The 281,018-nt window shown below is 49.2% G+C and overlaps 12 protein-coding genes and 4 non-coding genes across 44 annotated transcripts; 8 read left to right on the top strand and 8 right to left on the bottom strand.

The window, feature by feature from the left end:
* Positions 1-11,497: 11,497 nt before the first annotated feature.
* Positions 11,498-18,258, bottom strand: KLK5 (kallikrein related peptidase 5). The gene is given in 6 exon segments (XM_057710896.1): positions 11,498-11,653; positions 14,704-14,837; positions 14,960-15,118; positions 15,121-15,215; positions 16,169-16,433; positions 18,180-18,258. Coding segments are annotated over 6 exon segments (888 nt in total).
* A 3,086-nt stretch (positions 18,259-21,344) lies between these two features.
* On the bottom strand, positions 21,345-29,053 carry KLK6 (kallikrein related peptidase 6). Its single transcript, XM_057713032.1, has 6 exons — positions 28,911-29,053; positions 28,454-28,501; positions 27,818-27,974; positions 24,034-24,281; positions 22,722-22,858; positions 21,345-21,929 (listed from the first exon to the last, which is right to left on the bottom strand). Exons 2-6 carry the CDS (start codon positions 28,491-28,493, stop codon positions 21,777-21,779), a joined length of 735 nt encoding a protein of 244 aa, XP_057569015.1. The 5' UTR covers positions 28,494-28,501; positions 28,911-29,053; the 3' UTR covers positions 21,345-21,776.
* A 7,927-nt stretch (positions 29,054-36,980) lies between these two features.
* On the bottom strand, positions 36,981-40,388 carry LOC130839135 (kallikrein-7-like). 3 transcript variants are annotated; one of them, XM_057713030.1, is made up of 5 exons: positions 40,248-40,388; positions 39,631-39,767; positions 39,156-39,397; positions 38,796-38,932; positions 36,981-37,136 (listed from the first exon to the last, which is right to left on the bottom strand). In XM_057713030.1, exons 1-5 carry the CDS (start codon positions 40,338-40,340, stop codon positions 36,981-36,983), a joined length of 765 nt encoding a protein of 254 aa, XP_057569013.1. In that variant the 5' UTR covers positions 40,341-40,388. The 3 variants fall into 3 exon arrangements, with proteins under 3 accessions (XP_057569013.1, XP_057569014.1, XP_057569012.1); XM_057713031.1 differs by having other exon boundaries at positions 39,631-39,774; positions 40,258-40,388; XM_057713029.1 differs by having other exon boundaries at positions 39,631-39,790; positions 40,268-40,388.
* Positions 40,389-59,693: 19,305 nt separating this feature from the next.
* Positions 59,694-65,207, bottom strand: LOC130839134 (kallikrein-7-like). Of its 4 annotated transcripts, none has more exons than XM_057713024.1 (6): positions 65,186-65,207; positions 63,508-63,633; positions 62,873-63,032; positions 62,506-62,747; positions 62,146-62,282; positions 59,694-60,493 (listed from the first exon to the last, which is right to left on the bottom strand). In XM_057713024.1, exons 1-6 carry the CDS (start codon positions 65,190-65,192, stop codon positions 60,338-60,340), a joined length of 828 nt encoding a protein of 275 aa, XP_057569007.1. In that variant the 5' UTR covers positions 65,193-65,207; the 3' UTR covers positions 59,694-60,337. The 4 variants fall into 4 exon arrangements, with proteins under 4 accessions (XP_057569007.1, XP_057569008.1, XP_057569009.1 ...); XM_057713025.1 differs by lacking the exon at positions 65,186-65,207 and adding an exon at positions 63,939-64,096 and having other exon boundaries at positions 63,508-63,630; XM_057713026.1 differs by lacking the exon at positions 65,186-65,207 and adding an exon at positions 63,939-64,056.
* A 13,792-nt stretch (positions 65,208-78,999) lies between these two features.
* LOC130838579 (kallikrein-7-like) lies at positions 79,000-181,622 on the bottom strand. Of its 16 annotated transcripts, XM_057711889.1 has the most exons (7): positions 181,550-181,622; positions 181,150-181,273; positions 180,533-180,692; positions 180,090-180,331; positions 179,735-179,871; positions 178,068-178,098; positions 177,145-177,900 (listed from the first exon to the last, which is right to left on the bottom strand). In XM_057711889.1, the coding sequence occupies exons 2-7, from the start codon at positions 181,220-181,222 to the stop codon at positions 177,884-177,886; spliced, it is 660 nt and encodes a 219-aa protein (XP_057567872.1). In that variant the 5' UTR covers positions 181,223-181,273; positions 181,550-181,622; the 3' UTR covers positions 177,145-177,883. The 16 variants fall into 16 exon arrangements, with proteins under 16 accessions (XP_057567860.1, XP_057567861.1, XP_057567862.1 ...); XM_057711877.1 differs by lacking the exons at positions 177,145-177,900; positions 178,068-178,098; positions 179,735-179,871; ... (2 more) ...; positions 181,150-181,273; positions 181,550-181,622 and adding exons at positions 79,000-79,804; positions 81,471-81,607; positions 81,831-82,072; ... (1 more) ...; positions 131,063-131,185; positions 131,463-131,509; XM_057711878.1 differs by lacking the exons at positions 177,145-177,900; positions 178,068-178,098; positions 179,735-179,871; ... (2 more) ...; positions 181,150-181,273; positions 181,550-181,622 and adding exons at positions 79,000-79,804; positions 81,471-81,607; positions 81,831-82,072; ... (1 more) ...; positions 131,063-131,188; positions 131,463-131,505.
* A 24,809-nt stretch (positions 181,623-206,431) lies between these two features.
* KLK4 (kallikrein related peptidase 4) lies at positions 206,432-209,883 on the top strand. Of its 2 annotated transcripts, XM_057711929.1 has the most exons (5): positions 206,432-206,492; positions 207,798-207,960; positions 208,392-208,642; positions 208,730-208,866; positions 209,486-209,883. In XM_057711929.1, exons 1-5 carry the CDS (start codon positions 206,432-206,434, stop codon positions 209,636-209,638), a joined length of 765 nt encoding a protein of 254 aa, XP_057567912.1. In that variant the 3' UTR covers positions 209,639-209,883. The 2 variants fall into 2 exon arrangements, with proteins under 2 accessions (XP_057567912.1, XP_057567911.1); XM_057711928.1 differs by lacking the exons at positions 206,432-206,492; positions 207,798-207,960 and adding an exon at positions 208,102-208,227.
* A 7,899-nt stretch (positions 209,884-217,782) lies between these two features.
* KLK15 (kallikrein related peptidase 15) lies at positions 217,783-222,473 on the top strand. Its single transcript, XM_057711927.1, has 5 exons — positions 217,783-217,830; positions 220,688-220,836; positions 221,133-221,416; positions 221,538-221,674; positions 222,321-222,473. Exons 1-5 carry the CDS (start codon positions 217,783-217,785, stop codon positions 222,471-222,473), a joined length of 771 nt encoding a protein of 256 aa, XP_057567910.1.
* A 1,711-nt stretch (positions 222,474-224,184) lies between these two features.
* On the top strand, positions 224,185-228,838 carry KLK1 (kallikrein 1). The gene is made up of 5 exons (XM_057712143.1): positions 224,185-224,269; positions 226,074-226,233; positions 227,490-227,776; positions 227,923-228,059; positions 228,635-228,838. Exons 1-5 carry the CDS (start codon positions 224,224-224,226, stop codon positions 228,788-228,790), a joined length of 786 nt encoding a protein of 261 aa, XP_057568126.1. The 5' UTR covers positions 224,185-224,223; the 3' UTR covers positions 228,791-228,838.
* Positions 228,839-229,075: 237 nt separating this feature from the next.
* On the bottom strand, positions 229,076-246,359 carry LOC130837986 (transmembrane protein 202-like). 2 transcript variants are annotated; one of them, XM_057710723.1, is made up of 5 exons: positions 246,187-246,359; positions 236,263-236,463; positions 230,578-230,724; positions 230,052-230,180; positions 229,076-229,866 (listed from the first exon to the last, which is right to left on the bottom strand). In XM_057710723.1, coding segments are annotated over exons 1-5 (684 nt in total). In that variant the 5' UTR covers positions 246,188-246,359; the 3' UTR covers positions 229,076-229,660. The 2 variants fall into 2 exon arrangements, with proteins under 2 accessions (XP_057566706.1, XP_057566707.1); XM_057710724.1 differs by having other exon boundaries at positions 230,578-230,670.
* Positions 246,360-246,832: 473 nt separating this feature from the next.
* Positions 246,833-252,935, top strand: LOC130839217 (Friend virus susceptibility protein 1-like). 7 transcript variants are annotated; one of them, XM_057713210.1, is made up of 5 exons: positions 246,833-246,876; positions 248,712-248,755; positions 250,236-250,274; positions 251,217-251,257; positions 251,684-252,935. In XM_057713210.1, the coding sequence occupies exons 2-5, from the start codon at positions 248,712-248,714 to the stop codon at positions 252,580-252,582; spliced, it is 1,023 nt and encodes a 340-aa protein (XP_057569193.1). In that variant the 5' UTR covers positions 246,833-246,876; the 3' UTR covers positions 252,583-252,935. The 7 variants fall into 7 exon arrangements, with proteins under 7 accessions (XP_057569193.1, XP_057569191.1, XP_057569195.1 ...); XM_057713208.1 differs by having other exon boundaries at positions 246,843-246,876; positions 247,531-248,755; XM_057713207.1 differs by lacking the exon at positions 246,833-246,876 and adding an exon at positions 247,300-247,425 and having other exon boundaries at positions 247,531-248,755.
* LOC130839420 (small nucleolar RNA SNORD88) lies at positions 248,550-248,640 on the top strand. Its single transcript, XR_009049823.1, has one exon. It is a non-coding gene; the product is annotated as a small nucleolar RNA SNORD88 (small nucleolar RNA).
* LOC130839421 (small nucleolar RNA SNORD88) lies at positions 250,057-250,147 on the top strand. Its single transcript, XR_009049824.1, has one exon. It is a non-coding gene; the product is annotated as a small nucleolar RNA SNORD88 (small nucleolar RNA).
* On the top strand, positions 251,039-251,127 carry LOC130839423 (small nucleolar RNA SNORD88). The gene has a single exon (XR_009049825.1). It is a non-coding gene; the product is annotated as a small nucleolar RNA SNORD88 (small nucleolar RNA).
* LOC130839419 (small nucleolar RNA SNORD88) lies at positions 251,522-251,612 on the top strand. The gene has a single exon (XR_009049822.1). It is a non-coding gene; the product is annotated as a small nucleolar RNA SNORD88 (small nucleolar RNA).
* Positions 252,936-254,631: 1,696 nt separating the features above from the next.
* Positions 254,632-259,037, bottom strand: ACP4 (acid phosphatase 4). The gene is made up of 11 exons (XM_057713104.1): positions 258,936-259,037; positions 258,760-258,864; positions 258,600-258,686; positions 257,632-257,778; positions 257,233-257,331; positions 256,941-257,036; positions 256,055-256,187; positions 255,890-255,972; positions 255,311-255,435; positions 254,888-255,066; positions 254,632-254,812 (listed from the first exon to the last, which is right to left on the bottom strand). Exons 1-11 carry the CDS (start codon positions 259,035-259,037, stop codon positions 254,697-254,699), a joined length of 1,272 nt encoding a protein of 423 aa, XP_057569087.1. The 3' UTR covers positions 254,632-254,696.
* Positions 259,038-277,375: 18,338 nt separating this feature from the next.
* Positions 277,376-278,374, bottom strand: GPR32 (G protein-coupled receptor 32). The gene is given in 1 exon segment (XM_057710895.1): positions 277,376-278,374. A coding segment is annotated over 1 exon segment (999 nt).
* Positions 278,375-281,018: the final 2,644 nt, after the last annotated feature.

The following is a 281,018-nucleotide window of genomic DNA, read 5'->3' as shown; positions in this document are numbered from 1 at the left end:
GATCAACTTTCAGTTCAGGAGAAGAATCAACCCACTTCTTCCTTCTGTCCTATTTCCAGAGGCCTCCAGGATCACACCTGGACTGAACATCCTATTTCCTTTTGCCCCCAAGGAAATAGAACAGTGTAAGCTTCAAATGTTTTAACTCAAGCCTAAATTGCAGTGAAAGAAAACCTCAGGCCACAGAATGAGGACATTTGGGAGGAAAAAGATGACACGTGTGCCTCTGAGAATACAGAGCGCCGACGTGGGCATCCTCCTTCGTGGAAACAGCAAGGTAAACAGGTTAAAAAAGAAAAAAAAAGAAATATATTCCAATCAATTATAAAGCTTCGAAGAAAAATGGCAGCCGCAACACAGGAACAATTTTGCCCAGTGGGACAAAGTCCCCAGTTAAGCAGAGTGCATCCGTCTCCAACGACTTAACTCCTGGATAGCTTCTCTGCTTGAACCTCTGCAGGTTTGCTGTCATCGTCTATGAAATGCGAACCTTTCCTGAAGATGATGATTAGGCAAACCCTGTTGCCATGTTTGTTCTGGGTAACGACGGCTGTGAGAGTGGCCATTTTAGAATATTTCATGTTTTCTGAACGTTAAAAGCTACTTTGTTATCCAACGAGCAGGTGACGAGGGGCTCAAAATCATTAACGACTTGACAAATGCGAGTTTAATACGGCAGGGTATTATTTTACACCGATCAGATTGCCACGGAAGGTTGAGTACTATTAAGTAGCAGCAGCAATGTGAACTGCAGGAATCCTCAGGTTTTGTTGGTGGGCTGAGGGGATGCAGCCATTGCAAAGAGTGACCTGGCTCTACTTGGTCAAATTAGCCATCACTGACACTATCATCCAGCAGGTACATCCCCACCACCCAACTCCACTGCAAGCCCTACCCAGCTGAACAATCCAAGCTGCTGATTTGCAGAACAAAAAGCACGTCCTGGACTTCCCTGGTGGCTCAGCGGTGAAGAATCCGCCTGCCAACTCAGGGGACCCGGGTTCCAGCCCTGGTCCGCGAAGATCCCACGTGCCACGGAGCAGAGAAGACCAATGTACCACAACTACTGAGCCTGCGCTCTAGAGCCTGTGAGCCACAACTACAGAAGCTTGTGTGCCTAGAGCCTGTGCTGCGCAACAAGAGAAGCCACCGCAATAAGTCCGTGCACCGCAACAAAGACCCAATGCAGCCAAAAAAAAAAAACAAAAAAAAAACAAAAAACCCCAAAACAAAAAAGCACCTCCTTGCCTGTAAGCAGTGCTCACCCTCCTCTGTTTGCTGTGATGAAGGGCAGAGCAGGGCAAAAGCAAACGCAGAGACCAATGCGGGGAAGCGGAGAGGCATTTACAGCAGCCCAGCAGGTCTGTGTCTGCATCAGCCGCACATTCTGGAGCCCTCTCTCTAGGCTCTCCGTGACTCCCTCCCTCACTGTTTCTGGTCTGTGATCTGAGTTATGACTCCAGAGAGGCCTCTTGTCCAGTTGATGGAAAATAAACCGCCTCTTGATGACGCTCTGTCCTTTTACGCTGCTTTATTCATGTTCAAAACATTTAATGTCCTCATTGAAATAGTACATGTTTATATGTGTTTGTTATCTTTCTCCTCCTCTAGGAGAAAAAAAAAAGCTACACCAAACAGACTTTCTCTGACTTGTTCAATGTTATGGTTTGGGAACCCAGAACAGTGTCTGGCACATAGTAGGGGCTCAGTAAGGATCTGTTGAGTGAATGAAAGAATGAATGAATGTTTAGGGGAGAGTGGTTAGCAGCCTTGACTAAGGTGGTACCAGTAAGATGGGGAAGAACTCAACCATTGCAACTCTACCAGACACATGTCTGACTTTCCCCCTGACATTTGAACATTCTCAAACATACAGCAAAGTTAAAAGAAGTTCAGAGCAAACACCCATATACCCGCTCCCTAGATTCCACCATTCACAATTCACTCTACTTGCTTTATCACTTGTCCGTTGACCTTCTACCCATTCATCCATGTGTCCATCCATCCATTCATCCATCCGTTTTGTTGTTGATGCATTTCATAGTAAGTCACAGATATCTGTACACTTCATCCCAAACTTTCAAATCTATATGTATGTCATTTACTATAATTTAAACTCTGTTTATGTTTCTTTTCTAAGGGAAAATTCACGTACAATGAAATGCACAAAACTTAAGCTGTACTTTTGAGGGAGCTTTGACAAATGCACACAAACTCAAACCCTTATCAGTATGTAGAACATTTAGCATCACCTCATGTCAGTTCCCAATCAATCCCCACCCCCACCCAAGAGGCAAGCAGCATTCTGATTTCTTTCCACCATAGCTTAGTTTTGCTTGTTTTTCATACAAATGGAGGTATAAGTGTATACTCTTTGTGTAAGGCTTTTTTCATCTTGAGGTTCACTTATGTAGCAGTAATTTGTTCCTTTTAATTACCAAGGCATTTCCCATTGTTTGACTACACCACAGTTGGTTTATCCTTTCTCCTGTTGCTGGACACCTGGGCTGCTTCCAGTCTGGAACTACTACAAATAAAGGTGCTATGAACACCTGTCTGATGGTGGTTGTAAGTTGCATTCTTCTCATGATTAAAGATGTTGAGATCTTTTCATGTGCTTATTGGCTATTTGTCTATCTTCTGTTGTAAAATAGACCTTTCTTTGATTTCTTCCTCTCAAGGAAGGGGATCTTGATATATTTTCTAATGCCGTTATCTAATTTACATAGACGATCAACCTTCCCATGTGTATTCATTTCCTAGGGCTGCTGTAATAAAGTACCGCAAACTGGGTGGCTTAAAACAACAGAAATTTCTTCTCTTACAGTTCTGAAGGACAGAAGTCTGAAGTTGGGGTGTCTGCAGGGCTGTGCTCCCTCTGAGACTCTGGGTAGACTCTTTCCTCGTTGCTTTCAGCTTCTGCTGGTGGCCTGCAATCTCTGGCATTCCCTGGCTTGCAGCTGCATCACTGCAATCTCTGCCTCCGTCTTCACATCATCTTCCCTCTTCTTATAAAGACACCAGTTATATTGGATTAGGGTCCACCCTACATCGGTATGACCTCATCTTAACTAATTACATCTGCAATGACCCTATTTCCAAATACGGTCACATTCTGAAGTACTGGGGATTACGCCCTTGACATATCTTTTGCGGGGACACGATTTAGTAGTATTAATCCATAACACTATGGATTCAGTGGCCTGCGCCCTCAATTGTGTCTAGGCTCTGACTCGGAAAAAGGGATGCATCCTCAAAGTGGTAGAACATTTTTTTTCTGCACCAACTCTGGGGCAGGCACCGTGCAAGAGGTGGAATGGTCATCTCGGTGTTACACTTAAGGAGTCTGATCCACCCACGGCTCAGACAGGTCGAGTAAATTGCTCAAATTAGCCCAGGAACTGGCACCCGAGGTCCTGGAAGTCCCAATGTCCTGCTACGTTCACGGCTTTCCCAAGTCAATTCTTCAATGGGCCTCCAGGGGGCGCCGTAGAGCAAATGGTAGATTCTGTTGGTATTCGCGTTTAAAATCCCTTCTTCCCGGGTGCTTGGCTGTGCACCTGTCTTGAACACGCACACGACTCACCAGGGGATTGTGCTAATTTGCAGCTCCTGATTCAGTTGGTCTGAGGAGGGGCCGGCAATTTTCTCTTCTGACAGGCACCCCAGGGGATGCTGATAGCCGAGGGCTTAAGTGTCAGCGACGGGCTTCGCAGTTGTGCCGGCAGCTCAGGGAACTCCAGCAATAACGTTCATAATTGTCACAGCAGCAACTACCTTCGCACGCTCATCCTGTGCCAGGCTCTTTGCGTTTGGCTGCATGCGCATTCTCTCCTTCAATACTCATGGGAGCCCTAAGAGACAGTCCCACGGGGATGTAACACAGGCAGGTCGGCCGCATCGCCACCTCTTTGTGACGGGACAGACACTACCCACGGGGGACTCAGCCCAGGGCCCGGGGGAAAAGACGTGGGGGCTCTGGAGGTCTGGTAGCAAGGCCACAGGACTGGGGGCGGGGGCGCATCTGGAAGTGCAGGGAGAGCTAGATCAGGGCCAGCAAAGGAAATCCAGGGTCCAGGATTGCCCCCCCGCCCCTTAAAACTCTCAGTGCAGGAATCCTTCCTACCTTTCTCTCTGTCTCTTTGTATCTGTCTCTGTCTCTTTCCTCTATCTAACCATAATCTATCTATCTATCTATCTATCTATCTATCTATCTATCTATCTATCATCTATCTATCTATCTATCTAATCTATTATCATCTATCTATCCTTGCTCTGTCTCTCTCTCTCCCTCTCTCTCTCACTGAGTTCCTCTCTCTATCTCCCTAAGTCCTTCTTCAGAATTTTTCTCTGTAGTTCTGTTTTAGTCTCTCTTTAAGGTTCCCCAAAGCGTTGGCTTCTCTCTCTCTCCTCTTTAAATGTGTCTGTCTTTCAATCTCTCCTAGCTTCTCTTTCTTTAAAGCTCTCAGTCTCTCCCCTCCCCTTTCTTTCTTCCCTCCCATTTCTCCCCCACCCCACCTCGCCATCATCACAGTTCTGCCTTGCTTTGGCTCTGTGCCCCTCTGCTTTTGTTGGCTCAAGCGTGTTGTGGTTTCAGGCATAAGCTCAGGATTCCTACTCCCTTGATTCACATCCTGGCTCTGCCACATACCAGCTGCGGAAATCGAGCCGAATTCACCCAACCTCACTTGCGCCTCAGCCTCCTGACTTGCTGAGAGCCTCCCTCCTGAGAGGCTGCTGTCAGAACTGGTGAGACAAGGCATGCAACGCATGCAGCGAGGTGCCTGGCACTCAATAAATGGCAGCTGTCTGCACCATCATCATTATTACTAATGAAAGGTAACTCACTGCCAGCCTCCCTGTAGCCAACAATTAGATGCTTATCTGGTGCGTGGGATGGGGAAGATCCTCCCACCACCAAAACTGGGGCCACTCCCTGACCTGGTTTCTAGCCAGGATCGAACGCTCCAAGAGCTGGGGCACCCTGTGGAGGACACACCAGCTTTTTGAGACACACCCGATGACACTTTTCACCTTTAGTCTCAGGCTCTCCGATATCCTGAGCCAATTCTGCTCATTTGGTGTGTGTATTGGGGGTGATCAAGCAAGAATCAGCCACGTCGGGTTAGATTAAGCATCTGACTGAACACGTTAGGGATATACAATCATATCAGAAGGTGGCCACAGAGAGTAGAAACACGCAACACACACAGGCAGCTACCCTAGACTTGCAGAAGCGGCTCAGCCCCTGGACCCTGTTCATGTAAGATGTGGCTTGACAATTTGACAAGGTTATGTTTTACTCCCTTTAGACCTTAGGTCAGAGGTTGAATAACATATACACACCACTGCCAGCATTCTCATCACTGGTTTGTACAGAATCCCTCTCACCTTCCTCCCTCCCTCTTTCCTCCCTCCCTCCCTCCTCCCTGCCTCCCTCCCTCCTTCCTCCTTCCTTCCTTCCTTCCTTCCCTCTCATCCCTCCTTCCTTTTTCCCACCCTCCCTATCAAAATATGTAGTGTGGTTCTTATGTGTGTGTAATTTTTTTGAAAAAATAGTCAGTGTCTGTAAGTGTAAATCATTCTATAAATAAGCTCCAATAATTCTTTCTTTCTTTCTTTCTTTCTTTCTTTCTTTCTTTCTTTCTTTCTTTCTTTCTTTCTTTCTTTCTTTCTTTCTTTGTTTTTGGCTACATTGGGTCTTCGTTTCTGTGCTTGAGTCTTTGTTGCGGTGCTCAGGCTTCTCGTTGAGGTGGCTTCTCTTGTTGTGGAGCACGGGCTCTAGGTGCTCAGGCTTCAGTAGTTGCAGCGCTGGGACTCAGTAGTTGTGGCTCGTGGGCCTTTGTTGCTCCACGGACTGTGGGATCTTCCCAGACCAGGGCTCAAACCCGTGTCCCCTGCATTGGCAGGCGGACTCTTAACCACTGCGCCACCAGGGAAATCCTATGTGCATAATTTTAATTTATGTAATTGGCATTGGATTACACATCTCATTGTCTTCCACATTGCTTTTCAAACAAGCACTGTGTTTTTAAGACCCATCCATGCTCTTTTTGTTCATACATTCTGCCCTGTTGCGGGAACGCCATGGAGGGTGTCCACACCTTCACCCAACAACCTCCCTTGGGATAGACACCCTGCGGCTGCCAACTCCCAGACACCACAAAGAACACTGCAAGGCATATCCTTGTACTTGTCCCCTAGTGGGTGCATAATAATTCCTTTAGGATGTATAGCCAGGAGAGAAATGCTGACTCATAGGGTGTGTGTATGCTTAACTTGATGAAACAGTGCCAGGTTCTTCCTGAGACTCGGAAGCACCTCACTTAGCCAAGTAGCACCTGAACATTCTAATGTGTGTACACCCCTACCCACACTTGACACTACCCATCCTTCTAATTTTCTCCACCCTAATGGGTGTAAAGTAGTATCTCGTTGTTTTGACTTACATTTCTCTGATAACCAGTGAGTCTGAACATCCACTCCTATGCGTAGCTTTTCTGCAAATTGTCTACTTCATATCCTTTACCCATTTTCCCCCAAGGGTGCTCATCTATTTTCTTATCAATTCACAGGTGCTTCTTGCCTGTTATAGGTATTGGTCCCTTGTCCACTTTTTAAAATTTATGTCTTTATTGGATTATAATGGCTTTACAATGTTGTGTTAGTTTCTGCCATACAACAAAGTGAATCAGATATATGTATACATATATCCCCTCCCTCTTGAGCCTCCCTCCACCCCTTGTCCACTTTTGTTATTACAGATAACTTCTCCCACTCTGACATATGACAGTTAATGGTCTGTTCTACCCTGTTTTAAACCAAAATTCTCAATTTTGACATAATCAACCTAATCGATGTTTTGTCCTGTGATCTCTGCTTTGGAAGTCTTAGGAAGTTGTTCCCTGCCAAAGAGATTCAAAGATATTCTCCTTGATTTTTTTCTATTGCCTTATTTATTTAAAAATTTTATTTATTTATTTATTTTAATTAATTAATTAGTTAACTAATTGGCTGCGTTGGGTCTCCCTTGCTGTGCGAGGGCTTTCTCTACTTGCGGCAGACGGGAGCTACTCTTCGTTGCGGTGTGGCAGGCTTCTCATTGTGGTGGCTTTTCTTTTTGTGGAGCACGGGCTCTAGGCATGCAGGCTTCAGTAGCTGCAGCGCTGGGGCTCAGTAGCTGTGGCGGACAGGCTTAGTTGCTCCGAGGCTTGTGGGATCTTCCCAGATCAGGGATCTAACCTGTGTCCTCTGCATTGGCAGGCAGATTCTTAACCACTGTGCCACCAGGGAAGTTCATTAACTTTATAAGTGTATCTTTCCCATATTGGTCTTTACTATTTCTAGAGTCTACTTTCTTGTGTGGTGTCAGATAGGAATCTGAGTTTATTTTTCTTCTCACAGTGAGCCAGTTTTCTTAACACCATTTATTAAGTGTACTATCTTTCCTCCATTAATCTGAGTTGTTACTGTAACATATTTTTTATAGTGTATATAATATTATATTGAGTTCCCATGGGTCTCTTTCTGAGCTCTTGCTCTGTGTCACTGATCCATTTATCTGTTCTTGCACTAATACCTCACTTTAAAAACTACATTAGGGACTTCCCTGGTGATGCAGTGGTTAAGAATCCGCCTACCAATGCAGGCGACATGGGTTCGACCCCTGTTCCGGGATGATCCCACATGCCGCGGAGCAACTAAACCCAGTGTGCCACAACTACTGAGCCTGTGCACTAGAGCCCATGAGCCACAACTACAGAAGCTTGCATGCCTAGAGCCTGTGCTCCGCAGCAAGAGAAGTGACGCAATGAGAAGCCCACGCACTGTAACAAAGAGTAGCCCCAGCTCTCTGCAACTACAGAAAGCCCACATGCCGCAACGAAGACCCAATGCAGCCAATAAATAAATAAATAAATTTATTTAAAAAAAAAAGAGTAAATGACCAAGTAATTCATATAAAATTAAAAATTACTCTTAATAGGTATACTACTTCTCGGACACAACTATGAAGTCTGAAACTTGAAGTAGTCTGAAAGATATATACAGCTAGCTCATCATATGTAAGAGTTTTATATTTATGTGTAATTTTAGACTCATGGTCAACTAATATTACTATAGCATGAATGTTTTAAATTTTGTTTTACTTTAAATAAAAATATTTCCCCCTAGTAAAAAAAATACATTAATGTTGTTCTGTAGTATGTCTTAATGTCTAGTAGGGCAACATGCTTATTTCTTGCACCACCACAGCCCTATCTGCACCACTTACATCACCACACAGAAAACACACTGATCCTCTCCACCCCTAATGGAAACTATCTACCGACATCTGTCCCACCCTGGTTCTGGAACTAGCCTCCATATCGGAAAAGACACATCCTTATCCAGGAAGAGAAAATCACACCCTCCAAGGAAAATTCGCACAATGTCTTAGCTCAGCTTTTAGTTCCTAGAAACTTTATTTCCCCCCCACCATCTTCTCTGTATCAGCATCCTGAAAACCAACTCGAGTAGCCCAGACACTTGAGGTTTTATTCTCTCTGTTTCAAGCCCAGATGTTGGAAGTCCATGCCTGGAGCAGGTACTTAAGGAAGTCACCAAGAATGCAGGCTTCCTCTTGCTTCTTGCGATAGAATCTTTACCCTGTGGCTTTTATCCTCCAAGTGGCTTGTCTACCTCTGGGTACCTACATGCCAGGTGAGAAGAGGGGGAAGATCCAAACATAATGCTTTCCCTTTTGTCGGCAAAACAAAAACTTCCCAGGGAAACCCAGCTGCAAGGTTTCAGCTTATGTCTTTTTTTTTTTTTTTTTAACACTGATCCACCCTCTTTTACTTGACTTAGTTATTCATGCATTCATTTCAACAAAGAACAAATATCTGTGAGCCCAACATCCAAGCCAAGAACTAGAACACTGACAATTGTTTACATGTTTCTTTACATTTCTCCCCATTCTGCCCTCCTGTCTATAGCTGCAACCCAAGTTACCTGTCACACTTCAGCTTACGTCTTATTGCTTAGAACTGGATCACGCAGCCAACCCAGATGTAGGGTGAACATCTTTATTTAGGTCACGTGCCACCCCGAGCAATAGATGGTATCAGGTGGTAACGCAGTGTGGAGAATGATGACTACATCTCAGTTTTGCCCAGCTTGCCCTGTGCTGAGTCAGACAAGTTTACAACCCACAACTTCTCCCTCCCGGCCAGCACATTTCTCTTCTGATCTCCTGCTCACCCTGGAGCCGAAACCCGATCCAGGATGCTTCTGGGTTCTGGGGATGGGGTGGTTGGAGAATCAAAGTACACTGCTTAGTGTTTCGGAGACATAGTTTTAGCAAATGCTACATCAGGAAAAACTTAAACTGTTTAAAACTGTTGAAGAAACTAGAAACTATTCAAATGCTTATTCACAGTAACAATGGGTAAATAAATTGAAGTATATTTACACGCTAATATACTTGGCAACAGTGAGAAGGAAACGTTTACATCTATGGATAAAAATCTGGGTGAACCGAACAAATATAATATTGAAATCTGGATGCTGCAGACTAAAACTCGTGTCTCCGGGTGTGTCCTTTTCCTTGACAGCCCGCTGCCGCTGCTACTGAAGGGGTGACTGGCAGCTCCACCCGTTGGCCCCACCTCCTTGGCCATAGCTGATTGGACGCACAGTCGGCGCCTGATGCATGAGTAGCCAATCAGGCTTTCTCTCTCGCTCGCTCTCTCTCTCTCTCTCTCTCTCTCTCTCTCTCTCTCTCTCTCTCTGGACTGTGAACTAAGCCAAGCCAATCACTGGAGCCGGTTATCAGGGGGATGATGAGAAAGTAGAGGATGCCCTTTGCAGGAAACGAGAAGAGAGAGACCATGAAAGCAAGTTCAAGTGCGGAAAGAGTAAGGGATCCCGGAGGCAGCTGCTTCTGTTCTGACGTTTTCCAACTACAAGTCATGGATAGTCTGTTGATAACGCATCTCCCTTTTCAACTCTGGCCAATAACCAGCTCTGTTTTGTTCTCCACCAACAGCCGGAATGATCTTCTTAGCATATGTCAACATCTGGCTTTAAAACCTCTGGTGGCTTCCCAACCTTTTAGAAAAACAAATGAACCAGCTTCCGGGTATATTGGTCTTCTTTGCATTTTGACGAATGCCCAGCCCGTCCCCATCTCAGAGCCTTCGCACTTGTCCTTCTATCTGGAACACCAGGCCCCCAGACTTTCCTAGGGCTAGTCCCTTTTCATCCCGAAAGTCTCAGCTCAAATGACACCTCCCCTGAGAGGCCTTTTATGTTATTTTCCTGTTGCTGCTGTAACAAATTATCACAAATTTTGTGGCTTACCATGCAAATTTACACTCCTTTAGTTCTGGAGGTCAGACATCCAAAACATTGTCTCCTTGGGCTAAAACCAAGGCATTGACAGGCAGGGCTGAGTTCCTTCTAGGGGCTCTAGGGGTGAATCCATTCCTGTGCCCTTTTCAGCACCTAGAGGGCACTTACATTCCTAGGCTTGGGGCGCCTTCCTTCATTTTCAAAACCATAAACATGGCATCATCCAACCTCTCTCTCATTTTGACCCCCCCCCCCACCCTGCCTCCTTCTTATAAGGACCTTTGGATTCTAATGGTCTCTTCCTCTCAAAATCCTTAGTATAATCACAGCCGCAAATGCCCTTTGCCATCTAAAGTCACATGTTCAGAGGTTTCAGGGGTTAGGATGTGTACATCTTGGGGTGAGGGTGGGAGTGGGAGTGGCTATTGCCCTCCCACAGCCCTCGGACCATCCAATATAAATACACCCCCACCCCCGAACACTCCTTCTTGTTCCTCACGCCCTGTTTTCATTTTATTCCTATCGCTTACATATGTACTATAGTATGTAATGTATTTGTCTATCTTTTTATTGTCTGTGTTTCCCTACTGCAGGGGGAGCTTCACGCGGCAGGAATTTTTCTCTGTTTTGCCCGTGGCAGTATCCCCAGCATCTGGACCCATTACTGGCAGGAAATCGCCAGTCGATCAACATTTGTGAATACATTGAAAAGCAGATCAAGTGAATCTCTGTTTCCTGCAACCGAAATAACCCAATAGAGCAGGCGCTGCAGCGCAGAGGGGTGAGTGACTTGTTTCTGGCTGCAGGGCCATTCAAGGAAGAGACCACACACAGAGCCCACTTCTGGGACCATATTTGGGTCACAGCTGCAGAGAAGGTGGACTCTGGACCTGAGGAAGGAAGCACTGCGGGAGACAGAGGTGCAGTCCTTGCCCTGGTCGTTATGGGAAGTGTCTTCAGGATCCGACCAGAAGGACTGGTCCATCTGCTGTCCGGGAAGGGGGACCTTGTTTCCAGGAGACTGCAGGGGGCAGGGTTGCTGGAGAGTTGAACAACCTCAACATTTTGGGGAAGGAACTGGGGTCTGGAAGGAGTGTCCAGGTCCCTGCAGGGGTGGGGACTTGCAGGGGACGAGGGAGGCCGGAATGCCAGGTCCTGGGGTGACTCACGAATTGGACTGGATCGTGTCCTGAATCCACCTGGTGAACCGGCAGAGGTTGATATAGACGCCGGGTTTGTTGGGCTGGGCGCAGGGAAAGTCTCCCCAGGACACGAGGCCCTGGAGGGAACCATTGCACACCACAGGGCCCCCGGAATCACCCTGTGGAGGGGAGAGTGAGGCACAGAAAGGCAGGAAGTGGGGAGGTGGAGAGAGGGAATCACATAGATGAGGAAGGACCAGGGCGGCAAGAATAGAGACACAGAGGTGGAAAAAGCAGAGACATGAGGAGACACAAAGACAGAGAGGGAGACACAGGTAAAAAGAGACACACAGAGAGAACATTAATATTTCACCCCAAGTCCACCCTTTAGAAGTCCCTTTTGTCCTTCTCTACCCAAACCCCAACCTCTTTTCTGTCTGTCTCCTTCATTGTGTGTCTCCATGTTTCCTTCTATTTCTCTCTCTCTGTCCCCTCCAACCTTTCAATATTGTGTTTCTCTTACTGGACACTCCTTCCTTTCCCTTCCTCACTCTTCACCCATCCTTGACACCAGGCCACCTTATACCTCTCTTTGCAGAGAGGCAATTCTCAACCCTTGGGTGAGGGATTCTCAACCTGGGCACCACTGACATTGGGGCCAGATACTTCTTTGCTGTGGGAGGATGTCCTGTGCATTTTAAGGCATTCAGCAGCATCCCTCTACCCACTGCACGCAAGGAAGCCCCTCCCTCCCCACCAGACACAGCTGTGATGATGCAAAACCTCTCCAGGCATTGCCATACATCCCCTGGGGGTCAGAATTACCCTGGGGTCGAGAATCACTCCCTTGGACGAATTTGGATTGCTTGTGCTTAAATCCCCATAGCTCCCTGCAATCACCCTTCCGTGATAATACTCAGCAGTCTTTACTGCCATTTCTTATTTATGTTTATGCAAAATACCTGCAACCTGGCTTCTTTCCCCATTAAAACGCAGACACTGTTTCCCAGGCAAAAAAAAAAAAAAAGCATAGCTGTCCTGATCTCAATTTCAGCATTCTTGTGGTTTAGTTTCTCTCATTATTTTCTGTTAGCAACTGCTCTGAGCCTTGGGTCCTCATCTGTAAAACAGAGTTAATAATAAAGCTTAAATGAATTAATTGAGCTGATGTAACGGAACCTCTTAAAAGAGTGGCAATTAGTTAACTGCTATTATTATTATACTATTAGTATTATTGTTATTATTTCTTGCTTTAAGTGGTCACACCCAGACCACACTCTGCTATGAAAGTCACTTGAGGTCGAGGAAAAAAAACAAGGTACTACCCTTGGCTACAGAAAGGCTAAGTGGTTTAAAATGTTGACATCTGAATTAGATGTGCTTTCTTCTGATAAAAACCTCTCCACCCATCCCTCTATCCAGATGTGTATGCTTCCAGTGTTAAGTGGGGACAGATATTAAATTGGGAGATCTGGGAAGTTGCTGCAACTGTCACATTTGTAAGATTTGCGCAGGGGGTGGGGGGGGGGAGGAGGGCAGCTTTTCCCAGACATCAGAATGGGACTGGAGTGCTATCTGAGCTCATAGCTACTAAACACCAATATTACTGAAACATATAAGGGTGAGTCAAAAAGTATCCACACTCTGGCTGCAGAACTTACAGAAGTTTTAATATAACTGGAGTGCGGATGCTTTTTAACTCACCCTCGTACATCCTGCCAGCAGAGAGCTTGTTAATTTACATTCCTCTAGACCCTTTGGGGACCTGAATACAGGGAAGCATCCTGAGCTGTAACAGTTTAATTTCTGTCATCCTCAACAAAAAGAGCTCCCACGAGAGTGTAAAGAAGCTCTGTACTGGGGATCAAGAAATATTTGCTGAACACTGGGTCCCACTCATCTGTCCAGGGTCAACCCCTGTCCCTCAAACATGCTGGCTCTTTTTTTAATTCTTTGAATCAGCTGAATTCCTCCCTGCCTCAGGGCCTTTGCACATGCTTTCCTTGCCCTTAACCTTTGCAAGGCTGGCTCCTTTGTGTCATTCAGACGCTGCTCAGATGCCACCTCTTTGAGACCTCCCCAGTCACCCTTCCAAATATTGCCCCCCATCACTTGCTATCATAAAACCACGTTTTATTTTCTGCACAACACTTACCTCTCTCTGAAATTACCCTGTTTATGTAGTTTCTTGACCATAGGATCTTTTTAACGTTTTTGCTACTCCAACAACTTTGTGACCCATTCTCTCTATTAAATATTTTCTTTTAAAAAATACCTACCATGGGTTTCTGTTTTCCTTCTTTAAGACATTTTACTAGCATTTGTCAGAACACTTTCATACTACAGATTTTGTGGGACTAAGACACTCTGACTCCATTTGCCTGAAATGTGCCAAAATAAATGACAAAGCTGTGATGTCTATTGTAGGAAGGGTGGCCCCTTAAATATGCTATGTTTATGCAGAGCACATCCTGCCCATCCATACAACGCAGCCTTGATCTCTCCCTTGAGACCTGTGCTGTCTAAATACAGTGGCCACTAGCTACATGGGGCTCTTGAGCACTTGAACATGGCTAGTCCAGACTGAGATATGCTGCCAGTGTAAACACACTCACTGGCACAAACAAACCAAAACTAAGCAAATAGGGAAAAAAAACAAAAAACAAAAAACAAGCAAAACAAAAACCAAACCAAAAAGAAAGAAAAATACACACTGGCTTTCAAAGACTTACTCTGAGAATGAAAGGATGTAAAACACCCCATTCGTAATTCTTTCCAAATTACAGTGTGAAATGATGATACTTGGGATACATGGGATTAAATAGGGTATATTATTATAATAGTCAATGTCACCTGTTTTTTACTTTATAACATGTAGCTACTGGAATATTTAAAATTGCATGTAAGGACTTCCCTGGTGGTCCAGTGGTTAAGATGCCACACTTCCACTGCAGGGGGCACAGTTTCGATCCATTGTCAGGGAACTAAGATCCTACATGCCGTGCGGTGGGGAAAAAAAAAAAAAACCCATACAGAAAAAATAAAATTACATGTAAGGCTCACATTATATTTTCACTGAACAGACCTGCTCCAGAATATGAATTCTGTGAGAACAGAGGTCCTAACTGATTGGATCATCTCGGGGTCCCCAGCACATAGCAAGGTTCCAGGATACATGGTTGGTATCCGTGTGTATCTGCTGAATGAATGGAGACGTCTCCAGCCTTACCTGGCAGGAGTCTCTGCCTGCCTGGTCACCAGCACAGAACATAGTGGCATCTATTTGATTTGGATAGGCCTTCTTGCACCTGTCGTCACTTAGCACCGTGATATTCAAGCACTGGAGGACATTGGGGAAGGTAGCTGTCAAACAGAGCAGGGCCACAGTGAGCGGTAGAGGAAGATGGGGAAGGGCGGAGTGCTCAGAGACAGAGAGGGGGAGAAGACAGGCATAGGTGGGCATCGAAAGAGGCCTGGACACCCACCCTGGGCACTCTTGGTTATTCCCCAGCCAGACACCAAGCAGCTGGTCCCAGCAGATGGACAATGGGAGGAGATGTTGATGGGCCTGACATCCTGAGTCTCACTGATTCTTTTGTTCAGTTTGATGAGCATGAGGTTGTTGGTGTGGCCAGGGTAGGATTGCCAGGGTGGGGGAAGGATTTGATCCCCTGGAACAGCTGCTGCCCGGATTCATACACGGGTGACAGGGAACGATGGCCAAAACGGATTCTGAAAACTCTGAGGAAGACGTCCCTGATCACAACCACCTCTGATCCCTTTCCCCTTATCCAGTGCCACCCCCAATGCCAAACCTACTCGCAACCCCAGCCTCACCCCTATCCTCAGACCCAGCCCCAACACCATCTTCATCTTCAACCCCATGCCTATCCCCACCCCAGTCACAACTCCAAACCCATCTCCATCCCATCCCCAGTGCTGACCCTAATCCTTCCCCCACACAGAAACCACCGACAGATGCATTCTCAACCCCAGCTCTATCTAACCACGCCCAGCCTCGAAGCCAACCACCTCCAGCCCCACCCATAACTCTAACCCAAACCCCATCTTCAATCCTATATCTATTCCCAAGCCCCACCCTATCCCAATTCCATTTCTATCTCCACTCCATCCCAATCTCCACCCACCTCTAATTCTAGAGCCAAACCTAATCCCATCTCCATCCCAAACCATCAGTCTATGCAAGCCCAGACCCAAATCCAACTCATTCTCAACCCCAAACACAACCCTAACCCCAACCCTAACTCTTTACCCACCTCCAAATCGTCAACATATGCATTCCCAACGTGAAATTCAGCCATCTCCAATCCCATTCCTGTCTCTAATCCAACCCCATCTTCATGCTGTCCCATCCCACCTCCAATTCTAAAGCCAAACCAAGTCACATCTCCATTCCTAACCGTCCGAAATTTGCATCCCTAGCCCCAAATCCAATTCATCCCTAACTCCCATCCCCTGCCACAACCGCCTCCCCAGTCTAACCCCCTCCCCACCCCACTCTTCTCCCTAACTCCATTCTAAATCCCATCCCCAACTCTACCTCCTCCTGCTCCCTCATCCCCATCCCATCCTCACCAACCCTCCACCTCCACCCTCCATCCTCCATCCCCCACCCAACCTTCCCCCCTTAGCCCCTCGTCCTGTCCAGCTCTCCTCCTGGAGCCCCCACTCACTGCTTTCGGCAGTGGGCGGCCGTGAGCAGCCACTGCGGGGCCACCCATACGGCCCCACAGTAGAGCTTGTTGGGTCTCAGCAACAGGACACCCTGCCACGGTTGGCTGTGCCTCTTGCAGTCGATCCCATTCATGATGCGGCCGCTGCTGCTGTCATCCGCCCGGGTGTCCTCCCAGGCCCCAGGGCCGAGGTCCTGGATGCTCCCAGAGGTCCCGACGGCAGAGGGGTTGCCTTAGGGAGGAACATCATTTGCAAGAATTTGCTCTGGGGGCAGAAAATGGGCGGCGTGGAGCTTGGGGGCGGGGCTTGGACTCAGGAGGCGGGTCTCATAATCAAGGGGCTGGACCAGCCAGAGGACGTCTGACCTCCGAAGGGCGCTTATGTTGAAGGGGCTGGGCCAGGGCTCTAAGGGTGGGACCTGGTTTCAACAAGTGAGGGGGTCAAGCCTTAGTGAATGAGGTCTGGGCTAGAATCTATAGAGCCTGAGATGTGGGAGGGGCTTGAAATCTTGGGCAGGGGCAAGGCCAGGGTCACGTGGAAAAGTTGATCCTATGAAGAGCCCTGACTTTGGGAGCAGAGGCAAGGGCTGGGTTCTAGGAGCCGTGGCCAGGGCAGGAGGTGGAGCCTGGCTCAAAGCGGGAGAGCCAAAGAGCCTGGGCATTTCCTGGGGGAGGGGCACAGCTCAAGGATCCCAGACTGTAGGTGAAGTCTGAACTTGGGGTAAGGTTGAGGAAAAGGGGCAGAGTCAGAGCTTGTGGGCTGGGCCAGAGTTGGAGGAGCAGAGCCAAGAAAAGTGCTCAGACTGGGGTAGGGGGTGGAGAGCAGAGCTGTTTTGCGAATTCCCAAACACAGATATGCCTCCGGAATCATCCTGCTAATACCCTTCTCCCTCACACAACCCTGCAGATAGGGGCACGGATGTCCTATTCCATCACTGGTTGCCCCATCATCCATTCACGCCCGGGTTCACTTGTTGATATTCTTACTGAGGACACAGACAAGCGAAACCCTGGCGCTGCCTTCGTTTACGCACTCATTCCAAGAAACACACACACGACGGCTGTCACAGACATGCACACACACAGTTACGCAGAGAGACGTGCATCGTCTCCACTGGGAAAGCTACACACACAGTTCTGCCTCGTGGTACACATGCTCGGGGCAGCTTTACTTGATCTCCCTCACCCACACACAGCCTCTTCGTGACCCGTGTACGTATGCCTCGTGTGCAGACATGTAGAAACTGCCACTCACTTCCACACACAGCACGATGGCAGGGTGACAAGGTTAGACTCAGCGGACCAAGCATGACACGGGGCAAGTCACCAAACATCACCCACCTTCACACTGTCTTGTGGTGACAGCCTCTTCTGCACACTCAGTCTGTCACAGGAGGGATGGGAACTCCACACACACAGGTGCACGGTCACACATACAGCCCCTGCAAACACGGAGTCATATACACTCACCCAAACACACAGCCTCAAGCAGTCACACGGTCACAAAGACAGCCACACATAATCTCACACCCAAACACAATCACACATCACAAATGGCTCCCCGAAGGCACCTAGCTGCACATTTGCATGGTGCCAAGCACTTTTGTCACACACAATCCTGTGACACAGGGACAGAAGCTCGCGGTCATACATACACAAAGCCACGCAGCCACACACTGACACACACGCGGCAGCACTCACAGTGCATCGAGACACGTGCACCATCCTAAATGCACACACACACCCAGTCACACAGTCACATGTACAGCCTCGAAGGGTATTCCCACCTGTCACAGACAGTCACTGGATGTGGGAAAAGGCACCACACACACACACACACACACACAGTAGTAGTCACACTGCCACACACAATCACAAATAAATACAGACTCACATTCACCCAGCCTTGGGGCCATAACTAGTCACACGGAGTCCCCCAGTGCCACACAGAGTCACCGACAGCCCCATGATGCACCGTTAGCCTGCGCACACATCCTGGGATTCTGGTTACCTGTCACCCCCAGAATCAGGGCTGGGATCAGTACACCGACCATCCACGTCCAGGGGGGTCCAGCTATAGCCACGGTCATTGCACCTGGCCGGGCGGGGGAGGGGGTTGGCGGGGAGGAAAAGAGGGTGGGGAGACCCATGTGATTTGGGGAACCCGTATCTCACTCCCACACTCTTCCCTCCCCTGTTGCCCAGAGCAGAGAGGGGCCACGAGGACATGCCCCACCCAGAGCGCTGAGCTGAGACTCAGGGCTTACAGACGTCAGAGGAATCAGCAGCCAGCATTCTCCAGTCTCCGAGCTGAGCGAGGATGGAGGGAGAATGGAGAGACGACAGGGGGATGCACCCCAGAACACAGCCAACGCGTAGACATCTCTCCCTTCCTATGCCCCTCCCCAGCCCTCACCAGCCGCGTCCCCCAGGTAGGGGGTGGGGAACCCGCTCCCAGCTCAGCCGCAGACCCTCAGGCCAGCGCCGCCGCCGCCGCCACCGTCCTGCAGCCGCCTCCTCCTCGGCTCCGGGCACCCGGCCTGGGTTATAACCACCCTCTAACCCCTGGGGCGCATTCCCGGTAGTGAGGCGCCCTGCAGGGCCTTAGCAACCACCCCTTCGGCCTCCCCCCACCTCCGCCCCCAGAGCACCCCCACCCAGTCCGGAAGGCCACTCCCTCCCTCCCTGGCCCTGGTATGGGGAGGGGTCTCTGGAGGTGTGGCCCATGGGCTTCCCGGAGCCTCAGATCCTGCGTCTTTCCAGCTCTAGAGCGCTCTTGGCGCAAGTGTTTTTCTGTCCTTCCCGTGCCGTCACTCATTCTGCCTCCCTCCAGCCTACTCCTTATCACCTTTCCTTCTACTATTCCTTCTCTCTGTGTTCCGCTTCCTTCGGAATCTTTCCGAGTCTCTCTCAGGATAAGGCGCCCGCCCAGTGTCTCTTTCTGCTTCATTTTTTTACAGCTTTATTGAGGTTTAACCCAAGTAAAACTGCTCATATCTAACGTGCACAGTGTGATGATTTGACCCACACACGTCCAACCATCACCGCCATCAAAATAATCAATGTGTCCATCACCTCAAAAGTTTCTTCAGGCCCCTTTTCTTTTCTGTTCTCTCTCTTATCTCTGTGACACTACCCTCTCTTTCTCTCTACTCTGTTTCTGTCCCTGCATCATCTTCTTCTGCTTCCTCTTCTCCTTCCTCTTCTCCTTCTTCTTTCCTCTCCTCCTCTTCCTCCTCCCCGTCCTCCTCCCTCTTCCTCCTCCTCCTCCTCCTCCTCCTCCTCTTCTTCTTCTACTTCTTCTTCTTCTTCTTCTTCTTCTTCTTCTTCTTCTTCTTCTTCTTCTTCTTCTTCTTCTTCTTCTTCTTCTTCTTCTTCTTCTTCTTCTTCTTCTTCTTCTTTCTTCTTCTTTTTCTCCTCCTCCTCCTCCTCCTCCTTCTTCTTCTCTCTCTCTCTCTCTCTCTGTGACTGGCTCTGAGTATGTGTATCTCTGTGTCTTTCTGTCCCTCTATCTTCCTCAGCCTCCATTTGGGCCAAGGAGACTCTGGCCACTTTGTTGAGGGACCTCCTCAACCCCTCTCCCGCCCCTCACCCTGTGACCAGGGCCATGGGGCAGAAAGGGGCAGGGATCCAGTCTGGGGGTCCACGTAGGTACTTTCCACAGCTTGCCTGGAATAACCAGGTGTGGGTGAGATTTGGGCAGGGCCACCTGTCAATAGGGAAAGAGGCCAAGAGGCAGGATAGGGGGTGGGTGGCTACCGGTCTCTTGGAAAATGGGGCACTGGGTGGGGAACCCAAAAGTTGCCTCCTCCCTCCCTGGTCCTGGGCCATCCAGGGCTAGCTCTTCTGTTCTTTTATCCATCCTGGCTGTTTTTCCATCTGCCCTCAACTCTCTGCATCTGTCTCTAACTGTGTCTCTAAGTCTCTGTCTCCGTTACAATATGAGCCAAAGACTCATTCAACACCTATTTACTGAGCACCTACTTGTGCCAGACTCAGATCTGTCTGTGAACAAAAATAGACAAAGCTACCTGGAAATGCTGCTTTTGAGGAGCTCACATTCCTTGAGGGCAAAAACTGAGCTGTCTTGTTCACGTCTGTAATGCAGCACCTGTTGAATGGGCGGTTTTAGAGCCTTGAGGATAGGGGTGTGTGCATCCGTGTGGGATCACGCACTGTGCACGCAGGTGGAAGAACCCCAGCAAGCATGTAGAAGCCTGGGTCCTCACCTAGTTCTGCCTGTCTGCTCCCTTCATTTTGGGGAGGGCCTCCAGTCTATCCACCTCCCTGCCATCTCTCTACCCTCAAATGGCCTGCAATGAGATCATTCAAATATCCACATTTGACCCTGTTTTTCCTTTTTTCAAAACTCTCAGGATCAAGGTCAAGTTCTTCCGCCTGGCTCTCAGGGCCCGACACCATCTTCCAGCGACCGACTTTCCCAGCCACGCCACCCACTTCTCTGACCTCAAACCCCAGCCCCCACCATCCTGGATGATTTGCCATCTCCGGAACACACCAGATGTTCTCACACCCCCAGCATCTCACTCACACCAGATGCTAATGTCTCCTACAGGTCACTAGCATCCTGGGAATGCCACGCAATCAAACTTCTTCATTTGGCGAACTCGTATACAGCTACCCTTCTCCAGCCCTCCCAGCCCCAGCCCTGGCTCAGCCCTCATCTTCTCTCCTTGCCCCATCACTTCTGCTCCTCCCCGGCCTCTGGTATCTCCCTTCTGGTCCATCCTGCCCATGGCCTCAGAGCTGCTCCTGCTCACATCCCTTCCACGGCTCTCCACTGCCCTCAGGAGAAGCCCTAGCCTTTCAACCTGGAGTCTGAGGTCCTTTGGGATCTGGTCTCTGCTCTCTTCTCTCATCTTATCTCCCATCACTCTTACTCGCAGACAGTGGCCTCCCAGCCCTCTCCTCACCCTGCTTTTGCTACTACAGGAGGAGTTTAGTGGAGAAAGCCACCCCTCAGTGCTAGAACAAGGTGGAGGAGTCAAGGACGTCCTCCCAGGGAGGAGGAAAATCAAGTTGGGCTGTAAAAGGGACCTAAGGCTATCTGGGCTTCAGAGAGGCAGAGGTGGCATAAAAGCAAAAAGTACCACTAATAATAAAATTCACTCTCTATTGTTCACACGGGTGTGCCAGGCATCACTGAACGTGTTTCACATGTTTACAACCTTGAGTCTCCCCAACTACAGAACCACCACCTTATGAGGAATATACAACTATTACCCTTATTTTAGAGATGAGAAAATCTGCACAATGAAGGAACGCAGTTCCCGAGGGTACACGGCTAGCAAGTGGGGGAGCTGGGACACCAACTCAGGTTTGGCCAGACTTGGGACCACTTCTCTGTAGGAAGAAATCGAGCCCATGGAATAATCAAGGAGGATGCTTGGAAAGGATTTTCCTGTATTCTCTTAGTGGCAGGGGTAAGACCTTAGCCTGTGTCCCCATCACCCCTAATGATGCAAGGATGGGGCTGGGGTAAAATCAGGGAGGATCTGTGCTGTGATGTCACCTCTTTTATTAAGCATTAAGTGGTGGGTCTGAGCCGGTGCAGGGAAGGTCAAGAGGTGGAGGTCACATGTCAAGATCAGTTAGCCTGAATGGTTTTTTGGATCCAGTGGCCATATCTGCAGACGTCGGTGTAGACACCCGGCTTCTCCTTGGATCCGCAGGGGATGTTACCCCATGACACAAGGCCTCGGAGATGGTCGCCACACACTAGTGGACCCCCGGAATCGCCCTGTGGGTAAAGAGGGAGAGAGTCAGATACAGAGTCAGATACAGAGAAAGAAAGACAGACAGAAGGAGACACAGAGACATGCAGAGAGGGGGAAAGACACTCAGAAATGGAGAGAAAGACACATACAGAGAAAGAAAGGGACAGACAGTCACAAAGTCACAGTCAGGGAAATAGAAAGAGACTGAGGGAGACTCAGAAACACAGAGATCTCCAAAGAGATGATGGATGGTCTGAGAAGCGGGACTCATCTGCCTGCCCTTTCTTTGCACCCAACTCACTGTGTATCACTTTTCTCTGTCTTTGACTCTCTACCTCTTGGCTGGTCTCTGCACATCCTTCAATGCACAGTGGTCAGTTTTGGCATCAGAAGGAGAGATCCAATGGATGATGGTGGCAGAAACCCAAGTTAAAGGTATTTGGGAGTGAGGATGGGGCCCCTTCTCTCCCCAGCTAGGGGCCCCCTTTTGCACAGCTTGGCTATTTCCAAGCAGAACTTGTGGGGATCCTTTTGGAGGAGGGACAGTCTCCTGGGACCTTCTGCCTCCTTACTGTGTCTCTCTGGTTCTTGATCTCTTCATCTCCAGCTTTGTCTCTGCAACTCCTGTCTCTGCTTTTTATCTCTGCTTGTCCCTGATTGTGTCTCTGTGTATCAAATTGAGTCTCTCTCCCTTTCTGTGCCTCTGATTCTCACCCAGCCTGTCTCTGTAAAGTTCTAGTTTGGTCTGTGTGCCTGTTTCTTCCTGCCCATCTTCGTCCTGTGGTTATGTAACTGGTGGGTCCTGGCATCCTCACCTGGCAGGAATCCTTGCCATGCTTCTCATCCCCGGCACACACCATGTTTCGGGTGATCTGGCCAGGGTAGGCACGATCACACTCCTCATGGGACACCAGGTGGATGTATGCACACTGGATGGTGTTAGGGAAATCACCTGCAAAGCGAGATGGGCCAGGATCACTTCACAACCCGCCCTTCCCATTGGTCCTCCAACACCTATAAATCCTCCCTCCCCTGTTGGTCCCTATTTCCCACTGATTCCCATATTCCTATTTGTTGCTTATTTTCTTTCTTTCTTTTTTTCTATTTATTTACTTTATTTTTTTAAGCTCTTTATTGGAATATATGTGGCTCCTTCTCAAAACCCACTTCCATTGCTTGACTCCTGATTGGTCCCTTTTTCCATCAATCTTCCCTCCCATTGGCCTGTCTTCCTCATTAATTACCCCTTCTCTACCAGTCCTTATTTCCTACTGCTTTTTCCTTTCTCTTAGGTCCTGCCTCCGCTTGTCTCCCTTGCATTTGTCCCACCTTCCTCTGTAGTTCCAGCTGACCTCTAGACTCTCTTCCTCTATTCGTCCCTCCTCTGTTATATCCCCTTCCTCCTTCATTGGACGCTTCTTGCCCATTGGCTCATCCTGATGGATCACCACTTGACTATTGGTCCTTTCCTAACTGGTCCCTTCTTTCCCCATTGGTTCTCCCTTCCTATTGGCCCTTCATCCAAATGTCTACTCCCTCATTGGTTCTTTCCTCAATGGCCTTGTCCTCCCCCATTGGTTCTCCTTCCTTTTTGGCCCTTCACTCACAGGCCCCCCCTCCATGGTTCCTGCTGATCTATTGGACTTGCTTCTTCCTCTAATCCTTTGTCTAGTGTCGCCTCTTGACCATTGACTCTTCTCAGTTGGTCCCTCCCCCATTAGCTTTCTCTACACTGTTCGCTTTCTCAATTCACATCCTTCAGCTGGCTCTCCTGCTTTATTGCTCTCTCTTCTTCCATTAGTCCTTCCTTCATTTGTCCTTTCTTGATCATCCGTGCATCATGATTGGTTGCTGTTGACAGTTGGCCCCCTTCCTGATTAGTATGTCCACACTGACTCTCCCTCCTTATTGACGCTTCGTCTTATGGTCCACATCTCCATAGCATTCACCTGTTGGTCTACTTTCTCCATTGGCTGTTCCCTCAGTGGTCCAGCTTCCATATTTGCCCTCTCTCCCCATTGAACTTTCACTCACTAATACACTACCCCATTCTCACCATTAACCCACCTCCCCATGACCCATCACCCATGGGTGATGCGTCACCTGCATCATTCTGCCCCTACTGACCATCTGCCATCTTGCCCCAGCCTAGGATGTGGCAGCTGGTGTGGTTGGCTGAGCAGTCTCTTTCCAGGGACAGGGGCTGGATGTGTGCAGAGAATTTGGCTGGATGTGATAGACGTAACAGCATGATGTCCTGGTCATGGGTGGCAGCATTGTAGCCAGGGTGGACCACAGCCCGGACAACAGATCTCTCCTCCTGGAAGCTCTCCCTTTGCCGAAGGTTGTGCTTCCCCAAGAAGACCTCGAGATTCCTGGGAAAGAGAAGGGCTGGGCCTCACCTGGAGCCCTTGGGCAGCAGCTGAGACTCCAGAGGGGGCTATGGTGGGAGGTGGGGTAGCCTGATATACCATGAACCATATTCTCCCCTCACAGTCTTCCCCGCTCAGTAAATGACAGCTCCATCCTTCCAGAATAACCCCAGAGATGATTCTTGACTCTTTATTTCTTGACTCACATCCCAGCTGTCCAGAAATCCTTTTGTCTCTCCAAATTATATCCAGAATCTGACCACTGCTCATCTCCCCCACTGCTGCCATCTTGGTCTGAGCCACCATAACCTCTTACCTGGACTACAGCCTCACTGGACTCCAGGCTTCTGTCTTTGCCCCTCTATACTCTGTCCTCCATAAAGCAGCCAAAGCTATTTTAACAATATAAGTCAGCTTTGTCCCTCCTGTGCTCAGAACCCTCCTGTGACTCCCATCTTGCTCAGAATAAAGGCCAAAGTTCTCACTGTGCCCCACAAGGTTCTGCGCAATTGTCCCCATCACCTGTCAGTTATCTCTCACTCTCCCCTTTCTCCTTCTGCTCCAGCCACACTGGCTTCTCTGCCTTTCCTTGAACACTATAGTCATCCTCTCACCCCAGGGCCTTTGCACTGACTGTTCTCTCTGCTAGCAGCTCTTTCTCCCAGATATCCGCATGCCTCTCTCCCTCACCTCCTTCAAATGTCACCTTCTCACTGAGGCCTTCCCTGGAGACGCAATTAAAATGCAAATATCCACCCCAACAGGCAAGTCCTAGCTCTCTCTCCTGATTTTCTTTCTACCAGAGAACTTAACATCACCATCTGATATACTATACATGTATCATTAAATATTTACTTGTTTCACTGCCTCTCCCTCTGCCATTGCTCTGCAATTCAATAGAGCTTTCTGCAATGATGGAAATGTTCTCTACCTGCACTGTTTGAAACAGTGGCCACTAGCCACAGGCAGCTACTGAGACCTTGAAATGTGGCTAGTGGATGTGGAATTCCGTTTCATTTTTTAAAAATAAATTTATTTATTTATTGGCTGTGTTGGGTCTTTGTTGCTGCATGCAGGCTTTCTCTAGTTGTGGTGAGCGGGGGCTAGTCTTTGTTGCAGTGGCTTCTCTTGTTGCAGAGCACGGGCTATGGGCACATGGGCTTCAGTAGTTGTGGCACGTGAGCTCAATAGTTGTGGTGCATGGGTTTGGTTGCTCCGTGGCATGTGGGATCTTCCCGGCCCAGGGACTGAACCCGTGTCCCCTGCATTGGCAGGCGGATTATTAACCACTGCACCAACTGGGAAGTCTCTGCTAATGTAAACTTAATTGGCCTATGTGGCTGTTGGCTACTGCATTAGATGGCACAGCTGTGGAATATCAAGATGGGAATTTTGTTTTAGTCAGATACATCCTCCTCAGTGCCTAGACCAGTGTCTGGCATATGATAGGTGTTCAATAAACACTTGTGAAATGGATCAAAGCATCACTCCCAGGACTTCCCTGGTGGTCCAGCTGTGAAGAATCTGCCTTGCAATGCAGGGGATGCAGGTTCGATCCCTGGTTGGGGAACTAAGATCCCACATGCCGTGATGCAACTAAGCCTGCGTGCCACAACTACTGAGCTCTTGTGCCTCAACTAGAGAGCCTGTGTGCCGCAAACTACAGAGCCCACGTGCCCCGGAGCCTGTGCACCACAACTAGGGAAGAGAAAACCTGCACACCACAACTAGAGAGAAGCCTGCGTGCCACGTTGAAAGATCCTGTGCGCTTCAACTAAGACCCAACACAGCCAAAAAACGAATAAACAAACAAAACCCAAAAGCATTACTCCCTTGCTCAAAAACTTCCCAGAGCTCCCCATTACCCTCAGAATAAAGCCCAAGTCCCTATCCCACTATCCTCTGACCCTCAGTGACCCAGTAACTTTCTTTTCTTAGAACTCTTCAGATTGTTCCCACCTCAGGGCTTTTGTCCTTGCGTTTCCTCTACCCTGCTCTGCCCTTTCTTCATTTGGCTACTCTTTCTCATTTTCCTTGCCTCAGCTTGAATTTCATCTCATCAGAAAGTCCTTCCTGATACCCTTTTCCGTCTAAATCAGGTACCTCTGTTCTTTTCTCTCATGCAGCCACCCCTGTTGTTGTTGTTTTTGTTGTTGTTGTTTTGCCTTCACTGGACTGAGAGTAATTTGTAACTGCATGGTTTTTTGAGGACTCAGTAACTGTCTTCCTGTGCCTTTCTGCTCCTGTGTTCCCAAGGGCAGAGACTCTGAATATCTCTCTCAGTCTTTGCTGAATCCCCACTGCCCAGCTCAAATCTGGCACTTAGTTGGTGCTCTTGATCGATGGTACCAAAAGAATGAATGAGGATGGTGAGAAGGATGCCAGGTTTCCCTGAGCTTGGGGGAGGCCACAGTGGGAGGTCCTTGAGTCCATGACCCTGCAAGGTGAGACTCCTGTTGGGGTTTCCCCCGGCCCGCCCTCCCTGGGACATGGCACCTGTTAGTTTGTCACTTGCTGCTTCTCTGAGCTTCAGTTTCCTCATTTGCGAAATGGGGCCAGGAGTCCCTAATTGTGGGGGACTCGAGCAAAGGTATAGAAACTGCCTAACTGGGCATGTAGCCCATATTTAGCTTGGAAAAAATGGTGCCTGTTGTTCATCAAACTAGTGGCTATTAGTGCCCTGGATTAGTCCTGGGCCCTCTATGGTCCTCTGTTTATGCCTACTTTTTGGGTGATCTCATCCCATCCTGTGGCTTTAAATACCACCTGTTTGTGGATGACACCTTGATGTTTACCTCCATCTCTGACCTCTCCCCTGAGCACCAGTGGCCAACCTGGCATCCTTCTTGAACATCAGCCAGGTCCCTAAGACTCGTCTTGGCCAGAACAAAATGTCTGATGCTCCCCCGCCCATATCCAAACTGCTCCTCTTTCCCTCTCCCCTGACTCAGAGAAAGACACAGCAAAACAGTCAGTTGGTCAAGTCCCATCCTGGAAGTCAGCCCTGCTTGTTGTCTTTCCCTCCCATTCCACACCACCAAGTCCTGCTGATTCAGCCTCAGAACCCCTCCTGAGGTTTTCAACTTCCCTCCACCCCCACGGCCACCATCCTGCTCCAGTTCAGGTCACGGGACGATGGGAACAGCTTCCACATGCACCCCTTCATTTCCTCTTGCCCAGTTCACTTTCTAGAGGGCTCTTAAATAAGTAAATCAGATCATGCTGCTTCTCTGATTAAACCTCTACAGGGCTTCCCCCTGCACTTAGACTTAAATCCCTCCCTCCCTACAGGGCCCTGTGTGATCTCATTCCCTAATTAGAAAGTCAGTTCATAAAAGCAGCAGTTTTGCGTGTTTTCTTCCCTGCAATATCCCCAGGGCCCCAAACACTGCCTGCACATATTTAGTACTCAGTTAAATACTGGCCAGTTGAACCTGGTTATCACATGGCCTCATGATGGGACGGGGGAGGTGTGACATCTGCAAGACCCCCTCAGGGTCTGATTGCAACCACGGCTCATTCACCGCGTGGAGACTCACGGTTTTTTGCAGTGGGCAGCGGTGAGGACCCACAGCGGATGAATGAGGACCCCCCCGCAGAGCAAGTGGCCTGAGGTGTAGAGGGCAGCTTGGTAGGGGTGAGACGTCTGCTCACAGGGTCCACCGTGCAGCACCTTATTCTGCTCCTCCGCCTGGGCTGAGGGAAGAAGGGTCTGAGTCAGAGCGGAGATCTGGAGACGTCCAGTACATCCCCCAAGGTGAACCCTGTTGCTGTCTTAGCCATCAAGATCATCTCCATCCCCCACCCTGCAAACCAGCCCCATCCTCAAACTCTTCCTCAAACCCACCTCTTCTTCATCTCAATCCCCATCCTCAAAGCCAAACCCGTCCCTAAGCTTTCTTATCTTTAAACCCACCTCCGACCAACTTCCCCATCTCTAATCCCATCTCCCAAACCAGCCTCCTGTTCAAACTCTTCCCCATCTTCAAAACCACCTCCTACCCTTTCCCCATGTGCATCCTTCATCCTTAGCCTCGATGTCTTCCTCATTTTAAACCCACCCCCTCCATACCTATCGTACCCACATGTATCCCCATCCCAGTTCCAATCTCTTCCCCATCAACAACCCCCGCCCCATGCCCAAACCGCCCCCTCCCCCTCCCCCTTTGGCCCACCTGCCGCGACCAGAACCAGTGCTACAGTCAGCATCTTCATGGCCTTTCCTGAGAGGGGAAGCCAAACGCTCCGTTAGTCCCAGCCTCAGACATCACCCGGTCCCCTCCCTCTTCTCCCTCCTCGTCCTCCCCTTCCTCCCTGGCCTGCCCTGTTCCCTTGACCCTTGATTTCTGTCCTTCCCATGTAGCCTCCTGATTTCTTGTCCCCCCTGACCCATGTCTTCCATCTGAGGGTGCCACGAAGGCAGGTGCCAGCGAGGACCCAGGACCTGCTGTTCACTGTGCATTTCACATTATGCTTCTACTCTCGGCTCTAGTTTATCTGCTTAGTAACAGGAGAAGGGAGGGCCCCTGACAGTCTTCCCTCTCCTTGGGATTTCTCCTTTTCACTTTGGCTCTGTGCTTGTCTGTCTCTCAACCCCACACCTGTAAGTTCTGGGGTGCCCTGTGATCTTACCTGCGGGGAGCCGGCTGCCTGGGGCCCGACTCTTGGGTTGGGGGCAGGAACAGGACGTGTCACAGGCAGACAGACACGAGGAGATGGAGAGAGTCTGAAATGCAGGGAGCCCCGGGGGAGAAGAGACACTGCAAACAGAGAGGACGCCTCGGAGTCAGAGACGGAGGGCAGAAAGCAGAGAAGGTAGACGCTGTGGGGCCCAAGGCCTGACAGACAGACACCCTGAGCTCCCTGAGCTCCCTGGAAGAGGCTGGTCCTGTCCCCAGATGCTCCTGGTGCCTCCTTTTAACCCCTGCCTCCCCAGGTCCCCGAGGCAGGAAGCTGCCCCACCCTTTCCCTCCTCAGCCGGGCCTCCCACACTCATTCCTCCCACCCCCACAGCTCTGCTCCTGCTGAACCCCGGCCCCCGGCTTCCAGGGAGGGGAGCACAGGTCCCTGAGTGCGCTGGGGGCCCGGACTCCCAGGTCTGAGGGAGGAGGTAACTGAGGACCTGGACTCCTGGGTCTGAGGGATGAGTGGGCTGGGGGCCGAGAATTCTGGACCTTCAAGGAGAAAGGAGCTGGGAGTCTGCACACCTGGATCTAAAGGAAGGAAGGGCAGGAGATTGTTCTCCTCAGAACCTAGACTTGTAGTTCCTTGAGCAAGAAATGATCTGAGGATCCGAACTGCCCGCATCCCAGGCAAGAACACAGCCCCCCTGCCCCCGGCCTCTGGGACTCCCACCTCCTCTGTGAGGGCTCTGGGGCCTGCAGGCTGTCACTCTTGGGTTCACTGCCCTGCGGCACTGGGAACCAGGCCACACGGGTTCAGTGGGTTTGGGGTGAGTCACGCACCTGCCGGTAAGTTCCTCTGTGGGTGCTGGAGAACCTCCGTGTCCCCGCAAGACAGAGCAAAACCAGTCAGCAAGAAAGCATGTGTCACCAAGCCGGTCCCGCCCCTGCCCCAGGCTGGGGTGCAGACCCAGGCACGGTGGGGAAAGGGCCTTCGAACAATTGGGCTTTGTCTGTCCCAGCCCCCAGTGCCATGCTCCTGTCAGCTCCATTTCTCAAGCTCTCTTCCGGGCAGGCGGGCAGATGGGCAGCTACATCAATAGCTTCCCTTTGTCCCTATCTGACAGTCCTGTTGCTGGCCTTTGATTGTCCACCCACCTCTGCCCGGATATCAGCACTCTTGACCCTCCTGGTCCCCCTCCTCCAAGTCTCTCTCTGTCCAGCTCTCTCCCTGGCCGTGCTGGGGGTGCTTCCGTGTCTGTCTCTTTCTTTCTCAGTCTGTGTGTGTCTCTCCACCCCTCTGCCTCTTTCTCCATATTTTTCTCTGTATCTCTGTCTTTCCCCTTGATTTTCCGAGTCTCTGCTGACACTCTCTAAATCTCCCTTCTTACCTCTCCTAGCTGCCCCCTGCATTTCCAGGAGATGCATGTATAGGCACAGAGGGGAGTGAGCTCCTGCGGAAGGGATGGCGTAGGGTGGGGGGAAGCGGGGGAGCCAGTGGACACAGGAGGATTTCAGGACTTGTTGATGAGATTTAACATGTACAGAGAGACATGGACATGAACAGGAATGCAGGAAAAGTGCGAGGAGAAATGGGGGTCCAGGAAGCTATGGGGGGATCCAGGAAGATTTGAAGAGATGCCTTTGAACTTGGGCTTTTGTTCAGGAGGAGGTGGGGAGTTAAAAGGCCTGGTGCGTGTGGGGAAATGGCAGACTGGCGTGAGCTGGAGGAATAAGGGTGCATGCTGCCCTGTGGAGGGAAATAGGTGTGGTGATCACAGGGATGGATGAGATGGAAAATGGAAGCTTTTGGGAAAGTCATCGAATAAGAAGTATAACTGATATGAATAACGTCCACCTCAGAGCCAGCTTCGGCCTGGCACTACGGGTAACATTTAATTCTTGCATAAATCTAATTGTCACTACCTTTGCTTGGCCCCCGTCACTCCTGGGATTTTGATATACTCTCTGGGGCTGCTCCCCTCTCTCCCCAGCTTCCCCCAGGCCCTTCTCACTCACCTACCCACTGAACTCAGCATCTTCTTCCCAGGACCCACCATCCTCCCAGATACCAGGTTGGACCGCTCACAGCCCATTGATCCCCAAGTCTTGTCCCACAGCCTCCTTTCTCTGTGTGGTCCCTTCTCTCCATCCCTATGTCCCTGGTCCCTGGTCAGCCCTGCTCTTCGCCCACCTGGACCATTATCCCAAACTCTTCACCTTCGCTGTATCCTTCACTTGACCTCAGAGGCATCTTCCTGTGTCCAGAGCTGATCCTGTTTCTGTCCTGCTCACAGCCCTGGCCTGGGTCCCCCAGCATCTCCAGGACAAAGTCCCAATCCTTCAGCATCCAGAGCAGCGCTGGACAATAGAAATACAAAGCCAGGTACACATGCACTTTTAAATTGTCTAGTAGCCACAATTTTTTTTAGAAAAAAGTAAAACGAGGGCTTCCTCAGTGGCACAGTGGTTAACAATCCACCTGCCAAAGCAGGGGACAAGGATTCGAGCCCTGGTCCGGGAAGATCCCACATGTCGCGGAACAGCTAAGCCTGTATGCCACAACTACTGAGCCTGCGCTCTAGAGCCTGCGAGACACAACTATTTAGCCTGTGTGCCACAACTACTGAAGCCCGTGTGCCTAGAGCCAGTGCTCCACAACAAGAGAAGCCACCACAATGAGCGGCCCACACACTGCAACGAAGAATAGTCCTCGCTCTCAGCAACTAGAGAAAGCCTTCCCGCAGCAACAAAGACCCAACGCGGCAAATAAGTAAATAAATAAATAATTTTATTTTTAAAAAAAGTAAAAAGAAACAAGAGGAGTTCATTTTAATATCTCCTTTAGCCCTATACATCCAAAACAATATTATTCCAATGTGAAATCAAAATACACTTTTAAAGAGGTGGTTTGCTTTCTTATTTGGGGCACAATACGTGTTTGGAATCCGACGTGTCTTTTACGCTCACAGCACACCTCAGTGGGAACGTGCCACCTTTCACGAGTCACGAGCCACCAAGGCAAGTGGCTGCCACATTGCTCGGTGCAGCTCTGCCCACTTGTCTCCTCGCGCTCCAGCCATGGAGATCACTTGACGCTTTCCTGAACCATTGCATGTCTTCTAACCTCTAGGCCTTCGCCTATGCTATTCTTGCCTCCCAAAATGCTCTTCCCGCCTTCTCCTGGCAACAGCTAGTCCTTCCAGTCTTTGCTTAGACATCACCTCCTTCAGGAAGACGTCCCTGAACACCACCCAACTTCCGTCCACCTGCAGGTGGGTTAGTCACTCTCCTCGAAGTCCCCACAGCAGGTGCCTCCTTCGTGTCACCCTGGATGGTGACCTTCTGGACCCACATCCATGTCTCCCACGGAACCACGAGCTCCTTGAGGGCAGGCCCTGGTTCTGACTCAGCCCTGTGTCCCAAGCACCAGCACGGGACTCGGCCCGGAGGAAGCCTTAGGAAATGTTGACCAAATGACTAAATGACTCCTTTACGCACGCTCCTGTTTGACAGAAAAGAAAACTGAGCCTCAGAGAAGGGAACTGAATTGCTCAACCTCAAACACCCAGGAAACGCTGGAGCCTGAATTGGAACTCAACTTCCAACACGGCGGTGGACATGGCCCATCTCTTGGGGCTCCCTCTGGATCCACCAGACTACAATCTGGGGTGGGTGGATTTGGGAGGAGTTGCTGAGAGCCCTGCGGGAAAGGAGGGAGGTGGTGGACAGGGGAGTGAAAGAACCTCTAAGAGAGCGAGTGAAGTCCCTGACTGTAGGCATTTGCCAGTGGCCTTCATGGGTTTGCCATCCCCATGTGGCATGCGTGCTTATTTATGGGATGTTTTTCTCCAACGTGACATGCTCTGCAAAAGTCTTCAATAAAGAAAATGTTTCACAAGAAAACTTTATGAAAGTGTAAGCAGGAAAAAGAGCCAGAAGTCACAAACCATGAAAACCAACACTCGGGGACTTCCTCAATGGTCCAGTGGTTAGGACACCATGCTTCCAATGCAGGGGGTGTGGGTTCGAGCCCTGGTCGGGGAACTAAGATCCCACACACCATGTGGTGTGGCCAAAAAAACCCCAAAACAAACCAAAAAAGAAAAAAAAAAAAGAAAGAAAGAAACCTAACACTCATTGCAGGCTTATTCTGTGCCAGACAGTGTTCTAGCACTCTCTGAATATTACACTTTTTTAATCTTCATAACAACCCTGAGAAACAGGTGCTATTTCTCTCATTTCAAGGATGAAGGAACAAGGGTGGGGAAGTGAGGTGCTCAAAGGCAAATAGCTTGCAGCTGCCAAAACTGGGATTGGCACCCAAAAAGCCCAGGTTCTAGAGTCAGTGTCTTTACTACACTTTACCATCTGCCTAAAAAAAAGGAAGCTTTTTTTTAAAAATTCAACGAGAGTATGCTCTCAAGTCGTTGCAAACCAATCTACCTGCAGACTTGTATACTGGAGCTGCCGAAAGGCAGAGCTAACTCTCTCTAGGCTGACCTAGTGCAACTGTGATGTTTTCTTATTTTTTTAATTTTTAGAGTGAATATGGATTTGGGGTGGATTGCTGGAGAGAGGGGAAGTTGATGGAGCTTCATCAGGGTGGTGGCCACATATGCCTTTGTTTTTTAAAAAGATTTTTTTTTTCTTGATGTGGACCATTTTTAAAGTCTTTATTGAATTTGTTAGAATATTGCTTCTGTTTTATATTTTTGTTTTTTGGCCACAAGCCATGTAGAATCTTAGCTCCCCGACAAGGGATCGAACTCACACCCCCTGCATTGGAAGGCGAAGTTAACCATTGGATTGCCAGGGAAGTCCACAAATACACTTGACATTCCTTAAATGTGACAAGATCCAAAGGCGGGAGGAGGTTGGGTGTCTGACCTCAGGTCTGAGGGAGGAGCGGGCTTAGTGTCCTGTACACAGTAACAAGAGAGGAAGTGAAGAAATTCTGTGGTGGCTGCAGGATTTCTGCAATATGAAGAAGAGTGGGAAGCTAGAAGAGAGGGGAAGTTGGTGGAGCTTCAACAAGAGGAGAATGTGGACTGGGAGGGAATTCTAGGGGAGAAACTGGAAAGACAGGCAGGAGGGGTGAGTCTGGGCTCCAGAAGATCCCTCTGCCAACAGCTTCTGAGGTGTGACTGCCCAGGGACACTTGGATGGCAGGAGCAGGGGTGTGGCCAGGCTGAGTCACCAGGACTCCCTCCTCCCTTTCTGAGGGCCCTTCCCTGTCTCCTTGAGCACAGGAGCCCACCTACCTGGGTTTCCAACCCCAGCTTCTCCTGGCACCCCGGAAGCTGGGTGCTCACTGTTGGCAAGCCCTTGTGGGACACAGGTGTCCTGTCTTCCTGCCAGCCCTATGCGTCCCCCAAACCCTCTCCCTCTCTCCTAGTCTATCACCTGTGAAATGCCCAGACACACATTCACAACCCTTTCCACCCTGATGAAGCAGGCATTTTCTCTCCTGCCTCCCTTTCCCTCTCTCTACCTTCCCTTTCCCTCTCTCTCTTCTCCATTTGACAGGTAAGGAAAACTGAGACCCAGAAAATGAAGAAAAATATACCACTGGGTAGAGAAGCAGGGCAAGGGACCAAAAATCAGATACATTTCTCTTTCCTGTCTCCCTCTCTTAGGGGCCTCCTCTCCTCCACCTTACATCTCCAGAGCTTTTCCACCTTTGTTTTTCAGGTTATAGAAGTGCACACCCACAGAAAAGTAAATGGAAAATCTTACGATTTGTATGGAAACGCAAAAGACCCCGAATAGCCAAAGCAATCTTGAGAAGGAAAAATGGAGTTGGTGGAATCAGGCTTCCTGACTTCAAACTATACTACAAGGCCATAGTGATCAAGACAGTATGGTACTGGCACAAAAATAGAAAGGAAGATCAATGGAATAGAATAGAGAACTCAGAAGTAAGCCCAAACACATATGGGCACCTTATCTTTGACAAAGGAGGCACGAGTATACAATGGAAAAAAGACAGCCTCTTCAATAAGTGGTGCTGGGAAAATTGGACAGCAACATGTAAAAGAATGAAATTAGAACACTTCCTAACACCATACACAAAAATAAACTCCAAATGGATTAAAGACCTACACGTAAGGCCAGACACTATAAAACTCCTAGAGGAAAACATAGGCAGAATACTCTATGACATCCATCAAAGCAACATCCTTTTTGACCCACCTCCTAGAATCATGGAAATAAAATCAAGAATAAACGAATGGGACCTCATGAAACTTAAAAGCTTTTGCACAGCAAAAGAAACCATAAACAAGACTAAAAGGCAACCCTCAGAATGGGAAAAAATAATTGCCTATGAAACAATGGACAAAGGATTAACCTCCAAAATATACAAGCAGCTCATGCAGCTTCATACCAAAAAAGCAAATAACCCAATCCACAAATGGGCAGAAGACCTAAATAGACATTTCTCCAAAGAAGACATACAGATGGCCAACAAACACATGAAAAGATGCTCAACATCACTCATCATCAGAGAAATGCAAGTCAAAGCCACAATGAGGTATCACCTCACACCAATCAGAATGGCCATCATCACAAAGTCTGGAAACCACAAATGTTGGAGAGGGTGTGGAGAAAAGGGAACTCTCCTGCACTGTTGGTGGGACTGTAAGTTGGTACAGCCACTATGGAAAACAATTTGGAGGTTCCTTAAAAAACTACAAATAGAACTACCATATGATCCAGTCATCCCACTCCTGGGCATATAACCAAAGAAAACCATAATCCCAAAAGAAACTTGTACCATAATGTTTATTGCAGCACTCTTTACAATAGCCAGGACATGGAAGCAACCTAAATGCCCAGCAACAAATGAATGGATACAGAAGATGTGGCATATATATACAATGGAATATTACTCAGCTATAAAAAGGGATGAGATGGAGCTATATGTAATGAGGTGGATAGAACTACAATCTGTCATACAGAGTGAAGTAAGTCAGAAAGAGAAGGACAAATATTGTATGCTAACTCACATATACGGAATCTAAAAATGGTACTGATGAACTCAGTGACAAGAACAAGGAAGCAGATACAGAGAATGGACTGGAGAACTCGAGGTAGGGGAGGGGGCGGGGGGTGAAGGGGAAACTGAGAAGAAGCGAGAGAGTAGCACAGACATATATATACTACCAACTGTAAAAGAGTCAGTGGGAAGTTGTTGTATAACAAAGGGAGTCCAACTTGAGGATGGAAGATGCCTTAGAGGACTGGGGCAGGGAGGGGGGGGGGGGCGTCAAGGAAGGGAGGGAATATGGGGATATGTGTATAAAAACAGTTGATTGAACCTGGTGTACCCCCCCAAAAATAAATAAATAAATAAATAAATAAATAAATAAATAAATAAATAAAGTAAATGGAAAGAAGCAGGCACCCCATGACTACCACCATATGCAGTTTGGTACATGTCCTTTCAGGTTTTATTTTGTGAATATTCTCATTTCACATAGTGAGGATGACATGCACATATATTTCTGCATCTTCTTCATTTGACATAACATAGCATAAACATCCTTGTGTAACACTAACAATTCTGCACAATTATTGTCCTTAACAGCTTCACAATATCCTTGTCTCAAGCCAGCCTGTTGTTTACTTAAACACTCCACTGGTTCTGGATACATTCAGAGTTTCCACTGCTCTGCTATGATAATGTGATAAATTCAAACCTCGCTCCACATTTTTGATTTTTTATTTTTTAGTAGTATCTTCCTAGAACTAGAATTACTGGGTCAAATGTGGAGAACAAGGGTCCTTTGAGTCACACTGCCAAATCAATCTCCATTAAAATTGTATGAATTTACAGTTTCAGTGGCCGAGAGTGCTGGTCTCACTACCTGTTTACCAGCAGGGAGGTTTTTGTGTTTCTTGTTTTGGATTTAGGTCCTTGCTGACTTGATTGGCTTACAAACATGGCATATTGTTGAGGTTTTGCTAGGTCTCTGAGGAAAGGTACAGTCAAGTATGACTGTACATCACTGATGTCCTTATTTCTTTGAATTTCCTGTTCAGGGCATAGGGATCGAGAGATGGGAGTATGGAGAGATTAGCGATGCTTTCTCATGGTGTCATTATTCCAATTGATGTACTTGCAGACTTGGGTATAGACACCTGGGTGGTTCCTTTGGCTGCAAGGGAAACTTCCCCAGGACACCAGGCCTTGCAAATTACCTCTGCACACCAGGGGCCTCCCTGTGTCACCCTGGAGGGGATAAAGCAAATTAGCCTCAGCTTCAGTGTGAGGCCCCCTCCGCACTCAGTTTCATACAACTCCACAGTTGCCAGTCTCTGACTTCCCAGACCCTGGACTTCCACCACATCCAATGGGGAGAGACTCATTGTCTCTGGGGACCAATAGAAGAGCAGGAATTGGGACCATCTTGGAGAAGACAAACCACGTTCCATGTCGACATTGGCTTGAGCCTCGGCCAATGGGACCAATCACAGGGAAGGGGCGGGGCTTCCAGGGATCAGAGCCACAATTTCTTCCCCATCTGTAAGGACTCAGACCCAAGCCCCTGGGAGAAGAAGTAGTATCTCCAGGGAATGGATACATGTTCATGAAAGGCGGACAGGAGGGTCCTGGAAACCAGCGGCCAAACCCATGGCATTATTCACAAGGCCCAGTGCAAAATGAAAATACCGGCTCCCTCGCTCAAAAAGCATTAAGAATTTCAAGTCAGCAAAAACAGTGCGTTAAACCAAGCGTTGGGACTCGCCCGAGTGTGGGACCCTGTGTCACTGTACAACTTCCACACTCATGAAGCTGGCCCTCACTAGGGGACAAGAAGGATGCCCCATTCTCCAGGACACACACTCCTGTCCCATCACCCCATCCCTAACATACACTGTCCCACCATCCCTGACAGCTCAGGGTGCAGGTGAGAGCACAGGGAGTGAGGCTATGAGATGAGGGACAAGGAAAGGGAAAGAGTCACAGAGAAGCAGAAGAGAGGTAGAGCAGAGGATGGTGAGAAGAAAGGTGGAGGAGGAGGAGAAGGACAGAGAAACAGCAATGTAGGGGCTGGAGAAAGGGGCAGAGATGTAGGCAAATAAAAAGAGTCGCAGAAGCAGACAGTCAGTGGGGCCGGGGGTGGGGGTGGCAACACAGACAGGAAGAATGGATTGAAGTTGGGTGTGAAGAGAGACGTGGGAAGACAATGTTCCGAGACAGGGAGGGGTCACCAGGAGGAGGGGAGAGAGTTCTTTGCCCAGGACCAGCACCCAAGGGAGGTGAGTGAGACACGAACTTTGGCCACACAGTCTCAGTAATTGCAATAAATAGTATTTTAATGCAATACCTTAAAAGTCAATTGAATATGAAAAAGTCCATGATGAACACGGTATCCCAATTTTACATAAAGGGTCAGGACAGGGCTTATTGAAGTCAGAGGTAAGTGGGAAATGCAGTGAGACTGATGGCTCTTTATTGAAAATTCTGACATTTTGCTCATCATGGACTTTTGCATGAGTTTTTAAAAATATTGCATTAGAATGTGATTTATCTTGATCACTGAGTTTTGGGGCACTCCCCTCCCCCTTTAAAGTTTGGGTTTGAAGACAGGGGTTCCCTTGCCTTCCCCTAGTCCTGGCCCCCTACGCCCCAGCCCCAGCCCCCCCCATTCATCTTTCTGCCACATCCTCAGGGCCACACCAGCCCCCACTGAGCTCCCACTCTTGACCTGAGCAGAGAATGGGGCAGAGGGAGCTAGGAAATCTGGGCTTGAGGTGGGGTGAGGGTGATGAGGGAAGGCTCAGTGCCAAGGTCAGGTGCAAAGATGCTGGGTGGAGGGGGAAGGTGGGAGTCTGTGCTGAGATGACACAGCCAAGGACCCAGGGCAGGGGAGGAAGGAGGTCTCACGCTGCAGGCATTCGTGGTGGGATCGGGGTTCCCAGCACACAGCATGGAATTTCCCAGCGCGTCCCCGTAAACCTTCCTGCAGTCTTCAGAGGAGATGAGGGTGACAGTTCTGCACATGAGCTCCTTTGGATAGGTCGCTGCAAGATGAGGGTGGGAGGGCTTGTCAGTCAGAGGTCTGGGACTGTGGACCGAGGGTCCTGTTGGGGAGAGGGTGGGGGTCCAGGATCCTAGACCCTGAAGGAGGAGGGGGCCGGGGGCTCAACATGAGGATCATGAAAAGGGGTCTGACTCCTGGTCCCCTGGGTCTGAGGGAGGAGGGGTTCAGGGTCTAGGGCTCCTGGGTCACTGAGGCAGCCTCACCTTCAGGGCTGGTAGTGGTGTCCCAGCCAGAAACAGTACTTTCGGTCCCAGGGGGTTCACAGGGGGAAGGCAGGTTGACTTTCTTCACACTGGGTGACAGCCTGGCCCGGCTATTTAGCTTCACCAGCATAAAGTCATTATCATAGGTCTGTTTGGAGTAGCCGGGGCGGCGGAATGACTTTGTGGCCCTGATCTTCCGGCCTCTTCCCAGCTGTTCACTGCCCATGTGCACGTTGTACGCACTGGGAGAAGGGAGCAACATTCAGAGAGACGCTGTGAGTGAGAGAGTGGGACAAGGACCCAGAGAGAGAAGAACAGAGACCCCGGGCAGGGAATGGGGGTGGACAGAGACCCAGAGATTGGGGGTGGTGGTGGGTGGGCAAAGACTCAGAGAGAGAAGGACAGAGACCCGGAGAGAGGGGACAGAAACCAGAGGGAGAGCTGGAAGTGCTCAGAGGGCCGTCTGCCCACATACCTCAGCCTGCAGTGGGCAGCCGTGAGCACCCACTGCTCGGTGACCAGCACGCCTCCACAGTGGAGCTGATTACCCTTGAGCAGGGCCACCTGCCACGGCCGGGAGCCTCTTGGACATGGGAATCCATTAATAATCCTCTTCCCCCTCTTATTAACCTGGTCTGGAGACAGACATGGAGAAAAACCTGGGTAGCAAGCCTCAGAGGAAGGCTGAGTCAGCAGCTGAGGGATGTGGAGACAGAGATGGAGACAGACAGACAGACAGACAGAGAGACAGGGAGAAATGCAGAGGCACAAATGGAGAACAGGGCAGAGAAAACAGGAGAAGGAGAGAGACAAAGGCAGCCCACTCAGAAACCCAGGAGGAGCATCTGGTCTCAGGGTGACCACGGAAGCTAATGGGAGAGACCCTGAGTACAGAAGACAGGGCCTGGGGGGCACAGAGACCCCAGGAAGCAGAAGGGATCAGGAAGAAAGGAGGCAGGAGGCAGAAGAGTCTTGTCTTCTGAGGGAGGAAGCTGCTGGAGCAGGGGGAGCTCCTGACTCAGGGACCCCTTCGAGACAGGGGCCCCTGAGAGGGTCCGTGGGGATGATGGGAGGTTCAGAGGACAGGGCAGCCCTCCCTGACTGGTCCTCACCTTCCTGTGCAGCAGATCCCAGGGCTGCGGACAGCAGTAGGATCAGCGGGGGTGGGAGAAGGAAGCCTGCCATGGGGGCCTCTCTGAGTCTCTCAGGGGCTGCCGGGCAGAGGAAGGGTCTCTTCTGCTGGGGCAAAGAAGGACAAAGAGTTCAGGAAGCAGGAGTCCAGGCCCCCAGACTCCCTTTCCCTTGGGACCCAGGAATCTGGGCTCCCATTCCTCCCCATCCGTAAGTCTGAATCCCTAGTTCCTTTTTCTCTAAGAGACCAAAAATTCCAGACCCCTAGCCCCTCATCTGTCAGAACCTGGCTTCCCACGGCCCCCTCCCCTCAGGAACAGGAGACCACTGACCAGCCAGCCTCATCCCCCCACCCTAAATGAGGCCCCTTCTCACCTCCAGAGGTTCTGATCTGACCTGGGCTCCAGACTCGGTTGGGAGCCAAGTGTCTCCTGACCTACACAGGGTGGCCGTCTTATACCAAGTCAGCTCCCCCCCCCCGCCCCCCATCCCTGCCCTCAGAGCCCTGGGGTGCAGGTGGAGACGGCTCTGGGACACCCCTTCCTGTGTTTCTGATATCTCGAACCCCAGAGGCAGCTAAAATACTTGTCCGCACGCTCCTCTCTCCACGCTCCCGCCCCCGCACATCCTGGCCCCACCCTCCCTGGTGCTGCTGCCGAGGGAGGGGCCGGGGGCTCTGGCTCGGAGGGGCAGGAGCAGGATTCAAGGAGCCGCGGAGCTCAGGACACGGGCTCTGGCTGGGGTCCTCCTCTGGGGCCATTGTCTCGCCCTCATGCCCTCTCAGGGATGACCTAGACCCTATAGCCTAATTCTGAGCAGCTTGTGAGAATGTGTTCAGGCTGGAGGCCAGCCATGTCTTTGAACCTGAACCCATTCCCAACCCTAATATCCGGTAGGAATTATAAAGAAAATGCTTTCCCTAACTCCATCCCGATAAATGCTTAATGTTATCAATATAGTTTATGTTCTCATGTTATACATAGATTTCTATACATGTTATGTATTTATAGAAAAAATGTCTGAACTAAACATTATCTAATATAACCTTTTCTGTTTACTCTAAAGTTAGCTTGAACAATTTTTACTGTTTGTATATTTAAATGGTCTCCTTCCTTTTTAAGGGTTGCATACTATTCCATACTCTAGTTGTACCATGATTTATGTAATCTGTTTCAAACTGGAGTATGTTTGCATGCTTTTAATTATAATAATGCTGGGTTGGACTTCCTTGTACATTCATCTTTGCTAGTTTTGTTCATTTGAGAAATACTTACTGAGCATCTATGCTGTGCCAGAAATTATTCTGGTTCCTGGGGATACTGTGGTCAACAAAGCAAACAAAAATTCCTTCATACAGGCTCTTGTTCTAGTGAGTGGACACTGTGAATACAAAAATCAGTATATATAATATATAGTTTGTTAGATGTTGGTAAGTATGACAGAGAAAAATAAAAGCAGGGAAGAGGGTACTTAAATCAATGCCACCATTCAGCCATTTAACAAGCATTTAACAAACATTGTATCACTCCTATGTGCCTGCAACTTACTATTATGCATCCGAGGGTCAAAAAACTTCTTTGCTCCATCACCAGGGCATATGAGAAAGTAACAACCTGTATTTATTTCAGAGTCACCTTGCGACTAATAATGAACAGCAAGTAGAACTCTATTCTCAGTATATTTTCAAGGAAAACCAAGCAATCACCCATGATTATTTCTCACATCCAATCTTTTCGGGCATATCTACTTGCTTTGTTCCAGTTTGTGCTGTTTAAAGCAAAAGCTCTGCATTGAAAATACAAGACTGACCATCAACAGATCAATGGATAAAGAAGATGTGATACATATATACAGTGGACTATTACTCAGCTGTAAAACAGAACGAAATTGGGGCGTTTGTAGAGACATGGGTGGACCTAGAGACTGTCCTACAGAGTGAAGTGAGTCAGAAAGAGAAAAACAAATATCGTATATTAACACATATATGCAGAATACAGAAAAATGGTACAAATCAACTGGTTTGCAAGGCAGAAATAGAGACACAGATGTAGAGAACAAACGTGGACACCATGGGGGAAAGTGGGGGGTGGGGGCGGGGTGTTGGGGGGGTGAATTGGGAGATTGGGATTGCCATATATACATTACTAATAAGAAAAATATATTGAATTGTACACTTTAAATATATGCAGTTTATTGTATGTCAATTGTATCTCAATAAAAGTTGTTAAAAAAAATACAAGACTGAGAGAAATGTGCACTGAAAAGGAAAAAAAAAAGAATTGTCAGGTGCTGAACCTGGGAACAAAAAAGAACATCATGGGGGTTATCTGAGTCATTCTGTACATTCAAATGCTGAGCCCTAGGTTAGAGTTGCTTCTGGCTTCTTAATTATCTGGGCACTGTTTCTAAACTAAGCATCATTAATTGTATTCTATAAATAAGATTTAAAAAAACAAAACAAAACACAGGGAAGAGGGATAGGGAGTTGTTGGTTTCCTCCACTCTCAGGGACCACTGGGGTTATAATATAAGGAAGATTCCACATGGAGATGACATTTGAACAAAATCTTAAAGGAGATGGTGGATGGATACATGTAACTGCTTAGTGAGTTCTCAGCAGAGCAAATGGCAGTAAGTTAGGCAAGGGGCATGCTCAGAATGTTCTAGCAGGGGGGCCCTTTTGACTGGAGCTGAATGAGCAGGGGGACAAGGGCAGGTAATCAGGTCAGAGAGAACAGGACTAGGATGACCTAGGGCCTTGAAGATCAGTGTAGGACTTTGGCATTTACCTTAGTAAGAGGGGAACCATTGAATTTGAAGGTAAGATCCTAAAAATGGAATTGACCCCAACTTCTAAATCAGACCCCAAATGTGATTTGTTCCTCTGCCCTGAGCCCAAATCGTACCTCAGTCCTGACCCCTAACCCAACTCTATTTTGGTCCCATCATTTGGCCCATAACAGACATTTTTGTTGCCAACTCACACATTCATTCCTTCTGCCTTTCCATGAGAACCCCGATTTTGTTTGGATAATCTTTCATCCTCATCATGATTGTAAGCTTTACTGCCCCAAGCAGCAGGGCCATATTCTTCCTGCCAGGGATTGCTTTAGCAATGAGCATGGGATGCAGTCCTGGCCAATGAGGAATGAGGGGATGACCACTCCGAAAGGCTCTCTTATTTCCAAAAGGGGACCCTGGAAGAATTCTCTTTTCTTTCTTCTAGATGGTTCCCCTTCTGGATGTCAATTCTGGAACTGTGGCAGCTTTCCTGCAACTAGGGAGAGAAATGGCTGGTGCACCAAGACAACACACCACAGGTGGTCAAGCAGGGAGATGGGGTGACATAACAAGATCTGTATTTCAAAATCTCTCTCTGGGTGCTATATGAAGGGTGGATTTGAAGGGGACGTGGAGACATGAGGACTCTTGTTATTGTTTAGATGAGAGTTGGTGATGACTTGCATAAGGCCATTTGGGAGGCAGAGATGGTGATAAGTGGATGGATTCAGGATGCACTTAGGAGAATCAACAGGCCTTGGTGATGGATTGGATGGAAGTTGTGTTGTTGTGTTGAGGGAGACACATGTTAAGGCGTCAAGGTCGCTTCCTGGTGGATGGTGGTACCATTCATTGAGAAGACACTGTCGGATGCGATCGGGTGCTTATGAGAGAGTGAAAAAGACCTCATTCTTTTCAACAGAATGCTGAGGAGGCAGGGGGCTGAAGAGAGAATCCAGGGACTCCAGGCATAATTCTAACTCCAGTCCTTACTTTGACACACTTCTCAACACCCGTCTTTCTTTTTTTTAATAATACAATTTCTGTATTATAAGCCTGAATATCACCTGACACATATTCCAAAACTAAACAATGTTGTCTAGGAAACAGAATAGATAAGCATATTAGAAGATGGCAGTCTACCTTCTCATCCCCCCCAGCACTGGTAAAGGATACAGTCCAATGATAAAAGGTAACACATACCTTTTTAAATTTCTATCATTGGACCGTATCTTTTATCAATGTTAGGGGTGCATGGCTAGTGAGAAGGTAATACCGAGCACAGGGAGACCAGCTTGATGCTTTGTGAAGACTTAAAGCCGTGGGATAGGGAGGGTGAGAGGGAGGCTCAAGAGGGAGGGGATATGGGGATATATGTATACGTGTGGCTCTTTCACTTTGATGTACAGCAGAAACTGACACAATAGTGTAAAGCAATTATAGTCCAATAAAGCTTAAAAAAATTAAAAAATAAAAAGGTAACACATAGGTTTCACGTTGAATTCTGACCCAGCTTGGTATCTGATCGTAGAAGACGCACTTACTAAAGGCTAAACAGCATCTTTTACTTTTTTAATGTATTTATTTATTGGGCTGGGTTGGGTCTTCATTGCTACACTCTGGCTTTCTCTAGATGCAGAGAGTGGGGGCTACTCTTCATTGTGGTGCACGTGCTTCTCATTTCAGTGGCTTCTCTTGTTGTGTAACATGGGGTCTAGACTTCGGGCTTAAGTAGTTGCAGCACTCAGGCTCAGTAGTTGTGGCTCGAGGGCTTAGTTGATCCGTGGCAGGTGGGATCGTCCAGGACCAGGGCTCAAACCCATGTCGCCTACTTTGGCAGGTGGATTCTTAACCACTGCAGCACCAGGGAAGTCCTCAACACCAATCCTGATGCAAACCCGAGACTTATTTTGAAACCTCAACTAGTACCCAAACCTAATCCTCAAATTCTGCTGTATCTTTGACCAATTTCAAACTTTTACCTCGACTTGGAATCTAGTTCCTAAGTCCCTGCCTCCAAATATCAGTCAGGCTGGGAACCACACATCCACCAACACGGACCCTGACTCTTGACTCAAACCCTGGATCCCTAACCACAGCCCAAACTCAACCTTGACCCAAACACTGAGTGTCACCATAGCCTCTGTCCCAAACCTGACCCCACCCACAACGCAGACTATAGTCTCCATCCCTGTCACATCCTGGGAAGCCCACACGGAAATCCTCCCCGTGAGCCCTTCCCCAGTCACACCAGTCCTAACCCTCTGACTCCAGTCCCGGCCCCACTCTCATCTCCAGCTCAATTTCTATGTGAAATCCCATGCCAGCTCCATGCCAAACTCTTTCCCTCACCCCATCTTCACTTTCCCAACTCCATCCACCACCTTGACCCTGCGTTTCACACACACATGAAAATAAAGTTCACCCATTATCACCATACTAGTGTTCGTCCCACATGGACTGAGTTCAAGCGAAGTCCCCAAAACTTCTGAGACACTTACTCTCAATAAATCCCAAATCAGACCCCAGAATTCAGACCCCTGACCCCACTACTTCCATATGGGACCATGGCCATGAGGGTTGTCAACCCTCTTGACTTGGGCTCCAAAATGAAGTAGGGGCAGATGCCAGGCCACTTGACCTCACAGCTCTGTGAGTCAGCAATCTGTATCTTTCCCTCCTGGCTTCCCCAAGAGAGGAATTTTGGCAAGACTTCCAATCTGTCATCTATTGTCCAAATCTTCATCCCTCGATTCCCTCTTTGGCCCCTTGTCTGCTCAGCATACTGGTTTTTTGTTTGTTTGTTTTGTTTGTTTTTGTTTTGTCCTCATTGGGTCTTCATGGCTGAGCACAGGCTTTCTCTGTAGTTGGAGCAAGCAGGGGCTACTCTTTGTTGTGGTGCATGGGCTTCTCAGTGCCGTGGCTCCTCTTCTTGTGGAGCACGAGCTCTAGGTGTGCAAGCTTCGGTGGTTGCGGTATGTGGGCTCAATAGTTGCAGCTCTCCGGCTCTATAGTGCCGGCTCAATAGCTGCGGCGCATTGGCCTTAGTTGGTCCAAGGCATGTGGGGTCTTCCCAGACCAAGGACTGAACTGACGTCTCCTGCATTGGCAGGTGGATTCTTAACCATTGTGCCATCAGGGAAGTCCCAGAATACTGTTAAAAAGAGGGAAGCAGCGATGCTGCTCTGCAGCCCTGCTGTTCACTCCTAAATCACCAGAATGTCTCTTCTGCTGTGCTTCACAAATCTGTCTTTCTGTGTTCTTGATTATTTAACTGACTTTATTGCTAAATACTGGTCTTTACAAGGAGAGGAAGTGTGTCTGGTGTTCATTTGGTGCTTTTTAAGCACCCAGCCCAAATGAGGGATCATACAAGGTACTTAAAGAAATACTAGTTTGCAAACCACTGTCATCCACAGATCAGCCAACTTTAGAGCCAGTCCTTCTTCGATCCCTGAGCCATTCAGCCACAGGGGGTGAAAGAAGAACTTGGCCTCACAGGTCAGACCAACTCAGGTTTGACCAACCCTAGTTGCCTCCTTGTGATCTCAGGTAAGTGACTTCATTTTTCTGAGCCCCACTTTGCCCCTCTCTAAAGTGAAGGACAGAAAATTCTACTTCTCAAGGCAAATGGGAGAATTAAATAAAATTATGAAAGGAGACAACATAGGCCCTGACAAAAATGAGTTTAGAGAAAGAAGTCAAATTATAAATGCAAGCTTTAAAGCAAAGTGATAACAGATCAGAATAACCACATTTTCTAGAGATTAGAAGTAGCCAGGAAACTCTTCATAAAATGAGTCATGAGGATATATTTCAAGAAGTTTGGCAGGTGACCAATTAATTGGCTACGGGAGTTTAAGAAAATAGAGGCCTTAAAATGATCTTTCTTTCCCATCCTACTTTTCTTTCTCTCTTTCTATTTTTTTTATTGAACTAACAACTTAGGTGGTATCCTTAACCAGTATTGGTAAATCATGACTGAATTTGAGGCTTGATGGCACTTTCATGCATAAAATACAAGAACTCTCTATTCAAGTTCTGAGTTATCGATCAAGATACAATATAATTGATATAATGGAATTAAAAAGGGTGGCCAGGAAGAATTTATTGAGTTAAGAATAGATAAGGGCTGGGAATGGAGTTCTGGGGCAACATTATTTAAGTGATGAGAGACATGTCCTCATGTTTGACTTTATAGTGGCCAATACAGTGCTGACACATGGTAGGTATCCAGTAAATATTTGTCAAGTGAATTGTGTCATAAGGTATCAGAGGCTGAATTAATAATATGGCCTTTCCAGAAATTGGCAGTATGACCAAGGACACATTGCTTCACGTTTATTTTCAGTTTTCATGTCTATCAGTTGGGAACGTGCTGTATTGTTTATCTTCAGCAAAGAGATGTTGAACGATTAACAGAGTCATTTAAAACAAAAATGAAGTGCTGGAGAAATGATAATGAATTAGATTATGGAACTTGGCTCATTGTGTTATTAGTATTTTGTCTGTCTATTGAAATCACATTGCCAAATGATGACCTAATTACATCCCATTTCCCAGATGGTTAATTGTGTCAAGCAAAGAAGATTTGGAGTTATTGTAAATATTGTCTTTTGATAGTAAAACATTTTTGCAGAATTGCTAATTTATCTTTTAAAATGATAATTTTCACCTTGCAACTTCAGAAACCTATTTCTGACTAATAAAATTATTCTAAATGTATGAAGGTAATGACTCAAAAAGGCCTAGACTCTAATAAAATAACCAGTGCAAATTTAAAAAAAAAAATTATGAAAGGAACGTGGATGGGCACGTTCCAGGCACTGGATTCATATTAGCTGCCTTCCCCATCACCCTGGGGATGAAGCAGCTTCTCTTTCTTGCGCATCTGCTGTGGGATGTGTCGGGTGCTTTGCGGATCTCAGCTCTATTTATTGCTCTCATGCATCCAAGCGAGGCTTCTCTTCCCCATTTGATAGGTGAGAAAAGGGAGGTTTAAAAGAAGTAAGAACCCTTGTGCAAAATCAACAGCCAAGGAGGCAGAAAGGTCAGATTCAAATGCTGAGGGTTGCCCACAGTTTCACCGTTGCACACACCCACAGTCTGGAAGGGAGTTTCCCTGGGACACCGTCACACATGCTCAGAATCTCTTTTGGCTCAGAATGAACTCGGAACCCCTTAGGCTTCTTATTCATGATGCATGCCCCTACATTGGAGAGAGCCCCAAGTCCCCGCCCTCCCAGGCCCTTTGGGTTTCGTCCTGTCCCTAAGTCTCACCCAGAGACCCAGCTTCCTACTTCCTCTGCCCTCACATTTATATCCTGATCGTTGGCCTGATGACACATCTTTCAGCTCCTGATCACACCTGAGAGCTGGTACCTTGCTGTCCTGTATGTGTGCCTTGCCCTAAGGGGTCCTGGGCATTGTGATTCTGGAACCTCCTGATTCAGCTCCTTGGGTTCTGAAGGCCCATTGTTTCTGAATTCCAGGATTCCACCCCCACTTTTTCTAAGAACAGCTCCCACTTCTTTTAGGAAGCTGCCCCCCTCATTTCAGAGAGTTCTGGTGAAGGGTCAATCATAGTTTTCCAATGATTGGGGAAATCATTGGGATGCACCCATGACCCAGTCAAACCAGCAAGATCATTGTTTCCAGGAATTCCCTGGTGGCGCAGTGGTTAAGAATTCACTTGCCAATGTAGGAGCCAAGGGCTTGATCCCTGGTCCGGGAAGATCCCACATGCCACGGAGGAGCAAAGCCCATGCGCCACAACTACTGAGCCTGCGCTATAGTGCCCAGGAGACACAACTATTGACACCGTTTGCCACAACTACTGAAGCTTGCACACCTAGAGCCCAAGCTCCGCAACAAGAAGCCACTGAACTGAGAAACCCATGTACCACAACAAAGAGTAGCCCCCGCTTTCCACAACTAGAGAAAGCCTGCGGGCAGCAGTGAAGACCCAAGGCAGCCAATAAATAAGTAAACAAATAAGTAAATAAAAAATTAGTAAAAATGATCATTGTTTCCTCCCTAGAAATAATGATTAATCCAATGGGTGGGCTTGGTTCAAGCTGCACCAGTCAGAGTTCTTCCCTGGGATTAATAAAAGAGGTCTGTGTTTCTGTTGGGTTTGCTTAACTGGGGCTGTCAGTAGCTGCTATGCTTCCTCCATGTGAGGAAGCTTATCTCCAGAGGCTAGAATGAGATCCACAGGAGAAGGAAAGAGACAAGCAGAGATGAGACACAGTTCACACATACGAGAGAGAGAAATAGAGACAGAGAAACCGGCAGGATGACAGAGAGAGACATTGTCACGGAGAGACAGAGGTGATTGGCTTAGGTCAGCAAATCAGGTGCAGGAAGTCCCCTACATACAAACCTTCAAGTTAGAACTCTCAAAGATGCAAACATGCATTCGGGTGTCTGGCATACATTGTCATGTGTGTGCATCCTCTACAGGTGGTTGTGCTTTAGTGTACTTTACAGTACGGTGTAGAGTACAGTAGTGGAGTATCCTTATCTCAAGTCCAGGATGTACAGAAGCAAGCGTAATTGCAGTGGTGACTCTCTCACTATGTCCCAGCCTCCCCTTCCCCCCTAGATAGCTAGTGGGAAGCTGCTGCATAGCACAGGGAGATCAGCTTGGTGTTTTGTGATGACCTAGAGGGGTGGGATGGGGAGGGTGAGAGGGAGGCTCAAGAGGGAGGGAAGATGGGGATATATGTGTACATATAGCTGATTCACTTTGTTGTAAAACTAACACAACATTGTAAAGCAATTATACTCCAATAAATATGTATTAAAAAATGCAGCGGTGATGGAGCTGGTATCTCCTATTGCTGAGGATATTTCAGTTTTTCCATCTCCCAGCTCCTCTCCCTCCTGCAGTCACTGACTCTTCCTGCCTGTTCACTCCATGCCAACCCCTGTATGCCAGCTGTTGTACTGTACTCTGTACTTTTCAAGGTTCTGTAAAGATTAAAAATGTTTTCTTTTCTTTTTGTGGTTTTTTTTATGTTTTATTTGTGTGAAAAATATTATCAACCTATTGCAGTACAGTACTATACAGCCAATTGTGTTAGTTGGGTTCCTAGGCTAATTTTGTTGGACTTAGGAACAAATTGAACTTACGAACGCGCTCTCAGATAGGAAGTCGTTCCTATGTAGGGGCCTTACAGTACGGCACTGTGTAAGGTTGAGATGTGCTGTATAACGATTTGACTTACACACACCATGAAATGAAGACACCATAAGTAGTGAACATCCATCATCTCACATCCACACGAAAGAAAAGAAAGAGAAAAAAATGTTTTCCTGGTGATGAGAACCCTTAGGGGTTACTCTCTCAACAGGCTTCATATACATCGCACACCTAGTACTTATTTATCTGATAACCAGAAATTTGTACCTTTTGGCAGCCTTCATCCAATTCCCCCTCCCCCACTGCCCCCAGCCATGCCTCTGGTAACCACAACTCTGATCTCTTTTCCTTTTATTATTTTTAAGGTGTATTTTCATTTATTTATTTATATTTAGTTTGGCTGTGCCAGGTCTTAGTTGCGGCTGTTCTCTTTTTCTATGAGTTCTTTTTTTTGTTTGTTTGTTTTTGAAGTATAACTGACCTCCAACCCTGTGTTAGTTCCTGGTGTACAATGCTGTGATTTGCTGTTTCTACATTGGAAGCGTACAGTTATCACTGTCCTAGGTATCCCTCTGTGCATGTTTTCACTCAATCTTCTGCTCTATTTTCAATGTTTTTTTTCTGGCCAAGTCTAATCACCACCAAATGAATAACAAGGTCCCTTGAGCTTGTGTGTGTTCTCTTGGACTGGAAGCCTTCCCAGCAGAGATCTTTACATTCATAGATATAATCATGAATCATCTGTAATTTTCACACCAGCCATTGTTTGATAACTTATGTAACTAAACAGTGTTTCACAAACCTTGAAACTAACTAGGCATTACAGGTTCTTTGATGCTTATGACAGGAAAGAGAATTCCCCAAATGTTTTGAACACCAGGAGACACCTTACTTCTCAAGAAGCCTGACCTGGTGCATAAAGGCAGGAGAAATATAAGAACACGTCTTTGGGGACTTCCTAGTTGGCACGTGGTTAAGAATCCGCCTTCCAATTCAGGGAATTCGGGTTCGATCCCTGGTCCAGGAAGATCCCACGTGCTGGGAAGCAACTAAGCCTGTGAGCCAAAACTACAGAAGCCCAATGCCTACAGGCCCTGCTTCGCAACAAGCAAGCCACTGCAATGAGAGCCCGCGCACCAGGATGAAGAGTAGTCCCTGCTCTCCACAGCTAGAGAAAGCCTGTGTGCAGCAGCGAAGACCCAACGCAGCCAATGAATAAATTATACAAATATATAAAAGAACACATCTTTGGATTTGCTTGTTCATGTGCAGCGAAACTTTAGAAGATGACCCAAGATATATGTTCTAGTGGTTATGTTTGGGAGAAGGGCCAAGGGCAGGACAGAAGGGGAACATGATCACCATGGAGATTTATCACTCTGTACATGTTCTATAAACATACTTTGCTTTTGTACCACGTGGAAATAATACCTATTCAAAAAATAAAGGTGAAATGATGTTACACACACATACACATACACAGATTCTCACGCAATTCTCCCTGGGTTCAAACCCAGGTATTTCTTACTGTGCAGCCTTGGAAAGTGACTTTAATCTCTCTTTCCCTCCGTTTCCCCCTGTTTATAGTGGACACAGCAGCAGTAGCAACTTCTTAAGGTTAATGGGAATAACAGCAACTTAATCTGTGTAGAACTGTTAAAGCAGTGTTACAGAGCGTGCACTCAGCATATGCTATCGATTAGTGTTCACATTCTCCCCCTGACTTAAAACAAAAAAAGTGCTTTCTTTTCACCTCCCCCAGCACCCTAACAAATATAGCCAGCAAGGATTTTACCGAGAAAAACTGATTTCCTTTTATAGTGGGGAAAGTCACATTTCACAATCTATCTTTGTTTTTTTACTATTTTTTAATTTTTCATCTTTATTAGAGTATAATTGCTTTACAGTATTGTGTGAGCTTCTGCTGTAGAATAAAAGGAATCAGCTATATGTATACATATATCCCCATATCCCCTCCCTCTTGAGCCTCCCTCCCACCCTCCCTATCCCACGCCTTTAGGGCTTCACAAAATATGGAGCTGATCTCCCTGTGCTCTGCTCTCTCTGCTTTTTAAACAACAGGCTCATAGTTTTATGCCCTGAGATTAGGACCAATAACAGCGGGGGAAGGATGACTGCAACCGCTCAGTGCATGTGAGTGATTTATCACCATCATCAATATTATTACTCGCAGGACCATGTGGGGGGCACCGGGGTGCCCAGAGGAGATGGTTCTGGAAGACACCCAAGGTCACCGTGATGCACGAATAAGTACGGATGGGAACTCCCTGCCGGTCCAGTGGTTAGGATTTGGCACTTTCACTGCCGAGGGCCGGGTCTCCATCCCTGGTCAGGGGACTAAGAGCCTTCAAGATGTGTGGTGCGGGTTATAGGGGAAAAATAATAAAAATAGAGAGAATAAAGAGAGATAATGGTGACCTACTGGACTTATTAAATCCTTGCATTAGTAACAATAACAGGAGTTAACAGTGGCTGAGCTCTGAGGCTAGAAACACTCAGCCCCTCACCCAAGGTCTCACTGGAACTGGTCTGATTCCAGAGGCCACATTCTCAGCCCTTCCTTTTATCTGAGAGTCCCAAGGTCTGAGATTCACCAGGTGCAAGGCTCAGAGCTCACCAGGCAGAAAGCTCAGGTGGCAGCCCCTGTTCCTGTCACCAGACATGGTTGCACCCACCTCCTCTGCTCCCCCGTCTGAGATCACACATAAGTGCTGAGGTCTCCAGGGAGACAGACCCAAGAGAGCCTGGGGCCCCTCCTTTGCCCCTCAAACTTCACAACCTCTAACTCTCTCCCTGTGTGTTTCTCTGGATCCCTAGGAGGGCAATGCTGCATAGGTTAGGTGCACAGAGGTGGCCTTGGGGTTGGGAGTGGTGGTGTCAAATCCCAGCGTTAACCATTACCAGCTTGGTCAACCACCAATGACTCTTAGTTTCTCTGTACCTCAGTGTTCCATCTGTAAAATTGGGGTGATAATACTTCCTATTTCATAGAATGTTGAGGAGATTGAGTTAACATTTGTGGAGAAACTAGAATAGTGTCTAGAACAAAATAAGTGCTCTATTTGTAGTCTACCAGTAAGTCTATATGCAAGTACACTCCATGACAAAGATGAAGATGTATGAATAGTATTGTTATTTGTGACTTGCTTTTTCTCTGATCTATTTGTGTCCACTTGCTTTCACAGCCATGTCCCACTTTTCTTCTTCTCTGGGGTCACAAAGTCTGCTGTCTCTTGGGGCCGGGCAGGGAATAAGGGAAGCCAACTGGCTGTGGACCAAGGAAAACCACAGGATGCCCCCAGGACAGCGGGCACTCAGAGCCTGCAGAGGATGGATTCTGGCCACCTGAGAATACAGATGCGTTGTTGACTCATGTCATGGCCTTTTCACGCCATGCTTAAGATCTCCTGATCTTTCCTTGGTGGCCAGTTTTTTAAAAAATGAAAAGGCAAGGGAATGGACTCTCCCCAAGAGCCTCCAGAAGGAATCAGCCCAGTGAGACTGACTATGGACTCTGACCTCCAGAACTGTAGTAGCATAAATCTGTGTTGTAGTAACCCATACACGTGTGATAATTTCTTACGGCAGCAATAGGAAATGAATGCAGATTTATATGCTGCTCATAAGCTTTACACTGATAATCAGAGCAGGTATACTACAATCAGGAGACATATCAGGTTCCATATCACATATATATAGTAAATATATAAGCGTGTATATAATCAGAGCATCTATACTGACAATAAAGTTAAAGGAATGGAGCTGAAACCACACAACCCAGACTGGGACTTGAACCCACTGCCTTTTAATTAAATTCACATACCTGGTCTCAGGACTTTGAGAAGTTCAGGTTCTTTATGTCTCAGTAGAGAAAGCCTTCAGTGAGAGACAAAGTGATAGGTAAGAAGCAAATTTATGTAGAGAGATACAGATTCCACAGGCAGAATGTGGTCTTTCTTAAAAGGCAGGAGTGGCTCTAAGAGAAACACACTCCACAGACAGAGTGTGGCCCAGCGCAGAAGGTGAGAGGCCCTGAAATATAGCGTGGTAAATTTTTATGGGCTGGGTAATTTCCTAGGCTAACAAGTGGGAGGATTATTCCAACTATTTTCAAGAAAGGTCAGAGATTTCCAGAAATTGCACCGTCGCCCACTTTTTGGCCTTTCATCGTCAGCCTCAGAACAGTCATGGTACTGGTGGGTGTGTCATTTATCAGATGCTAATGTATTACAGTGAGCCTAGAATGAGGTTCAAGGTCTACTGATAGTTGAATCTTCCTCCATCTTGGACCTAGTTGGTTCCAACCAAGGTCTATGTCATTTCCTTAAAGGTTGTGCCCTGCCCCCTTCCCTCTTGTTTCAGAGCCACGCTAGATGGCAGGATGGGGATGTGGGGACTGGGGGAGGGGGGTTATTTAAGACAAAACCTGAATAAAGTTTAAGACAGGTCGATATCTGGGCATAGAGCATTGTGGGTAGAAAGAGCAGCAAGTGCAAAGGGCCTGAGGTGAGAACAGGCTTCACATATCTGAGAAACAGCCAGGGAGCAGGTGTGGCTGAAGTAATTGAGGGGGTGAGGGTTGGAGATGAGGACAAAGCAGGAACAGAGGGGGGCAGACCGTGTGTGGGTCTTTGGGTCACGGTGAGGATTCTAATTTCTATTCTGAGTATGATCAGAAGACTTTCAGATCAGGTTTATGTGTTAAGTAGGTCTCCCCTACAGCTGAACACTATTTGCAGCTCAGACCAGACAAAAGATCTGCCATTCCTAGAGCTCTTTTTTGAGATCAGTGACACTCCTGGGTGCCAAGAGAAACAGGGGGAGAGGAAAATACTCTCACTGGCCCGTGGTCACAACCAGTTTACAAAGTGCTTCTGGCAGTTTCCACTTAATATCACGTAACACCACTTCAGTTCTTTGTTTTGCTAATCTTTGAATCCTATTTCCTCCACATCAGCACATTCCTATCAAAATATAGCAGGAGCTGCATATGTACTTTAAATCTAGCACCTACTGTTGACCTGAAAGGAATTGACTGTCAGATACTTTTCCAGCAAAGATAGGTTTGCTCTGGCTCAGCAGAGAATTGCAACTTGGAGTCGGCCACCATGCAGAGCCACGTGCAAGTTGCTCCACCGCCAGGGAAGGAGACGCTTTTATAGAGGGGAGAAGAAGGTTGGGGCTACAGTAAACAAAGAGTCCCTGGCTTTTATTGCCTGAGTGCTTGCCAGGAACAAAGAGTCGTCTCTTCTTCCTGTTGGGCTCTGCTACAGTCACAGAGGGGAGAGCGCCCCCTTCTGGTCTCCCAACTCTATTTAATTTATGCTTTCTGTTAATTTTTTATGCCATATTTAAAAAAGGAAAGAGAAACAAGTAAATGTTTAATTCTAGTATTACATTTTATTTTAACCAATCTATCCAAATTATGATCATTCCTACATGCAATTAATATAAAATTATTAATAAGATAGTTTACTTTTTTAAATACCAAGTCTTGAAAATCTAGTGAATATTTCACACCTACAGCAGCATCTCCACTAGAATGCTAAATTTTCATCGGGAATTTTTGATCTTTATTTTAGAGCCTATAACACTTAGAGTTGAAAAGGTAGATTCAGGTACCCAGATGGTTCCAAGGAACTTAACACTTTCCCAATAAGAGAATCAAGTGTGGGTATTTACACTTAAATTAGCTGAGATTAAATAAGAAGTAAAAGCCAGTTCTTCAACCACACTGGCCACGTTTTAAGGGCTCAGTAACCATCTATGGTGGCTGCTGTTTGGACAGTGAAGATCTAAATGGATTTTAATCTGCTCCAAGCCCACCAGTCCTGCCCCCACCCCACCCCATGCCCCCTCCAGTCTGGCAGGAAATGTCTGCCACTTAGAGGGTCCCATCCTACTCTACAAGGTGATGACATAACTCATTTTGGTGCTTAAAAAAAGAGGGAATATCCAGGGCTTTGGTCCATGGGGGCTACTGTCTTACCTTCTGCTCCTTTGATATGTGCTGAGGTCTTCCCCTCCCTGGCCCCAAACCCAGGTAAGTGGCTAGGAGATGCCCCCAAAGTGGTCCCCACAGCCCACAGCCATCTTCCCATCTCACAAGTGGTCAGGCTGTGTTCTCTGTAGTTCTCCAGGCTGGAGGAAGCTCCAACTCTCTCCAGTAAAAACCCCCTCCCCAAGTCCCTCTCTCTGTTGTCCCTGCTTCTGGGCAGACCTTGTCGATGCTGGCCTCTCTCTCCCCTGGGAGAGGAGCAGGAAGGGGAGATGCCTTCAGTAGGTGGTTTTCCTGATGAATCCCTCATTGACCTTAATAAGGAAAGAAAACGATTCTCTTTGCCTAATACAATCTATCCCAACGTGGTTTTAGTTCTTGAGTGCTATAGGGGCGACCACTTCCCACACCCTCAAGTTAGTTCAAACCCAGCCTGAAGGTGTTTCCTGAGTTTACCAGGTAGACCTCAGGGGTCAGTTGCCTAAAGGCTGAGACAGACACCCCTGGAAACATGGTCAGGGCCGCCTTGGGCCTTCAGGCAGATGACATTCCTAAGCAGGCAGCCCCTCCACCGTGTCCAGGAGATTTAAGACTCTCTTTCTGGCTCAGTCCGGAGGAGGGAGGAGGGGCTTGCTCTTCCATTTACGCAGTAAGAGTGGGTGCTGGGGCTGAGGGTGGCCTCACCTCGTCCCCTCCCCAGCAGTGCTCCGCGTCTTCTCCGGCCAAGGCTGCACCTCACCTGCAGGTGGGGATGAGGGCAGGTGGCTCAAGTGAGGGGCAGTGGACCCAGGTGCATCCTGGACCCTCACGACTTGTGTCCCTGTGGAGATGGCTCCCTTGTCCCTCAGCTTCTGCTTCTGTTTCCTAATATGCATGAAGGAGGCTGCCTAGCAGAGAGCTCAGATATGGGCTCTGGAACTAGATGCCTAGATTCACTGCCACTTTGCTGTGTGACTTTGGGTAAGTTGATTGACTGCTCTGTGCCTCCCTTTCCACTTTCATAAAATTAGGCATAAGATTAGGTACCTCATGGGGTTATTATGAAGCTTAAAACTAATCAATGTGTATGAAGCTGTTAGGAACGCACCTAGAAAACTAGTGGGTGATGGATCACTGTTGGATCTTCTGTCTTTTATGATTTAATCATCATTCACCCTGGTTCCTGAGATGTGTGTCTCTCAGCGTCCACCTTTCACTATGTTGCCAGCTCTCCCCTGCTCTGTATCGGTTCATCTCTGCCTGTTTCTCCATCTCTGTCTCTTCCAGCCTCAGCCTTTATGTGACCTTGGGTAAATGACTTAACCTCTCTGTGCCTCAATGTCCTCATCTGTATACAGTTAATAACAGCATAAACTTCATATGGTGTTGTGATGGATAAAGTTATTATACATAAACAACTTAAAATAGGGCTGTAGTAAGCTGTCACTGTAATTACAATTAATTGAACATTTATTAGTTAATTAAGTTCCCTACCCCTGTCCCAGGGCAAAGAGCTATTATTAACTCTAAGCTCTTCTTTTTATTTGTTATTGTCATTTTCTCTTTCCATCAGTCTTCCTGTCCTGCTCTTTCCTCTTTTTTGACTATAAACTGTGGTTATCCTTTGTTTTTGTCATTCTCTCTTTCCATCAGTGTTTGTGTCCTACTCTTTCCACTTTCTCTGTGTCCAACCCTGTGTGTCTCTCTCTGTATCTGCCTTTCTGTCTCTATCCATCTGTTCAGCACATAGTGTACATACTGAATGCCTGTCTACAATGGGAGGCACTGAGTTTTCCATGGTGAACAGAACAGACCAGGGCCCTGTCCCCAAAGATCTCCCAGGCTAATGAGAGAGGCACACGTTAGAAACAGGAACACACAAACAGTAGCATGTGTGTAAATTGTATCAAGGGCTCTGAAGAAGCTCGTAGCATGATGTGAGAAGAAAACAAAACCCAGGAGAGTGGGGGCCTTGGATTAGACTGGGAGAGGAGTCAGGCAAGGCCTCTGGGAAGAAGTGACATGTGAGATGAGATAAAAGGAGGACTGGGAGTGGTTGAGGGAGAGAGCAAAGGGAAGAGTGCTGGAGCCACATGGAACAGATCACAGGGTGCCCTAGAGGATGAGGGAGGCTGGGAGACATGTGAAGACATTCACAGGAGCCACGTCCCTCTGGGAAATAGACTGGGGTGGACAAGAGTGGACGTAGAGAGCCCAGGAAGGGGGCTGGGCCAGGAGAGGGGGAGGCATGGTGGAGAGACCTGGCTAGGTCTGAATTATGTTTTGGAGGGGCCGCCCAAAGGACCTGCAGATAGTCTAGAGCAACCAAGAAAAGAATCAAACAGGACCTGAGAATGGGGTGACACTTAAGGGGGAAGGGGGGAGAGTTGAGTCAAGTTGGGGGAAAATAAAGCTACCTTTTGTCTCTGTTTTAGAAATGACTTTCAGGGGCTTTCCTAGTGGTCTAGTGATTGAGACTCTGTTCCCCCAATGCAGGGGGGACAGGTTCAATCCCTGGTAGGGAACTAGATTCCAAATGCCGCAATGAAAAGTCCACGTGCCGAAACTAAAAAGATTCTGAGTGCTGCAACTAAGATCTTGTGCAGCGAAATAAATATAGTTTTAAAAATCAATAACAATAATAAAATAAAAAAGACTCCCAGGATGCTTAAATAATCCCTCTCTCTCTGTGTCATTTTGTCTTGGCCTCTGTCTGTGCCCATCTCTCTCTCCTCTATTTTGTGTCTCTATCTCCCTGTCTCCCTCTGGGTCTGAATCCATCTAGGAGGGTATTCTGGGGAAGAAACTAGAAAGACAGGTAGAAGGAGTGAGTCCTGGGCTCAAGAGGATCTCTCTGTCAGCAGCATCTGAGGTGTGACTGCCCAGGGAGGCTTGGATGGCAGGAGCAGGGGTGTGGCCAGGCTGAGTCACTGGGACTCCTTCCTCCTCCCTTTCTGAGGCCCCTTCCCTGTCTTCGTGAGCACAGGAGCCCACCTACACAGGATCCCAGCCACCAGCTTCTCCTGGCACCTGGGAGGCTGAGTGGTCACTGCTGGCAAGCCCTGGGGGGACACAGGGGTCCTGTCTTCTGCCAGCCCTATGCTTCCCCCAAACCTCCCACTCTCTTAGTTCATCACCTGTGAAATTCGCAGACCCATTTTCACAACACTTTCCACCCTGATGAAGTAGGCATTTTCTCTCCTGCCTCCCTTTCACTCTCTCTACCTTCCCTTTCCCTCTCTCTACCTTCCCTTTCCCTCTCTCTCTTCTCCATTTTACAGATGAGGAAAACTGAGACCCACAAAATGGAGAAAAATATGCCTCCAGGCAGGAAGTCTTGGCAAGGGACCAAGAATCAGATTCATTTTTCTTTCCTGTCTCCTTCACTTAAGGGCCTCCTCTCTTCCACCTTACACTGTGTTTCAAGTAATAAAAGTAAGTGGAAGGAAGCAGGCACTGCATGACCACCACTGTATGCAGTTTGGTACTTGTCCTTTCAGGTTTTATTTTCTGAAAATTTTAATTTTACATAGTGAGGATGACATACACATATATTTCTGAATCTTCCTTTCTTCATTTAATATCACACAGCACAAACATCCCTGTATAACACTAACAATTCTGCACAATTATTATCCTTAACAGCTTCACAATATCCTTGTCTCAAGCCAGCCTGTTGTTTACTTAAACACTCCACTGATTTTGGACATATTCAGTGTTTCCACTGTTCTGCTATAATAATGTGATAAATTCAAACCTTGTTGCACATATATATTTTTTTAAATAGTATCTTCCCAGACCTGGAATTACTGGGTCAAATGTGGAGAACAAGGCTCCTGATTCACATTGCAAATCAACTTCCATAAAAATTGTATGAATTTACAGTTTCAGTGGCCAACAGTGCTGGTCTCACTACCTCTTTACCAGCACAGAGGTTTCTGTGTTTCCTGTTTTGGTTTTAGGTCCTTGCTGACTTGATTGGCTTACACACATGGCATATTGTTGAGGTTTTGATAGGTCTTTGAGGAAGGGTAAGGTCCAGTATGACTGTAGGTCAGCGATGTCCTTATTTCTGAGAATTTCCTGTTCAGGGCATAGGGATGGAGAGATGGGAGTATGGAGAGATTAGCGATGCTTTCTCATGGTGTCATTTATCCAATCGACGTACTTGCAGACTTGGGTATAGACACCTGGGTGGTTCCTTTGGTCGCAAGGGAAACTTCCCCAGGACACCAGGCCTTGCAAAGTACCTTTGCATATCAGTGGTCCCCCTGAGTCACCCTGGAGGGGATAAAGCAAATTAGCTTCAGCTGCAGAGTGAAGCCCCCTCCCAACTCACTCTCATAAACTCCACAGTTGTTAGTCTTTGTCTTGCCAGACCCTGGACTTCCACCCTGGCCAATGGGGAGAGACCCATTGTCTCTGGGGATGAATAGAAGAGCAGGAATTAGGACCATCGTGGAGAAGACAAACCACATGTCTGCAAAGGTTGGCTTGAGCCCCGGCCAATGGGACCAATCAGAGGGAAGGGGTGGGGCTTCCGGGAATCAGAGCCCCACTTCTTCCCCACCTGTAAGGACTCAGAGCCAAGCCCTTGGGAGAAGGAGCACTGTTTCCAGGGAATGGATACAGGCTCATAAATGGGGACAGGGTGGTCCTGGAAACCAGGGGCCAAACCCATGACATAATTCACAAGGCCCAGTGCAAAATGAAAATACCAGCTCCATCGCTCAAAAGGTATTAAGAATTTCAAGACAGCAAAAACAGTCCTGTTAAACCAAGCGTAGGACTCAGCCGAGTGTGGGACCCTGTGTCACTGTACAACCTGCCCATTCAAGAAGCTGGCCCTCACTAGGGGAAAAGAAGGATGCCCCATTCTCCAGGACACACATTCCTGTCCCGACACCCCATCCTAACACGTACAGTCCCACCATCCCTGACAGCTGAGGGTGCGGGTGAGAGGAAAGGGAGTGGGGCTACGGGGAGAGAGACAAGGAGAGGGAAAGAGTCACGGAGAAGCAGAAGAGAGGTAGAGCAGAGGATGGAGAGAAGAAAGGTGGAGGAGGAGGAGAAGGACAGAGAAACAGCAATGTAGGGGCTGGAGAAAGGGGCAGAGATGTAGGCAAATAAAAAGAGTCCCAGAAGCAGACAGTCAGTGGGGACCGCAGCTGTGGCAACACAGATGAAAAGAATGGAATGAAGTTGGGTGTGAAGAGAGATGTGGGAAGACAATGTTCCGAGACAGGGAGGGGTCACCAGGAGGAGGGGAGAGAGAGTTCTTTGCCCAGGACCAGCACCCAAGGGAGGTGGGTGAGACACGAACTTCGGCCACACAGTCTCAGTAATTGCAATAAATAGTATTTTAATGCAATAGCTTAAAATTGAATTGAATATGAAAAAGTCCATGATGAACAAGATTTCCCAATTTTACATAAAGGGTCAGTACAGGGCTTATTGAAGTCAGAGGTAAGTGGGAAATGCAGTGAGACTAATGGCTCTTTATTGAAAATTCTGACATTTTGTTCATCATGGACTTTTGCATGGGTTTTAAAAACTATTGCATTAGAATGTGATTTATCTTGATCACTGAGTTTTGGGGCACCCCCCTCCCCTTTAAAGTTTGGGTTTGAAGCCAGGGGTTCCCTTGCCCTCCCCTAGACCTGGCCCCATGCGCCCCAGCCCCAGCCCCTCCCATTCATCTTTCTGCCGCATCCTCAGGGCCACACCAGCCCCCACTGAGCTCCCACTCTTGACCTGAGCAGAGAATGGGGCAGAGGGAGCTAGGAAATCTGGGCTTGAGGTGGGGTGAGGGTGATGAGGGAAGGCTCAGTGCCAAGGTCATGTGCAAAGATGCTGGGTAGAGGGGGAAGGTGGGACTCTGTGCTGAGATGACACAGCCAAGGACCCAGGGCAGGGGAGGAAGGAGGTCTCACAAGGCAGGCATTCGTGCTGGTGTCAAGGTGGCCGGCACACAGCATGGAATTTCCCAGCACGTCCCCGTACACCTCCCTGCAGTCTTCAGAGGAGATGAGGCTGACATTCGCGCACATGAGCTGCTTTGGATAGGTCACTGCAAGGTGAGGGTGGGAGGGCTTGTCAGTCAGAGGCCTGGGACTGTGGACCGAGGGTCCTGATGGGGAGAGGGTGGGGGTCCAGGATCCTAGACCCTGAAGGAGGAGGGGGCTGGGGGCTCAACATGAGGATCATGAAAAGGGGCCTGAATCTGGGGCTCCTGGGTCTGAGGGAGGAGGAGTGCAGGGTCTAGGGCTCCTGGGTCACTGAGGCAGCCTCACCCGCAGGGCTGCTGGTGGTGCCCCAGCCAGAAACGGTACATTCGGTCCCAGGGGGTTCACAGCGGGAAGGCAGGTTGACTTTCTGCACACTGGGTGACAGCCTGGCCCGGCTATTTAGCTTCACCAGCATGAGGTCATCAACGTGGGTCTGTTTGGAGTAGCCGGGGTGGCGGAATGACTTTGTGGCCCTGACCTTCTGGCCTTTTCCCAGCTCTTCACTGCCCATGTGCACGTTGTACGCCCTGGGAGACGAGAACAACATTCAGAGAGACACTGTGAGTGAGGGAGTGGGACAGGCACCCAGAGGAGGGGGGCAGAGAACCAGAGGGAGAATTAGAAGTGCTCAGAGGGCCCCCTGCCCACATACCTCAGCATGCATTGGGCAGTGGTGAGGACCCACTGCTCGTTGACCAGCACGCCTGCACAGTGGAGGTGATTACTGTTGAGCAGAGCCACTTGCCAGGGCCGGGAGCCTCTTGGACATGGGAATCCATTAATAATCCTCTTCTCCCTCTTGTTAACCTGGTCTGGAGACAGACATGGAGAAAAAACTGGGTAGCAAGCCTCAGAGGAAGGCTGAGTCAGCAGCTGAGGGATGTGGAGACAGAGATGGAGACAGACAGAGAGAGAGACAGGGAGAAATGCAGAGGCACAAATGGAGAACAGTGCAGAGGAAGCAGCAGATGGAGATGGAGAGAGACAGAGGCAGCCCGCTCAGAAACCCAGGAGGACGATCTGGTCTGCGGGTGACCACAGAAGCTAATGGGAGAGACCCCGAATACAAAATAGAGGTCCTGGGGGGTCACAGTCACTAGGAGGCAGAAGGGATCAGGAAAAAAGGAGGCAGGAGGCAGAAGAGTCTTGTCTTCTGAGGGAGGAAGCTGCTGGAGCAGGGGGAGGTCCTGACTCAGGGACCCCTTGGAGACAGGGGCCCCTGACGAGGGTCCGTGGGGATGATGGGGGGTGCAGAGGACAGGGCAGCCCTTCCTGATTGGTCCTCACCTTCCTGTGCAGCAGATCCCAGGGCTGCGGACAGCAGTAGGATCAGCGGGGGTGGGAGAAGGAAGCCTGCCATGGGGGCCTCTCTGAGTCTCTCGGGGCTGCCAGGCAGAGGAAGGGTCTCTTCTGCTGGGGTGGAGAAAGACAAAGAGTTCAGGAAGCAGGAGTGCTGGCCCCCAGCTCTCTCCTCCCTCAGACCCAGCAGTCCAGGCCCCCAGACTTCCTTTCCCTTGGGACCCAGGAATCTGGGCTCCCATCCCTCCCCATCCGTACGTCTGTATCCCCAGTTCCTTTTTCTCTAAGAGACCAAAAATTCCAGACCCCTAGCTCCTCATCTGTCAGAACCAGGCTTCCCACTGCCCCCTCCCCTCAGGAACAGGACTCAGCTCTCCAGCCAGCCTCATCCCCCCACCCTAAATGAGGCCCCTTCTCACCTCCAGAGGCTCTGATCTGACCTGGGCTCCAGACTCGGTTGGGAGCCAAGCATCTCCAGACCTGCGCAGGGCGGCCGTCTTATACCACGTCCACCTCCCGGTCCCTCCCTCAGCGCCCTGGGGTGCAGGTGGAGACGGCTCTGGGACACCCCTTCCTGCATTTCTGGTATCTCGAACCCCAGAGGCAGCTAAAATACTTGTCCGCACGCTCCTCTCTCCACCCTCCCGCCCCCGCACATCCTGGCCCCACCCTCCCTGGTGCTGCTGCCGAGGGCGGGGCCGGGGGCTCTGGCTCGGAGGGGCAGGAGCAGGATTCAAGGAGCCGCGGAGCTCAGGACACGGGCTCTGGCTGGGGTCCTCCTCTGGGGCCATTGTCTTGCCCTCATGCCCTCTCAGGGATGACCTAGACCCTATAGCCTAATTCTGAGCAGCTTGTGAGAATGTGCTCAGGCTGGAAGCCAGTCATGTCTTTGAACCTGAACCCATTCCCAACCCTAATATCGGGTAGGAATGAAAAAGAGAATGTGGGCTTCCTTGGTGGCGCAGTGCTTAAGAATCCAGCTGCCAATGCAGGGGATACGGGTTCCAGCCCTGTTCTGGGAAGATGCCTTGGAGCAACTAAGCCTGTGTGCCACAACTATTGAGCCTGTGCTGTAGAGCGTGCGAGCCACAACTCCCGAGCCGCACATGCCACCATTACTGAAGACGGCGAGCCGAGAGCCCGTGCTCTGCAACAAGAGAAGCCACCACAATGAGAAGCCAGTGCACCTGGACAAGGAGTATACTCTGCTCACCACAACTGGTGAAAGCGCACGCGCAGCAGTGAAGACCCAACACAACCAATAAATAAAAAAATAAATCAAATCTATAAATAAATAAGAAAATGTTTTCCCGAAGTCCATGCCGATATATGCTTAACATTATCAATATAGTCTTTCTCATATTATACATAGATTTCAATACATATTATGTATTTATAACAAAAACATCTGTACTAAACATTATCTAACATAACCTTTTTTCTTTACTCTATAAGTTACTTTGAGCACTTTTTCCTCTTAGTATATTTAAATGGGTTCTCCTTCCTTTTTAAGGGTTGCATACTATTCCATACTCCAGTTGTACCATGATTTATGTAATCTGTTTCATATTGCAGTATGTTTGCATGCTTTTAATTATAATAGTGCTGGGTTGGACTTCCTGGTACATTCATCTTTGCTAATGGTGTTCATTCAAGAAATACTTACTGAGCATCTATTCTGTGCCAGAAATTGTTCTGGTTCCTGGGGGCAATGTGGTCAACAAAGCAAACAAAAATTCCTTCACACAGGCTGTTTTCCTAGTGGGTGGACACTGTGAATACAAAAATAAGTATATAAAATATATAGTTTGTTAGATATTGGTAAGTATGATAGAGAAACATAAAAGCAGGGAAGAGGGTACTTAAATCAGTGCCACCATTCAGCCATTTAACAATCATTTAAGAAGCATTTTGTGTGTGTGAAGTTCCTATTATGCATCAGAGGGTCAAAAAACTGCTCTGCTACATCACCAGACTATGAGAAAGTAACGACCTGTATTTCCTGTAGAGTCACCATGCAACTAATAATGAACAGCAAGTAGAACTCTATTCTCAGTATATTTTCAAGGTAAACCAAGCAGTCATCCAAGATTACTTTTTGCATCTAATCTTTTAAGGAGTACCAACTTGCTTTGTTCCAGTTTGTGCCGTTTCAAACCAAAAGCTCTGCATTAAAAATACAAGACGGAGGGGCTTCCTGGGTGGCGCAGTGGTTAAGCTCCTGCCTGGCAACAGGGGACACAGATTTGAGCCGTGGCCTGGAAGATCCCACATGCCAAGGAGCAACTAAGCCCGTGAACCACAACTACTGAACCTGCGCACCTATGGCCTGTGCTCTGCAACAAGAGAAACCCCTGCAGTGAGGAGCCCGTGCACCTCAACAAAGAGTCGTCCCCACTCACCGCAGCTGGAGAAAGCCCGGGCACCGCAAGGAAGATCCAACACTGCCAAAAGTAAAATAAATAAATAATAAAATAAATCTTTTAAAACATAAATAAAAATAAATATACAAGACTGAGAGAAATGTGCATTGAAATGAAAAAAGCAGAAATGTCAGGTGGAGAACGTGGAAACAAGAAAGAATGTCATGGGGATTATTTGAGTCATACTGTACTTTCAAAAGCTGATTGATAGGTTTAGAGTTACTTCTGGCTTCTTAAGTATCTCGGAACTGTTTCTAAACCAAGCATCATTTACTGCAGTCTACAAATATATTTAAGAAGAAAAAAAGGAAGGGAAGAGGGATAGGGAGTTGTTGGTTTCCTCCACTCTCAGGGGCCACTGGGGTTATAATACAAGGAAGATGCCACGTGAAGATGACATTGGAACAAAGTCTTACAGGAGATGTGGTGGATGGATCCCTGTAGCTGCTTAGTGAGTTCTCGGCAGAGCAAACGGGCAGTAAGTGAGGCAGGGGACTTGCTTAGAATGTTCTAGCAGGGGGGCCCTCTTGACTGAAGCTGAATGAGCAGGGGGACAAGGGCAGGTAATGAGGTCAGAGTAAGAACAGGACTAGGATGACCTAGGACCTTGAAGATCAGGGTAGGACTTTGCGGTTACCTTGAGTAAGATGGGAACCATTATACTTGAAGGCAAGTTCCTAAAAGTGGAATGGACCCCAACTTCTAAATCAGACCCCAAATGTGATTTGTTCCTCTGCCCTGAGCCCAAATCGTACCTCAATCCTGACCCCTAACCCAGCTCTATTTCGGTCCCATCATTTGGCCCATAACAGACATTATTGTTGCCGACTCACACATTCATTCCTTCTGCCTTTCCATGAGAACCCCGATTTTGTTTGGATAATCTTTCATCCTCATCATGATTGTAAGCTTTACTGCCCCAAGCAGCAGGGCCATATTCTTCCTGCCAGGGATTGCTTTAGCAATGAGCATGGGATGCAGTCCTGGCCAATGAGGCATGAGGGGACGACCACTCCGAAAGGCTCTCTTATTTCCAAAAGGAGACCCTGGAAGAATTCTCTTTTCTTTCTTCTAGATGGTTCCCCTTCTGGATGTCAATTCTGGAACTGTGGCAGCTTTCCTGCAACTGGGGAGAGAAATGGCTGGTGCACCAAGCCAAAACACCACAGGTGGTCAAGCAGGGAGAGAGAGTGACATAACAAGATCTGTATTTCAAAATCTCTCTCTGGGTGCTACATGAAGGGTGGATTTGAAGGGGACGTGGAGACATGAGGACTCTTGTTATTGTTCAGATGAGAGATGGTGATGACTTGCATAAGGCCATTTGGGAGGTGGAGATGGTGATACGTGGATGGATTCAGGATGCACTTTGAAGGATCAACAGGCCTTGGTGATGGATTGAATGGAAGTGGTGGTGAGGGAGACACATGTTAAGGTGTCAAGGTCTCTTGCTGCTGGATGGTGGTACACTGTCAGATGCGATCAGGTGCTTATGAGAGAGTGAAAAACACCTCACTCTTTTCAACAGAATGCTGCGGAGGCAGGGGGCTAAAGAGAGAATCCAGGGACTCCAGGCATAATTCTAACTCCAATCCTTGCCTTGACACAGTTTTGAACACCAGTCTTTTGTTTTTAATAATACAATGACTTTTTATAAGCCTGAATAACACCTCACACATATTCCAAAACCAAACAATGTTGTCTGGGAAACAGAGTAAATAAGCGTATTAGAAGATGGCAGTCTACCTCCTCATCCCCCGCTAAGATTGATGAAGGATACAGTCCAATCATAGAAAAAGGTAACAGAGAGGTGTCACTCTGAATCTGACCAAGCTTGGTATCTGATGGTAGAAGATACACATACTAAAGGCTCGACACCAATCTTTTTCTTTTTTAATGTATTTATTTATTTATATATTTGGCTGCCTGGCTCTTCATTGCTCCACGCAGGCTTTCTTCAGTTGCAGACCGCGGGGGCTACCCTTTGTTGCGGTTCGCGGGCTTCTCATCATGGTAGCTTCTCTTCTTTCCAAGCAAGGGTTCTAGGTGGGCAGGCTTCAGTAGTTGCTGCACTTGGACGCAGTAGTTGTGGCTTGTGGCATCTAGAGCACAGGCTCAGTAGTTGTGGCACACAGGCTTAGTTGCTCTAAGCCATGTGGGATCTTCCCTGACCAGGGCCCGAACCCATATCTCCGGCATTGGCAGGCTGATTCTTAACCACTGGGTCACCAGGAAGTCCTCAACCAAGCTTGATGCAAACCCGAGGCTTAACCTGAAATCTCAACACCTACCCAACCCTAACCCTCCATTCTGCTGCTATATCCTTGACCGATTCTAAACTTTTCCCTCAACTTGGAACCAAGTCCCTGACCAAGTTCCTGCCTCCAAATATCATTCAGGCTGGGAATCACACCTCCAACAACACTGACCCTGATCTTGACTCAAACCCTGGATCCCTAACCACAGCACAAACTCAACCTTGACCCAAACACTGAGTGTCACCATAACCCCTGTCCCAAACCTGACCCCACCCACAACTCGGACTATAGTCACCATCCCTGTCACATCCCGGGAAGCCCACACGGACATCCTTCCCGTGAGCCCTTCCCCAGTCACATCAGTCCTAACCCTCTGACTCCAGTTCCGGCCCCACTCTCATCTCCAGCTCAATTTCTACGTGAAATCCCATCCCAGTTCCCATGCCAAACTCTTTCCCTCACCCCATCTTCATTTTCCCAACTCCACCCACCACCTTGACCCTGCGTTTCACACACACATGAAAATAAAGTTCACGCATTATCACCATACTAGTGTTCATCCCACACGGACTGAATTCAAGTGAAGTCCCCAAAACTACTGAGACACTTACTCTCAACAAATCCCAAATCAGACCCCAGAATTCAGACCCTGACCCCACTACTTCCATATGGGACCATGGCCATGAGGAGTGTCAACCCTCTTGACTTGGGCTCCGAAATGAAGTAGGGGCAGATGCCAGGGCACTTGACCGCACAGCTCTGTGAGTCAGCAATCTGTATCTTTCCCTCCTGGCTTCCCCAAGAGAGGAATTTTGGCAAGACTTCCAATCTGTTATCTATTGTCCAAATCTTCATCCCTTGATTCCCTCTTCGGCCCCCTGTCTCCTCAGCATACTGGTGTTTTGTTTTGTTTTGTTTTTGTTTTTGTTTTTGTTTTTGTCCTCACTGGGTTTTCATTGCTGAGCGCAGGCTTTCTCTGTAGTTGTAGCAAGCAGGGATACTCTTTGTTGTGGTGTGTAGGCTTCTCAGTGCTATGGCTTCTCTTGTTTTGGAGCACCGTCTCTAGGTGCTCGGGCTTCAGTAGTTGCGGCATGTGGGTTCAGTAGTTGTGGCTCTTGGGCTCTAGAGCGCAGGCTCAATAGTTGTGCAGCATGGCTTAGTTGCTCCGTGGTATATGGGATCTTCCCAAAGCAGGGATTGAACCCATATCTCCTGCGTTGGTGGGAGGATTCTTAACCATTGCACTACCAGGGAAGTTCTAGAATATTGTTAAAAAGAGGGAAGTAGCTATGAGGCTCTGCAGCCCTGCTGTTCACTCCTAAATCACCAGAACTTCTGCTGTGCGCGGCATATCTGTCTTTCTGTGTTTTTTATTACTTAATCAGGCTTTATTGCTAAATATGGTTCTTTAAGAGGAGACAAAATATGTCTGGTGTTCATTTGGTGATTTTTTAAGCACCCAGCCTGAGCCAGGGAGCATAGGAGTGACTTAAATAAACACCTGTTTGCAGCCCAGTGTCATCCACGGATCAGCCAACTTTAGAGCCAGTCCTTCCTTGATCCCTGAGCCATTCAGCCACAGGGCGTGATGGAAAGAACTTGGCCTCACAGGTCAGAGCAACTCAGGTTTGATCAACCCTAGTTGCCTCCTTGTGATCTCAGGTAAGCGAATTCATATTTCTGAGCCCCACTGTGCCCCTCTCTAAAGTGCAGGACAGCAATGTCTGCTTCTCAAGGCAAATGAGAGAATTAAATAAAGTTATGAAAGGAACGTGGATGGGCACGTTCCAGGCACTGGATTCACATTAGCTGCCTTCCCCGTCATCCTGGGGATGAAGCAGCTTCCCATTTTTCTGCACATACTGTGTGATGTGTCTGGTGTTTTGGGAACCTCAGCTCTGTGGCTCTCATGGGTCCAAGCAAGGATGGTCTTCCGCATTTGATAGGTGAGAAAAGGGAGGTTTAAAAGAAGTAAGAACCCTTGTGCAAAATCAACAGCCAAGGAGGCAGAAAGGTCAGATTCAAATGCTGAGGATTGCCCACAGTTTCACCGTTGCACAAACCCACAGTGTGGGAAGGGAGTTTCCCTGGGACGCTGTCACATATGCTCAGAATCTCTTTGGCTCAGAATGAACTCGGAATCCCTTAGGCTTCTTATTCACGATGCATGCCCCCACATTGGAGAGACCCCCAAGTCCCCGCCCTCCCAGGCCCTTTGGGTGTCGTCCTGTTCCTAAGTCCCACCCAGAGACCCAGCTTCCTACTCCCTCTGCCCTCACATTTATATCCTGATTGTTGGCCTGATGATGCATCTTTCGGCTCCTGATCACACCTGAGAGCTGGTACCTTGCTGTCCTGCATGTGTGCCTTGCCCTAAGGGGCCCTGGACATTGCGATTCTGGAACCTCCTGATTCATCTCCTTGGGTCCTGAAGGCCCATTGTTTCTGAATTCTGGGTTTCTATTCTCCCCTTTCTCCAAGGACAGCTCCCACTTCTTTTAGGAAGCTGCCCCCCTCACTTCATAGAGTTCTGGTGAAGGGTCAATCATAGTTCTCCAATGATGGGGAAAATCATTGGGATGGACCCATGACCTAGTCAAGCCAACAAGATCATTGTTTCCAGTACTTCCCTGGCAGTGCTGCGGTTAAGAGTTCACTTGCCAATGCAGAGAACATGGGTTTGAACCCTGGTCCAGGAAGATCCCACATGCCACGGAGGAACTAAGCCTGCGCACCACAACTGCTGAAGCCCATGCGGCTAGAGCACATGCTCCACAACAAGAGAAGCCACTGCACTGAGAAACCCATGCACAACAAAGAGTAGCCCTCACTTGCCACAACTAGAGAAAGCCTGCGGGCAGCAATGAAGACCCAAGGCAGCAAATAAATAAATAAATAAATAAATAAATAAATAAATAAATTTTAAGAAAGTGGAAATGATCATTGTTTCCACCCTAGATAGAATGATTAATCCAATGGGTGGGCTCGGCTCAAGGTGGACCAGTCCGAGTTCTTCCTTGGGATTAATAAAAGAGATGTCTGTTTCTGCTGGGTTTGCTTAACAGGGGCTGTCAGTACCTATTAGGTTCCCTCCATGTGATGACGTTTGTCTCCAGAGGCTAGAATGAGATCACAGGAGAAGGAAAGAGACAAGCAGAGATGAGACACAGTTCACACATACGAGAGAGAGAAACAGAGACGGAGAGAAGCAGGCAGAGTGACCGAGAGACACTGTCACAGAGAGACAGAGGTGATCGGCTTAAGACACCAGTTCAGGTGCAGGAAGTCCCCTACTTACGAACCTTCAAGTTAGAGCTTTCAAAGATGGAAACATGCGTTTGCATGTATCACATACATTGTCATGTGCCTGCATCCTCTACAGGCAGTTGTACTTTAGTGTACTTTACAGTGCGGTATAGAGTACAGTAGTGCAGTATCTTTATGTCAAGTCCAGGAGTCCAGAAGCAAGCATAAAACCAGTGGTGACTCTCTCACTACGTCCCAGCCTCCCCTTCCCCCCAGAGAGCTAGTGGGAAGCTGCTGCACAGCACAGGGCGATCAGCTTGGTGCTTTGTGACGACCTAGTGGGCTGGGGTGGGGAGGGCGGGAAGAAGACTCAAGAGAGAGGGGATATAGAGATATACGTATAAATATAGCTGATTCACTTTGTTGTACAACAGAAAGTAACACAACATTGAAAGCAATTATACTCCAATAAATATGTATTTTAAAAAAAAGCAGAGGCGATGTAGCTGGTACTGCAAAGATGCAGCAGCTGCGATGGAGCTGGTACCTCCTATTGCTGAAGATGCTCCAGTTCTACCGTCTCCCAGCTCCTCTCCCTCCTGCAGTCACTGACGCTTCCTGCCTGTTCACTCCATGCCAGCCCCTGTATGCCAGCTATCCTACTGTACTCTCTACTTTTCAAGGTGATATACTGGAAGATTAAAAATGTTTTCTTTTTGTGTGTGTTTGTTTTTTATGTTTTATTTGTGTGAAAAGTATTATCAACCTCTTACAGTACAGTACTACACAGCCAATTGTGTTAGTTGGGTACATAGGCTAACTTTATTGAACTTAGGATTGAATTGGACTTACGAAAGCACTCTCAGAACAGAATTTGTTCGTATGTAGGGGACGTACAGTACAGCACTGTGTAAGGTTAAGGTGTGCAGTGTAATGATGTGACTTACATACACCATGAAATGAAGACACCATAAGCAGTGAGCATTCATCATCTCACATCCACACGAAAGCAAAGAAAAAGCAAAAAATGTTTTCCTGGTGATGAGACCCCTTAGGGGTTACTCTCTCAACAGGCTTCACATACATCTCACCCCTAGTACTTATTTATCTGATAACCGGAAATTTGTACCTTTTGACAGCCTTCATCCAATTCCCCCTCCCCCACTGCCCCCAGCCATGCCTCTGGTAACCACAACTCTGATCTCTTTTTCTTCTATTTTTTTAAGATTTATTTATTTTATTCATTTATATTTATTTTGGCTGTGCCAGGTCTTGGTTGCGGCTGATCTCTTTTTCTCTGAGTTCTTTGTTTGTTTGCTTGTGTTTGGAGTATAATTAACCTACAACACTGTGTTAGTTCCTGGAGTACAGCATAGAGATTCGATCTTTCTACATTGAAAGCGTACAGTTATCACTGTCCTAGGTATCCCTCTGCGCATGTTTCATTCAATCGTATCTGCTCTATTTTCAATGTTCTTTTTCTGGCCAAGTCTAATCACCACCAAATGAATAACAAGGTCCCGTGGGTGTGGCTGGGGAGGTGCCTCCCAGTGAGCTTTCCCAGACTGGAAGCCTTCCCAGCACAGAGCTTTACAGTCATAGATATAATTATGTATCATCTGTAATTTTCACACCAGCCATTGTTTAATAACTTATGTAACTATCTAAACAGTGTTTCACAAACCTGGAAACTAACTAGGCATTACAGGTTCTTTGATGCTTATGACAGGAAAAAGAATTCACCAAATGTTTTGAACACCAGGAGACACCTTATTTCTCAAGAAGCCTGGCCGGGTGGCTAAAGGCAAGAGAAATAGAAGAACACATCTTTGGGGACTTCCTGGGTGGCCCAGTGGTTAAGAATCTGCCTCCCAATGCAGGGAACATGGGTTCGGTCCCTGGTCCAGGAAGATCCCACATGCCGGGAAGCCACTAAGCCTGGGAGCCAAAACTATTGAGCCTGTGTGCCGCAACTACTGAAGCCCCCACACCTAGAGCCCCTGCTCCGCAACAAGAGAGCCGCTGCAATGAGGAGCCCGCGCACCATGATGAAGAGTAGCCCCCGCTGTCCACAACTAGAGAAACCCCGTCTGCAGCAACGAAGACCCAACACAGCCAACAAAGAAATAAATTTATTAAAAAAAAACCACACATCTTTACATTTGCTTGTTCATGTGCAGCGAAACCCTTGAAGATGACCCAAGAAATATGTCCTAGTGGTTCTGTTTGGAAGAAGGGGCAGGACAGAAGGGGGACAAGGTCACGATGGAGATTTGTCACTCTCTACATTTTGTATAAACATCCTTTGTTTTTGTACCACGTGGAAATAATACCTATTCAAAAAATAAAGTACGAATGATGTGACACACGCATACCCATCGAGAGATTCTCATGCAATTCTCCCTGGGTTCAAACCCAGCTATTTCTTTCAGTGCCGCCTTGGAAAATGCCTTTAATCTCTCTTTGCCTCGCTTTCCTCCTGTTTATAGTGGACACAGCAATAGCAGCATGTTCTTAAGCTTAATGGGAATATTAGCAAGTTAATCTGTGTAGAGCTGTTAGAACAGTGTTACAGAGCGTGCACTCAGCGTATGCTGTCAATTAGTGTTCACATTCTACCTCTGGGTAAAAACAAACAAAGTGCTTTCTTTTCACCTCCACTGCCACCCTAAGAAATATAGGCAGCGAGCATTTTACCAAGAAAAACTGATTTCTTTTTATAATGGGGAAAGTCACATTACTGAATTTATCTCTGCTTTTATATTTATTTATTTTATTTTTATTTTTTTTACATTTGAAAGCTCTTTATTGCAATATAATTGCTTTACACTGCTATGCTACTTTTTGCTGTACAACAAAGTGAATCAGCTATATGTATGCATATATCCCCATATCCCCTCCCTCTTGAGCCTCCCTCCCACCCTCCCTATCCCACCCCTCCAGGTCTTCCCAAAGCATTGAGCTGATCTCCCTGTGCTCTGCTATTTCTGCTTTCTAAACAGCACACTCATAGTTTTATGCCCTGAGATTAGGAGGAATAACACCAGGGAAAGGGTGACTATAACCGCTCAGTGCGTGTGAGTGATTTATCATCAATATTATTACTCGCGGGACCAAGTGGGGGGCACCGGGGTGCCCAGAGGAGATGCTTCTGGAAGACACCCAAGGTCACCAGGATGCAAAAATAAACACAGATGGGAATTCCTTGGCCATCCAGTGGTTAGGACTCCACACTTGCACTGCTCAGGGTCTGGTTTCGATCCCTGGTCAGGGAACTAAGATCACAGAAGATGCACGGTGAAGCAAAAAAAAGAAAAAACAAAAACAGAGATTATGGTGACCTCTCTGGCTTATTAAATCCTTGTATTAGCAGCAATAATTGGAGATAACAGTGGCTGAGCTCTGAAGCTAGAAACACTCAGCCCCTCACCAAGCATCTCACTGGAACAGGTCTGACTCCAGAGGCCACATTCTCAGCCCTTCCCTTTACCTAAGAGACCCAAGGTCAGGATCAAGACCTGAGCTCACCAGGTGCAAGGCTCAGAGCTCACCAGGTGCAAAGCTCAGGTTGTGGCCCCTGCTTCCGCCACCAGCCCGGGTTGCACCTGCCTCTGCTGTTCCCAAGTCTGAGACCACAGGTGGGTGCTGAGGCCTCCAGGGCGACTGACCCAAGAGAACCTGGGGCCCCTCCTTTGTCCCTCACCCTTCACAACCTCTAACTCTCTCCCTGTGTGTTTCTCTGGAACCCTAAGGGGGCAGGGCTGCACAGTAGTTAGGCGCACAGGGGCGGTCTTGGGCTTGGGAGTGGTGGTGTCCAAATCCAGGCTCTCACAATTACCAGCTTGGTAACCGCAAGTGACTCTTAGCCTCTCTGTGCCTCAGTTTTTCATGTGTAACGTTGGCGTGATAATACTTCCTATTTCATAGTATATTGAGGAGATTGAGTTAACATTTGTGGAGAACCTAGAATAGTGTCTAGAACAAAATAAGTGCTCTATTTTGTAGTCTCCATGTAAGTCTATATGCAAGTACTCTCCGTGACAAAGATGATGCTGTATGAATAGTATTGTTATTTGTGACTTGCTTTTTCCTGATCTGTTTGTGTCCACATGCTTCTGCATCCATGTCTCCACTTTTCTTCTTCTCTGGGGTCACAAAGTGTGCTGCCTCCTGGGGCCAGACAGGGAATAAGGGAAGCCGACTGGCTGTGGGCCAAGCTAAACTGTCATGGTCCAAGCGTGGGTTGGTAAAGAATTTCCAAACACAAGGCGGAATGTAAGGAAGATGGAGTTTATTAGAGAGAAGGGACGCTGTAAAGACAGCAGGAGGACTTCCTGGCAGACCGGGGAGAGCTGATGCTACGGTGGGCTTGCAGCCAACTTTTATAACCCCAAAACAAGGGAAATTCCTGCTAGGAAAATGGTGCTAATCAATTGGTCAGTGAGCCAAAGGCGACAGGTGTCATTAGGTGATAGGCTAGGGTCCTATATGGTGAATACCTTCCCTAATATGGGGTCAGGTTATCGGCTAGCCCAAGTCATGAGTCAAAGATGGCTATGGGGGTCGAGATAACTGCGGAATTTGGTTGCTATGAGGCTTGGGTTAACTCTGGAATCTTGTCTTCTGACTTTGGCATCGGGCTCCACAGAAACTACAGGATGCCCCCAGGGCAGGGGCCACCTAGAGCCCACAGGGGATGGATTATGGCCGCGTGAGAATGCAGATGCTTTGTTGACTGATGCCATGGCCTTTTCAAGCGATGCTTAAGATAGCCTGATCTGGCAAAGGTGGCCAGTTTTTTTAAAAAATGAGCCAAAGAAGGTGGGCAGTCTCTAGAAGCTGCAAAGGCAAGGGAAGGACTCTCCCCAAGAGCCTCCAGAAGGAATCAGCCCAGTGAGGCTGACTTTGGACGCTGACCTCATACTGAACTGTAGTAGGAAACCTGTGTTGCTTTAAGCCAATAAATGTGTGATAATTCCTTACAGAAGCAATAGGAAATGAATGGAGATTTATAGACTGATAATAAGGTTTACATGGATAATCAAAGCATATATACTATAACCAGGAGATATATCAGGTTCCATATCACATATATGTACTAAATATATAAGCGTGTATATAATCAGAGTATCTGTACTGACAGTAAGGATAAAGTAATGGAGCTGCAACCACACAAGCCAGATTGGGACTTGAACCCACTGCCTTTTAATTACAATCACACACCTGGTCTCAGGACCTAGTGACGTTCAGGTTCTTTATGTCTCAGTAGAGAAAGCCTTCAGTGAGAGACAAAGTGATAGGTAAGAAGTAAATTTATGTAGAGAGATACACATTCCACAGGCAGACTGTGGTCCTTCTCAAAAGAGGAGAGTGGCTCCGGGAGAAGCACACTCCGCAGACAGAGTGTGGCCCAACTCAGGTGAGAGGCCCTGAAATATGGGGCGGTTAATGTTTCTGGGCTGGGTAATTTCCTAGGCTCACGAGTGGGAGGATTATTGCAACTATTTTCGAGAAGTGGAAGGAGTTCCAGAAATTAGGCCACGGCCCACTTTTTGGCCTTTCTTTGTCAGCCTCAGAACTGTCAAGGTACTGGTGGGTGTGTCATTTCTCAGATGCTAATGTATTACAGTGAGCCTAGAATGAGGTTCAAGGTCTGCTGCAAGTTGACTCTTCCGCCATCTTGGACCTAGTTGGTTCTGACCAAGGGCTGTGTCATTCTTTTTAAAAGTCGTGCCCTGCCCCCTTCCCTCTTGTTTCAGAGCCACTCTACATGGGAGGATGATGAGGTGGGGACTGGGGGAAGGAGGTTATTTAAGAAAAAGCCTGAGTAAGGACTCAGACAGGTGGATATCTGGACATAGAGCATTCTGGGTAGAAACAGCAGCAAGTGCAAAGGTCCTGAGGTGAGAACAGGCTTCACATATCGAAGCAGCAGCAAGGAGGCAGCTGTGGCTGAAGTAATACCAAGGGCTCTGAAGAAGCACGTCAGGTGATTTGAGAACAAAACAAAACCCAGGAGAGCGGGGGCCTTGGATTAGACTGGGAGAGGGGTCAGGCATGCCTCTGGGAAGAAGTGACATGTGAGATGAGATACAATGAGGAGTGAGCGTGGTCAAGGGAGAGAGCCCACGGAAGAGTATTGGAGGCACATGGAACAGACCACTGGGTGTCCTAGTGGATGAGGGAGGCTGGGAGGCACCAGAACAGGTCCTCAGGAGCCACATCTGCCTGGGGAATAGACTGAGGTGGACGAGCGTGGATGTAGAGAGCCCAGGAAGGGGGCTGCGCCAGGAGAGGGGGAGGCATGGTGGGCACACCTGGCTAGGTCTGCATTATGTTTTGGAGATGCCGCCCAAAGGAACTGCAGATAGGCTAGAGTAACCAAGAAAAGAATCAAAGGGAACCTGTGAACGGGGTGACAGTTTTTGCCGGGGATAGGGTTGAGTCAAGTTGGGGGAAATGAACACTACCTTTTGTCTCTACTTTAAAAATGCCTTTCACGGATTTCCCTGATGGTCCAGCGATTAAGACTCCATGTTCCCAATGCAGGGGGCTCCGGTTCAATCCCTGGTCAGGGAACTAGATCCCAATTGCCACAACGAAGGACCCACAAGCCTAAACTAAAAAGATCCCGAGTGCCGCAACTAAGACCTGGTACAGCCAAATAAATATTTTTTGAAAAAGCAATAGTAATAATAATAATAAAATTAAAAAGGCTTCCAGGATGCTTAAATAATCTCTCTGTGTCATGTTGTGTTTGCCTGTGTCACTGCCCATCTCTCTGTCCTATATTTTGTGTCTCTATCTCCCGATCTCCCTCTGTGTCCCAATCTATCTGGGAGGGAATTCTGGGCAAGAAACTAGAAAGACAGGTAGGAGGGGTGAGTCCAGGGCACCAAAGGATCCCTCTGTCAGCAGCTTCTGGGTGTTACTGCCCAGGGAGCATTGGATGGTAGGAGCAGGGGTGTGGCCAGGCTGAGTCACCAGGACTCCTCCCTCCTCACTTTCCATGGCCCCTACCCTGTCTTCTTGAGCACAGGAGCATACCCACCAGGGTTCCAGTACCCAGCTCCCTCCACCCCAGGAGGCTGGATGCTCACTGTTGGCAAGCCCTTGTGGGACACAGCAGTCCTGGCTTCCTGCCAGCCCTCTGCCTCCCCCAAACCTTCTCCCTCTCTCCTAGCTTGTCACCTGTGAAATGCCCAGACACACAGGCACGACCCTTTCCATCCTGATGAAGTAGGCATTTTCTCTCCTGCCTCCCTTTCCCTCTCTCTACCTTCCCTTTCCTTCTCTCTACCTTCCCTTTCCCTCTCTCTCTTCTCCATTTGACAGATGAGGAAAATTGAGACCCAGAAAATGGAGAAAAATATGTCACCGGGTAGGGAGGCAGAGCAAGAGACCAAAAATCAGATATATTTTTCTTTCCTGCCTCCCTTTCTTAAGGGCCTCCTCTCCTCTACCTTACGTTGTTTTTCAGGTTATAAAAATGCACACCCACAGAAAAGGAAGTGGAAGGGAGCAGGCACCCCACGATCACCACTGTATGCAGTTTGGTACATGTCCTTTCAGTTTTTATTTTGTGAATATTCTCATTTCACATAGTGAGGATGACACACACATATATTTCTGCATCTTCCTTTTTTCATTTAACATCACAGAGCACAAACATCCTTGTGTAACACTAACAGTTCTGCACAATTATTGTCCTTAATCGGTTCAGAACATCCTTTTTCTCAAGCCTATCGTTTACTAAACACTCCACTGATTCTACACACGTTCAGTGTTTCCACTGTTCTACTATGATAGATAATGTTGTGATAAATTCAAACCTTGGCCACATTATTGATTTTTTTTTTGTAGTATCTTCCCATAACTAGAATTAGTGGGTCAAATGTGGAGAACAAGGGTCCTGATTCACGTTGGCAAATCAACTTCCATAAAAGCTGTATGAATTTACAGTTTCAGTGGCCGAGAGTGCTGGTCTCGCTATCTCTCTACCAGCACGGAAGTTTCTGTGTTTCTTGTTTTGGTTTTAGGTCCTTGCTGATTTGATAGGCTTATACACGTGGTATGTTGTTGAGGTTTTGATATGTCTTTGAGGAAATGTAAAGTCACGTATGACTGTACATCACTCATGTCCTTATTTCTGTGAATTTCCTGTTCAGGGTGTAGGGATGGAGAGATGGGAGTATGGAGAGATTAACGATGCTTTCTCATGGTGTCGTTTATCCAGTCAACGTACCTGCAGACTTGGGTATGGACACCTGGCGCCTTGGATTGACCACAAGGAAAAACTCCCCAGGATACCAGGCCTTGCAACGAACCATTGCACATCACTGGTCCTCCTGAGTCACCCTGGAGGGCATAAAGCAAATTAGCCTCAGCTTCGGAGTGAAGCCCCCTCCCCACTTCAGCCTCATACACCCCCACAGTTGTTAGTCTTTGTCTCGCCAGATCCTGGACTTCCACCCTGGCCAATGAGGAGAGACTCATTGTCTCTGGGGACGAATAGAAGAGCAGGAATTCGGACCATCAGGGCGAAGACAATTCATGTTCTATGAAGACATTGGCTTGAGCCCCGGAAAATGGACCAATCACAGGGAAGGGGTGGGGCTTCCAGGAATGAGGGCCTCATTCCTTCCGCATCTGTGAAGGGCGCAGCATTTGCTAAGGACTCAGCGCCAAGCCCATGGGAGAAGGACACTATCTCCAGGGAATGGATGCAGGCACATGAAAGAGGGACAGGGTGCTCCTGGAAACTAGGGGCCAAACCGATGACAAATTCATAAGCCCAGTGCAAATGAAAATACCGGTCCTTCACTCACAAAGTCTTCAGACTTTCAAAACAGCAACATGAGTGTGTTAAACCAAGTGAGGGACTCTCCCGGGTGTGGGACCCTGTGTCACTGTACAACTTGCACATTCATGAAGCTGGCCCTCACTGGGGGAAAAGAAGGATGCCCCATTCTCCAGGACACACATTCCTGTTCCATCACCCCATCCCTAACACGTACAGGCCCACCATCCCTGACACCTGAGGGTGCCGGTGAGAGCACAGGGAGTGGGGCTACGGGGAGAGAGACAAGGAGAGGGAAAGAGTCACAGAGAAGCAGAAGAAAGGAAGAGCAGAGGATGGAGAGAAGAAAGGTGGAGGAGGAGGAGAGAGAAACAGCAATGCAGGGGCTGTTTGTGAGAAAGCAGAGATGTAGGCAAATAAAAAGAGTCCCAGCAGCAGACAGCCAATGGGGCTGGGGGTGGGGGGGGGGAATGGCAACACAGACAGGAAGAATGGAATGAGGTTGGGTGTAAAGAGTGACGTGGGAAGACAATGTTCCGAGACAGGGAGGGGTCACCAGGAGGAGGGGAGAGAGAGTTTTTGCCCAGGACCAGCACCCAAGGGAGGTGAGTGAGACATTAACTTTGGTCACACAGTCTCAGAAATTGCAATAAATAGTATTTTAATGCAATACCTTAAAATTGAATTGAATATGAAAAAGTCCATGATGAACACGGTATCCCAATTATACATAAAGGGTCAGGACAGGGCTTATTGAAGCCAGAGGTGAAGGGGAAATTCAGTAAGACTCTATACTGAAAATTCTGACATTTAGCTCATCATGGACGTTTGCATGGGTTTTTAAAAGTATTGCACTAGAATGTGATTTATCTTGATCACCAGGTTTTGGGGCACCCCCTCCCCTTTAAAGTTTGGGTTTGAAGCCAGGGGTTCCCTTGCCCTCCCCTAGTCCTGGCCCCATGCGCCCCAGCCCCAGCCCCTCCCATTCATCTTTCTGCCGCATCCTCAGGGCCACACCAGCCCCCACTGAGCCCCCACTATTGACCTGAGCAGAGAATGGGGCAGAGGGAGCTAGGAAAGGTGAGCCTTGGGTGGAGTGGGGGTGATGAAGGAAGGCTTAGAACCAAGGTCAGGTGCAAAGATGCTGGGTCGAGGGGGAAGGTGGGGCTCTGTGCGGAGATGACAAAGCCAGGGACCCAGGGCAGGGGAGGAAGGCGGTCTCACGTTGCAGGCACCGGTGTTGGAGTCGGGGTTGCTAGTACACAGCATGGAATTTCTCAGCATGTCCCCGTAAACCTCCCTGCAGTCCTCAGAGGAGATGATGCTGACACTTGTGCACATGAGCTTCTCTGGAAAGGTCACTGCAAGGTGAGGGTGGGAGGGCTTGTCAGTCAGAGGCCTGGGACTGTGGACCGAGGGTCCTGATGGGGAGAGGATGGGGGTCCAGGATCCTAGACCCTGAAGGAGGAGGGGGCCGGGGGTTTGACATGAGGATCATGAAAAGGGGCCTGACTCCTGGTCCCCTGGGTCTGAGGGAGGAGGGGTTCAGGGTCTAGGGCTCCTGGGTCACTGAGGCAGCCTCACCAAGAGGGCTGCTGGTGGTGCCCCAGCCAGAAACGGTACATTCGGTCCCAGGGGCTTCACAGCGGGAAGGCAGGTTGACTTTCTGCACACTGGGTGACAGCCTGGCCCGGCTATTTAGCTTCACCAGCATGAGGTCGTTCACGTGGGTCTCCTTGGAGTAGCCGGGGTGGCGGAATGACTTTGTGGCCCTGATCTTCTGGCCTCTTTTCAGCTCTTCACTGCCCATGTGCACATTGTATGCACTGGAAGAAGAGGGCAATATTCAGAGAGACACTGTAAGTGAGAGAGTGGGGACCCAGGGACCCAGACAGAGAACAACAGAGATCCCAGGGGGTCCGGGGGGATGGGGACAGAGACCCAGAGAGGTGGCATGGGGGGGGGAGGGACAAAGACCAAGACACAGGGACAGAGACCCAGCCAGGGTGAGAGGCTGAGGGGACAGAGACTCAGAGAGAAAAGGACTAGCACCCTGAGAGAGGTGTGTGGGGACCCAGAGGGAGGGAGCAGAGCCCCAGAGGGAGAGCTGGAAGTGCTCAGAGGGCCCCCTGCCCACCTACCTCATCATGCAGTGGGCAGCGGTGAGCACCCACTGCTCGCTGACCAGCACGCCTCCACAGTGGAGCTGATTACCATTGAGCAGGGCCACCTGCCACGGCCGGGAGTCTCTTTCACATGGGTCTCCATACATAATCCTCTCCCTGATCCTGTCACCCTGGGCTGGAGAGAGACATGGAGAAAAACATGGGTAGCAAGCCTCAGAGGAAGGCTGAGTCAGCAGCTGAGGGATGTGGAGGCAGATAAAGAGACAGAGAGAGACAGGGAGAAATGCAGAAGGAGAAATGGAGAACAGCGCAGAGAACGCATGAAATGGAGATGGAGAGAGACAAAGGCTGCCTTCTCGGAAACCCAGGGGGAGCATCTAATCTGGGGGCAACCACAGAAGCGAAAGGGAGAGACCCTGAGTACAGAAGGCAGACCTGGGGGGCACGGAGACCCCAGGAGGCAGAAGGAAGCAGGAAGAAAGGAGGCAGGAGGCAGAAGAGTCTTGTCTCCCGAGGGAGGAAGCTGCTGGAGCAGGGGGAGCTCCTGACTCAGGGACCGCTTGCAGACAGGGGCCCCTGACGAGGGTCCGTGGGGAAGATGGGAGGTGCAGAGGACAGGGCAGCCCTCCCTGACTGGTCCTCACCTTCCTGTGCAGCAGATCCCAGGGCTGCAGACAGCAGTAGGATCAGCGGGGGTGGGAGAAGGAAGCCTGCCATGGGGGCCTCTCTGAGTCTCTCGGGGCTGCCAGGCAGAGGAAGGGTCTCTTCTGCTGGGGTGCAGAAGGACAAAGAGTTCAGGAAGCAGGAGTCCAGGCCCCCAGACTCCCTTTCCCTTGGGACCCAGGAATCTGGGCTCCCATCCCTCCCCATCCATAAGTCTGTATCCCCAGGTCCTTTTTCCCTAAGAGACCAAAATTTCCAGACCTCCAGCCCCTCATCTTTCATAACCAGGCATCCAGGCTTCCCACTGCCCCCTCCCCTCAGGAACAGGACTCAGCTCTCCAGCCAGCCTATGTCCGCACCCTAAATGAGGCCCCTTCTCACCTCCCAAGGGTCTGATCTGACCTGGACCCAGACTCGGTTGGGAGCCAAGCGTCTCCAAACCTGCGCAGGGCGGCCGTCTTATACCACGTCCACCGCCCCCCACCCCCGCCCCCGCCCTCAGCGCCCTGGGGTGGAGGTGGAGAGGGCTCTGGGACACCCCTTCCTGCATTTCTGGTATCTCGAACCCCAGAGGCAGCTAAAATACTTGGCCGCACGCTCCTCTCTCCACCCTCCCGCCCCCGCACATCCTGGCCCCACCCTCCCTGGTGCTGCTGCCGAGGGCGGGGCCGGGGGCTCTGGCTCGGAGGGGCAGGAGCAGGATTCAAGGAGCCGCGGAGCTCAGGACACGGGCTCTGGCTGGGGTCCTCCTCTGGGGCCATTGTCTTGCCCTCATGCCCTCTCAGGGATGACCTAGACCCTATAGCCTAATTCTGAACAGCTTGTGAGAATGTGTTCAGGCTGGAGGCCAGCCATGTCTTTGAACCTGAACCCATTCCCAACCCTAATATCTGGTAGGAATGAAAAAGAAAATGTTTTCCCAAGCTCCACCCCGATAAATGCTTACTGTCATCAGTATAGTCTGTGTTCTCAAATTGTACATCGTTTTCTATACATACTATGTATTTATAACAAAAGCATGTGTACTAAACACTATCTAATATAACCTTTTTTCTTTGCTCAGGAAATTACATTGAACAATTTTTCCTCTTAGTATATTTCAATGTGTTCTCCTTCCTTCTTAAGGGTTGCATAATATTCCATACTGTACTGCACCATGATTTATGTAATCTGCTTCAAATTGGAGTATATTTGCATAGTTTTAATTATAATAATGTGGGGTTGGACTTCCTGGTACAGTCATCTTTGCTCATGTGTTCATTCAGAAAATATGTCCTGAGCATCTCTTCTGCGCCAGAAATTATTCTGGCTCCTGGGGACACTGTGGTCAACAATGCAAACAAAAAGTCCTTCATACAGGCTGTGTTTCTAGTGGGTGGACACTGTGAATACAAAATAAGTATGTAAAATATATAGTGTGTTAGATATTGCTCAGTATTGCGGAGAAAAATAGAAGCAGGGAAGAGGGTACTTAAATCAAGGCCGCCATTCAGCCATTGAACAAGCATTTAACAAATATTTTGTATAACTCCTATGTGCCTGCACCTTTCTATTAAGCGTCAGAAGATGAAAAAATTTCGTTGCTTCACCACCAGGGCGTATGAGAAAGTAACAACCTGTATTTATTTCAGAGTCACCTTGCAACTAATAATGAACACAAAGTAGAACTCTTTTCTCAAGGAAAACCAAGCAGGCACCCATGATTATTTCTCACATCCAATCTTTTAGGGCGTGTCAACTTGCTTTGTTCCCGTTTGTGCTTTTTCAAAAAAAGCTCTGCATTAAAACTACAAGACTGAGGGGCTTCTCTGGTGGCACAGTGGTTAAGAATCTGCCCGCCAATGCAGGGGACATAGGTTCCATCCCTTGTCCGAGAAGATTCCACATTCTGCAGAGTGACTAAGCCCAGGTGCCACAACTACTGAACCTGGGCTCTAGAGTCCATGAGCCACAACTCTTGAGCCCATGTGCCACAACTACTGAAGCCTGTGCTCCTAGAGCCCAAGCTCCACAGCAAAAGATGCCAGCACAATGAGAATCCCACCCACCTCCACAAAGAGCAGCCCCGGCTTGCTGCAACTACAGAAAGCCTAAGACAGCAACAAAGACCCAATGCAGCAAATTAAGTTATTAATTAATTAATTATTTTAAAAAATATGGCAGTCTCCCTTCTCATCCACCCCTAACATTGATAAAGGATACATCCAATTGTGTCACACATAGGCTTCACTTTGAATTCTGACCAAGCTTGGTATCTGATGGTAGAACATACACATACTAAAGGCTCAACACCAGTCTTTCTTTTTTTTTTTTAACTTTTTATTTTTTTATTTTCTACAATAAACTGCATATATTTAGAGTGTACAATTTGGTATCCCAATCTCCCAATTCATTCCCCCACCAGCACTCCCTGCTTTCCCCACTTGGTGTCCATATGTTTGTTCTCTACATCTGTGTCTCTATTTCTGCCTTGCAAACCTGTTGATCTGTACCATTTTTCTATAGTCCACATATATGTGTTAATATACAATATTTGTTTTTCTCTTTGTGACTCACTTCACTCTGTAGGACAGTCTCTAGGTCCATCCATGTCTCTAAAAATGTCCCAGTTTCATTGCTTTTTACAGCTGAGTAATATTCCATTGTATGTATGTACCACATCTTCTTTATCCATTCATCTGTGGATGGACATTTAGGTTGCTTCCATGTCCTGCCTATTGTCAATAGTGCTGCAATGAACATGGGAGTGCATGTGTCTTTTTGAATGATGGTCAACACCAGTCTTGATGCAAGCCCCAGGCTTAACCTGAAACCTCAACTCGTCCCAACCCTAATCCTCCACTCTGCTATATCCTTGACTGCTTCTAAACTTCTATCTCAACTTAGAATCTAGCTCCTGACCCAGTTCCTGCCTCCAAATATCAATCAGGCTGGGACCCACACCTCCACCAACATTGACCCTGATCTTGACTCAAACCCTGAATCCCTCAGCACAACCCACACTCAACCTTGACCCAAACACTGAATGTCACCGTAGCCCCTGTCCCAAACCTGACCCCACCCACAATGCAGACTATAGTCTCCATCTCTGTCACGTCCCGGGAAGCCCACGCGGACATCCTCCCCGTGAGCCCATCCCCAGTCACACCAGTCCTAACACTCTGACTCCAGTCCCGGCCCCACTCTCGTCTCCACCCAATTTCTACGTGAAATCCCATCCCAGTTCCATGCCAAACTCTTTCCCTCACCCCATCTTCAGTTTTCCAACTCCGCACACGACCTTGACCTTGGTTTCACACACACGTGAAAATAAAGTTCACCCATTATCACCATACTAGTGTTCGTGCCACATGGACTGAATTCAAGCGAAGTCCCCAAAACTTCTGAGACATTGCTTCTCATCAAATCCCAAATGAGTCCCCAGAATTCAGACCCTAGCCCCCACTAATTCCACACCAGGACCCTGGCCATGAGGGGTCCCAACCCTCTTGACATGGGCTCCGAAATCAGGTAGGGGCAGATGCCAGGGCACTTGACCTCACAGCTCTGTGAGTCAGCAATCTGTATCTCTGCCTCCTGGCTTCCCAAAGAGAGGAATTTTGGCAAGACTTCCAACCTGTTATCTATTGTCCGAATCTTCATCCCTCGATTCCCTCTTCAGCCCCCTGACTCCTCAGCATACTGTTCAAAAGAGAAAAGCAGCTACACTACGCTGGAGCCCTCCTATCCGCTCCTAAGTCACCAGGACGTCTCTTCTGCTGTGCTTGGCATATCTGTCTGTCTCTGTTCTTGATTCGTGAATCTGACTTTATTGCTAAATACTGGTCTTCGCGAGGAGAGGAAATGAGTCTGGTGTTCATTTGGTGTTTTTTTAAGCACCCAGCTCAAACCAGGGAGCATAGGAGGGACTTAAATAAATACCTGTTTGCAGCCCACTGTCATCCACGGATAGGCCAACTTTAGAGCCAGTGCTTCCTTAATCCCTGAGCCATTCAGCCACAGGGTGTGATAGAAGAACTTGGCCTCACAAGTCAGACCACCACAGGTTTGACCAACGCTAGTTGCGTCCTCATGATCTCAGGTAAGTGACTTGAGTTTTCTGAGCCCCACTTTGCCCCTCTCTAAAGTGCAGGAGAGCAGAGTCTGCTTCTCGAGGCAAATGGGAGAATTAAATAAAGTTATGAAAGGAACATGGATGGGCACGTTCCAGGCACTGGATTCATATTAGCTGCCTTCCCCGTCATCCTGGGGATGAAGCAGCTTCTCTTTCTTGTGCACCTACTGTGGGATGTGTCGGGTGCTTTGTGGATCTCAACTCTATTGCTCTCGTGAGTCCAAGCGGGGATGGTATTCCCCATCTGATAGATGAGAATAGGGAGATTTAAAAGAAGTAAGAACCCTTGCACAAAATCAACAGCCAAGGAGGCAGAAAGGTCAGAATTCAAATGCTGAGGATTGCCCACAGTTTCACCATTGCACAAACCCGCAGTCTGGGAAGGGAGTTTCCCTGGGACACCGTCACATATGCTCAGCATCGCTTTTGGCTCAGAGTGAACTCAGAACCCCATAGGATTCTTCTTATTATTTTTTAATTGGAATATAATTGCTTTACACTCCCCGTATCCCCTCCCCGTAGGCTTCTTATTAATGATTCATGCCCCCATGTTGGAGAGAGCCCCAAATCCCAGCCCTCCCAGGCCCTTTGGGTTTCATCCTGTTCCTAAGTCCCACCCAGAGACCCAGCTTCCTACTTCCTCTGCCCTCACATTTATTTCCTGATCATTGGCCTGATGACTCATCTTTCAGATCACCTGAGAGCTGGTACCTTGCTGTCTTGCATGTGTGCCTTGCCCTAAGGGATCCTGGACACTGTGATTCCGGAACCTCCTAATTCAGCTCCTTGGGGTCTGAAGGCACATAATTTCTGAATTCTGGGTTTCTATTCCCCTCTTTTTCCAAGAACAGCCCCCATTTCTTTTAGGAAGCTGCCCCCCTCATGTCTTAGAGTTCTTGTGAAACGGTCAATCATAGTTCTCCAATGATGGGGAAAATCTTTGGAGTGAACCCATGACCCAGTGAGGCCAACAAGATCATTTTTTCCAGTACTTCCCTGGCAGTGCAGTGGTTAAGAATGCGCTTGCCAAAGCAGAGAACATGGGTTCGATCCCTCCTCCAGGAAGATCCCACATGCCACGGAGGAAATAAGTCCGAGCGCCAATAATACCGAAACCCATGCAGCTAGAGCCCATGCTCTGCAACAACAGAAGCCACTGCACTGAGAAATCCATGCACCACAACAAAGAGTAGCCCTCGCTTGCCACAACTAGAGAAAGCCCGCAGGCAGCAATGAAGACCCAATGCAGCCAATAAATAAATAAATACATAAAAAGTGAAAATGATCCCTGTTTCCTCCCTAGAAATAATGATTAATCCAATGGGTGGCCTTGGTTCAAGCTGGGCCAATCAGAGTTCTTCCCTGGGATCAATAAAAGAGATGTTTGTTTCTGCTGGGTTTGCTTAACTGGGGCTGTCAGTAGCTGCTCTGCTCCCTCCATGTGAGGAAGCTTGTCTCCAGAGGCTAGAATGAGATCCACAGGAGAAGGAAAGAGACAAGCAGAGATGAGACACAGTTCACACATGTGTGAGAGAGAAACAGAGACGGAGAGAAGCAGGCAGAGTGACAGAGAGAGACATTGTCACAGAGAGACAGAGGTGATCGACTTAAGTCACCAATTCAGGTGCAGGAAGTCCCCTACATACAAACCTTCAAGTTAGAACTTTCAAAGATGCAAACCTGTGTTCGGGTGTCTGGCATACATTCTCATGTGCGTGCATCCTCTACAGGTGGTTGTGGTTTAGTGTACTTTACAGTGCGGTATAGAGTACAGAAGAACAGTATCTTTATTTCAAGCCCAGGATGTCCAGAAGCAGACATAAAAGCAGTGATGACTCTCTCACTACGTCCCAGCCTCCCCTTCCCGCCCTAGACAGCTAGTGGGAAGCTGCTGCACAGCACAGGGAGGTCAGCTTGGTGCTTTGTGATGACCTAGGGGGGGTGGGATGGGGAGGGTGGGAAGAAGGCTCATGAGGGAGGAGATATATGTATAAATATGGCTGATGCACTTTGTTGTACAGCAGAAAGTAACACAACATTGAAGGCGATTATACTCCAATCAATATGTATTGTTGACTTAAAAATAATGCACAATATGAGAGTTGCGAGTTGAGTTTATTTGGGGCAAAATTAGGACTGCAATCTGAGAGACAGAATCCCAGACAACTCTGAGATACTGTTCCAAAGAGGCAGGGGAGAAGAGTAGTATACATGTATTGTCTGTAAAGGAGGAGTACATGCAATCACACACATGTTTTGGTAAGGGGTTTCTGCTAGTCATGAGAAGCAGACGTCACCATGTAGGGATTTAGTGCTTTTCTAAATATGAGGGGATGTAAGGGTTGGGCTCATACAATCAGCTCTTGAAAACATCTAACTATCTAAAGACCTGTTCTGCCCATCCTCCATAGCACAGAGTGTCTGATTCCTGGTCTCCACCCTGAATTCCCTTCAGGGATGTGAAAGGTCAGTAGCTACAGCAGCACAAAGTGATTTAATTCTTGTACCGGCAGATGGCAAGTTCCAATTTATAGTTGACACTATTAAAAACAAAAAAGCAGAGGTGATGTAGCTGGCACTGCTAAGGTGCAGCAGCAGTGATGGTGCTGGTACCTCCTATTGCTGATGAAACTTCAGTTCTACCGTCTCTCACCTCCTCTCCCTCCTGCAGTCACTGACTCTTCCTGCCTGTTCACTCCATGCCAGCCCCTGTATGCCAGCTGTTGTACTGTACTCTGTACTTTTCAAGGTAATATACTGTAAGATTAAAAATGTTTTCTTTTTGTGTTTGCCTGTTATGTTTTATTTCTGTGAAAAGTATGATCAACCTATTACAGTACAGTACTATACAGCCGATTGTGTTAGCTGGGGACCTAGGCTAACGTTGCTGGACTTAGGAACAAACGGGACTTAGGAAAGCGCTCTCAGAATGGAACTCACCCATATGTAGAGGACTTACAGTACAGCACTGTGGAAGCCTAAGGTGTGCCGTATAACGATTTGACTTACACACACCATGAAATGAAGACCAGCATAAGTAGTGAACATCCATCATCTCACATCGGCATGAAAGAAAAGAAAAGAAAAAAATGTTTTTCTGGTGATGAGAGCCCTTAGGAGCTACTCTCTCAACAGGCTTCATATACATCGCACCCCTAGTACTTATTTATCTGAGAACTGGAAATTTGTGTCTTTTGACAGCCTTCATCCAATTCCTCCTCCCCTACAGCCCCCAGCCACGCCTCTGGTAACCGCGACTCTGATCTCTTTTTCTTCTATTTTTTTAAGATTTATTTTTATTTAATCATTTATATTTATTTCGGCTGTGCCAGGTCTTAGTTGCGGCTGATCTCTTTTTCTCAGAGTTCTTTTTTTGCTTGTTTGTTTTGGAGTATAATTGACCTCCAACACTCTGTTGGTTTCTGGAGTACAGCATAGAGATTCGCTATCTCTACACTGGAAGTGTACAGTTATCACTGTCCTAGGTATCCCTCTGTGCATGTTTCACTCAATCTTAACTGCTCTATTTTCAATGTTCTTTTTCTGGCCAGGTTGAATCACCACCAAATGAATAACAAGGTCCCGTGGGCATGGGTGGGGGAGATGCATCCCAGTGAGTTTTCCCGGACTGGAAGTCTTCCCAGCACAGAGCTTTACAGTCATAGATATAAATATGTATCATCTGTAATTTTCACACCAGCCATTGTTTAATAACTTATGTAACTAAAGAGTGTTTCACAAACCTTGAAACTAACTAGGCATTACAGGTTCTTTGATGCTTATAACAGCAAAAAGAACTCACCAAATGTTTTGAACACCAAGAGACACATTACTTCTCAAGAAGCCCAGCCTGGTGGCTAAAGGCAAGAGAAATAGAAGAACACATCTTTGGGGACTTCCTAGTTGGCCCAGTGGTTAAGAATCCGTCTTCCAATACTGGGAACATGGGTTCGGTCCCTGGTCCAAGAAGATCCCACATGCCGGGAAGCCACTAAGCCTGGGAGCCAAAACTATTGAGCCTGTGTGCCACAACTACTGAAGCCCCCACACCTAGAGCCCCTGCTCCGCAACAAGAGAGCCACTGCAATGAGGAGCCCACGCGCCATGATGAAGAGTAGCCCCCGCTGTCCACAACTAGAGAAACCCCGTCTGCAGCAAAGACCCAACACAGCGAATAAATAAATACATAAATTTATTTTTAAAAAAAGAACACTTCTTTACATTTGCTTGTTCATGTGCAGCGAAACCCTTGAAGATGACCCAAGAATTATATTCTAGTTGTTACGCTTGGAAGAAGGGGCAAGGGCAGGACAGAAGGGGGACAAGGTCACGATGGAGATTTATCCCTCTCTACAATTTTAATAAACTTACTTGCTTTTGTACCACGTGGAAATAATACCTATTCAAAAAATAAAGGAGAAATGATGTTTCACACACATACACATGCGGAGATTCTCAGGCAATTCTCCCTGGGTTCAAACCCAGCTATTTCTTACTGTGCAGCCTTGGAAAATGACTTAAATCTCTCTTTGCCTCGCTTTCCTCCTGTTTATAGTGGAGACAGCAGTAGTAGCAACTTCTTAAGGTTTATGGGAATATTAGCCAGTTAATCTGCGTAGAGCTGTTAAAACAGTGTTACAGAGCCTGCACTCAGCATATGCTATCGATTAGTGTTCGCATTCTCCCCTGTGTAAAAACAAACACGTGCTTTCTTTTCACCTCCCCCAGCACCCTAACAAATATAGGCAGTGAGGATTTTACCGAGAAAAACTCATTTGCTTTTACAATGGGAAACATCACATTTCTGAATTTATCTGTTTTATATTTATTTTATTTTTATTTTTTCTCACATTTTAGAGCTCTTGATTGGAATATAATTGCTTTACACTGTTGTGCCAGCTTTTGCTGTACAGCAAAGTGAATCAGCTGTATTTATGCATATATCCCCGTTTCACCACCCGCCCTCGATTCCCTCCCACCCTCCCTATCCCACCCCTCCAACTCATTGCCCATCAAATGTTTTCATCTTATTGGAATGTAATTGCTTTACAGTATTGTGTCGTTTCTGCTGTACAAGAAAATGAAACAAACAGCTATGTGTATACATGTATCCCCACATCCCCTCCGTCCTGAGCGTGAGCCTCCCTCCCACCCTCCCTATCCCACCCCTCTAGGGCTTCACAAAGCATTGAGCGGATCCCTGTGCTCTGCTCTCTCTGCTTTTTAAACAGCACGCTCATAGTTTTATGCCCTGAGATGAGGAGTAATAACACCAGGGAAAGGGTGACTATAACCGCTCAGTGCACCTGAGTGATTTATCACCATCATCAATATTATTACTCGCAGGACCATGTGGGGGGCACCGGGGTGCCCAGAGGAGATGGTTCTGGAAGACACCCAAGGTCACCGTGATGCAAGAATAAACACAGATGGGAACTCCCTGCCGGTCCAGTGGTTAGGATTTGGCACTTTCACTGCCGAGGGCCAGGTCTCCATCCCTGGTCAGGGGACTAAGATCCCTCAAGATGTGTGGTGCAGGGCGTGGGGGAAAATAATAAAAATAAAAAGAATAAACAGAGATAATGGTGACCTATCGGACTTATTAAATCCTTGTATTAGTAGCAATAAATGGAGATACCAGTGGCTGAGCTCTGAGGCCAGAAACACTCAGCCCCTCATCCAAGGTCTCACTGGAATAGGTCTGACTCCAGAAGCCACATTCTCAGTCCTTCCTTTCACCTGAGAGACCCAAGGTCAGGATCAAGACCTGAGCTCGCCAGGTGCAGAGCTCAGAGCTCACCAGGTGCAACGCTCTGGTGGCGGCTCCTGTCACTGTCACCAGCCCGGGTTGCACTCGCCTCCTCTGCTCCCACGTCTGAGTCCACAGGTAGGTGCTGAGGCCTCCTGGGGCCCCTCCTTTGTCCCTCATCCTTCACAACCTCTAACTCTCTCCCTGTGTGTGTCTCTGGATCCTGAAAGAGGCAGTGCCGCACAGTAGTTAGGCAGAGAGTTGGCCTTGGGTTTGGGAGTGGTGATGTCCAAATCTCAGCCCTCACAAATACCAGCTTGGTCACCCGCAAATCACTCTTCGCTTCTCTGTACCTCAGTGTTCCATCTGTAACGTTGGGGTGATAACACTTTGTATTTCATAGGATGTTAAGCAGATTGAATTAACATTTGTGGAGAACCTACAAGAGTGTCTGGAACAAAAGCACTCTATTTGTAGCCTACCAGTAAGTCTGTATCTAAGTACTGTCCATGACAAAGATAGTGATGCATGAATAGTATTGCTATTTGTGACCTGCTTTTTCTGTGATCTGTTTGTGTCCACATGCTTCCACAGCCATGTCCCACTTGTCTTCTTCTCTGGGGTCACAAAGTCTGCTGCCTCCTGGGGCCAGGCAGGGAATAAGGGAAGCCGCCTGGTGTGGGCCAAGGAAAACCACAGGATGCCCAGGACAGCGGGCACTCAGAGCCTGCAGAGGATGGATTCTGGCCACCTGAGAATACAGATGCGTTGTTGATTCATGTCATGGCCTTTTCAAGCCATGCTTAAGATCTCCTGATCTTTCCTTGGTGGCCAGTTCTTTTAAAAAATGAAAAGGCAAGGGAATGGACTCTCCCCAAGAGCCTCCAGAAGGAATCAGCCCAGTGAGACTGACTACGGACTCTGACCTCCAGAACTGTAGTAGCATAAATCTGTGTTGTTGTAACCCATACACGTGTGATAATTTCTTACGGCAGCAATAGGAAATGAATGCAGATTTATATGCTGCTCATAAGCTTTACACTGATAATCAGAGCATGTATACTACAATCAGGAGACATATCAGGTTCCATATCACATATATGTAGTGAATATATAAGGGTGTATATAATCAGAATATCTATACTGACAATAAGGGTAAAGTAACGGAGCTGAAACCACACAAGCCAAATTGGGACTTGAACCCACTGCCTTTTAATTAAAATCACACACCTAATCTCAGGACCTAGTGAAGTTGAGGTTCTTTCTATCTCAGTAGAGAAAGAAATCAGTGAGAGACAAAGTGATACATAAGAAGTAAATCTATGCAGAGAGATACACAGAATGTGGTCCTTCTCAAAAGGTGAGAACAGCTCTGAAAGAAACACACTCCACAGAGAGGGTGTGGGCCAGCTCAGAAGGTGAGAGGCCCTGAAATATGGGGCGGTTAATGTTTCTGGGCTGGGTAATTTCCTAGGCTAACGAGTGGGAGGATTATTCCAACTATTTTCGAGAAAGGGCACAGATTTCCAGAAATTGAGCCACCACCCACTTTTTGGCCTTTCCTTGTCAGCCTTGGTACTGTCATGGTACCGGTGGGTGTGTCATTTATCAGATGCTAATGTATTACAGTGAGTGTAGAATGAGGTTCAAGGTCTACCGGAAGCTGAATCTTCTGCCATCTTGGACCTAGGTGCTTCTCACCAAGGGCTGTGTCATTCTTTTTAAAGGTTGTGCCCTGCCCCCTGCCCTCTTGTTTCAGAGCCACTCTACATGGGAGGTTGGGGGGGGGGAGACAGGGGAGGGCAACTATTTAAGACAAAACCTGAGTAAGGCTTAAGACAGGTCGATATCTGGGCATAGAGCATACTGGGTAGAAAGAGCAGCAAGCGCAAAGGTCCTGAGGTAAGAACAGGCTTCACATATCTAAGAGACAGCCAGGGGGCAGGTGTGGCTGAAGTAATGGAGGGGGAGAGGGTGGGAGATAAGGTCAGAGGAGGAACAGAGCGGGGCAGATTGTGTGTGGGCCTTTGGCTCAGGTGAGGATTCTAATTTCTGTTTGGAGTATGATCAGCAGTCTTTTGGATCACGTTTCGGAGATAAGTAGGTCTCTCTTACAACAGAAGACTATGTGTAGATCAGCCCAGACAAAAGATCTGCCATCTCCAGAGCTCTTTATTGAGATCAGCGACACCCCTGGGTGCCAAGAGAATCAGGGGGAGAGGAAAATCCTCTCACTGGTCCCCAGCCACAACCACTTTACACAGTGCTCCTGCCAGTTTCCACTTAAGACCACTTAACACCACTTCAGCTTTTTTTTTTTTTTTTGCTAAGCTTTGATTCCTGTTTCCTCCACATCAGGACTGTCCTATCAAAATATAGCAGGAGCTGCATGTGTACTTTTAATTTTTATACTCCCCACTGTTGGCCTGAAGCAAATGGACTGCCAGATATTTTTCCAGCGAAGACAGGTTTACTCCGGCTCAGCAGAGAACTGCAACCTGGAGTCGGCCACCATGGGAGCCACCTGCAAGTTGCCCCATGGCGAGGCAAGGAGAATGCTTTTACAGAGGGAAGAAGAAGGTTGGGGCTGCAGTAAATGAGTCCCTGGCTTTTCATTGGCTGAGTCCTTGCCAGGAACAAAGAGGAGTCTTTCCTCTTCCTGTTGGGCTCTGCTATAGTCACGGGAGGGAGAGCTCCCCCTTCTGGCCTCCCAACTCTATTTAATTGGGATTTCTGTTTATTAATTTTTTACACCATATTACAAAAAGGAAAAAGAGGCCCACCTTGGGCCTTTGGGCAGATGACATTCCTAAGCAGGCAGCCACTCCACCGTGTCTAGGAGATTTAGGACTCTCTTTTTGGCTCAGTCCGGGGGAGGGAGGAGGGGCTTGCTCTTCCATTTATGCAGTAAGAGTGGGTGCTGGGGCTGAGGGTGGCCTCACCTCATCCCCTCCCCAGCAGTGCTCCGTGTCTTCTGTGGCCAAGGCTGCACCTCACCTGCAGGTGGGGATGAGGGCAGGTGGCTCAGGTGAGGGGCAGTGGACGCAGGTGCATCCTGGACCCTCACGACTTGTGTCCCTGTGGAGATGGCTCCCTTGTCCCTCAGCTGCTGCTTCTCTCTCCTAATATGCATGAAGGAGGCTGCCTAGCAGAGAGTGTGAGATATGGGCTCTGGAACTAGATGCCTGGCTTCACTGCCACTTTGCTGTGTGACCTTGGGTAAGTTGATTGACTGCTCTGTGCCTCCCTTTCCACTATCATCAATTAGGCATAATATTAGGTACCTCATGGGGTTATTACGAAGATCACAACTAATCAGTGTGTATAAGCTGTTAAGAAGGCACCTAGAAAACAAGTGGGTGATGGATCACTGTTGGATCTTCTGTCTTTTTATGATTTAATCATCATTCACCCTGGTTCCTGAGATGTGTGTCTCTCAGCGTCCACTTTTCACTATGTTGCCAGCTCTCCCCTGCTCTGTATCAGTTCATCTCTGCCTGTTTCTTCATCTCTGCCTCAGCCCTTCTGCGACCTTGGGTAAATGACTTAATCTCTCTGTGCCTCAGTTTCCACATCTGCATACACTTAATATAAAACTTCATATGGTGTTGTGATGGATAAAGTTATTACACATAAACAACTTAAAATAGGGCCAGAGTAAGCTCTTGCCGTAATTACAATTAATTCAATATTAAGTAATTCGTTAAGTTCCCTACTCCTGTCGCAGTGCAAAGAGCTATTATTAACTGTAAGCGAGCAACCAAGAAAAGAATCAAGGAGGCTCTGTGAATGGGGTGACACTTAAGGGGAAGGGGGTAGAATTGAGTCAAGTTGGGGGAAGTTAAAACTACATTTTGTCTCTGTTTTAGAAGTGATTTTCAGGAACTTCCCTGGTGGTCTAGTGATTGAGACTCTGTTCTCCCGATGCAGGGGGCACAGGTTCAATCCCTGGTAGGGAACTAGATTCCAAATGCCCCAACGAAGAGCCCACATGCCGAAACTAAAAAGATCCCGAGTGCCACAACTAAGAGCTGGCTCAGCCAAATAAATAAACACTTTTAAAAAAATCAATAATAATAATAATATTAAAAAGACTTCCAGGATGCTTAAATAATCCCTCTCTCTATGTGTCATTTTGCCTTGGCCTCTGTCTGTGCCCATCTCTCTCTCCTCTGTTTTGTGTCTCTATCTCCCTGTCTCCTTCTGGGTCCCAGTCTATCTGGGAGGGAATTATGGGGGAGAGACTAGAAAGACAGGTAGGAGGGGTGAGTCCTGGGCATGAGAGGATCCCTCTGTCAGCAGCATCTGAGGTGTGACTGCCCAGGGTGCCTTGGATGGCAGGAGCAGGGGTGTGGCCAGGCTGAGTCACTGGGACTCCTTCCTCCTCCTTTTCTGAGGCCTATTCCCTGTCTTCGTGAGCACAGGAGCCCACCTACCCAGGTTCCCAGCCACCAGCTTCCCCTGGCACCTGGAAAGCTGTGTGGTCACTGCTGGCAAGCCCTGGTGGGACATAGGGGTTCTGTCTTCTGCCAGCCCTCTGCTTCCCCCAAACCTTCTCCCACTCTCTTAGTTCATCACCTGTGAAATGCCCAGACACACATTCACAACCCTTTCCACCCTGATGAAGCAGGCATTTTCTCTCCTGCCTCCCTTTCCCTCTCTCTACCTTCCCTTACCCTCTCTCTCTTCTCCATTTTGCAGATGAGGAAAACTGAGACCCACAAAATGGAGAAAAATATGCCTCCAGGTAAGGAGGCTTGGCAAGGGACCAAGAATCAGATTCATTGCTCTTTCCTGTCTCCCTAAGGGCCTCCTCTCCTCCACATTACATTGTGTTTCAAGTAATAACAGTAAGTGGAAGGAAGCAGGCACCCCATGACCACCACTGTATGCAGTTTGGTACTTCTTCTTTCAGGTTTTATTTTCTGAAAGTTTTAATTTTACATAGTGAGGATGACATGCACATATATTTCTGTATCTTCCTTTTTTCATTTAATATCACATAGCACAAACATCCCTGCATAACACTAACAATTCTGCACAATTATTATCCTTAACAGCTTCACAATATCCTTGGCTCAAGTCAGCCTGTTGTATACTTAAACACGCCACTGATTCTGGACACAGTCAGTGTTTCCACTGTTCTGCTATAATAACGTCATAAATTCAAACCTTGCTGCACATATTTTATTTTAAATAGTATCTTCCCAGACCTAGAATTACTGGGTCAAATGTGGAGAACAAGGCTCCTGATACACATTGCAAATCGACTTCCATAAAAGTTGTATGAATTTACAGTTTCAATGGCCAACAGTGCTGGTCTCACTACCTCTTTACCAGCACAGAGGTTTTTGTGATTCTTGTTTTGGTTTTAGGTTCTTGCTGACTTGATTGGCTTGCACACATGGCATATCGTTGAGGTTTTGATAGGTCTCTGAGGAAAGGTAAAGTCAAGTATGACCGTACATCACCGATATCCTTATTTCTGTGAATTTCCTGTTCAGGGCATAGGGATGGAGAGATGGGAGTATGGATATATTAGCGATGCTTTCTCATGGTGTCATTTATCCAATTGATGTACTTGCAGACTTGGGTATAGACACCTGGGTGGTTGGTTTGGCCGCAAGGGAAAGTTCCCCAGGACACCAGGCCTTGCAAAGAACCTCTGCACGTCAGTGGTCCCCCTGCGTCACCCTGGAGGGGATAAAGCAAATTAGCTTCAGCTGCAGAGTGAAGCCCCCTCCCCACTCACTCTCATAAACTCCACAGTTGTTAGTCTCTGTCTTGCCAGACCCTGGATTTCCACCCCAGCCAATGGGGAGAGACTCATTGTCTCTGGAGATGAATAGAAGAGCAGGAATTAGGACCATCCTGGAGAAGACAAACCACATTGTCTGCAAAGGTTGGCTTGAGCCCCGGCCAATGGGACCAATCAGAGGGAAGGGGCGGGGCTTCCGGGGATCAGAGCCCCACTTCTTCCCCACCTGTAAGGACTCAGAGCCAAGCCCTTGGAGAAGGAGCACTGTTTCCAGGCAATGGATACAAGCTCATGAAGGGGGACAGGGTGGTCCTGGAAACCAGGGGCCAAACCCATGACATAATTCACAAGGCCCAGTGCAAAATGAAAATACCGTCGCTCAAAAGGTATTAAGAATTTCAAGACAGCAAAAAGAGTGCTGTTAAACCAAGCGTGGGACTCGCCCGAGTGTGGGACCCTGTGTCACTGTACAACCTGCCCCTTCATGAAGCCGGGCCTCACTAGGGGAAAAGAAGGGTGCCCCATTCTCCAGGACACACATTCCTGTCCCGACACCCCATCCTAACACGTATAGTCCCACCATCCCTGACAGCTGAGGGTGCAGCTGAGAGCACAGGGAGTGGGGCTACGGGGAGAGAGACAAGGAGAGGGAAAGAGTCACAGAGAAGCAGAAGAGAGGAAGAGCAGAGGATGGAGAGAAGAAAGGTGGAGGAGGAACACGACAGAGAAACAGCAATGTAGGGGCTGGAGAAAGGGGCAGAAATGTAGGCAAATAAAAAGAGTCCCAGCAGCAGACAGCCAATGGGGCTGGGGGGGGGGGGGGGATGGCAACACAGATGGAAAGAATGGAATGAGGTTGGGTGTGAAGAGAGACGTGGGAAGACAATGTTCCGAGACAGGGAGGGGGTCACCAGGAGGAGGGGAGAGAGAGTTCTTTGCCCAGGACCAGCACCCAAGGGAGGTGAGTGAGACACGAACTTCGGCCACACAGTCTCAGTAATCAATAAATAGCATTTTCATGCAATACCTTAAAATTGAGTTTAATATGAAAAAGTCCATGATGAACACGGTATCCCAATTTTACATAAAGGGTCAGTACAGGGCTTATTGAAGTCAGAGGTAAGTGGGAAATGTGTGAGACTAATGGCTCTTTATTGAAAATTCTGACATCTTGTTCATCGTGGACTTTTGCATGGGTTTTCAAAACTATTGCATTAGAATGTGATTTATCTTGATCACCGGGTTTTGGAGCACCCCCCTCTCCTTTTAATTTGGGTTTGAAGCCAGGGGTTCCCTTGCCCTCCCCTAGTCCTGGCCCCATGCTCCCCAGCCCCAGCCCCTCCCATTCATCTTTCTGCCTCATACTCAGGGCCACACCAGCCCCCACTGAGCCCCCACTCTTGACCTGAGCAGAGAATGGGGCAGAGGGAGCTGGGAAGGCTGGGCCTGGGGTGGGATTAGGGTGATGAGGGAAGGCTCAGTGCCAAGGTCAGGTGCAAAGATTCTGGATAGAGGGTGAGGATGGGGCTCTGTGCTGAGATGAAGCAGCCAAGAACCCAGGGCAGGGGAGGAAGGAGGTCTCACACTGCAGGCGCTGGATCTGGAGTCGTGGTTCCCAGCACACAGCATGGAATTTCCCAGCGCGTCCCCGTAAACCTCCCTGCAGTCTTCAGAGGAGATGAGGGTGACATTTGTGCACATGAGCTGCTTTGGAAAGGTCACTGCAAGATGAGGGTGGGAGGGCTTGTCAGTCAGAGGCCTGGGACTGTGGACCGAGGGTCCTGATGGGGAGAGGGTGGGGGTCCAGGATCCTAGATCCTGAAGGAGGAGGGGGCTGGGGGTTCGACATTAGGATCATGAAAAGGGGCCTGACTTCTGGTCCCCTGGGTCTGAGGGAGGAGGGGTTCAGGGTCTAGGGCTCCTGGGTCACTGAGGCAGCCTCACCAAGAGGGCTGCTGGTGGTGCCCCAGCCAGAAACAGTACATTCGGTCCCAGGGGGTTCACAGCCGGAAGGCAGGTTGACTTTCCTCACACTGGGTGACAGCCTGGCCCGGCTATTTAGCTTCACCAGCATAAGGTCATCAACGTGGGTCTGTTTGGAGTAGCCAGGGTGGCGGAATGACTTTGTGGCCCTGATCTTCTGGCCTCTTCCCAGCTGTTCACTGCCCATGTGTACGTTGTACGCACTGGGAGAAGGGGGCAACATTCAAAGAGACTCTGTGAGTGAGGAGTGAGACAGGCACCCAGAGGAGGGAGGCAGGGAACCAGAGGGAGAGCTGGAAGTGCTCAGAGGGCCGTCTGCCCACATACCTCAGCCTGCAGTGGGCAGCGGTGAGCACCCACTGCTCGGTGACCAGCACGCCTCCACAGTGGAGCTGATTACCCTTGAGCAGAGCCACCTGCCAGGGCCGAGAGCCTCTTGGACATGGGAATCCATTAATAATCCTCTTCTCCCTCTTGTTAACCTGGTCTGGAGACAGACATGGAGAAAAAACTGGGTAGCAAGCCTCAGAGGAAGGCTGAGTCAGCAGCTGAAGGATGTGGAGACAGAGATGGAGACAGACAGACAGAGAGACAGGGAGAAATGCAGAGGCACAGATGGAGAACAGGGCAGAGAAAACAAGAGATGGAGAGAGACAGAGGCAGCCCGCTCAGAAACCCAGGAGAAGGATCTGCTCTTGGGGTGACCTCAGAAGCTAATGGGAGAGACCCTGAGTACCGAATAGAGGTCCCAGGGAGCACAGAGACCCCAGGAGTCATAAGAAAGCAGGAAGAAAGTAGGCAGGAGGCAGAAGGGTCTTGTCTTCCGAGGGAGGAAGCTGCTGGAGCAGGGGGAGCTCCTGACTCAGGGACCCCTTGGAGACAGGGGCCCCTGAGAGGGTCCGTGGGGATGATGGGGGGTGCAGAGGACAGGGCAGCCCTCCCTGACTGGTCCTCACCTTCCTGTGCAGCACATCCCAGGGCTGCGGACAGCAGTAGGATCAGCGGGGGTGGAAGAAGGAAACCTGCCATGGGGGCCTCTCTGAGTCTCTCAGGGGCTGCCAGGCAGAGGAGGGGTCTCTTCTGCTGGGTGGAGAAGGACAAAGAGTTCAGGAAGCAGGAGTGCTGGCCGCCAGCTCCCTCCTCCCTCAGATCCAGCAGTCCAGGCCCCCAGACTCCCTTTCCCTTGGGACCCAGGAATCTGGGCTCCCATCCCTCCCCATCCATAAGTCTGTATCCCCAGTTCCTTTTTCCCTAAGAGACCAAAATTTCCAGACCTCCAGCCTCTCATCTGTCAGAACCAGGCTTCCCACTGCCCCCTCCCCTCAGAAACAGGACTCAGCTCTCTCGCCAGCCTCATCCCCCCACCCTAAATGAGGCCCCTTCTCACCTTCGGAGGCTCTGATCTGACCTGGGCTCCAGACTCGGTTAAGAGCCAAGCCTCTCCAGACCTGCGCAGGGCGGCCGTCTTATACCACATCAAACCCCCCGCCCCCGCCCTCAGCACCCTGGGGTGCAGGTGGAGACGGCTCTGGGACACCCCTTCCTGCATTTCTGGTATCTCCAACCCCAGAGGCAGCTAGAATACTTATCCGCACGCTCCTCTCTCCACGCTCCCGCCCCCGCACATCCTGGCCCCACCCTCCCTGGTGCTGCTGCCGAGGGCGGGGCCGGGGGCTCTGGCTCGGAGGGGCAGGAGCAGGATTCAAGGAGCCGCGGAGCTCAGGACACGGGCTCTGGCTGGGGTCCTCCTCTGGGGCCATTGTCTTGCCCTCACGCCCTCTCAGGGATGACCTCGACCCTATAGGCTAATTCTGAGCAGCTTGTGAGAATGTGTTCAGGCTGGAAGCCAGTCATGTCTTTGAACCTGAACCCATTCCCAATCCTAATATCGGGTAGGAATTAAAAAGCAAACATTTCCCTAACTTCCCCCCGATAAATGCTTACTGTTAGCAATATAGCCTTTCTCATATTACACATCAATTTCTGTGCATACTATGTATTAATAATAAAAACATCTGTACTGAACAGTATCTAATATAACCTTTTTCTTTACTCTATAAATTACTTTGAACAGTTTTTCCTCTTAGTTTATTTAAATGGGTTCTCCTTCATTCTTAAGGGCTGCATAATATTCCGTACTACAGTTGTACCCTGATTTATGTAGTCTGTTTCAAATTGGAGTATGTTTGCATAGTTTTAATTATGATAATGCTAGATTAAACTTCCTTGTACATTCATCTTTGCTAGTTGTGTTCATTCAAGAAGTATATACTGGGCATCTATTCTGTGCCAGAGATTATTCTGATTCCTGGGGACTCTGTGGTCAATAAAGCAAACAAAAATTCCTTTATGTAGGCTCTTCTTCTAGTGCGTGGAGACTGTGAATATAAAATTGAGTATATGAAATATATAGTTTGTTAGATGTTGGTAAGCATGACAGAGAAAAATAAAAACAGGGAAGAGGATATTTAAGTCAATGCCACCATTCAGCCATTTAGCAATCATTTAACAAACATTGTATCACTCCTATGTGCCTGCAACTTACTATTATGCATCCCAGGGTCAAAAAGCTTCTTTGCTACATCACCAGACTGTATGAGAAAGTAACAGACCTATTTTTTTTGAGTCACCTTGCAACTGATAATGAACAGAAAGGAGAACTCAGTTCTCAGTATATTTTCAAGGGAAAGCAAGCAGTCACCCACGATTATTTCTCACATCCAATCTTTTAAGGCGTATCCACTTGCGTTGTTCCAGTTTGTGCTTTTTCAAAGCAAAAGCTCTGCATTAAAAATACAAGAATGAGAAAAATGTGCATTGAAAAGGAAACATTGGAAATGTCAGGTGGAGAACCTGGGAACAAGAAAGAACATCATGGAGTTTATCTGAGTCATACTGTACCTTCAAAAGCTGAGCCCTAGGTTAGAGTTGCTTCTGGCTTCTGAATTATCTGGGCACTGTTTCTAAGCCAAGGATCATTTACGGTATTCTATACTGTTTTTTTGAAAGTATGGAAGTGAGATAAGGAGTTGTTGGTTTCCTCCACTCTCAGGGACCAGTAGAATTATAATATAAGGAAGATTCCACATGAAGATGACATTTGAACAAAGTCTTAAAGGAGATGGTGGATGGATACATGTAGCTGCTCAGTGAGTTCTCGGCAGAGCAAATGGGCAGGTAAGTTAGGCAGGGGACTTGCTTAGAATGTTCTAGCAGGGGAGCCCTTTTTTTTTTGGGCACACGGGCTTAGTTGCTCTGCGGCATGTGGGATCTTCCTGGAGCTGGGATCGAACCCGTGACCTCTGCACTGGCAGGAGGATTCTTAACCACTGCGCCACCTAGGAAGCCCAGGGGAGCCGTTTTGACTGGAGGTGAATGAGCAGGGGGACAAGGGCAGGTAATGAGGTCAGAGTGAGAACAGGACTAGGATGACATAGAACCTTGAAGATCAGTGTAGGACTGGCGTTTACCTTTTGTAAGATGGGAACCATTACAACTGAAGACAAGTTCCTAAAAGTGGAATGGACCCCAACTTCTAAATCAGAGCTCAAAATGTGATTTCTTCCTCTGCCCTGAGCCCAAATCATACCTCAGTCCTGACCCCTAACCCAACTCTATATTGGTCCCATAATTTGGCCCATAACAGACATTATTGTTGCCGACTCACACATTCATTCCTTCTGCCTTTCCATGAGAACCCCGATTTTGTTTGGATAATCTTTCATCCTCATCATGATTGTAAGCTTTACTGCCCCAAGCAGCAAAGCCATATTCTGCCTGCCAGGGATTGGTTTAGAAATGAACATGGGATGCAGTCCTGGCCAATGAGGAAGGAGGGGACCACCACTGGGGCACTTCTCGGAAAGACTCTCTTATTTCCAAAAGGAGACCCTGGAAGACGTCTCTTTTCTTTCTTCTGGATGGTTCCCCTTCTGGATGTCAATTGTGGAACTGTGGCAGCCTTCCAGCAACTGGGGAGAGACGTGGCTGGTGCACCAAGACAACACACCACAGGTGGTCAAGCAGGGAGAGAGAGTGACATAACAAGATCTGTATTTCAAAATCTCTCTCTGGGTGCTATATGAAGGATGGATTTGAAGGGGACGTGGAGACATGAGGACTCTTGTTATTGTTCAGATGAGAAATGGTGATGACTTGGATAAGGCCATTTGGGAGGCGGAGATGGTGATACGTGGATGGATTCAGGATGCACTTAGGAGAATCAACAGGCCTTGATGATGGATTGGATGGAAGTTGTGGTGAGGGAGACACATGTTAAGGCTTCAAGGTCACTTCCTGGTGGATGGTGGTACCATTCATTGAGAAGAAACAGTTGGATATGATCAAGGGCTTATGAGAGAGTGAAAAAGGTCTCACTCTTTTCAACAGAATGCTGAGGAGGCAGGGGGCTGAAGAGAGAATCCAGGGACTCCAGGCATAATTCTAACTCCAATCCTTGCCTTGACACCGTTTTGAACACCAGTCTTTTGTTTTTAATAATACAATGATTTTTTATAAGCCTGAACATCACCTGACACATATTCCAAAACTAGACAATTATGTATGGCAAAAAGAGTAAATTACACATGGGAACAAGAGTAAATAAGATGGCAGTCTACCTTCTCATCCCCCGCTAACATTGATAAAGGATACAGTCCAATGATAGAATTTTAAAAAGGTAACAGAGAGGTTTCACTTTGAATTCTGACCAAGCTTGTTATCTGATGATGGAAGATACAGATACTAAAGGCCCAACACCATTCTTTTTTGTTTTTAATGTACTCATTTATTTGGCTGCATTGGGTCTTCATTGCTACATGTTGGCTTTCTCTAGTTGCCGAGAGCGGGAGCTACTCTTTGTTGTGGTGCACAGGCTTCTCTCTGCAGTGGCTTCTCTTATTGAGGAGCAGGGGCTCTAGGCTCGTGGGCTTCGGTCGTTGAAGCACTTGGGCTCAGTAGTGTGGCTCCCAGGCTCTAGAGTTCAGGCTCAGTATGTGTGGCACACAGGCTTAGTTGCTCCACCGCCTTTGGGATCTTCCCGGACCAGGGCTCGAACCCGTGTCGGATTCTTAACCACTGCGCAACCAGGGAAGTCCTGAATACCAATCTTTTATTTTTTTTAAGCCCTTTATTGGAGTATAAGTACTTTACACAGCTGTGCCAGTTTCTGCTGTACAACAAAGTGAATCAGCTATATTTATCATATACCCCATATCCCCTCCCTCCCGCGACTCCCTCCCACCTTCCCTATCTCACCTCTCTAAGTCATCACCAATCATCCAGTTTATCTCCCTGTGTTAGACAGCAGCTTGTCTACAACTGCATCTTTATTCTTGCCTTGTCACTGGGTTCATCAGTAGCATTTTTTTAGATTCCATATATATGAGTTAGCATACGGTATTTGTTTTTCTCTTTCTGGCTTACTTGGCTCTGTAGGATAGACTCTTGGTCCATCTACCTCACTACAAATAACTCAGTTTCATTCCTTCTTATGGTTGAGTAATATTCCATTGTATATATGTGCCACATCTTCTTTATTCATTCATCTGTTGATGGGCATTTTGGTTGTTTCCATGTCCTGGCTATTGTAAATACTGCTGCAGTGAACACTGTGGTACATGTTTCTTTTTGGATTATGGTTTTTCAGGGTATATGCCCAGGGGTGGGATTGTTGGGTCTTGTGGGAGTTCTATTGTTAATTTTTTATGACACCTCCATACTGTTTTTCCATAGTGGCTGTACCAATTTACATTCCCACCAACTGTGTAGGATGGTTCCCTTTTCTCCACATCCTCTCCAGCATTTACTGTTTCTAGATTTTTTATGATGTCCATTCTGAGTGGCTCAACACCATTCTTGATGCAAGCCCGGGACTTAGCCCAAAACTTCAGCTCGCACCGAAACCTACTCCTCAATTCTGCTATATCCTTGACTGCTTCTAAACTTTTACCTCAACTTGGAATCTAGTTCCTGACCAAGTTCCTGCCTCCAAATATCACTCAGGCTGGGAACCACACCTCCACCAACACTGACCCTGACTCTTGACTCAAACCCTTGATCCCTAACCACAACCCACACTCAACCTTGACCCAAACACTGAATGTCACCATAGCCCCTGTTCCAAACCTGACCTACCTACAACTCAGACTATAGTCTCCATCCCTGTCACATGCCGGGAAGCCCACACAGACATCCTCCCCATGAGCCCATCCCCAGTCACACCAGTCCTAACACTCTGACTCCAGTCCCGACCCCACTCTCATCTCCAACCCAATTTCTACATGAAATCCCATCCCAGTTCCATGCCAAACTCTTTCCCTCACCCCATCTTCATTTTCCCAACTCCGCACACCACCTTGACCCTGCATTTCAAACACACACGCGAAAATAAAGTTCACCCATTATCACCATACTAGTGTTCATCCCACATGGACTGAATTCAAGTGAAGTCCCCAAAACTTCTGAGACACTTATTCTCATCAAATCCCAAACCAGAGCCCAGAATTCAGATCCTGACCCCTCTAATTCCACACCAGGACCCTGGCCATAAGAGGTGTCACCCTCTTGACTTGGGCTGCGAAATCATGTCGGGGCAGATGCCAGGCCACTTGACCTCACAGCTCTGTGAGTCAGCAATCTGTATCTTTGCCTCCTGGCTTCCCAAAGAGAGGAATTTTGGCAAGACTTCCAATCTGTCATCTATTGTCCAAATCTTCATCCCTTGATTCCCTCTTCAGCCCCCTGTCTCCTCAGCATACTGGTTATTTTGTTTTGTTTTGTTTTGTTTTTGTTTTTGTTTTTGTTTTTTGTCCTCATTGGGTCTTCATGGCTGAGCACAGGCTTTCTCTGTAGTTGTAGCAAGCAGGGGCTACTGTGTTGTGGTGCGTGGGCTTCTCAGTGCTGTGGCTTCTCTTGTTGCAGAGCACAGGCTCTAGGTGGCAGCCTTCAGTAGTTGCGGCATGTGGGCTCAATAGCTGTGGCTTCAGGGCTCTAGAGTGCAGGCTCAGTAGTTGCAGCACACAGGCTTAGTTTCTCCGTGGCATGTGGGATCTGGCCAGACCAGGGATTGAACCCATATGTCCACATCGTCTGCATTGGCAGGAGGATTCTTAACGACTCTGCCTCCAGGGAAGTCCCAGAATACTGTTAAAAAGAAGAAAGCAGCTACGCTACTCTGGAGCCCTGCTATTCACTCCTGAATCACCAGCACTTCTGCTGTGCTTGGCACATCTGTCTTTGTATATTTTTGATTATTTAATCTGATTTTATTGCTAAATACTGGTCTTCACGAGGAGAGGAAATGTGTATGGTGTTCATCTGGTGTTTTTTTTAACGCACTCAGCCAAAATGAGGGAGCATAGGAGGGACGTAAATAAATACCTGTTTGCAGCCCAGTGTCATCCACGGATCAGTCAACTTTAGAGCCAGTCCTTCCTTGATCCCTGAGCCATTCAGCCACAGGGCATGATGGAAAGAACTTGGCCTCACAAGTCAGACCAACTCAGGTTTGACCAACCCTAGTTGCCCCCTCGTGATCTCAGGTAAGCGACTTCATATTTCTGAGCCCCACGTTGCCCCTCTCTAAAGTGCAGGACAGCAAAGTCTGCTTCTCAAGGCAAATGGGAGAATTAAATAAAGTTATGAAAGGAACGTGGATGGGCACGTTCCAGGCACTGGATTCATATTAGCTGCCTTCCCCATCATCCTGGGGATGAAGCAGCTTCTCTTTCTTGTGCACCTACTGTGGGATGTGTCGGGTGCTTTGAGAACCTCATCTCTGTTGCTCTCATGGGTCCAACTGAGGACTGTCTTCCCCATTTGATAGGCAAAAATAGGGAGATTTAAAAGAAGTTAGAGCCCTTGTGCAAAATCAACAGCCAAGGAGGCAGAAAGGTCAGATTCGAATGCTGAGGGTTGCCCACAGTTTCACCATTGCACAAACCCACAGTCTGGAAGGAAGTTTCCTTGGAACCCCATCACATATGCTCAGAATCTCTTTTGGCTCAGAATGAACTCGGACCCCCATAGGCTTCTTATTCATGATGCATGCCCCCACGTTGGAGAGAGACCCAAGTCCCAGCCCTCCCAGGCCCTTTGGGTTTCGTCCTGTTCCTAAGTCCCACCCAGAGACCCAGCTTCCTACTTCCTCTGCCCTCACATTTATATCCTGATCGTTGGCCTGATGATGCATCTTTCGGCTCCTGATCACACCTGAGAGCTGGTACCTTGCTGTCCTGCATGTGTGCCTTGCCCTAAGGGGTCCTGGGCATTGTGATTCTGGAACCTCCTGACTCAGTTCCTTGGGTTCTGAAGGCTCATTATTTCTGAATTCCGGGTTTCTATTCCCCCCTTTTTCCAAGAACAACTCCCACTTCTTTTAGGAAGCTGCCCCCCTCATGTCATACAGTTCTGGTGAAACCGTCAATCATAGTTTTCCAAACTCTCTCACCCATTGGGATGCACCCATGACCCAGTCAAGCCGACAAGATCATTGTTTCCTCCCTAGAAATAATGATTCATCAGATGGGTGGGCTCGGTTATAGCAGGACCAATCAGAGTTCTTCCCTGGGATGAATAAAAGGGATCTTTGTTTCTGCTGGGTTTGCTGTACAGGGGCTGTCAGTAGCTGCTCTGCTCCCTCCATGTGAGGAAGCTTGTCTCCAGAGGCTAGAGTGAGATCCACAGGAAAAGGAAAGAGACAAACAGAGATGAGACACAGTTCACACATATGAGGGCTCTAGAGTGCAGGCTCAGTATTTGCGTCGGACGGGCTTAGTTGCTTGGTGGCGTGTGGAATCTTGCCGGACCAGGGATTGAACCCATATCTCCATATCGCCCCCATTGGCAGGAGGATTCTTTACCACTGGGCCACCAGGAGAGTCCCAGAATACTGTTAAAAAGAAGAAAGCAGCTACGCTACTCTGGAGCCCTGCTATTCACTCCTAAATCACCAGCACTGCTGCTGTGCTTGGCACATCTGTCTTTCTATGTTTTTGATTATTTAATCTGATTGTATTGCTAAATACTGGTCTTCACGAGGAGAGGAAATGTGTCTGGTGTTCATTTGGTGTTTTTTTAAGCACCCAGCCAAAACGAGGGAGCATAGGAGGTACTTACATAAATACTAGTGTGCAGACCACTGTCATCCGTGGATCAGCCAACTTTAGTCCCGGTCCTTCCTTGATCCCTGAGCCATTCAGCCACAGGGTGTGATAGAAAGAACCTGACCTCACAAGTCAGACCAACACAGGTTTGACCGACCCTAGTTGCCCTCCTCATGATCTCAAGTAAGTGAGGTAATTTTTCTGAGTTTCACTTTGCCTCTCTCTAAGGCAGAGGAGAGCAAGGTCTACCTCTCAAGGCAAATGGGAGAATTAAGTAAAATTATGAGAGGAACGTGGATGGGCACGTTCCAGGCACTGGATTCATATTAGCTGCCTTCCCCGTCATCCTGGGGATGAAGCAGCTTCCCTTTCTTGCACACCTACTGTGTGATGTGTCAGGTGTCTTGCGGACCTCATCTATGTGGCTGTCATGGATCCAAGTGAGGACTGTCCTCCCCATCTGATAGGTGAGAAAAGGGAGGTTTAAAAGAAGTAAGAACCCTTGTGCAAAATCAACCCATGACCTGGTCAAGCCAACAAGATCATTGTTTCCTCCCTAGAAATAATGATTAACCCAATGGGTGGGCTTGGTTCAAGCTGGACCAGTCAGAGTTCTCCCTGGGATCAATAAATGGGATCTTTGTTTCTGCTGGGTTTGCTTAACTGGGGCTGTCAGTAGCTGCTCTGCTCCCTCCATGTGAGGAAGTTTGTCTCCAGAGGCTAGAGTGAGATCCACAGGAGAAGGAAAGAGACAAGCAGAGATGAGACATAGTTCACACATATGAGAGAGAGAAACAGAGCCAGAGAGAAGCAGGCAGAGTGACAGAGGTGATCGACTTAAGTCACCAGTTCAGGTGCAGGAAGTCCCCTACGTGTGAACCTTCAAGTTAAAACTTTCAAATATGCAAACGTGTTCGCATGTCGAATCACATAACTTAGTTCTTGTGTCTGGCAATCATTGTCATGTCTGTGCATCCTCTACAAGTGGTTTTGCTTTAATGTACTTTATAGTACTGTATAGAGTACAGTCGTACACAATCTTTTTTCAAGCCCAGGATGTCCAGAAGCAAGCATAAAAGCAGTGGTGAGTAGGATGGAGAGGGTGGGAGGGAGGCTCAAGAGGGAGGGGAAGCGGGGATATATGTAGAAATATAGTTGATTCACTTTATGAATAGCAGAAACTAACACAACATTGTAAAACAATTATACTCCAATAACTATGTATAAAAAAAAGCAGAGGTGATGTAGCTGGTACTGCTAACATGTAGCAGCGATGATGTAACTGCTATCTCCTATTGCTGAGGATATTTCAATTCTACCATCTTCCACCTCCTCTCCCTCCTGCAGTCACTAGCTCTTCCTGCCTGTTCACTCCATGCCAGCCCCTGTATGCCAGCTGTTGTACTGTACTGAGTACTTTTCAAGGTACTCTACTGTAAGATTAAAAATGTTTATTTTTTGTTTGTTTTTTATGTTTTACTTGTGTGAAAACTGTTATCAGCCTATTACAGTATAGTACTATACAGCTGATTGTGTTAGTTGGGTACCTAGGCTAACTTTGTTGGACTTAGGAACAAATTGGACTTACGAACGCGCTTCCAGAACGGAACTCATCCATATGCAGAGGACTTATAGTACAGCACTGTGTAAGGTTAAGGTGTGCTGTATAGTGACTTGACTTACATACATCATAAAAACAACACGCCATAAGTAGTGGACATCCACCACCTCACATCAGCACAAAAGAAAAGAAAAAGAAAAAAATGTTTTCCTGGTGATGAGAACCCATAGGAGTTACTCTTTCAACAGCTTTCATATACATTACACCCCTAGTACTTGTTTATCTGATAACTGGAAATTTGTACCTTTTGGCAGCCTTCATCCAATTCCCCCTCCCCCACTGCCCCCAGCCATGCCTCTGGTAACCACAACTCTGATCTCTTTTTCTTTTTTGTTTTTAAGATTGATTTGTTTTATTTATTTATATTTATTTTGCCTTTTCCAGATCTTAGTTGCGGCTGATCTCTTTTTCTGAGTTCTTTTGTTGTTTGTTTGTTTCTGAAGTATAATTGGCCTACAACACGGTGCTAGTTCCTGGTCTACAGGTTAGTGATTTGCTGTTTCCACATTGGAAGCGTACAGTTATCACTGTCCTCGATATTCCATGCGCACTTTCCAGTGATTCTTACCTGCTCTATTTTCACTGTTCTTTTTGTGGCCAGGTCGAATCACCACCAAATTAATAACAAAGTCCCTTGGGCGTGGGTGGGGGAGATGCCTCCCTGTGAGTGCTCTCAGACTGGAAGCCTTCCCAGGAGAGAGCTTTATATTCATAGATATAATTATGAATCATCTGTAATTTTCACACCAGCCATTGTTTGATAACTTATGTAACTATCTAAACAGTGTTTCACAAACCTGGAAACTAACTAGGTATTACAAGTTCTTTGAGGCTTATAACAAGAAAAAGAAATCACCAAATGTTTTGAACACCAGGAGACACCTTACTTCTCAAGAAGCCCAGCCTGGTAACTAAAGGCAAGAGAAATATAAAAACACATCTTTGCATTTACTTGTTCATGTGCAACGAAACCCCTGAAGATGACCCAAGACATATATTCTAGTTGTTATGTTTGGAAGAAGGGGCAAGGACAGGACAGAAGGGGGGACAAGGTCATGGTGGAGTTTTATGGCTGTATATTTTTTATAAACATAGTTTGCTTTTGTACCACGTGGAAATAATACCTATTCACAAAATATAGTAGAAATGATGTTACACACACATACACAAACAGAGATATTTGTGCAATTCTCCCTCGGTTCAAACCCAGCTATTTCTTAACGTGTAGCCCTGGAAAATGACTTTCATGTGTCTCTGCCTCGGTTTCACCCGTTTATAGTGTGAATAGCAATACTAGCATCTTCTTAAGGTTAATGGGAATAATAGCAACTTAATCTGTGTAAAGCTATTAAAACAGTGTTACAGAGCGTGCTGTCAGCATGTGCTATCGATTAGTGTTCACATTCTCCCCCTGACTTAAAACAAAAAAAGTGCTTTCTTTTCACCTCCCCCAGCACCCTAACAAATATAGCCAGTGAGGATTTTACCAAGAAAAACGGATTTCCTTTATAATGGGGAAAGGTCACATTTCACAATCTATCTTTGTTTTTTTATTATTTTACTATTTTTATCTTTTTTAATTTTTTCATCCTTATTAGAGTATAATTGCTTTACAGCATTGTGTTAGTTTCTGCTGTTGAACAAAGTGAATAAGCTACATGTACACATATATCCCATATCCCCTCCCTCTTGAGCCTCCCTCCCACCCTCCCTATCCCACCCCTTTAGGACTTCACAAAGCATCGAGCTGACCTCCCTGTGCTCTGCTATCTCTGCTTTTCAAGAGACAGGCTCATACTTTTATGCCCTGAGATTAGGAACAATAACACAGGGAGAAGGATGACTATAGCCATTCAATGCAGGTGAGTGATTTCTCATTGTCATTATTACTCGCAGGACCATTTGGGGGGCACCAGGGTGCACAGAGGAGATGGTGCTGGAAGCACCCGACGTCACCCTGATGCAAGAATAAACAGAGATGCAAATTCCCTGGCCATCCAGTGGTTAGGACTCCACACTTGCACTGCTCAGGGTCTGGTTTGGATCCCTGGTCAGGAAACTAAGATCCCAGAAGATGCACGGTGCAGCAAAAAAAAAAAAGAAAAGAAAAGAAAAGAATAAACAGAGATTATGGTGACCTCTCCAACTTATTAAATCCTTGTATCAGCAGCAATAATTGGAGATAACAGTGGCTGAGCTCTGAGGCTAGAAACACTCAGCACCTCACCCAAGGTCTCAGTGGAACGGGTCTGACTCCAAAGGCCACATTCTCAGCCCTTCCTTTTACCTAAGAGACCCAAGGTCAGGATCAAGACCTGAGCTCACCAGGTGCAAGGCTCAGAGCTCACCAGGTGCAAATCTCAGGTGGCGGCCCCTGCTTCTGCCACCAGCCCGGGTTGCACCTGCCTCTGCTGTTCCCAAGTCTGAGTTCACAGGTGGGTGCTGAGGCCTCCAGGGAGACTGACCCAAGAGAACCTGGGGCCCCTCCTTTGTCCCTCACCCTTCACAACCTCTAAGTCTCTCCCTGTGTGTTTCTCTGGATCCCTAAGGGGGCAGGGCTGCACAGTAGTTAGGCGCACAGGGGCGGCCTTGGGCTTGGGGGTGGTGATGTCCAAATCCAGGCTCTCACAATTACCAGCTTGGTAACTGCAAGTGACTCTTAGCCTCTCTGTGCCTCAGTTTTTCATGTGTAACGTTGGGATGATAATACTTCCTATTTCATAGTATATTGAGGAGATTGAGTTAACATTTGTGGAGAACCTAGAATAGTGTCTAGAACAAAATAAGTGCTCTATTTTGTAGTCTCCATGTAAGTCTATATGCAAGTACTCTCCGTGACAAAGATGATGCTGTATGAATAGTATTGTTATTCGTGACTTGCTTTTTCCTGATCTGTTTGTGTCCCCATGCTTCTGCATCCATGTCTCCACTTTTCTTCTTCTCTGGGGTCACAAAGTCTGCTGCCTCCTGGGGCCAGACAGGGAATAAGGGAAGCCGACTCGCTGTAGGCCAAGCTAAACTGTCACGGTCCAAGCGTGTTGGAAAAGAATTTCCAGACACAAGGCGGAATGTAAGGAAGATGGAGTTTATTAGAGAGAAGGGATGCTGTAAAGACAGTAGGACGACTTCCTGGCAGACCAGGGAGAGCTGAAGCTACGGTGGGCTCGCAACCAACATTCATAACCCCAAAGCAAGGGAAATTCCTGCTAGGAAAATGGCACTAATCAATTGGCCAGTGCGCCAAAGGCGACAGGTGTCATTAGGTGATAGGCTAGGGTCCTATATGGTGAATACCTTCCCTAATATGGGGTCAGGTTATCGGCTAGCCCAAGTCATGAGTCAAAGATGGCTATGGGGGTCGAGATAACTGCGGAATTTGGTTGCTGTGAGGGTCGGGTTAACTCTGGAATCTTGTGACTTTGGTATAGGGCTCCACTTTCCCCCCTCTTTTTATTTATGGGCCAAGTCTTTGGTCCCTTTACACCCCGCTCATGACTAACTATCTGCCCATCCCCGTCTCGGGCCATAGGGACCCAGGTCATTGGGGAAAGGGGCAGTGACTGCTCTGATTTCTTCAGACTGGACAGGGGCGTCGTAGGGTCCTGGGTCCCAGTGCCCACTCTCCGTCAGGGTGTGTTCACGGAGGGAGATGAGAGCCCACGGAAGGATAGGGTGGCCTGTTCCAGCGTCATCTGGATGCCGACTGGCTGGTATCCTTGTCGTAGCACCAACTGGAACTGAATCTTTTGAACCTGTCTGGAGATGAACTTCAAGAATATGCTAATAATGCAAGGGCTGAAGAGTAAGATGAGGAGAAGAGGGATTGCAGGTCCGAGGAAGGGCAGAAGCCACGTAACACTAGGTAGAGGCCCTTTTAGAGTTTGCCAGATGGTGTTTGTATCCAAGGCTCCCTTGCCAAAAGAAGGCAGCCATTTAGCTTTTTCATGTATTTTTTTATGTCCTCTTCCACCAGGCCACTGTTGTTGATTTATGGACAACAAGTCTTATTGATAACAGCGCATATCCCCCCTTGTTCAGTCAAGAGAGAGTCCAAGCCCTGCCAGTTGTCCATCACCACTCCTGCTAGGGAATCTAGAGATTGGGATAGGGCTTCCTAGGTGATTCAGTGGTTAAGAATCCGCCTGCCAATGCAGGGGAGACGGGTTCGAGCCCTGCTCCAGGAAGATCCCACATGCCTTGGAGCAACTAAGCCCGTGCGCCACAACTATTGAGCCTGTGCTTTAGAGCCCGTGAGCCACAACTATTGAGCCCAGGTGCTACAACTACTGAAGTCCACACACCTAGAGCCCATGCTCTGCAACAAGAGAAGCCACGGCAATGAGGAGCCCGCGCACCACAATGAAGAGTAGCCCCCACTCACTGCAACTAAAAAAGAAAGCCTGCGCACAGCAAAAGAGACCCCACACAGCAAATTAAATAAATAAATAAATAAATAAATTTATAAAAAGATAAAGATTGAGATAGGCTTCCAGATGATCTTTCAGCTGACTGGCTGAGGTCATGTAAAGTACCCGATAGATTACATGTTGTCAGTTTCATGGTAACTGAAGCCTCCCCACCGTGCTGCCCATCCAATGGCAGCTCCTTTGCCTGCTGACACACGCCCTGTGGCTCTTTCAGAGCGTGTCCTGGTGGCGTGGTAAATAGTTATAGCTATGGAATGTTCTCGTATAATTCCCAGGGCCTTGTCCCTGACACCGTGCGTCATCCAGACATTGAGCAGCAAGGCCGTCCCCAGGTCGTGGGGCTGTGGGTGTCCATCACGTGGCCGCTGACTGACGGGGAGACCACGGGGAAAGACACACCCGGCTGGAGCGCGAACCTGTCTTACTTGTGAGGAACGAAACCGGCCCAACATCTGGCTTCCCCAAGTCAGAGCGCCGCAGCAACGGCACAAAAGATGCTCCAAAGAGAAACGAATATGTGGGTTTAGATCCTTTCCTGAATCTGGCCTGGGGACCGTGTAGAGTAGACGCCAGGTGACCGCGAGGGATCCTCCCTGATAAGCGCATTGATTGTAAGGGGTGGCAGAGAGCGGTGTGGGGGTGTTGCACACTGGGCACCAACGGCTCAGATTACTGCATCCAAACCCCCTTTTCCAGCGTGTATGATCAAAGGGCAGAGGAGAAATCTGGGAAGCATCGGACCCACATACGCATGAAAGAGAGCTGTTACTGGGCCTCCACTGGGCTCCGGGCCGTAGCAGGGGCAGCAATTGCCCCCTTGGGTGCACGTCCCGGGGGCTGCCCTTCCAGTCCCTGTTAAGCTGCGGAGTTAAATGTAGACAAGGGAAAGTTTCTGGTTCAGGAGAAGAAGCCCAAAAGGGGGGAGTTGGGGGCTGGGCCAGATGCAAACCTCAGAGGTGGACCGTGGACCCCTGGTGTGGCTGGGCCATAGGGAAGAATCTGTGGGCCCCCTTGCGGGTGTGGATGACATAGCCAACAGTTCTTGAGGTGTTCTCCCTGCGCTATAACGGTAGAAATATTTACTGAGGAGTTAGTTGTCCATTTTCCAAGTGTCTTTTCTGGCATATTTGTCATAATCGTTAATATGAAAATCAAGATTTTTGAGGACCTAATTTTGCAAGGCAACGGACTTGCTGTGGCGTGAAGTCTTGGAAGTCCCCTTGGAGGGTCTTGTCCCATGTTAATTGCAATACGTATTGTCTTTAGTGGTGCGGGGGCCCTGAATGTAATTGCGGCTCTTGGGAATTTATGTCTTCCAATAATGCCTCGTAGAAGTCAGATCCGAAAGATGACATGGAAAGTTTGTGTGTCTGCAGAAAAGAGTAAGTTCAGCACGTGTGTAGGGTGTACATTAGCACTGGAAGGAAGTGAGGCTGTTAGGATCAGACCTGTTCCACCTTTGGTGCCACTTATGAAGGATTTTAGCAAAGCAGTCTCTGGAATACCAGTGGGTCTCACCACAGGGAAGGGTGATACATGTAATTAGAAATGAAATGGCTCAGAGGATAGCAAGGGAGATGACAGAGTTGAAATCAGTTTGTCAAACCCTTGGCTCCGAGGAGGGGACATCACCGGATTGTTTTTTGAAAAGGTATCAGAGGCCTTCCAGAGGTCCGCAGCTGTATGCTGAGTCCGGCAAGTTTTCTGTCTCTTGAAGGCTTTGTCTTTCAGGGGGAGGAGCTGTTTTTAGCCTAGATATGTGTGTCCAAGGGGTGAAGCCTTGGACCTTTGCTGCTGTCAGGTGGTCAGTAGAGTTCGGTGTGGCCCCGCCCAAATCACGTTGAGCGGCTTTCGGTCCTGTGGGAGAGCCTTGACATATACCCGATTACCAGGCAGTAGGTCTTTGGGTATCTCCGTAAATTCAGGGTCCAGTTTGGGACTATTTTGGTGTTGGCATTCCCAGATATTTTTGAGGGTCAGTCTTAACACTGGGAGAGATTGAGCTAGATAGTGAGTTTCTGGATCAACTAAGAGATCGGTGGTCAAAAAGGGCCTTCCATATAAAATTTCATATGGACTCAGATGGGTCGTGGCCTTTGGGGTTATTTGGGCTCTTAAGAGGGCGATAGGGAGAAGAGGGAACCGTGTTTGGTGGGTCTCCATAGCTAGTTTGGTTAAGTATCTTTTGAGAATTTGATTGGCGTTTTCTGTTTTTCCAGATGTCTGGGGGTGCCAGGCTGAATGGAGGACATATTTAACTTGTAAAGCTTCGCTTACTCCCTGGGTGAACCTGGAGATAAACGCAAGCCCATTGTCAGACTGTAGAGACCAGGGGAGTCCAAATCTAGGTATGACGTGTTTCACGAAGACCTTGGTGACCTCGGATGCTCTCTCTCTCTTAGCTGGGAAGGCCTCTATCCATCCAGTAAGAGTGTCCACCATAACCAGGAGTGTTTGTAAGCCTTGCAGGTGGGCATGTGAGTGAAGCCTGTTTGCCAGTCTTCTCCTGGCTGGTGTCCCGGTCTTTGGAGCAGCTGTCGTAGCAGAGGGGGCTTCATGGCTCCCTCTGGGGTCACCTGGCGACATACTGGGCAGGCCTGGGATAGACCAGAGGGTGGAAAGGATTCCCATTCCAGAGAAGATAGTCTCAACTAGTTGAAAAAAAGATTTGGCTCCTAGGTGGGTGGCTTGGTGGAGATGGTTGAAGATGTTCCATTGAGATGCTTCTGGTAAGAGGAACTTACTGTCTGGGCTCTGTAACCGTCCTTCAGGAGTTAAGGTGAATCCCTGACTTTTTCCATCTTCTAGCTCTGAGCCTGAGCGCTGGGCTGGGGTGGCATTCGACTTTGGGACCAAGGGAGCGTGTAGGATTTTGTGGGCTGCGTTTTTGCTCGCCGTCAGCCTGACGGTTGCCTCTGCCGGCCTCTGAAGCATCCCTTTGGTGCGCCTTGCAGTGGATGACGGCCACTTCCCGTGGCAGTTGCATCGCTTCCAGCAGGTCTAGAATCTCTGGTCCGTGCTTAAGCGGGGTGTCCTGTGTTGTTAAAAGTCCTCTTTCCTTCCAGATGGCGTTACGCGCATGGACTGCATGGAAGGCGTAAGCTGAGTCAGTGTAAATGTTCGCTTGGAGTCCCGTTGCTAGTGTGAAAGCCCTGGTTAAAGCAATAACTTCTGCCTTTTGGGCTGACGTGGTGGCCCCGTGGAGTGGACCAGATTCTATGACTTCTTTTTGGCTGACCACGGCATAGCCTGAATCTCTGTGTCCCTCCCTTATGAAACTACGACCGCCCATAAACCATTCTGTGTCCGGATGGCACAAAGGCATGTCTCGGAGATCTACTCTAGTGCTGCGATTTTGGTCTAATGTCTCTAGGTAGGGGTGTAATGGGAGGGCATCAGGTTCAGGGCTGGGAGAAAAGGTAGCAGCGTTTATTGTGTTACAGGGTTGGATCAATATTTCAGATCCTTGATGTGTTTGGATCCTGTTGCCTGAGACCCAGTGGAAGGCTTTAGGACTGAGGCCATCTAGCACTTGATGGGGAGTATAAACTGTACGGGGTTGTCCCATAGGAGGTTTGGAAGGCTCTTCTGTCGGTCATGCTGCGGCCGCCAGTGCCCTGAGGCAGGGAGGCCACCCCCGGGACGTCAGGTCTGAGGATTTAGACAAGCGTGCCACGGGGCGCTGGGCTGGCCCCAGAGACTGAGTTAGTACTCCGAGGGCTCGTCCGTTTCTTTCGTGAGTGAAAAGAGAAAAAGGCTTGGTGAGGTCTGGCAGGCCTAAGGCTGGGGCTGTGACGAGGGCCTCTTTCAGTTGTCTAAAGGCCGTTTTCATCTCAGTGGTCCACTCAAGAGGAAGATCTTTCAGAGCCTCATAGAGTGGTTTTGCCATGAGGCCATAGGTTGGGATCCAGATTCAGCAGAAGCTGGTCATGCCCAGGAAAGTCCTGAGCTGTTGCTTAGTGGCCGGCAGAGCCACATTTAGAATTAAAGCCCTTCGGTGTGGAGCAATACTCCTTTTTCCCGGGGTCAATATTAACCCTAAGCAGGTGACCTGTTGGGAAGTCATCTGGGCTTTGGTCGGCAATGCTTGGTATCCACGTTCTGTTAAATGTTTGAGAACTAAAACAGTACGGTTATCTGATGTTTGTTTATCTGGGCTGCAGATCAGGAGATCGTCTACATATTGGAGGAGGCACCGTCCACCTTCTGACCAGAAGAGTTAAAGATCTTTTGCTAATGCTTGGCCAAATCCGTGGGGACTATCTCTAAATCCCTGGGGTGACACCGTCCACGTAAGCTGTTGGGTGTGTCTAGTGTCTGGGGTGACACCGTCCACGGAAGCTGTTGGGTGTGTCTCGTGTCTGGGTCTCTCCCTTCAAAGGCAAATAGGAACTGAGAATTTGAGTGACTGGGATGCAGAAAAAAGCGTCTTTTCAATCTAGGGCTGAATACCGCTGGGGTCCTTGTGGAATGTGACTTAGGAGGGTGTAAGGCTTTGGGACTAGAGGGTGAGGGGACCACGGCTGATTGGTTGCCCTTAGGTCTTGTAGCAGGCGGTAGGTACCATCAGATTTCTTTACTGCCAGGATCAGAGTGTCACGTGGGGAGTTGCAGGGAATTAAAAGGCCGCCTTAAGAGGGTATTGTGGGACTCAGGGAAAGGAGTTGAGGTGTTTTATTTTATTAACTACTGAGGGGGCAGTCGTGGACCTGCCAGGGGTAGAAGTGTGCCACCCTCCTGGAGGAACCTGATGCTCGATATGGGGTGGGATGTGATCTGGGACAGATTCAACATTAAGAGCCATAGTTACTGGGTGAAAAATAGGGTGGCTCTGAGCCGTGCTAGCAGGTCCCTGCCTAGTAGGGGAACGGGGCAAGCTGCGAGGACCAGAAAGGAGCGTGTAAGCAGGGTGTTCTCACGGGAGCAGGGCAGTGGGGGAGGAAAGCGGCCGAGGCCAGGCTGTCCATCTATTCCTGTGAGGGGGATGGAGGAATACCGAGTAGGACCGGAGAAGGAAGTTAAGGTTGACTAAGTAGCCCAGTGTCAGTGAGGAAGGTGATAGGGGCCCCTGCCACATCCCGGGTCACCTGGGCTTCCTCTGGTCTTATGGGGACCACGGGGGCCTGTGTATTAAGTCCCCAGCACCAGCAGTAGTCGCCTGCCCCCAGGAGGTCGAGACCCAGGAGGCTGTCTGGCTCCTGTTCTTGGTAATCAATGATCACCGATAATGGCGACTGGGCCTGACCTTTGTCCTGGGCACTGAGTCCCATTATACCCCTGCCCCTGGGAGCCTTAGGGGTTGGCCCCCTCACTTGAGGGCCAGAGGGACAGCTCCTTTTCCAGTGGCCCATCTGTCGGCAAATGGGACAAGGGGTGTTCGGCGGCAGGGTGCGACAATGTCTGACCACGTGCCCTGGCTGGCCTCGGTGATAACAAGTTATCGACAGCCGCTGACCAGCGGGAGGAGCCCCTGGTGTACCCTGCCGTGGGCGGGGCTGGCAGAGAGCAAGAGCCATGTACTGAGCGTGTTTTCTTAATTTTTCATCTTCTCTCTGTTCCTTCCAGTTCCTGGATGTTGCTTCTCTATTATTAAAGACCTTGAAGGCCACATCAGCTAGCACAGGAGATGGAGTTTGTGGACCCTGTTCTAGTTTTTGTAGCTTTTGTCTGTCGTTGTAGTGCACGGGCTTCTCATTGCGGTGGCTTCTCTTGTTGCAGAGCACAGGCTCTAGGTGCATGGGCTTCAATAGTTGTGGCACATGGGCTCAATAGTTGTGGCTCGTGGGCTCTAGAGCGCAGGCTCAGTTGTTGTGGTGCACGGGCTTATTTGCTCCACGGCATGTGGGATCTTCCCGGCCTAGGGATTGAACCCTTGTCCCCTGCATTGGCAAGTAGATTCTTAACCACTGAGCCACCAGGGAAGCCCTCCTCTTCTTTTCAATACCTAGAAATAAGCCTCCGATTATCAATTTGCACTTGCCCTTACTGGCTTTTGAAGTGAATGGCATAATTAGCCCTTCCTTCATCTGGATCTGGGTCTAGATTGCTCTATTTCCGCATGGCGTCTGCCAGCTGGGCTGGAAAAGGGCGGGGTGTTCGGAGCGATCCTGGGTGACTTTGCTAGCTTACTGTAATTAACAGGGTTAATAATCACTTCCCTCACACCTTCTAGCAGGCAGGTAATCATATAATCTCTCCTACTTCATCCGCCTGCTGCCCCTCCATCGTTAGCTTGGTATCTCCACCCAGGATCTGTTCTTGGGACCGAATCTGCCCCTGTTCGGTTTTCGTTGGGATTTCGAGCCTGTGCCTGGCCTGCCCACGCTTGGGCCAAGGTCTATATTCTGTTTTTCTCCTCAGGGGTACAGCAAGTGGTCAACATTACATGAACATCCTGCCATGTAAGGTCAAAGCTAGAGCGAGAGCCTGAAATTCCTTAAGGAAAGTGGTGGGGTCCTGATTGAAGGAGCCTAACCTGTTTCGGATATGGGAAACGTCAGCCATGGGAAAGGGGACGTGGACCTTAACAGCGCCCATGTCTCCATTTGGTACATCCCGTAAGGGGAGGATATTAGAATCTGCTTCCTGGCGTTGGGCAGCTCTGGACCTGGTATGGGGGAGGGGGCCTCCCCCTGATAAGGGCTGTTGAGCTGTGGGTTGAGGCGGAGGCAAGGGTTGGATGAGGAGGTGGGTGAGGTTGTGTGTGAGAGAGGCCGAGAAGAGGGTCGTCTGGAAGGTCTGACAGAGGGGGCGGCGGAGCGGGTCAGGGGGTAGAGCAGCAGCAGAGAAACACATGTGGCAAGTGTCCCTGAGGTCTGCATTTTGACGGAGGGCCACGAGGGCCTGAACATAAGGAAGCTCTGAGTCCTTCCCTTGCTTTCGGCAAAAGAGATCAAGTCGGAGAATTGTGTTATGACCCAGTGTGCCATTAAGAGGTCATCGTTCTTGGTCCCCTAGTTTGTATTGGGGCCAAGCCTTTTTGCAAAGGAAGGCAAGCCTTTTCTTTTTGAGGTTTTCAGGGCCAAATTTCTTCCACTTTCTGAGGATACAACCGAGAGGTGAGTCTGAGGGAGGCTCCCGAGACGGACCAGAACCCATTTTTAGCCTTCTGCCGAAAAATGAGGGAACCGAGAGTCACTGCCCACAGAAAGGCATCCCTTTTGTCCCAGTGATCTCTCCGTGTGACTAGGCAGAAACTGGGCGACCATCTCAACAGCCGCGTCCGGCAGTGAGAGGTGACCCTTCAGCGTGCGATCAAACCCTGCGACTTAAGGCACCACGCGACTCAGGCAGGGAAAGAAAGGAAAGGGGCTCTCGGGAGCAACCGAGAGACTCACTGTTTGGCGATTCTCCGAAGCGTGAAAAGGCACTCGAGACGGTTCAGAGGCAATACCTCGTGTTCCTTGTGTCAGTCGGGACCGAAGGGAGAGAGTGAAAGTACCAGAAGGAAGAAAGCTGAGGAGCCCGCCTCGTAACCCTGCCAGAAAGGCGGCGGCCAGGGGAAGGGGGCTGCGTGTTCTGCTTGTACCCATGGGTGCCTCACGGTGCACGGACGTTGTCTTGCTGGGGCAGATGCTCTAACAGCCTGGTCTGTTTCATGACCCCCTGATCCTCTCACGGGAATCTTCAAGTGGCAGGGCCCTAATGGCTTTTCAAGGCCTGACCCGTGCCCGCACAATGTCAGCGGGCCCAGCCCTCAGTTAGAAGGAAGACAGAGGGACCCTCACCCACTCTGGGCAGCAGTTACCAGGGCGAAGTGAGCAGTGGGGCCTTCAGAGCACACCAGGGTGTGGCCCTGGCCAGAGGTCCTCCGCTGCTTCCACAGCTACTCGCCTATGCGCAGAGTGTCCCAGGGAATGAGGTGAGGAGGTGGAGGAAGAGGCCACCCCAGCAGGCATCCCTGTATGGACCACCAAAATGTCATGGTCTGAGCGCGGGATAGAAAAGAACTCCCAGGCACAACGCAGAATGTAAGGAAGATGGAGTTTATTAGGGAGAAGGGACGCTGTAAAGACAGCAGGAGGACTTCCTGGCAGACCGGGGAGAGCTGACGCTCTGGTGGGCTTGCAGCCACCTTTTATAACCCCAAAACAAGGGAAATTCCTGCTAGGAAAATGCTGCTAATCAATTGGTCAGTGCGCCAAAGGTGACCAGGTGTTGTTAGGTGATAGGCTAGGGTCCTATATGGTGAATACCTTCCCTAATATGGGGTCAGGTTATCGGCTAGCCCAAGTCATGAGTCAAAGATGGCTATGGGGGTCGAGATAGCTGTGGAATTTGGTTGCTATGAGGCTTGGGTTAACTCTGGAATCTTATCTTCTGACTTTGGCATTGGGCTCCACAGAAAGTACAGGATGCCCCCAGGGCAGGGGCCACCTGGAGCCCACAGGGGATGGATTATGGCCACGTGAGAATGCAGATGCTTTGTTGACTGATGCCATGGCCTTTTCAAGCGATGCTTAAAATAGCCTGATCTGGCAAAGGTGGCCAGTTTTTTTAAAAAATGAGCCAAAGAAGGTGGGCAGTCTCTAGAAGCTGCAAAGGCAAGGGAAGGACTCTCCCCAAGAGCCTCCGGAAGGAATCAGCCCAGTGAGGCTGACTTTGGACGCTGACCTCATACTGAACTGTAGTAGGAAACCTGTGTTGCTTTAAGCCAATAAATGTGTGATAATTCCTTACAGAAGCAATAGGAAATGAATGGAGATTTATAGACTGATAATAAGGTTTACATGGATAATCAAAGCATATATACTATAACCAGGAGATATATCAGGTTCCATATCACATATATGTAGTAAATATATAAGCGTGTATATAATCAGAGTATCTGTACTGACAATAAGGATAAAGTAATGGAGCTGCAACCACACAAGCCAGATTGGGACTTGAACCCACTGCCTTTTAATTACAATCACACACCTGGTCTCAGGACCTAGGGATGTTCAGGTTCTTTATGTCTCAGTAGAGAAAGCCTTCAGTGAGAGACAAAGTGATAGGTAAGAAGTAAATTTATGTAGAGAGATACACATTCCACAGGCAGAATGTGGTCCTTCTCAAAAGAGGAGAGTGGCTCCGGGAGAAGCACACTCCACAGACAGAGTGTGGCCCAGCTCAGGTGAGAGGCCCTGAAATATGGGGCGGTTAATGTTTCTGGGCTGGGTAATTTCCTAGGCTCACGAGTGGGAGGATTATTGCAACTATTTTTGAGAAGTGGAAGGAGTTCCAGAAATTAGGCCACGGCCCACTTTTTGGCCTTTCTTTGTCAGCCTCAGAACTGTCAAGGTACTGGTGGGTGTGTCATTTCTCAGATGCTAATGTATTACAGTGAGCCTAGAATGAGGTTCAAGGTCTGCTGGAAGTTGACTCTTCCGCCATCTTGGACCTAGTTGGTTCTGACCAAGGGCTGTGTCATTCTTTTTAAAAGTCGTGCCCTGCCCCCTTCCCTCTTGTTTCAGAGCCACTCTACATGGGAGGATGATGAGGTGGGGACTGGGGGAAGGAGGTTATTTAAGAAAAAGCCTGAGTAAGGACTCAGACAGGTGGATATCTGGACATAGAGCATTCTGGGTAGAAACAGCAGCAAGTGCAAAGGTCCTGAGGTGAGAACAGGCTTCACATATCGAAGCAGCAGCAAGGAGGCAGCTGTGGCTGAAGTAATACCAAGGGCTCTGAAGAAGCACGTCAGGTGATTTGAGAACAAAACAAAACCCAGGAGAGCGGGGGCCTTGGATTAGACTGGGAGAGGGGTCAGGCATGCCTCTGGGAAGAAGTGACATGTGAGATGAGATACAATGAGGAGTGAGCGTGGTCAAGGGAGAGAGCCCACGGAAGAGTATTGGAGGCACATGGAACAGACCACTGGGTGTCCTAGTGGATGAGGGAGGCTGGGAGGCACCAGAACAGGTCCTCAGGAGCCACATCTGCCTGGGGAATAGACTGAAGTGGACGAGCGTGGATGTAGAGAGCCCAGGAAGGGGGCTGCGCCAGGAGAGGGGGAGGCATGGTGGGCACACCTGGCTAGGTCTGCATTATGTTTTGGAGATGCCGCCCAAAGGAACTGCAGATAGGCTAGAGTAACCAAGAAAAGAATCAAAGGGAACCTGTGAACGGGGTGACAGTTTTTGCCGGGGATAGGGTTGAGTCAAGTTGGGGGAAATGAACACTACCTTTTGTCTCTACTTTAAAAATGCCTTTCACGGATTTCCCTGATGGTCCAGCGATTAAGACTCCATGTTCCCAATGCAGGGGGCTCCGGTTCAATCCCTGGTCAGGGAACTAGATCCCAATTGCCACAACGAAGGACCCACAAGCCTAAACTAAAAAGATCCCGAGTGCCGCAACTAAGACCTGGTACAGCCAAATAAATATTTTTTGAAAAAGCAATAGTAATAATAATAATAAAATTAAAAAGGCTTCCAGGATGCTTAAATAATCTCTCTGTGTCATGTTGTGTTTGCCTGTGTCACTGCCCATCTCTCTGTCCTCTATTTTGTGTCTCTATCTCCCGATCTCCCTCTGTGTCCCAATCTATCTGGGAGGGAATTCTGGGCGAGAAACTAGAAAGACAGGTAGGAGGGGTGAGTCCAGGGCACCAAAGGATCCCTCTGTCAGCAGCTTCTGGGTGTTACTGCCCAGGGAGCACTGGATGGTAGGAGCAGGGGTGTGGCCAGGCTGAGTCACCAGGACTCCTCCCTCCTCACTTTCCATGGCCCCTACCCTGTCTTCTTGAGCACAGGAGCATACCCACCAGGGTTCCAGTACCCAGCTCCCTCCACCCCAGGAGGCTGGATGCTCACTGTTGGCAAGCCCTTGTGGGACACAGCAGTCCTGGCTTCCTGCCAGCCCTCTGCCTCCCCCAAACCTTCTCCCTCTCTCCTAGCTTGTCACCTGTGAAATGCCCAGACACACAGGCACGACCCTTTCCATCCTGATGAAGTAGGCATTTTCTCTCCTGCCTCCCTTTCCCTCTCTCTACCTTCCCTTTCCTTCTCTCTACCTTCCCTTTCCCTCTCTCTCTTCTCCATTTGACAGATGAGGAAAATTGAGACCCAGAAAATGGAGAAAAATATGTCACCGGGTAGGGAGGCAGAGCAAGAGACCAAAAATCAGATATATTTTTCTTTCCTGCCTCCCTTTCTTAAGGGCCTCCTCTCCTCTACCTTACGTTGTTTTTCAGGTTATAAAAATGCACACCCACAGAAAAGGAAGTGGAAGGGAGCAGGCACCCCACGATCACCACTGTATGCAGTTTGGTACATGTCCTTTCAGTTTTTATTTTGTGAATATTCTCATTTCACATAGTGAGGATGACACACACATATATTTCTGCATCTTCCTTTTTTCATTTAACATCACAGAGCACAAACATCCTTGTGTAACACTAACAGTTCTGCACAATTATTGTCCTTAATCGGTTCAGAACATCCTTTTTCTCAAGCCTATCGTTTACTAAACACTCCACTGATTCTACACACGTTCAGTGTTTCCACTGTTCTACTATGATAGATAATGTTGTGATAAATTCAAACCTTGGCCACATTATTGATTTTTTTTTTGTAGTATCTTCCCATAACTAGAATTAGTGGGTCAAATGTGGAGAACAAGGGTCCTGATTCACGTTGGCAAATCAACTTCCATAAAAGCTGTATGAATTTACAGTTTCAGTGGCCGAGAGTGCTGGTCTCGCTATCTCTCTACCAGCACGGAAGTTTCTGTGTTTCTTGTTTTGGTTTTAGGTCCTTGCTGATTTGATAGGCTTATACACGTGGTATGTTGTTGAGGTTTTGATATGTCTTTGAGGAAATGTAAAGTCACGTATGACTGTACATCACTCATGTCCTTATTTCTGTGAATTTCCTGTTCAGGGTGTAGGGATGGAGAGATGGGAGTATGGAGAGATTAACGATGCTTTCTCATGGTGTCGTTTATCCAGTCAACGTACCTGCAGACTTGGGTATGGACACCTGGCGCCTTGGATTGACCACAAGGAAAAACTCCCCAGGATACCAGGCCTTGCAACGAACCATTGCACATCACTGGTCCTCCTGAGTCACCCTGGAGGGCATAAAGCAAATTAGCCTCAGCTTCGGAGTGAAGCCCCCTCCCCACTTCAGCCTCATACACCCCCACAGTTGTTAGTCTTTGTCTCGCCAGATCCTGGACTTCCACCCTGGCCAATGAGGAGAGACTCATTGTCTCTGGGGACGAATAGAAGAGCAGGAATTCGGACCATCATGGCGAAGACAATTCATGTTCTATGAAGACATTGGCTTGAGCCCCGGAAAATGGACCAATCACAGGGAAGGGGTGGGGCTTCCAGGAATGAGGGCCTCATTCCTTCCGCATCTGTGAAGGGCGCAGCATTTGCTAAGGACTCAGCGCCAAGCCCATGGGAGAAGGACACTATCTCCAGGGAATGGATGCAGGCACATGAAAGAGGGACAGGGTGCTCCTGGAAACTAGGGGCCAAACCGATGACAAATTCATAAGCCCAGTGCAAATGAAAATACCGGTCCTTCACTCACAAAGTCTTCAGACTTTCAAAACAGCAACATGAGTGTGTTAAACCAAGTGAGGGACTCTCCCGGGTGTGGGACCCTGTGTCACTGTACAACTTGCACATTCATGAAGCTGGCCCTCACTGGGGGAAAAGAAGGATGCCCCATTCTCCAGGACACACATTCCTGTTCCATCACCCCATCCCTAACACGTACAGGCCCACCATCCCTGACACCTGAGGGTGCCGGTGAGAGCACAGGGAGTGGGGCTACGGGGAGAGAGACAAGGAGAGGGAAAGAGTCACAGAGAAGCAGAAGAAAGGAAGAGCAGAGGATGGAGAGAAGAAAGGTGGAGGAGGAGGAGAGAGAAACAGCAATGCAGGGGCTGTTTGTGAGAAAGCAGAGATGTAGGCAAATAAAAAGAGTCCCAGCAGCAGACAGCCAATGGGGCTGGGGGTGGGGGGGGGGAATGGCAACACAGACAGGAAGAATGGAATGAGGTTGGGGTTGAAGAGAGACGTGGGAAGACAATGTTCCGAGACAGGGAGGGGTCACCAGGAGGAGGGGAGAGAGAGTTCTTTGCCCAGGACCAGCACCCAAGGGAGGTGAGTGAGACATTAACTTTGGTCACACAGTCTCAGAAATTGCAATAAATAGTATTTTAATGCAATACCTTAAAATTGAATTGAATATGAAAAAGTCCATGATGAACACGGTATCCCAATTTTACATAAAGGGTCAGGACAGGGCTTATTGAAGCCAGAGGTGAAGGGGAAATTCAGTAAGACTCTATACTGAAAATTCTGACATTTAGCTCATCATGGACTTTTGCATGGGTTTTTAAAAGTATTGCACTAGAATGTGATTTATCTTGATCACCAGGTTTTGGGGCACCCCCTCCCCTTTAAAGTTTGGGTTTGAAGCCAGGGGTTCCCTTGCCCTCCCCTAGACCTGGCCCCATGCGCCCCAGCCCCAGCCCCTCCCATTCATCTTTCTGCCGCATCCTCAGGGCCACACCAGCCCCCACTGAGCCCCCACTATTGACCTGAGCAGAGAATGGGGCAGAGGGAGCTAGGAAAGGTGAGCCTTGGGTGGAGTGGGGGTGATGAAGGAAGGCTTAGAACCAAGGTCAGGTGCAAAGATGCTGGGTCGAGGGGGAAGGTGGGGCTCTGTGCGGAGATGACACAGCCAGGGACCCAGGGCAGGGGAGGAAGGCGGTCTCACGTTGCAGGCACCGGTGTTGGAGTCGGGGTTGCTAGTACACAGCATGGAATTTCTCAGCATGTCCCCGTAAACCTCCCTGCAGTCCTCAGAGGAGATGATGCTGACACTTGTGCACATGAGTTCTCTGGCAAGGTCACTGCAAGGTGAGGGTGGGAGGGCTTGTCAGTCAGAGGCCTGGGACTGTGGACCGAGGGTCCTGATGGGGAGAGGATGGGGGTCCAGGATCCTAGACCCTGAAGGAGGAGGGGGCCGGGGGTTTGACATGAGGATCATGAAAAGGGGCCTGACTCCTGGTCCCCTGGGTCTGAGGGAGGAGGGGTTCAGGGTCTAGGGCTCCTGGGTCACTGAGGCAGCCTCACCTGCAGGGCTGGTGGTGGTGCCCCAGCCAGAAACGGTACATTCGGTCCCAGGGGCTTCACAGCGGGAAGGCAGGTTGACTTTCTGCACACTGGGTGACAGCCTGGCCCGGCTATTTAGCTTCACCAGCATGAGGTCGTTAACGTGGGTCTCCTTGGAGTAGCCGGGGTGCTGGAATGACTTTGTGGCCCTGATCTTCTGGCCTCTTTTCAGCTCTTCACTGCCCATGTGCACATTCTATGCACTGGAAGAAGAGGGCAATATTCAGAGAGACGCTGTAAGTGAGAGAGTGGGGACCCAGGGACCCAGACAGAGAACAACAGAGATCCCAGGGGGTCCGGGGGGATGGGGACAGAGACCCAGAGAGGTGGCATGGGGGGGGGGAGGGACAAAGACCAAGACACAGGGACAGACACCCAGCCAGGGTGAGAGGCTGAGGGGACAGAGACTCAGAGAGAAAAGGACTAGCACCCTGAGAGAGGTGTGTGGGGACCCAGAGGGAGGGAGCAGAGCCCCAGAGGGAGAGCTGGAAGTGCTCAGAGGGCCCCCTGCCCACCTACCTCATCATGCAGTGGGCAGCGGTGAGCACCCACTGCTCATTGACCAGCACGCCTCCACAGTGGAGCTGATTACCATTGAGCAGGGCCACCTGCCACGGCCGGGAGCCACTTTCACATGGGTCTCCATACATAATCCTCTCCCTGCTCCTGGCACCCTGGGCTGGATAGAGAGACATGGAGAAAAACATGGGTAGCAAGCCTCAGAGGAAGGCTGAGTCAGCAGCTGAGGGATGTGGAGGCAGATAAAGAGACAGAGAGAGAGACAGGGAGAAATGCAGAAGGAGAAATGGAGAACAGCGCAGAGAACGCATGAAATGGAGATGGAGAGAGACAAAGGCTGCCTTCTCGGAAACCCAGGGGGAGCATCTAATCTGGGGGCAACCACAGAAGCGAAAGGGAGAGACCCTGAGTACAGAAGGCAGACCTGGGGGGCACGGAGACCCCAGGAGGCAGAAGGAAGCAGGAAGAAAGGAGGCAGGAGGCAGAAGAGTCTTGTCTCCCGAGGGAGGAAGCTGCTGGAGCAGGGGGAGCTCCTGACTCAGGGACCGCTTGCAGACAGGGGCCCCTGACGAGGGTCCGTGGGGAAGATGGGAGGTGCAGAGGACAGGGCAGCCCTCCCTGACTGGTCCTCACCTTCCTGTGCAGCAGATCCCAGGGCTGCGGACAGCAGTAGGATCAGCGGGGGTGGAAGAAGGAAGCCTGCCATGGGGGCCTCTCTGAGTCTCTCGGGGCTGCCAGGCAGAGGAAGGGTCTCTTCTGCTGGGGTGCAGAAGGACAAAGAGTTCAGGAAGCAGGAGTCCAGGCCCCCAGACTCCCTTTCCCTTGGGACCCAGGAATCTGGGCTCCCATCCCTCCCCATCCATAAGTCTGTATCCCCAGGTCCTTTTTCCCTAAGAGACCAAAATTTCCAGACCTCCAGCCCCTCATCTTTCATAACCAGGCATCCAGGCTTCCCACTGCCCCCTCCCCTCAGGAACAGGACTCAGATCTCCAGCCAGCCTATGTCCGCACCCTAAATGAGGCCCCTTCTCACCTCCCAAGGGTCTGATCTGACCTGGACCCAGACTCGGTTGGGAGCCAAGCGTCTCCAAACCTGCGCAGGGCGGCCGTCTTATACCAGGTCCACCGCCCCCCACCCCCGTCCCCGCCCTCAGCGCCCTGGGGTGGAGGTGGAGACGGCTCTGGGACACCCCTTCCTGCATTTCTGGTATCTCGAACCCCAGAGGCAGCTAAAATACTTGGCCGCACGCTCCTCTCTCCACCCTCCCGCCCCCGCACATCCTGGCCCCACCCTCCCTGGTGCTGCTGCCGAGGGCGGGGCCGGGGGCTCTGGCTCGGAGGGGCAGGAGCAGGATTCAAGGAGCCGCGGAGCTCAGGACACGGGCTCTGGCTGGGGTCCTCCTCTGGGGCCATTGTCTTGCCCTCATGCCCTCTCAGGGATGACCTAGACCCTATAGCCTAATTCTGAACAGCTTGTGAGAATGTGTTCAGGCTGGAGGCCAGCCATGTCTTTGAACCTGAACCCATTCCCAACCCTAATATCCGGTAGGAATGAAAAAGAAAATGTTTTCCCAAGCTCCACCCCGATAAATGCTTACTGTCATCAGTATAGTCTGTGTTCTCAAATTGTACATCGTTTTCTATACATACTATGTATTTATAACAAAAGCATGTGTACTAAACACTATCTAATATAACCTTTTTTCTTTGCTCAGGAAATTACATTGAACAATTTTTCCTCTTAGTATATTTCAATGTGTTCTCCTTCCTTCTTAAGGGTTGCATAATATTCCATACTGTACTGCACCATGATTTATGTAATCTGCTTCAAATTGGAGTATATTTGCATAGTTTTAATTATAATAATGTGGGGTTGGACTTCCTGGTACAGTCATCTTTGCTAATGTGTTCATTCAGAAAATATGTCCTGAGCATCTCTTCTGTGCCAGAAATTATTCTGGCTCCTGGGGACACTGTGGTCAACAATGCAAACAAAAAGTCCTTCATACAGGCTGTGTTTCTAGTGGGTGGACACTGTGAATACAAAATAAGTATGTAAAATATATAGTGTGTTAGATATTGCTCAGTATTGCGGAGAAAAATAGAAGCAGGGAAGAGGGTACTTAAATCAAGGCCGCCATTCAGCCATTGAACAAGCATTTAACAAATATTTTGTATAACTCCTATGTGCCTGCACCTTTCTATTAAGCGTCAGAAGATGAAAAAATTTCGTTGCTTCACCACCAGGGCGTATGAGAAAGTAACAACCTGTATTTATTTCAGAGTCACCTTGCAACTAATAATGAACACAAAGTAGAACTCTTTTCTCAAGGAAAACCAAGCAGGCACCCATGATTATTTCTCACATCCAATCTTTTAGGGCGTGTCAACTTGCTTTGTTCCCGTTTGTGCTTTTTCAAAAAAAGCTCTGCATTAAAACTACAAGACTGAGGGGCTTCTCTGGTGGCGCAGTGGTTAAGAATCTGCCCGCCAATGCAGGGGACATAGGTTCCATCCCTTGTCCGAGAAGATTCCACATTCTGCAGAGTGACTAAGCCCAGGTGCCACAACTACTGAACCTGGGCTCTAGAGTCCATGAGCCACAACTCTTGAGCCCATGTGCCACAACTACTGAAGCCTGTGCTCCTAGAGCCCAAGCTCCACAGCAAAAGATGCCAGCACAATGAGAATCCCACCCACCTCCACAAAGAGCAGCCCCGGCTTGATGCAACTACAGAAAGCCTAAGACAGCAACAAAGACCCAATGCAGCAAATTAAGTTATTAATTAATTAATTATTTTAAAAAATATGGCAGTCTCCCTTCTCATCCACCCCTAACATTGATAAAGGATACATCCAATTGTGTCACACATAGGCTTCACTTTGAATTCTGACCAAGCTTGGTATCTGATGGTAGAACATACACACACTAAAGGCTCAACACCAGTCTTTTATTTATTATTATTTTTTTTTAACTTTTTATTTTTTTATTTTCTACAATAAACTGCATATATTTAGAGTGTACAATTTGGTATCCCAATCTCCCAATTCATTCCCCCACCAGCACTCCCTGCTTTCCCCACTTGGTGTCCATATGTTTGTTCTCTACATCTGTGTCTCTATTTCTGCCTTGCAAACCTGTTGATCTGTACCATTTTTCTATAGTCCACATATATGTGTTAATATACAATATTTGTTTTTCTCTTTGTGACTCACTTCACTCTGTGGGACAGTCTCTAGGTCCATCCATGTCTCTAAAAATGTCCCAGTTTCATTGCTTTTTACAGCTGAGTAATATTCCATTGTATGTATGTACCACATCTTCTTTATCCATTCATCTGTGGATGCACATTTAGGTTGCTTCCATGTCCTGCCTATTGTCAATAGTGCTGCAATGAACATGGGAGTGCATGTGTCTTTTTGAATGATGGTCAACACCAGTCTTGATGCAAGCCCCAGGCTTAACCTGAAACCTCAACTCGTCCCAACCCTAATCCTCCACTCTGCTATATCCTTGACTGCTTCTAAACTTCTATCTCAACTTAGAATCTAGTTCCTGACCCAGTTCCTGCCTCCAAATATCAATCAGGCTGGGAACCACACCTCCACCAACATTGACCCTGATCTTGACTCAAACCCTGAATCCCTCAGCACAACCCACACTCACCCTTGACCCAAACACTGAATGTCACCGTAGCCCCTGTCCCAAACCTGGCCCCACCCACAATGCAGACTATAGTCTCCATCTCTGTCACATCCCGGGAAGCCCACGCAGACATCCTCCCCGTGAGCCCATCCCCAGTCACACCAGTCCTAACACTCTGACTCCAGTCCCGGCCCCACTCTCGTCTCCACCCAATTTCTACGTGAAATCCCATCCCAGTTCCATGCCAAACTCTTTCCCTCACCCCATCTTCAGTTTTCCAACTCCGCACACCATCTTGACCCTGGTTTCACACACACGTGAAAATAAAGTTCACCCATTATCACCATACTAGTGTTCGTGCCACATGGACTGAATTCAAGCGAAGTCCCTAAAACTTCTGAGACATTTCTTCTCATCAAATCCCAAATGAGTCCCCAGAATTCAGACCCTAGCCCCCACTAATTCCACACCAGGACCCTGGCCATGAGGGGTCCCAACCCTCTTGACATGGGCTCCGAAATCAAGTAGGGGCAGATGCCAGGGCACTTGACCTCACAGCTCTGTGAGTCAGCAATCTGTATCTCTGCCTCCTGGCTTCCCAAAGAGAGGAATTTTGGCAAGACTTCCAACCTGTTATCTATTGTCCGAATCTTCATCCCTCGATTCCCTCTTCAGCCCCCTGACTCCTCAGCATACTGTTCAAAAGAGAAAAGCAGCTATACTACCCTGGAGCCCTCCTATCCGCTCCTAAATCACCAGAACGTCTCTTCTGCTGTGCTTGGCATATCTGTCTTTCTCTGTTCTTGATTAGTGAATCTGACTTTATTGCTAAATACTGGTCTTCGCGAGGAGAGGAAATGAGTCTGGTGTTCATTTGGTGTTTTTTTAAGCACCCAGCTCAAACCAGGGAGCATAGGAGGGACTTAAATAAATACCTGTTTGCAGCCCACTGTCATCCACGGATAGGCCAACTTTAGAGCCAGTCCTTCCTTGATCCCTGAGCCATTCAGCCACAGGGTGTGATAGAAGAACTTGGCCTCACAAGTCAGACCACCACAGGTTTGACCAACGCTAGTTGCGTCCTCATGATCTCAGGTAAGTGACTTGAGTTTTCTGAGCCCCACTTTGCCCCTCTCTAAAGTGCAGGAGAGCAGAGTCTGCTTCTCGAGGCAAATGGGAGAATTAAATAAAATTATGAAAGGAACATGGATGGGCACGTTCCAGGCACTGGATTCATATTAGCTGCCTTCCCCATCATCCTGGGGATGAAGCAGCTTCTCTTTCTTGTGCACCTACTGTGGGATGTGTCGGGTGCTTTGTGGATCTCAACTCTATTGCTCTCGTGAGTCCAAGCGGGGATGGTCTTCCCCATCTGATAGATGAGAATAGGGAGATTTAAAAGAAGTAAGAGCCCCTGTGCAAAATCAACAGCTAAGGAGGCAGAAAGGTCAGAATTCAAATGCTGAGAGTTCCCCGTAGTTTCACCTTTGCACAATCCCACATCTGAGAAAAAATTTTCCCTGGGACAGCGTCACATATGGTCAGAATCTCTTTGGCTCAGAATGAACTCGGAATCCCTTAGGCTTCTTATTCATGATGCATGCCCCCACGTTGGGGAGAGCCCCAAATCCCCGCCCTCCCAGGCCCTTTGGGTTTCGTCCTGTTCCTAAGTCCCACCCAGAGACCCAGCTTCCTACTCCCTCTGCCCTCACATTTATGTCCTGATCGTTGGCCTGATGATGCATCTTTCAGCTCCTGATCACACCTGAGAGCTGGTACCTTGCTGTCCTGTATGTGTGCCTTGCCCTAAGGGGTCCTGGGCATTGTGATTCTGGAACCTCCTGATTCAGCTCCTTGGGGTCTGAAGGCCCATTGTTTCTGAATTCTGGGATTCCATGCCCCTTTTTGTCCAAGAACAGCTCCCACATCTTTTAGGAAGCTGCCCCCCTCGTGTCATATAGTTCTGGTGACTTGCTTGTTCTCTGATCTCTTTGTGTCCACATGCTTCCACACACGTCTCCACTCTTCTTCCTTGGGGTCACAAAGTCTGCTGCCTCCTGGGGCCGGGCAAGGAATAAGGGAAGCCAACTGTCTGTTTGCCAAGGATAACTACAGGATGCCCCCAGGGCAGTGGCCGCTCGGAGCCTGCAGAGGATGGATTATAGCCATGTGAGAATGCAGATGCCTTGTTGACTGATATCAAGCCCTCTTCAAGCAATGCTTTCCATCTCCTGAGCTTTCAACGGTGGCCAGTTTTTTAGAAAATTAGCCAGTGAAGGTGGGCGCCTCTGGAAGCTGAAAACACAAGGGAATGGACTCTCCCCAAGAGCCTCCAGAAGGAATCAGCCCAGTGAGACTGACTTTGGACACTGACCTCCAGAATTACATGTAGTAGCATAAATCTGTGTTGCTGTAACCCAATACATGTGTGATAATTTCTTACAGCAGCAATAGGAAATGAATGGAGATTTATAGACTGATAATAAGCTTTACACTGATAATCAGAGCATGTATACTGATAATCAGGAGACATATCAGGTTCCATATCACATATATGTAGTAAATATAGACGGGTATATATAATCAGAGTATCTATACTGACCAGAAGGATAAAGTAATGGAGCTGCAACCACACAAGCCAGATTGGGACTTGAACCCACTGCCTTTTAATTACAATCACACCCCTGGTCTCAGGACCTAGTGATGTTCAGGTTCTTTATGTCAGTAGAGAAAGCCTTCAGTGAGAGACAAAGTGATAGGTAAGAGGTAAATTTACTTAGAGAGATACACATTCCACAGGCAGAATGTGGTCCTTCTCAAAAAACAAGAATGGCTCTGGGAGAAGCACACTCCACAGACAGAGTGTGGCCCAGCTCAGAAGGTGAGAGGCCCTGAAATATGGGGCGGTTAATGTTTCTGGGCTGGATAATTTCCTAGGCTCACGAGTGGGAGGATTATTGCAACTATTTTCGAGAGGTGGAAGGAGTTCCAGAACTTAGGCCACGGCCCACTTTTTGGCCTTTCTTTGTCAGCCTCAGAACTGTCAAGGTACTGGTGGGTGTGTCATTTCTCAGATGCTAATGTATTACAGTGAGCCTAGAATGAGGTTCAAGGTCTGCTGGAAGTTGACTCTTCCGCCATCTTGGACCTAGTTGGTTCTGACCAAGGTCTATGTCATTCTTTTTAAAAGTCGTGCCCTGCCCCCTTCCCTCTTGTTTCAGAGCCACTCTACATGCGAGGATGGGAGGATAGGGAGGTAGAGACAGGGGAGGGGGGTTATTTAAGAAAAAACCTGAGTAAAGCCTGAGACAGGTAGATGTCTGGGCATAGAGCATGCTGGGTAGATGCAGCAGCAAGTGCAAAGGTCCTGAGGTGAGAACAGGCTTCACATATCTGAGAAACAGCCAGGGGGCAGATGTGGCTAGAGTAATCAAGGGGGTGAGGATGGGAGTTGAGGTCAAAGCAGGAACAAAGGGGGACAGATTGTGTGTGGGCCTTTTTCTAATTTCTATTCTGAGTATGATCAGAAGTCTTTCGGATCAGGTTTACGTGTTAGGTAGGTCTCTCCTACAGCTGAAGACTATTTCCAGATCAGCCCAGACAAAAGATTTGCCATTCCTAGAGCTCTTTTTCGAGATCACTGACACTCCTGGGTGCCAAGAGAAACAGGGGGAAGAAAAATACTCTCACTGGTCTGGGCCACAACCAGTTCACAAAGTGTTTCTGGCAGTTTCCACTTAAGACCACTTAATACCACTTCAGCTTCTTTGTTTTGCTAATCTTTGATTCCTATTTCCTCCACATCAGCACATTCCTATCAAAATATAGCAGGAGCTACATATGTACTTTAAATTTTTCTAGTGGCCACTGTTGACCTGAGAGGAATTGACTGCCAGATACTTTTCCTGCAAAAGCAGGTTTACTCTGGCTCAGCAGAGAATTGCAACCTGGAGTCGGCCATCATGGAGAGCCACATGCAAGTTGCCCCACGGCCAGGGAAGGAGACATTTTTATAGAGGGGAGAAGAAAGTTGGGGCTGCAGTAAACAAAGAGCCAGGGGCCTTTTCATTGGCTGAGTCCCTGCCAGGAACAAAGAGGAGCCTTTCTTCTTCCTGCTGGGCTCTGCTATAGTCACAGGGGGTGAGAGCTCCCCCTTCTGGTCTCCTAACTCTATTTAATTTATCCTTTCTGTTTGTTCATTTCTTATACCATATTAAAAAAAGGAGAAACAAACAAGTAAAATTTTAATTTTAGTAATATATTTTATTTAACCCAATATATCCAAATTACGATCATTCCCACATGCCATCAATATAAAATTATTAATAAGATAGTTTACTTTTTTAAATACCAACTCTTGAAAATCTAGTGAATATTTCACCCCATACCAACATCCTCACTAGAATGCTAAATTTTCACCAGGAATTCTTGATCTTTATTTTAGAGCAACTTAGAGTTGAAAAGGTAGATTCAGGTAGGCAAATGGTTCCAAGGAACTTAAAATTTTCCCAATAACTGAATCAAGTGTCCGTATGTACATTTAAATTAGCTGAGATTAAATAAAAAGTAAAAGCCAGTTCTTCAACCACACTGGCTACGTTTTTAGTGCTCAGTAACCACCTTTGGTGGCTGCTGTTTGGACAGTGAAGACCTAAATGGATTTTAATCGGCTCCAAGCCCACTGGTCCTCCCCCCACCCCACCCCATGCCCCCTCCAGTCTGGCAGGAAATGTCTGCCACTTAGAGGATCCCATCCTCCTCTGCAGGGTGATGACATAACTCAACCTGATGCTAAGAAAAAGGGAATATCAACAGCTTTGGTCCACGGGGGCTACTGTCTTACCTTCTGCTCCTTTGATATGTGCTGAGGTCTTCCCCTCCCTGGCCCCAAACCCAGGTAAGTGGCTAGGAGATGCCCCCAAAGTGGTCCCACGGTCGACAGCCATCTTCCCATCTCACAAGTGGTCAGGCTGTGTTCTCTGTAGTTCTCCAGGTTGGAGGAAGCTACAAATTTCTCCAGTAAAAACCCCCTTCCCAAGTCCCTTTCTCTGTTGTCCCTGCTTCTGGGTAGGCCCCCAGTGCTGGCTTCTCTCTCCCCTGGGAAAGGAGCAGGAAGGGGAGATGCCTTCAGTAGGCAGTTTTCCTGCTGAATCCCCCATTGCCCTTAATAAGGAAAGAAAATGCTTCTGTTCCGGTAATACAGTCTATTCTAAGGTGGCTTTAGTTCTTGAGTGCTATAGGGGTGGCCAATTCCCCCATCCTCAAGTTTGTTCAAACCCAGGCTGAAGGCGTTTCCTTAGTTTACCAGGTAGACCTCAAGGGTCAGTTCCCTAAGGGCTGAGACAGACACTCCTGGAAACATGGTCAGGGCCGCCTTGGGCCTCCGGGCAGATGACATTCCTAAGCAGGCAGCCCCTCCACCGTGTCCAGGAGATTTAAGACTCTCTTTCTGGCTCGGTCCATGGGAGGGAGGAGGGGCTTGCTCTTCCACTTATGCAGTAAGAGTGGGTGCTGGGGCTGAGGGTGGCCTCACCTCGTCCCCTCCGCAGCAGTGCTCCGTGTCTTCTCCGGCCAAGGCTGCACCTCACCTGCAGGTGGGGATGAGGGCAGGTGGCTCAGGTGAGGGGCAGTGGACGCAGGTGCATCCTGGACCCTCACGACTTGTGTCCCTGTGGAGATGGCTCCCTTGTCCCTCAGCTTCTGCTTCTGTTTCCTAATATGCATGAAGGAGGCTGCCTAGCAGAGAGCTCAGATATGGGCTCTGGAACTAGATGCCTGGCTTCACTGCCACTTTGCTGTGTGACTTTGGGTAAGTTGATTGACTGCTCTGTGCCTCCCTTTCCACCTCCACAAAATTAGGCATACTATTAGGTACCTCATGGGGTTATTATGAGGCTTAAAACTAATCGATGTTTATAGGGCTGTTAAGAAGGCACCTAGAAAACAAGTGGGTGATGGATCACTGTTGGATCTTCTGTCTTTTATGATTTAATCATCATTCACCCTGGTTCCTGAGATGTGTGTCTCTCAGCGGCCACCTTTCACTATGTTGCCAGCTCTCCCCTGCTCTTTATCGGTTTGTCTCTGCCTGTTTGTCTGTCTTTGTCTATTTCACCTTCAATCTTTCTGTGACCTTGGGTAAATAAATTAACCTCTCTGTGCCTCAGTTTCCTCATCTGTATACAGTGAATAGCAGCATCAACTTCATCTTGTGATGGATAAAGTTATTACATATCCACCACTGAAAACAGGGCCACAGAAAACTCTCACCGTAGTTACAATTATTTCAACATTAATTAATTAGTTAAGTTCCTACTCTTCTCCCAGGGCAAACAGCTATTATTGACTATAAACTGTGGTTATCCTTTGTTTTTGTCATTCTCTCTTTCCATCAGTGTTTGTGTCCTACTCTTTCCACTTTCTCTGTGTCCAACCCTGTGTGTCTCTCTCAGTAGCTGCCTTTCTGTCTCTACCCGTCTGTTCAGCACATAGTGTGCATACTCAATGCCTGCCTACTGCACGGGAGGCATTGAGCTTTCCATGGTGAACAGACAAGGGCCCTGCCCCAAGGGGCTCCCAGGCTAATGAGAGAGGCACACGTTAGAATAATGAACACACAAGCAGTAACACGTGTGTAAATTTTACCAAGGGATCCGAAGAAGCACGTAGGATGATTTGAGAAATCAACAAACCCCAGGAGAGCGGGGGCCTTGGATTAGACTGGGAGAGGGGTCAGGCAAGGCCTCTGGGAAGAAGTGACATGTGAGATGAGATAAAACGAGGAGTGGGAGTGATCGAGGGAGAGAGCAAAGGGAAGAGTGTTAGAGGCACATGGAACAGACCACCGGGTGGCCTAGAGGATGAGGGAGGCTGGGAGGCACGTGAAGACATTCACAGGAGCCACGTCCCTCTGGGAAATAGACTGGGGTGGACAAGCGTGGACGTAGAGAGTCCAGGAAGGGGGCTGGGCCGGGAGAGGGGGAGTCAAGGTCGGGAGACCTGGCTAGGTCTGCATTATGTTTTGGAGGGGCTGCCCGAAGGACCTGCAGATAGGCTAGAGCGACCAAGAAAAGAATCAAGGAGGACCTGAGAATGGGGTGACACTAATTAGGGGGAGCTCGGGTTGAGTCAAGTTAGAGGAAATTAACACTACCTTTTGTGTCTGTTTTAAAAATTACTTTAAGGGACTTTCCTGGTGGTCCAGTGATTAAACCTCCTTGCTCCCAATGCAGGGGGCTCAGGTTCGATCCCTGGTCAGGGAACTAGATTCCAAATGCCACAACAAAGAGCCCAGAAGCCTAAATTAAAAAGACCCCAAGTGCCACAACTAAGACCTGGCACAGCCAAATAAATAAATAAATATTTTTTTAAAAAAAACACTAATAATAATAAAATAAACATGACTTCCAAGATGCTTAAATAATCTCTCTCTGTGTCATTTTGTCTTGGCCTCTGTCCGTGCCCATCTCTCTCGCCTCTATTTTGTGTCTCTATCTCCCTGTCTCCTTCTGGGTCCCAATCTATCTGGGAGGGAATTCTGGGAGAGAGACTAGAAAGACAGGTAGGAGGGGTGAGGCCTGGGCACGAGAGGATCCCTCTATCAGCAGCTTCTGAGGTGCGACTGCCCAGGGAGCCTTGGATGGCAGGAGCAGGGGTGTGGCCAGGCTGAGTCACTGGGACTCCTCCCTCCTCCCTTTCTGAGGCCCCTTCCCTGTCTTCTTGAGCACAGGAGCCCACCTAGTCCGGTTCCCAGCCCCCAGCTTCCCCTGGCAGCCAGAAGCTGGGTGCTCACTGTTGGCAAGTCCTTGTGGGATCCAGGGGTCCTGTCTTCCTGCCAGCCCTATGCTTCCCCCAAACCTTCTCCCTCTCTCCTAGTCTGTCACCTGTGAAATGCCCAGACACACATTCACAACCCTTTCCACCCTGAGGAAGTAGGCATTTTCTCCCCTGCCTCCCTTTCCCTCTCTCTACCTTCCCGTTCCCTCTCTCTCTTCTCCAGTTTACAGATGAGGAAACCTGAGAACCAGAAAATGAAGAAAAATATGCCACTGGGTAGAGAGGCAGGGCAAGCGACCAAAAATCAGATACATTTCTCTTTCCTGTCTCCCTCTCTTAAGGGCCTCCTCTGCTCCACCTCACATCTCCAGAGCTTTTCCACTTTTGTTTTTCAGGTTATAGAAGTGCACACCCACAGAAAAGTAAAAGGAAGGAAGCAGGCACCCCATGACTACCAGTGTAGGCAGTTTGGTACACGTCTTTTTGCATTTTATTTTGTGAATAGTCTCATTTCACATAGTGAGGATCACATGCACATATATTTCTGCATCTTCTTCATTTAACATCACAGAGCACAAACATCTGTGTGTAACACTAACAATTCTGCACAATTATTTGCTTTAACAGCTTCACAATATCCTTGTCTCAAGCCAGCCTGTTGTTTACTTAAACACTCCACTGATTCTGGACATGTTCAGTGTTTCCACTGTTCTGCTATGATAAATAATGTTGTGATAAATTCAAACCTTGATCCACATTTTTGATTTTCAATTTTTTAGTAATGTCTTCCTAGAACTAGAATTACTGGGTCAAGTGTGGAGAACAAGGGTCCTGAGTCACATTGCCAAATCAACTTCCATACAAATTGCATGAATTTACAATTTCAGTGGCCAAGAGTGCTGGTCTCACTACCTCTTTACCAGCACCTAGGTTTTTGTGTTTCTTGTTTTGGTTTTAGGTCCTTGCTGAGTTGATTCGCTCACACGCATGGTATATTGCTGAGGTGGGTTTTTTTTTTTTTTTTTTTAAATTATTGGCTGCATTGGGTCTCTGTTGCTGCTCAGGCTTTCTCTAGCTTAGGTGACCAGGGGCTACTCTTCGTTACATTCATGGGCTTCTCATTGCGGTGGCTTCTCTTCTTGCAGAACACGTGCTCTAGGCGCCTGGGCTTCAGTAGTTGCGACACATGGGCTCAGTAGTTGTGGCTTGCGGGCCCCACAGTGCAGGCTCAGTGGTTGTGGCACTTGGGCTTAGTGGCACTGAGGCATATGGGATCTTCCCGGCCCAGGGATCGGACCCGTGTGCCTTGCACTTGCAGGCGGATTCTTAACCACTGTGTCACCAGGGAAGCCCTATTGTTGAGGTTTTGATATGCCTTTGAGGAAAGGTAAAGTTAGGTATCACTGTAGGTCATCGATGTCCATATTTCTGTGAACTTCCTGTTCAGGGCGCAGGGATGGAGAGACGGGAGTATTGAGAGATTAGCGGTGCTTTCTCATGGTGTCATTTATCCAGTCCACGTACTTGCAGACTTGGGTATAGACACCTGGGTTGTTGGTTTGGCCACAAGGGAAGCTTCCCCAGGACACCACACCTTGCAAAGTATTTTTGCACATCAAGGGTCCCCCTGAGTCACCCTGGAAGGGATAAAGCGAATTAGCTTCAGCTTCAGAGTCAAGGCCCCTCCCCACTTCAGTCTCATGCAATGCCACAGTTGTCAGTCTTTGCCTTGCCAGACCCTGGACTTCCACCCCAGCCAATGGGGAGAGACTCATTGTCTCTGGGGGCCAATAGAAAAGCAGGAACTGAGGTCATCATGGAGACGACAAATTACTTCAAAGACACGTTCTCTGCAGACATTGGCTTGAGCCCTGGCCAATGGGACCAACCACAGGGAAGGAGCGGGGCTTCCAGGGATCAGAGCTCCCTTTCTTCCCCATCTGGAAGACTCAGCGCCCAGTCCTTGGGAGACTGAGCACTGTCTCCAGGGAATGGATACATGAGCATGCAAGGAGGACAGGGTGGTCTTGGAAACCAAGAGCCAAACCAATGACATAATTCACAAGGCCCAGTGCAAAATGAAAATACTGTTTTCCTCGCTCAAAAAGTATTAAGACTTTCAGGACAGCAACACAAATGTGTTAAACCAAGGGTGGGACTCTCCTGAGTGTGGGACCCAGTGTCACTGTACAACTTGCACATTCATGAAGCCAGGCCCCACAATGGGAAAAGAAGGATGCCCCATTCTCCAGGACACACATTCCTGTCCCGTCACCTCATCCCTAACAGGTACAGTCCCACCATCCGTGACAGCCGAGGGTGCACGTGAGAGCACAGGGAGTGGGGCTACAGGGAGAGAGACAAGGAGAGGGAAAGAGTCACAGAGAACAGAAGAGAGGAAGAGCAGAGGATGGAGAGAAGAAAGGTGGAGGAGGAACAGGACAGAGAAACAGCAATGTAGGGGCTGGAGAAAGAGGCAGAGAGGTAGACAAATAAAAAGAGTCAAGAAGCAGACAGTCATTGGGGGCAGGGCAGGGGGGTGGCAACACAGATGGAAAGAATGGAATGAGGTTGGGTGTGAAGAGAGACGTGGGAAGACAATGTTCCGAGACAGGGAGGGGTCACCAGGAGGAGGGGAGAGAGAGTTCTTTGCCCAGGACCAGCACCCAAGGGAGGTGGGTGAGACACGAACTTTGGGCACACCATCTCAGTAACTGCAATAAACAGTATTTTAACGCAATACCTTAAAATTGAATTGAATATGAAAAAGTCCATGATGAACACGGTAATCTAATCTTAGATAAATCATCATTACAGGGCTGTGCTGAGACGTATTGCAGCCAGAGTTAAGTGGGAAATTCACTAACACTCTTGGTTGAAAATTCTGACATTTTGTTCATCATGGACTTTTGCATGTGTTTTTAAAAATATTGCATTAGAATGTGATTTATCTCAATTACTAAGCATTTGGGCACCCCCCGTCCCCTTTAAAGTTTGGGTTTGGAGCCAGGGGTTCCCTTGCCCTCCCCTAGTCCTGGCCCCAGGCTCCCCAGCCCCAGCCCCTCCCATTCATCTTTCTGCCGCATCCTCAGAGCCACACCAGCCCCCACTGAGCTCCCACTCTTGACCTGAGCAGAGAATGGGGCAAAGAGAGCTAGGAAGGCTGAGCCTGGGGTGGGGTGGGGGTGATGAGGGAAGGTTGAGTGCCAAGGTCAGGTGCAAAGATTCTGGATAGGGGGGAGGATGGGGCTCTGTGCTGAGACGAGCAGCCAGGGACCCAGGGCAGGGGAGGAAGGAGGTCTCACACTGCAGGCATTCGTGGTGGGATCGAGGTTCCCAGCACACAGCATGGAATCTCCCAGCGCGTCCCCGTAAACCTTCCTGCAGTCTTCAGAGGAGATGAGGGTGACAGTTCTGCACATGAGCTCCTTTGGATGGGTGGCTGCAAGATGAGGGTGGGAGGGCTTGTCACTCAGAGGCCTGGGACTGTGGACCGAGGGTCCTGATGGGGAGAGGGTGGGGGTCCAGGATCCTAGACCCTGAAGGAGGAGGGGGCTGGGGGCTCAACATGAGGATCATGAAAAGGGGCCTGAATCTGGGGCTCCTGGGTCTGAGGGAGGAGGAGTGCAGGGTCTAGGGCTCCTGGGTCACTGAGGCAGCCTCACCAACACGGCTGGAGTTGGTGCCCCAGCCAGAAAGAACACATGCGGTCCCAGGGGCTTCACAGCCGGAAGGCAGGCTGACTTTCTGCACACTGGGTGACAGCCTGGCCCGGCTATTTAGCTTCACCAGCATGAGGTCATTATCATAGGTCTGTTTGGAGTAGCCAGGGTGGCGGAATGACTTTGTGGCCCTGATCTTCCGGCCTCTTCCCAGCTGTTCACTGCCCATGTACACGTTGTACGCACTTGGAGAAGAGGGCAACATTCAGAGAGACGCTGTGAGTGAGGGAGTGGGACAGGCACCCAGAGAAAAAGAGGGGCACAGAAACCCACAGAGAGAAGAACAGAGATCCCAGGGTTGGGGGGACGATAAAGACCCAGAGGGGGGCGAGGGCAGTTATGGGGGAGGTGGGGTGGAACAGAACCCCAGACAGAGGGACAGAGACTCATGGTGGGAAGGTCGGGGGAACAGAGACTCAGAGAGAGAAGGACAAGGACTCAGAGGGAGAGCTGGAAGTGCTCAGAGGGCCCGCTGCCCACCTACCTCATCATGCAGTGGGCAGCGGTGAGCACCCACTGCTCATTGACCAGCACGCCTCCACAGCGGAGCTGATTACCCTTGAACAGGGCCACCTGCCACGGCCGGGAGTCTCTTTCACATGGGTCTCCATACAGAATCCTCTCCCTGATCCTGTCACCCTGGGCTGGATAGAGACATGGAGAAAAACATGGGTAGCAAGCCTCAGAGGAAGGCTGAGTCAGCAGCTGAGGGATGTGGAGGCAGATAAAGAGACAGAGAGAGAGAGAGAGACAGGGAGAAATGCAGAGACAGAAATGCAGAACAGGGCAGAGAATGCATGAGATGGAGATGGAGAGAGAAAGAGGCAGCCCGCTCAGAAACCCAGGGGGAGCGTCTGGTCTGGGGGCGACCACAGAAGCTGATGGGAGAGACCCTGAGTACAGAAGACAGGGCCTGGGGGGCACAGAGACGCCAGGAGGCAGAAGGCAGCAGGAAGAAAGGAGGCAGGAGGCAGAAGAGTCTTGTCTTCTGAGGGAGGAAGCTGCTGGAGCAGGGGGAGGTCCTGACTCAGGGACCCCTTGGAGACAGGGGCCCCTGAGAGGATCAGTGGTGAAGATGGGAGGTGCAGAGGACAGGGCAGCCCTCCCTGACTGGTCCTCACCTTCCTGTGCAGCAGATCCCAGGGCTGCGGACAGCAGTAGGATCAGCGGGGGTGGGAGAAGGAAACCTGCCATGGGGGCCTCTCTGAGTCTCTCGGGGCTGCCAGGCAGAGGAAGGGTCTCTTCTGCTGGGGTGGAGAAGGACAAAGAGTTCAGGAAGCAGGAGTCCAGGCCCCCAGCTCCCTCCTCCCTCAGACCCAGCAGTCCAGGAACCCAAACTCTCTTCGCCTGGGGACCCAGGAATCTGGGCTCCCATCCCTCCCCATCCATAAGTCTGCATCCCTTGTTCCTTTTTCCCTAAGAGACCAAAATTTCCAGACCTCCAGCCCCTCATCTCTCAGAACCTGGCTTCCCACTGCCCCCTCCCCTCAGGAACAGGACTCCGCTCTCCAGCCAGCCTCATCCCCCCACCCTAAATGAGGTCCCTTCTCACCTCCAGAGGCTCTGATCTGACCTGGGCTGTAGAATCGGTTGGGAGCCAAGCGTCTCCAGACCTGCGCAGGGCGGCCGTCTTATACCACGTCCACCTCCCGGTCCCGCCCTCAGCGCCCTGGGGTGCAGGTGGAGACGGCTCTGGGACACCCCTTCCTGCGTTTCTAGTATCTGGAACCCCTGAGGCAGCTAAAATACTTGTCCGCACGCTCCTCTCTCCACCCTCCCGCCCCCGCACATCCTGGCCCCACCCTCCCTGGTGGCTGCTGCCGAGGGCGGGGCCGGGGGCTCTGGCTCGGAGGGGCAGGAGCAGGATTCAAGGAGCCGCGGAGCTCAGGACACGGGCTCTGGCTGGGGTCCTCCTCTGGGACCATTGTCTCGCCCTCATGCCCTCTCAGGAATGACCTAGACCCTATACCCTAATTCTGAGCAGCTTGCGAGAATGTGTTCAGGCTGGAGGCCAGCCATGTCTTTGAACCTGAACCCATTCCCAACCCTAATATCCGGTAGGAATGAAAAAGAAAATGTTTTCCCAAGCTCCACCCCGATAAATGCTTACTGTTAGCAATATAGTCTTTCTCATATTACACATCAATTTCTGTGCATACTATGTATTAATAATAAAAACATCTGTACTGAACAGTATCTAATATAACCTTTTTCTTTACTCTATAAATTACTTTGAACAGTTTTTCCTCTTAGTTTATTTAAATGGGTTCTCCTTCATTCTTAAGGGCTGCATAATATTCCGTACTACAGTTGTACCCTGATTTATGTAGTCTGTTTCAAATTGGAGTATGTTTGCATAGCTTTAATTATGATAATGCTAGATTAAACTTCCTTGTACATTCATCTTTGCTAGTTGTGTTCATTCAAGAAGTATGTACTGGGCATCTATTCTGTGCCAGAGATTATTTTGATTCCTGGGGACTCTGTGGTCAATAAAGCAAACAAAAATTCCTTTATGTAGGCTCTTCTTCTAGTGCGTGGAGACTGTGAATATAAAATTGAGTATATAAAATATATAGTTTGTTAGATGTTGGTAAGCATGACAGAGAAAAATAAAAACAGGGAAGAGGATATTTAAGTCAATGCCACCATTCAGCCATTTAGCAATCATTTAACAAACATTGTATCACTCCTATGTGCCTGCAACTTACTATTATGCATCCCAGGGTCAAAAAGCTTCTTTGCTACATCACCAGACTGTATGAGAAAGTAACAGACCTATTTTTTTTGAGTCACCTTGCAACTGATAATGAACAGAAAGGAGAACTCAGTTCTCAGTATATTTTCAAGGGAAAGCAAGCAGTCACCCACGATTATTTCTCACATCCAATCTTTTAAGGCGTATCCACTTGCGTTGTTCCAGTTTGTGCTTTTTCAAAGCAAAAGCTCTGCATTAAAATTACAAGAATGAGAAAAATGTGCATTGAAAAGGAAACATTGGAAATGTCAGGTGGAGAACCTGGGAACAAGAAAGAACATCATGGGGTTTATCTGAGTCATACTGTACCTTCAAAAGCTGAGCCCTAGGTTAGAGTTGCTTCTGGCTTCTGAATTATCTGGGCACTGTTTCTAAGCCAAGGATCATTTACGGTATTCTATACTGTTTTTTTGAAAGTATGGAAGTGAGATAAGGAGTTGTTGGTTTCCTCCACTCTCAGGAACCAGTAGAATTATAATATAAGGAAGATTCCACATGAAGATGACATTTGAACAAAGTCTTAAAGGAGATGGTGGATGGATACATGTAGCTGCTCAGTGAGTTCTCGGCAGAGCAAATGGGCAGGTAAGTTAGGCAGGGGACTTGCTTAGAATGTTCTAGCAGGGGAGCCCTTTTTTTTTTGGGCACACGGGCTTAGTTGCTCTGCGGCATGTGGGATCTTCCTGGAGCTGGGATCGAACCCGTGACCTCTGCACTGGCAGGAGGATTCTTAACCACTGCGCCACCTAGGAAGCCCAGGGGAGCCGTTTTGACTGGAGGTGAATGAGCAGGGGGACAAGGGCAGGTAATGAGGTCAGAGTGAGAACAGGACTAGGATGACATAGAACCTTGAAGATCAGTGTAGGACTGGCGTTTACCTTTTGTAAGATGGGAACCATTACAACTGAAGACAAGTTCCTAAAAGTGGAATGGACCCCAACTTCTAAATCAGACCTCAAAATGTGATTTCTTCCTCTGCCCTGAGCCCAAATCGTACCTCAATCCTGACCCCTAACCCGACTCTATTTTGGTCCCATCATTTGGCCCATAACAGACATTATTGTTGCCGACTCACACATTCATTCCTTCTGCCTTTCCATGAGAACCCCGATTTTGTTTGGATAATCTTTCATCCTCATCGTGATTGTAAGCTTTACTGCCCCAAGCAGCAAAGCCATATTCTGCCTGCCAGGGATTGGTTTAGAAATGAACATGGGATGCAGTCCTGGCCAATGAGGAAGGAGGGGACCACCACTGGGGCACTTCTCGGAAAGACTCTCTTATTTCCAAAAGGAGACCCTGGAAGACGTCTCTTTTCTTTCTTCTGGATGGTTCCCCTTCTGGATGTCAATTGTGGAACTGTGGCAGCCTTCCAGCAACTGGGGAGAGACGTGGCTGGTGCACCAAGACAACACACCACAGGTGGTCAAGCAGGGAGAGAGAGTGACATAACAAGATCCGTATTTCAAAATCTCTCTCTGGGTGCTATATGAAGGATGGATTTGAAGGGGACGTGGAGACATGAGGACTCTTGTTATTGTTCAGATGAGAAATGGTGATGACTTGGATAAGGCCATTTGGGAGGCGGAGATGGTGATACGTGGATGGATTCAGGATGCACTTAGGAGAATCAACAGGCCTTGATGATGGATTGGATGGAAGTTGTGGTGAGGGAGACACATGTTAAGGCTTCAAGGTCACTTCCTGGTGGATGGTGGTACCATTCATTGAGAAGAAACAGTTGGATATGATCAAGGGCTTATGAGAGAGTGAAAAAGGTCTCACTCTTTTCAACAGAATGCTGAGGAGGCAGGGGGCTGAAGAGAGAATCCAGGGACTCCAGGCATAATTCTAACTCCAATCCTTGCCTTGACACCGTTTTGAACACCAGTCTTTTGTTTTTAATAATACAATTACTTTAGTATAAGCCTGAACATCACCTGACACATATTCCAAAACTAGACAATTATGTATGGCAAAAAGAGTAAATTACACATGGGAACAAGAGTAAATAAGATGGCAGTCTACCTTCTCATCCCCCGCTAACATTGATAAAGGATACAGTCCAATGATAGAATTTTAAAAAGGTAACAGAGAGGTTTCACTTTGAATTCTGACCAAGCTTGTTATCTGATGATGGAAGATACAGATACTAAAGGCCCAACACCATTCTTTTTTGTTTTTAATGTACTCATTTATTTGGCTGCATTGGGTCTTCATTGCTACATGTTGGCTTTCTCTAGTTGCCGAGAGCGGGAGCTACTCTTTGTTGTGGTGCACGGGCTTCTCTCTGCAGTGGCTTCTCTTATTGAGGAGCAGGGGCTCTAGGCTCGTGGGCTTCGGTCGTTGAAGCACTTGGGCTCAGTAGTGTGGCTCCCAGGCTCTAGAGTTCAGGCTCAGTATGTGTGGCACACAGGCTTAGTTGCTCCACCGCCTTTGGGATCTTCCCGGACCAGGGCTCGAACCCGTGTCGGATTCTTAACCACTGTGCAACCAGGGAAGTCCTGAATACCAATCTTTGATTTTTTTTAAGCCCTTTATTGGAGTATAAGTACTTTACACAGCTGTGCCAGTTTCTGCTGTACAACAAAGTGAATCAGCTCTGTTTATCATATACCCCATATCCCCTCCCTCCCGCGACTCCCTCCCACCTTCCCTATCTCACCTCTCTAAGTCATCACCAATCATCCAGTTTATCTCCCTGTGTTAGACAGCAGCTTGTCTACAACTGCATCTTTATTCTTGCCTTGTCACTGGGTTCATCAGTAGCATTTTTTTAGATTCCATATATATGAGTTAGCATACGGTATTTGTTTTTCTCTTTCTGGCTTACTTGGCTCTGTAGGATAGACTCTCGGTCCATCTACCTCACTACAAATAACTCAGTTTCATTCCTTCTTATGGTTGAGTAATATTCCATTGTATATATGTGCCACATCTTCTTTATCCATTCATCTGTTGATGGGCATTTTGGTTGTTTCCATGTCCTGGCTATTGTAAATACTGCTGCAGTGAACACTGTGGTACATGTTTCTTTTTGGATTATGGTTTTTCAGGGTATATGCCCAGGGGTGGGATTGTTGGGTCTTGTGGGAGTTCTATTGTTAATTTTTTATGACACCTCCATACTGTTTTTCCATAGTGGCTGTACCAATTTACATTCCCACCAACTGTGTAGGATGGTTCCCTTTTCTCCGCATCCTCTCCAGCATTTACTGTTTCTAGATTTTTTATGATGTCCATTCTGAGTGGCTCAACACCATTCTTGATGCAAGCCCGGGACTTAGCCCAAAACTTCAGCTCGCACCGAAACCTACTCCTCAATTCTGCTATATCCTTGACTGATTCTAAACTTTTACCTCAACTTGGAATCTAGTTCCTGACCCAGTTCCTGCCTCCAAATATCACTCAGGCTGGGAACCACACCTCCACCAACATTGACCCTGATCTTGACTCAAACCCTGAATCCCTCAGCACAACCCACACTCACCCTTGACCCAAACACTGAATGTCACCGTAGACCCTGTCCCAAACCTGACCCCACCCACAATGCAGACTATAGTCTCCATCTCTGTCACATCCCGGGAAGCCCACGCGGACATCCTCCCCGTGAGCCCATCCCCAGTCACACCAGTCCTAACACTCTGACTCCAGTCCCGACCCCACTCTCATCTCCAACCCAATTTCTACATGAAATCCCATCCCAGTTCCATGCCAAACTCTTTCCCTCACCCCATCTTCATTTTCCCAACTCTGCACACCACCTTGACCCTGCATTTCAAACACACACGCGAAAATAAAGTTCACCCATTATCACCATACCTAGTGTTCATCCCACACGGACTGAATTCAAGTGAAGTCCCCAAAACTTCTGAGACACTTATTCTCATCAAATCCCAAACCAGAGCCCAGAATTCAGATCCTGACCCCTCTAATTCCACACCAGGACCCTGGCCATAAGAGGTGTCACCCTCTTGACTTGGGCTGCGAAATCATGTTGGGGCAGATGCCAGGCCACTTGACCTCACAGCTCTGTGAGTCAGCAATCTGTATCTTTGCCTCCTGGCTTCCCAAAGAGAGGAATTTTGGCAAGACTTCCAATCTGTCATCTATTGTGCAAATCTTCATCCCTTGATTCCCTCTTCAGCCCCCTGTCTCCTCAGCATACTGGTTATTTTGTTTTGTTTTGTTTTGTTTTTGTTTTTGTTTTTGTTTTTTGTCCTCATTGGGTCTTCATGGCTGAGCACAGGCTTTCTCTGTAGTTGTAGCAAGCAGGGGCTACTGTGTTGTGGTGCGTGGGCTTCTCAGTGCTGTGGCTTCTCTTGTTGCAGAGCACAGGCTCTAGGTGGCAGCCTTCAGTAGTTGCGGCATGTGGGCTCAATAGCTGTGGCTTCAGGGCTCTAGAGTGCAGGCTCAGTAGTTGCAGCACACAAGCTTAGTTTCTCTGTGGCATGTGGGATCTGGCCAGACCAGGGATTGAACCCATATCTCCACATCGTCTGCATTGGCAGGAGGATTCTTAACGACTCTGCCTCCAGGGAAGTCCCAGAATACTGTTAAAAAGAAGAAAGCAGCTACGCTACTCTGGAGCCCTGCTATTCACTCCTGAATCACCAGCACTTCTGCTGTGCTTGGCACATCTGTCTTTGTATATTTTTGATTATTTAATCTGATTTTATTGCTAAATACTGGTCTTCACGAGGAGAGGAAATGTGTATGGTATTCACCTGGTGTTTTTTTTAACGCACTCAGCCAAAATGAGGGAGCATAGGAGGGACGTAAATAAATACCTGTTTGCAGCCCAGTGTCATCCACGGATCAGTCAACTTTAGAGCCAGTCCTCCCTTGATCCCTGAGCCATTCAGCCACAGGGCATGATGGAAAGAACTTGGCCTCACAAGTCAGACCAACTCAGGTTTGACCAACCCTAGTTGCCCCCTAGTGATCTCAGGTAAGCGACTTCATATTTCTGAGCTCCACGTTGCCCCTCTCTAAAGTGGAGGACAGCAAAGTCTGCTTCTCAAGGCAAATGGGAGAATTAAATAGTTATGAGAGGAACATGGATGGGCACGTTCCAGGCACTGGATTCATATTAGCTGCCTTCCCCATCACCCTGGGGATGAAGCAGCTTCTCTTTCTTGTGCACCTACTCTGGGATGTGTCGGGTGCTTTGAGAACCTCATCTCTGTTGCTCTCATGGGTCCAAGTGAGGACTGTCTTCCCCATTTGATAGGCAAAAATAGGGAGATTTAAAAGAAGTTAGAGCCCTTGTGCAAAATCAACAGCCAAGGAGGCAGAAAGGTCAGATTCGAATGCTGAGGGTTGCCCACAGTTTCACCATTGCACAAACCCACAGTCTGGAAGGAAGTTTCCTTGGAACCCCATCACATATGCTCAAAATCTCTTTTGGCTCAGAATGAACTCGGACCCCCATAGGCTTATTATTCATGATGCATGCCCCCACGTTGGAGAGAGACCCAAGTCCCAGCCCTCCCAGGCCCTTTGGGTTTCGTCCTGTTCCTAAGTCCCACCCAGAGACCCAGCTTCCTACTTCCTCTGCCCTCACATTTATATCCTGATCGTTGGCCTGATGGTGCATCTTTCAGCTCCTGATCACACCTGAGAGCTGGTACCTTGCTGTCCTGCATGTGTGCCTTGCCCTAAGGGGTCCTGGGCATTGTGATTCTGGAACCTCCTGACTCAGTTCCTTGGGTTCTGAAGGCTCATTATTTCTGAATTCCGGGTTTCTATTCCCCCCTTTTTCCAAGAACAACTCCCACTTCTTTTAGGAAGCTGCCCCCCTCATGTCATACAGTTCTGGTGAAACCGTCAATCATAGTTTTCCAAACTCTCTCACCCATTGGGATGCACCCATGACCCAGTCAAGCCGACAAGATCATTGTTTCCTCCCTAGAAATAATGATTCATCAGATGGGTGGGCTCGGTTATAGCAGGACCAATCAGAGTTCTTCCCTGGGATGAATAAAAGGGATCTTTGTTTCTGCTGGGTTTGCTGTACAGCGGCTGTCAGTAGCTGCTCTGCTCCCTCCATGTGAGGAAGCTTGTCTCCAGAGGCTAGAATGAGATCCACAGGAAAAGGAAAGAGACAAACAGAGATGAGACACAGTTCACACATATGAGGGCTCTAGAGTGCAGGCTCAGTATTTGCGTCGGACGGGCTTAGTTGCTTGGTGGCATGTGGAATCTTGCCGGACCAGGGATTGAGCCCATATCTCCATATCGCCCCCATTGGCAGGAGGATTCTTTACCACTGGGCCACCAGGAGAGTCCCAGAATACTGTTAAAAAGAAGAAAGCAGCTGCACTACTCTGGAGCCCTGCTATTCACTCCTGAATCACCAGCACTTCTGCTGTGCTTGGCATATCTGTCTTTCTATGTTTTTGATTATTTAATCTGATTTTATTGCTAAATACTGGTCTTCAGGAGGAGAGGAAATGTGTCTGGTGTTCATTTGGTGTTTTTTTAAGCACCCAGCCAAAACGAGGGAGCATAGGAGGGACTTACATAAATACTAGTTTGCAGACCACTGTCATCCGTGGATCAGCCAACTTTAGTCCCGGTCCTTCCTTGATCCCTGAGCCATTCAGCCACAGGGTGTGATAGAAAGAACCTGACCTCACAAGTCAGACCAACACAGGTTTGACCGACCCTAGTTGCCCTCCTCATGATCTCAAGTAAGTGAGGTAATTTTTCTGAGTTTCACTTTGCCTCTCTCTAAGGCAGAGGAGAGCAAGGTCTACCTCTCAAGGCAAATGGGAGAGTTAAGTAAAATTATGAGAGGAACATGGATGGGCACGTTCCAGGCACTGGATTCATTTTAGCTGCCTTCCCCGTCATCCTGGGGATGAAGCAGCTTCCCTTTCTTGCACACCTACTGTGTGATGTGTCGGGTGTCTTGCGGACCTCATCTATGTGGCTGTCATGGATCCAAGCGACGACTGTCCTCCCCATCTGATAGGTGAGAAAAGGGAGGTTTAAAAGAAGTAAGAACCCTTGTGCAAAATCAACAGCCAAGGAGGCAGAAAGGTCAGATTTGAATGCTGAGGATTGCCCACAGTCTGACCATTGCACAAACCCACAGTCTGGGAAGGGAGTTTTCCTGGGACGCTGTCACATATGCTCAGAATCTCTTTGGCTCAGAATGAACTCAGAATCCCATAGGCTTCTTATTCATGATGCATGCCCCCACGTTGGAGAGAGACCCAAGTCCCAGCCCTCTCAGGCCCTTTGGGTTTCGTCCTGTTCCTAAGTCCCACCCAGAGACCCAGCTTCCTACTTCCTCTGCCCTCACATTTATATCCTGATCGTTGGCCTGATGATGCATCTTTCAGCTCCTGATCACACCTGAGAGCTGGTACCTTGCTGTCCTGCATGTGTGCCTTGCCCTAAGGGGCCCTGGGCATTATGATTCTGCAACCTCCTGACTCAGTTCCTTGGGTTCTGAAGGCTCATTATTTCTGAATTCCAGGTTTCCATTCCCCGCTTTTTCCAAGAACAACTCCCACTTCTTTTAGGAAGCTGCCCCCCTCATTTCATATAGTTCTGGTGAAACTGTCAGTCAGAGTTTTCCAAATTCTCCCACCCATTGGGATGGACCCATGACCTGGTCAAGCCAACAAGATCATTGTTTCCTCCCTAGAAATAATGATTAATCCAATGGGTGGGCTTGGTTCAAGCTGGACCAGTCAGAGTTCTCCCTGGGATCAATAAATGGGATCTTTGTTTCTGCTGGGTTTGCTGTGCAAGGGCTGTCAGTAGCTTCTCTGCTCCCTCCATGTGAGGAAGTTTGTCTCCAGAGGCTAGAGTGAGATCCACAGGAGAAGGAAAGAGACAAGCAGAGATGAGACATAGTTCACACATATGAGAGAGAGAAACAGAGCCAGAGAGAAGCAGGCAGAGTGACAGAGAGAGACATTGTCACAGAGAGACAGAGGTGATCGGCTTAAGTCACCAGTTCAGGTGCAGGAAGTCCCCTACGTGTGAACCTTCAAGTTAGAACTTTCAAATATGCAAACGTGTTCGCATGTCCAATCACATAACTTAGTTCTTGTGTCTGGCAATCATTGTCATGTCCGTGCATCCTCTACAAGTGGTTTTGCTTTAATGTACTTTATAGTACTGTATAGAGTACAGTCGTACACAATCTTTTTTCAAGCCCAGGATGTCCAGAAGCAAGCATAAAAGCAGTGGTGAGTAGGATGGAGAGGGTGGGGGGGAGGCTCAAGAGGGAGGGGATGTGGGGATATATGTAGAAATATAGTTGATTCACTTTATGAATAGCAGAAACTAACACAACATTGTAAAACAATTATACTCCAATAACTATGTAGAAAAAAAAGCAGAGGTGATGTAGCTGGTACTGCTAACATGTAGCAGCGATGATGTAGCTGCTATCTCCTATTGCTGAGGATATTTCAATTCTACTATCTTCCACCTCCTCTCCCTCCTGCAGTCACTAGCTCTTCCTGCCTGTTCACTCCATGCCAGCCCCTGTATGCCAGCTGTTGTACTGTACTGAGTACTTTTCAAGGTACTCTACTGTAAGATTAAAAATGTTTATTTTTTGTGTTTGTTTTTTATGTTTTACTTGTGTGAAAACTGTTATCAACCTATTACAGTATAGTACTATACAGCTGATTGTGTTAGTTGGGTACCTAGGCTAACTTTGTTGGACTTAGGAACAAATTGGACTTACGAACGCGCTTCCAGAACGGAACTCATCCATATGCAGAGGACTTATAGTACAGCACTGTGCAAGGTTAAGGTGTGCTGTATAGTGACTTGACTTACATACATCATAAAAACAACACGCCATAAGTAGTGGACATCCACCACCTCACATCAGCACAAAAGAAAAGAAAAAGAAAAAAATGTTTTCCTGGTGATGAGAACCCATAGGAGTTACTCTTTCAACAACTTTCATATACATTACACCCCTAGTACTTGTTTATCTGATAACTGGAAATTTGTACCTTTTGGCAGCCTTCATCCAATTCCCCCTCCCCCACTGCCCCCAGCCATGCCTCTGGTAACCACAACTCTGATCTCTTTTTCTTTTTTGTTTTTAAGATTGATTTGTTTTATTTATTTATATTTATTTTGCCTTTTCCAGATCTTAGTTGCGGCTGATCTCTTTTTCTGAGTTCTTTTGTTGTTTGTTTGTTTCTGAAGTATAATTGGCCTACAACACGGTGCTAGTTCCTGGTCTACAGGTTAGTGATTTGCTGTTTCCACATTGGAAGCGTACAGTTATCACTGTCCTCGATATTCCATGCGCACTTTCCAGTGATTCTTACCTGCTCTATTTTCACTGTTCTTTTTGTGGCCAGGTCGAATCACCACCAAATTAATAACAAAGTCCCTTGGGCGTGGGTGGGGGAGATGCCTCCCTGTGAGTGCTCTCAGACTGGAAGCCTTCCCAGGAGAGAGCTTTATATTCATAGATACAATTATGAATCATCTGTAATTTTCACACCAGCCATTGTTTGATAACTTATGTAACTATCTAAACAGTGTTTCACAAACCTTGAAACTAACTAGGCATTACAGGTTCTTTGAGGCTTATAACAAGAAAAAGAAATCACCAAATGTTTTGAACACCAGGAGACACCTTACTTCTCAAGAAGCCCAGCCTGGTAACTAAAGGCAAGAGAAATATAAAAACACATCTTTGCATTTACTTGTTCATGTGCAACGAAACCCCTGAAGATGACCCAAGACATATATTCTAGTTGTTATGTTTGGAAGAAGGGGCAAGGACAGGACAGAAGGGGGGACAAGGTCATGGTGGAGTTTTATGGCTGTATATTTTTTATAAACATAGTTTGCTTTTGTACCACGTGGAAATAATACCTATTCACAAAATATAGTAGAAATGATGTTACACACACATACACAAACAGAGATATTTGTGCAATTCTCCCTCGGTTCAAACCCAGCTATTTCTTAACGTGTAGCCCTGGAAAATGACTTTCATGTGTCTCTGCCTCGGTTTCACCCGTTTATAGTGTGAATAGCAATACTAGCATCTTCTTAAGGTTAATGGGAATAATAGCAACTTAATCTGTGTAAAGCTATTAAAACAGTGTTACAGAGCGTGCTGTCAGCATGTGCTATCGATTAGTGTTCACATTCTCCCCCTGACTTAAAACAAAAAAAGTGCTTTCTTTTCACCTCCCCCAGCACCCTAACAAATATAGCCAGTGAGGATTTTACCAAGAAAAACGGATTTCCTTTATAATGGGGAAAGGTCACATTTCACAATCTATCTTTGTTTTTTTATTATTTTATTATTTTTATCTTTTTTAATTTTTTCATCCTTATTAGAGTATAATTGCTTTACAGCATTGTGTTAGTTTCTGCTGTTGAACAAAGTGAATAAGCTACATGTACACATATATCCCATATCCCCTCCCTCTTGAGCCTCCCTCCCACCCTCCCTATCCCACCCCTTTAGGACTTCACAAAGCATCGAGCTGACCTCCCTGTGCTCTGCTATCTCTGCTTTTCAAGAGACAGGCTCAAACTTTTATGCCCTGAGATTAGGAACAATAACACAGGGGGAAGGATGACTATAGCCATTCAATGCAGGTGAGTGATTTCTCATTGTCATTATTACTCGCGGGACCATTTGGGGGGCACCAGGGTGCACAGAGGAGATGGTGCTGGAAGCACCCGACGTCACCCTGATGCAAGAATAAACAGAGATGCAAATTCCCTGGCCATCCAGTGGTTAGGACTCCACACTTGCACTGCTCAGGGTCTGGTTTGGATCCCTGGTCAGGAAACTAAGATCCCAGAAGATGCACAGTGCAGCAAAAAAAAAAAAGAAAAGAAAAGAAAAGAATAAACAGAGATTATGGTGACCTCTCCAACTTATTAAATCCTTGTATCAGCAGCAATAATTGGAGATAACAGTGGCTGAGCTCTGAGGCTAGAAACACTCAGCACCTCACCCAAGGTCTCAGTGGAACGGGTCTGACTCCAAAGGCCACATTCTCAGCCCTTCCTTTTACCTAAGAGACCCAAGGTCAGGATCAAGACCTGAGCTCACCAGGTGCAAGGCTCAGAGCTCATCAGGTGCAAATCTCAGGTGGCGGCCCCTGCTCCTGCCACCAGCCCGGGTTGCACCCGCCTCTGCTGTTCCCAAGTCTGAGACCACAGGTGGGTGCTGAGGCCTCCAGGGAGACTGACCCAAGAGAACCTGGGGCCCCTCCTTTGTCCCTCACCCTTCACAACCTCTAAGTCTCTCCCTGTGTGTTTCTCTGGATCCCTAAGGGGGCAGGGCTGCACAGTAGTTAGGCGCACAGGGGCGGTCTTGGGCTTGGGAGTGGTGGTGTCCAAATCCAGGCTCTCACAATTACCAGCTTGGTCATCCGCAAGTGACTCTTAGCCTCTCTGTGCCTCAGTTTTTCATGTGTAACGTTGGGATGATAATACTTCCTATTTCATAGTATATTGAGGAGATTGAGTTAACATTTGTGGAGAACCTAGAATAGTGTCTAGAACAAAATAAGTGCTCTATTTTGTAGTCTCCATGTAAGTCTATGTGCAAGTACTCTCCATGACAAAGATGATGGTGTATGAATAGTATTGTTATTTGTGACTTGCTTTTTCCTGATCTGTTTGTGTCCACATGCTTCTGCATCCATGTCTCCACTTTTCTTCTTCTCTGGGGTCACAAAGTGTGCTGCCTCCTGGGGCCAGACAGGGAATAAGGGAAGCCGATTGGCTGTGGGCCAAGCTAAACTGTCATGGTCCAAACGTGTTGGAAAAGAATTTCCAGACACAAGGCAGAATGTAAGGAAGATGGAGTTTATTAGAGAGAAGGGATGCTGTAAAGACAGTGGGATAACTTCCTGGCAGACCAGGGAGAGCTGACGCTCTGCTGGGCTCGCAACCAACATTCATAACCCAAAGCAAGGAAAATTCCCGCTAGGAAAATGGCGCTATTCAATTGGCCAGTGCGCCAAAGGCGACAGATGTCATTAGGTGATAGGCTAGGGTCCTATATGGTGAATACCTTCCCTAATATGGGGTCAGGTTACCAGCTAGCCCAAGTCATGAGTCAAAGATGGCTATGGGGGTCGAGATAACTGCGGAATTTGGTTGCTGTGAGGGTCGGGTTAACTCTGGAATCTTGTGACTTTGGTATAGGGCTCCACCTTCCCCCCTCTTTTTATTTATGGGCCAAGTCTTCGGTCCCTTTACACCCCGCTCATGACTAACTATCTGCCTATCCCCGTCTCGGGCCATAGGGACCCAGGTCATTGGGGAAAGGGGCAGTGACTGCTCTGATTTCTTCAGACTGGACAGGGGCGTCGTAGGGTCCTGGGTCCCAGTGCCCACTCTCCGTCAGGGTGTGTTCACGGAGGGAGATGAGAGCCCACGGAAGGATAGGGTGGCCTGTTCCAGCGTCGTCTGGGTGCCGACTGGCTGGTATCCTTGTCGTAGCATCAACTGGAACTGAATCTTTTGAACCTGTCTGGAGATGACCTTCAAGAATATGCTAATAATGCAAGGGCTGAAGAGTAAGATGAGGAGAAGAGGGATTGCAGGTCCGAGGAGGGGCAGAAGCCACGTAACACGAGGTAGAGCCCCTTTTAGAGTTTGCCAGATGGTGTTTGTATCCAAGGCCCCCTTGCCAAAAGAAGGCAGCCATTTAGCTTTTTCATGTATTTTTTTATGTCCTCTTCCACCAGGCCACTGTTGTTGATTTATGTACAACAAGTCTTATTGATAACGGCGCATAATCCCCCGGTTCAGCCAAGAGAGAGTCCAAGGCCCGCAGGTTGTCCATCTCCACTCCTGCTAGGGAATCTAGAGATTGGAATAGGGCTTCCTAGGTGGTTCAGTGGTTAAGAATCCGCCTGCCAATGCAGGGGAGACGGGTTCGAGCCCTGCTGCAGGAAGATCCCACATGCCTCGGAGCCACTAAGCCTGTGCGCCACAACTATTGAGCCTGTGCTTTAGAGCCCGTGAGCCACAACTATTGAGCCCAGGTGCTACAACTACTGAAGTCCACACACCTAGAGCCCATGCTCTGCAACAAGAGAAGCCACGGCAATGAGGAGCCCGCGCACCACAATGAAGAGTAGCCCCCACTCACCACAACTAAAAAAGAAAGCCTGCGCACAGCAAAAAAGACTCCACACAGCAAATTAAATAAATAAATAAATAAATTTATAAAAAAATAAAGATTGAGATAGGCTTCCAGATGATCTTTCAGCTGACTGGCTGAGGTCATGTAAAGTACCTGATAGATTACATGTTGTCCATTTCACGGTAACTGAAGCCTCCCCACAGTGCTGCCCATCCAATGGCAGCTCCTATGCCTGCTGACACACGCCCTGTGGCTCTTTCGGAGCGTGTCCTGGTGGCGTGGTAAATAGTTATAGCTATGGAATGTTCTCATATAATTCCCAGCACCTTGTCCCTGACACCGTGCGTCATCCAGACATTGAGCAGCACGGCCGTCCCCGGGTCGGGTGATGGGGCTGTGGGTGGGTGTCCATCACGTGGCCGCTGACTGACGGGGAGACCACGGGGAAAGACACACCCGGCTGGAGCGCGAACCTGTCTTGCTTGTGAGGAACGAAACCGGCCCAACACCTGGCTTCCCCAAGTCAGAGCGCCGCAGCAACGGCACGAAAGATGCTCCAAAGGGAAACAAACGTGTGGGTTTAGATCCTTTCCTGAATCTGGCCTGGGGACCGTGTAGAGTAGACGCCAGGTGACCACGAGGGATCCTCCCCGATAAGCGCATTGATTGTAAGGGGTGGCAGATAGCAGTGTGGGGGTGTGGCACACTGGGCACCAACGGCTCAGATTACCGCATCCAAACCCCCTTTTCCAGCGCGTATGATCAAAGGGCGGAGGAGAAATCTGGGAAGCTTCGGACCCACGTACGCACGAAAGAGAGTTGTTACTGGGCCTCCACTGGACTCTGGGACATAGCAGGGGCAGCAATTGCCCCCTTGGGTGCGCGTCCGGGGGCTGCCCTTCCAGTCCCTGTTAAGCTGCGGAGTTAAATGTAGACAAGGGAAAGTTTCTGGTTCAGGAGAAGAAGCCCAAAAGGGGGGAGTTGGGGGCTGGGCCAGATGCAAACCTCAGAGGTGGACCGTGGACCCCTGGTGTGGCTGGGCCATAGGGAAGAATCTGTGGGCCCCCTTGCGGGTGTGGATGACATAGCCAACAGTTCCTGAGGTGTTCTCCCTGTGCTATAACGGTAGAAATATTTACTGAGGAGTTAGTTGTCCATTTTCCAAGTGTCTTTTCTGGCAAATTTGTCATAATCGTTAATATGAAAATCAAGATTTTTGAGCACCTAAATTGAGAAGGCAACGGACTTGCTGTGGCGTGAAGTCTTGGAAGTCCCCTTGGAGGGTCTTGTCCCATGTTAATTGTAATACGTATTGTCTTTAGTGGTGCGGGGGCCCTGACTGTAGTTGGGGCTCTTGGGAATTTATGTCTTCCAATAATGCCTCGTAGAAGTCAGATCCGAAAGATGACATGGAAAGTTAGTGTGTCTGCAGAAAAGAGTAAGTTCAGCAGGTGTGTAGGGTGTACATTAGCACTGGAAGGAAGTGAGGCTGTTAGGATCAGACCTGTTCCACCTTTGGTGCCACTTATGAAGGATTTTAGCAAAGCAGTCTCTGGAATAGTGGATCCCACCACAGGGAAGGGTGATACGTGTAATTAGAAATGAAATGGCTCAGAGGATAGCAAGGGAGATGACAGAGTTGAAAATCAGTTTGTCAAACCCTTGGCTCCGAGGAGGGGACATCACCGGATTGTTTTTTGAAAAGGTATCAGAGGCCTTCCAGAGGTCCGCAGCTGTATGCTGAGTCCGGCAAGTTTTCTGTCTCTTGAAGGCTTTGTCTTTCAGGGGGAGGAGCTGTTTTTAGTCTAGATATGTGTGTCCAAGGGGTGAAGCCTTGGACCTTTGCTGCTGTTGGGTGGTCAGTAGAGTTTGGTGTGGCCCCGTCCAAATCACGTTGAGCGGCTTTTGGTCCTGTGGGAGAGCCTTGACATATACCCGATTACCAGGCAGTAGGTCTTTGGGTATCTCCGTAAATTCAGGGTCTGGTTTGGGACTATTTTGGTGTTGGCATTCCCAGATATTTTTGAGGGTCAGTCTTAACACTGGGAGAGATTGAGCTAGATAGTCAGTTTCTGGATCAACTAAGAGATCGGTGGTCAAAAAGGGCCTTCCATATAAAATTTCACATGGGCTCAGATGGGTCTTGACTTTGGGGTTATTCAGGCTCTTAAGAGGGCGATAGGGAGAAGAGGGAACCGTGTTTGGTGGGTCTCCATAGCTAGTTTGGTTAAGTATCTTTTGAGAATTTGATTGGCGTTTTCTGTTTTTCCGGATATCTGGGGGTGCCAGGCTGAATGGAGGACATATTTTATTTGTAAAGCTTCGCTTACTCCCTGGGTGAACCTGGAGATAAACGCAAGCCCATTGTCAGACTGTAGAGACCAGGGGAGTCCAAATCTAGGTATGACGTGTTTCACGAAGACCTTGGTGACCTCGGATGCTCTCTCTCTCTTAGCTGGGAAGGCCTCTATCCATCCAGTAAGAGTGTCCACCATAACCAGGAGTGTTTGTAAGTCTTGCAGGTGGGCATGTGAGTGAAGCCTGTTTGCCAGTCTTCTCCTGGCTGGTGTCCCGGTCTTTGGAGTGGCTGTCGTAGCAGAGAGGGCTTCATGGCTCCCTCTGGGGTCACCTGGAGACATACTGGGCAGGCCTGGGATAGACTGGAGGGTGGAAAGGATTCCCATTCCAGAGAATATAGTCTCAACTAGTTGAAAAAGAGATGTGGCCCCTAGGCGGGTGCCTTGGTGGAGATGGTTGAAGACGTTCCACTGAGATGCTTCTGGTAAGAGGAACTTACTGTCTGGGCTCTGTAACCGTCCTTCAGGAGTTAAGGTGAATCCCTGACTTTTTCCATCTTCTAGCTCTGAGCCTGAGCGCTGGGCTGGGGTGGCATTCGACTTTGGGACCAAGGGAGCGTGTAGGATTTTGTGGGCTGCGTTTTTGCTCGCCGTCAGCCTGACGGTTGCCTCTGCCGGCCTCTGAAGCATCCCTTTGGTGCGCCTTGCAGTGGATGACGGCCACTTCCCGTGGCAGTTGCATCGCTTCCAGCAGGTCTAGAATCTCTGGTCCGTGCTTAAGCGGGGTGTCCTGTGTTGTTAAAAGTCCCCTTTCCTTCCAGATGGCGTTACGCGCATGGACTGCATGGAAGGCGTAAGCTGAGTCAGTGTAAATGTTCGCTTGGAGTCCCGTTGCTAGTGTGAAAGCCCTGGTTAAAGCAATAACTTCTGCCTTTTGGGCTGACGTGGTGGCCCCGTGGAGTGGACCAGATTCTATGACTTCTTTTTGGCTGACCACGGCATAGCCTGAATCTCTGTGTCCCTCCCTTATGAAACTACGACCGCCCGTAAACCATTCTGTGTCCGGATGGCACAAAGGCATGTCTCGGAGATCTACTCTAGTGCTGCGATTTTGGTCTAATGTCTCTAGGTAGGGGTGTAATGGGAGGGCATCAGGTTCAGGGCTGGGAGAAAAGGTAGCAGCGTTTATTGTGTTACAGGGTTGGATCAATATTTCAGATCCTTGATGTGTTTGGATCCTGTTGCCTGAGACCCAGTGGAAGGCTTTAGGACTGAGGCCATCTAGCACTTGATGGGGAGTATAAACTGTACGGGGTTGTCCCATAGGAGGTTTGGAAGGCTCTTCTGTCGGTCATGCTGCGGCCGCCAGTGCCCTGAGGCAGGGAGGCCACCCCCGGGACGTCAGGTCTGAGGATTTAGACAAGCGTGCCACGGGGCGCTGGGCTGGCCCCAGAGACTGAGTTAGTACTCCGAGGGCTCGTCCGTTTCTTTCGTGAGTGAAAAGAGAAAAAGGCTTGGTGAGGTCTGGCAGGCCTAAGGCTGGGGCTGTGACGAGGGCCTCTTTCAGTTGTCTAAAGGCCGTTTTCATCTCAGTGGTCCACTCAAGAGGAAGATCTTTCAGAGCCTCATAGAGTGGTTTTGCCATGAGGCCATAGGTTGGGATCCAGATTCAGCAGAAGCTGGTCATGCCCAGGAAAGTCCTGAGCTGTTGCTTAGTGGCCGGCAGAGCCACATTTAGAATTAAAGCCCTTCGGTGTGGGGCAATACTCCTTTTTCCCGGGGTCAGTATTAACCCTAAGCAGGTGACCTGTTGGGAAGTCATCTGGGCTTTGGTCGGCAATGCTTGGTATCCACGTTCTGTTAAATGTTTGAGAACTAAAACAGTACGGTTATCTGATGTTTGTTTATCTGGGCTGCAGATCAGGAGATCGTCTACATATTGGAGGAGGCACCGTCCACCTTCTGACCAGAAGAGTTAAAGATCTTTTGCTAATGCTTGGCCAAATCCGTGGGGACTATCTCTAAATCCCTGGGGTGACACCGTCCACGTAAGCTGTTGGGTGTGTCTAGTGTCTGGGGTGACACCGTCCACGGAAGCTGTTGGGTGTGTCTCGTGTCTGGGTCTCTCCCTTCAAAGGCAAATAGGAACTGAGAATTTGAGTGACTGGGATGCAGAAAAAAGCGTCTTTTCAATCTAGGGCTGAATACCGCTGGGGTCCTTGTGGAATGTGACTTAGGAGGGTGTAAGGCTTTGGGACTAGAGGGTGAGGGGACCACGGCCTGATTGACTGCCCTTAGGTCTTGTAGCAGGCGGTAGGTACCATCAGATTTCTTTACTGCCAGGATCGGAGTGTCACGTGGGGAGTTGCAGGGAATTAAAAGGCCGCCTTAAGAGGGTATTGTGGGACTCAGGGAAAGGAGTTGAGGTGTTTTATTTTAAGAACTACTGAGGGGGCAGTCGTGGACCTGCCAGGGGTAGAAGTGTGCCACCCTCCTGGAGGAACCTGATGCTCGATATGGGGTGGGATGTGATCTGGGACAGATTCAACATTAAGAGCCATAGTTACTGGGGTGAAAGATAGGGTGGCTCTGAGCCGTGCTAGCGGGTCCCTGCCTAGTAGGGGAACGGGGCAAGCTGCGAGGACCAGAAAGGAGCGTGTAAGCAGGGTGTTCTCACGGGAGCAGGGCAGTGGGGGAGGAAAGCGGCCGAGGCCAGGCTGTCCATCTATTCCTGTGAGGGGGATGGAGGAATACCGAGTAGGACCAGAGAAGGAAGTTAAGGCTGGCTAAGTAGCCCCAGTGTCAGTGAGGAAGGTGATAGGGGCCCCTGCCACATCCCGGGTCACCTGGGCTTCCTCTGGTCTTATGGGGACCACGGGGGCCTGTGTATTAAGTCCCCAGCACCAGCAGTAGTCGCCTGCCCCCAGGAGGTCGGGACCCAGGAGGCTGTCTGGCTCCTGTTCTTGGTAATCAGTGATCACCGATAATGGCGACTGGGCCTGACCTTTGTCCTGGGCACTGAGTCCCATTATACCCCTGCCCCTGGGAGCCTTAGGGGTTGGTCCCCTCGCTTGAGGGCCAGAGGGACAGCTCCTTTTCCAGTGGCCCATCTGTCGGCAAATGGGACAAGGGGTGCTCGGCGGCAGGGTGCGACAATGTCTGAGCACGTGCCCTGGCTGGCCGCGGGGATAACAAGTTATCGACGGCCGCTGACCAGTGGGAGGAGCCCCTGGTGTACCCTGCTGTGGGCAGGACTGGCAGAGAGCAAGAGCCATGTACTGGGCGTGTTTTCTTAATTTTTCATCTTCTCTCTGTTCCTTCCAGTTCCTGGATGTTGCTTCTCTATTATTAAAGACCTTGAAGGCCACATCAGCTAGCACAGGAGATGGAGTTTGTGGACCCTGTTCTAGTTTTTGTAGCTTTTGTCTGTCGTTGTAGTGCACGGGCTTCTCATTGCGGTGGCTTCTCTTGTTGCAGAGCATAGGCTCTAGGTGAATGGGCTTCAATAGTTGTGGCACATGGACTCAATAGCTGTGGCCCGTGGGCTCTAGAGCGCAGGCTCAGTCGTTGTGGTGCACGAGCTTATTTGCTCCACGGCATGTGGGATCTTCCCGGCCTAGGGATTGAACCCTTGTCCCCTGCATTGGCAAGTAGATTCTTAACCACTGAGCCACCAGGGAAGCCCTCCTCTTCTTTTCAATACCTAGAAATAAGCCTCCGATTATCAATTTGCACTTGCCCTTACTGGCTTTTGAAGTGAATGGCAAAATTAGCCCTTCCTTCATCTGGATCTGGGTCTAGATTGCTCTATTTCCGCATGGCGTCTGCCAGCCGGGCTGGAAAAGGGCGGGGTGTTCGGAGCGATCCTGGGTGACTTTGCTTAGCTTACTGTAATTAACAGGGTTAATAATCACTTCCCTCACACCTTCTAGCAGGCAGGTAATCATATAATCTCTCCTACTTCATCCGCCTGCTGCCCCTCCATCGTTAGCTTGCTATCTCCACCTAGGATCTGTTCTTGGGACCGAATCTGCCCCTGTTCGGTTCTCGTTGGGATTTCGAGCCTGTGCCTGGCCTGCCCACGCTTGGGCCAAGGTCTATATTCTGTTTTTCTCCTCAGGGGTACAGCAAGTGGTCAACATTACATGAATATCCTGCCATGTAAGGTCAAAGTTAGAGCGAGAGCCTGAAATTCCTTAAGGAAAGTGGTGGGGTCCTGACTGAAGGAGCCTAACCTGTTTCGGATATGGGAAACACCAGCCATGGGAAAGGGGACGTGGACCTTAATAGTGCCCGTGTCTCCATTTGGTACATCCCGTAAGGGGAGGATATTAGAATCTGCTTCCTGGCGTTGGGCAGCTCTGGACCTGGTATGGGGGAGGGGGCCTCCCCCTGATAAGGGCTGTTGAGCTGAGGTTTGAGGCGGAGGCAAGGGTTGGATGAGGAGGTGGGTGAGGTTGTGTGTGAGAGAGGCCGAGAAGAGGGTCGTCCGGAAGGTCTGACAGAGGGGGCGGCGGAGCGGGTCGGGGGGTAGAGCAGTGGCAGAGAAACACATGCAGCAAGAGTCCCTGAGGTCTGCATTTTGACGGAGGGCCACGAGGGCCTGAACATAAGGAAGCTCTGAGTCCTTCCCTTGCTTTCGGCAAAAGAGATCAAGTCGGAGAATTGTGTTAGGATCCAGTGTGCCATTAAGAGGTCATCGTTCTTGGTCCCCTAGTTTGTATTGGGGCCAAGCCTCTTTGCAAAGGAAGACAAGCCTTTTCTTTTTGAGGTTTTCAGGGCCAAATTTCTTCCACTTTCTGAGGATACAACCGAGAGGTGAGTCTGAGGGAGGCTCCCGAGACGGACCCGAACCCATTTTTAGCCTTCTGCCGAAAAATGAGGGAACCGAGAGTCACTGCCCACAGAAAGGCATCCCTTTTGTCCCAGTGATCTCTCCGTGTGACTAGGCAGAAACTGGGCGACCATCTCAACAGCCACGTCCGGCAGTGAGAGGTGACCCCTCAGCGTGCGATCAAACCCTGCGACTTAAGGCACCACGCGACTCAGGCAAGGAAAGAAAGGAAAGGGGTTCTCGGGAGCAACCGAGAGACTCCCTGTTTGGCGATTCTCCGAAGCGTGAAAAGGCACTCGAGACGGTTCAGAGGCAATCCCTCGTGTTCCTTGTGTCAGTCGGGACCGAAGGGAGAGAGTGAAAGTGCCAGAAGGGAGAAAGCTGAGGAGCCCGCCTCGTAACCCTGCCAGAAAGGCGGCGGCCAGGGGAAGGGGGCTGCGTGTTCTGCTTGTACCCATGGGTGCCTCACGGTGCACGGACGTTGTCTTGCTGGGGCAGATGCTCTCACAGCCTGGTCTGTTTCATGACCCCCTGATCCTCTCACGGGAGTCTTCAAGTGGCCGGGCCCTAATGGCTTTTCAAGGCCTGACCCGAGCCCGCACACTGCCAGCGGGCCCAGCCCTCAGTTAGAAGGAAGACAGAGGGACCCTCACCCACTCTGGGCAGCAGTTACCAGGGCGAAGTGAGCAGTGGGGCCTTCAGAGCACACCAGGGTGTGGCCCTGGCCAGAGGTCCTCCGCTGCTTCCACAGCTACTCGCCTATGCGCAGAGTGTCCCAGGGAATGAGGTGAGGAGGTGGAGGAAGAGGCCACCCCAGCAGGCATCCCTGTATGGGCCACCAAAATGTCATGGTCTGAGCGCGGGATAGAAAAGAACTCCCAGGCACAACGCAGAATGTAAGGAAGATGGAGTTTATTAGGGAGAAGGGACGCTGTAAAGACAGCAGGAGGACTTCCTGGCAGACCGGGGAGAGCTGACGCTCTGGTGGGCTTGCAGCCAACTTTTATAACCCCAAAACAAGGGAAATTCCTGCTAGGAAAATGGTGCTAATCAACTGGTCAGTGAGCCAAAGGTGACCAGGTGTTGTTAGGTGATAGGCTAGGGTCCTATATGGTGAATACCTTCCCTAATATGGGGTCAGGTTATCGGCTAGCCCAAGTCATGAGTCAAAGATGGCTATGGGGGTCCAGATAACTGTGGAATTTGGTTGCTTTGAGGCTTGGGTTAACTCTGGAATCTTGTCTTCTGACTTTGGCATCAGGCTCCACAGAAAGTACAGGATGCCCCCAGGGCAGGGGCCACCTGGAGCCCACAGGGGATGGATTATGGCCACCTGAGAATGCAGATGCTTTGCTGACTGATGCCATGACCTTTTCAAGCGATGCTTAAAATAGCCTGATCTGGCAAAGGTGGCCAGTGTTTTTAAAAAATGAGCCAAAGAAGGTGGGCAGTCTCTAGAAGCTGCAAAGGCAAGGGAAGGACTCTCCCCAAGAGCCTCCGGAAGGAATCAGTCCAGTGAGACTGACTTTGGATGCTGACCTCATACTGAACTGTAGTAGGAAACCTGTGTTGCTTTAAGCCAATAAATGTGTGATAATTCCTTACAGAAGCAATAGGAAATGAATGGAGATTTATAGACTGATAATAAGGTTTACATGGATAATCAAAGCATATATACTATAACCAGGAGATATATCAGGTTCCATATCACATATATGTAGTAAATATATAAGCGTGTATATAATCAGAGTATCTACACTGACAATAAGGATAAAGTAATGGAGCTGCAACCACACAAGCCAGATTGGGACTTGAACCCACTGCCTTTTAATTACAACACACACCTTGTCTCAGGACCTAGTGAAATTCAGGTTCTTTATGTCTCGATACAGAAAGAATTCAGTGAGAAACAAAGTGATAGGTAAGAAGTAAATTTATGTAGAGAGATATACATTCCACAGGTAGAATGTGGTCCTTCTCAAAAGATAAGAGTGGCTTTGGGAGAAGCACACTCCACAGAGAGTGTGGCCCAGCTCAGAATGTGAGAAGCCCTGAAATATGGGGTGGTTAATTTTTATGGGCTGTGTAATTTCACAGGCTAACCAGTGGGACAATTATTCCAACTATTTTCCAGAAGGGGTAGAGATTTCCAGAAATTGAGCCAGCACCCACTTTTTGGCCTTTCATTGTCAGCCTCAGAACTGTCATGGTACTAGTGTATGTGGCATTTATCAGATGCTAATGTATTACAGTGAGCCTAGAATGAGGTTCAAGGTCTGCTGCAAGTTGAATCTTCCTCCTTGGACCTAGTTGGTTCTGACCAAGGGCTGTGTCATTCTTTTTAAAGGTTGTGCCCTGCCCCCTTCCCTCTTGTTTCAGAGCCACTCTAGATGGTAGGATGATGAGGTAGGGACTGGGGGAAGGAGGTTGTTTAAGAAAAAAACCTGACTAAGGACTCAGACAGGTAGATGTCTGGACATAGAGTATTCTGCATAGAAGCAGCAACAAGTGCAAAGGTCCTGAGGTAAGAACACTCTTCACATATCGAAGAAGCAGCAAGGAGGCAGCTGTGGCTGAAGTAATCCAGGGGGAGAGGGTGGGAGATGATGTTGAAGCAGGAACAAAGGGGGACAGATTGTGTGTTGGCCTTTGGGTCATGGTGACGATTCTAATTTCTATTCTGAGTATGATCAGAAGTGTTTTGGATCAGATTTACGTGTTAAATAGGTTTCTCCTACAGCTGGAGACTATTTCCAGATCAGCCCAGACAAAAGATCTGCCATTTGTAGAGCTCTTTTTTGAGATCAGTGACGTTCCTGGGTGCCAAGAGAAGCAGGGGGAAAGGAAAATACTCTCACTGGTCCCCGGCCACAACCAGTTCACAAAGTGTTTCTGGCAGTTTCCACTTAAGACCACTTAACACCACTTCAGCTTTTTTGTTTTGCTAATCTTTGATTCCTATTTCCTGCACATTCCTATCAAAATATAGCAGGAGCTACATATGTACTTTAAATCTTTCAATTAGCCACTGTTGACCTGAAAGGAATTGACTGTCAGATATTTTTCCAGCAAAGGTAGGTTTACTCAGGATCAGCAAAGAATTGCAGCTTGGAGTCAGCCACCATGGAGAGCCACATGCAAGTTGCCCCACAGCCAGGGAAGGAGAACGCTTTTATACAGGGGAGAAGAAGGTTGGGGCTAAACAAAGAGTCCCTGGCTTTTCATTGGCTGAGTCCTTGCCAGGAACAAAGAGAAGTCTTTCTTCTTCCTGCTGCGCTCTGCTATAGTCACAGAGGGGAGAGCTCCCCCTTGTGGTCTCCCAACTCTATTTAATTTATGGTTTCTGTATATTAATTTTTTATACAATATTAAGAAAAAGGAAAAACAAACAAGTAAAATTTTAATTTTAGTAATATATTTTGTTTTAACCCAGTATATCCAGATTATGATCATTCCCACATGCAATCAATATAAAATTATTAATAAGATAGTTCACTTTTTTAAAATACCAAGTCTTGAAAATCTAGTGAATATTTCACACCTCCAGCAGCATCTCCACTAGAATGCTAAATTTTCATCAGGAATTCTTGATCTTTATTTTAGAGCCTGTAAAACTTAGAGTTGAAAAGGTAGATTCAGGTGCCCACTTGGTTCCAAGGAATTTAAAACTTACCCAATAACTGAATCAAGTGTGGGTATTTACACTTAAAATACCTAGAATTAAATAAAAAGTAAAAGGCAGTTCTTCAACCACACTGGCCACGTTTAAGTTCTCAGTAGCCACCTATGGTGGCTGCCGTTTGGACAGTGAAGATGTAAATGGATTTTAATCAGCTCCAAGCCCACTGGTCCTCCCCCCACCCCACTGCACCTCCATCCAGTCTGGCAGGAAATGTCTGCCACTTAGAGGATGTCATCCTCCTCTGCAAGATGTTAACACAACTCAACTTGGTGCTTAAAAAAAAAGAGGGAATGTCCAGGGCTTTGGTCCATGGGGGCTACTATCTTACCTTCTGCTCCTTTGATATTTGCGGAGATTTTCCTGTAAAAAACACAAACACATGGAGGCTAAACAACACACTACTAAATAACCAAGAAATCACTGAAGAAATCAAAGAGGAAATCAAAAAATACCTAGAGACAAATGACAATGAAAACGCAATGATCCAAAACCTATTGGATGCAGTAAAAGCAGTTCTAAGAGGGAAGTTTAAAGCAATACAATCCTACCTCAAGAAACAAGAAACATCCTAAATAAACAATTTAACCTTACACCTAAAGAAACTAGAGAAAGAAGAGCAAACAAAACCCAAAGTTAGTAGACAGAGAGAAATCAAAGATCAGAGCAGAAATAAATAAAATTGAAACAAAGAAAACAATTGCAAAAATCAATAAAACTAAAAGCTGGTTCTTTGAGAAGATAAATAAAATTGATAAACCTCCAGCAAGACTCATCAAGAAAAAGAGGGAGAGGACTCAAATCAATAAACTTAGAAATGAAACAAGAGAAGTTACAATGGACACCACAGAAATAAAAAGCACCATAAGAGATTACTACAAGCAACTACATGCCAATAAAATAGACAACCTGGATGAAATGGACAGATTCTTAGAAAGGTATAACCTTCCAAGACTGAATCAGGAAGACATAGAAAATATGAACAGACCAATCACAAGTAATGAAATTGAAACTGTGGTTTAAAATCTTCCAACAGACAAAAGTCCAGGACCAGATGGATTCACAGGTGAATTTTATCAAACATTTAGAGAGGAGCTAACACCCATCCTTCTCAAGCTCTTCCAAAAAATTGCAAAGGAAGGAACACTCGCAAACTCATTTTATGAGGCCACCGTCACCCTGATACCAAAATCAGACAAAGATACTACAAAAAAAGAAAATTACAGACCAACATCACCGATGAATTTAGATGCAAAAATCCTCAACAAAATACTAGCCAACAGAATCCAACAACACATTCAAAGGATCATACACCATGATCAAGTGGGGTTTATCCCTGGTATGCAAGGATTCTTCATTATATGCAAATCAATCAATGTGATACACCATATGAACAAATTGAAGGATAAAAACCACATGATCATCTCAATAGAGGCATAAAAGGCTTTTGACAAAACTCAACACTTGTTTATGATAAAAACTTTCCAGAAGGTGGACATAGAGGGAACCTACTTCAACATAATAAAGGCCATATATGACAAGCCCACAGGAAACATCATTCTCAATGGTGAAAAACTGAAAGCATTCCCTCTAAGATCAGGAAAAAGACAAGGATGTCCACTCTCGCCACTACTATTCACCATAGTTTTGAAAGTCTTTGCCACAGCAATCAGAGAAGAAAAAGAAATAAAAGGAATCCAAACTGGAAAAGAAGAAGTAAAACTGTCACTGTTCACAGGTGACATGATACTATACATAGAAAATCCTAAAGATGCCACCAGAAAACTACTTGAGCTCATCAATAAATTTGGTAAAGTTGCAGGATACAAAATTAACACACAGAAATCTCTTGCATTTCTATACACTAACAATGAAAGTTCAGAAACAGAAATTAAGGAAACAATCCCATTCATCATTGCAACAAAAAGAATAAAATACCTAGGAATAAACCTAACTAAGGAGGTAAAAGACCTGGACTCAGAAAACTATAAGACACTAATGAAAGAAATCAAAGACAACGCAAACAGATGGAGAGACATACCATGTTCTTGGATTGGAAGAATCAACATTGTGAAAATGACTATACTACCCAAAGGAATTCACAGATTCAATGCAATCCCTATGCAATTACCAATGGCATTCTTCACAGAACTAGAACAATAAATTTTACGATTTGTATGGAAATGCAAAAGGCACTGAATAGCCAAAGCAATCTTGAGAAGGAAAGATGGAGCTGGTGGAATCAGGCTTCCTGATTTCAGGCTATACTACAAGGCTACAGTGATCAAGACAGTATGGTACTGGCACAAAAACAGAAATATAGATCAATGCAACAGGATAGAAAGCCCAGAGATAAACTATGGTTCAACTAATTTATGACAAAGGAGGCAAGGGTATACAATGGAGAAAAGGCAGCCTCTTCAATAAGTGGTGCTGGGAAAACTGGACAGCTACATGTAAAAGAATGAAATTAGAACACCTCCTAACACCATACACAAAAATAAACTCAAAATGGATTAAAGACCTAATGTAAGGCCAGACACTATAAAACTCCTAGAGGAAAACATAGGCAGAACACTCTTCGACATAAATCACAGCAAGATCTTTTTTGATCCACCCCCTAGAGTAATGGAAATAAAAGCAAAAATAAATAAGTGGGACCTAATGAAACTTCAAAGCTTCTGCACAGCAAAGGAAACTATAAGCAAGACTATAAGACAACCCTCATAATGGGACAAAATATTTGCGAACAAATCAATAGACAAAGGATTAATCTCCAAAATATATAAACAGTTCATCTAGCTCAATATCAAAAGAACAAACAACCCAATAAAAAACGGGCAGAAGACCTAAATAGGCATTTCTCCAAAGAAGACATTCGGATGGCCAAGGGGCACACGAAAATCTGCTCAACATCACTAATTATTAGAGAGATACAAATCAAAACAACAATGAGGTATCGCCTCACACTGCTTAGAATGGGCATCACCAGAAAATCTACAAACAGTAAATACCTGAGAGGGTGTGGGGAAAAGGGAACGCTCTTGCACTGCTGGTGGGAATGTAAATTGATACAGCCACTATGGAGAACAGTATGGAGGTTCCTTGCAAAACTCAAAATAGAACTACCATATGACCCAGCAATCCCACTCCTGGGCATATACCCAGAGAACACCGTAATTCAAAAAGACACATGCACCCCAATGTTCATTGCTGCACTATTGACAATAGCCAGGACATGGAAACAACATAAATGTCCATCAACAGATGAATGGATAAAGAAGATGTGGTACATACATACAATGGAATATTACTCAGCTGTAAAAAGCAATGAAACTGGGACATTTCTAGAGACATGGATGGACCTAGAGACTGTCATACAGAGTGAAGTGAGTCAGAAAGAGAAAAACAAATATCGTATATTAACACATATATGTGGAATATAGAAAAATGGTACAAATCAGCCCGTTTGCAAGGCAGAAATAGAGACACAGATGTAGAGAACAAACATATGAACACCAACTGGGGAAAACGGGGAGGGTTGGGGGGTAATGAATTGGGAGATTGGGATACCAAATTGTACACTCTAAAATATGTAATTTTTTGTATGTTAACTGTATTGCAATAAAAGTTCAAAAAAAAAAAAAGAATCAAAGGGGACCTGTGACTGGGATGACACTTTGTGTGTGTGTGTGGGGGGGGGTGGATAGGGTTGAGTCAAGTTGGGGGAAATTAAAACTACGTTTTGTCTCTATTTTGAAAATGACTTTCAGGGACTGCCTTGGTGGTCCAGTGATTAAGACTCCATGTTCCCAATGCAGGGGGCTCAGGTTCAATCCCTAGTCACGGAACGAGATCCTGAATGCCTCAAGGAAGAGCCCTCATGCCGAAACTAAAAAGATCCTGTGTGAAGCTGTGAAGATCTCACACATGGCAAAGAAGATCCCTAGTGCCACAACTAAGACCCGGTGCAGCCAAATAAATAAGGAAGTATCTTTTTAAGAATCAACAATAATAAAAATAAAATTTAAAAGACTTCCACGATGCTTAAATAATCTGTGTGTCATTTCGTCTTTGCCTCTGTCTGTGCCCATCTCTCTGTCCTCTATTTTGTGTCTCTATCTTCCTGTCTCCCTCTGGGTCCCAATCTGTCTGGGACAGAATTCTGGGGGAGAAACTAGAAAGACAGGTAGGAGAGGTGAGTCCTGGGCACCAGAGGATCCCTCTGTCAGCATCATCTGAGGTGTGACTGCCCAGGGAGACTTGGATGGCAGGAGCAGGGGTGTGGCCAGGCTGAGTCACCGGGACTCCTCCCTCCTCCCTTCCTGAGGCCCCTTCCCTGTCTTCTTGAGCACAGGAGCCCACCTACTCTGGTTCCCAGCCCCCACCTTCCCCTGACACCCAGGAAGCTGGGTGCTCACTTTTGGCAAGCCCCTGTGGAACCCAGGGTCCTGTCTTCCTGCCATCCCTATGCTTCCCACAAACCTTCTCCCTCTCTCTTAGTTTGTCACCTGTGAAATGCCCAGAAACACTTTCACAACCCTTTCCACCCTGATGAAGTAGGCATTTTCTCTCCTGCATCCCTTTTACTCTACTTTCCCTTTCCCTCTGTCTCTTCTCAATTTTACAGATGAGGAAAACTGAGACCCAGATAATGGAGAAAAATATGCCACTGGGTAGGGAGGCAGGACAAGGGACCAAAAATCAGATACATTTCTCCTTCCTGTCTCCCTCTCTTAAGGGCCTCCTCTCCTCCACCTTACATCTCCAGAGCTTTTCCACCTTTGTTTTTCAGGTTATAAAAGTGCACACCCACAGAAAGGTAAATGGAAGGAAGTAGGCACCCCATGACTACCATATGCAGTTTGGTACACGTCCTTTCAAGTTTTATTTTGTGAAAATTTTCATTTCACATAGTGAGGATCACATGCACATGTATTTCTGTATCTTCCTTTTTTCATTTAACATCACACAGCACAAACATCCTTGTGTAACACTAACAGTTCTGCACAATTATTATTCTTAACAGCTTCACAATATCCTTGTCTCAAGCCAGCCTGTTATTTACTCAAACACTTCACTGAGTCTGCACATGTTCAGTGTTTCCACTGTTCGGCTATGCTAAATAATGTTGTGATAAATTCAAACCTTGCTCCACATTTTGAACTTTGTTTATTTTTTAGTAGTATCTTTGAGGAACTAGACTTACTGAGTCAAAGGTGGAGAACAAGGGTCCTGAATCACATTGCCAAATCAAATTCCATAAAAATTGTATGAATTTAAAGTTTCATTGGCCGAGAGTACTGGTCTTACTATCTCTTTACCAGCAGGGAGGTTTTTGTGTTTCTTGTTTTGGTTTTAGGTCCTTGCTGACTTGATTGGCTTACACACATGGCATATTCTTGAGGTTTTGATATGTCTTTTCTTTTGTTTGTTTGTTTGTTTTTTTGGCACACAGGCTTTGTTGCTCCGTGGCATGTGGGATCTTCCTGGAGCAGGGATTGAACCTGTGTCCCCTGCATTGGCAGGCGGATTCTTAACCACTGCGCCACCTAGGAAGCCCTTGATATGTCTTTGAGGAAAGGTAAAGTCAAGTATGACTGTAGGTCAGCGATGTCCTTATTTCTGTGAATTTCCTGTTCAGGGCGTAGGGATGGAGAGAGAGGAGTATGGAGAGATTAGCGGTGCTTTCTCATGGTGTCATTTATCCAATCCACGTACTTGCAGACTTGGGTATAGACACCTGGCTGTTTGGTTTTGCCACAAGGTACACTTCCCCAGGACACCAGGCCTTGCAAAGTACCTCTGCACGTCAGCGGTCCCCCTGAGTCACCCTGGAGAGGATAAAGTGAATTAGCTTCAGCTTCAGAGTGAATCCCCACCCCCACTTCAGTCTTGACTTGCCAACTCTGGACTTCCACCCCGGCCAGTGGGAATAAACTCATTATCTCTGGGAACCAACAGAAGAGCGGGAATAGGCGCCATTATGGAGACGACATATCACGAACTCTACAGACATTGGCTTGAGCTCCGGCCAAAGGGACCAATCACAGGGAAGGGGCGGGGCTTCCGGGGATCAGAGCCCCATTTCTTCCCCATCTGTAAGGACTCAGCGCCAAGCCCTTGGAAGAAGGAGCACTGTTTCCAGGGAATGGATACATTCACATGAAAGGGGGACAGGGGTGGTCCTGGAAACCACGGGCCAAACTGATGACATAATTCACAAGGCGCAGTGCGAATGAAAATACCGGCTCCCTAGGTCAAAAAGGATTAAGACTTCCAAGACAGCAACACGAGTGCGTTAAACCAAGCGTGGGACTCGCCCGAGTGTGGGATCCTGTGTCACTGTACAACTTGCACATTCATGAAGCCGGCCCTCACTAGGGGAAAAGAAGGGTGCCCCATTCTCCAGGACACACATTCCTGTTCCTATCACCCCATCCCTAACACGTACAGGCCCACCATCCCTGACAGCCCAGGGTGCAGGTGAGAGGAAAGGGAGTAGGGGTACGGGGAGAGAGACAGGAAAGGGAAAGAGTCACAGAGAAGCAGAAGAGAGGTAGAACAGAGGATGGAGAGAAGAAAGGTGGAGGAAGAGGAAGAAAGAGAAACAGCAATGTAGGGGCTGGAGAAAGGGGCAGAGATGTAGGCAAATAAAAAGAGTCACAGAAGCAGACAGTCAGTGGGGCCGGGGGTGGGGGTGGCAACACAGATGGAAAGAATGGAATGAGGTTGGGGGTGAAGAGAGACGTGGGAAGACAATGTTCTGAGACAGGGAGGGGTCACCAGGAGGAGGGGAGAGAGAGTTCTTTGCCCAGGACCAGCACCCAAGGGAGGTGGGTGAGACATTAACTTCGACCACACAGTCTCAGTAATTGCAAGATAGTATTTTAACACACTACCTTAAAATTCAATTTAATATGAAAAAGTCCATGATGAACATGGTATCCCAATTTTACATAAAGGGTCAGTAAGGGCTGTGCTGAGACTTATTGAAGCCAGAGGTAAGTGGGAAATTCAGTAAGACTGATGGCTCTTTATTGAAAAACTGATTTTTGTTCATCATGGACTTCTGCATGGGTTTTTAAAAATATTGCATTAGAATGTGATTTATCTTGATCACCAAGTTTTTGGGGCACCCCCCTCCCCTTTAAAGTTTGGGTTTGGAGCCAGGGGTTCCCTTGCCCTCCCCTAGTCCTGGCCCCACGCGCCCCAGCCCCAGCCCCTCCCATTCATCTTTCTGCCGCATCCTCAGGGCCACACCAGCCCCCACTGAGCCCCCACTCTTGACCTGAGCAGAGAATGGGGCAGAGGGAGCTAGGAAGGCTGGGCCTGGGGTGGGGTGGGGGTGATGAGGGAAGGTTGAGTGCCAAGGTCAGGTGCAAAGATTCTGGGTAGAGGGGGAAGGTGGAACTCTGTGCTGAGATGACACAGCCAGGGACCCAGGGCAGGGGAGGAAGGAGGTCTCACACTGCAGGCACTGGCGTTAGAGTCGGTGTTCCCAGCACACAGCATGGAATTTCCAAGCGCGTCCCCATAAACCTTCCTGCAGTCTTCAGAGGAGATGAGAGTAACATCTGTGCACATGAGCTTCTCTGGAAAGGTCACTGCAAGGTGAGGGTGGGAGGGCTTGTCAGTCAGAGGCCTGGGACTGTGGACCTGAGGGTCCTGATGGGGAGAGGATGGGGGTCCAGGATCCTAGACCCTGAAGGAGGAGGGGGCTGCAACATGAGGATCATGAAAAGGGGCCTGACTCCTGGTCCCCTGGGTCTGAGGGAGGAGGGGTTCAGGGTCTAGGGCTCCTGGGTCACTGAGGCAGCCTCACCTTCAGGGCTGGTGGTGGTGCCCCAGCCAGAAATGGTACATTTGGTCCCAGGGGGTTCACAGCGGGAAGGCAGGTTGACTTTCTGCACACTGGGTGACAGCCTGGCCCGGCTATTTAGCTTCACCAGCATAAGGTCATCAACGTGGGTCTGTTTGGAGTAGCCGGGGTGGCGGAATGACTTTGTGGCCCTGATCTTCTGGCCTCTTCCCAGCTGTTCACTGCCCATGTGTACGTTGTAAGCACTGGGAGAAGAGGGCAACATTCAGAGAGATGCTGTGAGTGAGAGAGTGGGACAAGGACTCAGAGAGTTGGGGGAGGAGTGGGGTTGGCGGGGTCGGGGGGATGGAGACAGAGACTCAGAGAGAGGACGGAGACCCAGAGAAAGGTGGACAGAGAACCAGAGGGAGAGCTGGAAGTGCTCAGAGGGCCCCCTGCCCACCTACCTCATCATGCAGTGGGCAGCGGTGAGCACCCACTGCTCGCTGACCAGCACGCCTCCACAGTGGAGCTGATTACCCTTGAGCAGAGCCACTTGCCAGGGCCGGGAAACTCTTTCACATTCGATTCCACCAACAAGCTCAGGGAAAGCGTTTCTAAACTGCTCTGGATACAGAAATGGACAAGAACATGCATAGCAAGCCTCAGGAGAAGTCTAACTCAGCAGCTGAGGGATTTGGAGGCAAAGATGCAGACAGACAGACAGACACGGAGAAATGCAGAGGCAAAATGGAGAACAGTGTAGAGAAAGCAGGCGATGGAGATGGAGAGAGACAGAGGCAGCCCGCTCAGAAACCCAGGAGGAGCATCTGGTCTCGGGGTGACCACAGTAGCTCATGGGATAGACCCTAGTGCAGAAGACAGGGCCTGGGGGGCACAGAGACCCCAGGAATCAGAAGGAAGCAGGAAGATAGAAGGCAGAAGGGTCTTGTCTTCTGAGGGAGGAAGCTGCTGGAGCAGGGGGAGGTCCTCACTCAGGGACCCCTTGGAGACAGGGGCCCCTGAGAGGGTCAGTGGGGATAATGTCCAGAGGACAGGGCAGCTCTTCCTGACTGGTCCTCACCTTCCTGTGCAGCAGATCCCAGGGCTGCGGACAGCAGTAGGATCAGCGGGGGTGGGAGAAGGAAGCCTGCCATGGGGGCCTCTCTGAGTCTCTTAGGGGCTGCCAGGCAGAGGAAGGGTCTCTTCTGCTGGGGCGGAGAAGGACAAAGAGTTCAGGAAGCAGGAGTCCTGGTGACCAGCTCCCTCCTCCCTCAGACCCAGCAGTCCAGGCCCCCAGACACCCAAACCCTTGGGACCCAGGAGTCTGGGCTCCCAGCCCTTTTTCCCTCAGAGATCCAGATTCCAGACCTCCAACCCCTCATCTGTCAGAACCAGGCTTCGCACTGCCCCCGCCCCTCAGGAACAGGACTCAGCTCTCCAGCCAGCCTCATCCCCCCACCCTAAATGAGGCCCCTTCTCACCTCCGGAGGCTCTGATCTGACCTGGGCTCCAGAGTCGGTTGGGAGCCAAGCGTCTCCAGACCTGCATAGGGTGGCCGTCTTATACCAGGTCCACCCTCCACTTCCGCCCTCAGCGCCCTGGGGTGCAGGTGGAGACGGCTCTGGGACACCCCTTCCTGCATTTCTGGTATCTCCAACCCCAGAGGCAGCTAAAATACTTGGCCGCACGCTCCTCTCTCCACCCTCCCGCCCCTGCACATCCTGGCCCCACCCTCCCTGGTGGCTGCTGCCGAGGGAGGGGCCGGGGGCTCTGGCTCCGAGGGGCAGGAGCAGGATTCAAGGAGCCGCGGAGCTCAGGACACGGGCTTTGGCTGGTCCTCCTCTGGGGCCATTGTCTTGCCCTCATGCCCTCTCAGGGATGACCTAGACCCTATAGGCTAATTCTGAGCAGCTTGTGAGAAGGTGTTCAGGCTGGAAGCCAGTCATGTCTTTGAACCTGAACCCATTCCCAACCCTAATATCCGGTAGGAATTATAAAGAAAACGCTTTCCCTAACTCCATCCCGATAAATGCTTAATGTTATCAATATAGTCTGTGTTCTCACATTACACATAGATTTCTATACATATTATGTATTTATAACAAAAAATGTCTCTACTAAACATTATCTAATATAAACTTTTTCTTGACTGTATAAATTACCTTGAACAATTTTTCCTCTTAATATATTTCAATGGGTTCTCCTTCCTTCTTAGGGGTTGCATAATATTCCATTCTCTAGTTGTACCAGGATTTATGTAATCTGTTTCAAACTGGAGTATGTTTGCATAGTTTTGATTATAATAATGCGGGGTTGGACTTCCTGGTACAGTCATCTTTGCTAATTGTGTTCATTCAAGTAATAGTTCCTGAGCATCTCTTCTGTGCCAGAAATTGTTCTGGCTCCTGGGGACACTGTGGTCAACAAAGCAAACAAAAATTCCTTCATACAGGCTCTTGTTCTAGTGAGTGGACACTGTGAATACAAAAATAAGTATATAAAATATATAGTTTGTTAGATGCTGGTAAGTATGACAGAGAAAAATAAAAGCAGAGAAGGGGGTATTTAAATCAAGGCCACCATTCAGCCATTTAACAATCATTTAACAAACAGTTTGTATAACTCCTATGTGCCTGCAACTTACTATTATGCATCAGAAGGTGAAAAAAACTTCTTTGCTACATCACCGGACCATATGACAAAGTAACGACCTGTATTTCTTTCAGAGTCACCTTGCAACTAATAATGAACAGAAGTAGAACTCTATTCTCAGTATATTTTCAAGGAAAACAAAGCAGGCACCCATGATTATTTCTCACATTCAATCTTTTAGGGCGTGTCAACTTGCTTTTTTCCAGTTTGTGCTTTTTCAAAGCAAAAGCTCTGCATTAGAAATACAAGACTGAGGGGCTTCCCTGTGGCACAGTGGTTAAGAATCCACCAGACAATGCTGGGGACACGAGTTCAAGCTCTGGTCTGGGTAGATGCCACCTGCCAAGGAGCAACGAAGCCTGCGCGTCACAGCTGCTGAGGCTGCGCTCTACAGCCTGTGAGCCACAACTACTGAGCCCATGCCTAGAGTTCATGCTCTGCAACAAGAGAAGCCACTACAATGAGCCCTCACACCACAACAAAGAGTAGCCCCCGCTCACCGCAACTAGAGAAAGCCCCTGCATAGCAGTGAAGGTACAACAAACCCAAAAATAAAATAAATCTTTAAGAAAATAAAAATAAAAATGCAAGACTGGGAGAAATGTGCATTGAAAAGGAAAAAAGCAGAAATGTCAGGTGGAGGACCTGGACCAAGAGTCTCATGGGAATTATCTGAGTCATATTGCACCTTCAAAACCTGAGCGATAGGTTTAGAGTTGTTTCCGGCTTCTTAATTATCCGGGCACTGTTTCTAAGCCAAAGATCATTTACCATATCCTATAAATAAAATTAGAAACAAAAAAAGCAGGGAAGAGTGATAGGAAGTGATTGGTTTCCTGCACTCTCAAGACCACTGGGGTTATAATAGTAGGAAGATTCCACATGAAGATGACATTAGAACAAAATCTTAAAGGAGATGGTGGACAGATCCCTGTAGCTGCTTAGTGAGTTCTCGGCAGATCAGATGGGCAGGTAAGTTAGGCAGGGGCCATACTCAGAATGTTCTAGCAGGGGAGCCCTTTTGACTGGAGCTGAATGAGCAGGGGAACAAGCGCAGATAATGAGAGAGAACAGGACTAGGATGACCTATGACCTTGAAGATCAGGGTAGGACTTTGGCATTTACCTTGAGTGAAAAGGGAACCATTATACTTGAAGGCAAGTTCCTAAAAGTGGAATTGACTCCAACTTCTAAATCAGACCCCCAAATGTGATTTGTTCCTCTGCCCTGAGCCCAAATCGTACCTCAATCCTGACCCCTAACCCAACTCTATTTCCATCCCATAATTTGGCCCATAATACACATTATTGTTGCCGACTCACACATTCATTCCTTCTGCCTTTCCATGAGAACCTCGATTTTGTTTGGATAATCTTTCATCCACATCATGATTGTAAGCTTTACTGCCCCAAGCAGCAGGGCCATATTCTGCCTGGCAGGGATTGCTTTAGCAATGAACATGGGATGCAGTCCTGGCCAATGAGGAAGGAGGGGACCATCACTGGGGCACTTCTCGGAAAGGCTCTCTTATTTCCAAAAAGAGACTCTGGAAGAATTCTCTTTTCTTTCTTCTAGATGGTTCCCCTCTGCATGTCAGTTCTGGAACTGTGGCAGCCTTCCTCCAACTGGGAAGAGAAGTGGCTGGTCGACCACACCAAAACACTGCAGATGGTCAAACAGGGAGATGGAGTGACATAACAAGATCTGTTTTTCAGAATCTCTCTCTGGGTGCTATATGAAGGATGGATTTGAAGGGGATGTGGAGACATGAGGACACTTGTTATTGTTCAGATGAGAGATGAAGATGACTTAGATAAGGCCATCTGGGAGGTGGAGATGGTGATAAGTGGATGGATTCAGGATGCATTTACAAGGATCAAGAGACCTTGGTGATGGACTGAATGGAAGTTGTGTTGAGGGAGACACATGTTAAGGCTTCAAGGTCTCTTGCTGGTGGGTAGTGGTACCATTCATTGAGAAGACACTGTCGGATATGATCAAGTGCTTATGAGAGAGTGAAAAAGACCTCACTCTTTTCAACAGAATGCTGAGGAGGCAGGGGGCTGAAGAGAGAATCCAGGGACTCCAGGCATAATTCTAACTCCAATCCTTGCCTTGACACAGTTTTGAACACCAGTCTTTTGTTTTTAATAATACAATGATTTTTTATAAGCCTGAATATCACCTGACACATATTCCAAAACTAAACAATGCTGTCTGGGAAACAAAGTAAGTAAGCATATTAGAAGTTGGAAGTCTACCTTCTCATCCCCTGCTAAGATTGATGAAGGATACAGTCCAATCATAGAAATGTAAAATGGTAACAGAGGTTTCACTTTGTATTCTGACCAAGCTTGGTATCTAATGGTAGAAAACACGCATACTAAAGGCTCAACACCAATCTTTTTCTTTTTTAATGTTTTTTTTTTTTTACTTGGCTGCATTGGGTCTTCATTGCTAAATACAAGTTTCTCTAGTTGCAGAGAGCAGGAGCTACTCTTTGTTCCGGTGCACAGGCGTCTCATTGCGGTGGCTTCTCTTCTTGTATAGCAAGAGGTCTAGGTGCATTGGCTTCAGTAGTTGCAGCACTCAGGCTCAGTAGTTGTGGCACAGGGGCATAGTTTCTCCACGGCATGTGGGATCTTCCTGGACCAGGCCTCGAACCCATCTCGCCTGCATTGGCAGGCTGATTCCTAACGACTGCACCACCAGAGAAGTCCTCACCACCAATCTTGATGCAAGCCTGAGACAACGCGAAACCTCAACTCGTACTCAAACCTAATCCTCAATTCTGCTATGTCCTTGACTGATTCTAAACTTTTACGTCAACTTCAAATCTAGTTCCTGACCAAGTTCGTGCCTCCAAATATCAATCAGGCTGGGAACCACACCACCAACAACATTGACACTGATCTTGACTCAAACCCTGGATCCCTGACCTCAACCCAAACTCTACCTTGACCCAAACACTGAATGTCACCATAACCCCCGTCCCAAACCTGACGCGATGCACAATGCAGACTATAATCTCCATGCCTATCACATCCCGGGAAGCCCACACGGACATCCTCCCCGTGAGCCCATCCCCAGTCACACCAGTCCTAACACTCTGACTCCAGTCCCGGCCCCACTCTCATCTCCAGTCAAATTTCTATGTGAAATCCCACCCCAGTTCCATGCCAAACACTCTCTCTCACCCCATCTTCATTTTCCCAACTCTGCACACCACCCTTACCCTTTGTTTCACACACACATGAAAATAAAGTTCACCCATTAACACCATACTAGTGTTTGTCCCACATGGAATGAATTCAAACGAAGTCCCCAAAACTTTTCAGACACTTATTCTCATCAAAGCCCAAATCAGACCCCAGAATTCGGACCTGAAGCCACTAATTCCACACTGAGACCATGACCGTGAGAGGTGTCAATCCGCTTGATTTGGGCTCTGAAATCAAGTAAGGGCAGATGACAGCCCACTTCACCTCACAGCTCTGTACGTCAGTAATCTGTTATTTTCCCTCCTGCCTTCTCAACAGAAGAATTTTGGCAAAAGACTTCCAGTCTGTTATCTATGGCTCAACTCTTCATCCCTAGATTCCATCTTTGACCCCTACTTCTCAGCATACTCGTAAAAATAGAAAAGCAGCTACACTACTCTGGAGCCCTGCTATTCACTCCTAAATCATCGGAATGTCTCTTCTGCTATGGTTGGCATATCTGTCTTTCTGTGTCCCTGATTATTGAAAATGACTTTATTGCTGAATACTAGTCTTCATGAGCAGAGGAGATGCGTCTGGTGTTCACTGGTGTTTTCCTAAGCAACCAGCCCAAACCAGGGAGCATAGGAGGGACTTAAATAAATACCTGTTTGCAAACCACTGTCATCCACGGATCAGCCAACTTTAGACCCAGTCCTTCCTTGATCCCTGAGCCATTCAGCCACAGGACATGATAGGAGAACCTGGCCTCACAAGTCAGACCAACTCAGGTTTGACCAATCCTCGTTGCCTCCTCGTGATCTCAGGTAAGTGACTTCATTTTTCTGAGCCCCACGTTGCCCCTCTCTAAAGTGCAGGAGAGCAGAGTCTGCGTCTCAAGGCAAATGGGAGAATTAAATAAAGTTATGAAAGGAACGTGGATGGGCACGTTCCAGGCACTGGATTCATATTAGCTGCCTTCCCCATCACCCTGGGGATGAAGCAGCTTCCCATTTTTCTGCATCTACTGTGGGATGTGTCGGGTGCTTTGCAAACTTCATCTCTTTGGCTCTCATGGGTCCAAGAGAGGACTGTCTTCCCCATTTATGGGTGAGAAAAGGGAGATTTAAAAGAAGTTAGAACTCTTGTGCAAAATCAACAGCGAAGGAGGCAGAAAGGTCAGAGTTCGAATGCTGAGGATTGTGCACAGTTTCACCATTGCACAAACCCACAGTCTGGGAAGGGAGTTTCCCTGGGACACCGTCACATATGCCAAATCTCTTTGGCTCAGAATGAACTCGGAACCCCATAGGCTTATTATTCATGATGTTGGGGAGAGCCCCAAGTCCCCGCCCTCCCAGGCCCTTTGGGTTTCGTCCTGTCCCTAAGTCCCACCCAGAGACCCAGCTTCCTGCTCCCTCGGCCCTCACATTTATATCCTGATCGTTGGCCTGATGACGCATCTTTCAGCTCCTGATCACACCTGAGAGCTGGTACCTTGCTGTCCTGCAGGTGTGCCTTGCCCTAAGGGGTCCTGGGCATTGTGATTCTGGAACCTCCTGATTCAGCTCCTTTGGGTCTGAAGGCCCATTGTTTCTGAATTCCGGGATTCCTTTCTCCCCTTTTTCCAAGAACAGTTCCAACTTCTTTTAGGAAGCTGCCCCCCTCATTTCATATAGTTCTGGTGAAAGGGTCAGTCATAGTTTTCTCCCACCCACTGGGATGGACCCATGACCCAGTCAAGCCAACAAGATGATTGTTTCCTTCCTAGAAATAATGATCAATCCAATGGGTGGGCTTGGTTCAAGCTGGACCAGTCAGAGTTCTTCCCTGGGACCAATAAAAGAGATGTTTGTTTCTGCTGGGTTTGCTTAACTGGGGCTGTCAGTACCTGCTATGCTCCCTCCTGGTGTGGAAGTTTGTCTCCAGAGGCTAGAATGAGATCCACAGAAGAAGGAAAGAGACAGTCACCAATTCAGGTGCTGGAAGTCCCCTACGTATGAACCTGCAAGTTAGAACTTTCAAAGATGCAAACATGGATTTGCATGTCTGGCATACATTGTCATGTACGTGCATCCTCTACAGATGGTTGTGCTTTAGTGTACTTTACAGTACGGTATAGAGTACAGAAGAACGGTATCTTTATTTCAAGCCCAGGATGTCCAGAAGCACGCATAAAAGCAGTGGTGACTCTCTCACGACCTCCCAGCCTCCCCTTCCCCCCTAGATAGCTAGTGGGAAGCTGCTGCACAGCTCAGGGAGATCAGCTTGGTGCTTTGTGATGACCTAGAGGGGTGGGATGGGGAGGGTGGGAGGGAGGCTCAAGAGGGAGGGGCTATGGGGATATATGTATAAGTATAGTTGATTCACTTTGTTGTACAGCAGAAGCTAACATAACATTGTAAAGCAATTATACTCCAATAAATACATATTTTAAAAAAGCAGCAGTGGTGTAGCTGGCACTGCTAAGATGTAGCAGCAGTGATGTAGCTGGTATCTCACTTTGCTAATGATCCTTCAGCTCTAGCATCTCCCACCTCCTCTCCCTCCTGCAGTCACTGACTCTTCCTGCCTGTTCACTCCACGCCAGCCCCTGTATACCAGCTGTTGTACCGCACTCTGTACTTTTCAAGGTACTGTACTGTAAGATTAAAAATGTTTATTCTTGTGTTTGTTTTTTATGTTTTCTTTGTGTGAAAAGTATTATAAAGCTATTACAGTACAGCACTATACAGCCAATTGTGTTAGTTGGGTACCTAGGCTAACTTTGTTGGACTTAGGAAGAAATGGGACTTAGGAAAGCTCTCTCAGAAAGGAATTTGTCCGTATGTAGGGGACTTACAGTACAGCACTGTGTAAGGTTAAGGTGTGCAGTGTAATTATGTGACTTACACACACCATGAAATGAAGACACCATAAGTAGTGAACATCCACCCTCTCACATCCACACGAAAGCAAAGAAAAAGAAAAAAATGTTTTCCTGGTGATGAGACCCCTTAGGGTTTACTCTCTCAACAGGCTTCACATACATCTCACCTCTAGTACTTATTTATCTGATAACCAGAAATTTGTGTCTTTTGACAGCCTTCATCCAATTCCCCCTCCCCCACTGCCCCCAGCCATGCCTCTGGTAACCACAACTCTGATCTCTTTTTCTTTTATTATTTTTAAGATGTATTTTCATTTATTTATCTATATTTATTTTGGCTGTGCCCGTTCTTACTTGTGGCTGATCTCTTTTTCTAAGAGTTCTTTTTTTGTTTGTTTGTTTTTGAAGTATAATTGACCTCCAGCACTGTGCTAGTTCCTGGTGTACAACTCAGTGATTCGCTATTTCTACATTGGAAGCGTACAGTTATCACTGTCCTAGGTATCCCTCTGTGCATGTTTCACTCAGTCTTACCTGCTCTATTTTCAGTGTTCTTTTTCTGGCCAGGTCTAATCACCACCAAATAAGTACAAGGTCCCTTGGGTGTGGGTGGGGGAGATGCCTCCCAGTGAGTTCTGGACTGTAAGCCTTCCCAGCAGAAAGCTTTATATTCATAGATATAATTATGAATCACCTGTAATTTTCACACCAACCATTGTTTTATAACTTATGTAACTATCTAAACAGTGTTTCACAAACCTGGAAACTAACTAGGCATTACAGGTTCTTTGATGCTTATGACAGGAAAAAGAATTCACCAAGTGTTTGGAACACCAGGAGACACCTTACTTCTCAAGAATCCCAGCCTAGCAGCTAAAGGCAAGAGAAATATAAGAACACATCTTTGCATTTGCTTATTCATGTGCAGTGAAACCCTTGAAAATGATCCAAGAAATATATTCTAGTTGTTACATTTGGAAGAAGGGGCAAAGACAGAACAGAAGGGGAACAAGATCACCATGGAGATGTATCACTCTGTACATCTTTTACAAACATACTTTCTTTTTGTACCATGTGGAAATAATACCTATTCAAAAAATATGGTAGAAATGATGTTACACACACATACACATACACAGATTCTCATGCAATTCTCCCTGGGTTCAAACCCAGCTATTTCTTACTGTGCAGCCTTGGAAAATGACTTTAATCTCTTTTTGCCTGGCTTTCCTCCTGTTTATAGTGGAGACAGCAGTAGTAGCAACTTCTTAAGGTTTATGGGAAAATTAGCAAATTAATCTGTGTAGAGCTGTTAAAACAGTGTTACAGAAAGTGCACTCAGCATATGTTATTGATTAGTGGTAATAGTCTTCCCCTAAGTAAAAACAAAAAAAGTGCTTTCTTTTCACCTTCCCCACCACCCTAACAAATACAGCCAGTGAGGATTTTACTGAGAAAAACGGATTTCCTTCTATACTGGGAAAAGCCACATTTCAGAATCTATCTTTGCTTTTTCATTTTCTTTTTAATTTTTTTTATTTTTTCATCTTAATTAGAATATAATTGCTTTACAGTATTGTGTTGTTTCTGCTGTACAAGAAAATGAAACAGCTATATGTATACATATATCCCCATATCCCCTCCTTCTTGAGCCTCCCTCCCACCCTCCTTATTCCACGCCTTTAGGGCTTCACAAAGCATCAAGCTGATCTCCCTGTGCTCTGCTATCTCTGCTTTTATCCCCTGAGATTGGGAACAATAACACAGGGGAAACGTTGACTATAACCGCTCAGTGCATGTGAGTGATTTATCATCAATATTATTACTCGCGGGACCATTTGGGGGGCACCGGGGTGCACAGAGGGGATGGTTCTGGAAGACACCCAAGGTCACCAGGATGCAAAAACAAACAGAGATGGGAATTCCCTGGCGGTAAGTGGTTAGGAGTCTGCACTGTCACTGCGGAGGGCCCGGGTAGCATCCCTGGTCACGGAACTAACAGTCCACAAGATGCAAGGTGCGGGGTAGAGGGAAATAAATAGATATTATGGTGACCTCTCAGATGTATTAAATCCTTATATTAGTAGCAATAATTGGAGATACCAGCGGCTGAGCTTTGAGGCTAAAAATACTCAGTGCCTCACCCAAGGTCTCACTGGAACGGGTCTGACTCCAGAGGCCCCATTCTCAGCCCTTCCTTTTACCTGAGACCCAAGGTCAGGATCAAGACCTGAGCTCACCAGGTGCAAGGCTCAGAGCTCACCAGGTGCCAAGCTCAGGTGGTGGCCCCTGCTCCTGTCACCAGCCCGGGTTGCACTCGCCTCCTCTGCTCCCAGGTCTGAGTCCACAGGTGGGTGCTGAGGCCACCAGGGCAACTGACACAAGAGAACCTGGGGGCCCTCCTTTGTCCCTCACCCTTCACAACCTCTAAGTCTCTCCCTGTGTGTTTCTCTGGATCCCTAAGGGGGCAGGGCTGCACAGTAGTTAGGCGCACAGGGGCGGTCTTGGGGTTGGGGGTGGTGATGTCCAAATCCAGGCGCTAACCATTACCAGCTTGGTCAACCACAAATGACTCTTAGTTTCTCTGTGCCTCAGTTTCTCATCTGTAACGTTGGGGTGATAACACTTCCTATTTCATAGGATGTTGAGGAGATTGAGTTAACATTTGTGGAGAACCTAGTGTCTAGAACAAAAGGGCTCTATTTGTAATCTACAAGTAAGTCTATATGTAAGTACTCTCCGTGACAAAGATGATGATGTATGAATAGTATTGCTATTTGTGACTTGCTTTTTCTCTGATCTGTTTGTGTCCACACGCTTCCGCATCCAGGTCTCCACTTTTCTTTTTCTCTAGGGTCACAGAGTCTGCTGCCTACTGGGGACATGTAGGTAACAAGGGAAGCCATCTGGCTGCAGGCAAGGAAAAATACAGGATGCCCCCAGGGCAGTGGCCACCTACAGCCTGCAGAGGATGGATTATGGCCACGTGAAAATGCAGATACCAGGTTGACTGATGTCATGGCCTTTTCAAGCGATGCTTGAGATCTCCTAATCTTTCAGTGGTGGCCAGTTTTTATTTAAAAAATGAGCCAAAGAAGGTGGGCAGCCTCTAAAAGCTGAAAAGACAAGGAAATGGACTCTCCCCAAGATCCTCCAGAAGGAATCTGCCCAGTGAGACTAACTTTGGACGCTGACCTCTGGAACTGTAGTAGCATAAACCTGTGTTGTTTTAAGCCAATAAATGTGTGATAATTTCTTACAGCAGCAATAGGAAATGAATGCAGATTTATATGCTGCTAAAAAGGTTTACACTGATAATCAGAGCATATATACTGATAATCAGGAGACATATCAGGTTCCATATCACATGCATGTAGTAAATAAATAAAGGTGTATATAATCAGAGTATCTATACTGACAATAAGGATAAAGTAATGGAGCTGAAACCACACCCCAAATTGGGACTTGAACCCACTGCCTTTTAATTACAATCACACACCTGGTCTCAGGACCTAGTGACATTCAGGTTCTTTATGTCTCAGTAGAGAAAGAATTCAGTGAGAGACAAAGTGATAAGTGAGAAGTAAATTTATTTAGAGAAATATACATTCCACAGGCAGAATGCGGTCCTTCTCAAAAGGTGAGAGCGTCTCCTGGAGAAACACACTCCACAGAGAGAGTGTGGGCCAGCTCAGAAGGTGAGAGGCCCTGAAATATGGGGCGGTTAATGTTTCTGGGCTGGGTAATTTCCTAGGCTCACGAGTGGAAGGATTATTACAACTATTTTCGGGAAGTGGAAGGAGTTCCAGAAATTAGGCCACCACCCACTTTTTGGCCTCTCTTTGTCAGCCTCAGAACTGTCAAGGTACTGGTGGGTGTGTCATTTCTCAGATGCTAATGTATTACAGTGAGCCTAGAATGAGGTTCAAGGTCTGCTGGAAGTTGACTCTTCCGCCATCTTGGACCTAGTTGGTTCTGACCAAGGTCTATGTCATTCTTTTTAAAAGTCGTGCCCTGCCCCCTTCCCTCTTGTTTCAGAGCCACTCTACATGGGAGGATGATGAGGTGGGGACTGGGGGAAGGAGGCTATTTAAGAAAAAGCCTGAGTAAGGACTCAGACAGGTGGATATCTGGACATAGAACATTCTGGGTAGAAGCAGCAGCAAGTGCAAAGGTCCTGAGGTGAGAACAGGCTTCACATATCTAAGAAGCATCAAGAAGGCAGGTGTGGCTGAAGTAATCCAGGGGGAGAGGGTGTGGAATGAGGTCAAAGCAAGAACAATGGGGGACAAATTGTGGGTGGGCCTTTGGGTCTTGGTGATCTAATTTCTATTCTGAGTATGATCAGAAGTGTTTTGGATCAGGTTTCATGTGTTAAATAGCTCTCTCCTACAGCTGAAGACTATTTCCAAATCAGCCCAGACAAAAGAGCTGCCACTCCTAGAGCTCTTTTTCGAGATCAGTGACACTCCTGGGTGCCAAGAGAAGCAGGGGGGGAAAATACTCTCACTGGTCCCCAGCCACAACCAGTTCACAAAGTGTTTCGGGCAGTTTCCACTTAAGACCACTTAACACCACTTCAGCTTCTTTGTTTTGCTAATCTTTGATTCCTGTTTCCTCCACATCAGCACTGTCCAATCAAAATATAGCAGGAGCTACATATGTACTTTAATTTTTCTAGTAGCCGCTGTTGACCTGAAAGGTATTGACTGTCAAATATTTTACCAGCAAAGAGAGGTTAACTCAGGATCAGCAGAGAATTGCAACTTGGAGTCAGCCACCATGGAGAGCCACGTGCAAGCTGCCCCATGACCAGGGAAGGAGACGCTTTTATAGAGGGGAGAAGAAGGTTGGGGCTACAGTAAACAAAGAGTCCCTGGCTTTTCATTGGCTGAGTCCTTGCCAGGAATAAAGAGGAGTCTTTCTTCTTCCTGTTGGGCTCTGCTATAGTCACAGGGAGGAGAGCTCCCCCTTCTGGTCTCCCAACTCTATTAAATTTATGGTTTCTGTATATTAATTTTTTATACAATATTAAGAAAAAGGAAAAACAAGTAAAATTTTAATTTTAGTAATATATTTTGTTTTAACCCAATATATCCAGATTATGATCATTAGTACATGCTATCAAAATAAAATTATTAATAAGATAGTTTACTTTCTTTAAATACCAAGTCTAGAGGAAAAGATGGCGGCGAAGTAGAGAGACGTGGAGTGCATCCCTCCCCACAGATGCATTGGGAATGCACGGAAGGATGCAGTAATTCTCACAGAGAACCAGCTGAACACCAGCAGACGGCCTCGGACACCGGATGGGACTGCGGGGAGCCCGACATAGCCGGTAGGGAGGCATCTACGAGGGCTCAAAGAGGGTGAAGCGGCGGAGCTGTGGCAGACGGGAGGGAGTGAGAAACATACGGAGGGTCCGCAGCACAGCTCAGCGTTCCCGGACCAAGACATCGATCCGCGGCTGAACGGAGGGTCCGGGAGCGGGAGCGTGGGAACCGGAGAGCTGGTTCAGGGTGAGAAACATTGTTGCCGGTAGGGTGACGGACCGAGAGGACAGGAGGGAGGAGGCCCGCGGAGAGGAGTGCCCGTTCCTGAGAGCTGCCCAGCCATGATGGCGGCTGGATGCTGCAGGCTCACTGGCGGCTGGGAGGAGCCACGCGCATAGCCTCTCTCTCTCTTTCCGAGCCTCTGCAACAGGCAGTGGAGAGACGCCCTGCGGGCCACCTAAGGCGCTCAGGGATAACAAGTACCCTCAGGCACTCGGGTGGGGCTAGATTAAAACCCCTTGCAACGCCAGCAGCAGGGAGGCTGCCGAGAGAAAAAAAAAAAAGAAAAAGAAAAGAAAAAAACCCCCGAGAGAGGCCCAACTCTAAGACTTTCTGTTTACGCCTGAGCCACCGGCGCCCTCTGCAACAGGCACCTCCAAGCCTGACTGAGACATCAGTGCGCCACTGCTCACTCCCTCCCAGGAGAAGGAGCCACTGTTGTACCCTCTCCCTCCCCACACACCGACGCTTACAGACGAACAATAAAGGAACCTCTGCTGGTCACAGAATAACGCAAAAAAACCCAAGGACAAGCAACCCCAAAAGTTTGGACAACCATGAGGAAACAAAGAAACACCATGCAGGCAAAGGAGCAAGAAAAAAACCCACAAGACCAAATAAATGAGGAGGAAATAGGAAAAATGCCTGAAAAGGAATTTAGAGTAATGATAGTAAAAATGATACAAAATCTCGATAACAAAATAGAGAAAGTACAAGAAACAGTTCATAAGAACTCAGAAAAACAAACAGCAATGGATAACAAAATAACTGAAATTAAAAATACTCTAGATGCTATAACCAGCAGAATGACTGAGGCAGAAGAACGAATAAGTGAGTTGGAAGATAGAATGGGGGAAATAACTGCCACAGAGCAGGAAAAAGAAAAAATAATAAAAAGATTAGAAGACAGTCTCAGAGACCTCACTGATAACATTAAGCGTACCAACATTCGAATTATAGGCATCCCAGAAGAAGAAGAAAACAAGAAAGGGTCTGAGAAAATATTTGAAGAGGTTATAGTGGAAAACTTCCCCAACATGGGAAAGGAAATAATTCACCAAGTCCAAGAAGCACAGAGAGTCCCATACAGAATAAACCCAAGGAGAAATACACCGAGACACATATTAATCAAACTAACGACAACTAAACACAAAGAAAAAATATTAAAAGCAGCAAGAGAAAAGCAACAAACAACATATAAGGGAAAACCCATCAGGATAACAGCTGACCTTTCCACAGAAACTCTGCAGGCCAGAAGGGAATGGCAGGATATCCTGAAAGTCCTGAAAGAGAGAAACCTACAGCCAAGAATACTCTACCCAGCAAGAATCTCATTCAGATTTGAGGGAGAAATCAAAAGCTTTCCAGACAAGCAAAAGTTAAGAGAATTCAGCACCACCAAACCAGCCTTACAACAAGTGCTAAAGGAACTTCTCTAAGTAGGAAACACAAGAAAAGGAAAACACCTACAAATACAAACTCAAAACAATTAAGAAAATGGTAATTGGAACACACATGTCAATAATCACCTTAAATGTAAATGGATTAAATGCTCCAACCAAAAGACACAGACTGGCTGAATGGATACAAAAACAAGACCCTTCTATATGCTGCCTACAAGAAACCCACTTCAGACCAAGGGATACATATAGACTGAAAGTAAAGGGATGGAAAAAGATATTCCATGCAAATGGAAGTCAAAAGAAAGCTGGAGTAGCAATACTCATATCAGACAAATTAGACTTGAAAGTAAAGACTATTAAAAGAGACAAGGAAGGACACTACATAATGATCAAGGGATCCATCCAAGAAGAACATATCACAATGGTAAATATCTATGCCCCCAATATAGGAGCACCTCAATACATAATGCAAATGCTAACAGCTATAAAAGGGGACATCAACAGGAACACAATAATAGTGGGAGACTTGAACACCCCACTTACATCAATGGACAGATCATCCAAACAGAAAATAAATAAAGACACACAAGCTTTAAATGACACATTAGACCATCTCGACTTAATTGATATTTATAGGACATTCCATCCAAAAACGACAGAATACACGTTCTTCTCAAGTGCACACGGAACATTTTCCAGGATAGATCACATCTTGGGTCACAAATCAAACCTCAGCAAATTCAAGAAAATTGAAATCATATCAAGCATCTTCTCAGACCACAACGCCATGAGACTAGATATCAATTACAGGAAAAAAACTGCAAAAAATACAAACACATGGAGGCTAAACAATTCACTCTTAAACAACCAAGGAATCACTAAAGAAATCAAAGAGGAAATCAAAAAATATCTAGAAACAAATGACAACGAAAACACAACAACCCAAAACCTATGGGATGCAGCAAAAGCAGTTCTAAGGGGGAAGTTTATAGCAATACAGTCCTACCTTAAGAAACAAGAAAATGATCAAATAAACAACCTAACCTTACACCTAAAACAACTAGAGAAAGAAGAACAAAGAAACCCTAAAGTGAGCAGAAGAAAAGAAATCATAAAGATCAGAGCAGAAATAAATGAAAAAGAAAGGAAAGAAACCATAAGAAAAATAAATAAAACTAAAAGCTGGTTCTTTGAGAAGATTAACAAAATTGATAAACCATTAGCCAGACTCATCAAGAAAAAAAGGGAGAAGATGCAAATCAACAGAATTAGAAATGAAAAAGGAGAAGTCACAACGGACACCTCAGAAATACAAAACATCATGAGAGACTACTACAAGCAACTATATGCCAATCAATTGGATAACCTGGAAGAAATGGATACATTCTTAGAAAAATACAATCTTCCAAGACTGAACCAGGAAGAAATAGAAACCATGAACAGACCAATCACAAGTACGGAAATTGAGGCAGTGATTAAAAATCTCCCAACACACAAAAGCCCAGGACCAGATGGGTTCACAGGCGAATTCTATCAAACATTTCGAGAAGAGTTAACACCTATCCTTCTCAAACTCTTCCAAAATATTGCAGAAGGCGGAGCACTCCCAAACTCATTCTACAAGGCTACCATCACCCTGATACCAAAACCAGGCAAAGATGTCACAAAAAAAGAAAACTATAGACCAATATCACTGATGAATATAGATGCAAAAATCCTCAACAAAATACTAGCTAACAGACTGCAACAGCGCATTAAAAAAATCATACACCATGATCAAGTGGGGTTTATCCCTGGGATGCAAGGATTCTTCAATATACGCAAATCAATCAATGTGATACATCATATCAACAAATTGAAGGATAAAAACCATATGATCATTTCAATAGATGCAGAAAAAGCTTTTGACAAAGTTCAACATCCATTTATGATAAAAGCTCTCCAGAAAATGGGCATAGAAGGAAATTACCTCAACATAATAAAAGCCATATATGCAAAACCAAAAGCCAACATTGTTCTCAATGGAGAAAAACTGGAAGAATTCCCCCTAAAAACAGGAACAAGACAAGGGTGTCCACTCTCACCACTATTATTCAACATAGTTTTGGAAGTTTTAGCCACAGCAATCAGAGAAGAAAAAGAAATAAAAGGAATCCAAATTGGAAAAGAAGAAGTCAAATTGTCACTCTTTGCAGATGACATGATATTATATATAGAAAACCCTAAAGACTCTACCAGAAAACTGCTAGCACTAATTGATGAGTTTAGTCAAGTAGCAGGATACAAAATTAATGCACAGAAATCCCTTGCATTCCTATACACTAACAATGGAAGAGCAGAAAGAGAAATTAAGGAAACTCTCCCATTCACCATTGCAACCAAAAGAATAAAATACCTAGGAATAAACCTGCCTAAGGAGGCCAAAGATCTGTATGCAGAAAACTTTAAGACATTGATGAAAGAAATCAAAGACGACACAAACAGATGGAGGGACATACCATGTTCCTGGATTGGAAGAATCAACATCGTGAAAATGTCTGTACTACCCAAAGCAATTTACAGATTCAATGCAATCCCTATCAAATTACCAATGGCATTTTTCACAGAACTAGAGCAAGAAATCTTACGATTTGTATGGAAACGCAAAAGACCCCGAATAGCCAAAGCAATCTTGAGAAGGAAAAATGGAGTTGGTGGAATCAGGCTTCCTGACTTCAAACTATACTACAAGGCCATAGTGATCAAGACAGTATGGTACTGGCACAAAAATAGAAAGGAAGATCAATGGAATAGAATAGAGAACTCAGAAGTAAGCCCAAACACATATGGGCACCTTATCTTTGACAAAGGAGGCAAGAATATACAATGGAAAAAGGACAGCCTCTTCCATAAGTGGTGCTGGGAGAACTGGGCAGCAACATGCAAAAGAATGAAATTAGAACACTTCCTAACACCATACACAAAAGTAAATTCCAAATGGATTAAAGTCCTACAAGTAAGGCCAGACACTATCAAACTCCTAGAGGAAAACATAGGCAGAACACTATATGACATCCATCAAAGCGCCATCCTTTTTGACCCACCTCCTAGAATCATGGAAATAAAATCAAGAATAAATGAATGGGACCTCATGAAACTTAAAAGCTTTTGCACAGCAAAAGAAACCATAAACAAGACTAAAAGGCAACCCTCAGAGTGGGAAAAAATAATTGCCTATGAAACAACGGACAAAGGATTAACCTCCAAAATATACAAGCAGCTCATGAAGCTTAATACCAAAAAAGCAAATAACCCAATCCACAAATGGGCAGAAGACCTAAATAGACATTTCTCCAAAGAAGACATACAGATGGCCAACAAACACATGAAAAGATGCTCCACATCACTAATCATCAGAGAAATGCAAGTCAAAGCCACAATGAGGTATCACCTCACACCAGTCAGAATGGCCATCATCACAAAGTCTGGAAACAACAAATGTTGGAGAGGGTGTGGAGAAAAAGGAACTCTCCTGCACTGTTGGTGGGACTGTAAATTGGTACAGCCACTATGGAAAACAATTTGGAGGTTCCTTAAAAAACTACAAATAGAACTACCATATGATCCAGTAATCCCACTACTGGGCATATACCCAAAGAAAACCATAATCCCAAAAGAAACTTGTACCATAATGTTTATTGCAGCACTATTTACAATAGCCAGGACATGGAAGCAACCTAAATGCCCATCAACAAATGAATGGATACAGAAGATGTGGCATATATATACAATGGAATATTACTCAGCTATAAAAAGGGATGAGATGGAGCTATATATAATGAGGTGGATAGAACTACAGTCTGTCATACAGAGTGAAGTAAGTCAGAAAGAGAAGGACAAATATTGTATGCTAACTCACATATACGGAATCTAAAAATGGTACTGTTGGACTCAGTGACCAGAACAAGGATGCAGATACAGAGAATGGACTGGAGAACTCGAGGTATGGGAGGGGGCGGGGGGTGAAGGGGAAACTGAGATGAAGCGAGAGAGTAACACAGACATATATATACTACCAACTGTAAAATAGTCAGTGGGAAGTTGTTGTATAACAAAGGGAGTCCAACTCGAGGATGGAAGATGCCTTTGAGGACTGGGGTGGGGAGGGTGGGGGGGGCTTGGGGGGGGGCGTCAAGGAAGGGAGGGAAGATGGGGATATGTGTATAAAAACGGATGATTGAACCTGGTGTACCCCCCAAAAAAATAAATAAATAAAAAATAAATAAATAAATAAATAAATAAATAAATACCAAGTCTTGAAAATCTAGTGAATATTTCACACCTCCAGCAGCATCTCCACTAGAATGCCAAATTTTCACCAGGAATTCTTGATCTTTATTTTAGAGCCTATAACACTTAGAGCTGAAAGGGAGATTCAGGTACCCACATGGTTCCAAGGAACTTAACACTTTCCCAATAACTGAATCAAGTGTGGGTATTTACATTTAAATCTGCTAGAATTAAATAAAAAGTAAAAGCCAGTTCTTCAACCACACTGGCCACGTTTTAAGGGCTTAGTAACCACCTATGGTGGCTGCTGTTTGGACAGTGAAGATCTAAATGGATTTTAATCGGCTCCAAGCCCACTGGTCCTCCCCCCACTCCACCCCACCCCCGCCAGTCTGGCAGGAAATGTCTGCCACGTAGAGGGTCCCATCCTCCTCTGCAGGGTGTTAACATAACTCAACTTGGTGCTTAAAAAAAGAGGGAATATCCAGGGCTTTGGTCCATGGGGGCTACTGTCTTACCTTCTGCTCCTTTGATATGTGCTGAGGTCTTCCCCTCCTTGGCCCCAAACCCAGTTAAGTGGCTAGGAGATGCCCCCAAAGTGGTCCCCACAGCCCACAGCCATCTTCCCATCTCACAAGTGGTCAGGCTGTGTTCTCTGTAGTTCTCCAGGCTGGAGGAAGCTCCAACTCTCCCCAGTGAAACCCCCTCCCCAAGTCCCTCTCTCTGTTGTCCCTGCTTTTGGGTGGACCCCCTGGTGCTGGCTTCTCTCTCCCCTGGGAAAGGAGCAGGAAGGGGAGATGCCTTCAGTAGGCGGTTTTCCTACTGAATCCCCCATTGCCCTTAATAAGGAAAGAAATGCTTCTCTTCCGGTAATATAATCTATTCCAACTGGGCTTTAGTTCTTGAGTGCTGTAGGGGTGGCCAATTCCCACACCCTCAAGTTTGTTCAAACCCAGCCTGAAGGCGTTTCCTGAGTTTACCAGGTAGACCTCAGAAATCAGTTCCCTACGAGCTGGGACAGACACTTCTGGAACATGGTCAGGGCCGCCTTGGGCCTTAGTATGGATGACATTCCTAAGCAGGCAGCCACTCCACCGTGTCCAGGAGATTTAAGACTCTCTTTCTGGCTCAGTCCGGGGGAGGGAGGAGGGGCTTGCTCTTCCATTTACGCAGTAAGAGTGGGTGCTGGGGCTGAGGGTGGCCTCACCTCGTCCCCTCCCCAGCAATGCTCCATGTCTTCTGTGGCCAAGGCTGTACCTGCAGGTGGGGATGAGGGCAGGTGGCTCAGGTGAGGGGCAGTGGACGCAGGTGCATCCTGGACCCTCACGACTTGTGTCCCTGTGGAGATGGCTCCCTTGTCCCTCAGCTTCTGCTTCTGTTTCCTAATATGCATGAAGGAGGCTGCCTAGCAGAGAGCTCAGGCTCTGGAACAAGATGCCTGGCTTCACTGCCACTTTGCTGTGTGACTTTGGGTAAGTTGATTGACTGCTCTGTGCCTCCCTTTCCACTTTCATAAAATTAGACATAATATTAGGTACCTCATTGGGTTACTATGAAGATTAAAACTAATCAGTGTGTATGAAGCTGTTAGGAAGGCACCTAGAAAACAAGTGGGTGATGGATCACTGTTGGATCTTCTGTCTTTTATGATTTAATCATCATTCACCCTGGTTCCTGAGATGTGTGTCTCTCAGCGTCCACCTTTCACTATGTTGCCAGCTCTCCCCTGCTCTTTATGGGTTCATCTCTGCCTGTTTGTCTGTCTCTGTCTCTTCCAGTCTCAGCCCTTCTGTGACCTTGGGTAAATGACTTAACCTCTCTGTGCCTCAGTTTCCTCATCTGTATGAAGTTAATAACAGCAACAACTTCATATGGTGTTGTGACAAAGTTATTACATATAAACCACCAAGAATAGGGCCATAGTAAGCTCTTGCCGTAATTACAATTGATTCAACATTAATTGATTAATTAATTAAGTTCCCTACTCCTGGCCCAGTGCAAAAAGCTATTATTAACTGTAAGCTATTATTATCATTTCTTATTGTTTTTCCCTCTTTCCATCAGCCCGCATGTCCTGCTCTTTCCACTTTCTGTCTCTCCAACCCTGTGTCTCTCTCAGTATCTGTCTTTCTGTCTCTACCCATCTGTTCAGCACATATTGTACATACTGAATGCCTGTCTACTCCACGGGAGGCATTGACTTTTCCATGGTGAACAGAACAGACCAGGGCCCTGTCCCCAAGGAGCTCCCAGGCTAATGAGAGAGGCACACATTAGAAACAGGAACACACAAACAGGAACACATGTGTAAATTGTACCAAGGGCTTTGAAGAAGCATGTAGGGTGATCTGAAAAGAAAACAAAACCCAGGAGAGCGGGGGCCTTGGATCAGACTGGGAGAGGGGTCAGGCAAGGCCTTTGGGAAGAAGTGACATGTGAGATGAGATAAAATGAGGAGTGGGAGTGGTCGAGGGATTGAGCAAAGGGAAGAGTGTTGGAGGCACATGGAACAGGTCACAGGGTGCCCTAGAGGATGCGGGAGACTGGGTAGGTGTCTGAAGACATCCTCAGGAGCCACATCTCCCTGGGGAATAGACTGGCATGGACAAGAGTGGACGTAGAGAGTCCAGGAAAGGAGCTGGGCCAGGAGAGGGGGAGTCAAGGTGGGGACACCTGGCTAGGTCTGAATTTGGAGGGGCCGTCCAAAGGACCTGCAGATAGGCTAGAGCAACCAAGAAAAGAATCAAAGGGGACCTGTGACTGGGATGACACTTTGGCAGGGTGGGTAGGGTTGAGTCAAGTTGGGGGAAATTAAAACTGTTTGGTCTCTATTTTAAAAATGCCTTTCAGGGACTTCCTTGGTGGTCCAGTGATTAAGACTCCACGTTCCCAATGCAGGGGGCTCAGGTTCAGTCCTGGTCAGGAAACTAGATCCTGAATGTCGCAATGAAGAGCCCACATGCCGAAACTAAAAAGATCCCGCATTCCGCAGCGAAGATCTCGCACACAGCACACAAGATCCCAAGTGCCGCAACTAAGACGCGGTGCAGGTAAATAAATAAAGAAGCTTTTTTAAAAATAATAATTATAATAATAAAGACTTGCAGGATGCTTAAATAATCTCTCTGTGTCATTTTGTCTTTGCCTCTGCCAGTGCCCATCTCTCTGTACTCTATTTTGTGTCTCTATCTCCCTGTCTCCCTCTGTGTCCCAATCTATCTGTCTCTTCCTCAATTTGGGTCTCTCTGCCTGTTGTCCTTTGGTCTCTGTCTCTCTCTGTCTTTCTCTTCCTCCTGTCAACCTCTATGTCTCTGTTCTTTGTTTGTTTGTTTGTTTGTTTTGGTCATGCTGTGAGGTCTGTGGGATCTTTATTCCCCCACCAGGGATCAAACCCATGCCCCCTGCAGTGGAAGCGCCAGGGAATTCCCTGTGTCTCTGTTCTTTGTCTCTGTGTGTCTGTGTCTCCGTCTCTCTGTGTCTCTGTCTCTTGTCTCTCTGTGTCTCTTATCTCTCTCTGTCTTCATCTCTTCTCCCTGCTCTCTCTGTGTCTCTGTTCCTCTCTGTCTCCCCGTCTCTGCCTCTGCTTCCATCTCTCTCTGTGATTCTATCTATATCCTTCTGTGGTTTTATTTCTGTCTCTGATCCCAATCTCTTTGCCCATCTTTGTATCTCTTGGTCTCTGCCTCTGTGCATCCCCTGCCCCAGCCTGGGTTCTCACCCTAGAACCTCCACTCTTGGGATCATTCTCACCTGCCAGGCTAGAAGCATCTCCACGGTGTGACCCCCCAACACACCCTTTGTCTTGGATCCATCCCCAAATAACTGGGTCACCTCTGCCTAACCGCAAGCAGGATAGGACATAGGTGAGGCTGCAGAACAGGGCAGAGGAATGCCACATCCACTCCCTTGTCCCTCATTCCAGCCGCCCCAGCCCTGTCCCTCACTCTGGCCCCAACTTGCCTCCTCCCAGTGTCCAGGTCTGGTCATGTCTGGGCAGCTGTGAGGCCTGAGCCCACTCTGCACCTCCCCCTCCATCCCTCCTCCTGGCCTCCTCCATCTTCATGGGTCAGAGCTGTAGGTCCCAGGAGCAGGGCAAGGTCAAGGGTCTCTGTGTCCCTGGGTGATTGAATGCAGGCAGATAGATGGAGACAGAGCCAGAGAACCAGACAGACACTAAGAAAGGGCTAGAGACAGAGAAATCAGAAGAGAAACAGGGCCAGAGAGAGACAGAGAGAGGCACAGACATGTATCCCTCAGCATCACCATCAGCTGTCCCCACAACCCCTCATCAGCGCTGTCCACACCTGCTCCTTAGGTGATCTCATCCAACCCCATGGCTCTAGACACCACATCTCCTCGGATGACTCCCCACCGTTTCTCACCAGCCCTGACCTCTGTCTGCCCCGTGGTGCTCACACATCCAACCACTTGGCTCCTGATGGGCGCCTCCAGCTCAGCCCTTCTCCCCACACCTCCTTGCTCCTCCACACAAGTGGCGCCACAAACGTGGCCACCAACAGACCAAGCCTGGGAGACACCATCTTGCCTCCTTTTTCCTCCCTCCCCGCTTTCCACCCATCACCTGGTACTTGACTTCCACCCCCACCCCCAATGAGCCCTGTGCACATTCGTTTCTCTTCTCCCTGGACCACAGCATCTCCCATCCGCTGTTACCACATCCCACCTTCACGCTGGTCTCTCTGCTTCCATCTCACCCCACTTCATTCATTCTCCATGCAGGATGTTTTTAAAAAATAAATAAGATCGTGCCACTCCTACCTCGTGCTTAAAACCCATTGCGCTGAAAATAAACCCAAACCCTTTCCCCTGGCATGCAAATCCCTGCACGGTCTGCCCCGTTCCTCTCCTTCTTCTGCCTCGCACACACCAACTTCTCTCCGCTCACTACCTCTCACCTCAAAGTCGCTTCCTCTGAGACCCCCCAAACACCCCCTCCCCTGCAGTCATCCCACCAGATCCCAGCCACTCTCTAGTATTACCCGTGTCCTCTGCACACACATGCCTACCAGATATTTGTCTTTGTCCCTGTAGTTTTCCTGTTTGTCCCTCTCCCCCGCTGGGACGTGAGTCCCAAGAGCACCGGGAATTTGGTTGTCGTTTCCCGCATCTCAAGTGCGGACTGCAGAGCTCAGGGGTGCTATTGCTCTCTGCTGAGCGAAGGCTTCATCCTGTTCCCACTGACTGGGCGCCTACAACACGCCTGACACTGTATCCAGGCGTTTCCCCAGCATTATCTCTTTGGATGCATTTTGGGGGTGAGGAACAATGGTCACCCCGATTTTACAGATGGGAAAAGGGAGGCCCACAGGGGTGCCGTCCCTGGCCCAAGGTTCCAAAGGTGGAACGTGACACTGGGGATTTGAATCGGGAAGTTTTGCTGGGGAAGCACAGCCGGGAGAGAGAGGGAGGGAGGATGAGAGAGAGTTAATGAGAGAGAGAATAAAAGGAAAAGAAAATGAGAGATAAAACGAGAGAGAGAGAGAGAGAGAGAGAGAGAGATGGGAGGAAGCTGACAGAGAACCAAGAAAGAAGCGGGGAGTGAGGCCAGGGTCTCACAGCCCCTCTGGCTCCCTGACCCCAGCCTGGCACGAGGCAGCCTGAGAGCGTAGAGCTACAAGCTTGCAGCACCTGACCCCAGGCATGTGTCCCTGGTGGGGGGGGGGGGGGGGGCGGGGGGAGGCCGGCCCAGCTGGGGAGGCTTATAAGTCCCACAGGGGCCCCTGTTGGAGGCAGCAGGCAGGAGCTCAGCCCAGCACAGGATCTGGGAACCCAGAGGCAGCCAGGTGAGCGTCCCTGCAGTCCCCACCTCCCGCCCCCTAAGAGCACACAGTCCTGGTGATTCATCCTCCCTACAGCTCTGTGTCCCTGTGACTCTCAGCCTTCGGATCTTATGTCTCCAGGTCTCTTCCCCGAATAGCTCTCTAGTTAGGAGTGTCTCTCCAACTCTCTCTCTGTCTCCCCTAGTCTATTCCCTGGAATCTCTCTCTCCCTGACTCTGACTCTCGGTCTGTCTCTGATGATCTCTCTCAAGTGCGCCATCTTCCCTCCATCCTTGAGGGTTCTGCCTCCATCCTCCAATCTCACCCACTTTATAGATGGAGAGACACTTTCTCCATCCCTTCCTCTCCACCTAGTTCTCTCTCCCTCTCCCTCCACTTCACTCTCCCTCTCTCTTTTTCTCTCTCAGCCTCTAAATCTCTCTAGGCTGAGGGTCTCTGGGCCATGATCTCAGATCCTATGACGTGTGTGTCCACGGAGGGGGGAGTGTTGAGGTCCTTGTTTGCCCAATAATTTCCTGGGGAGGGCAGGAATGGAGACAGAAAGAGACAGATGCAGAGACCTGGGCTGCAGGAACCCCAGACTCACCTGAGACTGACCTCCACGCAGGTGGTGAAGGATGACCACAGCAGGAAACCCCTGGGTCTGGTTCCTGGGGCACCTCGTCCTCGGTGTCACAGGTATCTGTGCGTGTTGGGGGGGGGGATGTGACCGTGCCTGAGGCTCAGTGTCTGTTACCGCACAGGCATGACTCAGTGTCCTCCTGGATGTGACTAAAGCTGCGTGGGGGACAGTACTGTGTGACCGCTGCTCTCCAGATGCACACGTGTGATTCCTCGTATCACAGGGAGTTTGCATATGTGTACTGTGTGTGTGTGGCTTTGCACGCCTCTGTGTGTGACACAGTGTGACAGGGTGTGTGGTCGTACCCGTGTGAGTCCTGCGTGATCGGATGAACGACTCTGACAGCTTGTGCCTCTGAATATCCGGCAGAGTGACAAGGCTGTGAGGACCTGGGGGGGCCTGGGGTGCGGCTAAAAGGCAGATTGTGCTTCTAGGGGAGTCACCCATTGCTGGCAATCTGTTTCTGCTTCCTGGGTCTCCAATCCTCGGACCCCCAGGGACCCACATCACCGGACGGTGTGATGGGGTTTCTGTGTGAGCCGACTTTTTGCTGCTGAGCCAGGGAAGGTGAGACTCCGAGAGCCACAGAGAGCGGCACTGCCTCCTTGAGCATCTGGCTGTGTCGCCCTTGCCTCTGCCACCTTGTGTGAGGGGGTCTGCTTGTGCTGGGAGGCTGTGGCCCCAGGGGCGCACAAGCCTGGCAGTGGCGCCTGTGTGTGCGTGTGTGTGTGTGTGCGTGTGAGAGAGAGAGAGAGAGAGAGATGTGACGTGCGGGTCCCAGAGATCGGTGTGAGGCACTCAAAGCTGAAACCCTCCTCCTGACAAGTGACCCTACTTCCTATACCCTGATCTCCGCCTCCTGAATCCTAACTCAACCCAAGGAAGTAAAAGGCCTGCACTGTGGTCCCGCCCCCTTCTCCTCACTCATTCTTGATTCCTCCCCAAGGGCTTGACTGCCCTCAGGATCCCTGACTGCATCCCTGAGGTCTTGACCACACCGCCCGCGCCGTGACCCCGCCCCCGAGAGGCCTAGTCCCGCCTCCTGAGTCGGTCCCCCAGCTCTGACCGCTCCCCCTGGACCGGGGTGGGGGGAGGGGAGGGGAGGCCAACCCCGCTCCCACAAGCCCGGGTTCCACCCTGAGCCCATCCCCCCGACCACCGGCGCCCTCATCACGCCCCTGCACCGTGGCCACGCCCCCGAAAGCCAGGACCACGGCCCCAGGGGGAAGTGTCCAGCATTCTGGGCCTTTTCCCCAGGCCTGACCACGCCCCTGCACCGAGCCCCGCCCCCAGGAGCCTCCCCACCCCTCCCGCCCCCCATTCCGCTCTGAGCGCGTCCCCAGCCCTGACTCCGCCCTCAGGATCCCTTGTCTGGGGTGGCGGCAGCCGCATCATAAGCGGCGAGGACTGCCACCCGCACTCGCAGCCCTGGCAGGCGGCACTGCTCTTGGAAAACAAACTTTTCTGCGGGGGCGTCCTGGTGCATCCGCAGTGGGTGCTGTCAGCCGCACACTGTTTCCAGAAGTGAGTGCGGGGCGGGGCGGGGGCGAGGACGGGGGCGGGGCCTGGGTCTTAGGGAGGACCCAGATGTATGGCCAGCCGAGGGGAGGGGTTCAATAGGTTCCCCCTCGGGTTATCGAAAGTGAAAACCAGGGTGAAGGAAGGCTCTGCGTGGGAGGCGGGAGCCATGTGCTGCTTTGGAAGGACTCAGCGAGTCCTGGGTTGAAATCCCAGCTCAGCTGCTGAGTTACAAGTGAATGAAGGCAAAGTCTTGTCCCTGGATTACTGATCGTGCATTAGGTTGGGTGGTTCCTAGCGCAGTGCTTAGCAAGGAAGATGGGGTTTGGGGAAAGGGGCTGGAGATGGGGTTGCGGTTGAGGGCAGGAATGGAGATAACGGTGTAGTTGCCACAAAACTATTCTGTCCCCACCCCATCCGCACCCCGTGGCCCTCAGGTCTTATACCGTAGGGCTGGGCCTGCACAGTCTTGAGGCCGACGAAGAACCAGACAGCCAGATGATGGAGGCCCACTTCTCCATCCAGCACCCAGAGTACAACAAACCATCTTTAGCCAACGACCTCATGCTCATCAAGTTGGAAGGATCGGTTCCCCAGTCTGACACCATCCGGAACATCAGCATCGCCTCGCAGTGCCCGACCGCTGGGGATTCTTGCCTGGTTTCCGGCTGGGGTCGGCTAGCGAATGGTGAGCTCGGGAGTGTGGGTGTGTCCGGCCTCTCCGAGGGGGTTGTCTGCGCAGCCAGAGAGGCTGATCCGATGCTCCGCGTCCCAGGCAGACTGCCCACAGTGCTCCAATGCGTGAACATCTCAGTGGTGTCGGAGGAGGTCTGCAATGAACTCTATGCCTCCGTGTACCACCCCAGCATGCTCTGCGCTGGCGGAGGCCAGGACCAAAAGGACTCCTGCCATGTGAGAGATGGGGGAAGGGAAGAGGGGAGAAGATCCAGGGAGAGATGGAGAAGGGAGGGGACAGGGACCCGCGGTGAGAAACAGAGATACGGGGAGATAGGGTGACAAACGGGGAGAGAGACTGAAAGACAGAAACAGACACGGGAATAAAGAGAAGCAAAGAAAGAGAGAAACAGAAATAAGACAGATGCAGTGAGGCAGAAACAGCACAGCCAGAGAGAAACAGGTACATAGACGCATAGACATGCAATGCAACGTGAAGTAGGAAAGGAAAAAAAAAAAAAAAACAGGATATACAAAGAGATGCAGTGAGGCACAGAAACTCTGGGAGTCACTGAGACAGAGAAATAAGCTTTAGGGGGAGAGAAAGAAGGAGAGACACAAACAAAGACGGAACAGTAACAAACCCAAGAGAATCTACCAGCTGTTAGGATGTAGGGGAGCAGAATTAGGCGCAATCAGGGCTCCAGAATGGAATCTTTAAGGAATGTGTTGCTGTCTTTTTTTTTTTTTTCCCCTCTCCTTGTCATTGCCTCTCCTCATGTGGTTCCTTCCTGGCCTCACATCTATCTCCGCCTCTCTGTGTTTTGGATTCTCATTCTCTGTTTCTCCACAACAGGGTGACTCTGGGGGTCCCCTGGTCTGCAATGGGTCCCTGCAGGGCCTTGTGTCCTTCGGACAAGCCCCGTGTGGCCAACCCAACGTGCCAGGCGTCTACACCAACCTCTGCAAGTTCACAGACTGGATACAGAAAACCATTCAGGCCAGTTAACTCCCGGGACTGGGACCCATGAAATTGAACCTCCAAATACACGCAGCCAAAGGAATTCAGGAATCTGCGTTCCCAGTGCCTTCCTCCCTCAGACCCAGGAGTCCAGTCCCACCAAGAATCTTTTTCTGTACACAGTGCCCCCTGGTGGCACAATGTTGACCCCGCCTTACCATTGGTAGAGAAAGTTCGTTTTTCACTGTACTTGTCCCTTCCCCTAAGCCCAGAAATAAAGTCTAAGAGAAGCACAGGCTTGGTTCGACTGTCCTCCTTGCTTCCCTTCCCATCCAAGAGATTCCAGCAAATAGCCTTCCCTCCTTGTGCCTCAGTTTCCCCATCCAGGAAATGGGAGCCTTGACCAGGAGGGCCAGAGGAGCCCCAAGGAAAAAGACATACCTGGGATGTTGAGAGAAACTGATTCTGTGGATGTTGTCCAGTTTCTGAAAAGTCAAATCAGCGAATGGCAAATTAATGGGATTTCCTTATTTAGTTTATGTAGCTTTAGTTGACTTATTTTGGTTTGGTCTTCTTAAATGCACTTTAAGAATTTTCCATTTGTCGCTGCCTCAGGACCTCCTGCTGTAGTTGGAGACTGGTGGGAAGAATCTGGGGGGGGGGCAGAGAGCAGAGAGACTGAGGACCCAAGAATATAAGGAATTATTATACCATAAGAATTGTTATACTAAATAGATATACTGATAAGAATTTACATTCAGGAATATATTCATAAATATATTGTGAATCTATTCTTAAGGAGATATTCAAATTATTATGTATCACAATGTAATCTCAAGTAAATAAAGTAAGGGGTGAAATAACTAAAAGTAAAATAGACAAATCCCCACTCATAAAAGAGGACGTGGGGGGACTTCCCTGGTGGCACAGTAGTTAAGAATCCACCAAGATCCCACATACCAACTAAGCCCGTGCACCACAACTACTGAGGCTGCGCTCTAGAGCCTGTGAGCCACAACTAATGAGCCCACGCTCCGCAATTACTGAAGCCCTCGCACCTAGAGCCTGTGCTCCGCAGCAAGAGAAGCCACCACAGTGAGAAGCCCACACACCGCAGTGAAGAGTAGCCCCCGCTCACCGCAACTAGAGGAAGCCTGTGCACAGCAACAAAGACCCAACGCAGCCAAAAAATATAAATAAAAATAACTAAATAAATATATAAATAAATAAATAATACAAGGATGGAGAGAGACAAAATATGGAGGCACAGGGAGGCAAAGCAGAACAGAAGGCCCCATTCAGACAGAGAGGGAAGAAAAAAAGAGGAGACGTGGAACACAGAGGGACCCATGGGTCTGCAGGCACACAGGGAGAACAAAACAGGAGGGAGTGGGATGGAGAGAAATGAGGGAGACTAAGGGGAAAGGAGGAGGGAGATGCCCACATTGAGATGGACAGAGATGGAGGAAGGGAGAGATTCAGAATCAGAGAGGCTGGGGGAAAGGTAAAGAAAACAAAGAAACAGAGGGAGACAGAGATAAAATGGATAAACAGAGAGAGAGACTGCGGGACACAGAGAAGAGCAGAAATGAAACTGCAGGAGGAGCAAGAGAGACACACGGAGGGGTCGATGGAACAGCAGCCCCGGCTGCAGAAAGTCGGGCAGAAGAGGTCCAGGCTCTGAGACAGGACTTAAGGGAAGGGGATGGAGGGAGGGGCAGGGAGGGCTGGATTGGGGGGAGGGGGGGCGGGGCGTGGGGGGGGAGGCCTGAGCTGCCTCCCTTTGTCTTTTTCTCCTGTTTTCTCTCTCTAACCCCCTTCTCCATGTCATATACATCCCTCCTCGCCTCCCCCACCTTTGACACACTGCCTTGACTCCTCGGACTCTCGGTCAGTCTCCCTGCGGGGTGCTGGGAGCCCTCTGGTCTGGCGTGGGGGGGTGGGGTACCTGCAGGGCCTTGTGTCCATGAGCGAGCGCCGCTGTGTTGGCGCCCAACACCCCAAAAATCTGCGCAAACCTGTGCCTGTTCACTGATTGGATCCAAAAACTCCTGCACAGAAATTAAGGACAAATCTCAGGACCAAGGCATCTCTAGCTTCCCCTTCCAGATGCTGCCAAGATCCACCTTCTTCCTTCCTTGGTCAGAGTTTCAGAATTCCACGTCCTTCCCTCTACCCCAGCTCCCTCAGACCCGGGAGTCCCCGCCCCCAGCCCCCTCCTCCCTCGGACCCGGGAGTCCCCGCCCCCAGCCCCCTCCTCCCTCAGACCCGGGAGCCGACCTCCTTTGGACAAACGCATGTTGGCGCCACCTAGCGGTGGAACCCTCCCAGGACAAGAAGAAAAGAGGTTCCCTCTGATTCCGCCCAGCGCAGCGCAAGAAAGAAAAAGTCTCAGAGAAAAACTGAGCTGTACCTGGGCCATTCCCCCTGCTCAATGTCACACTCTCAAGCTGGGGCCTCGCACATCCGTTGTCTCTCCCTGGGCTTCAGTTTCGCCATTTGTAAAACAGGGGTTTTGGTAAAGCGGTTTTAGAAAGATGCCAAAACTGAGAGATGAAGAGCCCCCGCTTCTTCAAGACCTGATCTGCGGCTGCCCCACCGTGTCCTCTGAGAAAGACCTCACAACCGCCCCTCCCCAGGATTCTGGGAAGACAGGACTGATAATGGCCTGGGATTACTCAGTACTAATTAAGTGCCAGGCACGGATTTCAGGCATTAAATCTTCAAAACACTCCTATGAGGCAGAAACAGCTATTATTCTGAGGTAGAAACAGCTATTATTCTCATCTTACAGATGAGGAAATCGAGGCACAGAAAGCCCCAGTGTCTTGCCTAAAGACACACAGCACTATATGTTGGAGACAGGATTTGAACCGGAGCTGCCTGGCACCAGCGTCCACGTCTGAATCATGTCCTGTGTTAACCCATCTTTCATGCACCAGCCTAATTCTGATTTACACACCTGCTCTGTGCATATTACCCCACCCAATTTCCACTCCTCCCCACCCTAAGACTGCTTCGCAAGTGAGTGCTGATAAACAGAGTTGATGTTTCACACCCAAGGAACCACAGGCATCCTGGACCATTGTCTTGTCCCTCCCCCCAGCTTCTGCAGCCTGCGTGAGCTTGAGCATCTGGAGCTCTCTCCTCCCCATCAGCAGCTCGCATGTGGAATTAGTTTACTCTTTGCTCTTAGCTCCTCACAGGCACTAATTCTTACTCCTTGCAAAGCTCTGTGCTTTTATCTGATTATTATTAAATAAAATTACCTGATTTTAAGGATGAGCAACTGAAAGCACTTCCCAGAATTTCCAAAATAGCAAGCAGTGGAGCAGGGGTCTGAGCCCAGGCTCTCTGATACCAGAGCCAGGACCCTGAAACACCACTTTTGACTGGTTCCATAATGGGGGGGGGGGGGCAGGGGGGGTTGAGATGGAATTAGAGGAGGGCCAACATGGGGAGTTCCCTGGGGTACCAAGAGTCCATGCCCCACCCCCCAGCCCAGGGTGGGCAAGATGCAGTGACTGTCTCCCTGGGGGGAGGGAGTTCAAGATAAAGCTTGTTCCCTCAGGGGGATCCTGAAGGAGCTCAACCACCAGGCTGAGGCACTTGTCCGGGGGTGATGGGGAGTCACTACAGAAGGGCTGTGAGCAGGGAAGGGGCGGGGTCAGCTCTGAGTATATAGAGAGACCCTCTGTGGCCAACTAGTGATGGACAGCAGGGGACAGACTAGGGGGTTGGGAGGCCAGGGTGGAGGCTGGGGTGAGGGTCCAGGAATAGAGAGGAGCATCTGAGCCTCCAAGAGGACAGAGAGGAGGGATGGGGCTGGGTACCAGTGGGCTGTAAGGGATGAGGGGAGGTAAGCGATTGAGACAGCATCCACAGGTATCTGGTCACATGACTGGGTGGACAGTGGGGGCTGTCCCTGAGATGGGAAACATGAATGGAGGTAGGAGGAGAGCGTGGGGAAAGAGAGAAATGAGTTAGGACACAGTGAGTGAGAGGGACTTGGGGACCTCCGGAGAGGGGGGGTTGCCTCCCAGGAGTGGGTGGCTGCTCGTGGCTGGAGCTCAGGGTCAGATGGAGGAAAACTGCTCGGTCGGCGGTTGAACCATGAAGCTGATGAAAGAAAGATTCTAGGGAGCGTTCCCAAGAGAAGAAATAGTGCAGGACTCAGGCCCTAGTGGAGGTGAAGGACGTCTGGGGAGATGCCCAGGAGGACGTTGATCAGCCAAGTCAGACTCCGCCGGAGTGGGCGGAGCGGGGCGGGGTGGTGGAGTGGGGAGGAGGGGCGTTGACATCACCGCGTCGGGGGCGGGGCGAGGCGGGGCGCCCTCCAGAGGAGCCTGAGCACCCGTCAGGTATGAGCCTGGGCTGCGCTCTGGTGTGAGCTCAGAGTCCCATCTGTGTCATGGAGACGCTTACAGTACCTGCCTGTGTGGGCTGGTGGGAGGAGCACGTGTGACCCTGATGGAACGCGCTTAGCCTGGCACCCGGGAAGCCCTCGCTATGTTTATCCCTCGCCACCGCCCAGCTCCAACAGAGGGAGGCGGCTTCAGGGGTGGAGATGAACAGACAAACCAGGTGTTGCCAGAGACAGAACGCTGGATTCTCCTCCCCCTCTGTTGTGACCTATGCTATGATACCCCTCTCTGGGTCTCAGTCTCCTCTGCATTAAGGAGGAGGGACTTCGCAGGCAGTCCAGTCCGTGCTTCTAACGCAGGGGATGCAGGTTTCATCCCTGGTCGGGGAACTAAGACCCCACATGATGGCCAAAAAAAAATTAAAGAAAAAAAAGGGGGGGGGGGGAAGCCATGATAACCACCTCACAGGGCTGTCAGAAGGTTAAGTGAAATAATGCAAGGCCAACACTCCGTAAACAGAGATTGCTCAGCTGAAGCTGTGAGCTGTGGCCCCTGTGAGTCCAAAGACTTTGAGCACAGATTTGTGGCAAGATGAAGGGACAAAGTAGTTCTAGAATAGCTTCTAGCCTGAGAAGCCAAATTATCTGGAAGTCCCGGAACATCTGAAGATGATAGGGTTCTAGAATGTCTAGAGATCTATGGCTCTAGATTATTTTACCATCTTGGGTTCTAGAGCATCTGAGGACCTAGATTCCCAGAATATCTTAGGCCCTTCTATTCTAGAATCTGAAGGTCTGGTATTCTAGAGCTTTTGAAGGTCTATGGTTCTAGAATGACTGAGACCCTAGGATTCTGGAATAACTAAGGATCTGTGGTTCTGGAATGTGTGAAAGACCTCTGGGGGCTTAGATGCCATCATTCTCCCATATTACCTGTGGGAAAATCAAGGGCCAGGGAGCCCTAGGCCTTGGCCACTGATGTCCTTAACAGTCAGACCCAATCATGCAGCCTTTTCCTATATATGTGATTGATTTCCAGATACAGGGAGGAACTATGCTTATAATAGGTCCCATCTTTCACTGGGTGATCTAAGGTCAGTACCTCCTTCTCCTTGTGCCTCCTCATTAGTTAAACAAGCCAGGATAGACTCTAGACAATTTCCCAGGGCCTTCTGTGGTCCTGAGACACTGGAAAACAAATTTAAATTCCCAAAGCTTTGGGTCATTTTAGTGACGATCTCTAGTCTCCAGAAAACAGAATCCAGATTTCAAACCTCAGGATGCAGAACTAAGACTGCAGGATCCAGAATGAAGACTCTAGTCTCCCAGTCTCTAAAGTCATGCTCTAGAGTCAAGATTCTAAGAATCTCAGAATCATGGAAGCCAGGCCCCTGTCTCCTACTCCAGCCTCTTAAATACACAATGCAGATTTGAAATTCCAGACTTCACATTCCAAAGTCAATCCATGAAACCTCAGAGTCTAGACCCAGACTCTAGAATCCAGGCCCCATAACTCAAAATCCAAAATCTCTGATTCATATTGCAGGCCCCAAAACCTTAAGTCCTAGATTCCAAATACCAGACTCCAGATTCTTAGTCTGGACTCTAGATTCAGAGGCCCTGGATCTAGAATCCAAGCCTGAGGCCTGTCACTCAAAGGCCAGAGTCCAGGATCCAGATTCCAGACCCAAACTCCAAAAGTCACACTCCAAAATCCACTCGTGATTTCAGGCCATGAGTGCCTGATTCTAGGTCCCAAACTCAGAATTCAGAATGGGAGACCAGAATCAAAGATGGGAATCCAAGATCCAGAATCCAGAATTAGGAGGTCCAGACTCCAAGATCCAGAATTGGGGATCTATATTTGGAATCCACGATCCAGAATTGGATAGCTACATCCAGAATCCACTGTCCACAATCAGAGATCCAAGATCAGGAATCCAGAATAGGAGGTTCAGAATCCAGAATCGGGAGTTCAGAGTTGGGAATCCCAGTCCAGGTCCAGACTCCAAGATCCAGACCCCTAATCCAGGCACAAGAAGCATGACTCTAGAATCCAGTTTCTATACGCCAGACCCCAAATTCCAGGTTACGTGCTCTAGAATCCTGGTTCTGTATTTTGATCTCCAATTTTCAGCTCTTGCCCTACTGCCTCCTCCCCCTTGACCAACTGCCCCTGGTAGGGAAATTCCTCCTCATAGACTCAGACAAAAGCTTCAGCCTAATAAATGCTCATTAGTTCTTGTCCCCCGCCCCACCAGCCACCTAGGCGTCCCCGCCTGTAAACCTGACTCTCAGCCACTTCCCACCCCACCCTGCACCCCTCCCCCAAGACCCGGGTGGGGCTGGGAGCTTATAAATGCAGGCATTCAGGTGTCTGCTTGCTTTCTTCTAGCATCCAAGCTACCCCAGATGCTGCTGGAGGATCTGGAGGGGGTGAGATCTTTGAGATGGGGCAGGGGGTTTGGAGTGAGGAGAGACACAGGTCTGCCCTGGTCTAGGGGAGACATGGGATGTCCTGATTCCAAGGAGCAGACACAGACTGCCCTGAGGGATTTGCATGTCAAGGGCACCTGGGTAGGTCCATGTGTTCTTTACTGAGGCACCAAGTTGGACCTGAACCAGGAAAATGTCCTGGATATGCAAGAAAGAGCTGCAGTGAGGAGGTGGGGAGGGGATGGAGGAAATCAGGAGGACGTCTTCGAAAGCACTTGTCCCAGAGCCAGGAACAAGGTCAGGAGTTATCACAGGTGCAGGTCAGCTCAGTACAGTCTCCCTGAGGCCTCCTGTGTGCCAGGCCCCTGGCTGGGCAGTGCTGGGGACACAGAGAGGACCTGACTTGAGCATTCCTGGGAATGGAACCAGAATAGGCACTATAGGACCCAGAAGAGATACCTGTTAGGTATCAGGGTCTCCCAGAGGAGGTGAGGGCTGAGCCTCAGGGGACAAATGTGAATTTGGAAGATGTGGGGAAGAAGGACTTTAATTCCAGCCCAAAGCTTGCCTAGCATCAGGCAGTGCTGGCGATCCAGAGTCCAGTCAGGCTGGGCTTGCCCTCGGGGAGGTCTTGGTCTGGGAGGGGAGGCAGACACCACTGGCTCAGGGAGGTCAGAAAAGGTCTCCAGGGGGAAGTGGACCTTGAAGGGGATGGCATACCTGGGAGGAGGAACAGCCTGAATAAAAGCGTGGAGGCATGAAATTGCAAGAAGGAGAATGGAAGAATTGGCTGCGTCTAGACGGGCAAGGTCATGAGAGACCCAGCCAGGGCGGTTAGAAGGGGAGGAGACACTCATGGCCTCAAAAGTGAGGCTGGGGGACTGGGACTTTATCCTGGGGGGGGCTGCGGGTCTGTGAGGGCTGTGAGTAGAAAAGGGACCTGGTCAACTCCAGGTGTAGGTGGGTCCTGTGGGGCCATGTAGGGGTACAGGCTGGTGGGGGGGTGTGGGACTTGAGTGAAGGGACAGGCTTACTGAGGAGGACCCAAGAGGCCAGATAGGAGACCGGTATAGGGTTTGGGGAAAGAATGTATCCTGAGCTAGAGCCTTGGGGTAAGTGGATGATGTTGGGGCCTGCCAGGCTGTGGGGAAACCTGAGGGTCTGTCCCGGTGCCTGGAGGAACAGCAGACCCTTGGGAGATGGAGAACCCAGGAGGAAGTGCAGGTTGGGGTGGGGAACAAGGATGGTAAAAAGAGGTTTCTTAAGAGCAGGTGGGATGGGTTTGTGTCTGGAGGGAGGGGGAGAGGGGGTGGCAGGCAGGAGGGTCCAGCTTCACATCAGTTCACTCTCTCCCCTCCCCAGACTTCAGCAGAGCCCTGGTCCCTCCTTTGAAATGTGGCTTTTCCTCACCTTCTCCTTCCTGCTGACGGCTGCAGGTGAGGTGGGCGCCGGTCAGGTCCGGGCCTGTGGGAGGGTCATGCCACCTAATCCCACCAGCATGTCTGGGCCCTGCGATCTGCTGGCCCCTCCCTGACTCGGGCACTGCCCTGTGATCCCTCCTCCACTCCCACCTCCACCCCCCGCTGACTTCCCTGGGTCCTCACCCTACGCCAAGAGCAGCCGGGGTCTGGGGCTGCTCTGGAGACCCCGTGACAATGAACATGGCCTTTGCGTGACACAAACCTGAGTTTGAACTCTGGGGCTGCCCCTTCCTTGCTGTGTGACCTTGAGGAAATTACTTCACCTTTCTGGTCCTCGAGTGCCTTCTCTAGAAGACAGCATCTGCCTGCAACAATGACGGCGAGGCTTCCACGGCATGATGTTTAACGCTTACACGAAGCATTAAGCACATGTTGGGAACCTCCAGAACACAGACTCTGGGTTCAAGTCCTGCCTCTGCCAGTTTCTAGTTACTGAATGTCTCTGTCTCTCAGGTTCCTACCTGCACCATGGAGATAACAGATGTTCCTTCACAGGGTTGTTGTGACATTTAAATGTTGTGCCAGCCCAGGGTAGCGCCCTGTAAAAGTGTGTTAGCATTGCTGGGCGCTTGGTATATTCCAGGCACAGTGCTCAGCACTTAGAGGAGCTCATCTGATCCTCTGGGGGTGGGCTCTACCGGCCTCATTTGACAGGGGAGGGGGCTGTGGCTCAGAGAGGGGCAGCCACTAGGTCAAGGTGACTCCAGGTGGCAGGAGAGCTCTAGACCGTGTTCAGCCACCACCCATGGAGAAATTAATTGTAACCTGATGCCTCTACCCTGGAGAAGTTGAAGGTGGACTTTTATTAGCCCCTCCACATGACCCTCACTCCTGGGGGCCCCTCAGACCTCCCTCCTGCTGCCAGCCTCCCCTCAGGCTCTCTCTGTGCTCTCTCCTCCCTGCCCCCTGCCTGCCCGCTGCACCAGCTATGGCCTCCGCCCTCCTCCAGCTTGGACTGGCCAGGTGCAGCCTCGGTGCCCAGCTGTTCAGCCTGCACCCTCTGTCCTTCTCTGTAGGACGACCCCACCCTTCCCTTGTTAAGCCCCTTGTCCCCCACATCCGCGTTCCCTGCACCTTGCCAGGGCCCTTGGCGCAGTTCCTGACTCTGGCGGGTAGAGTGTGGGCATTTGGTATGGCTGTGCAAATCCTGCCGCAGTGTATGTGTCTGTATGCCTGGCTGTGACCTTGAGGGGACACATCCACATTGCCCAGCGTAGAGGGTTGTGGTCCTGTGATCCTGACACAGCCCTGTTCATGTCCTTGTACATGGTGCAGTGTGAGCGGGGGGGGCCGGGGGGCGTGTGCAAGGCCCCGTGTGTCTACATCCTGTTCACATGTGTAAACCAGGTCCCCAGCTGTGAAACTCAATTAGTGACCTTGAACGCCAAGTGAGTGACTTGGGGGCTGATCTAGAGATGACCTAGAGATAAATCCATCCTGCCCTGGCTGCCTGTGTCTCGAGCAATGTGTCTTTGACCTTGAATGCCACCTCTGTGTCCCACATTTCCCTGGGTCTGATCTAGTGGGTCCACATCTGAGCTCCGACCCTCTGGGTCGGTTCTATAACTTTGAATCTCCACAAAGTGACTTGGGGATGAACCACAGTTTTGACCTTGACTATCTTTATCTGGGTCTCCACATATGTCTGGATTACTTAGGCTAAATTTGTGTCTACAACCTGAACATCCGCACATATGTCTACATAAATAAATCTATATGTCCTTTATTTAAAATAACTAATATTTATTAAGCAGTTACAATGTGCCAGGCATCATACTCTCTCTCTCTCTCCCATTTAATTCTTATAACAATCCCATTATACAGATGAGGAAATAGAGGCACAGAGAGGTCCATTTGCTCAAAGTCTCACAGATAATATATTTGGATCCAGGGTTTTTTACTCTATCACTTCAGATTTAACCACTGTACTACAGACCCATGTTGGTGACAAGTCTTTGGTGACCTGAGTGTGTATCGGTGTCTCTCCCTGTGCACCCTTATTAAGGACCTCAACTCGTTGTTCAGACCCCGTGTGCAAGTGTGCAAATTTGTGACCTAGTATATGCAGATCCACGCTGGAGACTGTAAATTTAGGTCTGAGCTTATATGTCCAAATCTGTGTCTGTGAGTGTGTGTGTGTGTGTGTGTGTGTATGTACATGCACACACACACACACACAGTCATGTCTTAACTATCCCTATTCACATAGACATGTGGAGTTCTGTGCTGTGATTCCTGAAGCTGCAACCTACATACATGCAAATGGATTTCAGCTTAAAGTGCTGTCCATAACAATTCCTAAGTTTGAAAGACTGGTTGTGCTTGTATGTTCACCCATGACCTTGTGTGGCCACATCTGTGTCCTTGTAAGATACTGCGTTTGGCTGAGATGTCCAGACTCTGAAGCCAAGACTGTGTGTCATACATATTGAGTGGCCACATCCTTTTGATGTTTGTGACAGCTCGGTGACCTTGAATGGCTGGTTCCAAGTGACCATCTGTCTAGACCTGTATCCTTTGTCCTTGTCTCCACTCCCCAATCACAGTGGACTTCCTGCCCTCTGGTCCTTTCCCTGTCCTCTGTCTCCCAGAGTCCTGTATCAAAAGAATGGGGGCTGAGGGCAGAGGGACAGTTCTGGAGAAAACAAGCAGCAGTCATAAAAGTTAAAGAGAAGGCAATGCTTAAAAATCAACAGCAGGCACATCTTAAGAGGTTGGGGGAAGGCAACAGGTGGGAAATGTGTAGTGAGGGCAGGGTGCAAGGGCAAGGACCCTGTCCTCAGGGATCTTCCTCCGTCTCCTCTCTCAGGGGCCCAGGACGACAGTGACAAGGTGCTGAGGGATGAGGAGTGTGTGCTCCACTCCCAGCCGTGGCAGGTGGCCCTCTTCGAGCATGGACGGTTTAACTGCGGTGGTTCGCTCATCTCGCCGCGCTGGGTGCTGTCTGCAGCCCATTGCCAAACGCGGTATGAAGCCTTGGGGTCCTGAGGGGGCGTGGTGGGAGAGTCTAGGGCTCTGAGAATCATGGATCCTGAGGAGAAAGAGAGCTGGAGTCTGGGGATGGAGTTCCAGGTGCGTGCATGACTTCGGCCCCTTGGCTGGTCTCTGAGAGGCAGGGGCTGGAACTATTGGCACCAGGGCCTTGGGGAAAGGGTAATGGGATGTCCAGATTCCCAGAGGGTCGGGGGACCCCGCGTTGCCCGCTCTTTGATCGTTCTGTCCGCTCCTCCCTCCGCTTGCGGGTAACCACTCGCTCGCACAGCTCGATGAGAGTGCGCTTGGGCGAACACGATCTGCGCAAGCGCGATGGCCCAGAACAACTGCGGACTGTCTCTCGCATGGTCCGCCACCCTCATTACGAAGCGCAGAGCCACTGCCACGATATCATGTTACTGCGTCTAACCCGGCCGGTGCGAGTCTCAGCCAAAGTGCGCCCGGTCCCGCTGCCCACGCGCTGCCCCCAGCCCGGCGAGGCCTGCGTGGTGTCCGGCTGGGGCCTGGTGTCTAACAACGAGTCTGGGGCCACAGGGAGCCCAGTGTCACAAGGTGCGTGAAAGGATGGAGCTGGATGTCAGGCCTCGAGGACCCTATTCTCCAGGGCTCTTGGGCGGAGGGAAGAAGGGCCTGAAATTTTGTGAATTCTCTCGAACTCTGCTGTCCTCCCCAGTGAGACTCCCAGATACGTTGCATTGTGCCAACATCAGCATTATCGCGACCAAATCTTGCAACAAGGACTACCCAGGGCGCCTGATGAACACCATGGTGTGTGCGGGCGTGGCAGGCGGAGGCACCAACGCCTGTGAGGTCAGAGCTGACAGAGAGCCATGGAAGGAGTGGAAAGCGAGGGGAACAGGTTTGGGAGTTGGGATGGGGCCGGGTTTTGCTTGCTTTGGACCACAGAAGATGCTAAGGAGAGTTTTGGGGATGGAGAAGGAAGGGCAGTTAGAATGGGGGTGAGGCTAGAGTTGGGGTTAGAGAGGTGATGGGTTTGGGGTGTGTTTGGGGTGGACCGTGTGGTTTGGGACGCATGGGCTGGGGTTGAGAATGGGTATGTTTGGTTTGACTTCAGATGGGAAACATGTCAGGGTTGAATTGGGGATGGAGGTAGATTTTGTTTGGGATGCAAAAGACATGACGATGGGGGCTGGGGTGTGTTGGAAGTGAGGATGGGTGTGGGTTAAGTTAGATTTTGAATGGGAAAGATGTGGGGGTCGGGTTGGGTCATGGTTGTGGGGGGTGGGATTGGACGTAGGTTGTATTGAGCTGTGTTGGAGTGAGGATGGGTTGGATAAATCTGGATTAAATTGGGTTGTATTGAGTTGAGCTGGGGTGCATTTGCCTGGGGTGCGGTTGGATTGGGTTTTGATTGAGATTCCAAATGGTGATTAGGATGGGGATGGGGGCACTGGACCCAGAAGGTTCCCACTCAAGCTTCCCCTTCTCCGCACAGGGTGACTCCGGGGGACCTCTGGTCTGTGGGGGTGTCCTGCAGGGCATTGTGTCCTGGGGTGATGTCCCCTGCGACACTACCACCAAGCCCGGTGTCTATACCAAAGTCTGCAGCTACTTGGAGTGGATCAAGGAAACCATGAAGAGGAACTGACTATTTTGGCATACCACCTGTGTCCCTGACCACACAGAAGCCCCCATGGCTGTCCAGCCCCATCCTGACCTGGAACAGAACTGGGCCACCCCCCAAGACCCCATGCAAGGCCCAGAGGTTAGCCAAGGACTTGCCCATCTGAGACCAGAGCTGCTGCTCAAGGTCACCTGTTTGATACCAAAATAACAGAAAACACTGATGCAAGTTTCTCTATGGAAGTTTCTACGACTTACTTCTGGGGAGGAAGGGAGATGGTGTGGGGAACCCAGAGCCACTATATGCTGTTCCTTTTCACCCACTGCCCTGATCCTCAGGTGAGAAAAAATGGCTTGAAGCAGGGCTCTGTCCATTCAGCACCTAGGACCAGCTATTTGATTGTGAGCAACAAACCCAGCCTCAGGCAGTCTGGGTTTCCCCATCTCATATTGCTTTCCTCAGAGGGTTGTTGTGGGGATGAAATGAGGTCATTCATATGAACTGACTTGAATAGTGCCTGGCACTGAGAAAATACTCTGTATTTCTGGGCCCCAGGGAAGGGACACAGCACACACTAGATGTTCAAGAATGACTTCATTTCCTTCAAGATTTAGTTCTGGGCTTCCTGGTAGCCATGGCAAAAAGGCAAAAACTCTCCTTTCCTTAGGCAGTTTCCTGACCTGCAGCAGAGGTTGGGCCCCCATGAGCTGCTTTGATTTTACTGAAGAGGCCAGAGAATGGGTTGGAAACCTTGGAAATGGGTTGGGTTTACCATTGAGGCTGAAGGAATCTAGTTCCTGACTCCCTTCAGAGACTCCAAAAACGTGATTTTCAAGGTCACTGAATGTTAAAGTACATAAACCTGGCTCCTGAGACCTAAATATTTTATGGAAGAGAAGGTGGACTGAAATTTGTGAAGATATCTTGACCTTGAGAGGCTGGTAGTCCAGGATCTCTGGGACTTTGGAGGACATGACCCAGAGCATCCAGATTTGGGGAACAAGGAGGAGGTAGGTAATGGGACCCCAACATTGTTTGGGGGGCACATTAGATTTTGAAATGCCAGGAAATTTACTCTGGGAACCATTGAAACTTCATATTCCTGCATCTGGGGATGCTAGGATTTGGTGAGGGGTACCTAAGATTTTATTATGAAAGAGACAGTAGATTTAGGGACCTAGATCCCAAATCTGGGAGTGGAAGAGTCAGGGCACTCTGAAAGCTAAGGCTTATATTTCACGGGGTGATAGAAGCTCAGAAGCTGGCATCTTTGGCTCCAAATGGTGCAGGGAGAAAGGAATCAGAGCCCCACTGCTGGTATTTGAGGGTACTGTGGGTCTTGGGGGTACATAGCCTCACTTGGGGTTAAGGTATATGGGGCTTTGTATTGGAGGTCAGTGGTTCTTCCACCTTCCTGTTTCTGCTCCCACTCACCCCACCTCCCCCTCCCCTCACTGGCTCTGTTCCCAAGAGCAAGGCCCCAGGAGCTCCAGGCCCTGCCCTGTCTGGCTTCAGGCCCTAGGAATGCTTCCAGCGCGACTGAGGGCCTGCAGAACAGCAGCTGCTCACTCTCCCGCCCCTTCCACAGTTCTAGGAGTGGGAGAGGGCTGTCCAGCCCCCAGGAGGCAGGGGCAGGGCCTTGGCCAGCATCTGGGTGCCAGCAGGGCAGGAGGTGGGGCCCTGGGGGGGCGGGGTATGAGGGCTTTAAAGGCTCCTGGGGAGGCTCCCCAGCTCCAAGCTCACCGCCTGCCTGCCCCTGGACACCTCTGTCATCATGTGGTTCCCGGTTCTGTGCCTTGCCCTGTCCCTGGCAGGGACTGGTGAGACAGCGGGGAGGATGTGGGAGGGGGGTTGTGCCCTGATTCTCATGCTGTCCCCGTGCCCGCTCCACTACTCCTCCCCTCCCACGTGGCACCCCAGCCTGCACCCCTCCAACCCAGCCCAGCCCCAACCAAGATACCAGGCTCTCTCATCTCTCCCAGCCCCACATTAAAATCCAACCTGACCCCTCCTCACTGTCACCTTACTCGCACTAGGTCCCTGCTGCCTCTCAGGAATAACCAGAGTTTTCTCCACTTCCCCACTCAAATCCCTGCCCCCATCTGCTTTACTAAAGGGGCAGATCCTGGGCCATCTGTCTCTCTCTTCCAAGGAGCCCCTCCGATCCCATCAGACTCTGGGACCCTAATCACCCCCCCATCCCTAGTTCTCTGTGGCCCAATGGTCTGGCTCTTGAGTCCCCAGATCCTACCACACCCCGGTGATTTTCTCCATCCAGCCGTCATCTCTCAACTAGCTCCTTCAGTCCTGACATCTGGTCCCCCACCCCCCCATCTCCCCAGGACCCTAAATTTCACTAGACACCTATGCTTCTTCAAAAACAGACTTTCCCGTCTGTGACCAGGTAGACCTCCCATCTGGTTGGGGCGGGGGGGAGGAGTTCTGCAAGTGCTTCATCCTTACCTCTTTGGTCCAGAACCCCCATCCCACACCCCCAGCCTTCTCCCCCCAGGAAAAATATCCAGAACCCACAACCACATGCTCCTTTCCTTGCAGAATTTCCATCCTTCCCTCAGCTCCAGCCCTCTTCCAACGGAATCCCTCCTGTGCAGCGCTGGTTTTCTGGGACCTCCCCACCCCCCACCCCCGTCCCCCCTGCGGGATCCCAACACCTACCTTCCCAGCCCTGCTGTCCTGCCCTAGATACCCCAACATCTGATTCTAACACCCCACATCAAGTGAGCTCTCTCTGTGTTCCCACAGCTGCTTGGCCCCTGCTATGCCTCCATTTCTGTCTGGCGCTGCTCCCAGGAGAACCCCAGGTCCCTCCAGTAGCCTCAGACCACGAACCCCACCCCCATGAGAATCACCTGATCCCAGAATGACCGTCGTTCCGCTCCCCTCCTCCTGAGCTCCCTCCCAGTCTCACCCCAACCTGGTCCCAGGGCCCTCACTCCTGTTAGAATGCCGTTCCTGGATCACGGGACCCCCACGCCGCACCGGACCCCTTTCCCAGCCTGATCCTTTCATTCATTCTTTGATCTGGAACCCCAAATTCTCCCAAATCTCCCAGCCCCGATCCAGGAACCCCCAAATTCCCCAGATGCTCTTCGTGGCCCCTCTAACTTAATTCCCCAAATTTTCATTCTTTCCAGAAGCCCAAAAGCTCAGCCCAAGCCCTCACCATGTCATCAGCCTGGGAGCCCCTTAATCCTCCAAATCCTTCCACCCAAAGCCTTTGACCCCGTCTCTTGGGGCTTTTCCCCTTGGTTTCCCCTCTTAGACTCCATAGCCTCCTGTGCCCCCATCTGAGAACCTACATCACCCCACCCCCACACCAGATGCCTCCTCCCGACGCTCTCTTGTTGTTCCCACCCTAATCTCGGGGGTCAGCTCTGCCCTCAGCATGGTCTCCACACCCAGGGCAGCCGCCAACCCCCAATCCCAGCGATGGCTCTGGAATTCCAGGCCCTTCCCCACAGCCCTTGCCCATGTTCAGATCCCCAGCTCTGGTCCCCTACCCCCACGACCCTCCAATCCCACAGCTCAGCTCCCTCTCCCGGTCCAGCCCCTTAGCCGCACGGCCAGCCTCCACGCGACCTGACCCAGCACCTCACTCCACAGGCGCTGTGCCCCCCGTCCAGGCCCGGATCATAGGAGGCCAGGAGTGTGCGAAGCATTCCCATCCCTGGCAGGTGGCTCTGTACCATTTCAGCAGCTTCCAGTGCGGGGGCGTCCTGGTGGACCCCCAGTGGGTGCTCACAGCTGCTCACTGCATGAGCGAGTGAGTAGGGGCCGGGAGTCTGGAGAGCGGGGCGCACACAGGATTAAGCAGCCAGCACTGTCCCCTCGGATAACCTCAAGGGAGGCTGGGGGACCACAGGGAGAGAGGGAAGGTTGTGGTCCAAGGTTACAAGGAGCGGGGCAGGGCTGGGACCGGATGACCCAGGGAAGCCCTCTCGGTGGTTGCCTGGGTCTCTTGGGTCTGTCCTTGTGTCTCCTTTTCTATGTCTGCCTCTGTCCTGTCTCTGTGTGTCTCTCAGTAACTGGCTCTGCTGTGGGTCTCTTTGTGTGACTACGATTGGTCTCTCTCCCTCTCTCTTCTGTCTCCAGTTCTCTGTGTCTCTCCCTGTCTCTGTCCATCTCAAGTCTCTGCTGCCATCTCTGTCACCTATGTCTCGCCCTCCATCTCTCTGCCCTGTCTCTCTGGGTCTCTGCCTCACTCCCTCTCCCATCACTACTGAGCACACCACCTCCCAAGAGAAAAGGAAGAGATTCTCCCTCACTATTGTGTATTGAGGGGGGCGGGAGGTGGCTCTCACGCTGCCGAGCCCCTCCCTCCAGGACAATCATCCACTCAAAGGGGACACAGAGAAGGGCTGGTGTCAGCTGGAGCGGGATGGGGGCAGTGGAGGGAAGGAGGAAGGGAGAGGAAGTAGAAGAGGAGAGAAGGAGCTGGGGCAGAAGGGGACGCTGACCTTGGGCTGGGGGCCAGGCCACCCGCCTGCTGGGGAACCAGCCCCACAGCCCCAGCTGCAGCTGAGCTGGTGCCAGGCCCCGCCCCGTCCCTTCCCCCGCCCCCTCCTGTCCTTTCTCCCTTTTCTCTCTCACACGCTCTCACCCTCTCACCTCCTCTGCCTCTATTTCTCATTCTCTCTTTTTCTTTCCTCCTCCCTTCTGCACTTGGTCCATTTCTCACTCTCCTGCCTCGTTCTGTCTTTTCCCTCCCTTCCTCTTTTTTTTTTTTTTAGTCTATTTCTCACTGTCTCTGTCTCTTCTGCATCCTGTTACCTGTGTGCTCCCTATATCTCACAGTCTCCCCTCCATCTTTCCCATCCTTTCTACTGTTCTAAGCTCTTTTTCACTCCATTCTGTCTCTGCCTCTGTCTGTGACATTGTCACATTCTTTTATTCTTTTTACTCACTGTCTCTGTTTCCTGTGACTCTGTACCTTTCCTCTCTCTCTCTCCCTCCCCCTCTTCCCATCTCCCTTCCCCCCTCCTCTCTCATTCTCATCATCTCCATCCTCTCCTTCCCCAGCAATTACCAGCTCTGGCTGGGTCGCCACAACCTGTTTGAGGATGAAGACACAGCTCAGTTTGCCCATGTCAGTAAGGCCTTCCCATACCCTGGTTTCAACCTGAGCCTCCTGGAGAACCATACTCGTCTCCCAGGGGAGGACTACAGCCACGACCTCATGCTGCTCCGTCTGCAGGAGCCTGTCCAGATCACAGAGGATGTGCAGGTCCTGGCGCTGCCCACCAAGGAGCCCCAACTGGGGAGCACCTGCTATGCCTCTGGCTGGGGCAGCATCGAACCGGATAAGTGTATGCCAGGGCCAGACTCTGCAGCCTGGAGCCCAGACACCTGGGTGTAAGGGAGGAGGGGACTGGGGACCTGGACTCCAGAGTCCGGGGGAAGAGGGCTGAGGGAGCGGGCTGTGGCCACAGCCGTGTTTCTCCCTGGCCCACAGTTACTTATCCAGACGATCTCCAGTGCGTGGACCTCACTCTCCTGCCCAATAAGGCGTGTGCCAGTGCTCACCCCCAAAAGGTGACAGAGTTCATGCTGTGTGCTGGACACCTGGAAGGCGGCAAGGACACCTGCGTGGTGAGCCAGCCTGTCTCCTGGGGCCTTGACGTGCTGGGGGTGGGGACTCAGATTCTGAACTGGGGTTCAGAGCCAAGCCCACATCTGTCTCCATAGCTTCCCAGCTGTAGCTCTCTGCCCCCTTTCCCTCCTTCATCCCCATCCCGTGTATCTCCCTCCTCCACATCGTAGCTCACCGGTTCCTCCCTCTAACACATGCTTGCTGTCCAGTCAGAGAGCCTTCTCTGGAGAGGTGACATCTGAGATGAGCCCTGAGGGTGGGCGTGTCCTATAGATGGGTCCCCCTCCTCCTCCCCACTGACCTGCCTGCAGGAACTATCCTCCTCCTGGATCCTGTCCCCCCTCCCCCAACCCTGGGGCAAAAAATGGACACTGAGGTCCAATCCCTATTGGCAGGACACAAGCCACTGTCCCCTCGCTGATGTTTTTCTGGGAGTGGACTCTGGAGACAAGTGTCTCTTTCCCCAGAGATGGGGAGCTGCTCTCTGGATCTGTGCACCCAGGTCTGGGTGCTGGAGCTTCCCAGGCCCGGCCAACCTCTCTCACACTCTCTCTCCTCCCCCTTTGTGCTGTAGGGTGACTCAGGGGGCCCGCTGATCTGCGAGGGTATATTGCAAGGAATAACGTCATGGGGCCACATCCCTTGTGGTGCCCCCAATAAGCCCTCCGTCTACACCAAAGTGATTTTGTATGTGGATTGGATTAAGAAGACCATGGCTGACAACCCCTGAAAGCCCCTGCCCTGTCCCTTACCCCTAGTAAAATCGAATCCGCATCAAGTCCTGGTGTCATGTGGCCTTCCAGAGCCTGGACACATGGGAACTCAGGACCCATCTGGCCCAGACGAAAGCCTCCCCAGCCCTCCCGGTCTCTCTCGGCGGGAGATGTGCAGCGGGCGGAAAGGAAGGGTTAGAGGCAGCTGTGGACAAAGAGGCAGACAAAGGCTCAGACCCCAAAGGGCAAGGCAAGAACTCTGAGCTCCACCCTGCCCTGGGCGAGAGCATGAAACGGAGGTTTGAACTCTGAGAGACACGGCCCACTTTTTACTGCGGCAGGGAAGCCAGCAAGGGGCGGGGGATGTAATTGCAAGCCACGCCTCCCTGGGGGTGGGGTCTGTTCCACACGGGAGTGGGACTACGTCAAATGCTGGGCTTGTTGTGTCGGCCCGGGGCAAGACTGGACATCCTGGGGCGGCGCTGGCCCTCGGAGGGGCAGGAATTCCTGAGACGGAGTGCGGCTTCGGGCCACGGCCCCCGAGGGCTGGACCCTTGGGGGCGGGGCCTAGCTAGGCTCGGGGGCGGGGCCACGCCAACCAGCTGCGCAGCACGGGCAGCGTACAGAACTGGGGGGGCGGGGGGGCGGGGGGGCGGTGTGGGACTTCCGGGGTGGGGGCAGGGTGAGGACTCTGGGCTGGAACAGAGCCGCAAAGGGAGGGCCCTGGCTCGAGGGGTGGGGCTTTGTCACTTGTCCCCTCGAGGGTTCTTAGGGAGTGGGGCCTCCAGGGAAGTCTAATCTCGGGCGCCTGCCTAAAATGAAAGGGGTGGGCCCGGCACCTGGCGGTGGTTACGTGTCAGCGTCCTGAGAAGTTCGGGTGCAACTGCTTAGAGAGGCTCAGACGAGGATTCTTCTGGGGGAAGTGAACTGGGCTCTTCCTCGGTGCGCTTGAAGTCTGAGTCTGACGGCTGCTGTCCGAACATGGACTTCAGGGTGCTCTGCCGCGAGACCCACCGGCGGTAGCTCACCCGCCGCTCCATGGAGGACCTCTTGTTGCCCCACATCCCCACGTAGTTTAAGTAGCTCAGGGTTCCTGCGGGTGGGGACTAGATGAGCCTTTGGACTCCCAACCCAGCCCTAGCCCGCGCCCAGTCCCTCGAAGCTGTCCTCCCCTGGGGTCCACCCCCAGCTGGCGCGAAGCCCAGCCAGGTATTCTCTCCGGGCACCGCCCCCTGCCTGCCGCGACCGCGCCCCTTCCTCCTGAGGCCTCTCCCTCACCGGCCCACAGCATCAAGGCGGCTGCGCCCCACCACAGGTAGGTGGTCACCAGGTAGGACACCTGTGGCCTCGGTTGGAGCGTCTCACAGTTGGCTACAAAGAGCGTCAGGCTGAGGACAATCAGGAGCCCTGCGCCGGGGTGGGGCCAGAGATGGACACGAGGCTGGACAGAGACCCCGAGATCCCCAGAAAGAGAAGAGAGACAGACATCTTCTCCCACCCTCCACGATAAGTGCAAGCGCAAGCAAGCGCGCACACGCAAGACGGAAAGCTACCGGTAGGGGCAGGAAAGAAACTGGGGTAACAGGAAGAGCGTGAGAGATGCCCAGCGCACCTACCCCGACTGAGAAGGATACAGAACTGAGAAACACACAGGGAGAGTGGGGCAGAGAGCCCAAGAGACATTCAAAGACAGAGTCCCAGCAGGACAGAAACTCTGAGACACACCTCCCCAAAGCCAGAAAGAGAGCCCCGGGGAGAGATGCTGAGGTAGGGAGGGCACCCCTTTCCCCAGGGCGACACTTACCAATGCAGATGCTGAAGGAACTGAAGACGAGGTCAGCCTTGTTAAGGCGGTGGAACACTGGCCGGAAGGAGAAGCCCATGGCCGGGAGGAGGACTAGACACAGGATCAGGGCGAGGATCATGAAACCCATGCTCATGTGGATGAGAACTGGAAGGAAAGGGGGAAATGCCCCAGAGCCACCCCCAGATACTCTCCAAGGTCACCTTTAAACTCATCCCCACGGACACCCCCGAGCAACATCCCCAACAGACCCCCCCAACGTTTAGCTACAGACATCCTCAAAATCGCCCCCACTGCCATCGCCAAAGTCACCTCCTAGAAAATGACTCCCACTCTCACAAAGTCAACCCCGTGTACCCATAAAGTTAACTCCAAGTCATCCCCACTTTCTTCAAAAATTGTGAATCACTATGTTGTACACCTGAAACTTTTATAATACTGTGAGTCAACTATACCTCAGTTTTTTAAAAAGTCATTCCCCTTTGCACCCTCAGAGTTGTCCCAAATCACCCCAAAGTCAATCCCAGACACTCAATAATCAACTCCACACATACCTCCAAGGTCACCCCACAGATGACCCCTGAGTCACCCTCAATCACATCCTCAAGTTCACCTCACAGAATCATCTCTATCATTTCTAGAGTCATCCCCACAGACACCCCTAAAGTTACTCATACTCCCAAAAGATGTCCCACAGCAAATCACATTAATACCCTCCATACCAATCCCAGACACTCCCAACAGCTTCCCAACCTCAAAGTTAACCAAGACACCTTAGTCATTTTAATCACCTCTAAAGTCATGCTACTTCTCTCCCACTCATACCCCAAGTTTCCCTAATGATCCCATTCACACCCCCAGACCTCCCCAGGTATCCCAATGTCACCTCCATTCACAGAGCCCCTCACAGACATTCTCCAAATCACTCCCCTGACGTCCCCCAGAGCGCACACACAGATGTACACAAGAAAACTTCCAAATACTCTAAAACCAAAGTACCTAAAGGACATAATCATGCTCAGTTTAAAATTGATGTTTATCCAATTTGCATTTCTGTATGACAAGAGTTTCAGCTCCTTCTGAGAATTACATCTCTTCCTTTTAGCCCTTTCTACTTTACCTACTTTTGAACAGTGCAAGGCTATTTCAGCCAAATGAGCTAACACTCCATCTGCTTTGTTTCTGGCAAACTGCACATATATACAAAATAGCAGTAGTGCTCTGGTGATCAATCACATAATCCTGGTTGAGGGTTTTTCATGACAAACCCTGCCTTCTGGGGCCACAGAGCTAGTCATGTGACTCTGACTGAGCCAATCACAGTGCCCCATGACCCAGACAGTGGTGTTTGGCTCAAACATGGACACATGACCAAAGTCAACCAATCAAGCGCTTCCCTGGGACTTTTTCTGACTGAAGCTGTCAGAGACCAGCTCTTTCTTCTCTAATCAAGAGGATTATGATCTTGGAGCTGTCTGAGCCTTGGACTCAGCCTCACAGGTGACAGGAAACCTGAGAAAGTACAACTAAGGAGAAAAAGCAGACAGGAGGACAGAAAGAGAGTTAAGATGACACTCAAGTCCCTGGCTCTTGCCATCCCAGAGACAAGCCCACTCTGTAGTTTGGTCAGAAGGGAGGCCATCTGCAGCTTACCTCCACACCATGCATTTCGCCTTCCTGCCATCCCCCACTTAGAGTCCCAGTTACAAGCCAGTCAGTACGTTGCACTGCTTTAGCCACCACGCTTGGTTTGGCAGTACCCTGTGACCCAGTCACACAGGACTTTTGCAGGAAATCTCTGCACTCTTTTTGCCTGCCAGACTTGAGGTCTGAATTGTTAGCAGTCCTGCCAGTCATTCTTTTGTCTGCTTTCAGGTCCATTCCCCACCCTTCTCTGTTCTGCATTGCAAGGACTACATTTCCCAGCCTCCTTTGCTCACTGACTTATCTCTGGCTCAAGGGAGGCACTGGCAGAAGACTGGCTCTGGGGGAGGGGACAGTCAAGGTATTAATCCTCCTCTCTCTCTGCCTCAGTGGGTGTCTTCAGCCATCGCTGCATTTCTTCTATGATTGTAGCCACCTCTAAGCAAATCCCACCATGAGTCTATGCCTTCCAGATGGCTCCGACTTCCAGGCTGCAGTAATACTACTTCTTCCTTTTGTCCTTCTGGTGTGGTCGCCTAGCAGCTTCCTGAGTTGCTAATCCCTGATTTGCCTCGCCATTCCTACTTGGCTTCTCAGCTACTCTGTTACCCATGAAATCACTTCCCTGTATCTACTTCCCTCTGAAGCACCTAGAATGATTTTTTTTTTCCTAACTGGATCCTGCTTTGCCACTACATGGAGCCTTGAATATGAAGCCCGCTCAAGTAAGTAGCCAAGAATCAGACAGACAGTAATGTCTGACGCAATCACTTGGACCCCTGAATGCAGCCATACTTGAAAGCATTTCTACCCCCATACTTTTTCACTTAGGTGAGCCTGTAAATTCCTTCACTCAAGCTAGTTCAAACTAGAGTTTCTATCACTTGTGACCGAAAGACTTCTGAGTAATTCAGGTCCCTTCTGTAGGTTGGCAAGTAGCACAGGATTCAATGCTGCCTGAATACCACCCACCAAAATCACAGTCAAACCTTAACACACACACACACACAAAACCGTAACTGTATGTTCACCAAAAATCTAGAAGAAGAACTCCCCAAAGCTGAGGAGCAGTTGGTAAAGTCACAGAGGCAAAGGTGGAGAATTTAGACTACATAAAAATTTTAAATTTCTGCACCTAAAAATTAATTAAAACCTTCATAACCTACATGTTATTTCCTTATGCCAGCACAGTTTTGTATATTCGTAGCATTCAGTACATGGTGATTTACCTTTGAAAGAGAACTGTAATACTGCCATGTGTGTTTTTTAAACAATAAGTAAGTAAATAAACACATACCTGTGTGTGTGTGTGTGTGTGTGTAGTTACATGTGTATATAAACATATAGCCATTTTCTCATATATGCAGAGAATATGATTAGCAGAACACACAAGAGCTTAAAAATGACTTAGCAATATTGGTTGCCCCCAAGAAGGGGAACTGGGAGGGTTGGGGGACAAAAATGAGAGGGAGACTTTTACATTTTTTAAAATGTTGAACCCTGTAAATATTTCCTATTCAAATAAAATAAAAGTCATTTAAATTTTAAAATCAGGAAAAATTTTTAAATCACACAGAGGGATTCCCTGGTGGTCCAGTGGTTAGGACTCTGTGCTTTCACTGCCAAGGGTCCGGTTCTGGTCCCCAGTCAGGGAACTAAGATCCCACAAGCTGCGCAGTGTGGCCAAAAATAACATAAAATAAAATAAAATCACACAGAGTTAACATTTTAGAACACATGAGGAATGTAATGACTATTCACCATTCTTTCTTGTCTTCCCAGCACCTCTGAACATAGGTCCTATGTTTGAGGAATTTCCCAATGTCTGTATCCACACTTCCCAGCAGGGAAACCAGCCTCTCTTACAGCTAGGACCTCAGCACGTGACCAGGCTCCACTAATACAATAGAGCCATGCTAAACTTGGACTCAGCAGCCAGGAGAAGTAGGTTGAGCTCTTCTCTAGTTGGGGTGGCTGCAACTACCTCCAGGGTCGTGGAGCAGCAGAGAAAGAGATTCCCTAGTGGGGAGTCCAGACCTGGAGAAACTGGGCTCCACGGGTCAAGCTGCAGTGTGTGTGACCAGCCAGCCAGTCCTCAGGACTCTTGCAGCCCGGTCTTGATCACGCCTCAGGCCAGTTCCCTGGCCTCACAGAGATTCTACAAGCTCCCCAATACCCTGTGTAAATCTATTTTCTGCTTAAACCAGCTTGAATTGGCTTCTGCTGCTTGTTGTGAGAATCCTCACCTCCATGGGGGGGGCATGTATCGAAGCCTTACAAAATGTCACCAGCCCTTTTGAAGCACTGCTATTCTGCTCTTGGGAATATATCCCCCAAAAGGAATCATCCTCAAAGAAAGTATTTTAGATAGAGGGGGAAACTGTGCACAGTGGCTTTTGCCCACCCAGCATTCATTTCCATTCTTTTGGCAGGAGCAACTTGACATTGTTCAGAAGAATTCTCCACCTATCCTCCGTCCTTGTGATTCTGACAGACATGAACCCCTTCCGTTGACTCTTTTTTTTTTTTTTAGGGGTTTTTTTGGGTTTTGCTTTTTATTTATTTTTATTTTTTATTTATTGGCTGCATTGGGTCTTCGTTGATGACTGTGGGCTTTCCATAGGTGCAGAGAGCGGGGGCTACTCTTCATCGCTGTGCACGGGCTTTTTATTGCGGTGGCTTCTCTTGTTGCAGAGCACAGGCTCTAGGCACGCGGGCTTCAGTACTTGTGGTGCGTGGCCTCAAAAGTTGTGGCTCGCAGTCTCTAGAGGGCAGGCTCAGTAGTTGTGGTGCACGGGCTTAGTTGCTCCATGGCATTTGGGATGCTCCCGGACCAGGGCTCAAACCCATGTCTCCTGCATCGGCAGGTGGATTCTTAACCACTGCACCACCACGGAAGCCCCTCCATTGACTCCTAAGAAAACCATGTGATCCAGACCCAGCCAAACACAGCATGACACCCCCCTGACCACAGCAAATGGTTCAGGGAGGAGTGACAAATCCCAGGGTAGTAAATCTGATCCCATCAGAGCTAATCCTGAGACCTTTGTGTGAGGGCCACAGAAGACAACTTACTCTCTTTTCTCCATTGTTGTTTACAGGGGGAAAATGGGACCCGGGAGCTGCTGACAGCCCCATTGCCACTGAAGGCCCAACACAAAGGAAGCCTTCAAGTAGAGATTGTAAGAGACAGACAATTTTTGAGCACCTGGATCCAGCAGTACCTGAACCCAGAACAATTTATGCCCATGGACTTTTCCATAACCTGAAAGCAACTTGAGTTTGAGAGCTTTCAGTGAAAGAGATACTCAAAATAAATAAATAAGATTAATACTACACAATGTTCTGGAAGTTTTATGAGCACTTATTTGAGATTTGAAATGAAGGTAGGTGCATTGGCTGTGGGGTGGGGGTGAGGGATCCTTATAATAATAAGAAGAAACCTGGGTGTAGCACTTACTATGTGCCAGGCACTGTTCTAATTCCTTTACGTGTTTTAACACATATTCCTCAAACAGCCCATGAATAGGTACTACTGTCACTGACATTATAGAAATGAGGAAACTGAGGCACATGGCAGTGAAGGAATACACCCAAGATCACCCAGCTACCAAGTGGCTGAGCCAGAATTCAAACCCAGGTGCACAGGCTCCAGGGTCTGGGCTGCCTCTCTGGTAATGCTCAAAAGCACAGGAAACGCAGAGACCTACAAGGAGGCAAAATGTTTCTGAAGGAGCTGGAAGCCTCCTATTATCTTTAAAGATGTATATATATATATGTGTGTGTGTATATATATATATATATATATATACATATATTTTAAGAGTGGGAGAGAGAATGATGGTGTCTTTAGCCATCTAGTCATGAGGCAGATTGGGTTTTGGTCAAGCTCACCAGGGACCCTCTCAAGAATTCTAAAGATTCCCATCCCCCCAACCAAGAACACCCAAAGAGGTTCCCCCAGAGATTCTCTCCCCTGATCGTCTCCAGAGACCATCCCCCCTCCAGAGCATCCCCAAGCCTGCCCAGGCTCCTACTGACCAGTGACTTGGTCCAGGTTGGCGCACTTGTACCTTCTGCAGTCAGTCCAGAAGCCCACGTAGCCAGTGTAGAAGCCCTGCAGGTGAGCCATCCGCCCATCCGTCACGCTGAGCAGCATCAGGGCCGCTAGGATGTTGAAGACGAGACACCAGCCCCGCAGGACAAACTTGCGGTCCTCCTCCCAGGAAGAGGCTGGTTCCACTGGGAAAGAACAGAGTTCTGGGGGCCTGGCTCTGCCTGCCTCGCTCTCTTGCATCCTAGTCTCCATCTTTGAACACAGCCACACCTGCATCCCCACCATAACCTTGCCTTTTACCCCATTCTCAATCCCCTTCTGCCCACAGCCATCTTCCCATCCCCGCCCAAACCCCAATTCCAACTTCATCCCCACCTCTGTTTCCTGAGCCATCCCAGCACCATCCACAACCCATGCTATCCCAATATTCTCCCTGGCCTAAACCCCCAACACAACTCCATTCCCACCTCTAACCCTAAGGCACAACTCCTCTCCCACCCACAACCCATCCTAAACCCAAACCTTCTTGTATTGTCTCCAACCTCATCCTCTGCCCCCTCTTCCCCAAAGCTCAGCTCCATCTCCACCTTCAGCATCATTCCCTTGTCTCCACCCCTGTCACAAATCCCAAACCAGGACATGGACAACTATGACACGGGTTCCAAAGTGTGATCACGAGGCCAAGACCCATGGTGTCAAAAGAGTGAACATGGGTGGTGCACCCAACATTCACCAAGGGCCCTTCCAACTGGCAGGGACCCTGACCCCGCACTGCTCACTCACCTCTAGCCACACTGGACTTCACAGGCTCCCTCCCACACACCAAGAGGCTGCCTTGGGGCCTCTATACCCTGAGTTCATGCTCTGATTAATGCTGCTCCCTCTGCCTGGGCCACCAGTCTTCCACCTTTGCCCTAACTGCCCCAATCACCCTCACCTCCCATGTCACTTCCTCCACATCTCCTTTCCTGAGCCCCCCACCCCACCCCCCAGCCTCAATTCCTAGCCAGGTTGCCCATTAAACACTCCCATAGTGCCATGTGCAGTTCTCTTTCATGGGCACACCTTAGACTTGGGATTTATTATTTCCCTATTTATTTCCCTAACAGTCTTCCATGAGCGTAGGGCACCAATCTCTTCCACTTCCTGCTACACGCCTATTGCCTGGTACAGAGCTTTTGCTCTTTGTTCAATGAAAGGAATAATGAATGAATGCTTGAATTAATGAACGAATGGATGGCTGCATTAGTGGCACCCAGTAATAGGAATCCCCTTCTCTTCTTCTGCGCTACATCTCAATGTGGATTTCAGAGGAAGTTGGGTCTGTGAGTATGGAACTCAGGAAGGAGCTTGGGAGGTGGAGAAAGAAATTTTAGGACTGAAGTCAATATCCATGAAATGTAAGAATTCAAAAGGTTTTTCTTACAATGGGTTCTAAGCACTTTTACATGGGATCAACCCATCTCAGCCTTGTAACAACCCTCTGAAATATCATCATCGCCTGTCACAGATGAGGAAACACAGGTACAGAGCAGTGAAATGGATATTCATGTAATTAAAGACATAAAAGTTTGTGAGCTTTTTGTTTGTTTGTTTGTTTTTTCAAAAGATCATCACTAAAGCCGAAGGAGAGGATGAAGGAGACCGAAGTTTGGAAAATCCCTGCTCCTGACTGGAAAGCCAGCACACACTCTTTGGGATGCGTGCACCCTTGCTGACCTCTCTTGAGCCCTTCTTGAGCTGTGGCCAGATCTGACTCCTCTCCCCAAGCCCAGATTTTTTTTTTTTTGCAGCACCATATGGCTTGCGGGATCTTAGTTCCCCCGCCAGGGATGGAAACTGTGCCCCTTGCAGTGGAAGCACAGAGTCCTAACCACTGGACCACCAGGGAATTCCCAATCCCCAAGCCCAGACTGGAGGTCTTTGAGGGCAGGGAACAGGCCCAGTCTTCTCTGGGTCCCTGAGACTCAGGGAAAGGTGAGGAGAGACAGGGACAGAGGAGAAGGAAAAGGAGCAAGAAGACACATACAACTTGAGATGAGAATAAAGGGAGCAAACTGATTCAGAGAAGACCATGAGAGAGAGCGGGAAGGGTGGGAACAGGTAGGAGGAAGGAATTAGAAATTCAGATCTCAGGCCCTCCAGAAACTGCAAGAATTGATCTCAGACGTGGCCCGTGACCCAGCCCAGACGCAGCCCTGTCCAGTCCTGACCCCACTCGGACCCCACCCTGGCGCCTCTCCGATCCTGGTCTCCACGCTGATCATTCCCTACCCTCTACCCCCACCCCTGCCCTGTCCTGACCCCTTCTTGACCCAATCCTGATCCCACCAAGACCCTACACGGAGCCCACACTGACACAGCCCAAGCCCCCATGTCTCTCACATGGGTCTAGGGTGGAATATGAGTCCATGGCCAATGTCCCAACCTCCTGGAACCCCTCCAACTGTCATAGAACCTGCCCCCCGCCCCCAGCTCCAGGCCAGACTGAAGCCCTGAGGCCTGCCTGTGGACAGCAGGAGAGACCAAGAAACACAGAAGAGGGGACAGAGAGATTCACACCCCAAGGGACTGAACCTGAGCCCCAGGAGAGACCAATGGATTTCCAGGTGGCCATGGAGATGCTTGGAAAGAGGGGATGAGGCAGTTGGCAGGTTGTTGAGTGCATCTGCAAACTGACCGTGTCCCTCATCTCCACATGGCCGAGAGGTCCCAACCTGGCCACCAGAGCACTCAGCCCGATTCCCTTCCAGCAACTCCCACCCAAGATGAGACCCAAGACCCTCCGTCAACTACCTTCAGGCCCCAGATCAGTCCCCAAAACTCTCAGTCCATCGTTCAGGGTCGCCGGGTCAGCATCCAAGAGCCCCTGCCCATCGTTCAGAGTCGCCAGGTCAGCATCCCAGACTGTCAGCCCATCATCCAGGGTCACCGAGTCAGCATCCCAGACTCTCAGCCCATCGTCCAGGGTCACCGAGTCAGTATCCAAGAGCTCCTGCCCATTATTCACAGCCGCCGGGTCAGCATCCAAGGCCCTCTAGCAGTCAACAGGCAGCAGCTCAGTGCTGAGGACACAACACCCATCAGCGGCAGTCAGTCGGCCAGTGTCCAAGACGCACCATCCATTACCTACAGTCACCGTTTCAATACCCGAGATGTCCCCCCAGTTTTCCAAACTCGCCACTTCAGTACCCAAAGCCTTTTCTTAACTACTCGCATGCCCCTGGCCAATATAAAATCAGTTCCCTACCACCGTCAAATGAGCATTCAACCAACGACCCAGAGTCTCCGCTCCAGTTTTCAAAGCTCCACATCACGCACCCGGGCCAGAGTTGACGTCCCCCCTTCAATCACTCACAGCCCCGAGGCCAGTATCAAAAGCATCGAGTCATTTATCTGGACCTCCCAGGAGAGTATCAACGACTCTTCTGATGGCATCCAAATCAACCAATATATTCTAGAAAACAACACTCACAGCTTATCCTCAGGCGGCTCCATTGACAGCAGTCCTGGCAGGTGAGAGGCCGGGGTCCAGGGAGTAGGCCAAGTTTGCGGCCAGAATTCTGGGGGAGGGGTATCCGGCAAAAATCAGGGACCAGAGGCATGGTCAGTATATGAGACTAGAGGTTGGACTTAGCTGGACCTGAAGGCTGGCCCTGGGTGGGGCGTGGCATAGAGGCTGGACCTATGATTCAACCTAGAGACTCGATTTGGGAGTGGCAGGGTCTGGAAGCTGGATCTGGAGGCCAGGGAGCCTAAAGCCTATACCTGGGTGAGTGTGTCCTAGAGGTAGGACCTGGGGAACACAAGGCATGGAGAATGGATGTAGGGAAGATAAGATAGAGTCTGAAGGTTGGACTGGGACTCTGACAGTTGGACCTGGGGTGGCTGGGCGGGCTAGCTGGACTCAGCTGACACTGGTTGTGGGCAATCTACTGCAGGTTTCCAGACAGGTGTAGACTCAGCCTTTCCCAGCTGCCCATGGGCTGGCGGCTGCTACATGAAGCCAAGAAGGTCAGTCGCCAGCTGAGCCTAGTGCTGACCCTGGCCGGCATGGCGATTATCGGTCTCATCTGTCTGGGCCAGCCCTGGATCCACTTCAAGGTGCCACTGGCACCCCTTGACAACCCTGCTGGCTTCGAGACCATCCTCATCAATACCATCTTCTTTGTGCGGTGCTCTGACATCTCCTGCATGCATGAGTACGACCAGAATGCTTGTAAGGCCTAACGTAGACTCACCATTCCTGGGGCTCCTCTTTCCTCTTTGTTCCCGGGACACTTTCTGCCCTCCCTGGGTTGGTCCCCACTGCCCCAGGCTAGTCTCCCCTCTCCATGATGGTTCTCACTACCCCCTGGCTGGTCCTCCCTTCTCCTGGAAGTGTCCTCACGGCCTCAGAACCATCCTTGCGACCCTGAGCTCATCCTCACCTGCATGGTACCCATCCTCACAGTTCTCACAACCTTAGCATCTTATTCACTATCCTGAGGCTTTTTCACCCCAAGGAATCTGTCCTCATCACATCAGGTTGGTTCCTCAACACCCACCCCCCTGGTCACTGCCCAAGAACCTGTCCTCACCAACCTGGAGGTGTATCCTCAACGCCAAAGGCGTCTGCGTCAATATCGCTTCTCTAGAGCCCAATTTCAATTTTCTTACAATGGGATGAAAGGTTTTCAAGGGAGAGGGCTTAAGAATACTCCCAGACTCCCTGGAAACCCTCTCCCCCATGCTCGGGGCCTGAGGGCCTGTCTTCGTATTTCTGATTCTTTTCCTTCCTCAGACTTGCTGGATTTTGCCTGGGCCTTCCTCCTCATCGCCAGCGTTTCCAGCTGCATCCTCTGCGCTGTGCTTATAAATGTCATCTTCTTCACCAGCTCCAACCTTCCCATGCTGGACTTCTCCAGTGTCATCCTCAGCATCCTGACAGGCATGGCACTGAGATCCTCCCCCGAGGAACCAACTCAAGGAGTACCTCACTCAGTGCCTATCTTGAGACACAACCTCTTCCTGCCACACTCCAATCTCATCCCCATCCTCACCTTCATCCCTGACCCCAAGCCCATATCCCTCCAAACCTCCAACCCATCCCAACAAAAAAGATCAACTTCCAATCCAACCCCATCTCCAGCCCCAATAGCAGCCTCCACTTCATCTCCCATCTCCATCACCAACGAATCTCAAACTCACTCACATTCCCTTCTGTGATGTCCATTCCCATCCCCACCCCCACTTCAAGTTTTTCTTCTTTTCAGTCTCCAAAGCACCTGTATTACCATCTCCAATGCTTTTACAAACCTCAACACCCAACTGCATGCCTAACCCACCTCAAGACTCATTCCAAATCCAACCTACTCCGATTGCCTATGAATCTCAATTCAAACTCAACCCCAATCCATCTCTGCTCCCATCTCCTTCTTAATTCCCAACCTCAATCACAACCACATCCTTATCATCTGTGAATCTCACTCTCAACCTCAACCCAACGCATTCCCAACCCCATCTTCTTACCCATCTCCAATCCATCTTCACCCCCAACCACAGCTCATGCCCATCTCCAAAACCAGCCTCAATCTCAACGTCCATCACTCGAAATCCAGCTACCCAATACTCAACCCCATGTTCAGTTCCAACCGCCATCCCACATCCTACCTCACCACCACCACCAGCTCTGCGATTTTGTTCACGCTACTTAATGTTTCTGAGCCACAGTTTTCTCATCTGTAGGTTGGGGCTAAAATTTCCTACGACGTGGAGAGGTAGTGAGGATTAAATTGGAAAACGTCAGTACATGATGAGAGCTATTTAACTTCGCACACATCCTTACCATAAGTCCTCCCACTCCCTTCCAAATAACTCAAAATTGATATTCTGATTAGAATAGTTTAGTTTTCCATTTGCATGCCAAATTTCATTTTTTAAATTGGGAAATGAAGGATATTGTATTCCTGTTTCTTGTAATAACTGATTACATCTTTCAGTTGCATCAAAAGAACATTCTTGGGGACGTCCCTGGTGGTCCAGTGGTTAAGACTCTGCTTCCACTGCAGGGGGCATGGGTTCTATCCCTGGTCGGGGAAGAGCCTTCATGCCGTGTGGCACAGTCAAAAAAATAAATAAAATGGTTAGTTCTTAAAAAAAAAAAAAGAACATTCTTGGAGAGTGATAGGCCAAGAAGAGAGAACACTCAACTTCCTGTTTTCTTGTTAGTAAATGGTATTTATCCAGTTTGTCTATTAACTCTTCGCAATTGCATAAATACAAGGTACAAAGTGTAGAAAATACCTCTGTTATATGTCATCTAACATAGAACATTTTTCTATAAGAAAATCATTTCTGGGGCTTCCCCGACATCCAGTGGTTAAGACTCCATGCTTCCAGTGCAGGGGCCATGGGTTCAATCCCTGGTTGGGGAACTAAGATCCGGCATGCGGCGTGGCGCAGCAACACCCCACCCCCCAAAAAAAATCATTTTTGCCCATTCCCCCTTTTAATTACATGGAAAACACCTCCCATACTATTTTTCAATAACAAAGAAAAAACTACCCAGTACTCCACTACCTGGGGGGGGGGGGGGAGTATGAGTCTTTTCCTTTTCACAAATTATCTTTAATTCATGTCATTTCAAAACAAAATTACAATATCCAGAATGACTGTTTCTTGTCCACTGCTTCAGAAGCCCAGAATTAAAGACCCAACACAGGGATGATGATCTCAGTTTTTCTTTTTTTTTGACCTCATGCAAGATCTTAGTCCCCCCACCAGGGATTGAACCGTGCACCCCACCCCCACCCCCCGCAGCGGAAGCACAGAGCCCTAACCACTGGACAACCAGGGAATTCTTGATAATCTCAACTCTTGAGGACACACTGTGGGCCAGGAAATGTGCCAATCTCAATAACTCCTCATGGCACCCCAAGGAGATGGGTCCTACGATTATGCGCACTTTACAGATGAGGGAAATGAGGCTCAGAGAGACAGAGTGGCTGCCCTAAGGTAGGATACAGAAACAGGACAAGAGTTCCAGTCTGTTAGCTCCAAAACCTGTGGTGTTAGACATCACCATTGCCTGGTTAAACACCAAGTCTTGCCCTTCCAAGGTCCTCCACCATGGCATTGTCAGGAGCCTGTGAGCAGGGGTTCATAGAGGTGAAAGAACGTGAGAAAATAAGGAACAAGACCCTGGCAGCCACACAACTATGGGCAGGGGTCCTCACGCACTTGATGCCTGGCTTCTAACACCTGTACTCGTGCAGGGACCAGCATGATACTGGGTATCCTGTTCTACCTGATGCAGGCCCATGGGTACCTGCAGGAAGGCATGAGCTACAAGCTGGGGTGCAGCTTCTACCTGGCATGGATTGGCGTCTTCCTCTTCCTGATGACTGGTCTGGGCTGCGGGGGGGTGGGGGTGGGTTTGGGGTTTGGGGTTTGGGCATGGGTTCAAGGGATGCAGGTGGGGATGGGGTGGGATAGGGTTTGGGATGGGTAAGGGATTGTGGACTGGGAGGGTTGGATTGAGCAGGGAGACGGGGTTGGGGATGGGCATAGGGCCGGATGCAGGGGCAGGGGTGGGCATGGCTTTGGGAATGGGTTGGGGACAGTGTAGAGAGCGGTGTTGGGTTTGGGGACAGTGTAGGGGATGGGGCTGAGTCTGGGTTTAGACATGAGTTTGGGGACATGATAGGAGGTGTAACTGGGCTTGGGGAAAGGACAGGGATCAGGCTTGGGCTGCTGAACTCTGCGCCTCATCCAGTCTGCTTTCTTCTTTCCCCCAGGTTTCTTTTCCTATCTGAACTACATGAATTTCTGGTCCCTCCTGGCGATCCAGGCCATCTGGACTTAATAAAAGACACGGGAATGTCCCCACCTCGGACCTGCTCCCACCTGCCAACACTGTCTCCAGCCCCCAGCCGCCACCAAGAGTCTTGTCCTTTTTCAGTCCCCTCTGAAATCCCTTCAATTTACATTAATAATCTGTATTTTCAAATAATCTGTATGTTTCACCCAGAATGTTCTTTTAGTTCAGTGCTTTGTAAGTGTCCCCTGGAAATGCCATGCCTCCCTGGGGCCATCCCTTGAGCCCTCTGGGGTAGAGGGATAGGTGAGGGAGGGACTCGTGGAAAGAGACAGGAGGCATCAGAAAACAGGCTGGTTCCTGGTTCCTGGCATACAGATGGTGCTCAAGCAATGTTTGTTGAAGAGCTGATTCTCTCCAAGCTCTTTGGGCTTCATCCTTCACTTGTGTAGCCCCTCTGCAATAATTTACCCCTCCTGAGGTTAATTCTCCTTGCACCCACACTTCATCTCTTGCCCTTACCTGCAGCTCCTGCCACCACTCCCCCCTTTTTCTCCCCTAGCCCCTCAGTACAAGTCTATTCCTTTTTTTTAACTTAAAATTTTTTTCTATAGCATCCCATTCCTTCCCTATTTATTTCAAAGGCTGTTATATGTAGCCAATTTTTGCAGATGTTTTAGGGGATAATGACAGTACAGTTGTCCCTCGGTACCCATAGGGGATGGGTTCCAGGACCCCCCTCGGATACCAAAATCTGGGGAAGCTCAAGCCCCTTATATCAAGTTGCAGCGTATTTGCATATAACCTATGCCCATCCTCCTGCACATTTAATATCATCTTTAGCTTACTTATAATATGTAATACAATGTAAATGCTATGTAAATAGTTATATATATATATAATGTATATGCTATGTAAACAGTTGCTGGAGCTCGCAGCAAATTCAAGTTTCGGTTTTGGGGACTTTCTGGAACTATTTTTCCCCCAGTTTTTCTATCCACGGTTGGTTGAAATCGTGTATGTGCAACCCACGGATATCCAAAGCCAATTGTACCTTAATCTAGTTAGTTTAGTCCACAGTATGTGCTCATTGTGTTGTTACAATGATCCTTCCTCATCGCTCCCCCAAAAGGCTCTCCAATGTGTTCATTTTTAACAAAAAGTGAGCTGCAACTAAGTGCCAGGCACTGGGTCTACAGGAGTGACCCAACTGGACACAAATCCTAGTCTTAACAATTCCTTAGAGGCAAAAAAAATGCCCTCAAATAGATGTGTTAGGAGATAAGAGCTATGAAGAAAAATAATAGAGGGTAAGAGAGACCAGTCTGGGGTCTGTTATATAGAGCGTTTTATATGTGGGGGGGGGGGCAGTGCAGGGTGTATAAGAGGGTCTGTTATATAGAGCAGACAGGTGGGAGTGCTATGCTAAGGTGACATCTGAGCAGAAACAGGCCCCCGAAAAGACAAAGAGAGCCATGGGGATTGATTGGGGGAAAGAGTTCCAGGCAGGGGATACAGCAAATGCAAAGGTCCTGGGGTAGAAAATGTCCTTGGCAGGTTCCAGGAAGACCAGGGAAGCCAATGTGCTAGTGTAGCCTGAGCAAGGAAGAGACAGGAAGGAAATGAGGGCAGAAAGGGAAGAGGAACCAGGTCACTCTGGGCCTTGTGGACCACAGTGAGGACTTTGCCTTCCTCTGAGGGGGGCAGGAACAAGTGAAGGAAATGTGTCACTTCTTTAAGTGCAGAGTTTAGGTCTCTTGCTTTTACTTCAGACCACAGGCTTCATGGAGGAGTCTCCTCACTAGAAGGAAGAAAACAACCCAAATGACCAAGGGAACTAGCTAAACAAAGCGTGTTCCATTCACACAAGGGAATACTTTGCCACTGCTTAAGGAATGAGGTCACTCTGTGTACTGATGGGGAGAGGCTACTTATGAGACTACTGAAGTTAAAACACACACACACACACACACACACAAAACCCAGCATCTTTACCTATAACGTGTGTGTGTGTGTGTGTGTGTGTGTCCATAAAGTAAAAAGCCCACACCAACTTGTTGACAATGGCGAGTCTGTGGTAGTGGGTTTGAAGTAGGGAAGTTTCACTTACTATCTCTGAAAAAAAACTTTCACAATCATCTCAGTTGAAAGACACTCCTCAGATCTCCCACTGTACCAGGAATCCAAGCTCCCAGGTGAGTCCGAGCCTCCAGCGTCCTCCTCCCTCGACCCAGGAGTCCAGCCCCAGTGTCCAGCCCCTGGGCCCGCCTCTCACTGCGCAGGCTCGGCCTCTAACTCTGCGCCACGCGGACGGTTTTCCGGAACGCCCCCTTGTCCATCTCCGCACTGGCCCCGCCTCCCACTCCGCGGCTGAGACTGAGCGGAGTCGGCCCCGCCCCTGCAGCCACAGCTCGCGGCAAGGCCGCTCGGGCGATTCCAGCTGCGTCTCCTTCTGGCCCCGCCCGCACTTGGGGTCCTTCCCCTTCACAGCCCGCCTCTGGTGCTGTTCACAGAATTGCCTGACTCTCATGACAGGAGAACGGGCCCCCGATACCTCCTAGCTCCGTTTTCCTCCGCCTCTCGGGACAGCGTCTCGTCGCCTGTTCAGGAAGATTCTAGAGAGAACAGGCAGTCTGTCCTTCCCCGAGCACCAAAGTGAGGTTCCGACACCGGCGTCTGTGCTGGACGCCTCGGGGCGGAGCCGGGCCTGGGGCCGGGGGGCGGGCCGTGCGAGCGGCGCGCGCAATAAAGCAGAACGTGCTGCATCTCGCGTGCGCGCGTTGGAGAGAGTGCGGGTTCGGTGAGCGTTGCTGGTCTTTCGCCTCCTCTTTGTTTTTCGCGGGAGGGCGTGCGGCGGGACCTGGGTCGCGCGTGTCGTGTGTGCCCGGGGTTTCCGCGGGGGCGGCCACGCCACGGCGTGGACGGGGTCAGGGTCTTTGGTGAGGGCCCGGTACCCGCGCTCCGAGGCGGGCCTGAGAGTGCCCTGCGGGGCGGGCGGTGGCGACCGGAGACGGTGGTGGCTCTCTGAGGGGTGCTCGGGGGAATGGGAGAGGAATCCTGCCGCCGAAGCGAGCTGGGGCCGCCAGGGCTAGTCCCCCTTTGTCTGCACCGGGGCCTTGGCTGCGCCGTTGCTGCTGCCCACGTTGCAGGGCTCCGCCATCTTGTCCATTTCTTGGGGGGGAGGGGGGGTTAGGGCGGGGGTGGGGGGCTTGTGACGCTGAGTTTTTCTTTCTGAGGTTTTGTACGCCTGTGTTAGCTGCATGTGCATCCCTTCGGGAATCGTTCCTGTGTGTTCCGATGTCACGTGGCTGGCGTTTTTGTGCAACGTAGAATGGAGGCCATGGGGGAGGTAGAGACAGGATCTCAAGGGTTACTGAGGAAGTGGGAGCGGGGTCTCGAGGCGAATTCCTGGGTTGTTTCTGAGAAAGCACATGGGGCCTTTGTTCACTTTCAGGAGTCATTCTGGCACGGTTCCTTAAGTAACAGTTTCGTGATCACTCAGAATATCAGAGTTTTGTGGTAAACGGTAGTTCTGGGCTAATCGGACTCCTTTGAACATCGTGTTCCTGATTCCCGAGTGATCATACCACGCCCCTGCCCAGAAGAGCCAGCCCAGGAGCAGCTAGCTGATTTTCTCTCCCCACCACAACCCAGCAAGAATCGCCTCTAGCTGTTTCTCCCTTCAGTCAGCCATCTAGAAAACCACTGACTTTATCCTAAGTGTGGCCATGTCGCAAGTGGAAGAATATTTTTCATCCATTTATCATCGGAGCTCGCCCTTCTTGCCATTGTCTCAAATATGCCTTTTTCGTGCATTTTTAAAATTTTTTTATTAAAATCCTCAAACATACGGGGAAATAGACGTGTTTGACAGAACATTTCTCCATGTTTGCTGTTTGTGTGCTTCGTGTTTTGAAAGTAAATTTCTTGTTTTATCCAAAATAAACACTGTGTCTCTAAAATAACTTTTTTCTACTTAGTGATAATGCTGTTGTCATCCTCAACAAGATTAATTACTTAGTGAGGCCATCTCCTATCTGTGCTGTGTTCATAGTTCCCAGGTCATCTCCAAAATGTCTTTCACGGCTGATCAAAAATGGTTGTTTAAGAGTCTCTGGTCATTGCTTCTGCTGCTTGTATTTTAGGTTTCTCGTTTCCTTCTTATTCCCCCCAACAGTTTCTTCCAAGGGATTGGCATCTTTGCTTTCACTGTTTAGGGTCAGTAGCACGTATAGCCAATGCTGGAAATTGCAAAACTAGGCAAGAGGAGTAGTCAGCAGGTACTCTCCACATAAGAGGTTTGAGAACAGCCCCTTGTGGATCTGTGACACTGGGGAGGTGAGGGCACGGGGAAGGCTGTGGGCATTTGTATGTCTGATGGATTTTGTGTTTTCCAGTCTCTAAGCACCGTTAGCTTGTTTGGCCTCTGTCCCTGAAGGTGAGTGGCCTTGGGACCTGGTTTCAGAGGGACTGGGGCTCCCATGATGTCGAGCACTGGGCTCCGATCACCCCTGAGGACACAGTGCCCCCCAGGACCTTTGACACCTGGGGATCTGAGGGGCCCTGATTTTGATGTTCTTTGGACCGCCAGACTGTTTCTTCCCCCACCCTCACCCAATCCTTTCTGTGTTACAGATGTGTCTTCAAGCTGAGGGACCACCCACCACCACCCCACCTTGGTAAGAATCCTTGCCCCAGCCTGACCCACCCAGATCTAAAATATCTCACCCTCTCTTTGGGGTGACTTAGCATCAGGTATCTCTGGGACCTAATTTATACTCTAGCAATCATGCAAATCCCAGCTCTGCTGTTCTTGGGCTTAGTTGTTAGTCAAGTGATTGCTTTCCTGAGCCTCAGTTTCTGTGTCTGTAGAGTGGGCACAACACATCAGAAACAGATGGGCCCTAGTCCTGTGCACAGTTGGGTGCGGGTTAGTGATGTTCCTTGCCTTGAAAGGTAAGGGTGGAGTATGACAGGAAGTACATGGGCTGCAGAAGGGGAAATATTTAGTCATTCCTAGGTATCCACGGGGCATTTGTTCCAGGGTCCCGGGGCCGCGTGTGTTTGCTTGGGTTTCAGGGAAAGGACTAATCAGAAACCTACTTCTCAAACTCAGCAGAAGAAAAGAAACAGAAGGGCTGGAAGCATTAACACTGTGGGGCGCGGAAGGGGGGCTGGTTTGTACACTAATACAGTGTACCTTTCAGCAAAGATTAGGCAGCTTCCCCTGGCTGGTGTATTTATAAACCAATACAGTTATTAAGGTTACCCCCCCATGTATACAATAGCTGTTGTCACAGAACACTGGTTTATCTGGAGAATGTTTCACAAATGTTTCAAATTGGCGAATGTTTCACAAACATCACAAATGCTTCAAAGAGCTAAATCATCAAATGAGCATGGGGGTGTGTGTTACCCGAGGAGAAATCGGTGTTCCCAGCTCTGGGGGGCTTTTTTTTTTTCTCTGTTCAGTGAAGTCCGGGCCTAAATCTATATTTCCATTAGTAAGGATGACTTTTGTTGCTGATGGAAACAGATTACTCTCTAAATGCATATTATGGAGAACTGAAGGTGTGGCCTCTGGGGTTCTCAGAGGTTTAGCTTCTTGGTGACAAGTACCTTAGTGGGTGAGAAGCTATGTCCTGTGAAGGGTTAGCTCAGAATGCGGGTCATCTGAGCATCTTTCTCGGGGGCTGCTCTCTTCATCCCTGGTGTCCTCTGCAGAGCTCTGAAGGTTCATTGTGGGCTGAGGGAATTTCTGGGAAAGTGTGGGGTAGGGAGAGTGCCACTTGGGCAGGGATGTGTGCGGGGGTGAGAAGAGGAGTCGCTGGCAGCAGGATAGCAGAGCCCTAAGGGATGTGTGACATCTGTCGATCTCTGAGACAGCACTGTCCAGCAGCACTGGCAAGGAGGAAACGTTCTATTCTGCATTGCCCATTCCGGGGGCAGCAGAGTTGGGGTGTGGGGTTTTAGGGCACTGGGACCCCCATGATGTCCAGCACTGGGCTCTGATCTCCATTGAGGACACGGTGCCCCCCGGGACCTTTGACACCCGGGGATCTGAGGGGGGGTCCCGCCTCTGGGGAGGGATGGATAGGGGGCCATGATTGCCCTACATCTTTCTAACCTCTACGCTCCCCCACCCCTTCCTGTCTGCAGGTGGTTCCTCCAGGAGCTGAGCGGCCCAGCCACCCCTCGGTAAGAGCAGAAGAGACTCACCTTACTATTAATACTGGAATAACCAAGTTTATTATGTTATAAATTTATTGCTAATAAAATTTATAAATTATGGTAATATTAATAAAGACAGATGCTGAGCACTTAGTCTGAGCCAGGCCGCATTCCTAAGCTCTAGGTTCATTTAGTCTTCACAATAAGCCCGTTACTTGAAACAGGTGCAGTTTTGTCCCTTTTTCACAGCTGGGATGGAGACACATAGAGGTTATGGTTTGCACACATTCGTCCCCTTGTGGCGGGGAGGGGGCTTATTTCTGCAGCCTCCATCCACGTTCAGGTGCAACAGGGTGTGGGGGCTTTCTGTGTCCCCCTCCTTTTCCCTGCAGTTGAGGATACAGGACTAAGTAGGTTGGTTTTGATCCCCAGTTCTGCCACTTTTGACCTTAGGGCACCTTCATGATTTGTCTGCACGGATCGGGCTGTGGGGGGGGCTCCCTGGTGTGTGTGCTGTGGGCCTGCCTCCCCTGCAAGCTCCTGGGCCCGGCCCCACCTGGGCTTGTAGAGGTCCCTCAGCTGGTACTGCTGGGGACCGCCGAAGAGGGGGCAGAGCTGGGATGGTTGAACACCAGCCTGAGTTAACCCCCCCCCTTGCTGCACCGCGCCCTGAATTCTGTGGCATCCACTTGAGAGAGGAGGGGTGTGTGAGAGGAGGGGGGTGCAGGAGGGGCTGGGGCATGGTTTGCAGTGAGATGTGCTCAGTTGGCCCCTGAAGGGCCCATGCCTGGGGACCCCAGTGATGTCCAGCACTGGGCTCTGATCTGTGAAGACATGGTGCTCTCCCGGGACCTTTGACACCTGGGGGTCTGAGGGGTCCCTGGCTCTGGGGAGAGGTGGGTGGGGATCGTGGTTGCCCTGCAGCCCACCAACCTGCTCTTCCCCACCCCTGCGCCTTCCTGTCTGCAGGCAGTTCCTCCAGGAGTCCAACAGCTCCCCCCACCCTCTCGGTAAGAGCAAGTTCTTATTAATACCGTGATCATATTAAATTTACGGTTATAAAATGTAGAGGTTAAGGTAATAGTATACATTCAGGCAACTGCTGAGCACTTTGAACCAGGCACAATTCTAAGCACTGAATTCATGTAATCTTCACAGTAACCCCATGATGGGGGCGTGGTGGGTGGCGTAAGGGGAGGTCGGTACAGGAACGGCTTGGGGTGGGGGTTGCGGGGAGACATCCAGTATCAGGGCTCCTGAAGGGGCCGTGCTTGGGGTCCCCATGATGTCCAGCACTGGGCTCTGATCTCTCATGAGGACACAGTGCCCCCCAGGACCTTTGACACCTGGGGGTCTGAGGGGCTCCCCCTCTGGGGAGAGGCTGGGGGGTGTGTGTGACTGCTTCCCCACCCAATGCCCCTCTGCCCTTCCCGCAGCTCCTGTGGCCGTGCCCCTCCAGCCTTCCCGCTCTTCCCCGCCCAGAGCGGGAGCGGCCGTGGCCATGGCGGGGCAGGGCGACCGCTCCTACACGTACACTGAGCTCCTGGCCATCGCCCGGCGCTTTCGGCAGAACCCCAACGAGCTCATGATCACCTGGATCCTGCGGGTGTATGACCAGGGCGGCCTGGCCCTGGCCCTGAATTCCAGGGAGCTGGTGATGCTAGGCGACCTGACCGGCGACGCCATCTTCAACTACCGCTGCAAGGCCCTGCGGGGTGACTGCAGGACGCTGCTGGCCTGGCTGCTGCTGGCCTGGCGCCAGCGCTGGGAGTCCTTCCTGCACTTTGAGGCCACCGAGCTACCCTTCCGGCCCTGGACCACCCTGGAGGAGGGCATCCAGCTGGTGCGCGAGCTGGGCATGCTCGATTGGATCTACCGTGAGCCGCCCCCGCGCCCCGAGCCCGAGTGGCTCGCGCCCGAGGACGTGCCCTTCACGCAGGGCCTGCAGCGGCGTCTGCTGACGGCCGCGCCCTCCGAGCTGCGGCTCTCGCTGGTCAGCCTGCTGGTCAAGGGCATGACGGTGCTGGAAGCGGTGATGGAGCTCCAGACCATCGCCGACGTGGGCCTGCTCTGGCGCCAGAGCCAGCCGGGCCGCACGAAGCTCATGCTGGGACCCAACCCGACGCGCAAGGACCTCATGGGCTGGCTTCTGAGCCACGGCGTGCCCAAGGAGCGGGTGGACAAGCAGCCCACCAAGGTCCTTCTGGAGCTGTACATCAAAGAGGCCAAGCGCAGCCGCAGCCATGCCGTCTACGGGCTGGGGGAGGAGCAGCCCCCGCCTCCCCCCTACTCCGACCAGGCCTGCGGGGAGGAGCCGCCTGTGCGCCGGGACTAGGCCCCCCAGGCCCTCGCGGCAGAGCGCCGGACGTCGTTGGGGAGACGCAGAGGCTTGGCTGGTGCGTCCCCAGGATGGAGCAAGGGAAGCCCCCACTCCAGCCGCCCACGGGCGGGGTGTCCTTGCCGCCAGCCCACCCTGTGGGCGTCACCGGCCAGAGCTGCTGGAGAACAGGTCGCTGGCTGATAGCTGTTGCTGGATTGAGGGGGGGGAGTGTTGCAGAGAGTCTGTTACACTTTGGCCTGATGGGCATGGTGGCTGGGCCCCCTCCGCGCTGCCAGCCAGGCCCCTGAAGCACTACATGCCAAGCGGGAGGCCCCGCAGCCCACGCAATGAAAGCACCTTGAATTTTGTACCTTTTTTTAAGTTGTTTTTTTTTTAATGCAATATTTATACCTGTTATTTTAAGCATACAGTACTTGGGTTTTACGGATGCTCATTTCCCCTTTCATGAAGGTTTTTCTCTTAAGTTTATTTTTTTGTTTGTTTTTTTGGGTTTGGGGGGGGGTTGGTTTTAGGGGGTTTTTTTGTTTTGGTTTTGGTTCGGGGGGGGGGCGTTGCAATGCCTTCCTCTTCTAAGATGGAATTTTACCCTTTGCTTACCTGCGAAGGGGGCGGCCAGTCTCTTCTGGTTTCTCTAGCTGCGGGTGTGGCTGGAGGGTCTGTGTCACCTCTGGGTGAGGGGTGCTGGGGCCAGGAACCCCAGCTTTGAGATGGACAGCCCTGGCAGTTGGTCCCAGGCACTCATTAAATAGCTCACGTGTCACAGCGTGGGAGCTGTGGTGTTTGGGTCCAGGTGTGGAGCTGGAGCCAGAACCCTGCTGGGGCGAGGACGGGAGCGTGGCACGGCAGCCCCCGCAAGGTCCCCGTCTCCATGGCCCCCCCAGCCCTCTGCTGAGGAGAGGGCTGGGTCCTTGGCAACCTGTTGGGAGCCGAGTGCTTGTGACAAGAGGCTGCCCTGGAGGCCCAGGGCCGGCGGTGCTGGGAGGTGGGTGGAGCCAGGCTTGTCCACCTGCAAGGACAGGGCTGCTGACCCCAGCTCTTCCCAAGCGCGTGGGGTCCTGGCAGCTGGAGGTGGTTCTCATGTCTGGCTGCCCAGCCCCCACCTCTGCTCCTCCAACCCTGCCCCTCTTAATGGGCACCAGGTGTCTGTTACAGAGCACCCACTGCACACCAGTCTAACGGAGTGTCGGCACGTTTGCCGGACGATGCAGACACCATTGGTGGCCCAGACTGCCTCCTGGTGCTTGGCGTGTGGGGAGGGCAGAGCCTCTTCCAGGGTCAAGGGGTTAAATGCAGCAGCACAAGCACAGGCCTAGGACTGCCTGGTAACAGCCACATGGCAGCTAGTGGCTACCATACTGGATGGCGCTTGGGTGGGGTCCCGTCCTCTCCAAATCATAGTTAAGCGAAAGCCATGCTAGGTAGCCCTGAGGGGATGCTACCCCCACACACACACTGGTCCCCAGGAAGTTAATTAACCTGATGGAGGAGTCTTGTGTGCCAAAGGAGATGGGGGCACAGAGACTTATCAGTAGCCTAGAGTCACAGCCTCAGGATTGGTCCTCCAGGCTGGCGGTGGGACCAGGCTCAGAACCCTGACCATAGCTCTCTACCAGGTGGGCACCAAAGCCAGGCTGAGTGAGCTGGACCCCGACAGTGTGTGACCCACGATGGGGCGGGGTCACCCCACAGGCTCACATCACATGTGCTGCACCTACAAATAGAGGTTCCCACATGTACACCACGTGCTCCCAGGCATGTATAGAAACCTACACATAAACACCTATATACATATCGCCCAAAGGCACAGGACCATGTAAAGATATGCATGTATGTCGAGTATGTGTATACACTACACAGCTTGAGCAGCCGTCCACGTGTATGTGCGCGTGTACAGAGTCGTGCACATGCGTTAACACGCATATGCGCACTTAAGCCCACGCGCATGCTCACGACCGCTTGTGGCTTTCAAGCTTGGAAGCCCTCCCCGTGTCCCCGCCCCCCACCCGCTCCCGGCGCGCACAGTAAGTCACAGGAGCCAGAGCAGCGGGTGAGCAGATGTGTTGGGATCCAGTGTCAGCTGTGGGGGAAGGGGTGCCCGGTTTCCTGGCTCACACGGGGCCCCCCCAGGCCCGCAAGCAGCTGGGTCTCCAGGCCAGCAGGCCCAGCCCCATACTGAGGGCCGCCAGCACGGCCACAGCCCCAGCCAGGAGGGGCACCACGGTGGCTGCGGGGAGAACACGGGGGTGTGAATCTCGAGACCTGAGTCCCCCACTCCCACCCCAGCACTGAGGGCCGTCACCTGCGGGGGTGGCGGGCTCGTGGAAACCGTGACAGGGGATCCCGTGAGCCGGAGGCCGGGCAGGGGCCGTCAGCCGGCGGAAGCGGCCCAGCGGGCAGGAGGCCGGGCACCCGGGGAGGCTGAGGGTCAAGGGCAGGCCAGCAGAATCGTTGCGGTAGAAGAGGGAGATGGTGACATTCCTGGAAGGAGAGAGGAGGTGGTGGTACCCAGACCCCTCCTCGCCTTCCCTACCGCTGACCTTAAATCTGGAGAAGAGCAGCTGAATGGAGATCTGGGCTCTAGACTCTCACCTGTCAACCTCCTGATACCATCCCCCGTAAATTCCGCATGCAGACCTGTGCCTGGGCCATGCCCTCTACCTGGTATCCCATCCCTCTTGAAAGTTCTGGTCCCGCCCATTCCCGGGTACCACCCCCTTCTCACCCTGCGTCGCCATCCGGGTCCCCCAGGCGCCTCCGGAACTCAAAGCCGAGGCAGGCGGCATAAGGCGGTGTGTGCCCGTCATAGAGACCCAGGGCCCCCTGGAGGGCCAGCAGAGTGCTGTCGTGCTGCAGGCGGATCCAGGGCTGAGTCAGGGCTCCTCCAGATGTCTCCTCTCTCCTGAACTTGTGCATCCAGCTGCCTCCCGTGTGTCCCTCAGACCCCTTAGAACCAGTTTCCCCAAACCTGCTCACCCTGGAGGTAGCCCCCCCAGTTGTGGGTGGTCATTTAATGAAGATTGGTTAAACAGACACAAAATACGATTGGACAGCCCAGCTCAAAAAGCCGGTCCTTCCAGAAGAACTGAATTCTTTCCCGTTGACACCATCACCTCACCTCCCTCCTTCCAGATTCCATACCTCTAGTGATATTGTCTGAGAGTATTGTTTGGAGATATGAGTTACTCAAGGCATGAGGCTGAGGTTCCATGAGGACCACCAGTCCTTCCTTACCCAAATCGCCCCACCCCCCCACCCCAATCCCTATGCCCACGTGGCACTGCCTCCCTTCCCAAAGACTCACAGCCGAATACATAACCATCTTGAGGGGCAACCCCAAGCGCTGCACCCGAGAGAAGTTGGCAAGGATGGCATCCAGCAGGATTCCTGACAGGGCAAGACACAGAGTGCTGAGAACTCCCCAGAGGAAGATGCCTCGGCCGCCCTCCCTCCCGGCTCCACACCTCACCCCCCGACAGCTGGGCCTTCTCTGCTGCCCGGGGTGGGCCCACGTGGGCCCCAATATCCAAAGCCGTGATCTGAGCCAGCGTCTGCAGGACATCCGAGGAGGCCCAGGATGGGAGGGGAAGACCGTGGGCTTGCTGGGGAGAGAGAGGGAGGGGACAAAGTGATCGCGACATCCTGAGCTCTTCATGCTCCCCTCAGGCCCTCTTGTGATGTCCCCATCAGCTGCGATCCTCTCTCCTAACCCTCCTGTGAACCCCTCATGGGCTAGGTCGGGTCAGGAAATTATGGTGTGGGCGATAGCGATTTTGATGAACCATGGTAATGACCATTATTCCAGAAGTCCTCATCTGAAACCCTTGGGGCCAGAGCTGTTTCAGGATTCACACGGTTGGAATTTTAGAAAGGTCTGGTGGTGAGGATACCCTATACCTCATAACACATCCAGTGGGGTCTGGGGCAGCTCCCTTAGACATACATGTTGCTATTCCCACCATATAATCAGGAACATTCCCATAAAGTGGGGTAAGCCAGGACTACTAGCATCGTGCAGCTTCAGGTCAGCTCCTGCCGCCCAAGCTTTAGTTTCTGGCGCTTTTCCGATTACAGAACTGGGCAGTTGGAATTGCAAACACGTAGGCTGAAACGCTTCCCTGTGTGCCAGGCCCTGTTCTAAGCGCATCACGTGAATTAACCTGTTTTGATCTAAACAGCAACCCGGGGGTGTTGATACGGGTATCACCAGCCCCACTGTACAGATGGGAAAACTGAGGCACTAAAGGTTAAGTGACTTGCCTGAGGGAACACAGGTAGTGAGCGGCAAACCTGGGATGTGATCCCCAGTTGCCCTTAACAACTTGGCTGGGTGGGTGAGGCGGGCAGGGGCCCACCTGGCAAATCAGAGTGTCCAGAACCTTCCACGCCCTGCGGAGCGGCTCCCCGACCAGCGACAGCCCCGTGAAGTTCTCTAGGCGCGTCAAGAAGTCCTGGAAGCAGCGGGCTGGGCTGGGTGAGCCTGGCAGATATCCGAGCCCCGCGGGTCCCGCCGGGTCCTGCCGGCCCCGCCCTGCACTGCAGGTCCCGCCCCATCCCAGCCCGCTCCGCCCCTCCCCGTCCCGCCCCATCCTGATCGGCCCCGCCCCGTCCCACGGGTCCCGCCCCGCCCCATCCTGCCCTGCTCACCGTCCAGCCGTCTAGCGCGGTCTGGTACTCGGCAGCCTCCGTGGCCTCCCTCAGCAGCTCACGGTATCGGGGACAGCTGCGTGTAGGGAACCTCAGCAGCTGGAGGAAACTGAGGCTCAGAGGGGACGAAAGAGTGAGGGGCCCGACTGGAGGCAGGGGGAGTCGGGCTATGGGGCCCTGTCTCTGGTCCAGGGTCTCTCCAGTTCCAGCTGGGCAGTGTGGGACAGGCAGCTCACCCCACCAGTACAGCTCAGCCCCAGGGAAGGTCTCGCTGCTCTGGCTCCCAGGAGCCACCCAGCCAGGCCCCGAGCCTCCTCTCTGAGCCGCTGGCCCTCTCCATCTTGGGGTCCCTGTCTCTTTCCATCCCTCCCACCTCCAGGCCCTGTCCGGCTCCCTGACCTTGTCCTCGGTGGCCGGCACCGTGTGCACAGGGATGGGCCTCCAGGTGGCCTCGGAGCGCCCTGGGGCGGCCTCAGGGAACAGCCCTGCCAGGTTGGCCTGAGCGCTCTCCAGCGTCCGGTCAAAGTCTGTGCTGCGAATGTACACCTGGGTGGGGTGGGGAGAGGACAGGCCGGAGGGAGCACAGTCAGGGTCAGAGGTCAGCTACAGCAGCCAACCAAAAGCTTCGGATTCAGTTCCCAGTTGAAGGTCAGGTATTGGGAGTCAAAACTCAGGGTGCGTTCAAGGCGCTGGCCTTCAACGTTGGAAGCTGGGATCAAGGGTCAGAGGTCCATGTCAGGAGCCGTTGGGTTGGGGTTCGGAAGCTGGGCATCGAGGATTACAGGGTCAATTGAGTCAAGGAATGTCAGGAAGGAAGGTCAGAATCGCTGGAGGCTGGAAGTTAGAGGTCAAGATGAGGAGGGCAGACCGGAGGTCCTGGGGTCAGAGCTCAGTATGTGTGTATCAGGGACTAGAGGTCGGAGGTCAGGAGGAATGATCCTAATTGGGAATCTGTCAGGAGACGTAAGAAGATATAGGGAAGTCAGATTTCATGAAGGGTAGTGGTCAGAGGTTGAAGTCAGAAGGGCGCGTAGAATCCATGAGGGTCAAAGACAGAATCAATCGAGCTTGGGAGTCAGAGGTCAGAGGGTCTGGTTGGAGTTGGGGGGAGTCAGAATGTAGAGGCGGAGGCCAGAAAATAAAGTCAGAGTTGATGGAGGTCAGAGGTCAAGATGTGGCTTAGGTTGAGATGGAGTCAGAGGTCCGTGTGGGTTCGTTTATGGTTCGGGGTTCAGAGATCAGACATAAGGTACAGGTCAGGTTGATGGGGGTCAAAGGCCAGAGATGGAGACCAAGGGAAGCACTGGAGTTAGTGGAGGTCAGAGGTGGAAGGTCAGGAGGTAGGATGGAGGTCACCATGGCAGTACCTCTTCCCGTCGGTACTCGGGGCTCAGAAAGTCCTCGTAGCGGCTCCTCAGGAAGCGGCCCAGCTCCAGCTGCTGGCGGACCCCCTCCTGGGGACAGAGCAGGCTCAGCGGGCCCCTCCCCACCCCACCCCACCCCTTGCTCCCATCCCCAGCTTCTCACCCCAGTCAGCTGGCCCAGGCCACGTGGCCACAGAGTGGCTACAACCTCCTTGTGTGGGTCACTGGGATAGGAGGCCAGCGGGGCCCGGTCGCCATGGCGGAACACCTGGGGAGGGGAGCAGGTCAGGGCTGGCCTGGGGGACGTTTGGGGCCGGGCCAGGGCGGGGGGCACCTCACCACAGCCACGAAGACCAGGGGTCCCTCCGTCAGGGCCTGTGGCAGCAGCAGCAACAGCAGGAGAGGTCCGGCGGGGTGGCCCCCAAACCCTGGCCCGGCCATTTCCACACAGCCAGACGCTGAGCTCAGCCCACTGTCTGTGCCGCAGCCTCACCTGCTCATTACCTGCCCCCCCCCAAGAAGAGCAGGTCCCAGCACGCCTCCCCCCAGAGCCCAATCCCCCAGGGCCTTTGTCAGCCTTGGATTCACCAGCGGATTAACCCATTTAATCTCTACCGCAGCTCCAGGAAGGGTTGATCTGATCATGGTGCAGATGGGGAAACCAAGGCACAGCAGGGGTGAGTAACCTGCCTGAGGGAACACAGCTAGTGCGTGGCAAAGCTGGGAATTGAACCTTGGTGCCCTTAAAGTGGGCTCAGAGGGAGGGAGAGAGGCCCCCGCCCCTGCCCCACATTCTAGACGCTGCCCTCTCCTCCCTCCCCATTCCACCTGCCATGTCTGTTCCTTTTCTCACCCCTTAAATGTTGCGGCTCTTTGAGGCTCTTTTGGACTTCTTGGTGACTTCACCTTTTTCCAGGGCCACCCACAGCTGGCCAAAGCCAGCGTGGCCCAGAGGTTGAATGCCCACACCCTAGAGTTTGGACAGGCTGGTTTCAAACACCAGCTTTGCCATGCATAAGCTGTGTGGCCTTGGGCAAGTTACTGCACCTCTCTGTGCCCTAGTTTCCACATTCATAAAAGCAGGACGAGCACAGTCTGTTCCTCGGAGAGCTGCTTTGAGGATTAAAGGGTTCAAATATATTCAACACATAGAATAGGGTTTCTCAGAGTAACTACTAAAGAGTGTCAGTTATGTATTGCTGTGTAACAAATCACTCTGAAACTTAATCGGTTAGGACAGTAGCCATGTATCATCTCTCAGTTTTTGTGGGTCAGGAATTTGGGAGTGGCTTAGCTGGGTGATTCTGGCTCAGGGTCTCTCGCAACACTTCAGTCCAATATCCACCAAGGCTGCAGTCACATGAAAACTCAGCTGGGGCTAGAGGAGCCGCTTCCAAGCTTCCTGATGTGGCTGTTGGTAGGAGGCCTCAGCCCCCTCACCACATGGGCCCCCCACAGGGCTGCTTGAGCATCCTTACAGCATGGCCCCAGAGTGACTGACCCAAGAGATAGCAGGGCCTTTTATAGCCTAGCCTCAGAAGCCACCCTCTGCCATTTCCATCATATTCTACTATTTACACAGGTTGGCCGTATTCCATGAGTGAGGGGTCTACGCAGGGTATGAACTCCACCAGGTGAGACTCACTGGGGGCTATCTTGGAGGCTGGCTCCATGGTAACGGTCTTTATCTTATTTTATTTTTGGCCGCAAGGCATGTGGGATCTTAATGCCTCAATCGGGGATCGAACCCGCGCCCCCTGCATTGGAAGCACAGAGTCTTAACCACTGGCCCACCAGGGGAGTCCCCATGGTAATGGTCTTTATTTTTTTATTTATTTTTTAAAATAAATTTATTTATTTTATTTATTTATTTATTGGCTGCATTGGGTCTTCAGTGCTGCGTGTGGGCTTTCTCTAGTTGCAGCGCGTGGGGGCTATTCTCCGTTGTGGTGCGCGGGCTTCTCATTGCGGTATTTTCTCTTGTTGCAGAGCACAGGCTCTAGGCACATGGGCTTCAGTAGTTGTGGCACATGGGTTCACTATTTGTGGCTCATGGGTTCAGTAGTTGTGGCTCACGGGCTTAGTTGCTCCACGGCGTGTGGCATCTTCCTGGATCAGGGCTCAAACCCGTGTCCCCTGCATCAGCAGGAGGATTCTTAACCACTGTGCCCCCAGGGAAGTCCCAGTGATGTTCTTTAAATAAAGATGTCTTATCAGCCCACTTCCCGAGTCCCCCCGAAATTCTTATGTTTTAACCTGAACCTCCAAGGTGATGGTATTAGGAGGCGGGGCCTTTGGGGTGATTAGGTCACAAGGGTGGAGCCCTCTTGAATGGAATTCGTGCCTTTATAAAAGAGACCCCAGAGAGCTCCCTGGCTTCTTCCACCACATGAGGACACATTGAGTAATTGGCCATCTATGAACCAGAAAGCTGGCTCTCACCAGATACCAAATCTGCCAGCACCTTGATCTTGGACTTCCAGCCTCCAGAACTGTGAGAAATATATTTTTGTTTTTTATAAGCCATCCCATCTATGGTATTATTATAGCAGCCCAAACAAAGACAAGCCCCGTCTCAAGATCCATAACGTAACCACTTCTACAAAGTCCCTTAAGCCACGTGAGGGAAATACAGGTTCTGGGGGTTGGGGTGTGGGCAGTTTGGGGCTATTACCCATCCCGCCACACAAGTAAATACAGGGTGACCCACCCCACCCCTCTGATCCACTTTCCACCCTTCTCCACCTTGCTCTGTGCCCTGGAGGAAGCCTCTGTTTTCATCTCCATCCTGGCCGCCTGCCCTCTGGATCCCCGCTGGGGTCAGCCAGTGAGGGGAGCAGAAACTCAGAGGATGGGAGATGCTGGCTGCAGCATAGCTTCCTTTGGTGGGGGGTGGGAGTGGGGGAGTGGGGGCGCGGGGAGGGTGCCTATCCCTTGAGGTTCTGGCGACGTGGATCTCGCCCCTTGATGCCTAGGGGTGCATATTGGTTTGCTAGGGCTGCTGTAAAAAACAACCACAGACGTGATGGTTTAGACATCAGAAATTCATCGTCTCGCAGTTCTGGAGGCCAGAAGTCTGAAATCAAGGTTTTGCAGGGTTGGTCCCTTCTGAGAGCTGTGAGGGAGAATCTGTTCCCTGCCTCTCCCCAGCGTCCCATGCTGCTGACAGTCCTTGGCTTACAGAAGCATCATCACTCCAGAATCTGTCATCACTTGGCCTTCCTGTGTGTCTGTCTCTGGGTCTCTTCTCTTCTTATAAGGACACCAGTTGTGACCTGATCTTAACTTGATTTACATCTGCAAAGACCCTATTTCCAAATGAAATCACATCTCAGTTATCAGGGGTGAGGACTTGATCTCTAGGGGGACTCAACTCAGACCCAACTGTGTGGCAGCGCCTTCCTGGTTTTGCTCAGCCCAGTGCTGCACTGCCCTGCCAACTCTGCACAGGCGCCCTGCATTAAACTCTCTTTTGAGGAGTTTTGAGCTGTGCCTGCCGCTTTCCGCTGCAACACTGAGACAGAACATCCTCCCAGATTTTTTGACACACACTCTTTTCTTTCTTTCTTTCTTTCTTTCTTTTTCATTTTTTGCTGTATCGCATGGCATGTGGGATCTTAGTTACCCAACCAGGGATCGAGCCCATGCATGCTACAGTGGAAGCATGGAGTCTTCACCACTGGACCGCCAGGGAAGTCCCCACATTTTAAAAATATATGTACTTTTTACCAAAATGAGATCATATCATGCATGCAATTTTGGAGTGATCTCCTCCTTTCCATGTCAATAGCACTTTCATCTTATTTAATACCCACGCTCCTTTCAAAAGTCCCAACATCTCCCTAAATATCCTTTACAGCTGATTTATCCAAACCAGAACCCAGATCAGGATCACCCATCAAATCTGGTCTTATGTCTCATGCATTTGTTTAAATAGAGCAAGTCCATTTGCCTGGGTTTTGTTTTGTTTTGTTTTGGAACATGGACTTGTTGGAGAGGCCATGACGGTGGCCCTGTTGAATGTCTTGCCTTCTGGAATTTTCTGGTTGGGGCACTCAGGTATCATTTGACAGCCGATTCTTGTCATTTCCAGCAATTATGTTGTATAAAGTCACTGGGAAAGTGGGATTAGCAAATACTGAATCATTGCTTCTAGGGAAAATGTGTGTGTGTATGTGTGTGTGTGAGAGAGACAGAGAGACATAGATTCTAATCTTAAATCCAAACACTACTCATCCTGGTAGATCTTTTTTCTTTTTCTTTGCTTTTGTTTTTTACAAACTAGAAAATTTGCCTAAGGCCACCCCACTCACAGGTGCTAGAGCTGGGATCCAAGCCTACCCCTCTGGCCCCAGAGCCAGAGCTCCTCCCCAGCACCGCCCCCTCCCGTCTCCAGCCTCTGGGCCACTCTCTGCCCAAGCGCTGAGACAAGAGAGCAGAGAATTGTCATCTTGATCGACCACAGCTGGGAATGTGCATGTCCTTGGACTCAAACTTGTAGCCACTCTGTGCAGAGATAGTATCGCAGAATGAGGGCTGACTGCACTGGTTTCTCTGTCCTCTGTATTTCTGGTAACCCCAAAGTTAGTTCCAAAGGCATGATGGACCCAAAGAGATTTAGGTGTCTACAAACTCTCGGGAGGGCTGGTGGAGTAAAAGCTAGGGACCGCCGGAGGGCTGAGGGAGTCGTGGGCGTGTCACAGCCCCCATCACTGCCCAGAGAGGGAGAAGCTGTTGCCTCCACCATGATTTCTACCATTATAACGGCTGCTCCCGCCCCCAAAATGGGTGACCAGGCTCTGAAAGACTCAGTCCTCCCACGGCTGCATCTCTAAATCTTGCATCTAGCAGATACCTTTGGAGGGAATTTCGCCTGGTCCACCTCACCCAGAGCTCTCTCTGGCACCCAGAGCTCACCCCGTCCCTCCCCTGCTCGCAGCCGTCCCACGGCTCCCCAGCACCCTCCGGGGTTGCAGGTGTGGACTCTCCCATCTCAGATGTCCCCATCCCAAGTTCAGATACTCCATGTGACATTCTGCACCCAAATGCCCCTCTCCCCCAAGCCTCCACCCCAAGGTCCCCTCTACCCAGAATGCCCTTCTCTCGTCACCATGGCCACCATTCTGGTCTCCCAGACGACCCCCTCTCAGGTTCTGCTGCCTGGTCTTCCCTCTGTGGCTCAGAAGCCCAGGAAAGGGAGACGGAGGCCAGGCAACCCTGCAGCTGAGACCTATGGCAATGAACTTTCAGGAAGTGAGGAGTCTGGTGGGGGGAAGGAGGTCCGGGGTAGGGGTGGGGAGAGGGAAGGGAAGGGATGAGTCCTGACCTCTGACCCCTCCACCCAGAATGTGACCCTGGCCATGGCCGTATTCACCATCCTCGCCTCCATCTACTTCTTCAACAAGGTGAGTGGAAAGAGGGCGGGGCGGGAGGGGCGGCGCAGGCTAGATCTGGGTCCCTTTTGTCTTCATCTTACCCTCTTGGCCTCTCTTTCTCTTCATGTTTCTGTGTATCTCTCTATCTCCTTTCCTCTCTTAGGCTCAGCAATGAGAAGACACAGGACCCCTAATCCAAGGGCACTGCCTCTGCCCCAACTGTGACTCTGGCCTCTGAGACCAAATAAATGTGACTGAATCAGCACACCCTGCTGCATCCCACCACCCCGGCAGGCACACAGCCTCGGGCCAGCTCTGTCTGAGGGCCAGGCTTGTGGGTCAGAGAAAGGAGGCCTGGACTCCTGGGTCTGGGGAAGGTGGGCACTGGGGGGATAGACTCTCAGGTTTGAGGCTAGGGGCCCAGAAACTGAGCTGGGTTTTGAGGGATGAGTAGGAGTCTGTCAGGAGAATTTAGAGATGAGGAAGGACATTCCAACTTTGGATGCGAGAACATAGAGAGGAGAAAGAGCACGGCTGATTCATCCCCTGATACCAACACAGACTGCTGTGTACTTCAGATTTATTCCTTCTCTCTGAGTCAGACAAAGGTGAAAATCTTGGGCCAGTGGGCACCAGAAGGCCATGGCAAGGACAGCCTGAGACCAAAGATGTGAACAGAATTTGCAAGCTGCGAAGGGTCTGTAGTGGTCATCTTCATTGCTATATTGTATCAACACATCTTTCTCTTTTCTTAGCAAACTCCTATTCAGCCTTCAATACCCACTGTAAACACCCCTTACTTGTAAAATTGTCCAGACGTCCAGACATACAGTCAGTTAACAGCTGCCTCACTAGCTGCCTCCTTCCCACTCCCTGTCTCCATCCCTAGCAGGTGGAAAGCCCTGGGTGACACCCCAGCCTTTGGTCGAGTTTCAAACATTTTCCTCATCAGATAAACAATTTCATTTCAACTCAAGATGTGAAAAGGCAGCTTCTGAGTAGGGTGTCTGAACATCCTGGGTTTCCTAGGAAAGGCCTAGCAAATTCCAATTAGAAACAAATTTATAGTTTCGCTATAATCTTAATTGGTAATAGCGTCCTCTTCAATTCTCCAAAGCGTCCTTATTTAGAAGATAGTCTTACTTATGGGAGACCTTGGTTGCAAAACTAAGAATAATCACACGGCGGCGGTGTTGGACTATGTTCCCAGCCAGAAGTTGGTCCACCCGGCTCTAGTAGAGAAGTTGATTTCCGCAAAACCAGTATTCTGAGACCCGGGCAAGGAAGCGGTCCTTGAGGCTTCGTGCCCATCTCCCAGGGCTTCCTCTCTCCCACGACCATAGCCCCGCCCCCTATCTCTCTCTTGCAGTCTTCACAGGGGTCATTCTACAGGCAGAGTTGACGCATCCCTCCCTGCTCACAGCCCTCCCATGACGCCCCATCTCCCCCGGGACAAGAGTCCCAGCCTCTGAGCCTGGCATCAGAAGCTGTGTTTGACCTGACTCCCTCCAGTCTTTTTTTTTTTTTAATCGCATCCACCTCCTACTGCTCCCTGCCCCCGTAGTATATCTTAACCACATATAACTCAGAGATGGGGGAAAAAGCCACACCCCAGGGCCTTTGCACAGGCTGTGCTCCCTGCCTAGAGTGCCCTTTTCTGCCTCTAGTTTGTGTCAGCTCCACCTGGAAGGCTTTCTAAAACCCCTCCCAATCAGAGTCAGTCCCCCTGCCTATCCTCCTCCCTCCCCTATACCCTCCCCCACCTTCTTGGCTGTGACTGGGAGCTTAAGGGTGGGGTGCACACAGTAGGATCTGACTCCTGCTGGACCTGCAGCTTGGGTCTTGGCTATCAACACTTGTAAAACAAATACTGACAAAGAAATCCATCTTTGCATCCCCTCTCCCCACTCCCACTCCCAGGCTTTTCAGCCACTGAGTGCTGGGTTTCTCAGTCCCCTGGGAGCAATCAGGGTTGCATTTTCACAACCACAGGCACATGGAGATGGATGGGGCTCAGCCCGCTGCCTGTGGGACTCCCTGGGGAGCTTTTGAAACTCCCAGAGCCCAGCTCTTCCCTGGACCACTTAAACCACAATGCCTGGGGGTGGGGCCTGGGCATTGATTTGGATTTTAAAAGCTCCCCCAGAGATTCTAATGCGCAGACAGGGTCAAGAGGCATCACTGTAATGCATTTTCCAAAGACGGAAGAGGTAGATTTTCCCCCTTAGAGCTTAGTGCATTTCTGAGGTAGCACCATGGGTACACCAAACTGACTCAGAACGTGGAGCAAAAACTAACCTTCAGTTTTGGAAACATTTGGGACTTTGAAAACCAGAGATAACCAGCAACATCCTTTCCTAGGGGTGGGGGCCCCTGGAGGGATGGTTAGAAGGCACGTGCGTAATTTCAAAAGGCAGCAAGAGAAGACGAATGATAACTGCTGTCCTGGGAACCCAGACGATCCAATGGCCCAGTACTGTCCTCTGTTACTCAGTCCCACCTACAGGGACCAGGGCATCCCAGCGTGCAGGAGACTTTTCCAGTTTTAGCTCTGAAAGCCCCATAGCCCAGATATTGTATTGCTGAGTCTTGGCATAACCAGGATGGTTGGTTCCAAATTCCTAGCCCATGTCTATAATCTTGTCTTTAGATCCAGGCCCATGGGTGTCTGTCTGTCTCTCCCTGTCCGTCTGTCTCTCTTCCCACTCATTCTCCTCTCCTTCTGTCCGAGACTAGTTCTATTTCCATCTCCTCCTGGGTCTTCGTCTCCGTATCTTTTTCCGTCTTGTCTCCTACTTGGTCCCTCCCAGCAACCTGACCTGTCTCTCACCTCCTCTCCCTGCCTTGGCCTCTGTCTGCTGCCACGTCTATGTGATGCTGTCACGTCTGCGTGGGCACCCGTTTCTCCCTCTCTGCATCTCTCCCTCTACTTGGCCTGCTTTCTCTCTGCATCCTTGTCCCCCTCTCTGGGTCTCTGTCCCCCCTCTGGGTTCCTGTCCCCTTCTCTCTGGGTCCCACATCCTCCAGAGTTTGATAAGATGGGACCCCCCCTCCCAAATGTCCTCAGCCCCAGAGGAATTTCCCTTCCTGTCCCCGCAGGACACCTGGGCCTCCCTCACCAGTTCCTGACCCCACCTGTCTCCTCCTCAGACACCCCCACTCGGCGGGATCAGCGGTGCTGTCTGAAGGCCTGGCCCTACGCACGTGGAGCAGAGGGTTGAGGCAGCCACGGGCCCCCGGAAGGTCGAGCCCCGGGGGTCTAAGCAGCACCCCCACCTCCCCCACGTCCAGCCCGGCCTCTCACACTCCAGCAGCCTCAACAGAAGCAGCAGGTAGAAGGGAAACCAGCAGAGAAACAGCATGGCCCCCATGGCCGTGGCACCCCCAGCAACCAGGGACTCCCCACGAGCCTTGCCGGCTGCAGCCTGGCCTTCAGGAGGCTGTGAAAGGCGCTCAGCACCGCCGGCGGAGCCCCGAAGCCGGACACCGATTCAGTGCCGGGCTGGAGGACGAGGATGGCTGGGCCGGCTCCCCGCTGGTGTCTTGTTATAAGGGTCAGCCCGCTTCACCGGGCCCCCCAGGGTCCGCAGGGCCAGTGTGCCCAGGACCAGCAGAAGGAGCTAGAACATCCCCCACCGGCCCAGAAAACTGCCCTCCGGACTGTGTGATGGGTCTGCGCCCAGGTGGTTCTACACCGGGGCTGGAGCGCAGAGGCGTAGCCGTGGCAGCTGTGCGGGTCAGCAGGCGGCCACTGGAGTAGGAGGTCAGGAAGGCAAGGCCAGAGTCCAGGTGGAAGAAGATGCCACCCAGGGGCCAGCCGGAGCGTGAAGGGCAGGGGCAGGAGAGCAGCGAAGGCGGCATCGGCCATGCCCTAGTGGCCAAACCAGGCGGCCGACAAGGAGGGGGGGGGCAGGAGGTGCCCTGCCTCTTGGATCACCAGGCTGTGGCGGGCCGCCTCCGGGAGGTAGGAGATGAGGGCGGCCAGGGAGGAAGAGGGCTGCCCCGGTGGGCGCAGGGCTCCAGGGGTGACGGCTGCTGCGTCTCCGAAGGGTCCTCCATGGGCTGGATGATGCTGCTGAGACCCCCAGGCCCCCACATTAGCAGGTCCCACACCCAGCGCCCCACCAACTTCCCCGTGTCCTCCACAGCAGCGACAGCCTGACCCCAGGCACCGTCCTCTCTCCCTTCCTTCCCTTCACCTCTCACAGTCTCGCTCTGATTCTCTCTGCCCTGTCCCCTCCGCTCCATCCCCATCGCCCTGGCCCAGCTCAGGCCTCCACCTCAGCTGGTGGGACTCTTAGCCCAGCCTCCTCCCAGGCCTCCTTGCCTCCAGTCATCCCATCCAGTCAAGAGCAGACCCTCCCCTCGCCTGCTCACAGGCCTCCAGATGGCTCCCCAGTACCCGTGGTCAAAGTCCCAGTCCCCCAGCCTAGGCTGGAGACCCTGGCTGGTCTGGTGCACCTTCCTCTACACCCTTTTCTGTCCTTAACACATCATTGCACCATACATCTCCCAGAACTAGCGCCTCGCTCCTGTCTCACGTGCTTCACCCCTGCTGTCCTCCTCCATCCTCTTAGGAAACCTGTATCCATCAAGCACTGCAGGATCCTGGCTGTGCCAAGCCCCACGAGGTGACTACTATTATTATTACTATTATTATTATTATTATTGGCCATGCCACACAGCATGCAAGATCTTATTTCCCTGACCAGGGACCAAACCCGTGACCCCTGCATTGGGAGCGCAAAGTCTGAACCACTGGACCACCAGGGATGTCCCGAGGTGGCTACTCTTCACAGCTCTATTTTTCAGATGGGGAAACTGAGGCTCAGAGGAGGAGATTCACTTGCTCAAAATCAAAGCAGACAAAGAGACCGAGCCTGGATGTGCACCCACATCTGTGTGAGCTCAGAGGCCAGGATGTTAACTCGGGGGTCCTGCTCTGTTACAGGCCTCAGTTTCCCCGCTCAGTTTCCTCATTGTCCTGAGCGCACCAGCAGGTGAGAGGCAGGCATCTTCCAGGGTGTTTGATCAGGAGCTGGAGGCCTGGCCTCCCCTTGAGGACCCGGGATGGGGTGGCTTACAAGTGGATAGAAATCAGAGGGCTGGAAATCGGAGGGGCCACCATGCAGGGTCTGAGCATGGGCCTCAGTTTCCCCATCTGTGAACCAAAGGATCAGCTTATTTGCCTGGGTGCTGTCTTCCCATCGCTCCCAGGATGAGGTCTGAACTCCTTAGCCTGATATTTACAGCCCTACCTGTTGGGGCTCCACCCACATCACCAGCTGCCTAGCTCACCACTTCCCTTCCTTCTTCTCTGGATTTCCCAGAAAAAACCACATGGTTTCATGCACACATGCACTCAGACTTTGTCCTTGCCATTTCCTCATTCTGGACCACTTTACCCTATCATTCCAGCCAACGAACTCCTACTCAAGCTTCAGAACCTGACTGAGTGCCACTCTCCCCAGAAACCCTTCTCTGATTACCACACACCACACCAGACTAAATCAGGTATCACCTTCATTGTATGTAGGGTCTCTGAGAGGTTCAAGCTAAGCCAAGGGCAGGAACACAGTGTCAACTATGTACTGGACAGTATGCTATGACCTTTACATGCATCATTTTATTTTATTCTTCCAAGAACCCTGTGAGGACGATGTTATTGCTGTCTTCATTTTATCAAGGGGGAAAGAGGAGGCAAACTTAAATAACTGAGCCATTCAGTAAGTGAAACAACTCAGAAAAGAACTCCAAGGTCCGAAGTCTTAACCATTGTACTATTTTGCCTAAACAAAGACATATTCAGTGAATAAATGCGTGAATCATCCTTGAACAACCAGCCCACACAATGCCTCAGGACATGTTTGCAAAACGAGTGAATGAATGAATGTATTCCCATCTTTATCTAGCCAACTTTACTCATACATCAATTCCTAATGCAAATGCCCCCTCCTCCAGGAAGCCCTCCCTGACTTTTCCAGGCCCAGTCCCCCCACAGTCTCTCTTCCTCCCTCTGATCCCTCCAGACGGGAACTGTCTGTGCCCTATTTGTCTCCTATACCAGCCTGGGAGCCCCTGGAGGGCTGATTCATATCTATGTCTCCAGTATCCCCCAGCTGAGGACCAGGCTCACAGGAGGCTTCAGGATGTATTTGCATGTGCAGCTCATGATCTGGAGACAGACCAGGAGGAAGAAGAGCCTAAAACCCAATGATGAGGAAAAGATGCACAACCTTGGTCTGGTCCTCCAGAAAAGAGATGGCTGGAGCTTCAGGGCCTAGAGCAGGCTGAGTGAGCACTATACCAGGAGTCCAGAGACAACCCACCTCCTCGTATGACCAGATCCCTCATCTCTGAGCTCCGGTTTTCTCAGCCAGAGAACAAGGGTCCATGGACAATTGGGTAGTGAATAATAAGCACATCACAGACCGCCATGCTGGATCTTCCCAAGGGCTTCCCATCACCCTCCCCACCCCCACCCATTCCTCCCACCTCTAGGCCTTTGCCCCCGCTATGCCCCTTGTTTGGAGCACCCCTCCCCACACACATCCTTCTGGCTGCCTCACATCACTCAGGTCTCCACTCAAAGTTGCCTCTTTCAAGTGTGTAAACCAGCAGCCCCCTCATCACTCCCTTTCCTCTTAACCCTCCTGCTTTCCCCTTCATACCACTGATGATCTTGTATTGACTTTTTAAATTTTAATTGTTTGTCTGTCTGCACCCCTCCCACCCCTGCCAATGCTATAACAGAGAAATTCCATAAGAGTAGGGATTTTCATCCTAAAACAGTGCCTGGCACATAGTAGGTGCTCAATAAATATTGCTGAGTAAATGAATGAACCCCATGCTCACTGTGGTAGGCAGATGAATGACCCCAAAGATGTCCACATCCTCATCCCTGGAACCCATGGGCATGTTACCTTACATGGCAAAGGGGAATGAAGATCTCAGATGGAATTAAGGCTTCTAGTTAGATGACCCTAAAATAGGGAGAAAGCCTGGATAATCCAGGTGGGCCTAATACAGTCACAACATAGGGATCCTGATATGTGGAAAAGGGAGACAGAGAGAGATCTGAAGATGTTACATGCTGGGGAATTCCCTGGCAGTCCATTGGTTAAGACTCCATGCTTTCACTGCCAAGTGCGTGGGTTCAATCCCTGGTCAGAGAACTAAGATCCCTCAAGCCATGTGGTGCGACCAAAAAAAAATAATAATAATAAATAAATAAATGAAGATGCTACCTGCGGACTTTGAGGATGAAGAAAAAGCCATGAGCCATGAAACAGGGGCAACCTCTAGGAGCTGGGAAAGGAAAGGAAATGGATTCTCCTAGAGAGCCTAGTGACACCCATCTAGGACCTCTGACCTCCAGAATCATGAGATAGATGTGTGTTGTTTTAAGCCACTAAGTTCATGGGAATTTGTTACACCAGCCATAGGAAAATAATACACCCATTTTATAGACCAGCCATTTGGAGGCTCTCTGAGGGCCAGGCGCTCAATTGCTGAGTTTGCTTTGAATAAGAGGGGGTACGAAGTTGGGGACAGGCCGCAGGGAGAGGGCATCTGGACCCAGAATGGCCAAAGGAGAGGCGTGGAGGGAGGGGCCAACTGTGGAGGCAGGGGTGGGGCTGGTTGTGGGGAAAGAGGAAGGAGCGGAGCCGGGAGGGGATGGGAGTGCTGTGGTCTGCCAGGCTTCATCTTGTGGCTCTTGTGGGCTTCAGTGTGCCCAAGACTGGGAGGGGGGTGAGGGGAGGGGGGCCTGGATTAGAGCCCACTATCAGCCTCTCCCTCCCTTCACTCCCTCCAGCCCTGTCTGTCCTGCCCCTCCCCCCACTCTCTCTTTTCCATCCCACCAGCTGGTCCCTGCTCAGCCCTCCTCCTCTTTCCCTGGACCCTTCCCCACCCCCAGGGTGGTCTCTGTCCACCTTCACAGGGCCCCAGAGGATTCTTTCTACACCCAGTGTTGACCCTACCCTTCCCCTGCTCACACACCTCCCATGGCTCCCCAGTGCCCCTGGACAAATTCCCAGCCCCATTCCACTGTGGCCCAACAGAGGCCTCAATTTCACCTTCCACAGCTTCACTCTAAAGCTCTGGGTGCCACACACCTGGTACCTGCTCTGTCACAGCCATGACCACTTTGGTTCTCACCTTGGTTTGTGTCCATCTCTGCAGCCTCTTTAAGAGCAGGGTCCTGGTCTGACTCCTTCGGGGTCCCCAGCGTCACACACCACAGGGGATGCACATGAGGGGTCCCCATTTTCAAGTGAGTGAATCATGTAACACTCTATACACCCAGGTCTTGGTCACCATGAATCTGAGGGGGATGGGACAGCACATCATTCATTACAACCACATCCCAGGCGTGGAGGACACAGAAACAATGAAACAGATAAGGATATAAGGCTGTCACATTGCCTTCCCTTTGTTTTATTCCACGTGAACAAGAATGGGGACCAAGAGATTCACAGCACAGCTCACCGTGTCACCCATGGTGCTGAGTTTGAATCCTGATCCTGACATCTTGACCCCGGCTGGGACCTCGGCATGTACGTCTCTACCCCTAGGAAGGCCCCGTGAGGATTAGAAAGCATTCTGGTGCTCAGTCAACATGAATAGAACCTATTACTTTGCAGCCTCAGGGGGAAGGTTTCGGGTGTCAGGGGGTGAGGAGTCTCATGGCAGCTATTTTCCGACATTTGATGACAGTCTGTCTGTCTCCCACGGCTTGGGGGAACATCTCAAACCAGGCCAGATTGGGGGCGTCGCCTTTCCTCTCTCCTTGCTGAGAGAAACAGAGGTAGTGATTAAGAGCGTGTAATTGCCTCCCTCCTGCCTGCGAGGTAAATATTTTTCTGCGGCATCCTACTGTTCAGGACTCTAGTTTCCTAGGCTGTGAGCTGCGTGAGGGCAGAGGCTGAGTTCTTGTCAGGCATGCTTATATCCCAAGGGGTGGCAGAGATTTGTACCTACTATGTGCTCGGTCAGTACTTTGTAGGGACAGAGTACGATGTGGAGGTAGAGGCTGTGGACTCCGAAGGATAGAGAAGTCAGCCCCTCCCCCGAAATGTTGGCCCCTCCCCCTCGAATGTCGGCTCCGCCCACAGGAATGTCTGCGCCTCCAAGGTAAGGGTCTTTGCCCCCTTCACTTTTTATCTTTAGTGCCTAGAACCACGCCCTTCACCTGACAGGCACTCAATAAACATAATTGGATGGATTAGTGGAGTCCGACCGCTCAAATCTTGACCACTTATTCACCTTTGGTAAGTGACTTTACCTCTCCGAGCTTCGAGCCTCCTCATCAATGGGCGTAATCGTAGCACGGCCCTCATAAGGTCGAGATACGGAGTTCACACATGTATAAAGCTCTGGACAGGACCTGGTGCCCACGACACGATCAATACTTGTGAGCTGTCCTTATGGGATGAATGAAGGGGTGAATCGCCTTCTTGGATCCTCCTAGAAATCTTATTAGAGAAGGATTTTCAGTCCCTATTTGGTAGAGTAAGAATCCGAGGTTTCGGGCATCCTCTACATCCCCCTCCCGCCCTTTCACAGAGGCTGATCAAGGAAATGCTGATTCCCGCGCTGGGCCACGCCAGTAGAACGCTGGGCCATGCTCGCTCTCTGGGTCTCAAAACCCACCGCATCAACCATGCCGGGCTCTCCCCAGTCAAAGACCACGATCTCCCCAGGAGAATCCTGCAGCAGCTGTGAAAACCACAGAGTCTCCTTGAAAGACTGCCTAACCAAATTCACTGGAAAATCAATGCAAATTAAAAACCTCACCGTGATCCCACTATTCTCCTCTGAGAAGGCGAAGATTAAAGAATCTGACATCGCGGTTGCGTTGGCGAAGCTCTGGGAAACCGCCACCTTTCGGAGCGCCCTGTGGGGGAGTCTAGCAACATCTAACACGCCCTCTAACCCTGCCAGTCCCCCGAGGAAAGATCTATTCTAACAGATGACAAGATCGATGATCGCAAATGCGTCACACCTCCGCGGTGCCAGGCACGAACTAAGCGCTTTACCCACATCAACGCAGGTAATCATCACAGCGACTCTTTGAGGGGGGTGCTGTTATATCCCATTTTATTTAGGTGGAAACTGAGGCATAGAGAGTGAAAGCGACCTGACAGGTGTCACCAGCTATAAGCAGCTGTCATGTCATTCTGCCTTCTTGGAGTGTTCACCAAGGTACACAGGTGCAAATGTAAAAGGATACTATTGTTGGAGACAGAGAAAGAACCACCTTCTTTATATTCTCCACTTTTTTCTCGATTTCTTCATTAATATCTATCCATGCTTTCTTTCAAATTTTAGTGCATTTATTTTATTGGTTTTCTAGCCTCTTGAATTGTTTTGCTCATTTCCTTTCATGTGAGCATCTTTCCTAGATAGTATCTGAAGCTATACCTTTTCCTCAGAGTATACCTTTGGCCCCACCTCACAAGTTTTGTTGTGTAGTGTGCTCATTTCTAAATAAATGGCACTCCAGTTTTATCCTTCCACTTAACCCAAGAGTTACTTAAAGGGTGTTTTGAAGTGTGTGAAACAATCTGAGTGTCTGTGGTTATTCTTTGTTATTAATTTCTAATTTTGAATGACGCCTGTATTATTTCTACTTTTGGCAATCAACCTGGGCTGCGTTTGTGACCAATAGTCTGTTCTTGGCAAAGGGGGAGAATATCATTGCAGGACTTTATTTTTTTTTAATGCTATAAAGTTCATTGTTGGGACAACTAGGAAATTTTGAATACGGATTGTTTATTAGATAGTATCCATGTTAAAGTTCTTGAGAGTGGTAATGATATTATGGTTGTGGTGCTGACATGGCTTTGTTCTTAGGAGACACATTAAAGAATTTACAGATGAAGTAGCATGATGTCTTCACCTACTTTCAAAAGGTTCAAAATTTTCTAGAGGTGCTTCTGACCAGTGGGTCCATGAAGGGACCGCAAATGTGCTGAGGGCTCCTTCCTTCAGCCTCCCAGACCTCACATCTCCCTATGGGTCTGTTCATCACAGCAGATGTACCATGGTATGTATGTGTGTGTAGGGAGAGAATAGGTAGATAAATAGATGTATATTTAAAGAGAAGAAGAGAGAGATACACAGATAAGTAGAGCGAGAAGAGACTGACAGAGACAGAGAAAGACAGAGATAGAAAAAGAAAGACACACAGATTGGGGGGGGAGAGAAAGGAAAAGAAAATATATGGGAATGGGCAAATATTAACATTTGATAAATTTAGTTGAAAGGTATATTGTATTATTCTTATAACTGTAGGGTTGAGATGTTTCAAATAAAAAATGTTAGAGGAAAAAGGCAAGGCACACACACACACACGCACACAAAAGATTTACAAGAAAAGTTAGGATGGAGGTTATCTCTGAAGGAGATGGAGGAGTCCTTGGGAGGCGGAGGGAGAGGAGTGCCAAGGTGGCTGACGGTGTTCTAGTCCATGACCTGAGAGGTTGCATGGATGTTCACTTCATAACAAATCAATGCCTCCACTTATGTTTTTGTATTGTTCGAAACATGGGTTATATGGGATAACTTTAAGTTTCAAAAATATCATTGAAGCATATTGAAAGCAACTTAAATGCCCATCAATAGGGGATTGATGAAATACCTTTGGGCACAGTACACCCAGACCAGGAAATACTTGACCACCAGCACTGAAAAATAAGGTTAGACCTCATGTGTTTATATGCAACCATCTCCAAGATATAATTTTAATAAACCACATGCACACACACAAAGTAAGATAATGTATATACAAGTTCTGTTTGAAAATGCTTATGCATGCATACCTAAGATATCTGGAAGGGTACACAAGAAACTGACAACAGTCTCTAGTGAAAAGAAGTTGGAATGGAGAATCTGGAAGGAAGCGGAGAATCTTTCTTTTTTTTACTCTGTGCCCACACTATCTTAAAGTTTTAATGTTTTTTTTTTTTTGATAAACTAATTTCCCCACTTATTTCTTAAAGTTCTTCTATCCTTCCTGATACTCAGTCATTGTATCATTTTGTCCTCTCCTTATCCAAGAAAGATGAAAGCATTTGGTCTTATTTTACAGAGTCAAGAGAGCTGAGGCTCCAGGTGGGGAGTTCTCAGGGCTAATCAGAGCAGGACCAGAGCTCCTGCTTTTGATTACGAACAAGTTGGATGATAGCTTTTGATTCGGATGAAAAAAAAATTGCCTCTACCCAGAACCAAGGGAATGGTCCACTGTGATCACGGACCACCAGGATTTCTGTTCCCAGAAAGGGAACTGATACATATTACATGTATCAGTAGGGCTGCTGTTGGTTTCAAGTAACAGAAAACCCGACTCCAAATGGCTTCAAGAATAAGGAAATTTATTATGTTGCTCACACAAGTTCCGGCGGTTGGCAGCATAATAGTTAAGGTGTAGATTCAGCTGCTATAACAGAAACACAAAATAGTCACTTCAATGATCTAGAAATCGAAATCTCTCCCTTCACAGCATGGATGTAAGCATTCCAGTGCTAGTATGGGGACACAGTCACTTTCCACACAGTTTGCCACCACAAATGCTGTGGCAGGTTGCAAGAATGGCCCCAGTTCTGCATGTTTTCCATATCTGTGCTCCCTTGAAATGTCACTTTGAAGATATTCCCATTGAGAAGTGGAATCTATTTTCCCATCCCTTGAAACTAGCCACATTGTGCAAAATGTCAAGAGTAGGTCTTATGCTTCCCCTCTTGCTCTTGGAACCGTCCCCAGCCACCATGTGAAAAAGCCTCAGTCAGCCTGCAGGACAATGAGAACTATATGGCTTGATCAATCCCATCACCCTAGCTGAAGGCCAACAGCCCCTCCCAGAAACAGAGTCTCTTAGCTGACCCATAGCTGACCACAAATGCGTGAGGAAGCCCAGCCAAAATAGAAAACTGCTCAGCTGAGCCCAGCTCAAGTTGATGACCCAAAGAAATCATAAAAGATTGTTATTTTAAGCCTCTAAGTTTGGAGATGTTTGTTACACTGCAAAGCTAACTGATACATCTGCATTCTAGACAATGGAAAGGGGGAAATGGAGGAATGGAGAGCAGGCACCTTCCATTAAGGACACTTAAGGAAGTTACATTGATTACTCTCACTCACATACTATTGGCTAGAAAGTAGGCACATGGCCCTATCTAGTTGCAAGGGCCACTGGGAAATGTAGTCTTTTTTCCTGGGCTAACCATGTGAATAGTTTGAAGCAAGTAGGAGTCCTACTATAAAGGAAGGGTAGAATGGATACAGGGGAAAACTAGATGTTTCCAATGGAGAGATTTAGATAAGAGAACAGGTGGAAGACTTCTTGAAAGAAGAGGCAGGATTTGGTAGTCTTGGAGGTCAGCCTAGGGAAGGGGCTACATACTAAGCAGGAGGATTTCCAGCTTGTACTTGAAGGTTTCCATCATCCCCTGGTGGCTTCCCCTTGGGGACAGACTGACTGAAAAACTCCTCCTCACCAAATGCTCTGGCCAAGGCAAAAGGCCAAGACTGGAAAAACTTTTCTTTGAAATCTCTGCCAATGAAGACATAGAGGAAAGGGTTGAGGCAACTGTTGAAACAGCCCAGGGAGAATGTAGCCCAGAGGATGAGCAGCATCCCAGGGTCATTTTGCTGTTGCCACAATTGGACCAAGAGCGCCATGTTAAATGGGAACCAGGAGATGAAAAAGGCACTCACCAACACCAGCAGCAGCCTCTCTGGCCGGCTGGCATGGACCCAGCCGTCCCACCAGAGCTTGGTGCGGATAAGGTGGGCACAGGTACTGATGATCACCAAGGGCACCAAGAAACCCAGCAGGAAGTGAACGATGATCACAGTAATTTTCCTCTTCAAAACCACTCGCTGCCAATCCTGGGGGTTGGAGTTCTCCTTCCCCTTATTCTCTATGTGGAACTTGAAGCAGCAGTAGACACATCCTTTCCGTTCTTCAAGGATCTGGAAAATCAAGTGTGGAGAGCAAGTGATGGCAGCCAGGAGCCACACACCAACAGCCAGCCAGATTGCTCGCTGCACCTTGTGATGGTTTTGGGACCAGACGGGGTAGAGGACAGAGACGCAACAGTCCAGAGAGATGAGGACCAGGAGGCAGATGCTGGTAAAGAAGCTGAGGGCCAAGAAGGCCGTGTAAAGCTTGCAGGCCACATTGTTGAGGAGCCACTGTCCAAAAGCTATGCTGTGTATGGCGATGGGCAGGAAAAATAAGACAGTAAAGTCAGCAAGGGCCAGGTTGAAGAACCGGATGGTAGTAACAGTGTGCAGCATTCAGCAAATGGTCATGCAGAGCACCAGCCCATTTGCCACTATACCAACCACACAGGACACAGACATTATAACTATGGTCAGCTGGTAGAGGAATCGCATCTCCGCAGGATGGCATTTGGGAGTAGAGGTAGAATTCATCTTTCTAGAAGAGGAAGGACCACATATAAGAGCTACAAGTTACCTTTCACTACTTTTCGGAGCCCATGGCCCCTTCTGAGACCCCTTCATTCATTTCTCCATTCAATATATTTTTATTGAGTGCTTATTATGTCACTCTGGTACAGTTGCAGGTACTGGAACTGAGTCATGTAACGAAACAGGCCCTCACAGAACTTACATCCTAATGGGGGATGTCAGATGGGAAACACAATGCGTATAATAAATAAACCCATGATGTACTACTTTAGAAGATTACAACTGCTGTGGGGGGAAAGTAATACGAAATAAAAAGGAGTGGCCTCTGATTTTGGTTATGTCAGAGTAGCTTTGTGAGATAGTCCAGCAGATAAAAAATTTTTAAAAATCTGTACAAAACATTAAAAGTCAATCCACTGTTTGAAGACACTGGAGAGTGATCAAAATCAAGTACAACCTAGAGGAGAGTCTGCCCTTGATAGGGGAACTGCATGAGGTCACAGTTGTGAGTTTGCATCTTTTGGGTGTAAGCATTTTGCAACTGCTGCATCATCACTGGCTTCAGGTGTGAGAGGAGAGAGTTATGAGCTGGCAGATCAGCCAGAAAGACAGTGAGAAGGGAGGGAATTTTGGAAGGAAGGGAGCCCCAGGGAAGCTCCAAAATCTGCATATGAAATCCATCCAAATCCTTGACTGACTAAATTATTTATGGTTCAGGGGAGATCCCAGGATGCCTGGTGAAAAAGCAACAGCTGGAATTTGAAAGAACTAAGCAGATATTTCAGCTGTTGCCCACCATAGAGATGGAGTTTAAGTCCAGCCAACTTAACTGCCTGCTAGGACAAGAATCACTCTTCAGAGGAGCATAGCACAATGCACCGTCTCTACAGTATATCATGCATAATGCCAGTATCCAATTAAAAACCACTACAGGGACTTCCCTCGTGGTCCAGTGGTTAAGAATCCACCTTCTAATGCAGGGGACGTGGGTTTGATCCCTGGTCAGGGAACTAAGATCCCACATGCCTCAGGACAACAAAGCCCGCCCACCGCAACTACTGAGCCCGCACACTCTGGAGCCTGCATACTGCAACTAGAGAGATGCCCACGTGCCATAACTAAGACCTGACACAGCCAAATAAATAAATAAATATTAAAAACCACGATACACGTGAAGTAACAGGAAAGCATGAGCCATATTCAACGAAGAAAGGGGTCAATAGAAGACAAATCTGGGACTTTGCTGGTGGTGCAATTGTTAAGAATCTGCCTGCCAATGCAGGGGACACAGATTCTATCCCTGGTCCAGGAAGATCCCACATGCTGTGGAGCAGCTAAGCCCATGCACCACAACTACCAAGCCTGCACTCCAGAGCCCATGAGCCACAACTACTGAAGCCCACTCACCTAGAGCCCATGCACTGCGACTAGAGAAGCCACTGCAATGACAAGCCCGTGCACCACAACGAGGAATAGCCCCTGCTCACCACAACTAGAGAAAGCCTGCACAGCAACGAAGACCCAACACAGCCAAAAAATAAATTAATGAATTTTAAAAACTGTACTATTATTTCCAATTTCATGATACCAAGAAAAACAAAACAAAACAAAACAAATCTGAGGGCGTTCCCTGGTGGCCCACTGGTTAGAATTCCAGGCTTTCACTGCTATGGTGTGATCCCACAAGCCATGCTGTGTGGCAAAAAATAAGAAAAAAGAAAAAGAAAAAAAAAAGAAAACAAATCTGAGATAACATGGATGTTGCAATACACAAAGACATTAAAGCACCTAATACAAATATGTTCAAAGACTTAAAGAAAAATTAATAAACAGTTGGAGAATCTTAGTAGGAAAGGGAAACTGGGAAAAAAGAGTCAAATAGAAATTCTAGAGCTGAAAACAATAACAATTGAAATGAAAATTTTACTGGCTGGACTTCACAGAAATTTAGAAACTTTTGTGACTTCCCTAGAGGTCCAGTGGTTAAGACTCTGCACTCCCAATTCAAGGGGTTTGATCCCTGGTCTGGGAACTAAGACGCCTCATACTGAACAGCGCAGCCAAAAAAAGAAGAAGAAAAAAAATTGTAAATGACATCAGTGACCTAGAAAATATATTGATAGAAATTATTCAACCTGAAGAACAGAGAGAAAAAAATATTAAGGAAAAGTGAATAGAACCTCAGAGACCTGTAAAATAATATGTCAGTCTGCCCTACAAGTAAGTGAAGTTTCAGAAGGAGAGGAAAAGAGAATGGGACAGAAACATATTTGCAGAAATGATGGCTGATGATTTACCAAATTTGATGAAAGTCATTAACTTACAGATCTAAGAATTTCAATAAACTCCAAGCAAAATAAATAAAAGAAAATTGCACCCAGGCACATCATAATCAAACTGCTTAAATCCAAAATAAAGAGAGAATCTTGAAAGCAGCCAGAGAAAAATGACACATTACATGCAGAAGAACAATGATGTGACATTTGAGCAAAGAATTGAAGGAGGTGAGGAAGAAAGCCATGTGAATATCTGGAGGAAGATTACTGCAGGCAGCAGTAATAGCTGTGCAAAGACCCTAAAGTAGGACCACGCCTACTATGTCCAAGGA

This window comes from Hippopotamus amphibius, chromosome 16, assembly GCF_030028045.1.
Source record: "Hippopotamus amphibius kiboko isolate mHipAmp2 chromosome 16, mHipAmp2.hap2, whole genome shotgun sequence".
NCBI classification, from domain to species: Eukaryota; Metazoa; Chordata; class Mammalia; order Artiodactyla; family Hippopotamidae; genus Hippopotamus; species Hippopotamus amphibius.
The sequence above is the reverse complement of the archived record's forward strand: the minus strand, read 5'-3'. Positions and strand labels throughout refer to the sequence as shown.

What these genes read in the sequence shown, in the direction of transcription:
- KLK4 (XM_057711929.1), top strand. Translation starts at nt 206,432, where the DNA reads ATGACCACAGCAGGAAACCCCTGGGTCTGGTTCCTGGGGCACCTCGTC. An exon ending in CCTCGTCCTCGGTGTCACAG is followed by an intron (nt 206,493 to 207,797) that starts GTATCTGTGCGT and finishes CTCCGCCCTCAG; the next exon opens with GATCCCTTGTCTGGGGTGGC. An exon ending in ACCAAAAGGACTCCTGCCAT is followed by an intron (nt 208,867 to 209,485) that starts GTGAGAGATGGG and finishes TCTCCACAACAG; the next exon opens with GGTGACTCTGGGGGTCCCCT.
- KLK15 (XM_057711927.1), top strand. Translation starts at nt 217,783, where the DNA reads ATGTGGCTTTTCCTCACCTTCTCCTTCCTGCTGACGGCTGCAGGTGAG. An exon ending in GCAGCCCATTGCCAAACGCG is followed by an intron (nt 220,837 to 221,132) that starts GTATGAAGCCTT and finishes TCGCTCGCACAG; the next exon opens with CTCGATGAGAGTGCGCTTGG. An exon ending in GAGGCACCAACGCCTGTGAG is followed by an intron (nt 221,675 to 222,320) that starts GTCAGAGCTGAC and finishes TTCTCCGCACAG; the next exon opens with GGTGACTCCGGGGGACCTCT.
- LOC130837986 (XM_057710723.1), bottom strand. An exon ending in CAACCTGGACCAAGTCACTG is followed by an intron (nt 230,725 to 236,262) that starts GTCAGTAGGAGC and finishes CTTTCCTTCCAG; the next exon opens with TTCTCATCCACATGAGCATG. An exon ending in CGCCTTGATGCTGTGGGCCG is followed by an intron (nt 229,867 to 230,051) that starts GTGAGGGAGAGG and finishes CCCCACCCGCAG; the next exon opens with GAACCCTGAGCTACTTAAAC.
- KLK1 (XM_057712143.1), top strand. Translation starts at nt 224,224, where the DNA reads ATGTGGTTCCCGGTTCTGTGCCTTGCCCTGTCCCTGGCAGGGACTG. An exon ending in CCTGTCCCTGGCAGGGACTG is followed by an intron (nt 224,270 to 226,073) that starts GTGAGACAGCGG and finishes CTCACTCCACAG; the next exon opens with GCGCTGTGCCCCCCGTCCAG. An exon ending in CAGCATCGAACCGGATAAGT is followed by an intron (nt 227,777 to 227,922) that starts GTATGCCAGGGC and finishes CCTGGCCCACAG; the next exon opens with TTACTTATCCAGACGATCTC.
- ACP4 (XM_057713104.1), bottom strand. Translation starts at nt 259,037, where the DNA reads ATGGCCGGGCCAGGGTTTGGGGGCCACCCCGCCGGACCTCTCCTGCTG. An exon ending in CCCTGGTCTTCGTGGCTGTG is followed by an intron (nt 258,865 to 258,935) that starts GTGAGGTGCCCC and finishes TCCCCTCCCCAG; the next exon opens with GTGTTCCGCCATGGCGACCG. An exon ending in CGAGCCCGCCACCCCCGCAG is followed by an intron (nt 254,813 to 254,887) that starts GTGACGGCCCTC and finishes TTCTCCCCGCAG; the next exon opens with CCACCGTGGTGCCCCTCCTG.
- LOC130839217 (XM_057713208.1), top strand. Translation starts at nt 248,649, where the DNA reads ATGTTCTTTGGACCGCCAGACTGTTTCTTCCCCCACCCTCACCCAATC. An exon ending in CCCACCACCACCCCACCTTG is followed by an intron (nt 248,756 to 250,235) that starts GTAAGAATCCTT and finishes TCCTGTCTGCAG; the next exon opens with GTGGTTCCTCCAGGAGCTGA. An exon ending in AGCGGCCCAGCCACCCCTCG is followed by an intron (nt 250,275 to 251,216) that starts GTAAGAGCAGAA and finishes TCCTGTCTGCAG; the next exon opens with GCAGTTCCTCCAGGAGTCCA.
- LOC130839135 (XM_057713029.1), bottom strand. Translation starts at nt 40,340, where the DNA reads ATGGCAGGCTTCCTTCTCCCACCCCCGCTGATCCTACTGCTGTCCGCA. An exon ending in GGGATCTGCTGCACAGGAAG is followed by an intron (nt 39,791 to 40,267) that starts GTGAGGACCAGT and finishes GTCTGTCTCCAG; the next exon opens with ACCAGGTTAATAAGAGGGGG. An exon ending in GCTGCCCACTGCAGGCTGAG is followed by an intron (nt 39,398 to 39,630) that starts GTATGTGGGCAG and finishes CCCTTCTCCCAG; the next exon opens with TGCGTACAACGTGCACATGG.
- LOC130838579 (XM_057711873.1), bottom strand. Translation starts at nt 102,116, where the DNA reads ATGTGGTATAAGACGGCCGCCCTGCGCAGGTCTGGAGAGGCTTGGCTC. An exon ending in GCTGCCCACTGCAGGCTGAG is followed by an intron (nt 100,843 to 100,966) that starts GTATGTGGGCAG and finishes CCCTTCTCCCAG; the next exon opens with TGCGTACAACGTACACATGG. An exon ending in CACCACCAGCAGCCCTCTTG is followed by an intron (nt 100,378 to 100,600) that starts GTGAGGCTGCCT and finishes CTCATCTTGCAG; the next exon opens with TGACCTTTCCAAAGCAGCTC.
- KLK6 (XM_057713032.1), bottom strand. Translation starts at nt 28,493, where the DNA reads ATGAAGATGCTGACTGTAGCACTGGTTCTGGTCGCGGCAG. An exon ending in CTGGGGCAAGATGGCAGATG is followed by an intron (nt 22,859 to 24,033) that starts GTCAGTAGGGGC and finishes CTCGCTTTGCAG; the next exon opens with GTGATTTCCCTAACACCATC. An exon ending in ATGGCAAGGATTCCTGCCAG is followed by an intron (nt 21,930 to 22,721) that starts GTGAGGATGCCA and finishes CTTTACCCACAG; the next exon opens with GGCGATTCCGGGGGTCCACT.
- LOC130839134 (XM_057713024.1), bottom strand. An exon ending in GGGATCTGCTGCACAGGAAG is followed by an intron (nt 63,033 to 63,507) that starts GTGAGGACCAAT and finishes GTCTGTCTCCAG; the next exon opens with ACCAGGTTAACAAGAGGGAG. An exon ending in CCAGCACGAATGCCTGCCTT is followed by an intron (nt 60,494 to 62,145) that starts GTGAGACCTCCT and finishes TATCCCCTCCAG; the next exon opens with GGTGACTCAGGGGGACCACT.